Source organism: Thermobia domestica, chromosome 5 (genome assembly GCF_964235325.1).
Source record: "Thermobia domestica chromosome 5, izTheDome1.hap1.1, whole genome shotgun sequence".
Classification (NCBI taxonomy): Eukaryota; Metazoa; Arthropoda; class Insecta; order Zygentoma; family Lepismatidae; genus Thermobia; species Thermobia domestica.
In genome coordinates this window covers 218504225-218792582 of record NC_137458.1, presented here as the reverse complement: position 1 = coordinate 218792582, position 288358 = coordinate 218504225, and the positions used below count along the sequence as shown (strand labels likewise).

The window sequence follows — 288358 nt, the reverse complement described above, 5'->3', positions numbered from 1 at the left end:
TCAAAATTCAAAACTTTCAATCTAAATCTATCCGTAACGAATGTTATTTCATAGTCAACCAAGTTTAACTAAAGTCAGATAAGAACTGTAATATTGGACATATTCTTTTGAAAATATCTAGTCTTATGAGTTTATGAATTATAAAATTTATGAATTTCTTACTAAGTTATTGAACTTTATGTTAAATATTTAAGTGTATTTGTCTCAGTTCCGGGAATTAGCAGTACCACATTGTACAGTAATTTATAAGAACTGAAACACTTCAATTCACATTCCTCAGTTTATATAAACTACAAAAACTTGCTGTAACATTAGACTCTTAAAGTGTGTTGAAAACAGAATTTTCTTTATAGGTATATTCAGCTAACCATCTGCTGAATTGTGGTAAGTTAAACACTTTTGTTATTGTTTTTACTAATGTGAGTATTTTCAAAACTACCTTTATGTTCTCCATCTAACACAGTTTTCTCACAAAATATACAACTAAACATGAATCCAATGTTTCATATTGAGTGTAAGATAGAATGACGAGGAGTGAATGGTTATTAACTCTTTTAATTTCTGCGATTAAGGACTTCTGTGTTTCCGGATCACATAAATAGCCTAGTGGACATATAATACATTTTTTCTGTATTACTGTTTAACAAAACAAATTTATTTCTGAGAATATTATTGATTTTATACCAACATTTGAGAAATTAACCGATTACGATACGAGTAAATTACTGCTGAAATTAATTTCAGTTTTGAAAACATTAAGAATTAATTGTAGTGCTACTTATTAACATACAATGGATAACACATATAGGCCTATTATTCTCATTCGCGAACCAGTGTTTACAACTACTTTCTTATTTTTTCACAGTTCATCATAAGTACACTTAAAAATTGTTTAGCTTGAAAATTTGAAATAAACTTGCCAACTTAATTAGAGTTTGATGTATTGTATGTTATTATTTCTGTGTTTGTTTCAAGATTTGTTTGCGTCTTGTGTTATATGGCACAGAACAAACGTAACGAACCTCAAACTCTGTTTCGAGAATCAATTCCGAATCTACTATAATAACTGAATATTCTGAAAATTAAATATATGTTGCTCATTACTTTACTGTAACTGAAACAGAGACTTTATTATTTTTTATAACGTGATATGAAGACGTTAACGTGTAAGAACAGTGAAAAAATTCAACTTTGTATTATCAAGATGTCTCTCACTTACTTTATTTGGAATATTGTCGTTTAATAAAAAAAAAAGGTACAAAGGACCTAATAGGTAATACGATATTAGAAACATAAACACCATCCTAGCATTCAAACTGCACTGATAGAAACCAGTAGCGAAGCGTAATCCCACAAATAGGGAAGGCCCGATAAACTAATAACACAAATAAAATTTAATGTATCATAAAATATTTAAAATTATGGTCAGAATTTTATCTTCCTTATTGAGTTAAACAAAAGAAACTACCAAATCTATTTATTTTAAAGAACTTTCTTAGCTGTATTTCTAACACTGTTAAGAGATAAACTTATGTGCATGTATACCAGGAATTTTCTTTTTGGTGTTGTTTAATTTAACAAGGAAGAATGAATTTATATAAGCAAAAGTAGACGGGAAGTAGTCTATAATAATAATAATAATAATAATAATAATAATAATAATAATAATAATAATAATAGTTATTATTGTCTGTTCACTCTAGGATGGAAGATTGTTTACAAACAACAATTGTAGTGCGAGCGTCAAAACCTTGCTTCTCACCCCTACATGGTTAATTCATGGTTGCCAGGCACATGAATTTCCGAACCGAATGTACCTACTTCTGCACAGTCATGGACTAAGTGCTATTACTACATAAATTGCTTCTTTTGAGATGACTGAGCTATTAACGTTATGACAAATTGAGTAAGTTATTATGTAATACAATCTTACATATAATGCACACTCAATTTTGTACAAGTGTTCTTTTTCGAAAGTGTGCGAAAACCTTGTACGCCTGGCAATATTGGAAGATGGCAGTTTGTGTTGTAAACAATAAACAGAGGGAGGGAAGACCGTTAGGTTCGCTGCACAGCATTGTTTTCATGATAAGGCGACAGAAACATATTGTACTGATTGTAAACAAGGGCTGGGAATTTCGATGCGAGTATAGGTGGAAATATTCTCGCTACATATTGCCTGTTGGTGAAGGTTTGCAATGTTGCAAACTGCTAAGTGTAGAATTTCATACTAATTGAACGAGCTTTGAGAAAGATTAGTATGATGCAATAATTATAAATATTAACAACCATAGACTTAAAGTATTAGGATATAAACCATGCTGCTGTAAGAAGAATATAATACACATTGAATTACGTGTTCAAAGTACAGTATAAAGCGAATTTTAACATTTAAACATTTTAAAGCTGTACACATTTGCCCTGTTTGGGTGCCTTTACCAGACACTGTGCAACACAAAAAAGGCACTAAAATAGCTAGATCGAGCGTGGGCATGAACCCGGCTCTGGCCGGTATTCCTTATTAAGGTTTTCCTCAGTCCCACGAGGTGAATGACTAGATGGTAGCTTCTGTAAGGCAGGGGCGGATCCAGGACGGACTTCTTGGGAGCGGTGGGTTTTACTACTGCTACTTAGAGCTATTTTTAAGAGCTCCAAACTCTGGGATTGGGTTTTATTTAAATATATAAAATGAGAATGTTTCCTTTCCTGGGGGGCAATCGCCACGATCGCCCCCTGGATCCGCCACTGCTGCAAGGCCAGAATTGGACCAAACACTGAGGCCCCAGAATTGGCGGGAAATATATTTCTTCAGAATATTATGTTGCCAACACTTCCACAAATATTATGGTGGTGGGTTGCGACATCCCTTTTTCGTTTATATGTGTTTAAATTCATTATGAAGTAAGTGTAGAAGTGTTTCTTTCATTTTTTTTCTTTCTTTCTTCTCATCTTTCTCACCCTTGCTCTCCTTTCCCCACCTTCTTAAAATATGAATACTGTCCTCCTGTAAGATTGTTTCTCTCCACGGCCCAAGGTTTAAAGAAACCAACCTGATATAGTTAACTATTAGCAGAAGTGTACCAATAAATTCACATTAGAGACAGCGCCGTAACTTAGATTTCTTTCTGGGGGGTAAGCATTAATACGTGTATTTGGACCTCCTAGAAAAAGTTGTTTTTCTCATTCTTGGGCCCCCCACTTTCTATCTTTTTCTTACTATTTAAGCCCCCCGGAGCCTGTGGGCCCTCCCTCACGGTAAGGTCTGCGGGGCCGTTACTTACGCCCTTGGGCCCGTTCCATACATGACAAATTATTTAAGAGGACAACATTGACAAATCTCAAAGCCATACGAATAAATGTTATTTCTAGGGCCCCTAATAATAGACGTTTCTTACTGAAGCGGCACACGGCTTACTTTTGTTTTATTTACCTTTTGTGCGCTGCTTTATGTAATGTAGTGAAACTGTTTGATGCTTCATTTATAATTTCATTTTCGTATTGTATGTGGATTAAGAAAATTTTGTTTCCAAATGGGTCCCTTCGAACGGCGGGGAACCTCACTGGGGGAAGTTGCCCCTCCCCTGTCCCACACAAATTACGGTCCTGATTAGAGAAGAAGTAAACTCTTCCGAAATTTACGCAACTTGCAAATACCAAACCCTACTAGTGCTAAAATTGATGAGTTAGTTCCACTGTTACAACTGCTATAAGGGGAAAGTAGGGGAAGGACTGCTAAGATTCGCTGGCCAGGTTTTGTATCAAAACATAGCGCCAAGCTACAGTAAACCGACAATATTATTATTATTATTATTATTATTATTATTATTATTATTATTATTATTATTATTATTATTATTATTATTATTATTCAACAAATATTTACATGGAGGAAAACACGCAATGTGTATTAATAGAATATTCCCATTTAGCTCCACTACTTCATATTTTGAAATGAAAAATGAAATCTTTAAGTTTTACGTCCCACGGTTATGCCGGTCAGGCTAAAGGAGACGGTGAAGATGAGAAATGAGTGAAATGGTGGAATAAAGAAAGTGGGAGGAAACGGGAGAACCCCGAGAAAACCCACAAGCACGGCGTTTGTCCACCACAAAGCTCACTTGGCGGGGGCTGGGATCGAACCCGGGACCCCAAGCACCAGAGATGAATGCTCTACCACTGAGCCACCGCGCCCCCCTACTTCATATTTTCTTCTATCTAGAATTTGCAGGGGAGATGAGAGGAATTTCCTCCTCACTTGCTGTTTTCATTTCCTGTATATATGAAAATGGAGGGAGAGGAAAAGAACGTACATTCTTACAGTTAGCTTTCAAATTTCTTGGATAAGCGTTTGTTACTTGCATCTCCCACTTTAAATTCAATTACTGCATTTAATTAATGCATCATGTGATGATGACTAGAAATGTTAATTCTCAGAAGGAACTTCATTTGAATCAGCTCAAGATATTTAATATTGTATTCTATGCAGTGACATATTTAAGGGATGGCTTCCGGGTTTAAGCACCCTCCGAAATTTTATCGCAACTTTTTACTGTTTTATGTATGTTGCAGAATTTTCACATTTCCAGGAATAAAGTTAGCAAATCTCTTCCCTAAACAAGCAAAGTCCCCCGAAAGAAAATCGTAAATACCCCACTGATTCTATGAAATGGAAAACTCAACTAAAATTTTACAGAAATAATATTATCTTATGTTGTACTGTTGCGTTTGGTAAATTCATATATATGTTTAATGTATCAGACATATACTACAAGCTATTATGGACTAGGCCCCATGTAGGGGAAAAAACAGCTATTTGAATAACTGCTGAGAGAATATGCCTAAATTGAACAAATTATCACTAATAGAAACACGTAATTGTATACAGAAACTTCTTACTCTGCGTTAAAGAAATCGTTTTGTAACATATTAGCCTTGAAAGATGTCCTCAACGCTAAAACTAAACTCCCAGAGGCGAGCCTTCACACGCTCCCAACAATGCGTGCAATCCCCAACAATAATACCTTCGCTACCTAAGCAGCACAGCCCGTAAGCTTGTGTAGCGAACTGGTGAGGCTCAGACGAAAGGGTCTCCAAGTGTTTCCAACCTACTATTTTGTTACCGAAAAAGGCGAAATGAATTACTTTTATTTTATAAGAAACCAAAGATAAAGAAAATACAACAGTAGAAAACAGAGTAAGCCCGGCCTCAGAGCCTCATAGTACGCTTCGCCACTGATAGAAACACACATGTAATGAACTATTGAATTACGACATAATACATACAGAATTACTGGTATTATTATACACTGTTTTCTTGTAAATTAATAGAATGTGGACTTAGTAGAACACACTCAAGAATCATTGGAGGAAAACCGTCCAAAATGAATGAGTATCCATGGGTTGTTTTCATTCGTCTTGATGAAGGTATTCATTGCTCAGGAGCAATAATCAATGACAAATACGTACTTACAGCTGGCCACTGTTTACACGGGTAAGTAAAGTATATAGAATACGATAATAGAATATGACTAATTTATCTTAGTGTTTTAAATACCAATCTTCCTAATATCACCATACTTTACCTTTCTTTGAAATCATACAAAATATGATGGACGTTAATTCTTATGTCTTTCATTTCATTGGCTTAGTTTAAATTCTTCATAACCTGACGATTAGATTACTATGTCTTACAAGCAGTGTGTGTGTGTGTGTGTGTGTGTGTCACTTTTGGAACTACATATGTCGCTGTTAGCAGTATGTGTGTCACTATTGGGAATGTATGTGTCACTGTTTGGAGTATGTACCTCAAAGAGAAACCAAAAAAGAATAGACGCAAGCTGAAAATTAACATTGTATCTTACTCATCTACGAAGCTTAAAACACGTTCCCTGCGGTAGTATAAAACTGAGATTTGATCCCAGTGCTATACAAGTCAATGTGTGTCTCGTTGAAGGTTTGTCCGTCGCGGGTCGGTGCGTTACAAGTCAGCAGTTACTCGTGCACCAATCTTGCTTTGAGCATCTCTCCACACGTGACGACAAAGTATTTCAAATTCACACTTCGACCATCTGTTGACAGAATCTGAAGCTCATTACGCCAAAGCAGGATGCATCACCGGCGACTCGTGTAGCATGTGGATGGTACTAATGTTAAAATTCTGTACAAGGGGAAATACCACAAATTCACAGAGGTAATACAATACATAAAACGGTACTGCACAGAAATGAAGTATTGCACGTAAGAAATTTAAAATTGAAAGGAAAAACTTCATTAGTCCCAGAACCTGCCGAAAGGCAGAGTACTTATTAATAATAATCCCGAAAACGATAGAAGTACTTGTCCCATCATTATAATGATGTATGCCAATTCCACCAATGTATGACTCAATACTTTCGAAATAAGTTTAAATAAAGTATTAATCTCTTCATGTATCTCTTATCAATACAATTCATTAATGAATTATATAATCTTATTAATTATTTTGTATTTATTTGTCATATTTATATTTATTATATATATTTATTTATATAATCTTATATTTTAACGTTAAATACCTTAATTATCACATATGAATTATCAAGCCGTCCATCATATGCTTGATATTCATTTTAAGTAGTATTCAGCATATTGTTCAACTATATACATAGTGCATATATATGAGCGTAGCCGTAAAAAACATTGGAATAGAATTACAGTATTTTTGATCTCATTCTGCCTGTTGGTACGTATTCTTTCTGCAATCAAAACCTTCTTTTGTGTTTATTCGTAAATAAAAATTATAGTGTATCATGTTGACTGTAATTTATATCATGATGTAATTTATAGATTTTAAATTATAAGTAAATTTAGAATAAACATCGATTGCGAAAAGGGAGCTTATACCCTCTTTAGGGTACATTTAAGAATTAAAGTCATGACAATATATTCCACAGCGTCCAGGCAACTTTCTATGCAATTAATTTTAATAGAAAGCCTGAATCACGAACTTCTGACTTCCCTTCTTACACATGGTTATAATTCTTACAATTATATCGATATTATAAAAGTAAATGTGTAATTGGGAAAAATAACCCCAATCATTATTTTTAGCAATAAAATGAAGTGATAATCAACCCATAAACCACATAGTACAATAATATGAACAGGAAATAAGGCAGAAAATCGAAAAATCATCAGGAGAAAAATAACGAAATAAATCAGAACAAAATTGGTATATTACCTATAGTGTCAAAAAAAATTCGTTGCACAAAGCTAGGGACCGAATTATTACAGAATTTTTAACTTGCCTTTTCTTTCTTTAACACAGTTGCTTCCGATATGAAGTTTCTCTTCTTTCTCAAATGTGTCCAATATTGTCCCTTCACAAATACTATTTCGATGTACTAACTAATTTTATTCTGTACACCCACATTTCGAGGGCTTCTGGCCTTTAGCACAGCTTTCTCGTAATAGATATACCTCTGCACTATAGTACAATATCCAACACGAAATATTTGGCTAACCTTTCTACTAGCTTTCTACTTATAGATCATGTTTTCATTTTACATTTCATATCTTCACTAAACGCTATATCTAGGTACCGATATAGTTAAGAGTTCTACTTTCTTCCCTTCATTTTTTTTTTTTTTTTTTTTTTTTAGATTCTACACTTCTTTCCTTCCAATTGACATTTGTTTCGTCTTATTAGGATCTATCTTCATAAATCTTTCCCAAGTTTTCTAACATCATATTAATGTTCTATTTATGTTCTGCAAGGAGAATCATAACACGAAACAAATACATGTAATGCTCTATAGAAATACCATCTACGTCAATTAAAACATTTGTTGCTATTTCTTCTATGTATAACGTATTTTGAATAACGTTGTTGAAAGACAATGCTTCTCTCATCTCCTCTTCGGTCACTTTCCACTTTCATTTTCATTTCATTTTATTCTGATTCCTATTTGAGGGTTCATATACAAGTTCTTTTATTTTTCTTCGATCTTTCCATTTCTACAACATTCTTCTGTACTTCTACCGAACTTTCCCAGTGTACTAGGTCGAAAAAGTTTCTTAATCAACAGATATTCTATACAATTACACTCCTTTATCTTAAAAATTCTTTCGAAATTCCTTGGAGATTATTGCTTTTTACCTTAAAAGTGAATTTTAACTAAACAAGGGTCTGATATGAAAGAAGTGAGCATCATAATATAAGAGGTTCAATAAGATATGTAAGTTTTTAAATCGTTAACATATATGGTGTTGATAAAAAAATAGATCTGAATGATTTTGATTTACATTTTTTGGGATTGTCCACTCAGAAATTTAGAAAATAATCACATGTAAACACGGGCGTCGATTAGAGATGGAAAAGGGGGCAGTTGCTCCCCCCACTTTTTTGAAGTAAAAAGATTGTGTATATAGTTTCATTTGGAAATGTAAAATTTTTGTCTGGACTACTGGTTCGTAGAGAAAATGATGCCATATAATATTTGCCGTTGCATAAGTAGGTATTGGTTGTCTTCCCGTGGAATTAAGAATGCTACAGGAAACTGAGAGAACATTTCGGAAAAAAAAAAGAAAAAAGAAAAGAAAAAGAAAAGAAAAAAGAAAGAAAGAAAGAAAAGAAAAAGATCTTTCACAACTAATTCATTAATTGCACAAAAATTTACAGTTCCTAAAATATATTTTCTTCTCTCTATAAAGGTAACGAATAAAGTTGTCTCGCATTTTATGGAGGTCAGTGTTCAATTGGTGCTTACACCGTAAGTTGAATGCGAATGGCGATAAGGTGAAGGTTAATTGCTGGTGTGGATATATCCAACATACTATCTGGTTGTGGCAGTTCAGTTAAACCGTGAACTTCCGTAAGGACAGAGTGAATATGGGACCTTTACAGAGCGTCATAAGGGAGTGTATGCTGTATGAGTTCAAACTGGGGTCAAACGTCGCTGCAGCAGGGCGGAAGATATGCCAGGCCTTCGGCGAGGGTGTCGTGACTACGTGGACAGTGCAGCGATGGTTTAACAAATTTAAGGACGGTGATGAAACGCTCGAAGACACACCACGTGCCGGAAGACCAACACAAGAACAAAATGAAGATCTTCAGGCAGTAATTGAGACGAACAGTGGCCAGTGATGAATTTGGACTACAACTCAGTGTGAGTAGATAAACCGTTCGGCTGCTCCTCCATTAACTTGCAAAGCACTACAAGTTGGGTCGATGGGTCCCACATGATTTGACTCCGGGCCAGAAGGCAACGAGAGCAGACACCTGTGTTTCTTTGCTGTCTTGTCTGAGGAAGGAGCCATTTCTGGACAGAGTGTTGACATGAAATGAAAAGTGGGCCGTTCCAAAACAGCCGAAATCAGCACTCTACCTGAAGAAGGTCCTCCTGTGTGTTTGGTGAACTGCTCGCTGTATCGTGCATCGGGATTGCTACCAGCTGGTTAGAGCGTCAATGTAACTGTGTACTGTCAGCAGTTGACCCGTGTTCAAGAAAAACTCAAAACTCTGGAGCCAGCACTTCGGAATCGCAAAGTTGTCCTGTTACAGAACTTCGCTGAGCCACAGATGTGCAGAGATACCATTCTACATCTTGGATGGGAAACATCGTGGACTATTGCTTCCAACATACTCTCCGGACATTGCACCGTCCGATCATCACCTGTTCCATTCCTTGGACAATCACCTTTGACGACGCCAATTCAAATCCCTAGTAGAGGTTCAAAATGCACTTGATGCCTTCTTTGCTTCACGGCCCACCAAATTCTGTCAAGATGCAATACCATGACTTTCCATAACGTTGGCAAGAGGTCGACGATGTTGATGGGGACTATTTTTAATCTTCCAAGCACGTCTTAGTTGACAAGTCGCTTTTCGAAGATGATGGGTGAAAAAGTGACGGAACTTTCTTGGTTACCTTTATAACATTAAGGAATATTGATTAAATAGAGAGTAATAAGAAACAACTTCTCCTTTTCCATTGTTTTGCAGTGTAATATACGAGTGAAGTGATGTGTTTAGAGGTGTCCGAGTGTATATACAATTAAATGTAGCGAATTCATAATTCTAGGTTTTAGGATTATTTTGTATAACTAGAGTGTGGAGTGAATCTAAGTATTGTGTTTTGATGTGTTTCAAGAGAGTGAAAACCACCTAATGGCAACGAACATGTTGCGGGAAACTGCAAAAGGAAGTATTTCTTTAAATGTCGTTGCATATGCTTGTATTTACTGTCTGTTATTTTCTAAGAGAAATAATATACATTTAATAGCATGTGTGAAATTAAAAATTAGGTTGTTCATCAATCCCCAATTTCAACTTTACTTCTATAAACCAAACCTCTTATTCATTGCTATGATTAATATTATTCTTTCTATTTATTTGTTTTGCAAATTTGTTATTAAATAGTCTGATCACACAATTTTTCAGACAGATTTTTAAGATGTTCATGTGCAATGAATCAAATCTCTTCTTACACCTTAGTTGTTTAAGATTACAAAAGACTAGTACATCTACATCTAATACAAAGGGCTAGAGCTTACTTCCGTTGTTCTTGTGAATGTACTTAATAAAATATGAAGTACGATACAATAGTTTAACCGGAAAAGATAGTGTCCTATTAGTTATACAACATTTCGTGAAACAACGTGTTAGAAACAACCAGGGAAACTAAAATTGATATACAAATATTCAGCTCATGTCTTGCCTCCTCACTTTTAACGTCCAATCGCCGCCACTGCATGTAAATAAACACAAAGAACGGCTAGCTTCAAACACTTTATTGTATGACAAACCACTAAATCTAACCTTTCCCCTTCTAAAAATATGTACACTATCAGTTTTTTCACCTTCTCAGGACTGAAAGATACGTACTGAAACAAAACAAAAATAATTAAATATATCAAATTAAAAATTAACAAAAACCTGAAGAAAGAGAATTGATAACATTAGTATTTTCAAGCTCTGAAAAATAACACAAACATGAATAAACTCACCTAGGTTACTAGAGAATCCTAGAAACGTATTCAATTAATGAAACAATTAAAATACACAAGCAAACAGATGATATTTTTCCAGAAATGAAACATTGAAAAACCCTCACAATGGTATTTTTCTTTAAATGGGGTAATTTGCAAATATGGTTTTCCTTAGATTCAGGTTTAAATGCAGTGTGTATACAGCTTTATTATTTGAGCTCAAATTGTTCTCTCAAGTGTGGTAACGTATAATTAGGTTTTCTTTATTACAAACTCATTTTCAAGAGCTCCCTGTGACAATGTGGTTTGCTTACAGACCTTCGAAATGCATGTCTTACATAGCCTCACTGCTAAAAGTGACACCAAATTCCAGTTATCCTAAGCAACCAAATACATTTTCAACTGCAAAATGTATTTAACTAGACTTGAAAGGCAAACCAGTAAAAATCCATTGACTGAAATTCCAGTTCTTTTGAAAGAAAACAGAAAAATAACCTCCATTTATATCATTGGATTAATAAACAATGATGGCGTAGTATTGAACACCGTCAGTCGTAAATACCGCAAAAAATGTATTGCCAGAACTCGTTTTCCAGGATACCACTACATGTAGATACCATGATGTTCAAAGTCACAGAAATTGGAGGATTGGATTTAAGTCTCACATCTCAACTAACGCAGAAAGTTACATCTTAAAGAAAATAAGTGGATTGGAAAGGCAATGTTCAAGTATATACAATATCTCAAACAACATAGAGTGAACAAACACTGACATGTCTATAATGATATGTCAATGTTTGTTCACTCTATTCAATTTTTCCATAAGGCATTCGTTACTTACCTATAATGTAGCATTCCCAGGATATTCATGACCCGCTGATACACTACTGTTGAAAAGTCAAGGTTATATTTTTGACGGCAATACATAACTTTTAAAATTTACAGTAAAAGGGTATAGAACCATTTTGTACCCATAGATGAGTTACAATTAAAGTAAAACGTATCGACTTGGCCACTTCTCGAAATTTGGTCACCTACTCATCTTGGTCTGGTTCGTCTTGAACCTGCATTTTGCCATAAGGTATTCGTTATTTATTATTCTCTAAGTTGGCCACCTACCTATCTTGGAAGTTGATCGCATTGAAGCAATGTTTACCCTATGATGAAATTTACCTGCTTATCTTCGCCACGCAAAATACCGTGTTGTTATTTTTTCAACTCTTTCGTATTCCCATATGAGAGCCAGATGTTGTGTATTTGTGACTGGAGACAAAGAAGCATCGATTCCCCCGATTTGTTCTTGGAGGTCAATGATCAGAACATTACCCTGATAAAAGGGTGGTGAAGGAATATGTGAATGAGAAAAAATCACGTACAAGAATTCAGGAAATGTTGGTACGTATTTGCTTACCCTGTCTGTTTTAGTAAAAACATTAGCTATATTGGCTCTTTTCATCAGTGAGGAGATTTATTAATTCGAGAAAATTTTCAAGGTTAAAGCTAACCATCTCAATTGTGAACTATTGTCACCTGATGGCTTGTCGAAAGGTGGCGGAGGTTTTAAGAAATTAATTCCCTTATTTTATATTCTATGTTACGGTTGTTTGTGCTATTGTATTTTCAATCCGAATAATTCAGTGCAACAGACTAGTGTTCAGGAAGAGAAAAGTATGTGCATATATTAAATATACTGTAGTAATTTTTCTAGTACTGTACTCTATATTATTATGATTACTCTCTATATATTATTTAAAAGTGGCTGTCGTGCCATTACTTATTAAAATTTTACAATCAATACTGCAAACCATACTCTAAAAATATACCAATGACACTTCTTTTGTAAATTACCCACTTTTCAATGGAATCGATGATGGCCAACATAGACAGATTTCACTGTAAGTAATGTAATAATTTGGCAATTTTTGATAAGTGTGTATAGAATTTATCTTGCACACGTAGATGGCTGGGGAGGAAGTAATGGGGCAGGAATGCGAAATGTATTTCATTGGAAATGTTCTTAATTAGGGCTACATTGATCTACCTTAAACGTTTTCGGAACTTTTACTTCAAATTGGTGTATAACTTTAAGCTTAATTAATTAACATTAATTTTAAATGTGTCCTTATTAGCAGAGTTATATTATGTTAGCCTACCTTAAAAGCTCCGACCTTTTACTTCATAATATTGTATGAGTTTAAATAAGGTAAGATTACTCACTCGGAATTTGTGTTACGTGGTTTCACAGTCAATGTTATACTGTGTAGGCACTGCCGTGATGTAATAATTGAGGGAAATAGTACTGTGGCACAATAAAGCCTAGATTACTTATTGCAACAATACATGCACCCATACCTTACTCATACATAAAGCATCAGAATCATTTCATAACAATTTTACTTCTTTGACTTGTCACCAGCCAAATAATTCGCATTCCCTTAATTAAAATTAATGTACAAAAGATCTCCGTTTCAAATCATATGAAAAAATCCAACATCCAGTCTGTTCCAAAATTGAAGCTTCAACAGGCACACAATATCTGAAAGAATCACTGGGAGAAGAGTAAATACAGCGAAGCAAAATATATTGCACGATGTATTTTGATTAGACGATGAGTATGAGATATTAGCATATTATTCACAAAAGTTCATACAGAGTATTTTATGAACAACCTTAGTACAATACTGATAAAATCGAAAGAAAAATTATGCATATTTTCTGAACTGTCTAGTTTATTTATAACACTAATTAGTTTATTCTCTTCTATTATCACTTATTTAGCTTTACAATGAATAGAATCGATGTTGTTCTTGGAGTACATAACTACTGGAAAATAAAAGCCAGATGCAGCCGGGCTACAATTGTTAAGCCTAAACGGTTCATACTACATCATAACTTTATTAAAGGAGATCACCATGATTTCCACGATATTGCCCTTATCGAGCTACAAGACAAGATTGTCTTTAGTAGAGATAGAATACCTGTGTGTTTACCTCCAACAAGTAAGTGTTTCATGTAACTTTTTAAGAATTTTTATAACGATTTAATTATTTATATCGAGCTTAGAACTTCCTAAGACTAAAATAATGAGATACACATTTTTCAGAATTACTCGTACATGTTGTAAGCTCATGTAAGATATTGCTATAATTATTTACGAACGTTATGTAGACCACCTGATTCTCTAAAGTTCAATTCTTCATTTGCACTTATCGTATAAAGTATCTAATGCTTCTAAAAGCTTTAAAGCATGCAGTTCAAATATCTACATATAATACAAAATTGTATATACAGTGAAACCTCTGAATCACGAACACCAATGGGACATGAATGTTTGTCCGTTACTGAGATGATGTATCCGTTACGGAGAGGTTACAGAAATTTAATTTCTCACAACGGTAATTGTACGCAATAATATACAGTAAATGCATTATGTATGAGCGTAAATACGTAAAATTCAATATGAAAATACTCTATTTGGTATGTAGTTGAATTAATGGGAAAGATGAAGGAGAAATTCGTTTCTGTTAAATAATACGTATTATTGCTGGGGGCTCGTATATGCAAAAGATAATGCGTGTTGCACTGCGTCAACTGATGAAGAATAATATGCCAAAGATGTCTGGATATTTTCCTACATGGGAGGTGAAAGCGGGAGGGAAAGTTTTTTTATTTATTTATTTCAAATTCTCAAAACCTTTTCAAAAGATGATTTAGGAACCAACTAACCGGCTAAACTCTTTTGTTTAGCGAAAAAGGCGTGCTTTTTCCTCTACAAGGGTAACAAAATTCAATAGCAAGTGTCCTCTTATAATCCTCAACACGGTTGCAGAAGCAACATGTGTAGGGGGGTGTTTGTGTACTTGCGCGGCATCTTCGTTGGCGGTATGGATGAGAAGGCAAGTTATTGGGAGTGCATATGTTTATTGACCTAGCCCCAATCACAAACAATATCCTCTTAGAAAAAGTGAAAAAGGAAACTGGGAAAACTCCAACCCAAACTTGTTCCAGTATCATAAGTAAAGGAAAAATGTTGTTTTTCCAAAACAGTAAGAGAGGAAACATTGCTCGTTGAAAAATGTTATTGTAAAACCGAGAAAGATGCAAAGACCAGAGGAAAAGACTAAATTTGTTAGACAAGGGAAGATCTTTCGCACAGAATCCTTGACAATACGACTGACCCTGTATGAGTGTTATTGCTTATTGAAAGTTTTCTAGGATTTCCACCAGAAAGCAGTTTATTGCGGACAGAAAACAAGAATTTCAAGTTCAGCTTGAAGCTGTTCTGTTTGATGGTTCCCCAAGTCTAGACTCATGATAGATACACTTGTGGAGAAAATACTTTTCTCTCTACTGTAATATATCGCAGAACCGAGAGTAATTCCTGTCCGTTATAAAGAGGTTACATAAACGTTACGGAAAAAAGGAACTGTATGCGTCCGTACATAAGAGTGTCCGTAAAAGGGAGGGTTTTGTTCCGTAAAAGAACATATTTTTGCCGGGACAAAACAAATCTTTCCGTATTACAGAGATGTCTGTTATTGAGAGATGTCCGTTAACGGAGGTTCCACTGTATTACAACTTTTCCAGTAAGTGTGTGATAAATACTGTGTTACTTTCATAAATATATATTTATTTATTTAAATATATGTACGTACAAACAGAACATTTACTGGAGTGAAACGGTAACAAGAACTCTGAACTATTTATGTTTACTACTACTACCATGCAAAACAACTTTGGGAATTTACATTTACTACCGACAATAGCGACGCCGTGCAGCATCAATGCATAGATTTTGATTTCAGTGACATTGTTTAAGTGAATTAGTACAAGGGGAAATGATCTGACTAAGAATGTAGCTATTGTGTATTAATAAATTAATTTAAAGTACTTTATTATTATTATTATTATTATTATTATTATTATTATTATTATTATTATTATTATTATTATTATTATTATTATTATTATATTAAACATGAGCAGTTTTGTTGGTTACAGGAAAAGCTAGTATAAAAGTCTTAAGTTAGGAAGAACTATACTGTAGACTCAACTGTCGTTTTTCGGATTACTGAGTCTTGGAATACATAATTCTTCATTATACCTAACATAAAAAACATCAATAATATTAAAAATTAAAAGACAAGACACGTAGGAAGGAATACTAAAGAAGTAGAATTTGTTTCCCATCGTATTTTGTATTACTCGAGAGCAGTATTGTCACTTTAGTAATTTCATTGCTAAATGTAGCCATTTTCTTAAGCAAAGTGTTTATTAAATACTATTCAACTATTAGCTATAGTTTCGATTAACTCTGCTTTCATAATTGACGATTTCTGCCCAATCGTCCTTACTGGCCTTAAATATTTGTTTCGATCAATATTTTCTTAAGAAAATTAATAGAAACAATATAAAATATGGTTTCTCACTTTACTAATTAATTTTCTTTGATGTAGTACTTTCTTATTTTGTTTCACCATCTCGCTTGTAGCACTTCATTATTTTGTTTCACCATCTCGCTTATGTGCTATAGTCTGATATATTTGGACAATACATAAGTCAGTAAAATTATGAAACTTCATTTTCATTCATTGTTTAATTCATTGTACGTCGATTTGGTATCACACGTACTTGTAACAAACAGATTTGACATCTTAGCCCCAGACTCTGGATGAAATGGCTAAGCAAACCTTTAAAAATACACCTTCACTTCGTGTAGAGAGCCTTCTATATCTAACTAATTCTTGTAAATTGAAGATTACACTATCTCTGCTGACCTATCTTCATAGTATTCTATGTAGAGAAGGTTAGGAATAAATCATCAGTGTAATGATTAACATACTAGGATAGATTGATAAGTTCTCAGCCTATCCAGGTTCAAACAAACCAAGATATAAAATTTATATACGTTTATGAGGCTTATAATTTGTGAAGCTACTGTGCAAAATTTGGTTTAACTAAACCAATTTTAAATTTGCTTTTTTTAGGTCAAAAGTGAGGATGTCAGCCCACGTCCCAGAAATTAGTAAATTTGAACACCGTGCGTTCATCAAGTACCTCTTCCTAAAGAGACTCTCGCCGAAGGTGATCCACAACGATCTTGTCACGACATTGGGGGACAAGGCACCATCGTATGTCACTGTTAAGAAATGGGCAGCGAACTTCAAATGTGGGCAGTTTGGTCTGAACGATGATCCAAGGTGTGGCAGACCAATTTCAATGACCTCTCCCGAGATAATTGACGCCATTCACCGGATGATTCTCGACAATCGCCGAATCCCGCTTAAACAGATAGAGGACACATCGGGCATTAATCATGAATGGGTGTGGAAAGTTATCCATGAAGAGTTGGAGAATAAGGAAGGTCGCAGCAAACTGGATTCCGAAACTTTTGAACGCAGATCAGAAGCGTGAACGGGTGGAGGCAAGTAAGGCAGTTCTGTCCCAATTTCAAGCGGATAAAGCCAATTTTTCGCAACGGCTGGTAACAGTGGACGAAACCTGGTTATATTTCTACAATCCCACGACGAAACAGCAATCGGCGGAATGGCGCCACAGCGGTTCTCCACGTCCGAAGAAGACTAGGACACAGTGCTCCTCTGCTAAGGTCCTTGCTACGGTCTTCTGGGATTGTGAAGGAATTCTATTGCTGGATTATCTGAAATCGGGTGAAACCAGCAATGCAACTTATTATACATCTCTTCAGGACAAACTAAAAGCAGCACTAAAAGAGAAGAGACGTGGAAAGCTGTCAAAAGAAGTATTTTTCCCCAGGCCAATGCTCCCTCACACAAGGCACGTCTGACATTGCGAAAATTGGAGGACCTACAGTGTTAAATACAGGAACATCCATCTTATTCGCCTATCTGACTAGATTAAACTTTTATCTCTTTCCTAAATTGAAAAAGTTTTTAAAGGGAACGCATTTCAATGGCGCCAATGACGTCATTTCTCAAACAGAGGCCTGGTTTATAGGGCATTCATACGACTTCTATTTGTCTGGTCTGCAAGCACTGCAACAGCGATGTGAAAAAGTGCATTGCACTACAAGGGGAATATGTTGAATAAAAACAACAAGCTACGCTTCTATTTACTTGTTTTCTTGGTGAGACTGAGAACTTATCAACCCACCTTTGTATTGAAGCAGTGATTATTTCAGACGATTTTTCTCTGAGGAAATTTCAATACATAGGATGTTCAAGTAATACTGCAAAAGCACTCGTTGTTTAGTACGATCGGATACTTGCTCCCTGGGACGAATTATCGCTTCTTCCCCTGAAACCAACATTATATTGAAGAATAATTGCTAGAATAAAGTTATACGGTAAACATTCATGGGTAAATGATGTGACGTTCTATTTATTTATTAAATTCAAACTAGTTCAAATAATGCCAAATCAATTCCATATATAATAGGATATTTCGAACATAAACTTTGCGAAACAATATGTTTTATAGTTTCTCTAGGTAAATTGACAGAACAAGAAATCTAGAATCAGACGGGAGATTGACGGAACAAGAAATCTATAATCTGACAGGAGATTAAAATGAGATTTAAGCCTCATCATATCCTTCATGTTAAAGACCATACTTCAATAGATTCGCTTATTTCAATTGTACTCAAACTGTTTCATAAATGACATGCTATATGTAGCGTAGACAAGGTTTTTTTCTACCTCACAGATGTTTACTGTAGATTATGTTGAGTCTAGCTGAAGACAAACAATACTCAACCTTCAATGATTCTACAAAATATTATCTCTGTGATGTCTCCTAACACTAAGATTGTGCGGAAGGTGATCCCATGGTTTTCACTTAAGAGTTATACTAGCTTAATTAGCCTGTAATAGCATCGACCCTTCCAATTATCTGACCGAAATCAATTCCACTTTAATTCATTTTTTGTTATAATAATGTTATCAAAAGTAAAAGAATAGCACTTCATTGATTTACTATTATAATAGGGGTACTGTTCTTGCTTTTACGTGAACTGTCTTCCATACTGTAAAGCTCTGAATCAGTTATTATATTTCTCTTTTGTTCCTTTTCGATAAATGGAACACAGATGGATTCGTTATCTATACCACATCGTGTTCATTTTTTTTTTTTTTTGTACCAATCCATTTTATTGAAATAGAGTCAATGTTCAACATGTACAGGACTCAGCTGTTGGCACACTCATTTATAATATTGACAATGTTACAGATTACGATCCATCAGACAAACGGGCTATTATTGTAGGATGGGGCAAGACATCTGTGGATGGTGGGTCTTCTAATGTGCTTCTAAAGGCAACAGTTACAACTATGTCGCCTAAAAAGTGTCTGCAGGAATCACTCTACAAAGAAGAAGATATTCTTGACGATAACTTCTGCGCAATGGGCAAAGGAGTGGATTCATGTAAAGTAAGAATTGTAGTATATTTATCATTTAGTTTTTCGATTATCGAAATATAAATACCATTCATTCCTACAGCAGACAAACAATATTAACTCTAGCTTTGCTTGATTCTAGAACATATGTACATCTCTTCCTTCTTCATTTGTAATGATGAATCTCTGCTAGTTGTAGTACACAATGCATGCGACTTAATAACTATATGTACTGGGTCAAAATTGGGAAAGAAAAAAATTTAGTGTAACTCGGTTTTATTCACATAGCTAGCAAATCTGATATTACTGTATTAACGATCGGTGATCTCTGATGATACGGTTATGTTGGTTATGTTTATATATATATACAATTGAACTTCAAACAAATTCTCAATCAATAGAATTTTAATGTAAATGTAATCAAGATTTGGCAAACCTTGGGCCTACATAATTCCAATAAAACACAAATTAATTGGGTTTGGCCAGCAACTGTTTCTTTTATTCCAGTTTACACAACCATTACATACCATAACTCAAAGCATCCGATAGTATAACCATTCATCATAATTCTTAAGATCCTTTTACCTCGTATCAGGTCACAAACCACACATTTGTTATTATACAAAAGATCTTACATAATCATTTTACCACTATAAATTAAATGTGTCGTAACTAAACTATCCTCCAATTATACAAACAAATGTTTTCTTGCTTATTCCTTCTTCATGATTCATTTTCATTAGTGCTTTCATCCACTCAGCTCATTCTTATTTCCGGCAACATCTCTTTTTTCTCTTTGTTACATCCACCTTCAGTTGCCTTAAGCAGACCTCTAAGTTTTCTTCTTCTATTTGTGGCCCTTAGGTATTTAGAAGGAATTTGAATGCCCAATTACCATTCTACTTTCGAACTTTCCACCAAAATTGTAAGTAATTAATATTCTATTGTTTCGGTACAACACTCCTTTAAGATTGTAATTGTTGATGGTGGAGTTACATTGAAGATTGTGCTACTCAATAGATTCCCATGACTAGCTTCTATAATGTTCGTTATATAGCATGCATCTCATCGTAATACCTAAAATTAGATCGATGGCTATACGTAAGCAAAATGCTCTTGCACAGCGAATTACTGTTATGTATGTCTTCCTGTAACGTTAATAGCACTGGTATACCTGTGCATTCTTTTCAAAAACTATCCTGTTTTAATTGGATATACCTGTAAATAAATAACTCGTAAACATTTCTCCTGTCGAACTTATCTGGCCTGGGGTATACTATAGGGTGTTGTGAGTCATTCTAGTCTTTGCTTTGTATCCTTATTTTTGCCTCTGCAGTTTCTGGTCACATGTTTCAGTTGATACGGTGATGTTATTATCCAAATTGCAATGATAACCTAAATTCATTGGTTGATTGGTTGGTTAGGAATTTATTAATATCTCATTCAGCACCGAGGATAGATGAGACTTGGACCTGCATCTTAACGTGGGATCTGAACCACACAACTCCAGCCGGAAATCAAACCCATGTATTTCTCATCAAATCCTAACCACACGCCTATACGGGAGTTCTATAACCAAAATTGAATTAGCTTGACTAGCCACTGTTTCCTTTTTTTCAGTTCATGCACCATTACATATTATAACTCAAGGCATCCGACGCCATAATCATTCATCATAATTCTCAAGGTTATTTTACTTCACAACAGATCACAAATTACAAATTTACTATTGACCTACAGGGACTGAATAAAAGGTAGTGATAACATTGTTATAATTCGTAACTAGCTTTATGCATACAAGAAAATTTGGTACTTTCCGTCAATGTAATCGCCTCCCATCTCTATCACCTTTTACCTTACGTGTGAAAGGCGTCGTACACAGTTAGTGCGTCCATCTTCGTCGATGTCCAACAGTGACTGGCACAGATGATGACTTCTGTTGTGTTGTAATTTTTCTTATGGGGTGATGCCCTATTTGGCTTAAAGGTCGTCACGAAGTTACCGGAAACAATGTTTGTGTACTGTGCCCACATGTCACTTCAATCTTGATCCACACACGTCGTGCATCTTTCTGAAACATACTCATATGGCGTATCCATTTTACTCCGCTGTTTTATGGTATTGCTGCTCTCGACTTAATAACATACAGTCGTCATCACTCGCCACAATTCACCGCCTTATATTACTTTATCAACTAAGAAAATCTTGCAATACAGAGACAAAAACCTCTGGCATAGGAACAATATTTCCACTACTTTTATCCAACGTATGTAACTCTTCTCATCGTATTCTTACTTTAAGAAAATTATATCCCATCTACATTATCCTCAGATTACATAAACAACAATCAATATTTCCCTTTTCTCCTTCTTCCTGAAAGATATGTTAATAGGGGCGTTCCGCTATTTATCTATAAAGGTAACCAAGAAAGTTCTGTCCCATTTTGTGGAGATCTGTGATCAATTACCCTCATACCCTGAGTTGAATGCAAATGGAGATAAGGCAAAGGTAGTTGTTAGTGTGGGTATATCCAACATACTAGCTGGTTGTTGCGGTTCACTTACACTGTGAACTCGCGTAAGGACAGAGTGAACATAAGACCTCCAAAGAGCGTCATAAGGGAGTGTATGCTCTGGGGTCAAACGCCGCTGAAGCGGGGCGGAAATATGCTAGGCCTTTGGAAAGAGTATCGTGACTACGCGGACAGTGCAGCGGTGGTTTAACAAGTTTAAAGACGATGACGAAACACTCGAAGACGGACCACGTGCCAGAAGCCCAACACATGTACAAATTGAAGATCTTCAGGCAGCAATTAAGGCGAACAGTAGCCAGACATGTGAGGAACTGGGATTAAAATTCCGTATGAGTGAAGAAACAATTCGACAGCACCACACCATCAACTTGAGAAGCACTACCAATTTGGTCGATGGGTCCCACATGATTTGAATCCGAGCCAGAATTCAATGCGAGCAGACACCTATGTTTCTTTGCTGTCTCGTCAGAGGAAAGAGTCATATCTGGACAGGATGTTGACGTGTGATGAGAAATGGGTCCTGTACCAAGCTCTACGGTGCCGTCATCATTGATTAGCATCCCATGAACCGGTTCCAAAACAGCTGAAACCAATACTGCACCAGAAGAGGGTCATCCTGTGTGTTTGGTGGACTGCTCGCGGCATCGTACATCTGAAAGTGCTACCAGCTGGTCAGAGCGTCAATGCAACTGTGTGCTGTCAGCAGTTAAACCTTGTTCAAGAAAACTCAGCACTTCTGAATCGTAAGGGGGTCCTTTTGTTATAGGACAACGCTAAGCCTCAAGTGGCTAGGTTGACCCGAGATACTATTTTACGTCTGGGATGGGAAACACTATTGCGTTCGCCATACTCCTCGGACATTACACCTTCCGATTATCATCTGTTCCACTCCTTGGATAATCATCTTAGAGGACGCCAGTTCAAATCCCTAGTAGAGGTGCAAACTTCCTTCTTCGTTTCAAGATCCACCAACTTGTGCTGCGATGGAATCCATGGCCTTCCAGAATGTTGGCAGAAGGTCGTCGATGCTGATGGGGCTAGTTTTTGATCTTCCAAATTCCTGTCACATATCGATGTACGATGGTGGTGGGTGAAAAACAGACAGAATTTTCTTGGTTACATTTATAATACACATTCTCAACGTGTGCAAGATACTGCGATATGAAAAACACATGCATGCACAGGTGCCCTCCCTGTTGCTAAGAGTCATTTAAATATTGAGAAAATAGAAGGAAATTACCTTCGTCCTCTGTGTTGATCCTACATTTGATTTTTACTATTATATATTTTTTTAATTCCAAACTTAATTAAGAATTATTCCTCAACGCATGTTTACAAAACGTCTACATCGATTTTATTAAACGATAGTTAAATAGAATGTAACATAGCTTTGAAAAAAGAAAGCCTAAAACGCACTGTCTTAAAAATGTCGAATTCAATCTATGTGTCAGCACACAAGTTTTCTTTTTTCTTCGTGAACTTTGGTTTTGTAACCCATTACTCTTTTTCTTCAAGTTATTACTACCCCCCTCTTCCGTCACTAGCACAATGCCACAAAATGTGAGTTCTAATAGAAGGAATTTGTAACTCTTATGGGGCTAGTTTTATGGAAGTAATACTTCTGTCCATAGGAGCAAGTATTTTGTCCCGGACCAGCCCACTCCTGAAGGACACGTAATTGACAAACAATGTTGGCCCTTCTTAAAAAATTTGGGAGGAGGTACATGTCCTACAGGAGTCACAAGAAGAGCTAAGTGCCATAACCGCGGGGAAATACTATCTGTCAAATAAGTAAATGTACACTTGTTTGTAAATCTGGCATTCATAGTGTGGTGAATATGAGAATTAAATTAGTCAAATCTATAGTTTAGTGGGTAGAGGCAATGATAGTCTGGAATACATTATGTAAGAGAGCAGAAGTTGGACATATAATGCAGTTTGTATATATATATAAATGATGACAACACGAGAGAACTACGAAAGAATCTATAAAACAAAGAAAAATCGTAGAAAATTCGAAGTGGGGCATACAATCCGATTGCAGTAAAGACATGAATGACAACGCATTCAGGGTGAAGTGATTGTGCTGTAATAGTTAAGATAACCGACTCGAATATATAATACCATACCACAGATAAAGGAGCAGTGTTACGAGCTAGATCATGTCTTCGTTTCGAATCAAAATTGTTGATGTTTGGGTTTTCATTTTCTGTTTAAAGAAAAATATGTCATAAGGAGAGAAACCGGTTGGAATTTAAGTTAGAATGAACCATCATGTAGAGGTTCTCAAGTACTTAAATACATCATGTCTTATATTTCTCTCATTATTATTTACGAAACTTTCATAGACAAAAACAAGGTGTTCTATCGTCCAGATTGATGACTTAATCTGAAAAGAAAAAAATGAATTAAATTTTAGAAACTAAAATGAAATAACAGAAGATAAAATTCTAAGATTTCACAAACCTAATGACACCTCCCACACATCCGTCACTCTACTTAATGTGGAGTTTGAGTCATTACAAAAAGTCCGTCGTCTCTTATCTACCCTAGCATCAGTCCAGGAGTGAAATGATTGTTTTATTGTTACGTGGGTAATCCCAGAAGTACCCAGATTCATTATTATTTGATATAATACTTGTATTTGAAAGATTTCAGTCCAATTAATGTTAAAACCGACCTAGATTCTATTCTGGACGAGTCTGATCTTTTGTTTACAATAGTAATTGGGTGGCACAAAGTAAATGAGACGTGCGAGCTGCAAAGACGTATATCACAGTAGCCAACCAAATGAGGTGACTACGTCAAATATGGTGAATAAAATTCATACAATGATATTGGATGGCCGTTAACTGATAGTGCGCAAGCTAGCAGACATGCTAGGCATTTCAAAATGTGCTGTACATCATATATTGACTGAAAATTTGGCCATGAGAAATCTGTGCGCGAGGTGACTACTGCGATTATTCAGAATTGAACATAATTAGCGTCGTGAGGATGTTTGAATCGAGCGTCGGGCGATATGTCACAGCAAGAAAACCGAGTTTTGCGTCCATTCATAACCATGGATGAAACATGAAAAAAGGAACATTCAAAATAATGAACAAGAAAGAGTAGAATTGGCTCTAAAGAAGACGAAGGCAGTTCCACCTGCAAGTAAAGTCATGGCGTGAGTTTTTCGGGGTCCGTGATGCATAATTTTCGATGATTATCTTCAAAAGGAAAAAATATCAACGACGAGTATTGTATACAGACTTATTGCAGCGTTTGAGTGATGAAATCAAGGGGAAAAAACGGCCACATATGGCGAACAAGAAAACTACTGTTTCTCGAAGACAATACACCAGTTCACATATCCGTTGTAGCGATGGCCAAAATCAATAAGTTAAAGTTTGAATTGCTTCCTCATATACTCTATTCGTCAGATTTAGCCCCATGGATTAGTTTCTCTTTCTAAACTTGAAAAAGGGCTCGGTGGTAAAAGATTAGCCAACAATGAAGAGGAGAGACCGTGATCAACGGCTATTTTGAGAAGCTCGACGGCTTATACTATAAAAAGGGTATCGAAGCTACCGAGCATCAATAAAAAAAAAGTGTATCGAGCTAAAAAGAGACTATGTTGAGAAATGAAGATATTTTTCCCAAATTTTGAGTGCTTTGTTTGTTAGATCAGCTACTTTTGGGACTACCCTCGTCTGTTTAATGGCTGTCGTATTTGATTGAAGAAGCTAATTTCTTACTATTTTTCTGAGTGGACAGATAACCACTGATAGTTTGCTTTTTGCTGATCTTGGGTGGAAACGTGGAAAAGCCAATCGGTATTTCTGTTGGTAGTTCTACATGCTCAGAAAACAATATAATCATACCGTCTAACGATGCAAACATTTTTCTCATCATCTTGAGAGTTTTCTGGCTCAACTCTGTTTTTACCAGCGGCGCAAATCTATCTTCAATATTGGGGGGTTCGGGTAATACGTTCCCATTATCTTTTTTTAAGCGATATTCGAAATATTTACAAAGCTGAAACACAATACTGTAGAGAATCAAGAGAGCAGAATTGTCTTCAATATTGGGAAGCGGACAGGTTTGAAGCTTATTCTGGGGAGACATCAATTTTATCTCATTTTCCTTTGTGGCGATCGGATACAAATTATGTCATTTCTTCCCCAAAAACCACGTTTCAAATAGGATTATTTGGGGGGACAGTCCCCCTCAGTTCCAAGATAGGAGGGGACATGTTCCCCTCATCTCCCGGGATTTGTGCCAGTGGTTTTTACAACCTTGTCAAACTTTTGCTTCAAAATGAGTGAAGCTGATTCGATGCTTTCATTTCAAGGTTTTCTTTTCTTTTTAATTTCACTTCATTTACAAAAGCTTTTCCCTAAAAACAAAAAATAATTTTTCGATCTGAAAAAAAATGTTGAAGAAATTGATTGTTTGTTGAATTTTAGTCACCTTTTCAATACATAAGACTTGTTGAATAAATCGAATCAAAAAACAATATTTCACTTACAGAAATTATTTTTGTTTCATGACAAGTTGGAAACATTTTTGTCAATGATTTAAAAATTCACTGCAGGAATCGTCATTCGCTATTCGTTTACAAAATCTGTTTCTTAAAAGTTATCAATATTTTAGAATTTATTTTGAAAAGTATTTACAGAGGTAATGAAATTTAGTTTACAGTGAAATTATCTACGTGTCTTGACTTTAGCGTTACATTGTAGTATACCATACTATTAAGGCATTAGCGAGTTGATAAATAATGACGCGTTGTGAAATGCAGATAATTAAATGGATAGTTCAAGCTGAAAGTTGTTAAATACATTTAATCTTCCGCTTGATAATCCCTGAATTCATTTATTGTTCCTAGTTTAAGACTACTCGACATGGGAAAGCAGGTAATTCATAGAGAATACTAAGCTAAATATATGGAACGTAGTCATAAAGAAAATCTGGAATAATGGGTAATAATATGTTATGACTATTATGATACGATGCACACCAGGGATGGCTAATCTTTTTTTAGATTTGAAGGCTACTTTCCGTTTCAGAAATCGCTGTCGGTTTACTTATCTGTACAATAGCTTGCTATGAATCAAAAAATAGTACAGACTATATGACACTGACCATTGGGGCTTCCTGTCACGACTTGCTGGGTCCACGTGTTGGCCACTCCTGATATATACAATGCTTAATGTTGTGAAGTAAAGCAATTTTGACCGTAAAGAGAACCAGAGTTGGAATTGTGGTTTAGAAAGTTTGTTGTGGTAACCATTGTTATACTGTATTGCTACTGAAGTAAAACGTTTATAATATCCTATATAATGGAAAGCCTAAACTTTCGCTGCTGATAATGCATACAAGAAAAATAAGTTGCACAAGAAAAGTATGTTTCTTGGTAAACACGAAGATTTTACAATACGTTTGGGCGTAAAATTATTTTCTTTTCGCTGCGATGATTTTTTTATTATAAATTTCATCTATACTGAACATCTGTTTGCAACTTTTCACAAGCAAAAATAAAAATAATAATAATAATAATAATAATAATAAAATAAAATAAAATAAGCGTTCCATTCTAAGTATTCTTCGACAAAATATTCGGACAGATGTTCAAATAAAACACAAGAAATTGATGTTTCCGAACCATTATTGTTTGCAAAAAAGAGTATTTCTTAAAATGAAGGTTTTTAACTTTCATGTCAGATTTGGGATAGATGAAAAGCTGTAGACAGATTGATTTTTCTTTCAAATCTAGTAGGTCTGATGAAATATATATAAATTTCATATTAAATATGCTCTGTTATAATTGTAAGACCCGCTGTAACTGCATGATATCATATAATTTAAATGTCAAGTTCTGTTAATATCAAAAATTCTCGAATTTCATTGCAGGGTGATAGTGGTGGGCCTGCAATGGTGATGATTCAAAATACAACAAATAAAATGCAACAAATTGGTAAGAACTTACCAAAAATTTCCTTCAGTATACTTAAAACTATTCTTATTAAGCATTTAAGGTTCGACCAGTTATTGCCCTTGAACTATTTCAAAAGAAAGTCCGAACGCAGATGCTTTGTCACAATACTAGCAAATGTTTCAAAACGTGGAAACAATTAAGACAATGAAATATATGAAATTCCATAAAGAATTACGTTAAACAAAAATACAATTACGTCACTATAAATAATGAGAAATAATAAGAAACAAATTAATTTGCAGAAAAACATGATCCTTCCAAAATATTTTACCCAAAGAATTGTTCTATGGTCTCTTTTCTAGCATGAATAATAATACAGTATAATTATAGGTAGAAGTAGGATTAATCCCATGGGTGAAAATATTCATCAGTAGAAATATTGTGTATCATGAAATCACATAACTACTGAAAGTATAAGCAACGTTTATGAAATTAACTACTTCCAACTATTGCTTTGTACAGAATATGGTAACGCAAACGGGTCTCTTCTTGTGTGATAAACTGCTTCCAAGTATTGAGACAATTACATATAATCCAACGGTAAATTTCATCACATATTATTATCGTATTTCTTAGCAAATGAAAATAGGGTTCTCAGGATTTTATGTGGTATATCTGCACGTGAATTTACACCACTCGTTCCGAGATGAAAAAGAACAAAAAGTCAACATGTTAGTGGATGTTTCGTCATGTAGCCTGTCAGTTGTGGTCGCTATAGTTAAATGGGAACGTCAGTGAGAGCAGATCAAATGCAGGAATCCCAAATAACGTAATTAAGTATGTGTGCTGTACAAGTTTAGTCTGGTAATAAAGGCTAATGAAAGGCAAAGAAAAATGTGCCCTGTATTATTTATGGATGAGTAAATAAGCTGGCAGAACAGTAGTGGCTTAAGATTTAAAAGAGCGATGAAACTGCCGAAGATGGCACACGCGGTAATTTAACAGCCCAAAGATAACGAGGTAATTGTTGTTGAAGCCTATAATGATAAACGTAAGTGATAGTATGGCCAGGTTTTAGCAACGATTCCACTAAGTTTCGACGTGATACTAAAAGAAACAATGCTTCCCATATAAGTTGGTTGCGGTTGATTAAAACGAAGCGAAAAACGATTTTGAGCCACGTCATAAGGAGGATTCGATTTTGGATAGAATAATTATGTAACATAAGAAGTGGGTTATTTACTATAGGTTATTTATAGCACCATCGTCATCGGCATCAAATTGACTCTCAGTGAACAAAAACCACCACTACAAAAACAAAAACTCAACAGCACATGATACTTAGAGATATTTAAGTTCTTCTTAACAAATTAACTGAAAGTGAAAAGAAAATAATTTCAACAATGTGTTTGCTCATTGAAATTTAGTGTTTTTTGAGCGCCGATGCCATACGAGACATGGATTTGCAGTTAAAGTTGGAAACTAAACAATAACGCATTCAATATTTTCCCACCGGGAATAGAACCTGGGATATCGTACAATAGCACGCACGCTAGCCACCAAACTAGCGAGGGGGGAGTGTATTTCGGCAACATAATAGACCTTCACAATCCAACCTAAGTATGTCACGTATCAACGTAGTGTTTTCCAACAACATATTCATCAACAAAGACCGTGCTCTGTTGGAATATCATATATATCAATCTGTGGTTTTTATTTAATGGGCAAAGTTTATTCTCTCTAACATAGTACATAGTACGATCTATGACCTGAAATAAAATATTACAAAAGTAAGATAAACATTTCAAGTCAAAAATGAGCGCGTATTTCTGAAAACATGATTATAAGGTAAAGTGATATCAGGGTGCCAGTGGAAGACGTTTTCAACAGTTACACTATAAACTACAATGAAGTTAATTAATCCTTTTAGGATTTTTGGTAACTTTTGTTACTATGGCGTAGTGTCGTCTTTGACCGCTTATTTAGGTTCTATAACAGGTATTTAAGCCGAGATTTTTATTAGCCAAGTCAAGAATGGACCAAAGAATACTTCAGATGCGTTTTGGAACCGAATGGTCAACTTGGCGGCGCCAAGTGGGAGGAGGGGCATGAGTTTTTTATTATTTCTTAAGGGAAATTTCATTATTTTTTTTCACGCCTTTAGTTTTCAAGATATCAGATTGCAACTTTGCATACGGATTGTATGTACCTTTGGGTATTTCCCAAATTTTTCTGAGATCCCAACGTGAAACTGGGGTTGGATCCGACTGACGCAAGTGTTTCGAGGGGGTGATTTTTCAGAAACATTTCCGGTTTTTCCTGATTTTTCCTGTTCAGGTATATGATATGGACCTGTGAGTGGTACCGTTGCAAAGGGCTCGTCACACTTAAGAAACTTGCGTCTAAACTATGACTCTAGACCAAATAGTAATGACACAGTAAATTTGTATTATATATATATGCATGTGTGTGTGTATACAGAGAACCTAAATTGAGACTTTCAACAATTTTTCCGCCCTTTGTTTTCAAGATACAAGATTGAAATTTTCTACACGTATTATGTACATAACAACATGCTTTTAGAAAAAATTCAGATCCCTATGTCCACCCAGGCTTGGGCCAGAGGGGCAAAGTGTTATGGTCGGACTTTAAAAAATCCAAGTTTTTTCCCTAATTTTCCGGTTCAGGTGTATGACACGAACATGTGAGTGGTACCGTTGGAAAGGGCTCCTTATAATAAAGAAAATGGCGTTTGAACATGATTCTAGATCAAATGGTAATGACGCAGTACGTTTTTGGAATATTTTTTATATATATGCATATACATGTATGAAAAGAATGGGTCACCTTCAGACATTCAAAAAATTCTCTCGACCTCAGTTTTCAAGATACAAGAATGAAATTTTGCACATGTATCATGTACATATTAACGTATTCTTTTTAAAAAATCATGTCCCTACGTGAACCCAGGCCCGATCCAGAGGGAGTAGCGTACGCAGGAATTTTTTTTCGGGAGGGTCCAAACTCAATATGAAGTTATTTTATATCAAAACTCCTAAAATTGCCCCTTAAAATTAGGAAAAATTTACATAAAAGTTGAAATTTCGGGGGGGGGGTCCGGACCCCAGGACCCACCCCACGCCAGAGGGACACCAATATTTCGAAAATTTATTTTCGAAAATCTCGTTTTTTGTGATTTTCCCGTTTGTGGTGTATAATATGGACAAGCGAGTGATACCGTGATGTTCTATCCTAAAACAACGGGATATGAACCGTGATCCTATGATAAATAGTAAGGAAGCAGTAGTTGTTTGAGTGAAAGTCTAAAATTTATCTCAAAAAGTGGAAATCCTAAAAGGGTTAAATAACAAAGATAACATTTACAAGGGAAACACGAGTGGAAACGTAAAAATCTCGATTGGTTATGGTAAATAAGGTAAGATTAGTGTTATAATGTAATTGTGCATTAGTTATTAGCACTAGTCTCAACAAAGATACTTAATTATAGTACAGCCTTTTCTCAAAATGTGCTCGTTTATATTTGATGTTGGGTGATTAACTGTTCATCCGACACCTTTTAGTTCAAGAAATTGCCTCAATTCGTTGTTTGATGATCGTAGTAATTTGCTTGAAGTACTTCATGATTAGTGCAACTAATTTGGAGGGTATTCACGAACTAAGTGGACTAAAAAATATATTTCTGAACAAAAGCCTTAATAGAATAGAGTAATTAATTTGATGGAAATGACAGGAGTGCAGATTTAGGATTTAGGCATGAAAATATATAATTGCATTGGTCTTGAGGAGTTGAATCCACTGCAGTCACTTCCGAGTATGTGTGATCATGTTTTATGACTAAACTTGAATTTGTCTGTAATCCAGAAATGTCCGGAAGTGATTACAAAGGATTCAATTCTTCCTCCAAGACGAATGTAATGATTTAGAGTATATGAGGTGCGCTTGGAGAGCTCGGTGAATGGTTCCAAAATGTTAAAAATCGCGCTGGTTAGGGTGAGGCGCCCGCGCATACGTATTGAGAGTCTTGCCAATAATCTTTTCCTATCGTACAAACACCGAAGTGCAGTAATGATACACCTGCAACCAAGCTCACGGAAGCCATTTACAATCGTGCCATTGCAAAATGAAATGAAAAATAAAGCAACGCCTTAACATGAAGTTTGCTTGAAATTAGGGAAAGACTCGTGGAATGTTAGTGCAAGTGTACGAGTAAAAAATGTGAGATTGAGTGGTCCCAATGATTTAGAATCGAAAAGGAAGGTGTAGAGTTTGAGCCACGTTCGGGTCGACCGTCAACAAGCACAATTCCAGATAACATCGATAGGTGCGACAGGTGCCTGGGAATGATCGGCGTCTGTCTTTGAGAATGTTATCAAGAGAGTTAAAAGTAGGCTAAGCAAAGACAGTGTAAGCACTATTGTCCACAAACATTTGAAAAAAACGGAAGATCTGTGTCCGGTTTGCACCCCCATACGCTGTCAGACAAGTAGAAGTACACTCAGATGAAAACGTTTGTATATTTCATCGACATGTCTGACCAGAATCCACAGTTTTTGGAAACGATCATTATAGAAGAAGAGACCTGGTCCTAAGAATACAATCCGGAGATCAAGCGACAGTCAATAGTTTGATTTTCATCGTCTTACGCCCATCCCAAATAGTCAGCTGAGAACATCCAAGGTTAAGACTATGTTGATAACTTTTTTGACATCACGGGCTTGATCCATCATGAATTTCTGCCCGAGGGTCAAACTGTTAATTTGACGTTTACGAGGAAGCTTTGAAACGGCTGCTGCAATGCTTCCGGTTGGTTCGGTCAGAACTGTATGTGAGTGGACAGTAATGATGAGCAAATGCAAAACCAAGACCAAGACCAGGTCTTGGTCTTGGTCTTGGTCTTGGTCTTGTTTGCAAGAGTCTTGCAAGTCTTGCATTAAGAAATCTTATGCTTTTCATGGGTAAATTTTACTCTATATAGACTATAAGGAATAATAAATTCTACAATGCGCCAATAATAACGGAAATACAAGGTATGTTTCTAAATACACTATAGTTTACCTTACTAGTATGATCATAGTGTACAACATAAGCGATGATTTTTTTATTTTTTTTTAAAATTAATGCCCACGCTTCGATACTTATAAGATAAATCACAACGTTTCGTAATCTTTTTATATTTTTTAGCAGATCTAGTACTCGACTTGTACTAATGGAGAGGCTACTCCTGAAACGTATAAAAGAAAATCAAGACGGTACTGATTACTGAAATACCAGTTGTTGTTTTTTTTTTTTAAATTCGATTAGCTAACCTATTCTATTGAACAAACTTCCAATTAAATATTGAGATTTTCTTTTACTGATTCTGTGTATACTCTATGGGGCAGAATTATTACCTAGATAATTACCCATTGTTGTTAACAACAAGGGGCCGTCCACATATTACGTAACGCTATTTTTGACCAATTTTTACCCCTCCAACCCCTTTGTCACACTTCGTAACGTAAAACTGAACCCCTTCCCCATTTGTTACGTAGGCTAACACTTTTACATTTTAATTTTTTCATCCATTTTGCTTGTTTTGGTAGTTATTACCTTTAAAAAAACCTTTTAAATGGTAGTAATTTTTAATACACAGTGCTTGTATTCTGAATATATTTGTGGTGTTTTTTTTCCAACAAATCAAAGTATTAGAAAGTGATAGTACCGTAATAATGTTTTAGCCCCATAAGGTTGTTTAATTAACCAGCCTGACTTCTTTGAAACTGCATACTGTCGTTTCCCCAAGGAGATTGTACCCATCCTTTTAGGTCACCGATGATCGGCAAGGAGGAGGAAATGCTACCGGAAGATGCAGGTGAGACACGATCTAAAGAACTGACATCGACCTATTTTTCTGGGATATAGGACGCTTCGTATATTAGAAGTTCACCAGTGTCGACGATGCAAAGAAGTTCTCTTCCTCATCGACTATAGATCCGAAGTGACTGCACACGTGAAAGAGCAGGAATATATCGTTTGTGAACAAGTTTTCAAGCATGGACTTTGGACTTTGAACTTCAGATTATCACTTTCTAAATTCTTCTTGTCCTAAATCAGTGCCAGAATGCGAATAACCTCGATTTCTCGAGAAATATGAAAATCCAAAATGAAAACAAAAATCAGTAACAATCAGATTACGATCAGTAACAACTAACTACAGAAAGGCCTGTGCCGTAAATGCAATGCTGCGATAGCCACAAAAAGGTGTTTTATTGTACAGTTCGCGGTATAGAACTCATTACACAAATTCTAAGTCCAAATTAATAACAAACTCTTGCCCCGTTTTGTTATGCATCCAGAAATACATGTCTCAATCGATTAGTTGCTTCTAGTATTCAATCCAACTCCTCCTCTTCCTCCACCTCTCCTTGTCTAAAGCAGTGCGTAGTGTACTCTTTCCATTCAGCTGAAAAAGAAACACGAATCTAGTTTACAACGTTATAGCTTTAAAAAAAGTCTTTTCCATTCGTTTGTTCTGAAATATTTTTAAGAGCCTAAATTTAATAAAAAGTCACATAATGTTCCCAGAGCTTCATAATTACCTTTAGTTTCATTCTTTCCCGTCTTTAAAGACTGCAAGCTAGTAAGATGCTCCCTAAGAAATCTATGGAAATTGCCAATGACGGTAGTAGGTTTTGTGCTTCTCTATAATGCACGCACAGAGCTCTAAAATATCTACTGACACAAATGAGTGTTACTCAATGGTTCATTTCATTTTCTTTAGTAATTGCACAGAAATGTTCCAGGGGCGCCATTTGGACAGGACAGGAGGGTGTAATTCCCCCCCTTGAGCTTCATAAACACGTATTGTTTGATCAAATGTCGGCGCCAAACGGGAGATGGGGGCGAGCAATGGGCACCAAAAATTCTAAATTAAAAAAATGTTCACCGATGGGTTACAACCTGAGAACCTCCAGATTACAGCGAGCACCTTGACCACAAATCCACGACCTGTATGCGCTTAATGGTTCGTCTTTAGTATGTTTAAATTAGATTTCTTTGCCTCCACTTACAAATTTCTAAGTCAGTATTTTTCTTTTTTTCAGAATTTCTTTCATATTTCTTTCATGATGATGTAAGTCAATAATCTTTGGCATAGTTTATACGAGGGGGACTCAAATGAAAACCATAATTATTTTTTTAAATATTATTTATTGGTCACACAGGGTACAGAAGTAAATCACTTTTCAACATAGTCCCCTCCTCGTTCAATGCAAGTCCGCCAACGCTTCGGAAGAGCCTGAATACCTGCAGAAAAAAGTCTTTTGGGCGACGGCGCAACCACTCGTGCACCGCGTTGCGTACCTCTTCATCGGAGTGGAACTTTTTGGGTTTCGGTGATGAGGAGTGGCGCCACTCCTTGCTCGCTCGCTTTGTTTCAGGCTGATGGTAATGCACCCATGTTTCGTCACCAGTGACGATTCGTGACAGGAAGGCATTACTGTCACGTTAAGCACGCCACAAAAGGTCTTCGCACGCATCAACACGTCGCTGTTTCAGTTCAGGCGTCAGGGCACCCTCTTGCAGACACCTTATGAAACTGGAGAACATCATTCACAATATGATGTGCCGATCCATTACTCATGTGTACACATGCTGCAATTTCGTCTATTGTCACACGGCGGTTTTCCAAAACGATGGCTTCAACGGCTGCAATGGTCTCTGGAGTCACTACGCGCCGAGCCTGGCCAGGGCGTGGAGCATCGGCCACAGACGTAACACCATTTGCAAATTTCCGGCACCATTCATAAATTTGTGGCTGTGACAAACACGCATCTCCATACTGAACCTTCATTCGCCTAAAAATGTCAATCGGTTTCACACCTTCACTTCGCAAAAACCGAATCACAGAACGCTGCTCCTCGCTGGTGCAGGTGGCTAGTGTGGCTGCCATTTTGGAACTGTTGTTGCGCCGGTGTTTGTGCATCTGCCGGCTGCTGCCACCTAGGAGACATCCGGCATACTATCGTAAACAGGTATGCCAACTTACAGCTCACTGGCGCCATATGCGGATTTTTATTTCTACTTTTATGGTTTACAGTTGACTTATCCTCGTATTAATAACGGGGGTTGTTCTTAAACCTTTCGTTCGCAATTTTGTTTCTTCTCCACACCAAACTACAGATATGACAAATTTAATTCTCATACTTTGCATTTGGTTTCAAAGCAGTCACCATTAACTGGTAAAGCAATTTTGTCCGCCACGATTCATGAATTTTGTAACAAAACACGTCAAGAAATGAGTTAAATGAAGGCTGCAAGAGTTTATATCAAAGTTGAGTATTGTGAGGTAATGGCAAGCATGTAATAACGTCTCCTATTTGAAAATAATGTCAGCTACTTTTAATTCACTAACTGGTATTAGATTTGATTCAATCTTGAAGATCTGAAATGCACAAACTCAGTGTAGCTAAAAGAAAAAAGCAACAAGAATGGATGAGATTCGAACCTAGGACCATCAGCAGAAGAATCCCGTTCACTAACCCCTCATCTAACAAATCATCACCTTTTATAAGTTATAAATTTGCATGCATATGATACCATTATGCATTTGTGCAATCAATGTTTTACTCTTTTTCTCTTCAAAAACATAACATGTTTAATATGATTCGTTTCATTTTCCATTAGAACTTCGAAAGAGATGATTCATGTTTGAGTATAGGATCTTTTGTCTCCTTTAACCGACAGTTCAAGCAAATACAAATCAATTCAAACAGGAGTCAAAAAAAATCGTACTGCCTTAGAAAATATTCCTAAAAGGGGGAAACTGCATCATGCACCCTGAACGGTAGCGTAACTAACGGGAGTACAGTGAGGGAAGCCCACAGCAAAAAAAAAAGGCCCATTGAAGTTTCGTAATTCCAATTTGGAGGTATTTATATAATTTCACACTTTTTCCTAAATGTCTAAAATGCAATAACTTTAGCCTTGGATGAAAAAGAATTTGTAACGGAGCTATAGACTGTGAAATCTACTGAAAACATTTATCACGTCCTTCCAGCAACAACTTTAAGTTTTCGAACAGTAATGAAGAACATGATTGATTGAAATTTTAACTTACAATGAAATAACTAAAAATCTAATCTTATATAACTTTGATTGATAGTAGTGTTCCGTATTTGTTTAGATGCCTATTCTTTTATAACTTTGCCTATGGTGCATGGGGTCCTTGCTTCGATCCCAGCTCGCGCCGAATGAACTTTATTATGGACAAAAACCATGTGTATGAGTTTTTTCGGGTTTCTCCTGTTTCCTCCCACTTTCTTCATTCCACAATTTCATTCACTTCTCACCATCACTGTCTCCATTAGCATAGTAGGCATAGACGTGGGACATAAAACTTAAATATTTTATTTCATTTTTCTTTTATAACTGTATCTCACTTTTCCTGTGACGATAGCAACATCTAAGCGAGTATTCAGTGAATTAAACCACTAAAACATATATTCATAGCACAATAGTGCAGATGAAGTTTAGTCTTTTGGTAATCTTCATGGAAAGAAAAAAAGGAAATACATTGATTTTGAAAAAGTAGTTAACGAATTCCTCTCCGAGAAAGATCACCCGTACAGTTGTTTTTCAGATGGTAATTTATAATTATACTTACGTTGGTAGAAATACCTTCATAGTTTTGCGGGCGAGACACTGAAACCATCCCTACCCTGAGGTGAAGGTGGCATGTAAAAGTAGTCAAATACGAACGATATTAGTGTCGAATTCATGTGCAAAGATGAATAGTGACACTGTGGATGCTAGGAAGTTCAAATTAAGCCTTGGTTAGCATTGAGTTGACAATGGGAGGATGACAGGAAAAAAGAATCGAAAATATCCTATATTTGTGACGAATGGGTAGTTTTCGGGATCACTGAGATAAAAGGTGATACACTGCTCCACAAAACTTAAGCAACTCGAAGAAAGTGGCAGAAATTAAATGACACGATCAATGCATCAAGTATAATGAACAAACAGACGGTCCAGATGCACAATGCAACACAAGTGAAGATGAACAATACATTTAGAATTTACAGAATGTCCAAAATGTTCAGCACAACAATACCTCAACAGGTGAAGCTGGATTGTGCGAGGGCATAGGCAGTCAATATCGCGTGTGACTACCACGAACAGCTATACAGGCGCGACATCTGGCCTCCATACTGCAAATCAGTGTTGATCAAGTCTTGCGTCAGATGGCGCCACTACTCGAGGAGAGCTGTTTACAGGTCAGGGAGAGTGCGTGCTGCTGGATTTTGCTGCGCTATTCGCCGCCCAAGAGCATCCCACACATGCTCGATAGGATTTGAGTCCGGCGAATATGCAGGCCATGCAATACGCGTAATGTCTTTGCTCTCCAGATACTCGGACACAAGATGTGCAAGGTGTGGGCGGACATTGTCATCCATGAACAGGAAGTCTGGGCCAAATGCTCCGTGGAAATTGCGCATATGTGTACACACTGCTTCAGATAAGGAGAGGTGGAGGAAGAGGAGGGGTTGGATTGAATACTAAAAGCAACTAATCGATTGAGACATGCTTTTCTGGATGCAGAAGAAAACGGGGCAAGAGTTTGTTATTAGTTTCGACTTAGAATTTGTGTAACGATTTCTATTCCGCGAACTGTACACAAAGGGTTTGTCACCGGTCATCCTAGAGCCTAGTAGCGTCTTCTGCATGATTCAATTTATATAGACTTCATAATTTACCAAAACAAAAGAAATATTTGTTTTTTTTTATTTATTTAAAAGAAAGAAATGAACTGAACGAAATTATTTGTTTAAAAGATTGCATATTAACCAGAGAATAAAAATAAAAATGACAGCATAAAACGTGCATTACGTAACGAAGACGTAAACCCCCTCCTACCCGCTTGCTACACTTCGTAACGCAAGGCTGATCCCCCTCCCCCGTTGGCGCGTTACATAATATTTGGACGACCCCTAACGTAAATGACTTCAAAGACGTGCTTTGAAAGGAATTCTCATCCGTTAGCGCTCAAATCCTTTCGGGAAGCTCGTACAAAATATGAGATTCAGAATGGAAACATTGAACAGTAATTTAAAATCTTTAAATACAATGTGTCATTCAGTCTCAAGCGTTTTCTTTTTCAGTTGTGATTTTCAATAAAGGTAACCAAGGAAGTTTTGTCGCTTTTTCACTCACCACTTTCGAACACCGATATGTCACCTAAGACATACCTGGAAAATGAAAAATAGTCCCCATCAGCACCAAAGACCTTCTGCCAACATTCTGGAAGGCCATGGACTAATTCGCGGTAGAACTTGCTGACCCGTGAAGCGAAGAAAGTATCAAGTGTATTTAACACCTCTACTAGGTATTTGAATTGGCGTCTTCTAAGGTGATTGTCTAAGGAATGAAACAGGTGATAATCGGGGAGTATAGCAGATGCAATAGTGTTTCCCATTCATGGCGTAAAATGTGTCCAAGATCATCCTAGTTACGTGCTGTCCTATAACATGAGAACCCCTTTGCGATTCACAAGTGCTGGATCCAGAGTTTTGAGTTTTTCTTGAACACGGCTCATTTGCTGACAGTATACAGTTGCATTGATGCTCTGACCAGCTGGAAGCAATTCCCGATGCACGATGCCGCGAGCAGTCCACCAAAATCACAAAAGGACTTTCTTCTGGTGCAGTGCTGGTTTCGGCTGGTTCGGAACCAGTGCATATGATGCTAACCAATGATGACGAAACCGTGGAGCTTCGTACAGGACCCATTTCTCATCAAATATCAACACCCTGTCTGGAAATGGTTCCTTAATCACACGAGACAGCAAAGAAACAGAGGTGTCTGCTTGCGTTGGCTTCTGGAGTCAAATCATGTAATCTGGACCCATCGACTCAACTTGTAGTGCTCCCCAAGTTGATGGAAGTGTTGTCGAATGGTTTCTAAACTCATACTGAATTGAAGTCCCGTCTTTAAACTTGTTAAACCACCGCTGTACTGCCCGCGTAGTCACGACACCCTCAGCAAAGGCCTGGCATATCTTCTGTCCCGCTTCAGTGACGTTAGACCCAAGTCTGAACTCGTAGGGCATACACGCCTTATGACGCTCTGTGGAGGTCCCATGTTCACTCTGTTCTTACGCAAGTTTACGATGTAACTGAACGGCCACAACCAGATAGTATGTTGGATATACTCACACCAACTCACCTTCGCCTTATCTCCATTCACATTCAACTCACGATGTGAGGGCCAATTGAACTCAGACCTCCACAAATGCGACAAAACTTTCTTGGTTACCTTTATATATAGAACAATATTATTTTATTGCATTACATTTTCAACTTATCAGTGTTACGTAAATATTATAACACGTTTCAAGCGAAAAGATGTAGAAACAATGTAATTTTATTAACGAAGTGAGCGTAATTCTAAAATTTAACTTGACAAAAGTAAAAATAATGGACAACGTAGTATTTTATATATTGTGCACTTAATACGCTCAAATTATGGTATCTAGGTATTCGTAGCAATTTATATTGTTTTTGTTTAGACACTTTGTGACTAAAATGGACTAACTTGTATCGTCCTACTGCCTCAGTTACCGCAAGCTCTCAGAATTTATAGTGGTCACCGCAAGCATTGTTTAAATTTGGTTAACCCTGAGCATGATGATAAGAATTTAGAACATTAATGTGACTATTCGAAATTACACTTCTGTATTTACAGTTTAATTTTATTTAGAAATTAATAAGTATTATTAAGGAGTATTACATTTTCAAATTATTAACATTGTTTCATATTTATGTAATATATTTTTTTTACAGGAATTGTTTCTTGGGGTGAAAGTTGTGCAGAACCTAAACATCCTGGTGTGTATGTCAAGGTGCCTGACTACGTCACATGGATAATGAAAAATACAATGAATGCAGATTATTGTGAGAAATAAGAAAGCATATTATTTTCTTTTTTTTTTAAAAAAAAGTATGAACTGTCCTGCTTGTCAAGCATTATATTACTGCTGATCTCTAGTAATGTCATTTTTATATTGCGCAAATTCATTTTCGCATATAAAACGTAAACGTTAACATCAGTGTAAACGTGAACTATTTTTTTACTGATCCATTATATAATGTTTTATAGTTGTTTATTGTTGGAATGCAACAACCATATCAGAGCGATTAAACAAGAACATTTTATGCAATGATAAACTAGTTTATTACTTTTTTATCTTATGACGTATATTAAAATGAAAATTAAACTTTAAGCTTATCGAAGTAGCCTTTACTACTTTTCCCCATATCGACATCTTAAAGCATTTTTTAATTGGTGTATTTTTTATAGAACTACAATGCTGATAAACATGTTTCGTGAAGCTTGGAAACGCAAAAAAGTTATAAAAGAACTTAAATCAATAAAAGCACTGGTTGTTGATAGAGTAATACGCCTATAAATCATTCCAACGCTGGTTACTTATCACACTGAAAAATAACATGTCGCTATACAAAATATGAATTGTGAACAAGTTGAAAGAAAGAATGATCTTGGATATCTTTTATGACAGAAATTGTTCCCAGTTTCCTCATAGGTGAACAGCTAGTGTTCCAGCCACTGGCGCAAATCCCGGGGGTTGAGGGGGACATGACCCCACCAATCTTGGAACTGGAGAACTGTTCCCCCCAAGATTTGATTTGAAATGTGTTTTTTGAGAAAAAAAATTGTGATGATTTGTGTCCGATTGCCACAAAGGAAAGTGAGATGAAATTGATGTCCTTCCCCCAGAATAAGCCTTAAATCTGCCCGTCTCCCAATGTTGAAGACAACTCTGCTCCTGATCCTCCACAGCACTGTTTTTCAACTTGCAAATATTTTGAGCACCGCTTAACAAAAAAAAAAGGCAACGGCCTTACTTGCTCCCTCCCCCCAGAATATTGAAGACAGATTTGCACCGCTGGTTCCTGCTATCAGGAACCTGTGGCGAAATTGCGGGGTCAGTAATGTCAATGACAATGCCATATTCAGTATGATGCCCAATTTTGAATATTTGATATCTATAATAATAATATTCCACAAAATATTTAAAACCAATGGATAATAAAAAGAACAATAATGGTGCATTTCTTGAGGAAATCTTTTGGTGCATTGTGTTGTATTTGCTTCAGTATTGGACATCTAGATTTAACAATCTAGAAACCCATATCTGCTCCACTTGAATTTTACAATAAAATTCCGCTATATTAAAGTAGGATCTGCATCACACGAGTTACATATAATGTAGCCATTGTTGACGTTATGAATGAACTTCGCGACGTTCATATATAGCCCTAAAAGGGTCTTACAAATTCATAATTCATCTATATATATAAAAGAGAACGCACAAAATCCTTTGTCCGCTCATCACGCTAATACGGCTGAACCGATTTCTTTCATTTTTGGGGGGTTGTTAGGATTTGGACCCTAGATGGTTTTTATCATATCACTTTAATTTTCAATTACCAGTGTCTTGAGATAATTGACCAATCAGGTGTCAATACGTACAAAAAATCCTTTGTTCGCTCATCACGCTAATACGGCTGAACCGATTTCTTTCATTTTTGGGGGGTTGTTAGGATGTGGACCCTAGATGGTTTTTATCATATCACTTTAATTTTCAATTACCAGTGTCTTGAGATAATTGACCATTCAGGTGTCCATACGTACAAATCCTTTGTTATTAGTTCATCATAGGTATAAAAATAAACGTATTTATATGCAACCCGCATGACCCTGTGACTCGGCGGGTTAACATAACTGACAGGCGCTATAAATCACTTGAAAGCGAAAAAGTAAAAATTATCTAAGTAACAAAGTTTATTGCGTTCCGGGATGACCGCAGCGAAGCGGGGCGGGTTGGGGTGACCGCAGCGAAGCGGGGCGGGTTAACATAAATGACAGGCGATATAATGTTAACATTAGTGCAATCTTCTATGGTTTTTATCATATCACTTGAAAGCGAAAAAGTAAAAATTATCTAAGTAACAAAGTTTATTGCGTTCCGGGGTGACCGCAGCGAAGCGGGGTGAACGCTGCTAGTCTCTAAATATTTTGATTCTAAGGAATGAATTGGAAATACACAAAAGTTGTTCCTTTCTCTGAAGAACCTAACCCTATCTTCCTATTGCGGGAAGTGCCTCGTGTGTGTGTCCTGGTGCGACCGTCTCCTTTGCTCACCTTCCAGAGGACAATGGAACTTATGTATATTGAATTTCACCGGAAAAGGGAAACAGCTACCTTAAGGCCGCATTCAGTCATCAAATCATAAAATATAGCCTTCTAATGTAAGCCTGTAGTGAAAAGTTCTAAATTATAGAAGAAATACGAGTATGAAATATAAGAAAAATATAATTCATAACAAAGCTATATGAAAAGAGTAATATCAGAAAAGTCATTGAATGAACAAAAAGCAAAAAATAATACAGTTTCTACTTACTTTGTTTAAAAAAGTATGTTATAGTATTAAACATTTACATGTAAATTAATTAATGTAACTTTTAACTGTAAAATAACTAAAAAGGTCTGTTCAAAACCATTATTTTCCTTTAAGTTTAACGTCCCATATTTATGTTATTTAGGCTAAAGAAAAAGGATAATTAAGGAAATTGAATAATTCTGAAATTATTTATTTATTCTTTTGTATTCTTCCACCAGAAATCGAACCAAATATTATGTTCTCAAAAGACGCACACTCTAGCCATTCCAGTGGGTAGAGCACAAAACTATGATATGCGGCCTTCTTGTGATGGTTCCCCAACCTTGGGCTACACTTTTTACTCTTTTGAAACGAGGAATGTATGCATCATATTGACAATGCACGTATTTTTAAAATTTCTCATAATGCGAGAATTCGATTTCAAGATTAAACATCGTATCATGTTTAGACTATTATTGACAACGGTGAAAACCAAAGAATATAAAAATATATCATTTAGTATTAATTCTCCAACAATCATATAGTTTCTAATACATGTTAGATAAACACTGACACTGTCTAGGGTGGTTAATAAAATAATGAAAACTGCCATGTACTGCAGCATTTGTCTTTGTCGGACGTGTGCTACATTGCACATTCGAGGGTTGAAACTGCTCTATGTCAACGCTGTGTTGGATTATAAATAGTGACTAACAGGCCCGTGCTGGCCCACCGGGACACCGGGACGTGTCCCGGTGCGCCCTCCGAAATATCACAGTATAAATAAAGGTACAAGTTTTTAGTAATAAATACTTATAGTTTTATCGGTAAAGAACCCGTGAAAGGTGCAGTGCGCCCTTTACATTAGGCGCCCTTCCGAGACCACATCAAAGATGAACGATTTTATTTACTCTTCTGCGTAGCATAGTTCTGTACAATAAATACACACAGTTACTGTTGGCGAAGAACCCATGAAAGGTACAGTGCGCCCTTTACATAAGGCGCCCTACGAAATATCACATTATAGATAACTGGTTTTAGTTACCTGTACACCACCTTTGTATAATAAATTCAAATACTGACAGGTAGTATAGAACCTGTGAAGAATACAAGGCGCCCTTTACATAAGATGCCCTGCGAATTTCACATTATTCTTTTTAAATTTTATTCTTCTGTATTTCAGTTTTGTATTATAAATCATACAGTTGCTATTGGCAGAGAACAAGTAAAGAGTATAATCACTTACAAAATTATTATAAAATTATATAGCTATAAAGCGAAACAATGTGATACATCAAGAATAGTTCGGATAGTCAAACGTACGATGCATTTATGTAATACTACATTGACACTAGTCTCTAATTTACGATTTTTGCGGCATCGAAGCTTTCACAGTCTTAATATGCATCCATATATCCGAGCATATTGATTGTTCCTGTGTGTTTTAAAGCAGTGTTCGGATAATCAGTACCTATTGTATTTCTGTAATATAGCTGTATTAATTTTCGTAAAATGTGGTCTTCCTGTCACCACGGCACGGCGCGTCCTCAGGTTATGGATCGAGAAGAAGGCCTCTGGGATATAGAGGTTAGCTGCGAATATACTGAGTAAACAGTCGCTGACAGACAAGGGGTGATAATCCAGCTTGAGAATTGAGTGTGAGGCTAACAACCTCATCCTGTAAAAAATGATTGCTCAGATAAGTTCGCAGAATCCTCGGATCAGAACTGATAACTTGGCACGAACTCAGCAAAGTAAAATCGACATGAGATTTAGAACATGGAATATAAGAAGTCTCTATAGAGCAGGCGCGTTAAAATTTGTAAAAAATGAGTTTAGAAATAGAGGTTGGACCTATTGGGATATCAGGAAGTTAGATGAGAAGGAAATGGAAGAGTCTAGTGGAGAAATTTTACGTTCTTTTACGGGGAACAAATTAAAAATTACCAACTAGAAACAGGGCTTTCCGTTCACAAACGAATACGTAATATCAGCAATTACATAGGTTGAATTTGTTAATGGTAGATTTTCTTTTACTTCTCTTAAGGGTCGGTGGTGTAATATTATTGTTTTAAATCTACATGCCCCAACAGAAAATAAGGATGGCGATTTAAAAAATACAGTTTTTACGAAAGAATAGAACGGGTATTTGATCATCTCCCGCAATACCATATGAAAATTCTGTTAAGCGGTTTCAATGCGAAGATAGGACCAGAGGGTATTTTCAAACCGATTATAGGGAATAAATGTTTGCATAAGAAAGGTTGTGACAACGTCGTTAGACTCGTGAACTGTGCAATATCCAGAAACCTTATCGTGAAGATTACAAAATTCCAACATCGCAAAAATCATAAATATATTTGAACTTCATCAGATGGAAAAACACATATTCAAACTGATCATGTTTTAGTAGACAGAAAAGAACAGTCTAGCACAACTGAGGTTCGGTCGTTCAGAGGAGTTGATTGTGATAGTAAGAGAGAGACTATCGTTGAATAAAGAAAGTTTTAGAAGGTTGGAGTGCACTAGTGTTCAAGATACTTGGTTGAAATTAGAGATAACATTAACATTTCAGCAAAAGAAAAATTGGAGCACGCAGAAATACATAGGAACAAACCATGGTTCAACCAGGAATGTACTAAAGTAGCAGAGAAGAGAAAACAGAAGAACCTGCGTTGGCTACAAAATCCGAACGAAATAACTACATAAAATTTCATTGTCATCTGGCAGAAAACTTCTAAAACTTTTAGAACAAAGAAACGAGACTTTTGAAAGTTAAAATTAATTAACTTGAAGATAATAGTGAAAACAAAAACATTCGGGGCATGTATAAATGCATTAACGAACTTAAGAAAGGCTATCAACTTCATGCTTATATATTAAAGAAACCTAAAGAAACTGATACAGATAGCATCTGAAATAAATGGAAAGATTTCTTTGACGATTTACTAAACACATAGCCAAAAACTAATGCGCGTGGAGAAAGTGAAATGCATGCAGCATAACCGTATATTCCAGAACCTAACCAGACAGAAATAGAAATCGCTATTTTAAAAAAATAAACACATATCTCCGGGTGTAGACGAAATTCTGGTTGACTTAATTTTAGCTGGAGGAGAAAAATTGTAGAGCAAGATACACAAACTCATTCTCATTATCTGGAACAAGGAGGAATTACCACAAGAGTGAAGAGAATCAATCATTGTTCCTGTTCAGAAGAAAAGCAACAAAACAGATTTAATAATTATCGAGGCATTTCTCTTTTGTCAACATCCAATAAATCCTCTTAAACATTGTATTAGCAAGATTGACTCCATACACAGATGAAATTATTGGAGATTATCAGAATGGATTTAGGTAAAATCTATCAACTATCGACTAGATATTTACCATTCGACTAATACTTGAAAAGAAATGAGAGAATACAACATTCTGGCACACCAATTATTGACTTTAGACTCTGGTAGGAGAGAAACATTGTACAACATGCTTACAGAAAAGGTAGTTTAATTAAGCCCAAAGTAAGGTTCGAGTAGAGAAATTCTTGTTCACGAGCTTTCACGTTGAGAATGACCTGAAACAAGGAGATGCATTGTCGTCATTATTACTTAACTTTGTTCTGGAGAACACGATAAGGAAAATCAAAGACAGCAATGAAGTCCTAGAGCTGAATTGTATTTGCCAGGTTATGGCGTGTGCTGATTATGTAAATTTAATAGGTAATGATAGAATAATAGAAAGGAATGCAGAAATCTTAATTACCGCTTGCAGGGATATAGGCTTAAAAGTAAATGCAGAAAAAACTAAATAAATGGAAGTTTGTCGGGATCATAATACTGCATTTTATGAATGCGTTAAAATACCAAATAATATTTTCTTTCGACAAAGTGGATACTTTCAAATATCTAGGATCATTATCAACAGACCAAAACCACAATCACTAAAAAATTTGATGTCAACTGAAAGCAGGAATTTCGTGCTATTATTCAGTTAAAAATCTTTTTTGTCGCTAATTCTGTTGAGAAATTTGTAGCTCAAAATATAAAGCGATAATCATGCCTGTTATGCTGTATGGTTGCGAAACACTGTCACCGACTCTGAGGGAATATCGCAGACTAAAACTATTTGAAAACAAGATTCTTAAACCAATATTTGAACTCCAAAAGGAACGGGAATTGGGAAAGGCGGAAACTTCATAAGGAGGAACTGCATAATTTTATACCGTTTACCAAACATTCTTAGGGTCATCAAGTCTAGGAGGCTCAACTGGTCAGGTTATGTAACCAGAATGGAAGAAATTAGAAACGCTTTCGAAGTTGTAACTGGAAATCCAAATAGGAAATGACCGTTAGCAAGACCGAGGCACAGATGGGAGGACAACATTAAAATGGTTCTCGCAGAGATTGAAATATAAAGTAGAAACTGGGTTTAGTTTTCTAAGGACAGAAATCAATGGAGAGCTTTTTTAAACGGGGCAATGAGCCTCCTGCGTCCATAGGCGTGCTATATTAAGTTGTTGATACATTTAGCTTCTTTTTATTTGGCAGAAATGTTATTGCAGAAATTAAAAAGTTTTTCTGTAGTAAAGAGGATTTCGATTCGAGGTTAGCTATTTACGTTAATACTAAAACAAATTTGGTGGTGATTTTGATATAAAATGGCACCCATACTTTCCTTCAAAGTCTTTCTCTCTCTTTCTCTCTCTCTCTCTCTCTCTCTCTCTCTCTCTCTCTATATATATATATATATATATATATATATATATATATATATATATATATATATATTCTCGTTTGTATGGGCGCCCTTTTAGTAGACTTGTCCACCGCCCTCATTAGTATCCCAGCACGGCCCTGGTGACTAATGCATGAGAACGATCAGTACGAACCCAGGTTTTCAACAAGTCAGATTGCTGATCTCCCTGATACCATGATCAAGGACACTTCATCGTAGCAGGCCTTCAATGTTAGGAAGAGATGGAGCTGGGAGATGAGCTTTAGTTACCATTGATTCGATCACTCTTTGCCCTCTGATCAGCGAATGCCACTGCAGAAACTGCGGATTGTTCGTAGGAGGCTGAGAAGTTCAGTGGCTGCCTTTCTCCAATATGAAATGAAATCTTTCAGTTTAACATCCCACGGTTATGCCCTATTTTCTAAGGAGACGAATGATTAAGGCATGTGAATGGTGATTGAAGAATTTGTGGAATGAGAATGTGGGAGGAAACGGGAGTATCCCGAGAAAACTCACTGACACAATGTTGTCCATTACAAACTTACTTGTCCGGGGATCGAACCAGAGACCCCACACACCAGAAAAAGCACTGTACTACAAGCCCCCATATTCCCCGTTCCTTGTATATGAGATGGATGGATGTGCACTTTTGTGGAGACGGGATATATTTGTCAAATTTTAAATAGTTTTTTTTTATTTTGATATTTCAGGTACAACCGCGATGTCAAGAGGTCATCAAATACATGTCTAAGATAAAATCATTGAAATATTGGAAGAGAGTTGCTTGTGTCATTATTCCTCCGGGGATCCGAATTCTGCAATCAACATGACCGTTCAGTGATGTGTGAAATCATGAAAGCAATACAACGAGAAAAATAGAAGTGTGACGGAGACTATGAACTCATGGTTGGTTGGAAAGCACATGAACGACGTCCCGATTACTCCTGAACATCAGAATTTATCCAACAATATTGCAGGAGAAAGGAACAGAAAATATAGGCGGGGGATTGTAGCTTTAATACGGGAAATGGATATTGTATCATCCACTATGAAGTTGGTTTTCGATTAGAAGCTCCGTTGTCATTCCTACAAGAGGCATAAAGGAGAATTCCTGAAAAAGGCACGAGGAAATGGCTGAATCAATGCAAAGAAACTCCTTAATAAAGTAACACATAACGTTGAACCAGGAACAATGAGTTTCTTCTCTGATAAAAACTTTTATCAGGACCAGGTGCACAACCTCTAGAAAAACATATGGCTTGCCTAAAACTGACGGACGTTGCTCGCGTCATTCACACTAAATTTTCCCAAATTGTGAAAGCTTTTCGATGTCTCCAGTGAGAGAGATGTGATGCCAGTTCATGTCTTTGAAAAGGAACTCGAGGAAATGGCTGAATCAATACAAAGAAACTCCTTAATAAAGTAACACATAACGTTGAACCAGGAACAATGAGTTTCTTCTCTGATAAAAAAACTTTTATCAGGACCAGCTGCACAACTTCTAGAAAAACATATGGCTTGCCTAAAACTGTCGGACATTGCTCGCGTCATTCACACTAAATTTTCCCAAATTCGATGTCTCCAGTGAGAGAGATGTGATGCCAGTTCATGTCTTTGAAAAGGAACTCCTTTGAATGGCTTTGTGGAGTTGCTGAAGACTGTGATCAAGCCTTGGATAAAGAGAGTGGCTGAAGGAAAATCCTTCGTAGGGTAGTAAGATTCAGCTTTCTACCATATCGTTAAGAAGAGTTGGAAATCATTTTTTTACGATTTAATTAATCCATCGTGTGTCTCCCTAACTCACCTGATTGCATTTCTACATATATATTATTGCGTCGCCTGTGGTTGTGCAAATAACTATCCACACTACCATTAATACAAGTACCCTGCTGATCATTGCACCGTCTAATAAATGTTAATCATGGAGTTATTTCATTCTGGAGCCTCGTAAAGTCACCAAAGAAGGGGTTCAATGAGAGTTAAATGATCAACATATGAATGAAGTAGCTTTGATGTGAGATAAAAAGTCAAGAAACTTCTTCAACTCAGCTCCTCATCCTCTTTAGTCTGACTACACTGATGGACTTCATTAGGGTTGGATATTATCGACTAAAAATGTGTATTCTATATTCCAAGTTCTTTTCCCTATTTTAACTCATTGTTCTTTGGCTATTATGTCATTTAGTGCGATGTACGTCATTTGATCAAACTACGTGAAGGAAAGTCATGTTGCATACCCATAATGGTCAAGCTCTATAATTGTGTCAATTCTAAAGGTGATCAACCAACCTTACTAGTAATTGGTCACTTTTCACGAGAGAGAAAAGTATGTGTAGTTCATGATTTTCGAAAAGATTTTCTCAACTAATGCTAAACGTAGTATCGAAGAATGTGTTCAAAACTGCTCCCTGCTTTACTTTACCTGTAGTCGCCGCTACTCGGAAGTCTGTTCCTACTCAGACTACCAACGTTTCTATCCAAACAACGTCTGAAAATCCAAGATCATAGAACCAAAAAGGTCAGGCACTATATCGTCAGTCGCACAGTCCAAAACTCCTCGTATTGTTCGTGGTGATAATTCCAAGCTAATACAACCTCACCGCCACCTGCCATGTGCTGATGACATAAAGCTAAAGTAGTATATATATTGTAATTTTAAATACTTTGCAATCTCAGAAGGAGAAGTCTCATCAGTCCGCAAGCAACCTTCGAGTTCACTGAAATCAGACATAAGAAGATGAACTGATGCATAGTCAGTAGATGGTAACTGGATCACAAGGTGGGGTTCGTCTTGAACTTTTATCTTTCCAATAAGGCACTTCATGAATGAAACACTATTTAGCCATCGGATTCTTATCGTGAGAAAGTGGTTCGTTAATAGCGACTTCATCTGTACATCCTTTATCTGCGCCTTAGATTGCGATGCTGCTACAAAACTTGCCGGTGGTTGGTGCTTCCAAGATATTACTCAGTGGATGCGTTCTTACTAAAAGACCTGCACCATTCCGGCATATTTGTGTCTGGGTGAAGAGTATTGTTAATTCTGTACAAGAAACTGAAACATTACAAAATATCGTTAAGACAATCCTCCTTATTTTTCTTTACTTTTAATTTTTGTTGTTTGATTGTGTTTTATTAATTCTGAATTTATTTGTTTTCAGTTTCTGTTTCGTTATTCCCAGACCATATGCTTTCATCGAAGGAATTATGGTTTGGTACAGCTTCTATTCTTGATCAAGTCGGGCTCACGCTTCTCTTATGGTGAGGGATTACCTATGGGATTGCTATATGGGTATACCATTAGTTATTTTGTGAAGGCTCCGGTGTCGTGTCGTGGCATTCACATGACTTTTCAATCTGTAAATTTTCTTTAAACTCCTCGGGGCGGGATTTTTCCGAAAGAATTGCAAAATACAAGAGGAAGAGCAGAATGCGTCCATGCATAAAGATATGTTGGAAAATACAAGTATTGCGGCTCCAGTGGTTTCCTAATTGTAATTAAAAATCAGATTAAAGTACTAGAACCGAGTCTAGGCGTTACAGTAGGATTAAGAGATTGTCCTTTTTTGAAATTAATAAAATGATAACATACACGTAAAATATATTAAGGAACTTAGATATAGTTTATTGTTGGTGAGAACGGTCAGCAAAAACCAAATTGAAAAACTACTTAAGCTAAAAATCACTAGAAGATTTTGTATCACAGTAAAATCAGACCGTCTACTGAATGATAGCCAAGAAGTAATTTATTGTTGGAACCTATTGAATATTATTGATGAGGAGATTAAATCACAACTAGCAGACCAACATCTCTTGAAGTAGCTCCGATGAAAGTAGGGAGTCAGGTACTCTGCTTCCAACTCAGTGAGTGATTCTTAGTTTTAGTTTGCCTACTTTCCCGGAATTTGTAAAGGCTGATTATTATAATTCAATCATACATTTCAAATCCAGTTTGCTGTTTCAAGTATTACTATTTTGGATACACTAGCACATTTTCTAATGCCGTGTCTATTATTTGTGCAAATTGCTGACAGAGAGGACAAAATACGAAATTCTGTACAATTGTCAAGCCTTCTTGTATCAATTTTAAAGCGAGATCGTTCTTCTTGCTGCAGTGTCTTTCAAAGGAGAAGAAAGATCACGATTATCGAAAAGATATCTGCTGCGAATGTTACACGTCGTCTAAGAGAAAGCATTTCAACTTAGCTTCCTGTTCCGTTACTCTATGTTTCTGGTACTCCTCGAAGATCAGTGGTTTTGCAGACATTTGACATTTCAACGCAAACTAAGATTTCTCTATCTAAGAGTGCTCAATAGAAAACACAAGACATTGCTTTTAAATAAGAAAACAGAAGCTTAATTTATTAAATTATTAAAATTGCCTGTCAGGAAGACCTCCTGAGACAGACAGAGACTGTACTTTGCTATAGAGCAAATCTACCTAAAACTGTTGATGAAAAGTAAAAGCATTGCTACTTACATCAAATTGACTACCATCCATCTTTCGTTTTACCTACTAACTACGAAATTAATATTCAAGTAGAAGCACAAAGAAAAAGTATGCTAATGTATCTATCTGTATATGGAAAATGGCATAATCGTGTATCTGCCCCCAAACAAAGCTAAGTTCACGAAGTCGTTAAGAATGTCATTGTACACTCACGACGAAGACTGCTCATAGAGTGAGATGACAACCATACCATTGTTGCTGAGCATCATATCATAGAGTAAGATCAACAGTTAGAGAACCATTAGTATTTATATTTTTCCTTATAACTGTGCTAACACTCAGGTCATGTAGACTTTTCTATTTAAATTTTTGAAAGTAGAATATCCGTTTGGGTATATTTCAGTATCTAAAGGTGGCTTTTCTATAAACATCACAGTGAAGTATAAATTCTTAAGGTTATAAGAAATACCATTATTGAAAACCAATTTTTTAAAACTTTTCCTACTGTTTAGAATAGAAAAAATAACGTTAGACTTACCTGCTATACAGACGCAATAAGCACAATAACAATTGAGCTGCTCGCAGTATCGTTACTTGTGTATCGAATCATTTACATAAACCCTACGTGATCACTCGATGTAAAAAGACTCGCACCTGAAATACGTGATTTACATAGACATATTTCAGGTGCGAGTCTTTTTCCATCGAGTGATCAAGATTCGCTACATATATATTCCTCGACCTGAAGCACTTACAGCAGACGATCTGCTTCAATTTTGCAATCAATATTAGCCACCAGTGTTGGTTGTCGAAAAAAAAAACAAATTTGTACCACCACATATTGGGTTCATTCCTCCGGACGATCGTAGCCGTCGGGTGATAGATTTCCCTGATGAAAGTGTGAAATATTCGTTCTTAACGACGACAGCCCTACCTAATTGTCTATCAGCCCCAGCAAACACTAGATTAGTGATCTTTCAGCATAAAATGTAGCCTTCGCTGGTTTATAAACAGGAAGTGTACATCTTGATCCCTATGGCAGGGACCATTTCCCAAAGTTCACTACAGAATCTGGCTGTAGCTAATCAGAATGATAGCCCATGTTTTAACCTAAAGTAAACTTTTCAGTACCTCAGTGAATTTCGTCCTTCTTATTGTGCAAATCTCAGTTTGTTAGCTCTGTAGCTGATTGTATAGATCCATTTTAAGAAGCTCCCCGTGGCAATTTTTTTAGAATACGGAGGCAAATATGCAATGTCGGTTAATCTTGTGATAGTGTGTAGATATCTATAAAGATGTCCTGGATCGTCACCGCTCTCTTAGTACTTCAATCGGCATCAAACTACCGAGAATCTTCAAATTCTACATGTTCGTGCACGAAGTGTTATTAAATCGTTGAAGCGCCAAAGATATAAAAAACTGACTCCTCCTTCAACAGTCAACAACTATTAATGCTCTGTGTCATCAAACTTTCTTTTCTCAATAGTCACTCTACGTTTATCAGTGTATCTGTTGTATCAATAAGAAAGGTCCGATAGATTAACCCCACAGATATTTTTGGCCGATAAGCTTTGTCTATCTCTGAATTCGTACATCACTCAGCCAAGTTTTCGCTGAATGGTGTACTCGTATCTAGCGAATCCCAATAAATTTACGTAGTGATGATACTGAGAATTGTAACCTTCCATTTACGGCTCTCGATTGCGACTCTGATTTGAATAAGTTATCCAATTCTGCACCAAGGATTCATCGTATACCTTATGTTGTGCAATGTCTTTCTCTTGATACTCATTTCACATTCTTGTAATTTTTCGATCATATCTGGCCAAAGACATTCCTACTTCGACGACATGACGCATCCGTCTATCCAATCTTAATGTCAGAGAAAGCCTTTAACCTAGTGGTGATTTCAAAACATTTTCCCTAGCAAGCAATTTGAATACACGAGATAAAGTACTACTACAAACATACTGGGAACACATACTAAGCATGATCAAAGATATGCCTTGCGGAATTTTATACTTTCGAGAAGAAATTCTTGGAAAAATATGCTTTTCTTCCTTCGATCCACTACAGACAATATTGCTCACCAGGAAAGTTGGGTTGAAGTTTTCCTCATGAGGACTACTTATTCCACATCTGTCGATGTTTAAAAGGCTTACGACACAACGTGGCTTTATGCAATATCAAAACAGCTTAATGGGTCTTCAGAGCCATATACCTAATTTAATATCACATTTCCTCCAAAAACATTTTAGTTTTCCCGCGGGTTTTAATTTCTCAGAGTGGTTTCTGCAAGAAAACAGTGTACTTACTATCACACTGCTTGCAGTCATCGTCGAAACTGTTCTATCTCAGATGCATGCTGAAGTCTATGGTCTGTGATCTGCGTTACGTTTGCAATCTTGTTATTATTTCAAAATGCTACACCTGGCGTTAAATTATATTAAACGCTGATTGAATGACATAGAATTTCAGTTTTCTGGTGATAAAACTAACGTGTATGTTTTTGCTGATAAAGTACTTGCACTCTTGATCTGATCTTATGAAATGTGTGTACTAGGCTTCCGTTTGTTAACACGATATGATTTCTGTTTTTGGTTTTCTACCGCCGTCTAAGATCTGTACTGTATATGCTTAATCCTAAATACTCTCGTCAGCGAGCAATGTACTTCCTTTGAAAAATTTCTCACTGCACTTGGGTTAATGATCTTATTGTTCTGTTGAGATTACACTGTTGGGTAATCAGGCCCAAGTTATACTATGGTTGTATTGCTTACCCATCTATTATTTTATTTAACCTCTGGCGAAGCAACTTGAAATTGTTCATCATCTAGTAATTGGGGTAGCTACTGGTGTGTTTTGCATTAAAATTATTGCTATGATTTATGTTGAACAAAAGGACCGTCATAAGCCAATCGTCGTGAGAAACATTTCAGAAAATAGACAACCCAATTGGGTTGTACGACTACCTTTGAAGCGTTTCTTTGTATTGTAGATAGGTTTATGATTAGCATGTAGCAAATTCTCGTGCTGCAGGCAAATTGGGGTTGCCAAAATAATAGTAGGTAAGTTTAACCTGACCATGCTATGAAATTCAGATTTTGTTGTGAAACGTGTTAATTATACTGACTCATAAAGCGCTATTACTAGCATGTGCAATGTCTTTAATAAACACATTCTAATGAGATACTGTAGCTGATGGGTAAAAGAGCTGTGTCAATGTATCCTGAAGGGTGTCGAGACAAGTCGTTATTCGAGGAAAATAACGTGCTGTCAGCAGCCAAAAACATATCATTGGTAGAGGTTGCACTGGACTATCCATTCTAGTTCCCCGAAGTCAGTTGCTATGTCATAAAACTGATAACCCTTCATTGACACGTGCACTGTAATAGAACTTATTATTATGGCACACTTTATTTTGTACTACTCGCCGAGATGGAGTGATTGTTGCGCGCTTCATAGTGACTGATGCAATGCTCTCTTTCCCGTCCCACTGAGTATTCAACGTATCCTTGTACAATGTGTAGAATACTCAGACATCGGAGAAAGTTTTGCCTCCCTGAAAATGTTAGAATTCGGGGATAACGCAGTTTTAACCCATTACTTTCCGGCGTGTCCATATGGACACGCAAATAGGGATAACTTTTTTATGTCTGGGAGATTTTGTGTGTGGAATTTTGTGACACGGCTTACAGTGAACACCTTACAACAATAACAACAAAAATTTCGTTATTTTCACATTTACTACGATCATATGAAACAAACGTAACTGAATTATTATAAAATCAGGAAAAAATAATTCGGGCAGTTATGGGTTAAGTAACTGCATTCTCGCGTTTATTTGTGAGATTATAATATATATGTTAACTGAGGTTTTCTTTCTAAAATTACCTTGTAAAGTGTATAATCTTTCAGTTTCTATACAACTTTTAATATAATCTTCTTTGTTTCATTCTATTATTTTGTCGAACTTATATTTGAACTACAGTGTCTTTAGAAGGGTCTTTACTTAGTTGCATATGTTGACCATTAACCTTATAGTTGCGGAGAAAAGTAGCCTCATTACTACCGCAGCCATTAATCCTTGATCAATCAGTCTATCATGGACTGAATGGAGCACTAAAGGCTTGAGGAATCACCTTAAGAAATTGTGGTAGTTAGTCTCTGTACCCTCATCAGTGGTTATCTGTTCGCAGGAAACGCGTCTTCAGCCCACTTAGTCTTGTATTTTCTCACTATACAGTGCATAGGAAATTAAATGAAATCTTTAAGTTTACGTCCCACAATTATGCCGGCTAGGCTAAAGGAGACGGTGATGTTGAGAAATGAATGAAATTGTGGAAGGAAGAAAATGGGAAGAAACGGGGGAATCCCGAGAAAACCCACGCACACGGTGTTTATCCATCACAAAGTTCACTTTGCGCGAGCTTGGATCCAACCAAAGACCTCATGAACCAGAAGTGAACGCTCTAACACTGAGCCACCGTGACCCTCTATAGTCTATAGGTATGGTATAGTATTCTAGGGATGGTCACAGAGCTAGCGATACAACCATATTTGTATTTAATCTTTTAATGTTCGGTAATATACCATAGATTAGCTTTTGGCTAGCTGGGGGCTCCGCCCCGAGACCCAAGGGTTTGCTCGGCCTACGGCCTGACATTTCTTATCTATCGTCCTTTGCATCAACAGTGAATTTCCTGAACTTGTTATTCATATTTTCTGAATTTGTCCATCCCTAGGCTTCGCTCCCACACACTGTCTTTCCTCGCCCTATGGCCTCGCACCTCTTCAACCCACAATTCTATCGTTTCTTTTCCTATTTCAACTATCCAAAAGATAAGATTTTGTATCCCAAGAAAACACCCATTTAAATGGTATGGGAATTTCTTCATCCCCTATACCCCTAAAAAAATTAAAAATACTTACTTTTGGGGATTTTCCTGTCGGTTAGCTCTGGAAGGCTACAATCATGCCAAATTTCATCATTGTAATCCTGCCGGAAGTGCCTAAACATTTTGGGGTGTAGAAGACTTCCCATAAAAATAACATGGGGAAGCTTTTTCAGTTCCCCATAATACCACTCTACGGTTAAAAATTTTTATTTCTGATGATTCACTTAGATAATGCTAACGAAAACGTACAAGCATATCGAATTTCAAGTTTTTACCTAAGTACCTAAAACATGAGAATATAGTTCCAGAAGAAGGCCCATTTAAATAACATTGGAAAATTCATCATCCCCTCTTTAGACCCCCTAAAAATTTAAAATGTTCACTTTTGGCAACTTTCCTGTGGGTTTGTCCCGAAAAGCTACAATTATGTCAAATTTAATCATTGATGCCCTACAGAAAGTGGTCAATAATTTTGGGGTGTAAAAGGTTTTCCATATAAATAACATGGGAAAGAGTTTTCAGTTCCCTTTAAAACCACTCAAAGGTTGGAATTTTTTATTTTTACTGATTTACTTAGTGGTAACGAAAACGTACAAGCATACCAAATATCAAGCTTTGTTTCCAATTCTAAGTACCTAAAACATGAAATTATAGGTCCAAAAAAAGGAACATTTAAATAACATGGGGAAATTCTTCATCCTCTCTTTAGGCCTAAAAATTAAATATATTCACTTTTGGCAATTTTCCTGTCGGTTAGTTCCAGAAAGCTACAATCGTGCCAAATTTAATCATTGTAGCCCTACAGGAACTGCTCAATAATTTATGTCAGCTCATGTACTTTTATATATAGTTAAGATATCCGGATACAAGCATTGGACCTCCTATCACCATCTGTTTCTTGTATATTCCTCTTGCTGAAATGGTTTTCGTCAGCCAAGCTGATTAAGTTTTGCAAGCAACTTGACACCGAAATTGATTTTCGAATAAATTAATGTGTACCATTCTTTATAGGGTTCCAACCGAAATAACGATCGAAGATGTCCGGTAACCAAATTTCTTGATAAGAGTGGGCCTCATTAATACGGTATTGCTTTTCGTTCTTCCATTGACTTCGGTACCAATCGGTGTATTGACCTCACCCTATTTAGCCTTTTCCTTGCGGCTTCCTTGACAGAGAGCTCATTCATATCTCTGTGGCAATATTATTTTCTTGTACGTTTCAACTTGAAAAGTCTTGATCAGCCAAAATATCAGTATCTCAATGAGTTTGATCCCCTTGATGCTTTCTCTTCTCTGCTGTTGTACAACTTTTAGAGAAACCTGTCGTCAATGCTGCTAGTGGTTGCATTCCAGAATGCTGAAGCTACTGTTAACGACATGGTCTGTGGAAACCCGTGTTAATCGACATCCAATTGTCGAGAATCTTCAACAACTTCTCATTCTTCGTTCCCTCTTAGATATTTAACTAAATATGTGAACCATCAAAATTGCGAAGCATATGTTCTTTCATTTCTTAAACTAATATGACTACTGTTCGACCTGGGTTCGCTCTTGCCACTCTTCTACTAGTAGTGTTTGCTCTATCAGCCAACAAGGTCCTGAAGTCTAACTCAATAGTGATAGCACAATTTGAGACAACAATTTCCTTCTATATCTTCCTTTGCGCGCTATTCTGTCTAGTTAATCACTTCCTTAATCGTGCCTAGAGGAACTCTTTTAAGTTTTATTATACCCAATATGAATTGTTATAATAGCCACTTGAAGGCTCCCGAGCTTGAATACGTTTTATGTGAGTAGTCCAATATTTCTCAGAGCTAGATATATATTTTATATGTTTCGTAGCCTCTCGTGAGATTCTCAGCTTCCATCATTGGAGCTGTTTAATCGCATCTGGCTAGAGAAGGGTTTTCCTTCCAAATGGCATGAGGCACTACTCCCTCTAATCTTATAACTAGATTAAGTTACTTCTATAGTTATGGCTACAGATTCAGTACACTTGAGAGCTGTGTCTATAAGTTATTTCAATACATGATGAACAAGGGCTTGGTATGATATTTACAGTCAAACACTTTGTTGAGCAAATTTCAATATTAATTTCTTTACATAGTGTCAGAAAACTAATAGAAGTCACCTTAATAACGCCTATTGTATTTCCTGGCAGGACAAGCAAAATGTTCAGATAAGTCCGAAGATCAGGATTGACGAGGTCATAAATGTTTGTCATACTAGTCATACTCGTCTGAGTAAGGACCAGAAGCAAGCGGGATATACCAAATGCATTGTAATTTATTGTCCCCTAGAGTTTATTGTCCGAAAATCCATACCAGAGTACTAGGTGTGGATCCCGTATAGCGAAAGCAAATGCAAGCCTGAGTTAGGCGCGCTAGCCTGTATGTCTACAGACACCAGTGCGTTCTTTAAGAAATTGCTACTGCGTATCCAGGCACTAAAGGACACTTGACACGCAGAGCAAAATTCAAACGCACAAAGTTTTTAAAGTGCATTTTTTGTATAATGTACAGTTTTGTAATAATGACATATAAAATGGTGTATTTGTCATACTCCTGCTAACCGTTTAATTTCCGATTCAACACATCGCCATCAACAGGAGCATTGCATGTAGCCCTACTTTTCCTTTGAAAATAGAATGCATGCAGTGTACTGGAGATTTCGGCATTAGATACTATTAGGACAGTCCATTAATTATGTAACGCTACAGAGTATGAGAAAGGTTTACAATTTGTTACTTTTTGTAACATAAGGGATTCTTTTTAACAATTTAACTGTCGACATTTCGTAGCACCTCACTGATTCTTAAAGAAAAAAGAAAATTTTCTGGCAATATTTAAGAAAACTCGCGTTGAAGAAAAAACATAAAAATACACAGTGATTATATTCTGAGTATTAGAGGTTCTAATATCTGGGAATCAGGGAAAAAGTAGAAGGGGCACAAAGGTAACCAGCGACAAATTTAGAAACATATTTTAGTATGGGATTCTCTTAGGAATACTTCATGTTTAGAAATCTCAAAATTTTAAGGGGAGGGGCTTGCAGGTTTGATTTGTTTTCTATAGAAATACTAAAATTTCGGACGAGCTTACCCCTTTCCTCGCCGGCGTAAATCCACCACTGAAGCTAACTGTGGAAGAAATTGGGTCAAAATTGTTAAAAATAGCGCTTAATGGACAATCCCACTTTCTTACAAGTTTGTGCCATATATTAATTATGTCAGAAAATTTGCCTGAACAAATCTCAATTACCGATATTGCCTATAACAGACACGAAGTGTTTGGTTGCCATGAAATGTTAGGCCAGGATAAAACAAGTAAGGTTAAAGAGAATAACCTTTGAGAAGACTGGAATTGGGCGATAATGAGAATTAGGAATCTCTGGAAAACGAACCAAATTGCGAATGCACGAGTGTAGCTTAGGAATACCTGAAAGCTAGTCTCAACGGCCTCTAAAATAACAAACTTCAAAATTATGTATGCATAGTCAATGTACTCAATATAACCCAACCTAAGCACAAAATCAAAGATGTTTTTATGAAAGTTTATAACTTAATATGCGTCGCATCAAATGAATATAAACAATGTAGTGCATAGTAGATCGAAGATCGATGTAATGGTAGGATGTATGAAAATATCAGTTATACTAAAGAATAAAATAGAATCTCACTTTGAAGGAAAAATCGTCTGTGATCGCTTCTTCTTAATAAAGCGGAAATGGATTCTAGGAAATTCCATATTCAATTATCTCCAGAAAATATACAAGCAGCAAACAAAACAAACATGGCAAGCATAACTAATTCTGTGGCTCTAATTCCTTTCTATTTACAACCACCTCCTCTTCAATAGTTAGGTTAGCTTAGCCTCAAATATGTCCTGACATGTGTGCTTACCTTACAAACGACAGACGACAATCCTAGATTTGACTTCACGTAGCTACATTAATCATTCGGCGTGAGAAATTTTCAATAGAAAACCCATTGACACTGAATCAGCAGCTCCTTCTTGCTCTACATCTCGCCGTTTTTGGTGTAAGTGGCTATCGTCGCAACGCAAAGTGTTCCCCAAAAGTGTTGTAAAGGTTCTTTTCTCAATATTTTGTCTGAAATAATGAGTCTTAATTGTAACGAAGCAAACCAGTATTATAAGCTAAGGATAAGTAATAATTCCATTTCATGAAAATTAAATATCCAAATAGCAACTTCTTTCTTCTGTTATTTTCTTTCAGAGACTATTCAAAAGGTACATAATTCAAACATCATTTGGACCGTTACTCATGTGAGAGTTTGACTTCAACCTTTATATCTCTTTAATCAGTCTATTAACTTTCTCTGTATTAGAGTAGAATGAAAGTGCTAGCATCCCGAGGTAGACCAATGAGTAGGCGAAACGAAGAAAATATAAATATCTGACATTTCAAGAATGAAGCTCTCCAATTTACACCTATCCACAGAATACAAACTAATACATATTTATATATTCACAAAACCAAAGTATATTGAAGTAATTTTAAATGTATTGTTAAGTACTCTTAAAGTAATTTATAAAATTATGAAGTGCACTGGGTATCCAAACTCCTGGGCCTGGGTATCCAAGTGTTGGGCCTTGGTATCCATTTGGATACAAAAAGGTAGCTTAAAAAATGCCCTGACAGACACTGTCATTGTGTCTGAAGTTGAAACAACTTTCATCTCCAAATAACTTTACTCTCTACCTTCTTCGTCACTCAGTCTCTAACGACACCACCATACCAGGTACCCCGGAATAGACAGGAGTAATCATTTCATTCATGCCTTTATTTCCGAGAGGAATGGCAACGACGAAGGCATTTCCTAGAAATTAACAGGGCCAATACTCAAGGTGTTGCTCTTCATTATCTGTTTCACTCTTTTCTTTATTTTCAAAGGAGGTAATGCAGGCAGCATTTTATCCTCCCCATGCAAAGAAAGGGTATTCCAGCTAGTAGCTAACAAATTAATCATGGTACATACATATCGTTATACAGGGTGTTTCAAAACAACATTGACAACGTTTTGGAGGTGATTTCTGACACGAAGATAAACTATAGACCAACCTGGATGCACAAATGCTTCTTTTCGGAGTTATAGGCTGCCGAAAAGATGCAAAAATGAACTTTAAAGGTCTATAAACTCCAAAAATATGGGACCTACCATAGTTGGATCAAGACTTCACTTAGAAACTACTATGTGCCATATCAAAGTATCCAAATATCAGAATCCTGAGGCACTTCCGCCACAATTCTTATAGAGGTAGTTAGTGAGTACTTCAAATTACATACCCGTAGCCAAACCCCCTCTAATAAAATTGTTTCGTGAAAATCTTAGGATTCTGAAACATGTATTTTTGGATAGGACACATACTAGTTCCTAAGTGAAGTCTTGACCCGACTACGATAGGTCTCATAATATTGGAGTTATGCAGCTTTAAAGCAGCATTTTTTTCATGTTTTCGGCAGCCTATAACTCCGAGAGGGAGCATTTGTACACCCAGGTTGGTCTATACTTTTTGTCTTATCTTGGTGTCAGGACTCACCTCCCAAACGTTGTCGGTGTTGGTTTGAATCACCCTGTATACCTACTTCCTACGGTCCATATCTACCATTCGCAAATTCCTTCCTCGAAATTATGACACTCCTATTCTTGTACTGTTTAACTTTCACCCTGTTAATTGTCAAATGCTGTATTCCTCACAATGGAGATATTTTTATCACATTTTCTTTTAATTTAGATTTGTATATGGGCATATCATTAAAGTACTCGTTGCGGCAACTTCGCAAATTTAATGCAAATAATCATTTTTAAAAATAACGAATTCCGAAATAAAATCGAAAAAACTAATCTCGAAATGTGTAATAACAAATTTTGAAGTTGTTCTCTTTAGAAATGGTCATGAACTACCTTTACATTGAAGTATCCAACGAATATAGTAAATCGAAAGGTATTTGAAACACAAGATTTGTTCATTTCTTTTCTTTCCTAATATTTGTGAATAAAACGAAACAAATAAAATTATCAAGAAGGAAATTACTTTAATAAGAACGGAAAAAGTTTACAATAAATTAAAGAGTGAAATTGCAATAGTGCAAAGAGTAAATAAAATAGGTTTCATTACCTCTTTTTATAACGTATTGTAGTTTCCAAACGAATGACAACCTTGGTTTATTTCCTACATAATATATTCTACTCAGGAATTTCGTGGTTTCCAAGTGCGATTCAGTTTCCACTGAAATTTAAACAAATTTATGTAATATTTCAACTTTAGCACGCAATTCAAAACTTGTATGGTATTTAGAAACTGTAAATAGATACAACATTACTACCAGAATGAATTTAGAAAAAATTTAACAGAACATTAAAGCTCAGATATGTCCACCAATTATTTTGTTCCTTGGTTTGTTGGAAGTATTTCATTACTAGTGTACGAGGTAAGTATAAAATGAACTTAAAATTGTATTAACAACATGTGTCACATTAAAAAATTCGGTTAGTACCTTAGCTATGAAAAATTTTGACAGCACTAATTATAATGATCGTTCTACGCACGGAAAGAATTATAAAAACATTTTGTGATTTCAAATATGTGTTGATTCAAGTTCGATTCTACTAAAGTTACACAAACATACACAAAATCTCTAGTAAATAATTTTCTTAGCAACAAGACGGAATAAAATAACTTTTCCGCAATTTGAAGCGGTAGTTTCACCCTAACTAATACAAATTGTTATACAAATATTTGGTCATCACTCTGAAACTTTCACAGACGCTCATAAATGCTTTTTGTTCAATATGACAACAAGTTAAATCATTATCTCCTACCAAAAACCGGAAGGTTTTTTCCCAGTTTCGTGGAAGTTGCTACTCAAAATTCATATATCTCGTCTCCTTTAGCCTAAACGGTATAACTGTGGGACGTAAAACTTAAATATTTCATTTCATCTCATTTTTCAAAATTCATATCCTACAAAATGAATTTTTCAAAAGTCTCCCTTGCTTAAATTGTATCTCCACAGTCTTAAATCTTGGTAAAATCGACTTCTTGCATCAAATAGAGTAGTCACATTTTACATATTAAAATAGGTAATCAACAAACTTCGTAGTAGTATGCTCAACGTAGCATAAAAACTTAGTTTGAAAAGTACAATATTAACCGACTCAAAGAAATAGCGCTAAATAGCAGAAAATAATCATAATAAAGCCCTTAAAATCGTACAATAATCGTATTACTATTTTATATAAACTTATTTGGGGTTTGTGCCAAGCCAACAAATTAATGCTTAACATAAGTTAGTTTTAATAATAATAATAATTTTAATTTTAATAATAATAATAATAATAATAATAATAATAATAATAATAATAATAATAATAATAATGAAGCATTAATTTCTTTGGCCTGGTATACACACTCCAAAAAAGTTTCACAGATAATAACAATGAATTATTTTATGTTTTTTGGTGCTTTATATTATTAGTTTCTGTTTCCTAACATTTTTTATTATTTTCTGGTTTTAGCGGGGTTGTTGGAAGTCGGTTATTTTTTTTTAATTTTATTTTCTATTTTTAGTGTGTTTCTGAAATCGATTATTTTTCTTTAAGTTTCCTTATTTTTTTCATTTTTATGTTACCCCAGTAATGTAGTTAGATACCTAAACTAGAAGTAGAAAGTAATTTCATATGAAATTGGTCGGAATAGGAAACCTGTGTGAAAATTGATCTAAATGTTACGGAATTATAAGTAAACATAAAACACGGTATTATCACTATCAACGTTGAGGAACTTTATGCTGTAGCTCTGAACACAATAATCAATCCTGATAAAATTTATATAAAAGCAGTGAGAAGGTATACTCTTTAAAATTAGAAGTAATAATTTAACCGACACACCTATGTTGAAGATTTGGGTGAACATTCTCACATTAAACTCGGTTAATAACGGTGCTAACACTGTCAACCGTTGAGGAACTTCATGATCTGGCTGCCAAGATTGTAATTAGCACCTAACAAGATAAAAGAATCCACCACAAAAGTATTCTTAATTAAATAAAAGATGAATCAACAAAATTGGCGCTCCTAAGTCGTAATTATGTGTGATCATACAGACAATTATGATATTTAACACTATAAGCTATTGAGAAACTTCATGATGTAACTCCGACGCCTAACATTAAATCCTCATAAAGTTTACATGAAAGCACTGACATTGTGAGAAAGGATGTTCTTTCAAACAAGCGCAGATCATTAAAATCGGTGCATTTTTGCAGTGGCGGATCTAGCCTGGCCCGGAGGCCTAGACCCAGCAGTTTTTTGATTGACAAAAATAATTCAAGTTATTATATATACATGTTTAAAAGTTTATAGTAAATTCATAATATACCTATCGTAGTATAGTTTCTGGCTGATCCCCTACCAGATTTTACCTTCTGTTGAACTTACATGTAAATATTTCCTACACATATTGAAGTAGGTTAGTTACAACATTCACATTGCACCGTTGAAGTACTTCACATTTCAGCGCCGGAGAGTATTATTACTACAGCCCGGATTTATATGCAAAATGCATGTTTATAGTAGCATGCAGAAACGTATGGAAAATATTTTTTTCTTTCTGGCCAACCTGTAAGGATTCGTTTGAAACACATATGATAGCGCATATAAATGCATATTTTGAGTGAATTTCGATGTGCATGCATATTTCGTAAACTTTGCAGGATACTGCATATTTCTGAATTTTATTGCTGCATTCTAGCATATTTCAGAGTATATCAGAAGAAAGTAGGTAACATGAACTGAATCACTTTGGGAACACAGATGTAGAATTTTTTTTAAAAAGCGCAGTTTGTTGCATTCAGTAACAGTTGACTTGTCTTGAACACAGTTTTCATCGTGCAGCAGAAAAAATCAGATGCCAATATCCGGAAGTAGACGCACTTGTATGAAATGTAAAGAAGTATTTGTGAAAGCTCCATTGCGCGTACATATCTTTCGCGAAGTTGCGAAAAATGTTACGGTACCTTCGAAGCCTGTTTTAGCCGATGAGACTAGTGGCTAGAAGCTGTGTCGTATTATGCAGATAACTTAAATCAAGTGAAGACAGTTGTAGACTCACTAAATCTTGGTGATGCAGTCGCTATTTATTTGTCACAAAAATGCTTCTCTACAAGTGGCAAAATTAAGTACATACACAAAATCTTCTCGAGAATACCTGAAATTACCAGACAATTGGAATTCCGTAACAGTGCTTTGCAGCATTTACTCGTTTTGCTGGGCGAGCTATCGCAGACTTTGTAAAGTGAAACTACCGGTGTTGCTGAAATAGTGTCCGATAAACTTTGTCAAGTATTACGCAAAAATCCCAGGTACAAAAGAATCTGTGACATTGCAAATGTACTTAATGATGAAAACATGGAATTGAAAGAGAACTTGACACAGAAAGACATTTGGTATTTTTCACATGCACCATTGACTTCTGCAGATGTAGAAAGGAACTTCTCGATCTACAAAACATTTCTCACTGATAAACGCAGAGAATTTACAGAAGGAAACGTAAGTAAGGTGTTCGTAGTTCATTGCAACAGAGATCATTAAGAAAAGATTTTTTGTAAAAAATTAAAATTATATTTTCTTAGCGTATATTTCATTAATATGTTAATTTTTAATGCATATTTAGTGCATATTATTTATATTTTTCGTGTATATTTGCATGCACATCTCGGGGTTTGTTTGTGCATGGAAATAAGGTCTCTAATCATTACATTCTGATAAAAATTTATCTGTAACTACGGGAAAGGTATACTCTTAGAATTATATATATGCAGGCTGGATCATTTACCTCGATACACCATTGTAATTTTTATACTAATAGATGCAAATTGCTGATATTTGATACCCTGCAAATATCAACAGAGAGATATTATTTGACATACTCTACAATACAATTAGTTTAACAATGTTGCCAACTCTACATAAGGTTATATTTATTTTCCAATGGCACTACGTCAGACTAATATATATACCAAATTTACATGTAAAACATGAACTTGCAATACCACCTTTACTTTGCAGTGTTGCAAACTAAGGACGCTGCAGTAACACAAACTTCGTAAAACGACCAAATTTTGGAGGCCTCTATTTCAGTAATAACGCAACTCGCACAGACGAGCTAATACACGTACAAAGTACTTTAGTGTCAAATGCTACGGTCATGACATGACGTATTTTCTAAAAGCAGACACAAAGTTACAAGAGTTTGAACATTTGACTTTTTAAAAATACTTTTGCAGAAGTTAGAACATTTGACTTTTTAAAAATACTTTATTTCGAAAAAGCATTTTAGATAAGCACGAAATTCAACTATATAGATTGTTTTCAACAGATATAAAGATCATAATGCCGTTTACAGCAATTTGATATTTCAAACAATTTAGGAGATACGACATATGGTTAAACTTGATATATTGCTTAAAATGGCATATTTGTGGGAACTTTTTAAAGCAATTTTTTATTTACTTTGCTTCTATAACATTGCAGCAACACTTTCTCGAAAGTTTGATCACAACAAGTTGCCTGAAATACCAGTACATAAGTCTAACTAGTGCTCTAAACTTTATCAGTATTTCCCTATCTCCAGAACGGTTTGATATTTTAAGTTTATGTAAACTACATTATGATCTTATCGACTGAAAGTTATCTATGCAATTAGATGAAGCACTTATCTAAACAGTTTTTCGAATTGAAAGCTTTTGAAGACAGTCTTATTTTTAATTTCTTGTGTGCATGCGTGTGTGTATGTGCGTGTGTGTGTAGTTGCGTGTTTGTGTGTGTGTGTTTTTGTGTGTTAAGAACTACATAGTCAAATTGGGTTTAATTATAATAAACCTCATCCTTTTTTTAAATAGGTGAAAAAGAAATTTCGTAATAATAATGGGAAACATTTTAATTAACCTAGATACCACTCGTAGTGGAATTACTTGAAACTCGCTTCTACATGCAGTTTAGATAAAATATAGAATACGTGTAGAAAAGTTCAACTTCCTACAACATAAAACGTTTAATCTTTTCTTCCACCCACTTAGGTGTTGAGTTTAAGAATATTCCGTCAGAAAACCATAGTCTATAGTCTGAGAAGATTATTTGTATTAATTTTTTAATTACCTACAACTGAATGTTTTGAGATCTATAGAAAGCAAAACGTCTCATCTTAGAGGTCTCGTAAAATCCCATCGTACTTTCAACCCAGCATTCAGTGAGATTTTTTTTAAATAATCAAGATTCTACGCCCGACAATAGAAACCTGGTGAATGGTAAGGGAAAGGTCTCAAGCTCTTGTCTCCCATGTTATTTTCAGCCTAGTGTTCGTTGTAAACAATAACAATAATAAAGTTTCAACATCTAACATTTTTATAGATCGAGTGAACGGAGAAAATTTTAGACTTGGCATTTCTTCTTCTCTTCCTAGTATAATTTTGTGCTATAAAAATTAAAAGTACACGAAGAAATTAACAATTGCTACTGGTTACTTTAAGTTATATATGCACTTAATGCAGCGATGGTTTATTACTACTTGTTTGAAATATGTCATGTGATCACCATGGTTATTCGATACTAAGTTACTTTAGAAGTACATTACCTTGTCCGTGTCACTTCCGTTATTGCTGTTGTAAGACCCTCTATAACTTGATTGTTTATCGATGTTCGTGGCACTATAGCGTTCTTGTTTGCAGCCTGCATAATACGTGTAAAATTTTAAGTTTTCATTTTGCATGTAACTTTGTGATAATTAATATTCTGACGTGTGCCATTTGGAAAAATAACTTTGTGCGTTGTTGGCAAAACTGTTAGTCTGGTGAAATTGCAGTTATGTCACATAGTGTTCTCTGTCGATATTTGCATAGTGCGAAATTTCAGCGTTTTGTATCTTTTAGTTTATAAGTTACAAAAGTGTCAAGATAAGTGATCCATCCTATAAACATTACATCATATTAAAAGAATATCATATTGCATATTTAATAGGTAGCTAAAATCATATAGAACGTTAAATAAGTAAAAGTATATTTCCAAAGTAATATTAGATTAATAAAAAATTAGAAAAAATAAACTAAAACCTTTAAGTAGTTAAAGTTTTCAGAGTAAAATTTTTACTAAACAATTTTTGAAAATAAACTGTTTCTTGCAAACAAATAAAATCCAAACTAAAAGTGTTTTCAAACGAAAATATTTTTAAATTAAAATTTTATCAGAGAACATTTTTCAGCTAGATTGTTTAACAAAAAATTCAAAATAAAATATTTTGTCCAAAAACTTGTTTAAGTAAAGTTTGTTTTAAAAAATGAAGGAAAATCAAGCAAATGTTTTAAGACTAATTTTTGGGAGGGGGGAATCTTAAAGGAAAAATTTAAAGTAATTAATTTTGTTTTTGAAACGGTATAAGCTTAACGCTTAACTATTTCACTTTCTCAGAACAAAATAAACAGTTTAATTTCTTCACTAAAGAAGATAAGTTTAACGATTAACCTGAATTATTTTTATATACACGTAACATGAAATAAGAAGTTAGTATTCACCATGAATAGATAGTGGAAACATCTACTTTCATGTATTCTCTCTGAATCTAGTATTTATAGCAAAATATATTTTATAAAGAGAGGGCTTTCCAATCTATCTAGTTTGGTCAGCGGAAAATTTTCGTAACATATATTGGTATTATACAGAATAGCACAACATATATACAACCCTGTCCGTTACAGTGCAATTTCACGAAAGGCTACCACAAATGAAAGAATTTTGAATGTGAAATTTGACACATATAATTATTAATAATGATTATATGAGTAAAGGGACTCATGATATCGTTAACTTGTTAACCAAAATATCATTTCATCGAAACACCAGTTTGATTTTCATTAAACTAAGTGTGTTTCATCAAAGTACACACATGATCTGAGCTTAAATTGTTCGTTTTTGGTGTTATTTAAAATTCCACGTAACAAATCAAAAATCAAACATACGAGTTACTAATTCACGCTGAACTTCCATTATTTTTGCAGGAAAATTACAACGAGGGTACGAAAAATACGTGTGAATACTTGTTGATTGATCTCAAGCAAAATACACGAGTTCATACAAATATGTTTCCTCACAACTTAAATCATTACATCTATATACAGACACATGTTTCAATTATGATTCGGTCAATTTCCATGTGTTCTACAGTGAAACATGCTGAACTTCTACGTCTCCGCATAAGGCTAAACTACACTTACCAAAAGCTATAATTACCAATGCAGACGCCTGAGTAATACAAAGTATTTGTGAATGTTGTTATACTCTCTTAAAATGCAATGCTTTTTAACAAATATTCACAAACAAAGTTTAAGAGTAACAAGAACACATTCCATTATAACATGGGTAGAAAATAATGTTAGACAAAAACAAGAAGCATTTTCTCGTTCAAGGAGGATTACTACCGGCATGACTTCTATCTGTTGTTATGCAGTCTACTTTTAAACAATAAGCACCATGTACTATAGAAGGAAAATTGCTTTAGTGCCTCCGAAAGTGCTTCAATGAATACATGCGTTAATTGACGTTACAGAAACACGTGATTTCAACGTAGATCAAGAAACACAGTCTACATTGAACACAGCATATTAAGGTGGTTAAGAAAAGTAGAACCAGTACAATAGAATATTATAGACATACCTTTATATTATACGTAAACAAGAAGATGCAATATCAAGATGTTACGAAGGATACTAAATAAGAAATATTAGGAGAAATACTACAAGTGTATCTTGAGAAACTAATATTTCAACAATTAATGCAAGATGATGCAATAGCATGGGATACTAGAGGGACTGTGTACATCAATGACCGTAAACTGCAAAAATTCAACTTAGTAAATTTAAATTATGATGGGATTCAAATGAGAAAATATACAAATTCTCAAGACGGGAGTTGTTTTGTAATCATCTCGTAACATCAAACATACTTCAAAAATTAACTGGTAAACCATGAGGACTTACGTATATTTTAAATCGTAATACGTCAACATCTGAGCTAGTCAAGCCACTATCTCTAGAATATTTGTCTTCAGGAGACGATGATGAAGAATAATATGTTTCAGAAGTTAGACAAAAAAAATAACATGTCATTTCTCAATGGTTAACAAACAAGCTATGCACAAAAGTTGAAAGACAGTTCCAACAAGACAGTGTATCATTTTCTACTGCAAAACACAATATGGTTGCAAAGTGAAATCGGTACATCACTAAAAGTAGAACTCTAGTTAAGAAACGGCCTACACATAACTTCTACCGACCAGTGCGTCATTCTTTCACTAAAGATTTGAATCTTGTGAATAATTTGATGACCAGTTGGAATGTGACTTATATCTTGAATGAAATGATTTTGAATATTATTCCATCAACGAATTAAACTTTTAATATTACGTTAAAGCTGCTGTCAAGAAAATCATCTTTGTATGTCTAAGCATGCTTCATCTATAAATTTATAGTCGAATATCGATAACAACAAGAACAATAACTTGCTTAGACATACATCTAAGAATATTATAAACATTTATATAAAAACTCTTTTAAAACATTATGTATCACCACAATCATTTTGTAAATATTATTGTTTCATTTCTTTGAATGTAATGCCCTAAAATATCGCACTGAAGAAGAAATTTTAAGCCAAGTAATTTTATTAACTTTAAATACTTTTGTTCAAAAGATATAAATGAAAATTTTCTGCTCTGTAAGTTTCAAATTAAAAACTTTTGTTTACTAAAAGTATTATTAACTCTGATTTTTTTTTCATTTTCTGCATATTGAAAAAATTAGATACACTTTTCTTAGGTAAAAATACTCAAATTTAAAATTTCTAGAGCCTTTCTGTTTTTAGTATGCCCTGCTGGCGCTGTTGTCGATGTATACTTTCCCGTGGATATGGAGAGGGTTGCCACATTGAATTACTTCTACGGGCTTCCTTGTGCACTGTCTCGTTAGTGATTCTAAGTAGCCTACGATCATCACTCACCAAGATCAAACGACTGAATGACTAATTGGCAACACACACAAGGTCATTCACTTCTTTCTCCCAAGAAAAGGAAGGTTTCCTTCCTAAAAGGGAGGCGGAGATGGGGTCGAAGTGTCACATATTTTCCGGGGGCGCACTTGAAATAGAAAGGCTCTGAATAAAAATTTGCTATAAAATTAAACACATCAATTAGAAATTTTCACAAGGAAATTTTGATTGAAAATTTTTATACAAAAACGTTTTAAAAGCTTTAGACAAAGAGTTACAGAAACCTTATTTGAAAATTTTCTTTTGCTGAAAAGTTACAAGCGTAACAAAGGAATAGTTTTAAAGAACGCAACTGCTTTAGAAACTAAAACAACAGACGCAAGTTTTGTTTGAAAAATACAATAAATCTTCAATTTGAAATACAAAAAAAAAAAGTGGATTGGAAAAATCGACAAATAAATCGTGTGATCTTTTATAAAAGGAATTTAGGTTCAAAAGTTTTGTTTGTTGAAAGATTAAAAGTCAACCAAAAAGGCCGTTTTAAAAAATGTGAACGATAAGCTCTTACTTGACGTTGAGTTAAAACTCGTCTACCTTTATTAATGGAAATCCTTTCAGTTCGTTTCAATTGTAAATCATTGTTAATAACGAGCCACTGTTCCTCATTCAGGGAATATGGTTAAAAATTAAAACTAACCAACAATATTTAAAACTCCATAACTTTTATAATCAACAAATCAATCTTTGCCATAAATTTGCAATAAGGATTATTTTCAACAACTTTCCCAAGTACGTACTTAGATCTTAAATGTCAATAAAAGAGTAAGATTCCCATCCACGACACCAAATACACCCAGTCTCAAATGTAAATTAGTGTAGGGGTGGTATGCACTAACATCTATCCAAGGAAACAACAGGCGAATGTACTGGTGCTAGATACTCTTCAAAGAAGGTGCAATCTACACAGTGTCATGGCATAGGATCGTAAGCACCCATTTTAATGCATGAGAGAGCAGAGTTATCACGTATCTGATTCAAGTTACTGCTAACGACCAATCAGGGCGGTTTGCCTTTCTTTCTTTTTTTATGTTTGTGTGTGTGTGTGTGTGTGAGAGAGAGAGTACTACCGCATCAAGATTGAAACTGAACTTGTTCTCAACTAGAGACTTAGGTCCACATTCATGAGACCATAAATACCCAACCTTAAAGTAAAGGAGTGTAGAGTGGGTTGCCCTCATTTATCCAAGGGAACTACAAGGGTATGTATTTAGTCCTGATACTCATACGACCTTAAGCACACCCATCGTGGAGCATAAAGGTTGGAGACTGTTCATCATGCCCATCCAAGGAAACCAAACTGTGCGTGCCTGTCTTGCATATTCATCAAAGAAAGTGATGTATCTCACGAGAAGAGCATGAACACCTATCTTACAGGACAAATAACGTAAAAATCTTTAAAAATCTAGATTTTATAACAATTTTTACCTATTGCAAGGGAGTACTCACACCCATTCAAAGTAAACACAGGAGTACGTACTTAGTCTTAAACATCCATTTAAGTGAATGAGGTACTTCATAGAACAGAAAAAACACGCTAGTATAAATATAAGATCATAAACACTCTTTTTATGGTATAAGAAGAGCAAGATTAATCAACCTCATCTATTGCAGAAAACAAAATAAACCGCAAGTGTATATCCCTTGTCCTAAATGCCCATGAACGAAGGTGATGTACTCCTGTATAGGATCATAAATGCCAATAATTGAAGAAAAATACCGTCAAAAACCCTGAAATCTTGAATTTTCGGCAATTTTTTAATCATCAAAGGAAACGACCTACGACCCCCGACCCTTAAGCTTTTAGATACATCTTTTTCACCTACAGATCCTCCAAAAAAATTTACTTTTACGAAATTGACTAAAGATATAAGACAGTCCGCAAATTTTAGGTGTTGGTGGTATGTACCCCTTCCAAACTATTGAAGTGATTGATCTATGACATCGTGTCACATGATCGAGGTTAATGCCCAAGTTCCGTGGCTCTCAACAGCTAATCAGTGCCAAATGATCTATACTTTTCTCATTATTATTTCATTACGCATCTTAACCGCAAATGACATAAACTAAAAATTTTAGTAATAAACTATCTACGATTTTATACCGTTAACAACTGGATTTTCAACAGTTTTGTGATGTCTATACATGCACTTTGATTCTAAAAGATGTAACGTCCACCTCCGCCTAGCCTCTCCAACTCGAACCCAAATCGAGACTTTTCAAAAAATAATAATAATTATAATAACTACAATAATAATAACATAATAATAACAACTGCCGATCTGAACTCATTCAAAAAAACTTGGCAAATGGCACTTGCGGATAGGATCCCGGCGCAAGGGCAAGCTTACAATATGATCCAATATTCCTTGGGTTTATGAAAAGAAATCAGGAAAAATATATGTATATTTATGGCAAAATAAACACAAGAAATTAATTTCTCAATAACAAATTTATTCAATCAAAAAATGTTTGCGTATATGCATTATTATGTTAGAATAACGCATAGACACATAACAACAACCAAATATATAAAAATTACAAATATGAAAGGTGAATGAATTTAGTTATCTTATTTCGTTAAATATTAATCGATTCAAATAATGTCGAATAAAAGTTAATAGTCTTATCTTAGCCGAAATTAGGAAATTAATTTCAGTAGAAATAATTCAGGAAGACAAACCTAACAAACTTTTAGAAAATTCCAATTTTAATCTGAACAAATTTAGCTCAACAATCAATAGAAAGAATGATCTAGTTAATATTCACTCTAAGTAACAATAATTTCTTTCAAAATCCTAGTCACTAGAAAAAGAAAATGGAACGCTATCGCCTTTCAAAAGGAATTCAAGATTAAATATGTCAAAATCAAAATAGATCATCAACAAATTGCTGAAAAATAAGAATGGAAGAAATAATGGATCAGCAATTTAATACAATAAACCAATTAACTTTTCTCTTTAAAAAATTCCCTTTAAATTCTTTCATCAAAAATTAGGGAAGTGTAGATTACTAAGAATAGAATAGTACTAGGAAACAAATTCCAAATTTCTATCCTAAACAAAGCAGAGTTTCGAGTCACAACCACACAATACAAAAACATGAGAGGCGACACAGCTACTTTTATTTAATAAGAAATTCACACTCACCTTTTTCAACGTTCTATGTTTTACCTTCATTTAATGCAGTCAAAATCGTAACCTCTAGCTTCTCCCAGACTAAACTTTCTAGAATATTACCACTTGACAATTTGATGGAATGGGTGCCAGGGAATGAATTACGGCCTCTTTCATCCAAGTTTTGATAGCATCTAAGGCAACAAACTTTCCAAAAGGAATAGTTAAATTCAATTCAAACACAAGTTTACGCTCGAAAAATCAAGAAAGATTATCCAGCAACAAATTAAACTTATCCACATTTGTCCACCACACAGATCTATTTTACAGACATAAGGTTGCCATAAAAACTTGAAGCAAACACTAATCTACTAACTTCTGAGACTATAAATTCATAATATAAATTAATATAAATAGAACTGAGCAAGCAAGACACCATTTTCTGCGGGCATACAATTTACCCAGCTACGATCTCTTCCTTAGAAAATGCTGTTTTAACAACTGTATCACAAGATTCACACATTAGCATATACATTGTAGCCGAATTTCTTGTTTCAAAGCACACATAATAATAATGAAACCTTTCATTTCTCTGGCAGTATCTTCCAAGTTACCCTATGCTGTCCACTTTGACATACAACAGCGAAGCACATACTACAACAAAGCAACGAGCTAAAAGAACAAGGAAGTTCCACACCGTCTAACGGATAAAGAACAAGTCAGGTATCCCAGAGCGATACGCTGACTCGAAGACAAAATCGCGCGACCAACCCACGACCCCTAGTACGCAATTCTATTTATTTTTTCTCTCTCTCGTTGCTAAACCTAACGAGCAAATCTTTCGTTTTTTTCAATCTTTATGTTTTAAAGGAAACAAAACAGAAAGTGATTAATTTTTAAACAAAAGGATATGATATATGACTATTCAAGGCTAAATATAATGACAATCCGAATAATTATAGTCAAATACTTTAACACTTCATATTTTTTAAAATCATATATAAATGGGTAATCCTTGCACGAGTTCATTTTTCATCGGTAACAGGCAGCTTCAAAATGATGACTCGTTACAACCACGTCTCGGTACAAGCAGAATTTTTTCACATTATAGTCATGGAAAAATCTACAAAACTGAAAAAAGAATTAATAAACGATAAATCTATATACAAAATAAAATTTAACAATATGTACAAATATTGCAAGTTTAGAATGTAATTAATTAATAATCAATAGTTTCGTTTACAATACCAATAATAAACTTTAAAAATAATTAGTAATTTTTGCAAACTAATTTTTTCGAAATTATGGCCATAATTCCTATACACGAATACCAATTGCTAATTCAAGAACAATTTATTCTTGCTACATCGATACCAAAACATTTGTTAATTCCTTCTCCTCCCTTCTAGAAAAAATGTAAACCAATCTAATCACTAGGATCGCGATAGACTTTTCATTCAGAAACATGATTCCGTTTGTAAGAATCCTAACTATCATTTTCATCAGAGACAAAACGTATTTGGAGTTAGGAATTTCCTAACATCATATGAGCCATGCCATTTGTCACTTAGAGACAGTAACTCGATCTCTCAATGAAGACTTTATATGCGTTCGGTGTGAAACTTTGTCGCCAATTAAAAAGGTATTCTCTTTTCCTATTTGCATCCTGAACTTTTCCTAATATTTTATTTTTTCCATATTTGTCAGCCTCTAGTCAGAGATCATGGGAAGATTTACCAGCAATATCGGACTCTGAGATGTTCCATACATTTCCCAATGGGGTGTAAGTAGGACGTCCGAAAAAGACCTCGATTGGACACATCTTTGGTCCGAAATGCTCGCTAATATTAAGCGTAAACTCTAAATCTGGTTTAGTGTTGCCCATAGATGCTGCTCATCAGCAAAGGATAATCTAATAGAGGATTTTGAAGTCCTGCTGGATGATCACTACTAAAATTTATGTTTTATACTTAGGCCAAATAGAAACCTTTTAAAGTATTCAGAAACAAAAACTGAAGCATTGTCAGTCGAGATCACTTCTGGAAATGCCAATCGACTAAAAATCTCTGTCCTCTTGTCCGCAATAGATCCTCAGGATAAAGATCTTAACTTCTCCAGCACTACAAAACGCTCCAGCGCTTGCATTATCTATTCCAATAATAATGTACATCTAGCATTTAGAGTTGGGAAGAATTCATATTATATCAAATATCCAGTGCAATCCAATACGCTTACTATACTCCGAAATTAAGAAACCCATTTTTTGCGATTCTCCTCGTTTGTCAGGAACAAATTCTTTTGGTTCCTCCCTTAGATTTTAAGAAGTAATTTTTTTCATTGATTTTTAAGAGTTCTGTAAATACCAGAGTGACCACCAATCAATCTATCATTATGATAGTACTCTATTACAAAATGTGTTAAGGCTTTTGGTATTACAATCTTGTACGGATTATGCGGAGAATTTTTTCTTTTCATCAATATGTTCTTGTTTAGAACGTACCCAGGAAGAGAATCACCATTTTCCAATTTGTCAATTAAAGATTTCACCTCTGGATCTTCTTTTTGTAATTCATCTATGGATTCCTTGATCAAAGGAAGTCTCCGCAAATGAGCGTCTTAAATTGTTGTCAAAAGCCACTAACCCGTCGGACAATCTTAAACACTAAATTCAAACGGATCGTGAACCCTAGTCAAAGTATCAACAACCAAATTGTCGCTCGATCTAGCATGTTTAATTTTGCAAGAAAATTGAATTTCGACCAAAGGCCCGTACGTCAGCAGCCTTTTAGTTACTCAAAATCCACGTTAGCGCCTTGTTGTCCGTAAGAACATCAAATGATTTTACCAGATATTTTCTGAATCTACAAATAGTTTTTACAAGACTGATAAACTCTATTTCATGTATACTACGATGTTTCTCTGCCTCAGAAAGTTCCTTATTAAAGAACGAAACACGTTGAAGCTCAACTTTGCTATTTTTATGAGACAGACAGCCTGCAATACTTTTCCCTGACTCATCGACATTAATAACAAACTGTTTATTCAAATCAGGATTCTTAAGAACTACGTTTTCCACCAAAATATTCTTTAATTTATCTAAGACTGGTGATCCAAAGTCCAGACAAATTTCATATTATTTGATTATGTTTGCTGAAAGGTCCCATTATTTCTTGCATTTCCGGAGCAAATTTAGAATAAAAGTTAAAAAAGACCAAGAATCTTCATTAAGCCTCTCCGATTTTGTGGTGGAGGTATATTCTTTATCACAGATATCCTAGGCGGATCAATTTCCATTTGGTTCTCTGATATCACATACCCTAAGTAATCAATTTTAGTATGAAAAAATATTTATCAGGAGAAATAGTAATATTATATTCTTTGAATCTTTCTAACACTTTATGTATCGTTCTCTTATGTTCTTCAATAGATTCGGATGAAATGAGGACATCATCAAAATACGATTTATCACCATTCTTTTCCAAATTTCCAAGCATTTTATGCATAACACGAGACAAAATGTTACTTCCTGTCTTAATATCTACTGAAACTCTCTTGTATTGAAACAAACCTTTCGGAGTGACAATTGTCGTATTATTTCGCGAGTTTTTGTCTAATAATATTTGATTATAAGCTTTCCCTAAGTCAAAGTTACTGCGAAATTTCTTATCAGCTAACCTTGCTAAACACTTCTCAATATTAAGAGATGAAAAAGGATCATTTACTATCAATTTATTTGCCTCAACATAATTAACGACAATTCTAAAGGTGTTATTTTTTTATTGTTCAGTAAGAAACAGCTGCTTCCATAGTTTGAATGATCAACTTCTTTATCATTCCTTGACGTATGAAATCTTAAACCTGTTCTTCAATTTTTTTTCCTTATTTTTAGGAATAGGAAACAGATTTTGTTTAAAAGGCTTGCTCTCAGATAATTAAATGCTGCCTACAAAACCATTAATACATCCTACTCTTTCAGTTATAACGTCAGAATATTCTTAATCGAATCAATGAAAGAAATTACCGTATATTTGGATCTCGTTAACTTTAAGTATCCTTTATTTCTGTTTTTTCAACCTGTATGTACGATTGGTTTCTCACCTGTTTAGATCGACCTTTCATTGTTTTTCGCCGTGGAATATTCTCCGAAACACATTCTGTTTCGATTAAAAAGAGCATGGAAATTCTTGGCTAGTTCAACATCCACATCTGAAGCCTCTGAAGAACTATTCTTCAAACTCTTGTCAGTTTCTGGTAACGTAGGCTGATGAACACTAGTATTTTGACTCTTACTCAATGCTGTCTCTTTAACATCCACGCTTTTTGCCTTTCTTCTGAAACTTTCTTGTTCTTTTTATTCCTCTTCTTCTTAGCTGTTTGTTTGAATGAGTCACTAAGCAAAGAAGACTTCAATTCAATATCATTATTGGCTGTAAAAATAAAATTCGAATGGTCATTAACATGTAATGATTTTTTAAGAAATGGATGATCAACCGTATTGCCAACGTATTCACAATTCATTGAAACCATGGCCATATCAACGAAAGTCTTTCTATCTTGCATTTCTTCACAACTATTTACAGAATTTTCACAAACACAAAGATCTCCATTAATAATTTCGGGTTATTTTAACTCTTCTCCAACCTTATGATTTTCGACGACAGTCTCATTATAATCCTTCGAAAAATAACATTCGATCATATTCCTTAATTCTAAGAGTTGCGAAGTATTCGGTGCATTAATAGTTAGTATTAGTGATGTCAACCGCTGAAGTTCTAAGTCGCATTGGATCCCTTTTCACTATTTTCGAAAGAAAGAGTATCAGCTCTAATAAAAATTGAAGCAAACCCCAAAGAATTATTATTTAATGAGTTCTTAGAGCAATATTCATTTTTAGAAAACTTCCGTTGGCCATCCGGATCACCAACCTTGATCTCAATCTCTTTTAGATTCACTCAAAAACATCACGACGAAAACTAAGTAGCAGTCTCTTTCTATCATCGCCCAGTTTCATATTCTAGTAGTCCAAAACAGCAGATGTCGCTCGAAGAAAAGGCATACCCAATAGACAATTACATGGTAGCTGGTCAAACATTCCGAAGATCACCGTTTGAAAGAACCCTGACAAATTTACATTCGCAGTCACTTCTTCATTGGTTGAAAAGAACAAACCCAAACAGCATCAACTGTTCGTTCAACTATTTTGCGTGTATATTGTTCAGCACCACGAAGTCTAACTAAATTACTGGTAACAAGGTTGAAACTCGACCCACCGTCGATACAAATATTAGTCATAATATCTTAGTTTATCTTTCCCGAAACACAAGTTGCCACTACACCATACATCTCCGATGGAACTCTATTATAGTCCTGGTTACAGCTTCCTCCGATCTTCTTTTTATTTTTAATTCGAAAACCTGGAATAATTGAATTCCTAGACTCCCGCTTCTATTGATCCAATTTTACATCATGCATAAAGGCACATTTTTGATCATTTTTCCTAACATCCGAATATGATCACATACTATTGTTGGACAATAACATTTTTTGGTTTCCCTTGTTAATACCCATTAATAGATTATACTGTAGTTGTTCGCGAATATTAATAACAAACAAACCAGATATTTCTAAAAGTTCTAATCTATTAACTGGTACATAATAGGTAAGCATACTGAACCTTTGATTTGGGTAAATTGCATTCAAGATAATTCTAACTAATTCTCCTGCTAAATTCAAATTCAGAACATTCATAGAAACTATTATGAATTTAACATACTTATTTATAAGTTCTAAAAGTTTTTGTTTTCTATAAATTCTTTCACCAATTAAAGAATGAATAAAAGTAGGTGTAATAAATTTCATGAACATGTTCTACCTAAGTATTTCCCAATTAACATTCTCATTTAAAGCTGACGTCACTGATTATGAGATTATACCCTCACATTTTGGAATCAAGACATAAAATCATTCCTAGTAACTACTGTCCATTAGGATTTCTTTTATTTTTATCAACATCTCGAAAACCTGTAAGCTATAGTCACCGTTAAAGTTCTTAGTACCCATCATTCTATTTTCTAAGTAGGCCAAAGATCTCATAGAGTATACTTTAAAATAACAATATGTTCTAAATTGAAATCGGAACGATTAGATTCAAAACGAAAAGTTGGATTCTCAAAACCTCTATCATGATTAATAAATTCAAGATTCCTAAGCTCCGAACGAAAATTGGGATTTCTATCAAAGACATTATTACTTCCAGGATTCGAATTTATAATATTCGAGACTCTCCTATAATAATTTCCAAGATTTAAATATGTATTACGCGAATGATTATCCCCTATAAGGTCAACATTTGGGGAAGGACAACCTTAATGGCGGTTCAGTGAAGGTAACCAGGCGATGCTCATTTCTAGTACTATTAATGCTAGGAGCATTAGACATTCTACTAAAATCATATTTGCCAATTGAACTTTGCATGGAATGATTCGAGAGATTAACAAAGGGGAAGGAATATATCTAATATTAATGCCGCCTTCAGTTGGTGGCGTAAATTCCATGTTTATAGTTTCAAAGCTGGAATTCCTACCAAAATCTTGATGCCCTGTTGCATCTACAGTTAAATATTCTGACTCAGGTATATCTATGCTTATATATTATCGGTTATTGTCGATCTTACAAAAATAAACAATACATAAATATAAAACAAAATACCAATAAATAACTCTAGCAATACACATATTTAACAAAACTACAGACCTACTACTAACTGGAAATTGATACGACCTTACGCTAATACTTCTAATACTTCTCGAAGGAACTCGAAGAGAACAAAGCTCTACTAAATATCTCATAATATTTAAACAGTTACATAAAAACCAACGGTGCCGTGATTTAAAAAAATATTTTCTATTATTTACAAAGCAAATCCAAATACACCTAATATTGACTCAATACAAATTAAATGCATTCAATTCAATCCACAAATTATGTTCAAAAATGAATTAATACTTTCCTTGATATTTCTTATATTTGAAATAGTGGAATGCGAATGTAGGACAGCAAGCAGATATGAAAAAATAATAAAAGGATAGCGAACTTCTTCTCTAACTACTGTAACGTCCACCTCCGTCTAGCCTCGCCAACTCGAACCCAAATCCAGAGTTTTTAAAAATAATAATAATGAAAATAACAACAACAACAATAATAATAATAATAATAATAATAATAATAATAATAATAATAATAATAATAAAAAACTGCGGATGTGAACTCACTCAGAAAAAAGCCTGGCAGAAGGAACATGCAGATAGCATCCCCCTCATCCCAGCGCAAGGGCAAGCTTACAATTTGATCCAATGTTCCTTGGGTTAATCAAAACAAATCAGGATAAATATATGTATATTCATAGCAAAATAAACACAAAAGGGCGATTTTCATTACAAATTTATTCAACCAAAGAAATCTTTCTGCATATGCATTATTATGTTAGAATAACGCATAGACACAAAACAACAAGAAAATACATAAAAATTACAAGTATGAAAGGTAGACGAATTTATTTCGTTAAAAGTTAATCAATGTTTGAAATCAAAGCTAAATACTCTCCAGATTAGAGAAATAGCAAATTCTCGAATTTATTTAAAAGATTCCTTTCAATTATTTTAGCCAAAATTAAAAAAATAATTTCAGTAGAAATAACACAACACAGTCACAACCACACAATACAAAAACATGAGAGGCGACACAGCTACTTTTATTTAATAAGAAATTCACACTCACCTTTTTCAACGTTCTATGTTTTACCTTCATTTAATGCAGTCAAAATCGTAACCTCTAGCTTCTCCCAGACTAAACTTTCTAGAATATTACCACTTGACAATTTGATGGAATGGGTGCCAGGGAATGAATTACGGCCTCTTTCATCCAAGTTTTGATAGCATCTAAGGCAACAAACTTTCCAAAAGGAATAGTTAAATTCAATTTAAACACAAGTTTACGCTCGAAAAATCAAGAAAGATTATCCAGCAACAAATTAAACTTATCCACATTTGTCCACCACACAGATCTATTTTACAGACATAAGGTTGCCATAAAAACTTGAAGCAAACACTAATCCACTAACTTCTGAGACTATAAATTCATAATATAAATTAATATAAATAGAACTGAGCAAGCAATACACCATTTTCTGCGGGCATACAATTTACCCAGCTACGATCTCTTCCTTAGAAAATGCTGTTTTAACAACTGTATCACAAAATTCACACATTAGCATATACATTGTAGCCGAATTTCTTGTTTCAAAGCACACATAATAATAATGAAACCTTTCATTTCTCTGGCAGTATCTTCCAAGTTGCCCCATGCTATCCGCTTTGACATACAACACCGAAGCACTTCCTACAACAAGGCAAACGAGCTAAAAGAACAAATAAGTTCCACACCGTCTAACGGATAAAGGACAAGTCAGCTATCCCAGAGTGATACGCTGATTCGAAGACAAAATCGCGCGACCAAGCCACGACCCCTAGTATGCAATTGTATTTCTTTTTTCTCTCTCTCGGTGCTAAACCTAACGAGCTAATCTTTCGTTTTTTCAATCTTTCTTTTTTAAAGGAAACAAAACATAGAAAGTGATCAACTTTTAAACACAAAGATATAACATATGACTATTCAAGGCTAAATATAATGACAATCCGAGTATAGTCAAATACTTTAACACTACATAATTTTTTCTTTAACTCATATATAAATGAGTAATCCTTGGAGGAGTCTATTTTTCATCGGTAACAGGCAGCTCCAAAATGATGACTCGTTACAAAGAAAATACATCTTAGTTCACAAATGCTGTTGTTCACGTAATGCTCAATATATATCTTTGTTAATTTTAAAACGAAGAGTAAACATCAGTATCGATAAAAAAGCAAAGGTGTTGCAAACAGGATGTGTCGATAGCAGTCAAAGGGTCTTCTCTTAACATTCTAATATCTGCAGTGTCAATGATAAAAAATATTATTATTGAAACATGTGCAAAATTAGTTGAACTATACCTTTAAAAATTTTGTTTTGTTAAAGTTTTGTTATGTAGAATAAATAATAATATGTTGCGTTGAATCATTCAATTAAAGAGATAAAATTAAATCTTTAGTATATCATCCCATGATAGTATTCTTTAGCCTAAATAGGTGAATAATATATAAAAGTGAATGGTAGTGGAAGAATATTTGGGATTATGTTTAAAGATATGTGCGATTCTACGTTAATGAGGTGTACAGTTGCTGGTATTAATATTCGGTTTTGATTAGAAGTTGCAAAAACAAATTGGATTTGGATAATAAACGGTCAAATAAACATAATTTGTAAGGCAAAATATACTTGGATACATATGGAATACTGACAGAAAAATGTGACACAAACTATTAACCAATGCTTGGAAACAAGATGTGAAACTAATAATGGACCAAAAATAGCTCCCATTAATATTCGTTTCGGTAATACCAACGGTGTTTACTCGTCTCTGTATTGCGTCGAGGGCAGCATCAGATTAAAGATACGTTTAAGTTTCACCAAGACAATGATCCCAAGCACACAGCATCACGCTTCTGTATAACTGTCAGAAGGTACTTCGAACTCCTCCTCAGTGACCGGACCTAAAACCAATCGAACATCTGTGGAGAATTTTGGATAAGAACATTCGACACACACCAATCACCTCCAAGATAGAATTACAAGGACGATTGTGAGAAGAGTGGGGGAAACTTACTGACGAAAGTACCAGACGAAGCATGCAAAGGCGTCTGAGGGCCATGCTTAGGCGAAAAGTATATCCTACTAAATATTGATTGAGAGAAACCAAATATTAATGTAAGGTCCCAACTGACAACAAAAATATAGACAGAGTTTCCTTTGTGTTTAACGATTTTGTTTCACAATGGGAATGTTCAGTTTATTATTTACATAGTATCGGTTCTTGTTTACCATAGAATTTTTTTTTGTTTTTGTTTGATTATTTGTGACTTTGAAGTCACTAAACGCTGCGTTACGCACTGGCCGAAAATTAATGAGAACGACTGTATGTACTGTTATAGAAAGCCACTGATGTGCAGAAGTTATTGATCAAGACCGTGTTGTTTCAAAATCGTCAATATTGAAAAGAGAAACTAAACATAGACCATTTGAAGAAATAAAGTTTCCAGTTTATTTTTGATAAGTTTCTCAAGAATTCAAAGCTATTCATATACGTTAAACATGTTACGATACAATGTCCAGTCTGTACATACATTCTTGCCGTGCCGAAACTTCTGCAGCAGTTTTGAGTGACGTAGTGAGTGATGTTTCTTATCCATCTTTGTTATTCTGACAGTATCTGTGGAAGTACAGTGACGTATACATTGCCTTTTAGAAGCGAGGAAGATGCGTATATCATCAAAGCAAATATCATTCTGGATGTTACGTTTTGACAAACCTTTATCTTCTTCAAACAATTAACAAGTTACCACAGAATACCTTTATCATGCGCTTGATTGGAACATCAGGCTTTAGGTTTTGTACCAATTGCAGTTCTACGGGTACAACTGCAATCATTTTACAAGAATGTTCTTTATTGTGGGCTCTGCTATATTCAATTATTGACAGGCTCTACGCACTGGTTCTATAGCTTCGAGTAAACATTTCACACACTTTCTCGACTGTCTCTTCGATAACTTTCCCTTCTCACAGACTTTCCACTTGATGGTAGTTCCACTAGACGCTAGTGTTTCGAAAACTGCAGCATTTACGTCCTCTTAATTCCACAGATACTGTCGGAATTATGGAAACGGATAAAATCTGATCTTCACAATGTCACTCCAGACACGTTGCAGAATATTTTGCAAGAATGAAAGTACCAATTGGATATTTGAAGGATGGACATTGTGTGCTTCCAATTTCATTGAAAACTCCAGAAACTTAAACTACAACCTCATTCTTTCTATTGGTATGTATTGAACTTGTTTCATTCCAATATTAATCAACCTTCGTTACAGCAAAAAATCGATCAATAATTTGTGGGTATCTGCATTGGTCACCAGATATTTAGATACTTCAAATCAAGCCGGAGCCGCGGTGGTGTTCACCTCTGGTATATGGGGTCCTTGTTTCGATCCCAGCTAGCGCCAAATGAGCTTTGTGCTGGACAAACGCCCTGTGCGTGGGTTTTCTCTGGGCTCTCCCGTTTCCTCAAACTTTCTGCATTCCACTATTTTATTCATTTCTCTTCATCATCTTCTCCTTTACCCTAGTCTACCCAAGCCAACGATATTGTGCACTAAAGATAACACCACCATTCTCCACCATTAAGTTACGGTGTCCCCACTTCAGTCAAACTTTTCTTCTCGTTTCCCTACGTGTACAGTCACAAATAAAAATGCAAAAAGATACTATACATACTTTTTTGTCCATACATCGACTTTAGTTCAATTTTCCTTGACAAACGGAGAACATGAGATTCTCTGCGTACCTGAAAATCATAAAGTGTGTGAACATACGTGTATGCTGATGACCTTAAACTATGGCTATGTACAGTCAGCGACAGTAGAAACTGGAGGTTGGATACATAAGAAATGATAGCTTTTTCCAGTAGCAGAATAGTTTCACTCGATGTCTGATAGTTGGACAACCAACATGACAGCAAATACGTGCCCGGAAACATAACATGCCAGGATATTCCTCCATTTGGAGGAAAAAGTATTACTATCTGAGAGCATCACTTAGAGAAACAACCACGAGATAAATCTGCAGAAAATCCATTCACTTTAAGATCAAAGAGATAGGAATTAATGCAAAGGAAACGAAAAGAATAATACGCATCATGCAGAGACCGAAAAAGTATGGAAAGCTAAACAAAATGAGAAAAGAAGGAAAGAGGGAAAGGAAAGAGCAAAAGACATGGGAATAAATTAAATTTTAACACTTATGGATAAACAGTGTCCGTTTTTCCTCCTGCCCGCTGTATCCGTCCTGGTTTTTCTCCCTTCATAGGATAAATCTCATTCAGCATCAAACGCGAACATCATTTATAGTGTTTTAATTCCTTGAAAAAAAAAGTTAACTCCATCCAAGCCGAGACTCGAACCCCGGACCCTTAGAACGACAGTCAGACGCTGTAACCACTTACCTACACACGCTATGTCAACTGCGGGCATATATAAACCAGCCATTACCCGCGCTGTTATCAAACGTCTTAAATCAGCCAACTTAATCTATACTCTTACTTACTGTTGTCTATATATATATATATATATATATATATATATATATATATAGAGAGAGAGAGAGAGAGAGAGAGAGAGAGAGAGAGAGAGAAAGAGAGAGAGGTATATAAAAATCGGATTAATGGGGGTTAAAAGAATGATTTCGTAACCTCGAAATGGGTCTTCAAGACGGTGATCGCACCACTACTGACATCTGGTAGCCGTGTTAGGTAACACACACATTAGAAATAATGCTTCGAAACCATTAGTTGCACGTTCTGCCGTGGATAAGTCGGTAAGGTGTCTGCTTGTTGAGTAGGCAACTCGAGTTCGAGTATCGAATACACCAATTACCTTTTCCTTCAAAATACATTTCTATATTTTTATATATGTTATTAATAATTGCTTTCTTGCATTTTTTGTAAATTACCTTAAATTAGTGAAGGTTCAGTAAAATCAAGAAGGTTAAAATACATATATATGATTGTTTTATCCGTATGTACAGTCCAGAGATGGAGCGGGTCGGGGGGCCAAGGGTCAACAGAACGTGACCCACTGCAACCCCCACCCACCAGGACCCACTCTGTCTTAACAACGTATTACGACCCACAGACTCATTCTGCTCAGTGCATTGTAGACAGCTTCTGAACACTGTTGAATTTGTCTACTTTCAAGGCATCCTTTTTCTTTTCATTTGTTTCTATTGACAAAAGAACTTCCAAATTCACGCTATTCGGCTCCTTGCCAGGGATCACCGCGGGGGAGGGGGGGAGAAATATCGAAACATATAAAAGTAATCCAAAATGACCAATATTAGTGTCAAATACATAGTTTTCGCGGTCGCTGAAATGAATGGTGACACTTCCATTAGCAATGAATTGCAAATTTAATAACAAATGTATGCGGACCGGGACTCAGCGGCAATGGGGCGGGAGAAATATCGAGACATGTAAAAAATAGCACAAAATGTCCGATATTAGTGACAATTCCATAGTTTTTGCGCTCGCTGAAATCAATGGTGACACTTCCATTAGCGATGACTTGCAAATTCAGCTACTATTGTATGCGGGCAGCGGGTCAGCGGGTAGGGGATACCGAGACATGTTAAAATAGCCCAAAATGACCCATATTAGTGTCAAATTCAAAATATTCGCGGCCACTAAGATCAATGGTGACAATTTTATTAGCGATGACTTGCAAATTTAGCTACCATTGTATGCGGACCGAGGGTCACATGTGGGGGGGGGGTTTACCAAGATGTAAAAATAATCCAAAATGACAGATATGAGTATCAAATCCATAGTTGTCGCGGTCGCTGAGATCAATGGTGACACATTCATTAGCGATGACTTGCAAATTCAAGTGAAATTGTATGCGGGCCCGGGTCACATGTGGGGGAGGTTACCGAGACATGTAACAATTATCTAAAATGACCGATATAAGTGTCAAATCCATAGCTTTCGTGGTCGCTGAGCTCAATGGTGAAACTCTGAGCGTATTCACCCAATTCGGCTAAGGGCCGGAAGTCACTGGGGGGCGACACCGAGACACGTAAAAGTAATCCAAAATGACCGATATTAGTGTGAAATTTATAGTTTTCACGGTCTCTGAAATCAATGGTGACATTTCCATTAGCGATTACTCAAAATCAGCTATCATTATATGCGGTCCGGAGTCACCGGGGGATACCGAAACATGTAAAAATAATCCAAAATGACCTATATTAGTGTCAAATCCTTAGTTTTCACGGTCGCTGAGATGAATGCTGATTCTTCCAGAGGCGTTGACTTCTAAATACAACTCCCATCAGCTGGGGACCAGAGACGTTCTTTTTAAATTTCAAACTGGGGTGTCTCAGGGCGCGTTTACAGTGATATGTAAAAGTAGTAGAAAATTATCGATATTTTATCGTTTCGTTGTTCAGTATGTTTACATAGATATTTTATCTGACCCTTGCGAAAAGTGGGTATTTCAGCTAGTTATTAATAAATGCAAGATATAAATTATTAATAATATACAGGGATAACATTTTTAAAGCTGACGCCCAAAAGGCAAGAAGTGAACCGAAGTGATTGAAATTGTGAACAGAGATTGCAGACGTAAAATGAGGGTACGGGTTTCGTATTTTCATAAAGAAAAACGGTTGGGTGGTGCACAGACCCCTCCAAACCTTTGACCACGAAATATGAAAAGTGTTAGTAACACTAGGTCAAATGTGTAAAGGACATGAAGAATTGCAGGGAAACTTTACGTGTTGACAATACGCAAGAAATAAATGAATACTGGTTTTTATTTTCTGCGTCTAAACGGTTTTAGAGGGCGAAACTATCACCGAAAATTTTGAAAGTTTACGCCCGAAAGGCAAGAAGAAGTGAACCGAAGTGAATGAAATTATGCACAGATATTTTACACACAAAATAAGGGAATACGAATTTCGTATTTTCCTGGAAAAAAAGATGGTTGGGTGGGGCACGGAGTCCTCCAAACATTTGATCACGAAAACATTGTAAGCGTTAAAGGTGCCTCCCGAAATATTATAAAATACAATATATACTATTTGTGCTTACTGTTGATCTTCCAAATTTGAAAAATCAGATGGATACACTTGTGAAACACGAAAGGTCTTATTTTACATATTCAATATGTACACACAATTTCTTTCGCTTCTGTCCACTCCTTCCGCCACCAGACGCCTCGGTCCACCCATTTTTTTTTCTTTGCACGAAAATACGAAACACGTATTCCTTCATCTTACCTCTACAATATTTGAGCACAGTTTCATTCACTTCGGTTCACTTGCTTTTGCCTTTTGGGCGTCAATTTTCCAAATTTTGTGTGAGGGCCTTTTCCCCTTTACCGTTTTTCCACAGAAAATAAAAAAACGCATTAGTTTTTATTCGCATATTGTCACTACACAAAATTTCGTTGCAATTCTTCATGTTCTGTAGGCACTTCTGGCATACTATTATTAGCACTTTTGATATTTCGTGATCAAAGATTTGGAGGGGTCTGTGGCCCATCTAACCGTTTTTCCAGGAAAATACGAAACCCGTATTCCCTCATTTTATGTCTACAATATATGTGCACAATTTCATTCACTTCGGTCCACTTGTTATTACCTTTCGGGCGTCAACTCTCAAAATTTTGGGTCTGGTTTATCGCCCCCTGAAACAACTTTACCACAGAAAATAAAAATACACGTATTAGTTTATTTTATGTGTAGTATCTACCTACCAAATTTTATCAAAATCGGAGTGTTACACTTGGGAAGTGTTACTTGTAAGTCATTGTAGATTTATTTTCCTTGTTTTTCCATCAATAAGAAATTGCCTGACAAGTAAAGGGTCCAAATGGATGACTCGAGTTGCGGGATGACACTTAGTGCGACTGATAGAGGATATAGAAATATGTATATGTGCAAAGTTATAAGGGCTGAACGCCATAAGAAACGGAGGGGGGTCAAAATAGATGGGAGGAGGGCTATGCTATGTTATTGAAATACATCAAATAAACTATTGAATCATGAAAATAGTGAAAGATAGACAATGCAAACGGTGATAGTTTCTCATATTGACAGAAGAAAAATGGTCAGAGTAGATCGCGAACCTCTGGCGGCACCTTCAAATCCGCCATTTTGAAATCTGTGATAATTTTGGAAATGGAAAGGTAGTGATGTGATATATCAGTTAGGGCCAGCATGTTCTCAAAAGTCAATTATGAACTTTAGTGATCGGTATCTGTACTTAGTTGTTAGATTTAGGATAATCATCATAGTTATTTACGAAAATCTAGGAGACTGATACTCGTATGTTGAAAGTTTGGACTATCACGAAAACACATGTAAGTTGAACATGTCTAAAGCCAAGAAAACTAACCTCGAAATTTGATATCCAAGTTGTATATTATTATATTTCACTGTCGAATATCAAATTTCACTTTTAGTTTTCTTGGTTTGTAGATATGAGTTATTTTTTGTCCATAATACGACTAATAATGCTAAAAGACTCACAAATCAAATTTAGTTCGTACCTTTAGCATTTCTTACAATCAACGTTCAATTGTAGTTCTTGGCCTTTCAAAATTATGAGCCTCATAGACTCCTTCTTTCTTACAAATATTAGTATCAGTAATATAACCAATTGAAAAATTATCTTAACGGTAACCCACCGACAAACTGTAAGCAACCCCTGTAAAATGAAATGAAGTATTTCATTTTAACGAACCACGATTATGCTCTTTAGGCTAAGGGAGACAATGATTAAGGCAAGTGAATGTTGATGGAAGATATGATGGAATGAAAATGTGGAAGGAAATTAAAGTATCCCAAGAAAACCCACACGTGATACGATGGTGTCCACCACAAAGTTTCTTGGCTGAGGATCGAACCAGAGGCCCCACGTACCAGAAACAAGTGTTTACCACTGCTTCACCGTGTCCTCCCCAATCCCTAAGACACGCGGGCATCCAGTTAAGAATAACTGACATAAAAAAACGTACTTACCATTTTCTCACAAAGGAAACTCCACGAATCCCACATTCTGACCGTTTGTACTTCTTGTATGTTGGTTTATCACAAACATTATTTAGCATATCGATACATCTGTCAGAATAATAGTGTTTCCTCCAAAGTAGGAGCAAGTAACTTAGTGATAGAGCGCTTACTTCTGGTGCGGGATGGACCTCGTTCGATCCCAGACTTAAAGTTTGTAGTGGATACCATCGTACCCGTGAGATTTCTCGGAATTATCCTGTTTTCTCCTACATTCTCATTTCACGAATTATTTCCCAAAAATTAGCTTCCATCCATTACCTCTCTTTATTATTGGATCGGATTTCAGTTTAGCATCCCTTGGGTAGCAAAATTACATGAGATATGGAGCTACGGATTAACGTGAGATCCGAAATGCTTGCGCTCCCGCCGCGAATCGGAGCCGGGTCTCCTTTGCGAAAGTCGCAGACGCTACCCAATATCCATGCGTGATCTCTCTGTCTTCATTAGCCTAGAAGGCATAACATTTAAACTTTATGGACTTCATATAATTTCAGTTCTTCCTTGATAGCCAATTCTATACTGAGACATAGTAGATCAATCAAATGTGTCCATCTTCCCTTTTTTATAATTTTAATGATGTTCTTGTAACTTTGACCGTGTTCTAAGATTCCTGTTAGTTGAATATCGCATTTAATTGTAGTTAACTTGCCTCGGTCAACGTTTCATAAAATATCCCCATAATTCTTCAATTTCTTTGAGATGACCATTGTGCTGCTCCTGTACCATATTCAGTTGTGCATTGATGGAAGCCATGGCTAAAAATAATATACATTTCCTTTCCCCCGACTTCGATCCGACATTTTGTTCTCGAGTTATCGCTGTTTTCGGCATTTTTGCGACTGGTTTTTGGCTGGTCATAGCGCCAAAAGGAAGCATTTGTGCACCCAGGTTGTCTTATCATGGTGTCAGGAATCAGCTTCCAAACGTTGTCAGTGTTGTTTTGAAACACGCTCTATATTTTCATCCTGTTTCTGATTAGCTTCTCTTTGCCAATCAATTTCCAGTATTCCCAAAACAAACCAAAAGTGAACTAAATTCACTAAATTGCCTACCCCCTATGCTTTCTTCTTGTATAGTACTTATTATATATTTATATTGTAGTTGACAGAGATTGCCAATAGTGATTGATATATCTGGTTAAAATGCTAGTAGAGGAATTCCCTCTTCAGTACAGAAATTCCCTCCTTGCATCCTACCGCAATTTTAGGCGAGATGGGATTAAGTAAGATGGGAATTCCCATCTCGCCTAAAATGATAGACATTCTTATCTTGGAGATATAAGTGGCTGATAAATCGTTAGGCTAGGTGGGATTAGGCTAGATGGGATGGAATCATCTGAAAATGTAGGGGGACGGTAGGTAGCGGCATGACGTCACGCCGTATCCCATGCCTATCTGTGTCCATTGTAAATGCTTAGGAAGTGGGGGGTCGCCATACCCAGTTTTTTGGGGGTGGGGTAGGGTCCCCCGCGTTCCCACGCACTTTTACCTCTGCTGCTAAGTATTAATTGCTGTGAGGACTAACGAAAAATATTATGTGATAATAATAATAACAATAACAATAATAATAATAATAATAATAATAATAATAATAATAATAATAATAATAATAATAATAATAATAATAATAATAAAGGATCTGAATGATACAGACATTTTTTCAACTTTTATTACAATTGCTGTGGGTTCCCATGAATCTGGTTATATTGTTTTTGTAAGGAATAAAGAGGCTTCAAACAATATGATTTGTATAAAAGAAAAAAAACTAACCACTTATCACTGACAAGTGACCTTGTGTCTGTTTTTTTAACACAATGTTACGAGGCACAGAAGCCACCACGCCTGCGGTGTGCTTGCTTTTTTGCCTCAGGCAGACAGTACTACAATTCTGTCAATTTATGTGTAGCTATCAGTCAACCACACAGGTTCTTTGCAACGCAGAATTTTACAAGAAAGGTTTTGTCCATCGGATAGGAAGCGAACGAAGCCCATCGTACGTTGTAATCCCTTCCCCTCTTTTGCACAGTGTGTGAAATTTAACTTGTATACTGTAGTGTTACAGAAAAGAGAACGCTATTTTTTTAATGACATTATCGAATAAGATTGACCACTATTACAATATATTCAAGATGAAAAATATTCATTTAACAGTCGTCGTACTTAGTTGTCTGCACTGAAATTCCCATAATGTGCTTTCTCTTTTTCTAATATGAGCTCCGAGCTTCTTCGTGGCTAAGTGGTTAGCGTACGCGCCTTTGGCGTGAGAGACCCGGGTTCGATTCCGGTGAGAGCTCATGTAGTTCGGATTTCACGATTAATCAGTAGGTCCCGTCTCATATAGCCTCGCTGCTGAAAGGGACGACAAAATCAACTCAACTCATATTCAGCACCATAGGAGATATAACTCCGAGGGGAATTTTGTCCCTGGAAAACCTCCCAAAATCATCAACGGTACGAAATATGTCTGCAATGCAAGATGTCAATCATTTCCAACTCTATGCTCTGTGACCTAGTTTGCTTTTCATGTTTTCAGTAAACTAGACAGACAAAAGGAAGAATAGAGGCTTTCTTCCAGAAAATTGTGTTCGAGGGTGGGGGGTCACACAGGCCCGTATCCATGGGGAGTCTAGGGGGAAGGGCTCACCCTAATTTTTTACATAAGAATTATTTATGAGCATTAAAGTAGTCAGCCATTAAGATTTTTTCTTTTTGTTTTAGGATGATACTAGATTCGACTCCTGGTGTAAGCTCAACTTTCAGTCCTGTGTCATTTGCATGTCTCGTTTCATACAGATTCGTTGAAAAACCTCTAAACATGTGCTATGACTAGTATGCGAACTAGTTTTTTTTTAAGCAAAAAAGAGAAATTTCTTGCTTTAGACTCTGCCCTGTAATCCAGTTTTTCTGGAGGCGAGATAGTATGGCTGGGAACTGCCAATCAGATTCAAGTTCCGAACCCACATTAAAAAGACCTTCCTTTATAACCTTGGTGTTGTATAAGGACGAAAAACAAAAATATACTGATAGCTCCAGTAATAGATATTATGGGAAAGAGATTAAAAAAATAGGTGGTTTTGAAATAGAGAAAGGACAATCCCTGAGTTTTATTAGTATTACTAGCATATGTTATCCGTTTTGCTAAGTTGAAATGAAAATCTAAAAGCACAACTCCGTATTTCATGTGTTTAGTACCCGTGAAATATGCTGTTTTCGTTTTTAATGGCATCGATTTAAACAGCATCGGAAAGATCACTGATCATCTCGGCGACCCTAAAAATCATGGATTCGACACCAATAATGGTCATTTTCGGTCATTTATATGTTTATTTTCTCCTCTCCCATGTTGTGGGCCATGGCACACGTTGCCCCCATCTGAAAATATCTAGATTCGACACTACTAATATATATATAATTAAGAAACAATATGTTTGTGACTCTAAATCTCCCGAACCGCCCCACCGATCTTGATCAAATTTGTAACATGGATGAGTTTTACGGCTGGGCTGGTTAAAGGCTATTCACTTTGAAGGTAGAACTTAGGGGGAGGGGGTGTAAAAATAAATAAAACTTAACAACTCCTGAATTACTCTACCGATCTTGATTAAATTTTCAACATACATGAGGCTCAGGCCTGGGATCGTTTTTGTAATTTTAATTTAACGGAGCAACGTGGGGGGCGGAGAAGGAGGGGAGATATATAAAAATCAATTTATATAAGACTGAAAGTGACTATTTTTGTAACTTAATAACACTTGGACTATATCTTGAATATCCGACCGATCGCAATCAAATTTTCAAGATATATGAGGTTTGGATCTGGAAACATTTTTGTAATTTCACTTTAACGGTACATCCTAGGGAGTGGGGAGGAGGACATATAAATAGAAATTAATAACACCTAATAACTTTTGAACCACCCAACCAATCTTCATCTAATTTTCAACAAATATGAGGGTCAAGCCTAGGGTGTTTTTTTTTATCGTTTCACTTTGACGAGCCAATGTAGGGGTGGGGGAGAGGGAGATATATGTAAAAAAAAAATATGACTGTCTTTGTGACTTCATCACTCTTGAACCACCCGACCGATCTAAATCAAATTTTCAACATACATGAGTGTAAGGGCACGGATTACTTTAGGCTGTTCACTTTGATAAAGCAACGTAGGGGAGGGCGAGAGAAAGAGAAATTTTAAATTATGATCAAAAATGACCGATATTAGTGTTGAATCCATAGTTTTCGGGCCCGATGAGACAAACAGTGACACTTCTGATGCTGTTTCAATCCAAGTTCAGCCCTAATAGTTGGGAAGGGGGGTACAATGGAGGAGAGGGGTATAAACATTTAAAAATGATCAAAACTGAGTAATATTAGTGTCGAGTCAATAGTTTTAGGAGTAGCTGAGATTAACAGTGACATTTTTGATTCTGTGTGCCACAGCACGGGGGAGGGGGAGCTGTATATAATAATAATCAAAAATGACCAATATTAGTGCCTAATCCATAGTTTTCGGGATCATTCTGATGAACTGTGACATTTTCGATCCGGTTTAAATGCAAAATCAGTTCCGCCACTTGCAGGAAGGGGGGAAAGTGATATATAAAATGATCGATAATGGCCACTATCAGTGTCAATTTTATAGTTTTCTGGATCGCTTAGATGAACAGTGGTACTTTCGATCCCGTTTAAATTCAAATTCAACCCCACAACTTGGGGGAGAGGGAGGAAGAGATATTTAAAAATAATGGAAAATAACCGATAATTAGTGCTGAATCCACATTTGTGGGGGGTCGCTGAAATGAACAGTGACACTTTCGATGCCTTGGCCCGCAACATGGGGGAGGAGGAAATATACATATAAATGACCGAAAATGACCATTATTGGTGTCGAATCCATGATTTTTAGGGTCGCCGAGATGATCAGTGATCTTTCCGATGCTGTTTAAATCGATGCAATTAAAAACGAAAACAGCATATTTCACGGGTACTAAACACATGAAATACGGAGTTGTGCTTTTAGATTTTCATTTCAACTTAGCAAAACGGATAACATATGCTAGTAATACTAATAAAACTCAGGGATTGTCCTTTCTCTATTTCAAAACCACCTATTTTTTAATCTCTTTCCCATAATATCTATTACTGGAGCTATCAGTATATTTTTGTTTTTCGTCCTTATACAACACCAAGGTTATAAAGGAAGGTCTTTTTAATGTGGGTTCGGAACTTGAATCTGATTGGCAGTTCCCAGCCATACTATCTCGCCTCCAGAAAAACTGGATTACAGGGCAGAGTCTAAAGCAAGAAATTTCTCTTTTTTGCTTAAAAAAAACTAGTTCGCATACTAGTCATAGCACATGTTTAGAGGTTTTTCAACGAATCTGTATGAAACGAGACATGCAAATGACACAGGACTGAAAGTTGAGCTTACACCAGGAGTCGAATCTAGTATCATCCTAAAACAAAAAGAAAAAATCTTAATGGCTGACTACTTTAATGCTCATAAATAATTCTTATGTAAAAAATTAGGGTGAGCCCTTCCCCCTAGACTCCCCATGGATACGGGCCTGTGTGACCCCCCACCCTCGAACACAATTTTCTGGAAGAAAGCCTCTATTCTTCCTTTTGTCTGTCTAGTTTACTGAAAACATGAAAAGCAAACTAGGTCACAGAGCATAGAGTTGGAAATGATTGACATCTTGCATTGCAGACATATTTCGTACCGTTGATGATTTTGGGAGGTTTTCCAGGGACAAAATTCCCCTCAGAGTTATATCTCCTATGGTGCTGAATATGAGTTGAGTTGATTTTGTCGTCCCTTTCAGCAGCGAGGCTATATGAGACGGGACCTACTGATTAATCGTGAAATCCAAAGGACCGAGTCCTATCCGATCCGATGGACAAAACCTTTCTTGTAAAATTCAGCGTTGCAAAGAACCTGTGTGGTTGACTGATAGCTACACATAAATTGACAGAATTGTAGTACTGTCTGCCTGAGGCAAAAAAGCAAGCACACCGCAGGCGTGGTGGCTTCTGTGCCTCGTAACATTGTGTTTTAAAAAAAACAGACAAGGTTTGGATTATTTTTACATGTTTCGGTATCCCCCGGTGACTCCGGACCGCATATAATGATAGCTGATTTTGAGTAATCGCTAATGGAAATGTCACCATTGATTTCAGCGACCGTGAAAGCTATGGATTTCACACTAATATCGGTCATTTTGGATTACTTTTACGTGTCTCGGTGTCGCCCCCCAGTGACTTCCGGCCCTTAGCCGAATTGGGTGAATGCGCTCAGAGTTTCACCATTGAGCTCAGCGACCACGAAAGCTATGGATTTGACACTTATATCGGTCATTTTAGATAACTGTTACATGTCTCGGTAACCTCCCCCACATGTGACCCGGGCCCGCATACAATTTCACCTGAATTTGCAAGTCATCGCTAATGAATGTGTCACCATTGATCTCAGCGACCGCGACAAGTATGGATTTGATACTCATATCTGTCATTTTGGATTATTTTTACATCTTGGTAACCCCCCCCCCCACATGTAACCCTCGGTCCGCATACAATGGTAGCTAAATTTGCAAGTAATCGCTAATAAAATTGTCACCATTGATCTTAGTGACCGCTAATATTTTGAATTTGACACTAATATCTGTCATTTTGGGCTGTTTTAACATGTCTCGGTATTCCCTACCCGCTGACCCGCGGCCCGCATACAATAGTAGCTGAATTTGCAAGTCATCGCTAATGGAAGTGTCACCATTGATTTCAGTGAGCGCAAAAACTATGGAATTGTCACTAATATCGGACATTTTGGGCTATTTTTTACATGTCTCGGTATTTCTCCCCCCCCCCCCCATTGCCGCTGAGTCCCGGTCCGCATACATTTGTTATTAAATTTGCAATTCATTGCTAATGGAAGTGTCACCATTGATTTCAGCGACCGCGAAAACTATGTATTTGACACTAATATTGGTCATTTTGGATTACTTTTATATGTTTCGATATTTCGCCCCCCCCCCCTCCCCCGCGGTGACCCCTGGTAAGGAGCCGAATAGCGTGAATTTGGAAGTTTATTGCGAGAGGAGCTTCATTATTGATTTCAGCGACCGCGAGAACTACGAATTCGTCACTAATATCGGAAATTTTCTACTACTTTTACATGTCCCGATAAACGCTCCCCTGAGACCCCCTGATTCGAATTTTGAGAAAAACGTTTAACTCTGATCTGGTGCGTGGATCAAGGTATTTGTGACTAAAATTTGGTAACTCTCGGTCTATTTGTCTGGTTCCCAAGCCGGTTCCGGTAAAAGCCCCACTGAGACCCCTCTGGTTCGAAATTTGAAAAGAAAACGGCTTCGTCTTGATCTGGGGTCTAGGTCTGGGGTACCCCTGACCAAAATTTGGTAACTCTCTGTCCACTCGTCTGGTTCCCAGGCCGCACACAGACAGACAGACAAACACACAAACAAACTCTTTATTTTATTTATTTATAAAACAAACTCTTTATTTTATTTAGATAAAGAATTAATATACTGAATATCAGCTCTCCAACTTGAACGGCTTGTGAGATACTAAAATTTTCGCAAATATTCGGACCCTCTTAGAATATGTAATATAATGAAACCATACATGTATGATAACTTCCTAGTTGAGATTGAGGCCTAAGTATATACCAAAAATCATTTCATTTGACTTTGCAATTTGGATATGATGATCATGCAGACATAGTTACATTCAATTTTTTATATAATAATTCATATATTACACATGATTGAAACATTTTTCCCAGTAGTTAGCTTCTCTAAGAAATCACAGGCTGCGTCTCAAATAAGTTCTATTGCTATTATTACAGTTGCAAATATCAATATTTAAAATTGCCTGAAGTTTTTTTGTCAATTGAAACAAATGAAAAGAAAAAGGATGCCTTGAAAGTAGACAAATTCACCAGTGTTCAGAAGCTGTCTACAATGCACTGAGCAGAATGAGTCTGTGGGTCGTAATACGTTGTTAAGACAGAGTGAGTCCTGGTGGGTGGGGGGTTGCAGTGGGTCACGTTCTGTTGACCCGTGGCCCCCCGACCCGCTCCATTTCTGGACTGTACATACGGATAAAACAATCATATATATGTATTTTGACCTTCTTGATTTTACTGAACCTTCACTAATTTAAGGTAATTTACAAAAAATGCAAGAAAGCAATTATTAATAACGTATATAAAAATATAGAAATGTATTTTCAAGGAAAAGGTAATTGGTGTATTCGAGACTCGAACTCGAGTTGCCTACCCAACAAGCAGACACCTTACCGACTTATCCACGGCAGAACGTGCAACTAATGGTTTCAAAGCATTATTTCTAATGTGTGTGTTACCTAACACGGCTACCAGATGTCAGTAGTGGTGCGATCACCGTCTTGAAGACCCATTTCGAGATTACGAAATCATTCTTTTAACCCCCATTAATCCGATTTTTATATACCTCTCTCTCTTTCTCTTTCTCTTTCTTTCTCTCTCTCTCTCTCTCTCTCTCTCTCTATATATATATATATATATATATATATATATATATATATATATAGACAACAGTAAGTAAGAGTATAGATTAAGTTGGCTGATTTAAGACGTTTGATAACAGCGCGGGTAATGGCTGGTTTATTAACGCCCCCAGTTGACATAGCATGTGTAGGTAAGTGGTTACAGCGTCTGACTGTCGTTCTAAGGGTCCGGGGTTCGAGTCTCGGCCTGGATGGAGTTAACTTTTTTTCAAGGAATTAAAACACTATAAATGATGTTCGCGTTTGATGCTGAATGAGATTTATCCTATGAAGGGAGAAAAACCAGGACGGATACAGCGGGCAGGAGGAAAAACGGACACTGTTTATCCATAAGTGTTAAAATTTAATTTATTCCCATGTCTTTTGCTCTTTCCTTTCCCTCTTTCCTTCTTTTCTCATTTTGTTTAGCTTTCCATACTTTTTCGGTCTCTGCATGATGCGTATTATTCTTTTCGTTTCCTTTGCATTAATTCCTATCTCTTTGATCTTAAAGTGAATGGATTTTCTGCAGATTTATCTCGTGGTTGTTTCTCTAAGTGATGCTCTCAGATAGTAATACTTTTTCCTCCAAATGGAGGAATATCCTGGCATGTTATGTTTCCGGGCACGTATTTGCTGTCATGTTGGTTGTCCAACTATCAGACATCGAGTGAAACTATTCTGCTACTGGAAAAAGCTATCATTTCTTATGTATCCAACCTCCAGTTTCTACTGTCGCTGACTGTACAACGAGATAACGGAAATTAATAAGTGCTTGAAATCCAACTTAAAAACACATCCAAGATTTAACGGTTAAAAAAATACAATTTTGTGTGTTATTGGAAATTAAAACTATTGTATTATTATTACACAATAATTTAGATCCTTAACAGTTCGTATCTCCATATAATTTTATATATATGCTACGAAAAATTCATAACATTATGTGGATGCTGTTTAAATATTCCGATAGTAAAAAAATAACATTTCTTACTGAAGACTAAATTCAACAGTTGCTTTACAGCTACCGAAAAATTATAAATCAATTGAAACTATTTTTAAGTAACGGAGATCAAATTTATTGTCTGGAGAAATTTCTACTAAATGTATATGGAATTGTGGTGACTCGTACGAAACAAAAAAAGCTTTCATTCGTTTCAAATTGTTATTAACATTAAAATATTTTAAAATATATGTGCAGTACATTACTATTAATACATTTTGCATTACCTTATGTCGAGAAGAAAAGAAAACTTCAATCATAATGACAAAATTACTTTTCACTGAATTTGTATAAAGTGCAAGCATCTTAAATACAATTAATCTTCAAAGAAACATTTCACGAGTTTTATATGAATTTGAAACAAGTACTTAACATAAATGTTCTTATTTTGTAGGTGTTCTCACTTCCTCCTATGTTAGATTGTGGTAAGTAGCAGTTTTTTTTTAATCATACGTCGAGAACACTAAATTATGAGTAATTGTTAACATACCATAATAAAATAAGTTTTGTATGACATATTAATTATTGATATTTATATATTTATATTCATATTCAGGTATGCGTATTTAGTGAATCTATATTGAATAGTTATCCATTCTATTATTTTCTCATAACAATTAACATTAAATATGAATGTTATAGCAGTGGCTTTTTAATAAGATATTTATCACGTTTCCATGACGTTGTACGTCAAAGTTCACAAACATATTATTAACTTTTATACTAATAAGTCTACAGAGGATTTCGATTGAATTAAATTCTCTTATATGCACCCGTTTATAGTCCAATTAGTTTGTAAATATGTAACATCAACAAAATAAATAAAGTTAAGAAATTTTAATCATAAATCATTATATGAATTCATACTTTCATCCTTTGATCGAACATACTAAATATAATATTAGGGATGCAGTCAGTAAGAACAACTAAGAACTAATACAGCTCTTGTCCATCACTTGAGCAAAATCTAAATTAGTACAGAAAGAAGAACTCATATTGAAGATCAGTCATTCTAACTGTTCACGCTTTAGGTGGAGATATTGGCAATTCATCTCCTTAAATTAAAAATCTCATGGATATAAGTTCGTCTGGAAATTTTAAACTCTTAGAGTTGATGCCTATGAAGATGATTTTTGGCTTTATGATCTATTCATAACCTTTACCTATCTGTTTCTTTTCAGTCAAATTCATTGTCCTTCGCTTTCTGTCCAATTTCCCCAGTTTCTCATTTTTTTGTCTGTCTGTTCCCTTTACTGACCAGATAATACCTTTTATGTCTCCTACATTTAAACAGGACGATCAGAATTCTTCCTCTTCATTACCTCAAATAGGTTTTGAACTGTGATGCAGACAGTGCATTCCCCTAAGTCCTTTTAGATGATATAAGTGATTATTACCAAATTATTTAATTGAAGATATACATTGAAGTCCCTAAATTATGTTTGTCCCAACATTTCTTGGCATTATCTTTAAACTATACACATCCTAATCTTATATATACTATAAAGGAAACCAAGAAAATTCTGTCTCTTTTTCATCCATCCCCTTCGAACATTGATATGTCACCCAACATCCGATAACAGAATAGTTTATTTCTGTGCTAGGGTGTAGCGAGTGTATCGTATAAACGTAAAGAAAAGTATCATACGAAGTTGCGGCCCTTGATCTATGAAGTTGCGGCCTCTATGATGCGGCCCCTTAGTTTAAAGAAGTTGGTTGTCACTGACTTATATAAAAATGTGTCTGAATACATTACTCCTTTTCAAAATAGTTTTCCTCTATGTACTCAAACTGAAAACAAACTTTTGGTGAACGTGGTCCTGGGTTTGATTCCTAGTGGGAGAGCATTGAACGCATTACAGTAGTTCGCTGGATTCCACTTTAAGCTATAGGTCCATGTCTCATATACGAGGTATGTTCAAAAAGTATCGAACCTTATTTCTTCACGCGTAAACCAATGGATTGCGGGAGACTTTCTTCAGTATAGACGTAGAGAGAACATTCATACGCAGTCGTGAATTTTTTCCCGTCCGCAGAAAGTGTCAATTGTTGGCAGTCTACCAACAATTGAAGACGTGTAGTAAGCGTTCGTCGGATTTTTTTTTTTTTTTTTGGGTAAAATGACAGAAAAACTTGAGCAGTGATATTGCGTTAAATTTTGACAAAAGCTAGGCGATACCCAAGCAGAAATCGTCGGATCGTACATTCAATTTTGAACGAAAATTTGGGTATGAGGAGAATATGCGAAATTTGATTCAATCTTGATTGATCCAAACACAACATTCCTGTGTATCGTAAAGTTCCCTGACATCGCTCCATGGGAATTTTGGTTATTTCCCAAGCTGAAAATGTCACTAAAAGAGACCCGATTTGAGTCAAGAGAAGACATCATGCGGAAGGCGACGGCAGGGTTGCTGACCATTCCACTAACTGCGTCCTAATGGGGCGTTTACACTTAGTCGATTTGCGTTCGATTCAGTTGAATTGACGTCACTTTCAACTTAATCGACCGTGTAAACGGGACTTCAACTTAATCACTTGTTGATCGAAAGCGACTAATCGACTGGCAACTGAATTAAAAGACCTTCTATTTTCTGTGGTTGAAATAATTGAACACATCCATCGATCTGATTCGGCCTAGTTGCTTCGATTTAGTGGCAAATGCAGCGAGTCGATTTAGTCGTGCGACTAAATCGATTTCGTCATGCGACTAAATCGACCAAGTGTAAACGCCCCATAATGTGTTTCCAACAATGGTGCTGGCGGGAGCGAGTGTGCATTACCAAGCTGACTACTTTCAAGGAAGTTAGTGTTTCGGATTTCAAAGTCAATAAATGTATTTTTGCCAACCAAAGATTCAATACTTTTTGAACACGTCTCGTACGTCAACAAAGAAACTAAGAACAATTTATGACAAAATATTTGTGATATTTAGCTATTTTATTTGAGAAATGTACAGAAGATTAATTACGACATGTCATTATGACCTTTCTCTAATTCATTTTCATTAAACTCATTTTGTTCAAAGACGATACTTCCAGTAAAAATACTTACAATATGAAATTAATTACAATCCTTATCACTACAGAGAAACTTACTTAAGTTGAAGTATTCCTGAAACATTTCTAAGACAGGTTTCTTTCATTCATATGTATGTGATGCTTTTTCGTGAAGTTTTTATGTACAATATGTATAGTAATATGTGTAAAAAAATAGATTGACTGAAAATACCAAACATATAGTCTCTAGCAATTCGAATAACAAGATATGTCACTTGTATCATAATTGTAACAGATTACAATATTTGGTTTTGTATAGAATGTGGAATCATTAATGAGAAACGTAGGATAGTTGGAGGAAAGCCAGCAGAAATTAATGAGTTTCCGTGGCTCGCTCTCATCCGAAAAGAAAAAGAAATCCACTGCAGTGGAAGTATCATCAACGACAGATATATTCTCACAGCAGGACATTGTGTTTTTGAGTAAGTTCAGTTCATTTTAGCTGCAAAGAAAACATTTCATTATATTTACGATAATCATTAAACATTTCCAATATGGTTTACTTTTTATCCATCCATGTGTTATTTCTATAGATGAAACTCTATTTTCTTCATCTGTGGTCAATATTAAAAATAGTGCACAACAAAAAATATGCAGACTTGTTATTGGATTAACCTTAAATGGATATTGAAAAACCATGGTTTGTTATACTTGTAAGTACTTCTAATTAAAAGGAAATGTACGTAAATCCTTAATTTACGTTTGTTATTTTATGTTTTGTGTATATTGTTTAAATAAAAGCATTAATGTTTACAGTACATGGAACATCTTCCCTAAATTTGAAACCAAACATATTTCCATACTTATAACCTGGAGATGTTTTAAATCCTGCTAAGGGACTTTTTTGAAACATGTGAACACTAGAATAGTGTGCTTGTATAATGTCAATACTTCTAAGTAACAAAAAACAATCTCGTTGTAAATTTTGTATAAATTATTTTCAAATTACGATATAATTTGTTAAATATTATGGAATTTTAAATAATAGATCTTATCATCATACCCAGGTATAAGATTTTACAATTTTCTACTTAGTACTCGATAGATAATTTTTATTCTATAGAAAGATGTGTATTTGAATAACTTTAAAGATTATTAATATTTTCCATTACTCATTGTGTAAATATCAATGATTTTATTTTATTATTATAACTTTTTAAAAACTTTTAGTTGAATACATACATATTTTGTTATGAGTATATATATACATACATACGACTATACATAGTTTCTTCAATGTTTTCTGCACTCTGTTGTAATTCTTTAAACTCATTAAATATTTAAATAGTTCAGTGCAATTAGACCAAAAAAGGGCAAAACCCGCACATTCAAAAAAACAAGCCGAAACCTTTTCTAAAATGATATAATACTCTATACAGTATCTCAGAGAAAGTCCCAAAATCTCCCGTGTCGGGTTTGGTCACAATGGCCGACAAATTGGATAGCCGATTTCCAATCCCAAAGTTTTCGAGGAGACGTAGCATTCATTTTAACTGACTATAATACAGATTGTAAACACAGTAGAGATATGAACCATACCTCATTGAAAAGATATTTAATTAGTTGTTGTTACTGTATAAAAAGTTTAGAAATTTACATTTTCTCAAAAGGAAAGAAAGGGAAGATCTACAGAAGTGAAAAATTGCGTTTTGAGATTTTTATTACAACATTGTAGGGAGAAGAAACCAAAAAATCCATAAGCTTTTCTAAAATGGTCATGATATTCTATTCAGTACTCAGAGAAAGTCCCAAAAATCCCACGTCGGGTTTCGTCAATATGGCCGGCATATTGGGTAGCCTATTTCCTATGCCAAAATATTCGTGAAAACCATAGCATACACTTTAACTGACTTTAATGCAGGTTGTGAACACAGTAAAGACATAAACCATACCTCGTTAAAAAGATAGTTAGTTTGTAGTTCTTATTGTGTGAAAGTTGAAGAAATTAACGTTTTCCCGAAAGGGAAAAGAAGGGAAATTCTACAAAATTTCTCAGAACAAAAGTGAAAAATTGAGTTTCTGTATTTTTATTACAACATTGTAGGTACAAAATTATTGGCTACGCCTTCCTTAGTAAAACATTAAAAATACTTAATATAATGTTTTCTAAAAGCTGGAATTTGGAAGATTTATATAATGGGCTAAATTCCCTCTTGATCAGAGATGTTCACTCTCTCGAGGGCATCCTCTCCCTCAAAATTCCCTTGCCCTCAATGACGCGAGGGCTTGGTTGCGCGAGGGCGAGGACAATCTTTGACAGCGAGGGCGAGAGTGCGCGAGAGCAAGGAGAAATTCCTGCACAAGGGCGAGGGCGATGGACAACTCGCTTCGTGAGGGCGAGATTGAACAAGGGCAAGAGCCAAATGTCACTGCAAAGGCGAGGGCGAGGGTCAACTTCCACTGCGATGGTGAGGGCACGGGAAGTCGCGAGAACAAGGGCACCCGAGGGAGAAGGACAAATTTCCTTAACAACCATTTTGAATTTACTGTTTGACTATTTTTGGAGGAATATAATATTTAAAATAACGTCTGCCATGTCCCATAGATGAAAAGTTGATGTCATAGCAAGATTATCGATTGGTCATATTCTTCCTTTCATTTGATTGCGGTAGACAATCGAGGAGTTTGATGCAATAAGGGCGTAGGTCTGAAACATACAGTGGAAGAAAACGATGTTGAAAATTTAAATAGTTTTTTTTTACGTAAAACAATGTAATATGCAGCATTTTATTCCGATATTGAATTGAAATATTACGAAGAGACTAAACAAGTATGGCATAAGCCACAAATGCGCTTGATGAGAAAAGGGCGTAAACTCGCTTATGCCCTTATTGCATCACACTCCTTAATTTCTCTTGTGTACTTCTACATAATTATTAAAAATAATAATGCAAATGAATATAATATTTGCATATTTTTTCATGAAAACGTCCGGATAGAAATAGCGCTACGTTTAGAAGCGAGTGTGCCTCATTGTTGCCCTGCCTGTTGCCCAGGGACTTTTTAGATAAACAGGGCCTTATGCAGAGTCATTCTGACGCATGATTAGTATCATGCTAAAGAGTTCGACTAACATATGTTTCATGCAGTAGTCAGGCCTTTAGCATGACGCTAATCATTCTTCAAAACGACTCTGCATAAGGCGGACAGTGTCTACACTGTCATGTTTAAGGAGTACTGGTAGACAGACAGATACTTACGTCATTCAGCGTAAATGACATAATCTTAAGAGCGCTGATATCTGAACAAACACAATCAGTGAGAGAACCAACAAAATGCAGTAGATCAGATGGAAAAAGACTTCATGGACTGACTTTTGTTCATAGATGGCCATTTTGCACTGGGCTCGTGTTCACTTCTTTCAACTGGGATCGTGCTCACTCGGGCTCTTGCTCATTTCTTTCAACTGGGCTCGCGCTCGGGGTCAGTTTGGCTCGCGCTCATTTATTTAATTGAGGCTTGCGTTCGCTTGCTCCCGGGCTCGCGCTTAATTTTTAAATTAATAGTTTATTAAGTTTCTGAAAACAAGCAATATGTTCTGAAGTTTATTGAGCAGTAGTTTATTTCTTTGCGTTTCCAACTTCTGTTGTAAAAATAGATATTAAATGATATGATATGTCCATGAACACCCGGACTGTTTAGCCTCAGAGCGATTCCTTTGTATGTTTTCTTCTTTTCTCCCATCCAATACCAAGTTTTATATGCTCAAACACACACACACATAGGGTATATATATATATATATATATATATATATATATATATATATATATATATACATATTGTGTGTTGAGAATTGAGACGAGATGAGACTTCTATAAAATCTGCGAGATGAGATGATAAATCTTTTTTCTCATCTCGTCTCGTCTCATGATCAACAATAATTTGAACGGAAAGATATAAACGAAACTCTATTCAAATTTTATCTGAACATATTCATGGTAATATTAAGCGTGGAGTAGTCAATGATTTATTCCATTTTAGGTGATGCGGAGTAAGTTATACGATGGTTTGCTTAGTTTTCTTTGTTTAGGACGTATGTTAAGGAAATAATTCAGCAAATACGCTGGAAAATTGACGATTAGATCCTCGCGGTGGCTTCCTCGCCCTTACTGATATAAGGGCGAGGACGAGCGAGGGCGATAGACAACTCCCTTCGCGAGGGCGAGGGCCAAGTGTCACTGTGAAGCTGATGGTGCGCGAGGGCGAGAAGAAGTTTCAGTACAAGAACAAAGGCGAACGAGGGCGATGAACAACCATTCTTGCGTTGGCAAGGATGAACGAGGGCGAGGGCCAAGTTTCACTGCGAGGGTGGGGGTGTGCGAAAGTGATAGATAACTCCCTTCGCGAGGGCGAGGGTGCGCGAGAGCGAGGACAAGTTTCCAGCACGAGGGTGAGGGCGAGCGAGGACGATGGACAATTCCCATCGCGAAGACGAGGGTGAACGAGGGCGAGGACAAGTTTCCTGCACGAGGGTGAAGGCCAACTGCCACTTTGAGGGTGAGGGTGAGTGAGGGCGGAATAAAATGAACATTATGCTCTTGATTCATATTGTAAGATTTTCACCTCTGCATCCAGAAGTTTTGAGTGAAGTTATCAGTGGATAGGTATTTACAGAAACTTCAATAACCTCTACAAACTTAAATATTAGCTTGTTTGGAGAAATGAAGAACAGGAAATTTGCGATAATTTCATGGAAATTTTAATATCTACGTATATAGTCCTTGTATGTAGGAATAGTCGAAGAAATTAATATGTATTCGCAAGCATTGGTTAATTCTTCTGAGTCAGAAAATCAATCCAATTCCCAGATTGTCTTTTTCTAGTGGTATTGATTAAATTTTGAAATAGCGCATACTTATTCATGCATGTAGTCATTATCATATTATGGAAGGCAATGGCAAACCATCATGGGTTTACTTTGCCCTAGGAACCTTCGGGTCAAAGACCTGCATTCAAGCAGAACACTACATCATCGTTATCATCAATTCAGCTAATGATCCTGTAAAACTAGAGTATATTCTACTAAAACAAGAAATCCCGAAGTTGGTAAAACAAAGCTACTTCATAGACAAAGTGAAAAGTTTTGGTGCGGAATTTGGAGGGACCTGACAACTGAACAGACTTTGATGAGAGCTATGAAAAGTAGTGGTAGCCTCACGTGGGGACGAGGCATTTTGCTTCAACTATTACTACAGGGGTTCATTCCATGCCTGAATATTCAAGAATAGTGGAAGCTGTGGATGTTCTCCCGCCTCCTGCAAACAACATGTTGACTTGCGAGAGTCTCGTCAAACTCGTGACGCTGAAGACGTCTCTGTTTCATCAACCGGCTCCGAGAACATAAACCATTCGAGAGATCATCCCAACTTACATCAATATCTACTGATTTACTAGCAGATGAAAATGTAAATTGTAATAAAGCATTAGAACTTGCTGTGATGAAAAAGATTGAGTAATTCAGTGAAATTCATTTGAAACGCAAGTCAAGTGTGAAGTCTTTGGGCACCTTAACAAGATCAGTAACCGTCGTAATGAAGTAATGTGTGTAAACCCAAACAAGCTTCTGCACTCTATGGTATGTACAGTTAGTCTGAAGAACAGTTGTCTGAGGTCTTCAAATATGAACTATCTGCGTATCCTCTCTCCTTATTTTATGAAGGAGGTCTAATGAGAAAAGGTACAAAATCATCGACAATATCCGTTTTGTCCTGAACTTCGACCCAGAAAACAAGTGGTGCTGCAAAATAGGGTGTATCCTACATAGTTGATGGTGGGTATCTCTTGTATCGTGTTGTAACGCATGTCCAGCCACGTTCAAAGAAATATGTCAGCAATATACTGCATGCGTTGTTACACATTACGGAAAAACTCTCGTCGTTTTGATGGAAATAACGAAGGTATAAGGACAAAAGATGAGGAGCATCTGCGACGTGCAGGAAACACTTGCCACATAGACATAGAATTAGAAGATAATATTACTGTTATTGAAGGGCAGACTGAATTTCTCCTATATCTCAGCAACAAAATTAGATTCAGCCATCTTTGGAGTAAGCATCTCCACAAATCAGGATACAAGGTACTCCAGGCCAAGTTAGATTTTGATATGCTGATTGCAACCACGGCTATTACAGAGGCCAAGTAAGGCCTCACAGTTATTTTGATTGGTGAATACAAAGATTTATTAGTTCTTATAGTTGCCCTTGCTCCACCACACACATCTCTAAAAATCATTATGCCAGTCCAGTGAAGATTTGTCCAGACAAGATTCACCATATTGGAACTATTGAAGATGATATAGGTGATGTGAAGGACTTTCTCCTAATTGTACATGGCTTCACAGGACGCAATTCAGTTTCATCATTTTATCGAAAAGAGAAAATCTCTGCTTACAAAAAGTTGGAATAATAAGAAACCTAGAGAGAAACTAAGTATTTTCAGTAATTCTCGAGTGCCAGCTGAAGCTGTAGCTTAAGCTGGTGAATCTTTCTTTCTGTTGCTGTATGAGTCAAAAGATATCGGGAATTTGGACATTTTATGCCACCAACTATATAAGAAAACGATTGCCTAACAGTCTATACATTTGCAGTTTAGTTGTACTTCATCCTACAAGAGGAGCCACTCGTGATCATTCACTTCGAGTCTTTTATCAAGTACAGCAATGGCTGGGGTTAACATGTACACTTTACGCTAGGGTTTGAAGATAGTCAATAGTTATCTATGCCCCATACCAGCTTCGAAGTCCGCTGCTTCTGAAGACTTACTATATCTTACCTTATGTTCCTTGCACCGACGACTGTGATTGAAGTTCTGAGTGCTGGAGAGGTATGTTAAAATCGTGTATATGTACTTCCAGGATCGGATCCATGATTTTCTGAGGGGGGTGCACCAAATAACAGCCAGTACATTTGAATTAAATATGAGTTTTTTAAATGCCTTTAGGCATCTGTAGTGTGAATTAGGAATTTCCCTGGAAATGCTCAGTGTCTGCTCTCGATGAATCCTCTTCCTTCAACCTTCAGAAAATTGACAGAAATTATTGATTTTGCAAAACTCACTACTAGCTTTTCACTTTAGGTAGTGTATATTTACAACGAAGGGGAGGGCGCACGTGCACCTTTGCACCCCCCTAAGTCCAGTCCTGTGTACTTCGTATGGCATGGACGTACTAACTGAAACATAGAAGATGAAGTGGAAATGGATGGAGATTTGCTAGTTCCCGAAAAGGATATCGAAGAACATTCCAAGATGCCAAATATCCTCGTCTGGAACAGATTCAAGTAAACGTAAGTTACTTTCAAAACAAAATTATCTAAGTTTGAAACCTTTACATAATAAAGAATTACTTTTTATGCCTTTTAATAGCTCAAACATTACGAATTTTTATACGTTACTAAACATGATTTTTTCAACAATTTTGTACACGTCAAATTCTACCGATTAATCTGGCTTAATAAGAATAAACAAATAAAAATCCCTCAAATTTTGGGGTTTTTCCCTTTTCCCTTCCCCAAAACAGCCAACATCGGGTTTTGTAAATCGGATGTTGCAGCTTTTTTAAATGCCTATGCATTGATAACTTCAGCCGAAATTTGTGGATGCACAGGAGACATTTTACAATATTTGGACAAGAGGGAAATTTAACGTGAATCTAAGTTTAAAATCCCAGCTTTAGAAGGCAATTATGTTGTGTATTTTTAACGTTTTACTAAAAATGGTTTAGCCAACAATTGGCACATATTTTATGATTCTTCTCCCTACATTATTGTTAATCAGGATCAGAAAACAAAATCTTTCACTTCTGTTTTGAAAGAGTTTGTGTAATTTCCCTCTTTTACCTCTAGGGAAAGTGAAAATTTCCTCAATTTTCATACAATAAGAACAACTAGTTAAATATATTTTCAATGAAGTATAGTTTATGTCTCTGCTATGTTTACAACCTGTATTATAATAATCAATTAAAGTGAATGCTAGATCTCCTAGAAATCTTTTGACATTGGAAATTGGCCATCCAAGATGGCGGCCATAGTGACCAAAACGGACGCGGGTTTTTTTTAACTTTCTTTGAGTTACTGAATAGAGTATCATGATCATTTTAGAAAAGGCTTCGGCTTGTTTTTTTGAATGTCCAGATTCAGACCTAATTGCACTGTACTAAAATATTAGTTGATTTACTTCTTCAATTCAATATGTTCATAAATGTCATGATCCTCTGAAGTATATATTGATTTGAAACAAGGACACACTCCATAAGTATGACGTAGATCTATATAATGGTTTATGTGATTCCTTAATAGTAAACATCGTTAAAACTGACTCAATTGTCGTAAGTTCTGTAACTTCAAATAGATTTTGCTACTTGAAAATTCCTGAACAATTTGAATGTACTTATTTCAATCATTTTCATTAATTGAATTACCGTCGCTCTTATTGTCAAAGAATAGTAAGAGTTTTCACTCTTCTTACTGTCATTCATATTTGAAAAATTTGTGAAAAATGAAAATTACCATATCTTACAGCTCTTCAAGATTTCCAATTTACAAGAATAAAAGGGAACATAACTCGGATGACTTAGCATATTTATTCCCAGAACTTCAATGTTTGATTCATACTTTGGTTAAATCAGAAATTGCCACTATGGAAGATTTCATCCAACTACCGTCTCTTGAACTAAATTTTTAATTATGTACTTATGACCGAATTTCCTACTCTAACTCACATCTTAAGTAAAAATCAACACAGATCATATTATTGTGTACTGTATATGAGAACAAAAAATATTTTGATATTTTTTTCTTTCGTTACTTAAGAAACAGTTTCAAAATGGTTATTTCGTTTATTTCTTATTACTTTACTCCCTTAGGTATATATATAGAAAAAGCTCTTAATGCTCATCGAAAAATTATAAAATACAGGGTAGCCCAAAAGTAGGTATACTGCCCAGTATTGATCAAGAATGACATTTTAATTTATTAAAATATGAATTTTATTTCCTTCGGTCTCTTACGAGAATAAGATGTAAGTGAAAAGGAGTTAAGAACAAACAATAAGAGAAATTAAGTCAATATCTGTATGGATAACAATAAGAAAATATATAAAACGATGTATGCAGATCAGTACGGTGCTGTATACATACTTTCGGACCTCTCTGTATAATAGTAAAATTTAAAAATGAAACGCAAGGAATACCTGAGTTGTGTTTATTCTAATATCTCTTAGAAAGTAAGCTTCAAAAATAGGCGAGGAAAATTATAGTTAATAATACATGAAAAATTAATTTAATTAATATATAAATCGAAATAAACTTTTTTTCTCGAAGACTGAGTCCTAAACATCTAGTTGACACAGGGTTTTTCGTTTGTTTGTTTGCAGTTAAAATATATTTTCCTATCAATGGCTATATATATATATATAGTATGAGAAGCAGTCATTTACTTCGTAATCACCCTGGGAGCCGCGGTGGCTCAGTAGTAGAGCAGTCACACCTGGTGCTTGTGGTCCCGGATTCGATCCCAGGCTCCGCCAAGTGAACTCTGTGGTGGACAAACACGGAGTGCCTGGGTTTCTCGGGGTTCTCCCGTTACCTCCCACTTTCTTCATTTCATTCATTTCTCACTATCACCGTCTCCTGTGATATTACCGGCATAACTGTGGGACGAACAACTCAAGGATTTCATTTCATTTTTCGTAATCACCCTGTACAAGTATGGGAAATTGTTCACCTACCTTAAAATAATCACCTCTGGCGGCGACGCACTTTGTCCATTGTAACACGAGCCGCTGGATGCCTTGCTAGTAGAAGGCCTTGGACTGCCGGTGAAGCTACGATGTCGCCTCCTGTATGACCTCATCGTTCGAATGAAAACGGTGTCCACTTACACCTTTTTTCAGTTCCCCAAACAGGTTAAAATCGCAAGGGGAGAGGTCGGGGCTGTAGGGCGGGTGACGGAGGACCTCCCACTTAAATTTCGTCAAAGTAACCTGTGTCACGTTGGCCTATGCGTTCGCGTATTGTCATGAAGCAAAATCACACCCGCCGACGGTTTTCTTGGGCGTTTGGACTTGATGGACTTGCGTAGATTGTACAACGTCTCTCTCTACTGGGTGCGTTCATTGTCTGTCCGTGCTCCAAAAATTCCGTGTGCAATAGTCCTCGAGTGTCGAAGAACATGGACGCCATGACCTTTCCTACTGAGGTTCGAATAGATTTGGACTTCTTTGGAGGAGGATAAGTGGGGTGACGCCACTGTGAACTTTGGCGTTTGCTTTCCGGGTCGTAGTGATAGCACCACGTCTCTTCCCCTGTGACGATTTTCTCTAGGAATGTCTCACCCTCAGCTTCGAATCTGTCCAGATGCAACTGGCAAGCCTCTATTCTGTCCTTTTTTGAGCGTCAGTAAGGCTGTGGGGTACCCACTGGGCACAAACCTTGCGAAAATGAAGTGTGCAGGTGATTATGGAGTGGGCCAATCCAACGCTCATGCCCACCTTCGTCTCCACCTCCTTCATCGTAGTTCTCTGGTTCTCACGGATGATCTCGTCCACTCGATAGTAGTCTGTGGCGTCGCCACTACGGGTTGCCCCGAACGAATGTCGTCTTTAAACATCTTTCGACCCTCTGCTTGCACCATTTGATGACTGCTGGCAGTGACAATGCGTACTGTCCGTAAACACCCACCATTCATTTGTGCATTGCCCGTGCGCCGACACCTTCGGCGGTAAGAAACCGTATGACGGCACGCTGCTCCACTTTACTGCCCTCCGTTTTCGCGAATTAGCTGGTTTGTTTTTCGACTGAGAACAAACTACTGTGCATTTGGACGACACTGACTCTCAACTGTCCCTCTTTGCAGCTTCAGCTTCGCTTCCCCTTTCATTCGATACCCACCGGCCGTCATCTATCGAGTCTCTAAAGAACCCGCTACAAACCGATATAATCGTCGTTACACGTTTCACACGACTTCCATTCATTTCACGGGGTAACTACGAATTAAATGAATGCTTCTCATATATAAGTGGACCTTCAATTACACATGAGATCCTAATTTTACCGAACTCTAGTGTACACAAGTTTAAGAGCAGATGTACAATAGTACATATTGAAATGAACACAAGGATCAAGAAATGAAATCAGTAACTTGTAGTGTACTTAGTTGATTAGAAAATATTCAAATTTTAATTTCAGGATTGATATCAATACGATTGACGTTCTTCTGGGAGCTCACGATGTACGAAATCAGGTGTACCAAGGACGTAATATAATGAACACAGTGGTCCACACTCCTGAACGATTCATTCTTCATGAAATGTTCAAAAGAGAAGAAATTCATGATTATCAAGATATTGCACTCATCTTGCTTAAAGAAAGAATTCGTGTCACAAAGACTACACTTCCTGTTTGTCTTCCTCCTCTGGGTACGTCTTTTAACTAGAATTCTATTTGATTAATTGACGTTCTCCTGATAGCTGTTTTAACATTGTAACACTTAGCATTGTTCGTGAGATATACTGTATATAGCCATATGGTTCATATATTATAATAAATGTAGTTAAATAATTCTTAGTACAACCCCCTTGCTGGTCTAATGGCTAGTACGCGTGTCTATGGTAAACGAGGTCTCTGTTCGAGCCCCGATGGAAAAGCATAGAACCCACTAACGTAGCTGAGATCTCATTTTAAACTGTATCTAATCCTATGCAGCCTCACTGTCTACAAAAGACATGAAATTAAGTTCAATCAATATTGTTTGATAAATTCATTTTCCTATACGTAAAAATATCAGTTCGTTTTAAGGAGTGTGATGATGAACGTTCTTTTGTATGCCTTTTAGCTTTAAATAACGTGGCATGTAGCTGCCGGAACAATAAGTCAAAACTTGGAAATATGCAAATTACTTGCTTTGGAAGATTGTCGTTCAGGTATTATATGAAACATTTTCTTTCCTGTAACTTCAAGTACAGTTTACCTGTAATACATGAAATTTAGTAGAATACAATACAAACAAGACTACAAAGATTACTTTAATGATAGACAAGTATTACTTTCTCTTCTATTTTCTATGGAAAACTTCTTTCAGTAAAAACACTAAAGAGAAAGAATAATAAAATAAAACTTAAAGATTTTAATAAACATATCTTTTATTCTGATTAACAAAGTGTGCAACTTACTCTAATATGCTTTTTCTTTTTATATCAGGGGCAAATCAATAATGTAACTACTAAGTCACGTGCCTTTCCAACTAATACGAGAACAATTATGTATAAAGATAATTATGGACAATTAGTCTGGTATACGAATGAGCAAAGATGCAATAAAAAATTTAGTTATTTTGATATGGACTTTTTTCCCATACTAGGTTCGAATCCAGCAGGAAAAGTTGCAGTTGTCGCTGGGTGGGGACGTACAGGTTTTGAAGAAGATCCGTCTTTTATTCTTCTGAAAACGAACGTTACAACTATAACAAGGGAAGCATGCTTGAAATCATCAAGTTATACTCCACAACTTGTTGGAGTTGACAGCTTCTGTGCAAGTGATCCAGGAAAAGATGCATGTAAGGTAAGATCTTAGAGTATGGGTTTCGTGTAGAATAAAACTTGAATATAAATATCAAACTAATTTTTACGTAAGAAATGCAGAAATTTATAGTTTTGGTTCTAAATATGTAGACTGTGCTAGCGAAAATGCCCGTTCTTTACATGGACAAAATAGGTTACTAGAAAATATTTAAAAAGTATATATGAACCCTTTTTCTTCCCTTTCAGATGCTTATTTGGATTGAAATGAAATTATAAAAAGCTAGGTCAAACCCACTATGTTCAAAAATTCACTTAAAACGGTTAAAACTTTTCCTCACTTTTGTCACTTTATGAATACTAAATAAGAAACTAAAATATTACCTGTATATAAATTACGCCATTCTCTCCTTTAGTAGCAAAACTTTTAAATAGTGCAGTCGCTTGGTACAAATTTCAATAAGAATATTACTTTTCTGGATACCAGAATAAAATTTGGCATAGTTATTAGATGGTAATACACAATAAAAAACCACCGAAACACAAGTCATAGGAGCTTCTATAAATGGAGGGGAGGGGGATAATGATTGCAATTAAGTTCTTTAGCAGTAGGGTGATAAATAGAAAGTACAATTAAATAATGTGGGAGCATTTACTAAATTACTGCGTTGAATTATTTCCTGTTAAGATAGAATATAGTGTCTCTGGTGGATGAGTGGCTCCACTCGTCGCCTTGCAATCAAGGGGTTCCGAGTGCGATTCCCGGTGGGGACACAAGTGGTTCGGATCCTTCGTTAAACTGTAGGAGCCGTCCTTAGAACGTCATCATCATCCCATGGAAAGCAATGGCAAGACCACCATGGGTTCACCTTGCACAGGGACCTTCGGGCCAACTACCTGCCCTCGGACAGAACACCCATAATCATCATCATCAAGTAGAATATTAAAAATAAAATTATATGTACAAAAGTGTGTTTCAAATCTATTCTTTTTTATTTCGAAATTTGCTAAAATAAGAATGTAACCTTAATGAATATTCCTTTCTTCCTTTCTTTTTTTAAAAGAAATTGCGAACAATTTTAAAGAGTAGTATATTTTAATCGTTCTGTACTAGAGATGGAATGCTTGTCTAAGTCTCATCTATCAATAACTCACTCACTGTATACATTGTCCATCACAAGAGCATAAGGTGATACACTGCATGTTCAAGCTTTGACATTTGCATTTGCTCATACACATTGTTTTGCAGTAGCAGCAGGTTAATTCCGAACATTTCATTGATACTTCTGGAAGAACTGTCCATAATGGTGTAAGCCATGGTGGGAAATCTGAGACTTTCCATCCCCAGTCGGTAACATCAGCAATGTCACGCTGACGCTGTAGACACTGTCCCCAAACACTGGCTTGAAACATTGTTCTTTTCAAGTGATATCTTAAAGCATCTTTAGTAGGGGTATATTTTTAAGGGATCTATTCTTCTGTGTGAAAAGTATCCTTCTGCATTCATTGACTGTTTTTGTTGCGCTGATGGTGTCATACAGAAGCACTGTAAGATACTGTATCATATCAAAATCATCACCAGATAAAATGAATGAGGTATACAATCGAATAAAGACGTCCGTTAGTTCTGGCAGTGTCTTCCACACATTCCAAGCTTTAGTTTTACTAACCCCATAAAAAGAAGATACTGTGTCACAACCCGTGTAAGCATGAAAAAACGGCAATGCTTCACAAGTTTCAGGACATACATTTTGTAACATTTCACACAGTGAAAACTGTTTTCTGTTTTTCCCAACACCGTAAATAAAGTACAAGTTCTGCAAATCGAGATCCTGCAACTCTTTCAGGGCTGTTGCAGCAATTATTATTACATCTGAATCTACTGTTGAAATTACAACATTTTTGTGGCTACATAAAACTGCATCTTTCACATGTAGAAGAATTGTTGTATCTGCCTCTTCATGTGAACAAGGAGACAGTTGGTTGTTGTTATAGTAGGATCCTACGCAAATTATAAGATCTTCATCAGTGCAAATAACAACCTTACAACCAACTTCCAGTGATTCAATTTCAGAAGCAAATAAGTTGAAAAGTTGTTTTTTATTTTCATCAACTTGCAAAAATTTCCTAAATTCCCTTGGGAATGGTGTTCTTTTGATTAACATTTTTCTCCAGAACCTCGTTTCAAACGAGTGTCAGCCTTACGACTTCTTGCCAAGCATCTGTCAAATACTATCAACTCTATCAATTTCTGCAGATAAAATTCTACGGCAGGTCGAAGTATTTTGGTTGCAAATTCTCCAAATGTTTTAGATGAACCTGGAGTAAGAGAATATATAAGGGCAGCACCATCTATAACAAGCCGAGCAAAATGAAATACTACAGTCACTGTCATGATTCTCACAAACATCTGAAGATAAACAGGTAATAATGTCAGACTTTCTTGATGGTTTGCGAAGTTTGCCGAACTCGCTAATAGAGGGAGGATATGAGTGAGTTTCGTGAGAGAAAGAAATGTTGTAACATCAGGTTGCCTAATCTGACTCGCCACATACAATTTGCATAATATATTTGCGTCCTTTCTAAGGACTGTTGTTTGCATTTGAAGTTTAGATTTCCCCTTTGTCATTCTGTTGTTAAATAACACTAAATTACACCTTTTAATTACTGTATGAATTGATGTTTTCCCTTCAATCAACCTCTCTTCTACAAAATTTTGACATCTTCCAAGATTCCTGGCTTCTCTGACCGACTTCTCTGCATCTTTTGTTGCACACATTTTGCTAACTGGTGTTGTTAATATATCTTCTTCAAATGGGTTATCATAGTTTATAAAGGAAGCTACAACATCTAAAACGTGTTCCTTATATCATTTCAAAAGCTTTGCTTCTTTCCTTATGCTGTACGTCATTTTCATCACTTGCATCTTCTTCACCATCGAAAACTGAAAACTGTTCTTCAATGTCAGATATCATTTTTACAACATCTGGCCCTGCAACCATCCATTTCAAAAGTGAAGCAGGTTTGTCAAAAAGTCGTATTGCTCCACCAATTCCTTTAACTTGTTTGTTATTTTGCTCATGCAAATGGTCATCCGCCATTGCTGAAAATGCTCGATTGCTCTTCTTATTTACGAATTTGCCTTTCATGAATTTTTTATATATAAACGGATGGCGCATCTCCAGTTCTTTCAGTGTTTTGATTAAAACTGGCAACCAGCGGGCATAGTTTGTGTTATTTAAAACAAACATCCAGGGACATATATCTTCCAGAATAGATTTGAATTGTACAAAATTTCCTTCACGCACACTTTGTAAGAAAGAGAGCAATAGAATCCGAAGTTCTATAGTTATTGACCAGAAAATAAATTGCGGAGATTCTTCATTGCGTAGATTGCACTATTTGTTAAAATCTAAATATGACATTCCTTCAGGGACATTGATATATTTATATGCTTCGTATGCTTCTGTTTTCAAAATATATAGTGCAGCCACTGTTACTTGGTGAGCATAGCGAGCGCGCTTGACGTGAGAGCACGATAGAAGCGATTCAGCTCGTCCAGTTGATATCACTCTAGCATCAACTAATACATTAGTCCATGAGATTACTGAGATTACTTAAACAACATGAAATTACAACATGAGATTACTTAAAAACACATAATTAACACCTAACTGCAATAATACCTTTGGATTTACTTATAAGGTCTGAACACGTCATTCAAAATTTTAAAAACGATTTTTTCGTTGTTATTACAGTAAATAGCATGTTTAATTTTGCATTAAAATGGATGTAAATATGCCATAATTCTTTATATTTGTAAATCTATTACCTTAATATTTTTAAAAGCGCGTTATTTGAATTTGGCATGCCAATGAACATATAAACTGGTCCCAAGAACGGCAAAATTGGAGTATTTTCAGTTTGTGCCGCCATTTTGGACGCCATCTTGAATTCTGTCCGACGGGGTGATCATTGGTTTTGTGTCCCGGCGGATTTTCATTCAACATGTTATAATTCATAAATGTGCCAAGTTTCATGCTGGAATCCAGAATAGAAATATTTTTGTCCCAAGCGACTGCACTATAAAAACACTGGAACATCTTTCTACTTATTTTTATTAAGAGTATATATACCTATATTGATCTTCATCTGCCTAACTTGAGGGTTTGTAAGATACTCGATTTTTAGCGTATTTTTGAACTCCATCTGCGCGTGAGATGCTCAATTTAATGAAAAGGAGAAAGTAGAACGCAGCCATGATTCCAGTTCTTACTATGTTTAAAAACATATTTCAAATGGGTCAGCTATTTTCAAATAATGATGAGAAAACAATGTAGATGTAATTTTTGTGTGTTGAAGAAAATATTCTGTAAATTTCACCTTCCACTCTTTTAGAAGCAGAATTTTTGGAAACGCTGGAAAGTTTCCTATTATTTCTAATGAAAAGTTTATATAAAGAGTCTTTATCCCTAACTGAGACTGCTAACGTAAATTTTGAATCAGGTTTCACTCTTCTTAGAATACACAATTTAATCCAAGTTTAATGACAGAAACCCAGGTTGAAGTGGGTACCAATTTTGTACAAAAATTCATGATGACAATGGTGGAATGAAGTACCTGGGGGGAAACGGAAAAACACATGCCCACAATGTTTGTCCACCACAAAGCTCACTTGGTGCGGGCTGGAATCGAAAAAGGGACCTTACGCACCAGAGTGCGTACTCTACTACTGAGCCATCGATAACCGAGCCATCGATCTACCTAATAGAATTGGTTCATATTAATATCAGCATAATGGTGAGATGAAGGCTACGAAAACAATCAAGACAATTTTATTCGGTTGGCTTTTATACGAATGTCAGAACAAAAAGAAATTTCTAAGCTATAGATTTATCATCAATAATATCTGGTCGTCTTAAAATCATTGAGCTTCTTATACACGAGATGGTGTTAGTATCCCAAATGTCAGGGTTCGATTTCCGGCTTGAGTTCATGTGGTTCGGATTCCACGTTAATCAGTAGGTAAACGTCTCATATAGCCTTGCTGCTAAACGGGACGTTAAACTCAAAATCAAATCAAATGAAACCAAATCTCACGGTATATGAGTCGAAGCGGGTCAAGCCTAATATAATTTGACAGCGGATATAAAGGTAACCAAGAAAGTTTTGTCGCTTTTTCACCCACCAACTTCGAACATCGATATGTCACCTAAGACGTACCTGGAATATCAAAAATAGTCTCTATCAGTAACGACGACCTTCTTCCAACGTTCTAGAAGGCCATGAATTCCAATGCATAAGAACTTGATGAGCCTTGAAGCGAAGATGTCAAGTACATTTTGCACCTCTACTAGGGATTTGAACTGGCGCCCTATAAGGTGATTTTTCAATGAATGGAACAGGTGATAATCGGACTGCACAATTTCCGGGGAGAATGGCGGATGCAATAGTGCTCTGCATCCAAGAAGTAGAATGGTGTCCCGGGTCATCCCAGCAATATGAAGCTTAGCGTTTTCCTGTAACAGGAGGACCACTTTGCGAGTCAGAAGCGCTGTTTACAGAGTTTTGAGTTCTTCTTGAACACGGCTCAATTGCTAACAGTACACCCCAGATAGCACGAATACTTGCGGCAAATTTTTGCTTCGTTTAGTGGAGCAAACAATCTGAAAGTTTGCGAAGGCAAAATTTCTTAATATTTATTAGAAGCTTTCAATATGATCTGCAAATTTTCGCTGATTTGTAAAAATAAATTCACCACTGCAATTAACTTGCATCTTTTTTGAAAATATAGCGTTGAAAGTTTGCCGTCGCAAATAGTTTGCAACTCTGTAAAAAACTTGTTTCGAAAAACTTGCTGAAGGTAAATATGTGATGATATTACCGAGTGCACGCGCATCGTACCCAGAGTTCACTGCGCTACATCAACTGTGACAAAACTAGCAGGAAGTGAGAATCGAGAAAAACCAATGCACCAGAGGACTCCAGAATAAACTCACTGGTCTCTTATCAGATGTTTTTATTGACCCAGGCAGCCTGACGTTATTTTGTGAATGTGTGTGAGAGATATGATCGTTGAGTAAGTAGATAAATTGCGATATCCTTTGTCTGTGCGTTTATCGTTCGTTTCTTATCTTTGGCAAGTAGCTAAAGATGTTTAATGCTTGCCACTAAAAAAAGACGGATCCACATTATGAAAATTTTGATGTTTCATAAAGTTAGGTTTCACTTTATAAATTTGCAGCAAACATTACCTGATACATTTGCAGCAAACATAATCTTGCGATCGTGAAAACACTTTCTGCAATGTTGCTGCAAACTTTTTAATATTTTCACCAAATTTATCAGCTCATTTTCGGAAATTTTGTCAAAGAAAATTTGCACAAAATATTTGCAGCAAAGTCCTGGCAAACTTTCTTGCTGTGCAGTCGCAAACATTTCGTTTGTATTGGCAGATGTTTTCATTTTCTCAGGCAACTTTGCTGTAAACTCAGCCAGCGTCAACTTCGTTATTTGCATTGAACTTTCGGCAAATTTTCTCATTTGAAAAGGCAAGTTTTTTTGCTAACTTTTTAGTTTGCTTTTGCAAATTTTTAAACATTTTTAAAATTTTTTCTGTGCTATCTGGGACAGTTGCATTGATCCTCTGCATCAGCTGGTAGCAGTTCCCGATGCATGATGCCGCCAAACACACAGGTGAACCTTCTTCTGGTGCAGTGCTGCTTTCGGCTGTTTTTGGACCAGTTCATGGGATGCTAACCAATGATGACGGCGCCGTGGTGCTTTGTATAGGATCCATTTCTCATCACTTGTCAATTACATGTCCAGAAATGGCTCCTTCCTCAGACGAAACAGCAAAGAAACATAGGTGTCTGTAGGCGTTGCCTACTGGCTCGGAGTCTAATCATGTGGGACCCATCGACCCACTTGTAGCGCTTCCCAAGTTGATGGAGGTGCTGCCGAATGGTTTCTTCACTCACACTGAATTGTAGTCCCAGTTCCTCACATGTCTGGCCACTGTTCGCCTCAATTGCTGCCTGAACCAGGGACGTACGCAGAAATTTATTTCGGGAGGGGTCTAAAGCGTTTTGGGGGGTCCAAATACAATTTGAGGCTAAAGTATATGAAAATTTCGAAAATTGCCCCTAAAAGTAGACTACATTTACAAAAACGTCGGGATTTCGGGGGGGTCCGACCCCCAGGACCCACCCCCTGCGTACGCCCCTGGCCTGAACATCTTAATTTTGTACATGTGTTTTTCCTTCAAATGTTTCGTCGCCGTCCTTATAGTTGTTAAACCACCGCTGCACTGTTCGTGTACTCACGATGCCCTCACATAAGGCCTGGCATATCTTTCGCGGCGCCGCAGCTGCTTTCGGCCAAAGTTTTAACTCGTAAAACATACACGCTCTTATGACGTTCTGTTGAGATCCCATGTATATTCTGTCCTTATGCAAGTTCACCGGTGTAACTGAACTGTCATAACCAGGTAGCATGTTGGATATACCCACACCAAAAACTGACCTTCGCCTTGTCTCCATTCGCACTCAACTCTCGGTGTGAGAGCCAATTGAACATAGATCTCAAATGAAAGCGACAGAATTATCTTGGTTATGTTTATAGTTGAGGCTAGTAGAATTGTATATAAGTTTTGGAATTCTTATAACCAAATGCAAGATCTGATTATAATCATTGCAAATCTCGGGTAGGCCCAGCATCTAAGCAGTCATGACATCGCCAATGACCTAACTTCCATCACCGAACAGTATTAAACTATTTGGAGAAAGCTAGCTACAATTAAAAAATCCGACATTCGGGTGCCACATGATCCGACTCAGAAATATGTATTTCATCGGATTTCTAGCGTCGTATCTCTAGCGAAACGTAACGAACTCGAGCTATTTCTGAAGCTGAAGATCACGAGTGATGAAAAATTGATAATTTACAAAAACGTAGTGTGAAAAAAATCGTGATTAAGGCTAATGTTGTGAAGGCTTAGAAAAAACCCGGAAATTTTGGGTAAAAAATCAGTCTCTTACCATTTCTTCCTGAGCTTGGAAAAAAACGGAAAATTTGGGAAAAATTGAAATTTTCGAATTTTATACTACATTATGCTTTTAAAATGAAAAATATTTTATATTTACTAGTTTACAGTTAAGATATCGAGTGTTTATGTTTCTTGTATTAGAATAGGGAAAATTTGTGTCAACAAATACTGTATATGTGCACCACTTCTTTAAAGTTAGCACCGTGATAGAATGGTATTATGGCTACAAAAGGTACTAAAATTTAATCCTAGTTAGTTTAATTAATATAGACACATTTAAATTATCTTAAGCAATCTTACGAAATTCCCGCTTTACGGCAGGAAAGTGTTAAAATAACGGGGCCAGAATCATTTTAGTTAATACTGGTATGTTAAAATCAAATATACGTATATTTTATGGAGATACTGATCTTACATGTGCTGTGTAAAATTTCTGGAAATTTTGAACTCATTAAAAACATCTTTCGGAAATATCGAAAAAAAAACGGAAAATATAATTTACAAACTATTTCTGGGCCTCATGTTAATCTTATTTGCTGTAACGTGTCTGCATCGTATATACAATGTATTTCGCTAGCAGGAAAAGTACTTAAAGCAACAGGTTGTAATTTTACTTTTTAGTTTTCAGATTTCTGGTAAAAATCCCTCTTTATTATTTGTATATTTTTCAAACAACTTAGAAAGTTAGATGATCTTACTTACACATACATATACACCGCACAAGTGTAAATTTGAGCAGCGATGAATATATAAAAAAAATTTAACATGTGAAACTTCCGTTCGTTATTATTAAATACTAGTAAAATACCCGTTTCTCGCACGGGAGAATAAGTTTCATTTTGGACATAAAGGGCACCAAAACTGTCACCAATGAACTGGGACCCCAAAAACTACGAATTCGACACTAGTATCAGTCATTTTCAATCACTTTTACATGTCACCCTCCCCCTTTCGGAGGATGGGGGCTGAATTTGGATTTAAACGGCATCGGAAGTATCACTATTCATCTCAATGTCCCGAAAACTATGGATTTGACACTAATATCAGCCATTTTAAAACATTTTTATGTATCTATCCCCAAGTTGTTGCGCTGAAATTGGGTTTAAACGGTATCGGAAGTGTTACTGTTCATCTCAGCCACTCCAAAAACAGTGGATTCGACACTAATATCAGTCATTTTTGATCACTTTATAAAATATATCAATCCTTCCCCCTCAGTGAAGTTACGGAACTGAATTTGGATTTAACGGCATCGGGTGTGGCAATCTTCACCTCAGCGACCCCAAAAACTATGGATTCGACACTAATGTATGTCATTTTCGATCATATATACAGTGAAACTTGCTTAAACCGGAACTTGAATAAGACGGAAATCTGTCTATAGCGGACATTTTTCAAAGTCCCGGCAGCTCTTATGAGAATCGTCATATTCCATTATTTTTATATATATCCCCTTCCTCCAATTTGCGGGGATGAATTTGGATTTAAAAAAGCATCGAAAGTGTCACTATTTCTCTCAGCCGCCCCGAAAACTATGGATTCGACACTAATATCGATCATTTTCCATCATTTTTATATATCTCCCCTTTCCCCAATTTGCGGGGATGACTTTGGATTTAAACAGCATCGAAAGTGTCACTGTTCACCTGAGTGACCCCGAAAACTATGGATTCGACAGTAATATCGGCTATTTTCAATCATTTTATATCTCCCCTTCCCCCTCCCTTAAGTTGCGGACCTGATTTTTTTTAAAAATTAAAACGGCATTAATTTAAGTATCACTGTTCATGTCACCGAACTCCAAAACTATGGATTCAACACTAATATCGGTCATTTTCGATCATTATATATATCCTCTCCCTTTCCCCTAAGTTGCAATGCTGAATTTGGTTTTAATCGGAATCGGAAGTGTCACTGTTCATCTCAGCAACCTCAAAAACTATGGATTCGACACTAATATTCATGATTTTCAATATATATCCCCTCTGCTTCCTCCAAGTTGCACCTTCAAAGTAAAATGATAAAAACCATCTTAGGCTCGAACCCCATATATGTTGAAAATTTTATCGAGATCGGTCTGGTAGCTCAAAAGTTGTTAAGTTACAAATATAGTCATTTTCATTTTTATATAATTTGTCACACTAGAAAATAGGTGTTTGTTTGCATACAAAATTTTGTGTATAAAGTTTATATAAAAGTCTATATTAGAATACGTTGTACTAAATAATAGTAATTATATGTTTTAGTGCATGAATATTAGTGAAATTTTCCTACTGCTGTCTCTTTTAAGAAGTTATTTGGTTAAAATCAACAAAATTTCACCAGATCAAAGAGCATATTAAGAACTCAGTTTCATTCAAGAGCCCTATTTGTTGCAACAGAAACGCTTCATGATGGTAGATTAGTATGCAACTGTTGAAGTCCTGTAATTAATGCACACTTACACTTTCACGCATTTAAGAAAAAAACGGTTCCATTACTAGTAAAATTAACCTAATACAAAGATTTTTTTTATTTTCCCAATTTTTCCAAATTTTCCGGAAAGAAACCGGAAAAAACGTTTTTTTTTTTTACCAACGGGTTCAAAATTTCCGGGAATTTTACAACACTAGGCGATGCGAAGTCTCACAGTGTGTATCAAAATCAATTTCCTAATAGCAGAGACAACTTGCAAGCTGTTTGCTGTAAACTTGAATTGCAAGTCGGCCAAATTTGCATCCCACTTGATTAGAAAACGTGCAAGCATGCAGTAAGCTGGATTCAAGTAACGAAGCTACATGTGGGCAATCTTGCATTTGAGATTCCGTTGAAGCTTGATGCAAGCGTTTCACAAGTCAAGTCAAGTCAATGGCGAACGAACGGCCAGTGATGTTATGATGCTCTGTGGAGGGTCTAAAGCATCGCTTGCAAGTACAACAAAAGGCAGATTGTATGAAAGCATGCGTTACAAGCGCAAGCGTAGAAAGTGAAAAGCTAAGCACGCGCCAACTGGATGAAAGCTTTGTTGCTACTAAAGTATTGGCGACCAGAATAATTATGCTGAGTTTGATGGGATTGGAAGGGCATCGTGCATTACGAGCTGCTGTTACCATACAGAATAGTAAATTTATACTTATACTTCCGACAATTGGCGTGAATTCTACAACTTCTGGTTGCAATAGAGGGATAAAGACAATGATGTAACTTTTGTTTCGGATGCTGAATCTCTAACAGAAATACTTTCTCCCTCTCTCTTCAATTATTACTACCTAGATATGGAGGAACAAATATTGAACATAAATTGTACTAATTCCGGTTGCAGTAGACAAGTACGAGCTGAGGTGAAATATATTCTTGTGATCCTCAACCATGGTCAAAAATCTATTTGCCGCTTCCTATTATCAATTTCGCTCTGTGGAAATCAATACGTGAAATGAAAGTGGCATTAGTTTGTTACCACATCCAGTTACAGTAGATGAATAAATTCGGAGATAGAACCTATCCACGCGGTTCTGAACTCATATCTATAATTGCTTTTCGCGATCTATTATCTTTTTACACTATGGGTAATCAGGAAATCGAAGAATTTTATTATTACAGGTTTGAAGAAAGGGATAAGGGTCAAAGTAAAACTTATTCTTGAGATGCTGAATCCATTTCAAAGAATATTTCACGCTATTTCTTGTCGCTCTTCCTTTATGAAGATCAATATTAAAACCGAAATGACAGGTGCCTACACAGAGAAAAATCTGTTTTCCGGACAGCGGTATATTATACAAATATACGGTATCCTCTTGTTTACTATAGAAATCAGTACGGAGCATACATTATCCGTATGCTACTTAGTAGTGCTCTCGGAGAGGTCGGGTCGGGTCAGTCGGGTCAGCTCGAGGCAGGTTATGGGTCGGGTCGGGTCGGGCCAGCCGGGTTGTCGGGTCGGGTGAGTCGGGTTGTCGGGTCGGTCAATCGGGTCAGCTCGGTTCGGGTTATCGGGTCGGGTCAGTCGGGTCAGTTCACTTTGGTCAACTGAGTTTAGGTTGAGCTTAAACTCGACTGGAGTCGAAAGCTGCTGTTTTTCACTAGCTACCTAATTAAAAGTAGCAATTTTCAATTGATTTTATAGAAGCCATAAATCTATTTTGAACACTTGCAGCTAGTGTTTTTATGGTAAATGCTTATTTTTGTACTTGTGTGTACTTTAATTTTTAAATGTGGAAGATTGATTTTACCAATCGACTGTAATATTAATATCTACGCCAATATGCAGTCTGGATTTAGAACAAAACTAGAAGTTGTTTAAGCAAGGCCAAAAGAAAGATTAGATATGGACGGCTAAGCCCAAGCAGGACCGCGGTAGCTCAGTGGTAGAGAATTTATCTCTGGTGCATGGTGTCCATGGTTCGTTCCCAGTTTGTGCTAAGTAGGCTTTGTGGTGGAGTAACGCCGTGTAGTGGGTTTTCTCGAGGTTCTCCTGTTTCCTCCCACTTTCTTCATTCCACCATTGCATTCATTTCTCATGGTCACCATCTCCCTTAGCCTCGGTGCAGAATCGAGGAATCTTAAACTGAATATTTCATTTTATTTCAGTAAGCCCAAGAACATCGATACAAGAATAAGATAAAGATTGGATATGCAAGACGAAGTGCATAGTAATCTTTCTCTTGGCCTTGTTTTGGTGATCACGAAGTAGCGATGAGCATATTTTCTTCCTTTCCGTATAGTATGAAAGACCATAAGCATAATCACACTTGGTCTTCATTTGTACCGATGAGGCGAGCATTCTTGGCTCTTGTATAGCATGAAAGACCACCAAGAGTACGAAATGCAGGACCAAGACTTGACTGTGCAACACAAAGAATAAGATGCAGTATTGATGACCAAGACCCAGGGTGCAAACTGTTTCAATTTCATTTGTTGGGCTGAAAGTGATGAAATAAAATGAGTACTTTATAATTAATTATCATACCGTATTTTTAAATTTTAAATTACAAAATTCATATTATGTATCTTCTTACTTGCTACTATATATACTGTAAAATACGTTTTAATTACCGAGAAAAAAAATCAAAGTGGCGCGGATCCCAGAATCATAAGAACCTATTTTGGAATGAAAGTTGAAGGGTTGGAAAAAATCACAGGTGTTCTCCCGTTTCCTCAACCCTTATCATTGTAGTTAAACGATTTCCTTTTGTCTCCGCCAAGAGACTCTTTCTACTGCCTTCCAAGAAGACCCCCTTCCGTCCGAGCAGGTGAGAACACTGATCTTAAATAAAAATTTCGTCACATAGAACTAAAGCAAGAAAAAAATAAATTTCTCCCACGTCGGACACTGGTATCAGTTATAAAAAGAAATAACCAAATCTCAAAAGTGCCAAATATTCATTAAGATGCATATACAAATCCCCCGCTTGATCTAGTTAGTGGTTAACGTGTAAGACTTCAGTACACGTGGTCCGGGTTTAATTCCCAATGGGAGTGCATTTTGGTGTTCACCCAGTGTCGTGACCATAGTGCTCTTAAACGGGTCGGGTCAGGTCAACTCGGGTCGGGTCAATCGGGTCAACTCGGGTCGGGTTGTCGGGTCAGGTCAATCGGATCGGATGACGGGTCAGGTCACTCGGATCGGGTCGGATGATCGGATCGGGTCGGGTCGGTCTTTAACCCGACCCGACCCGTTGAGAGCACTTCTACGTAGGCACTGCCCTTAGATGTTACATCATGCAGGATGTCTGACATCTAACAGTTTTCCGTATATCACATGCATATACTTATGTTACCTTCGTCAGCTATATGTTATATACGTTCATATGTATGTGAGATCCTGACCGCATAGGGGGGCATTGTTCCCCAATTTTTTTTTACAAAAAACCAAAATGCTACTTACAAGATAATTCAATTCTGATTTGTATTAACCGTGCCCTCCAGCAGACAAAAGGTCTGGCCCCCCTAGCAACCAAATCCTAACTCCGCCTATGATGGTGATCAGCATTAAAATCGGAAATGATTGTGTTCTGCCACTTATAGTTTGAATAGAAGACTAATAAATGAAATGGAACCTTATTCTTGGAGATGGAACCTTATTCTTGGACATGATTATGAAAAACCGCTTCTATCTATATCTTTTCGTTCTTGTTCTGATAGCTATAGATAGACAAACAGACCAAGCCATCTATATTTCCCATACTTATGCACAGTATAGTTTGGAAAAGCAATAATAAATTATAGTATGAAAACAACACACTAGATTAGTAATAAGTTCATTGTGTCTTAATAGGACATAGGACATGAAACCAGATAAAATTGATATATCGAAAGATATAAATCATAAAAGTTTAACTAAAACTTATTGTTTAGTGGTTATTAATTTTTTTATAATCCACAGGGAGATAGTGGTGGACCAATTATGGCTTCAGTAGTACCAGGTGCAAAGAAGATGCAACAAATTGGTAAGAGGAAGAAAATATTTTAAAAAATCTTTACTCATGCTGGTATACATTTCAGAAGTTTAACTGTTAGAATAACAACAACCATGGATGAAGGATATGTTATGGTTCCTTTATTTTAAAGACATAACTGCAAACTGCATAGCTTGTTATAAAAATGTAAAGCGAAGTGAAAGCTATAGCCGTAGTCCGTTTTTTGGACATTAATTCGAAGAAGGAGATAGCCCGCCCCTCATCCGGATTGTGTAGAACAGATTTCCCAATAGTTATTTAAGTATAATACAGAGAGATGATGTCTCCAAAAATGGCGAAAGCCCTTGCGTGATGTCTCCGAAAAAAAGGTAGCTTTGAAAGCCATTCTTAGTATGATCCAAAGGAAAGCAGTTGAAACTAATGAATGGAAAAGGAGAAAAGCTTTAACTAAATATTTTCGTATATTAAATGATCTCTCAATCCAAATCTCGAAAGGAACGGACATAAATGTGTCATCTGAACATAAATCCGAACCAAACCTAGACCATTCGATTAACATAACAAAGATATGTTCATCCACAAATAATTAAGTGCCATGGGCAACGGAGTAAGTCAATGGGGCCCATACCTCAAGGTCTATTCCACTTAGTCTGCTAGATAAGTGTGTTTCATACCTTCTAGAATAAAGTGCAAGGAAACCTGTCCTCCAGTCTTACATCTATGTTAAAGTTACAACGAATAAGAATAGCTGTTTGTTAATAGTTGACACATTATCAAATACCCTTTTACTTCACAATTGCAATTAGTAATATCTCCAGGTTGTTCAATATTAACATGAAATGATATCAACTTTGTCAGATGCAGCCATGGTCAATATTGTAGAAGCATGTGTTGTTGTAGTAGTTATAGTCTCGACCAATAACAATATCGTTGTTGTAAACATAACTTTATACGGAAATTTGCTCTCCTTTTTACATCTTAGTTCCAATACTGTTGGTGAGAAATGCAGGGTGTTTCAAAATGAATATCGAGGTTTTAGTCTTCGTAGTACTTATTACATTTTACGTACAATTATAAACAATACATCAAGTAAAAGAGCACCTCTAACTGTCTTTGCTACAAGTGTTCGATGTGAGATTCATTCGTCACACGGCACACATCTAGTCGATAGGTGAGAAAGGCCCATAATCCTTCCGCCATATGACACAAAACAGATTCTGGTTTCACCTGTACCATCTCCTAGGATTTGCTGAACGCCGGATGCGAACATTAAGAGTGTTCACATTAGCTCTTAGGTGAAATGTCGATTTATCACTGAAGACGATACGATCCAGAAAATCTTCATTGTTATACAGCAATATTTCATTTGCGAAATTGGCACGTAAACCGTAGTCTGTATAGGCTTTAGACCTGTAGCAACTGCAAAGGATAAGGACGTAGTTGCAAGCGTCTCCTTAATATTCTTCACACAGACGGTTGCACTGTAACTACAGATTCAGTCTTTATTAAACACAAAAAGCATTCTGCTCTCTAGTCTCCATCTTTGCTACTACTAGCTCTTTCTAACGGCAGATAGAGGAAACGATGCATGTGCATACAAAACTGTTTGAGTTGCTCTTTCATTTCATAATATTTATAATTGTAAATTAACCTTTCAGTATACGGGTTGTGCCTGAGAAGCACGCAGCTAGCAGTAAGAATATATTTTTCTGTTTTTTCAATAGATGAGAGATATATACTATTGTGTCATTCAGTGAACCTTGATTTGCGATTGAGGAGAGTCAATTGCTCGTATTTTTATTGTTCGTGCTTGAGTTATCAGTGACCGCAAGGGTACTGTTTTTGCTGTGTACCTATCAGGCACCACCCGTGTACTCGCGTAACATTCAAAGCATTGATTGAAAATTTCCTTGGGACACTCGTAATTTGTGTTTTGTGGAAAATGTGAAACAAATTAACCATAGAAGAAATGAAAAATTTGATCTCAACTGTGACCCGTCGGAACTGGATTTTCCGGACGATGATTCGGACTCTAATCTCACTTTTCAACTTGCCAGTTCTCATAACAGTGAATCTGTGCTTCAAAGCTGCATCCTGATTTCTTATATTCCGAAGAAAGGAAAATGTGTAGTGTTATTTTCGTCAATGCCCCACCATGGCAAAACTAAACAGTGAAACCTCTGATAGCAGAAAACCTGAAATTATAACATTTTACGACAAGATGAAGGGACGGTTTATGCGGCTAATGCAATGTGAACAGAATATGACGTAGGTAGAAATATACGCTGACCGCCACTTTGTTTGTTCTATATGCTGATGAACATCTCTGGAATAAACTCCTATATTGTGTTTCGATCAAATACTACTCAAGAGAACTCTATATCAAGAAGGCATTTTCTCAAGAGCTTAAGTCTTAATTGCCGAAAAAATTAGAGAACGAGCTGAGCTGCGTTATCTGCCGCGACACATCAGGAGTCCGCTGCAAGACAGTCATGTTATATACGAGAACAAAAGAAGTCCCAGTACAAGGAAAAAGACGGAGATGCTGGAAGCGCAGAAACACCGGAACATGGTACTTTTATAAGTTGTGTAGAAAAAAGCTGTACCTCAAACACTGTGAAGTGTTATGCACGAAGTGAATTGAGGGCAATTTCTATAAAATAACTCGCTTTCGACCTTTGGTTCAAACAACACACAACACACTTGTAAGTCTCAATACGTTTGTTTATGTTAACACACATTATTCTTAATATTTCATATAGATGCTATTTCTCACAAGTCGTAATTTTACGGCCCAATATCTGATTGTATCCGTTATTCATATAGTAAAACAAACATGTTTAAGAAATATCAAAAAAGAACATATAAATAATAAGTTTCGTGTTTCCAACATTATACATCAAAAAGTAATGCATGTATCTCTTGAGATATAAAGGTATCTTATTTAAAAAAAAAAAGCTCTTTTATGTATTTTTAACTAAATTAGATTTTGTGGTGCCTCACAGGCACAACCCGTCCACTCACGTAACAACAATTTCACCCGTGTACTGAAGGGTTAATTGTAATAGATACTACAAAGTTTCAAACCCCTAATATTCATTTTGAAACACTCTGCATTGCTTCATATTGTGGTATCCTATATTCATGTCTTGTATGTACATATCAGAGATGGCCCAGGGCAATTTGCTGCCCCGTGCAATGACATCATTTGCGGCCTTCCCCTTTCTCCAGAAAGAACAAATCTTAAAACTCAAGATTTTAAGTATGCTATTCCACCATGAACAACGAAGGGGAGGAAGAAAAATACACTCGCACTCAAAAAGGCTTAAATACTACAAATACAATCTCGTTGTGTCTGTTTTTTCTTTAAATAATAATCTATTATGTTAGTGAAGACAAAGCAAACACACTTAAAAAAAATGTAACAATTTTTATAGAATTTAATATCAAGCTTCAATCTCAATATAATTAAAATGCTTTAATTTGCAATTAAAATGCAAGTAGCTTTATCTTTATTTCTTGATTTTACTTCTACATCTGTTATTTAAAAAAAAAAACTTGTTTCCACCTTCAGTGATAAGGAACTTGTTTGTGACAAAGAAAAAACTAGCTATCATATCAGAACTGTGATAACTAACTAAATGGAAGGTGTTCGACAATTGAGTTCTTGCACTTGACAACAATCAAGCAATTTGTCCTGGGATTTATTTAAACATTTGCTTTAGCATTGTCCATGTGACCTTAAACTAATGCGACTTAAACATAAATTTATGAATGTAGTATTCAAATAGAAGGTCAGCTTAGTAAGTGCAACTAGCATCATCATGAAGTCTGTTTCCAACAAGAAATATTTAGTTTAAATAATATACTTATGACAGATTTTGTCGAACCCTCCAAACTTGCCGCTCCATGCAAATGCACGTGTTGCACATATGGTAGAGCCGGCTCTGTATATCATATATATCTAGTCGATAAATTATTTATAGATGATATTTAGAAAAATACTAGTAGGCAAATCAGTACATTTTTTACCTTTAGACAAGTTACTTGAATTTTATACTGTTCGTGACATTATTTTCGTACTTATTAAAGGCCTGCTTTCACGAAGAAACAAAATTTCATTTCTATTTTTATTTCTTAGTTGATATTGATGAAAACTGCTGAAACCCGAATTGTTAGTAGGTATGCTACTCATATAAATTGTAAAATATTTGTAGCGTATCGGTATCTAGCGTTTTATTTATGTTGAGTTTTACGGTAATTAAACCTACATAAAAATATTTCATACTTAAACAGGCGTAAGATGTGTTACAAATGACTATTTGAAAAAAAAACGAAATTTAGAAAAAAACGAGAGGAAGTAGTTTTTTAAAAAAAGACACATTTCTGAAAAAATACGAACGTTTTTTTTATTTACAACACTATAACTAGGTAATGTCATACAAGCTAGGGGCGGTAGTGGTAACTATGTGATCGGTTAGTATACCCTTGTGAGTTATTACACAGTAACCTAGCAATATTAACCTGTAACGCAAGGTTGCAATCACCTTCTAAGTTAATCTTTCTGGTTTGGTTGTTGGGACACATGGCTTTGTTGTGCCTATATTGACAAACTAACTTGGTTACTGTCCATCTTATTCTTGTTCACTAGTAACCTTTCTTGCATGTCTTTTCCTTCCATCTCTTTTCTCCCCATTTTACTAAAGTATCAAATAGAGTGTTGAAACGCGTGTCAAATTATTTAAAATGAGAAATTCAAATACCAAATTTTAAGTCTCCATTCTTAAGGGATTCGTAGAGATACGCCCCCTTCCTTTCTTCGAATTTCCGAGAAATCCTTCCTTAGTGATACCCTACGTCACAACTTTTATCTACTGTCCGAATTCCAAGTTTCTAGCTTGAGCGGTTTGATTAGACTCTCCTAGGCTTGTCACACAGATTGAATTGATCGGGAAAAGACCATATTTGTATTTTCCAACGATAACTGCTTGAAGTAAAAAAAACAGACTTTTCGGGGGGCGGTTGCCCCCTCCACCCCCTTGGATCCGCCAGTGATTCCACAGAATGATTGACTCCTAGATGTATGAATCATTTGTCAATAAGGCAATAGTGTGCTTTCCAACAATCGGAAACTATTGTTGTAATAGGTTTTATTTTCTGCTTTATCACAGATAGTAATGATTCCTTACTTTTACTCTCTACGGGAACCATGAAGAATTTAGTCTTATCATCTCTCTGCGTAGCACCATACACCCATTGTCCTTCCACGTGCCTACCTCTGTTAAATTTCCTTTTCGCAAACTTTGCTTCGTCTATCTCCACTTTTCCTGCGAATTTCGAAATGCCCAGTTCACGGTTTCCTACAATACGAGTTCCAGTCACTAAGAGTTGATGAGGTTATATCCAGTTCATTTTCTACTATTTCGTATCTTGGATATGGAAAAATGCACCAATGTATCACAAATGCCAACATTTTCTCCAAAGTTCATTTCGATCCTTCAAAACAAGAAAAAAACAAAACAAAAAAAAAAAAAACTTTCACAGCTAATACACGAGTGCTACACCGTCTTCCTTTCTTACCTTTACGACAGAAAAAAGTGTATGTATTGCATCTGTTCTGAATTCTTACCTCTTTTCCACACTTCGCACAGTAGATTTTACGCTTCATCATACCATAACGTTGCAGAAACTTTGTAATATGACGCTCTTTATCACATAATTCTTTGTAATAAAACCGTATGATTGCATTACATCCATCGCACATGTCCATGACTAACGTATAAACCATAAATTCCCGCCGTTTATTTCTACCTTATTTGCATTCTTGTATTCCTCCGCCTTTCGCTTCAGTAGTTACATATACAATACTTTCATTAGCATTCAAAATCCATTTCAATATGCTATGCAATGACAGAAATTATTTATAATAACGGCATTTATTCCGAAGTTGGGCGTCCGCTTTCGCCACGATTTTTCGCTGTTATCTCCTTTCCACACTTTCTGCAATTTGTTATTAGGTTCATTAATCCGTGCTCTACACAAACTTTAAAAAGATTTTGTTCGTTATCAACGTATTGCTTCACAAATGTTAAAACTGTTAGTTCATTGCCCTTGTACATTCGCCATGTTGATAACATAAATGCTCGTTTCTTTCCCACAATGCAACTGTTCGGTTACCTTGCGCCAAGTAGTTCCTCCGCTCGCCGTATAGTCCCATGTTTATAACCGCTTATATATAACAAATAAACATATTTTTTCGAGACTCTTATACATTATCAAGCAGACAAACGATCAAATTATCCATATCTTTCCTGTAAATTTTAAAAATTTTGCTGGAAACGGACGCCCAACTTTGGAATTTAACCCATAATAACTCTCATTCCTTCACAAAACATGTTTCACCTCATATTTTACTTATTAATTTTGTTTTTGGTAAAACCGTCTGCTCGAATGAACCCATAAATTCTAAGTACGAGGGGCCAGAATTACTTACCTCACAACATATAACTAAGCTAGCGGCAGCAAGTGATGGAGGTTAGAAGACCCGCAGGACTCGTTGTTTTCTACCTTTATCACAATTTAGACAGAAACAAGGTACTCGGTTCTGGAGCCCGTATTTTCCTTCATGGTTTGTATTGGCTCCTCTCAAGTAGAATTTACCCAAAAGCCGATTTACTGAAAAAGAATTAAAATTTTCTACGATATAATGTTTGAAGAAAAAAACCTCTTAAGATTAACATCTCTCACAAATCAGCCTAGAAATGTTAATCTGGTACTATATTCTCTGTTGACCAATGAAAATACATTTTCATGTATTAGAAAGCAACATTTAAAGATGATTTGTACATTTTTATAATATCGTCTTTATTTTTCCAGGAATCACATCGTGGGGAATAGGTTGTGGAGAGCCGGATCACCCAGGAGTGTATGTATCTACAGCATTTTACCTTAAATGGATTGCAAAATATGCAAGAGATGGTTCGTTTTGCGCAAGGTAAAAGCAACAAAAGTTCTTGGAAGCCCACCAATACTTTGCGATGAAAAATGCACCAATAAAAGAATTTTGTGCTTGGGTCATGTAAAAATTGTAATGTACGAATTACAATATAAATGTTTTCGACTTTGTTGTGAATTGATACCCATACCTGAATGGAAAGTTGTTTAATCGATTTAAAAACAATGACTTCTATACTTTAATGTTTTACTTAATTATTTCCATTCTCTACTGTTTTCCAGTGAAAGCAACAAAGCCATATTAAAGAGCATAATACAATTTCCTCGTATTCAAATTATGGGACAAATTTCAAAATATAATTATTTGTACTAAAAGAAACAGGAAAAATGCTTATGAACTTACATTGAAAAGGTTTCTTTTAACTGGTACTTGTTAAAGAATTTTAGGAGAATAATTAGAATTACTTCATCAAATCACGTGGATACAGCAAGACCAGCTTAGAAAGAAAAATTACCTATACTTTTTTTCTAGAAGTACAAGTGATCATACCCCCCTCGTAATATTTTGCTCCGAGAGATTTCCTACAATTTTCTGTTCATATTCATTACATTTGAAAAGAGACTAGATATAAGTTCGTTGAATGAGATAAGAGGAAGTATATATTAAGATTTACAAAGAACATGTTAATAAATAAACTCTATGGTATAAAGCTCGTTTTACACGGAAGCACATATCATACAATTTCTAATACAAAAAAGACTATTATCATTATCCTATCGTATATAAAAGCAAGTATGTAGCATTTTCAACATCATAGCATATTCTATGGTATTTTTTACAGATAGAACATGTTCTATTTATAGAACATGTATTTCGTAAGATTTTCCGCAGCATTTCCTGGTTCTATTGCAGCTCCTTAGTACGTGAAAAAGAAAGAAAGACATATATTGTGCGGAGAAAACAAACTCTAATAGATAACTCGTAATAATCATGAAATAGACATACCATTATTGCATTGTCACCAAATAATAGTCTTACCTTGAAGTCTAGGATCCATTATTTCGCTCTTCTCTACTGTTTTAGTCATGAAATTATATTATTCAAAATACTATCGTATAAAAGCTCTGGTGTCTTTTAGTCTCATAGAATAGTATACAGTATTTTTGGCAGTATACACCATGTTGCCAAAAGTCACCGGACATCCCTTCGCGTCAAGTGAAGACAGAAATGCTAGAGCAGAACAATGTTGTTCATATAGATATACCCTAGAGTGATCCTTAGTTTTTGGTTTCTGAATTTCTTTGGACGAACCCCCTAAAACGGTTCCAGATGGGACCAAATTAAGCCAGAAGAAGAATTAGCCCCATCGAATAATATTAAATGGTGCCTCAAGCGACCTAAACTTTTGAATCCGATTACAATACACAGTATATGGAAAAAATCTGGAATAAACTCTTGTAATTTAGAAACGGTTTAAGGGAATGCAAAGATTCCCGGGATAATGGAACTAGAGGAAGAAACACATCTAATGTTGTATAGTATTGTCATAGCGGTCATCTTAAAGTCCGCTATCTTGGATTCAGGTCAAAATTTTCAAATAGGAAAAGGGTCATGTGACATATGGTTTTGAGGTGGCGTTTTACCAGAAGTACAAATCTGACACTGTGTTAAAGATAGCTTTAGTCATCTAAGAATTATTACCGGTGAAATGATTTATCTTTCTCACATGTAATAAGTCTTAGGTAATAAGTCTTACACGACTAAAACTAAAGACATGAATTTGGCGGGAAAAGAACAAAAAATATATGCACGGCTTCAAAAGAAAGAGAAACGCAAAAGAAAAATGCACTTCTGAAAATGATTTGTTTGAATTTTCTACACCAAAAACATGGAGGTAAGCATTTGAAGAAGTGAAGAGGAAAACCCAGTTGAGAATGTTAGAGAAGATGTAAATATGGATGCTTGTGTGCGCCCAGACTCTGCAAGAGATGTAAAAAGGGAAAAACTAATTTATTACTCCAAGACAGGTTGCTGCTCTTGATCGATATAAGGCCACTGATAGAGTAACAATACTTATTCTGATATCGACGGCAGAAGCATTAGGCCATAATGTAATGGAACTAGTGATAAATAGGTCTTTCATTCACTGATGCTGAGAGAAAATCCGTAGCGGAGTTGTATAAGACCACAAAAACAATTTTAGAGTGCATGAAGTGCAATGGGACGGAAAACTACTGCCGAATTTGACTGGTAGATAGACTGTCAACAGGTTATCAATAATTATTACAGGAGATGGTCATGAGATGCTAATTGGTGTTCTCAGTTTGTCATCATCAAGAGGAGAACATATTGCTTTTACTACAGTTCATTAGTTTGAAGAATGCAACTTGGTAAAGTTCGTGCAGGCAGTTTGTTATCACACTACTCCCTGCAATATGTATCATGTGAACAGTGATTGCATTCTGCTAGAGTAGATGCTCCAAATTAATCTTCTGTATCTTCTTTGTAGACACCCCATTTATGAATTGTTTTTAAAATGTGTATTTGACAAGTGTTGTGTTTCGTTTGCATCTGGACCGGACGTTCCCCTATTTAAGCATTTTCAGAACGAATGGTCTAAAATAGATTGTACTAACTTTATTCCAGAAATTGATGATGATGACGTAAGGAATAATATTTCAGATGTAAGAAATGAAGTGTTGAATTTTGCTATCAAACTTATAGAAGCAGGATACCGCAGAGAAGATTACAAAGAATATTTAGAACTGACCATCATGTTCCTGGGTGGCATACCTCCTCGAAGAGTTTCCTTTCGTTTGCCTGGAGCTATTCGCCATGCAAGGTGGATGGGAAAAGCAATCTATTGCTTAAAAGTATTTCTTTTTAACCAACAATTTATAAATAAATAATAAAAGAAGAATCGTAAATGAGAGAGGTTAGTCATGTCCAAAATCATTGTCTGTTATTCCGTGCATGAAACAAGAACTTGACGCACTGAAAGCCATCACAAATAAACTTGTGCAGGTTTTAATTTTTATGCAAAGTCAATGTTTCTGTGAAGCCACAAAAATTCTGCGCGCATATTAGCGTTTTCTCTTTACCTTGCTCATAATACAACATGATAAAAGTTACATAGTTAGAAACGCACCCACGGGGAGTCCACCGGGTCAAGACCGCCGCCCCCCAAAAAAAAGAACTTCGTAACTTGACATATCTACATTTGTACACTTTCATAATAAAAGTACACTTGTTTAGCGGAGAAATACTTGATACAGACTATAGATTTGACCTTATTCACCATCTGTATTATTTCTTTTCTGATAAAAAAAAAAACAATCTAATTTTATCATCATTCGTGAGAATCGGGGCTTCAACTTTCGCCTATTTAAGATTCGCCTAATACCTCCTAGCTATGCAAACGTCAATCAAAACGATGACACAGAGCTAATTTTCTTATTAGGCGAAAGTTGCATTTTTCTTAAAGCTTGGTAGTCCTGCATCTCATTCATAATTTTTGGTGTATAAATGACACAAAAATTAACCAATCCTTGACACTGTGCACTATTGGGACATGAACGATACGGTTCGGTTGGATCAGACCACGACGAACTCCACTGAAGGCGGGAACCTTCCCTCTACTCCTCGAGAATCGTGTGACGTCACCGGTGCGTCTTCCAACTTGACTTGCACACGGCGAGTGGAGTTCGCCGTGACTTACAGCATGCAGCAGCACAGAAATACAGTATATATATATATACAGAGTGAATCAAAAGTCTGGACACGGTGGAATAAGTCGAGAACTGAACTTCGGAGCGAAAAACCCAAAAACACGAGTTTAGTAATATTAAAAAACTATCTGATGAAACTAAATTCGACCCTCTGGACCCACCCCTTGGGGGCTGGGGTGGGGTCAACTTTGAAATTTCAAATGGAAACCCCAACTTTTGATTGCAGATTTGGATTCTACGGCCCGAACTATGTAAGGTTTCATCAACACTTTTCCGTCGATGCATAATATGGCGCTATAATCGGTGAAAGTAAGTTAACTGTTTGGGGTGAAAAAGAAAGACATTTTTCTGTTAGACCGAGAATCGTTACCAACAGATCCGTCACCGTTAAAGACCTGCCACTTATAAACGAATCGTTCAGGTGAACGTCGCTTTAACATGTGAATGAACGAGCGAGCAATGCCATCCTAATGTTGCAATCCCATGTCATGTGTCACTAAACGTGTTATAATTCACACATCCATACATTGCATGTGAGAAGAGAAAACAATAATGAAACAAATAACACACACACACACAAACACACACACACACATACACACAGGTATCACTTCTTGTACAAATGCTCCACTATAATGCCGAAATTACAGGTTACGCCTATAACCTTCGTCATGTCTATCCCGAACGAAAGTTCGATCAACGTTCTTAAGAGGCCTCCATGCCACGAAATTAAGGTGGACCATACGTACGTATTGAAATGTGCACTCTGTTCACACAATGCTCTTTAGTGGTAACTCCTTTAGTTTTGAAATTATATCGGAACGACAGAATCAAATCTTTTCTAGGGTCCGATGATATCAATTTGTTGATGACACATTATAGACATTTAAAAATTAAACGATGAAAGGATTTAAAATAAAAAGAAAAAATACTACTACAGACTACTACCCTTTACAGACTACTACTACTACCACTACTACTGCTATTAGTACTACTACTATTACTACTACTACAACTAATGCTACAATTCCTATTACTACTACTGATACTACTACTACTACTACTACTAGCAGATAATAATATAATATACAGGGTGTGTCAAAATTCCTTGGACACCTGCATAAGTTTGAAAATCGACGGGAAAAGTACAAAGTGATGGGAACAGAGGTTAGATGAGGGTCCGCAACTTTTGGAGTGTATGTCATTCATGGCCACCATCTTGAAATCCGCCATTTTGGATTCAAGTCATTTTTTTTAAATGGGAAGCGGGTGTATGACACATCAAATAACACTAGCTTGAGCTCAGAAATTTAGTGGTGTAATTTGTTTTTTCTATCTTGTACAGTTAGAAGTTATAATGTTCAAAGGTGGGAAATTGCCTTGATACGGAATGCTACAACACATGTTCTACGTGTTGCCCATCCCGTGCAATGCACATATGTAGTCGCCGCAACCACTCTGACTGCACACGGAGGAGAATGTCTCTTGAAATTTGGTCACAGGCTTGTTGGATGCGTTCCTCCAGGTGTCTCAAATCACGGATTGTCTCAGCATACACTATCTGCTTAAGATGTCCCCATAGATAAAAATCAAGGGGGGATAAGTCAGGGGATCTGGACGGCCACTCCACGGGACCACGGCGACCAATCCACTTCCCTGGCAGTTGTTCATCCAACCGTTCACGGACCAAGTCCATAGTGTGGAGGGGCTCCATCGTGCTGAAAATAAGATGGGAAAACGCCGTCAGCGTTCAGTGTGGCAGGGAACCCAAGGTCCAGCATCAGCATCAGATACTGTGGTGCAGTTAAGGTGTTGTAAATGAAAAATGGCCCAATGTTGCGGTTGTCCCGTATGCCACACCACACCATCACCTTCGCTGGACTATGTTCTCGACTCGGGTCAACCCAGTTCGGATTTGCGTCACACCAGTATCGACAATTATGTCGATTAACCTCCCCGTTCAAAGTGAAATATGCCCTTGGCAAACGCAGGATCCAGTTCGTATTGTTCACTAGCCCACATGCAGAACTCCAACCGGCGATCAGGGTCATCGTTCAGTTTATGTTGCATGTGCAGCTTGTAAGGATGCCACTGATTGGCGTGCAATATCCGGACAGCGGAGGATTGGTTTATTGCACATGCTAGGGACACACGACGGGTACTTCGTTTAGGATTTCTCACAAACGACGCAACAACCGCCGTTGTAATTTCCTCATTGGTGTCAGTCCTTGGTCGCACACTACGTGCCCTATCTTGAACAAAGCCCGTCTCCCGAAATTTGGTAATCACGTGAGCCACCGTGCTGTTCGATACCGGTTCTCTGTCTGGGTGCCGTCTGTTGTAGTTTGCTGCTATTGTTCGGTAGCTGCGTTCCCCTGATATAAGGATGATTTTGATATTCTGTTCACGTGTCAGACCTCAGAACTGGGTCAGTATCAAGGTAATTTCCCACCTTTGAACATTAACTTCTAAACTGTACAAGATAGAAAAAAATTACACCACTAAATTCCTGAGCTCAAGCTAGTGTTCTTTGATGTGTCATACACCCCTTCGCATTTAAAAAAGTGACTTGAATCCAAAATGGCGGATTTTAAGATGGCGGCCATGAATGACATACACTCTAAAAGTTGCGGACCCTCATCAAACCTCTGTTTCCATCACTTTTTACTTTTCCCGTCGATTTTCAAACTTATGCAGGTGTCCAAGGACTTTTGACTCCCCCTGTACTGTAATAATAATAATAATAATAATAATAATAATAATAATAATAATAATAATAATAATAATAAGAAGAAGAAGAAGAAGAAGAAGAAGAAGAAGAAGAAAAGAAAGAATTCCATAATAATTTCACCCATCTAAAACTATGCGAGACCGCGAGCAGTCTCGTGAGACTACTCACAAAAGTCAGGCGAAACAATGGCGAAAATCTTCATGATGCCATCGCTTCGGGGGATAACGTCGTGCCACTGCTGGACCGAAGACAACCGTCTGTCTCATAGCTGCCGTTCCTGAACAGCGGCGGGGCCGTCACGGTGTCCGCTTCCAAGCCGACAAATAGGCAGACGCCTTTGAACCAGCACTAGCTCACTCTTTTCGCTGCTGCCACCCAATAACCGACGACGGTCGGACGAACTTCGTCGGCAATTGTTCATGGGGAACGTCTCGGTTCCAAAACCTAATAGAAGTTTGGATCCCACTTTCAACTGTAGGTCCCGTCTTTCGCGTCCCACTGCGGAAAAGGAATGATAAACATCCTAACAAACCCAATAGTCTTACATTTTCTTTTGTTTTTTGATCCCATGTATACTTATTTCACCATGTCCACAGCATTGAAGCAAATTAAAGTTCATATAGGAAGTTCTCCTGATTTCGCCATTATAGCGCCACGTCACACAGCGACAACGATGTTTCGACTAAATCCTATACAGGTTTGTGCGCAGAATCCGACTCTGCAATAAGAAATAAAAGCTTCCATTTCAAATGTTTCAGCTAACCTCACCTAGCGGTAGGGTGCGGTATCGTGCTTGGTACCATTGAATAACTTTGTTGATACGACGCATATTTCTCAAAATACTGCACCGTGTACAGATGGTCGGAGCTAATATCAAGCTCATGAACGAAGAGGGGAGCATCTAATTTCGCCTATTACAGCGCGATATCACACATCGACGAAAATGTTTTGATTATACCTTATATTATTTGGGATATAGTCTCCAAATCTTCAATAAAACATAGGAGTTTCCATTTGAAAAATCAATGACCCCTACTCCTTTCCAGAAAGTGGGGGTAGAGTGTTGCGTTTGATATCATCGGATAGCTTCTTGAAACATATTAAATATGTTTTTTTGCGCTTTTTAAATCAGAAGTGTATTTCTCCTTTTACTCTACCGTGGCCAAACTTTTGTTTCACCCGTTATTTCAAACATAAATTAGCTTGACAGTTACAGGCTATTTTTGAAAATTTCATACCATTCGAACATGTGCACGTTATAGGGCCAATTCTGTACTATCCTGATACCTTTTAATCGTCAGATAAAATAACACTGGTCGCAGTGGTCATGTGTTATTTTGTGTAAGATGAAATGAAAATGAAATGAAATGAAATGAAATCTTTGAGTTTTACGTCCCACGCTTATGCCGGTTAGGCTAAAGGAGACGGTGATGATGAGTAATGAATGAAATGGTGGAATGAAGAAACGGGAGAACTCCGCGAAAACCCACGCACACGGTGTTTGTCCACCACAAAGTTCACTTGGCGGGGGCTGGGATCGAACCCGGGATCCCTAGCACCAGAGGTGAACGCTTTACCACTGAGCCACCGGGCCCATTTTGTGTAAGATGAGATCTACTACCGCGACAAGGTTGGATCATTCCGATTATTTATCTTTATCAGAGAATGGTATAATTCACCCTAATGTGATATTTTAGCAATTAGAAAACAGTTATATCAATACATTTTCATCTCAGGCACAGAAGTCAACAAACACCATAGTGCAATAAGCAGATACTTGAATAGCTATACTTTTCTTTAATTTTCCTTTTACTTTTAATTGTTTTATTTTTTGTCCTCTACTCGCCGCTTTTGAACACTGATACTGCCCGAAGCCCCAATGAAGAAGGTGTGCCTTTCTCTGTCTTCTGTCTGTGTGTAGTGTGCTTCTATCCACTGACGAGAAGGAACAGAGAAGTGAACCAGAGACACTGAACGAGAACAGAGGTCGGAAATACAACCAAGCTCATGAACGAAATGAGAGTATTTAGGAGCCGTTTATTTTCCCCGATTACTGCGCCTTATTATGCATCGACGGAAAAGTGTTGATGAAACGTTACATAGTTTGATCCGTAGAATCCAAATCTGCAATCAAAAATTGGGGTTTCTATTTGAAATTTCAAAGCTGACCCCACCCCAGCCCCCAGGGGGTGGGTCTAGAGGGTTGAGTTTGATTTCATCAGATAGTTTTTTTAATATTACTAAACACGTGTTTTTTGGTTTTTCGCTCCGAAGTTCAGTTCTCGACTTATTTAACCGTGTCCAGACTTTTGATTCACTCTGTATATATTTCTTGTTGATATTTTGTTGTAGAGAAGAGTATAGACTGGTGCTATGATTCTATTATTTGTAGTTTACTGTTTTACACTTTGTAACACAGAAATAACGCTTTGAAAACATTAACAAATTATTTAACCATAATAAAATAAAAACCATTTACGTCCTTTTCAGATTTATTCGAGTGTTTTCAGCTTCCTTGTTCGGTCTCCTGCCTTCACTGACAAAAAGTCATTGAATTTTTTCTTGTAGTTGGATAGTAAGATGTTGTTCAAAACACTAATAACTTCACTTGGAATTTTGCTCACTTCACAACTACAAACACTACATTTATCTGCAAAAATTGCGCTAGTAACCACGTCTGCACTAATTCTCTTAACCAGGCCCGCAACCAGAGGGGGCTAGAGGGTTTGCCCCCCTAGACTTTCCATGGCCTCTCCAGACCTCAATACAAATTTCTATTATTAATACAAAACACACACACCTAATTCAGACATTTATAAGAGTATTTTAATAACTTGGCCCTCCCCCTCAAACCTCTGTGGCTGTTTTCGGACCTGCTCTTAACTATTAAAGTACATAATAGTTTGTGTTGCTTCTCACAAGTTTGAAGTAAGGAATGTTCATAGTTTTGGGACACAAGCGACCTCATTATCTTGGAAACAATTTTTCCAACACTTAGAAGAAAATTGGATGGAACTGATAATCCTCCTCGGTTGATGTTTTCAAAGTATCCGTCGTTTAGTTCTTCTTTAACAACAAACTCTGAACACTGTTTGCAAGTTAATCTTGTATTGATGCTGTTGAAGTTTAAATGTCGCGTATCCACGAACATATAGCAGTGCCAACTGATCAACTTTCTGTGCTTCAACAGCATCAATTTTAATGAAATGTGCGAGTTAGGAAATAATGACAATGAAACCGTTAGGCAGGACACGCCTGTGGGGGAAGAACAGGTGTCAGACGTAAACGCTGGCAACTCTGCAGCTAGCGAAGCAGAGAGAGAGAGTACCGATGAACCAGTTTCGGGAACCTCGGCTCGGCTCGTGCGCAATATGACTAACCCCGCCCTCTCGTCGTTATTCTCAATGTTGAGGGAAATGTCGGACAGGCAGGAAAAATCCCTTCAGGAAATGTCCCGCAAACAGGAGAAATTAGCAGAACAGATAGAGAGAAAACAAGAAGAGTCAAGTCAGAGATTGGTAGAGCGATTAGAGACTGCAGAGTGCGAAATAACGGTTAGCGTTCGACAGGAGCTTACCAGCAGCGTCCAGGAATTAAACGCACGTTTAGACCCGACTGCAGAGTCTCTAAATGAGAAGTTAGCGGTGACGTGCGAAGAGCTCAAGAATTTGATCCGGGAAACAGAGGTGCGAGTTCGCCAACTTGAGATCAGCTCAGGAAATAGGGTCGAAGAGGTACCCGAAGCTCTTGGGGTGGATTTGGCCAAGGTAGACCGAGAAGTGGGTCACCTACGCGGTAAGATTGAAAGAGTTTGAGACCACATGACAGATGTAACGACACAAGTGGAAGGTGTCGGCGAAAGTGTAAGGGACTTAGTAGGGCGTATCGACAACGTACAGGGAACTGTAGGACAGTTACAAAACAACCTCAGACAACTAGAGATCAGTTGGAGAGAGCAATTGATTCGGGCACGACAAGAATTCGGGCAAGAACAACAGCTCGAAGAATGCGAAGTGAATGCCGAGATGGAATTCAGGAAATTCAGGAGAATGTTAGCAACGTTTGTTCCAAGCTGGAACGAGAGCTCGAATCGCTGAGAGAAACGGTTCGAGACCGTACAACCGAAGTGAACACATCTGCATCCGTCTCAAATAACAGAGCGGAATCTCCGGTTACAGGTCCGTCGAGACAGACCCCTGAGAATTCGAGACGAGACAACCATACAGAACACTCGTCTCTCCAACTGCAGAATGGACCTCAAACTTGTCAATTGGTGTTCGCACTAGGTTTACTGCATCGCGACCTTACACTGACCACTTTCAATGGTACTGAGAATGAGATGCAAGCTCACAACTTCCTTCAGGAGTTGGAAAGATATTTTGAACTGACTGGCGTGCCTGAGGACTGAAGGTTAGCCTTCTGTGCTCGCAGCTTCAAGGGGATATCCAGGCAATGGTTCCAGGTAACCTCAATTAAGTGCAAAAGTTATCAGGAGTCATTGAATCACTTCCGGGCAACCTATCTCAATGAAGAGAAGCTGGCAAACCTACGAGAATCGATTCTGACTTCGAGACTCGAGCCGAGAAGAAACAAGAAGCCCACGGAATATCTGCTGGAACTGTTACACAATAACAGTATTCTCGACCCGCCACTGCCGCAACAGGTACTACTGCGTGTGCTTCCGAGACAATTGCCGTTCTCGATATCTCGATGTATCGTTTCGTCGAAGCCTCGCACCATCGAATAGCTATTGGGAATTGTTGTGGAACTGCAAAGTACTTACCAACCCCAGAGTAGCAATAATGGTGGTAGGAGGGGGATAACATGCTAGAGGCGCAGGAAGGAGTTAGATAGCAGTCACCCCCTTCTCAGAGAAATAATAGGCAGAGTAAACCCTCCAGGATACGCAGAAGGGCGCACCAAAATAGGGGTCCTTATGATCAGAGAGATAGGGGAGCCAGCCAAAACCACCAGAATAGGAGCCACAATAACGACGAAAATTGGCAACAAGGCAGTCGTGGCTGGAGAGCGCGGCACCAAGAGGGATGAATAGGAATAGGCGTGGTCGAGGTAGAGGAAGGAACTCTGGACACGAGAGTGGAAACGAGTACACGCAAGAAATTAACGAGATAAATGTGCAAGAGCAGAGGGCAGGACCGTCGAGACAGCCTCAGTCTCGAAATCGTTCACGGCCGAAGAACCCTACCAGCGTGCGAAACTGAGGACGTCTTGCACGTGCTCAGGAAGGCGGAAATACGGAGAGCATACTGAATAATCTGAAAACGCCTGCGATTATTACGCCTGAATACATGCGTAATAATGAAAACGAGAAATGCTCATCTCATGTAGTAGACTGCGAGACGCTAGTGAAGGAAATTGAAATTTTAGAGAAGGAAAGTCAATGTAGTAAATCTGTGGAAATCATTGAAAAGCAACAATTTGCCAGTGCTGCAATCGTCGTTCGTCAACAAGAGATTTGTTTGATTTTAAGAAGTGGAAAAGAAATTAGATAAGAAAAATTTTGAAGAGACGAACGCGATTTTTCGTAATTTACTAGACTCTAGTGTACAAAAACTTCCGACCAATAATATTATTACACTTCCGGAAGTCGAGGTAGTTCTCTTTGGGGAAAAAATTTTAGCGCTTCCTGACAGCGGCGTTACAGTGAGCGCATTCTCGGAACAGCTGTGGGAACGCGTTAGTAAGCGAGAACTTTCTCCAGCACTCATAAAATCCACTAATATTAGGGTCAGTTACGCTTTCGGGAGGACCGTTGCGTCTCTTATTGGACAAGCCATGTTGGAAATTTAAGTAGAAGGGAAAATGTATTACACCGTAGGAATCATTGTTAAAAGGCTAAATAGAGAACTGATTTTGGGATCTCAGTTTTTCGTTGAGAGTAGAGAAGTCCTGAATTATGATCAGAGCGTGTTGTAACTTAACCGTCCCTATTCAATAGAGGTTTCTTTACGCGACATTGAGATCAAGGAAGACGATCTGATCATAAGAAAATTATCCTGGGAGCTCGACGACGATGTTAGAGAGTTGATTGGTGATAGTTCCAATGTAAGTAGTATGTGCATGTCAAGTAGAGGACCCCATACGAATGTTCAGCCACAGTTGTTTGATGCAGGAGGATGCCGTGGTAAGGAATTGGCAACACTGCGCACCCGGTCGGATGATGGTAAATTCCCAACCACCGCTGAACTGGCAAATGTCGTGTACTCGCCACATGATTGGACAAAAGTTCGAACCCAGGCTACACCAGCAGAGATCAAGGAACATGTCGAAAAGTACACCGATTTAAGTAGGGATGAGAAACAACAATTTTATAACGTTCTCTATAAACACAGAGAGATTTTTGATGAGAAGCCCGTGTGTAGACAGAATTATCAATACACCATAGAGGTCACAAACGACCGACCCCTACAAGCAAGAATGTATCCCTATGCACTAAGATACAAGAACCAGGTGACCAACACCATAAATCGATGGTTAGCTTGGGGAATCGTAAAAATGTTCTCCACATCATATACGAGTCCACTAGTACTCATTCCGAAAAAGGATGGATGGGCACATGGATATTGGATGCACGAGAAGAGATAACATTTGTTTTGAAGAAGTAAAAGTCTAGCATATTACCCGCATTACTGTCTCAAGTTAAATAGATGATAAAGAAGAAGGATTATACTCACACAGGCCCAGGATATTCAAGTATGCGCATTTTGCAAGTCTCAGACAAAAGAAGATGAAGAAAAGAAACGGCTTCCATCTCAAGCGGTTCATGGAACGGGAAAACACCCCTCAGCAGGGTGCTGACGTTCCTGCTTGAAAGAAAGAAAGAAGAAAACATCGTAGAGCTAGAAAACCTGTTTTCGTTTTTGTACCTCGCTTCTAGCAGCTGGGGTAACAAAACATATGGAAATTTTGTATACAGTTACATAGCATGATTGTTTTGTAGGTTAAGAGTGTGATGTTTTTATATCTATACATGTTTTCATTTCTTTGGATTTTTATTAGTTTTGAATATTTATTCATGATTTCAATTAATTTTGCTTAAGATATTAGTGTTTGTTTATTTGTACTTGTGTTTGCAATTGTTGATTTTAATATTATTGTGTTTTGATTATGATGTAATAATTTTCAATACAGATGTAGGAACATGCAAGGGTTAGCGGAATAACCTTGCATATCCCTTCGGAGGGGAATAATGTAATGTACATACAGCACCGTATGCAAATCCATTTAAATCATGTTATACATATAATTATTTTGTGCCTAATTAACATATTAAACGTATATTTCTCATATAATCATTTGCATCTAGTATAGGATAAGTAAAGGATTAGTTGTTGAAGTAATTGTGTATAGGCTATTTCATTTTTGTGTTTATTATTATTATTATTATTATTATTATTATTATTATTATGTGTGTGTGTGTGTGTTATGTCAGTGTCATGGAAGGATTAAAACAAGGCAGAATATTAATTAAACATATCGATTTGAAATAAAATGTGAGAAGAAGGCAATACTTTGGGAAATCATAGGAAGCTGGAAAGTAGGTCGCATGAACCCAGCACAGAGAAAAAAAAAAGTTGGGAGATTCTTTGTCTGAGGGTAAAGAATACCCAGGAGTTAGAAGCAGCTGGTGCATAGTTGCTAACTCTATTTTCCATAAAGAAGAGAACATGGCTGAAACTTCAGTATTCATAAACCTACAAAAGATAGGGATGAAAATAATACTATGGTCGGAGACGGTTACATCTGGAGACACCGAGACGACAGCAGCCATTGTTAAAATTGCTCGCTGGAGTTCGTAGGTACATGTGAGATTTCTATTGCAAAGAGGCGTGAAAATTTGAGGAGTTGACCAGAAATCACACCTTCTTAGTATGAAGAGTCACTTCCAACGAAAATTCGGCCAGCTCGACTCCAGCCTCCCATTTTGCAGCTCCCCCACCTCACCGAAGTAAAAACGAGGAAATGAGCATTCCATATAGAATCCTTCACCCCTGTAGATAATTTTACTTCCACAAGTGATTCTTTCATTATTGTAAAGATTTTCGTGATGTTTCGTTATTGTAGAATATAAGATAGGTTAGTAGCTGTATGATATTATTTTATTATAGTATAAAGAAAGGCTTATCTCAGTTCAGGACGACAAGTCCTGCAGTTATACCTAAAGGGAATGCATGATAGATGTAAGAGCGACAACATCGTTGTCATGGCAGTCGACGTCCTGGGGAGAAAAACAGCACCTACAATTGAGAAAATGTATAATTTTTATGTTTTTAGGATATGACAGCATGTCATATGCTCAGGGCAGCTGTCTTAATGTATATAAATGTTTATTTTATTGTGTTGTGTGTTGACAAACACTTCGATTAGCCAAAAACAACGAAAATGTGAAAACTTCACTATAGCAACCCCTCACACAGGTGAACTGTCTCAGAGAAATCACGCTAGATGGCAGCACTGTGGGGAGTGCATAAAAGCAAGGGGTTCTCTCATCCAAGAAGTAGATCATTTTTGTGTAAAAACCTTAAATTACACATTGATTTATATTTTAGTACAGTGCTACGTATCATTTAAAAGCTCGACATTTCAACTATACAGTGTAAACATCAGTTTGCGATTATCAATCAGAAATTTTAAATAATCACGATGAGAAGCAGTGAAAGTATGAATTAAGGTCAGAGGGGACAATGAGCTGTGGAGGCAACCCTCTGTTTCCCCGCTTCACCCCCGTCATAAGATTCGCAAAAGCTAAAAAGCGAGCCCAGCCTTTTGAATAGAAGGTGGGTTTGTTAAAAACAAGGAGTCGGGGGGAAGCAACGCAATTCGTGTCTTGTTGTCGTAGCTGAAGGATCACTCTTCATGTTCTCATACAGAGGCAATTCGTGTTCTGTTATGATAGCGGACGGTGCACTCTTCGTGCTCTTAAAAGGATAGTGTTGGATTGTGAGAGTATTTGGACTCTCAACGTGATCTTGGAGACTATGAAAATATCGACTTTGATTGTACAGCTTATGTAGGAATAATCAGCGCTAGTTACGAACATTGAATTTTGTATTAATGTGCATTTATATTAGTGATGTGCGCGAACGTCTTGTATATATAAACTATAGCCAAACATAAAATACTTATCTCATTTATCATGTTCAGCGCAGAAATATGTATATAAACTTTCGTTGGTAATTCTGCGAAGCAAAACTCGCAACGGTGTGCAAAAAGTACAGGATAGTGGCTTGCGGAAATTGTTAAATATGAGCAGGAAATAACAAGTTGGTACTCTGAACTCTATAGTAGATGCAGTGTCACCTTCCCTTTACTATTAGGGTGATGAAGTTAGTTAGTCGTTCAATAGCCACCTAACTGGCTGGATCGCGTTAGGTTAGGCGAAACAACCCGTCCCTAGAACTCGTTCCGCTGCAGGCACAAGATACAGGGAATCGTAAATTGTTCCCTGAATATACAATTGACGGCGAACCAGGAGGGTAGCTGAGTAATATCATGTTCAATGGGAAGATGAACATGGCCTCCGTTGGACCTACGTTCCGCTAAATGGGAAGATAGCGGGGCCAACGCCCAAAAATCAGAAGGAAGACAAGGAGACACTCAGGACAAGAAGAGGACCACGGGAGATGCATCGAATCGTGCACGGACTTTTAATATAAAAAATCAGGCCTTAAAAAAGAAATAAACATTTCGGCGAAACAGATCTAAAAAGTTCGAAAATTAATATTTTTCTTCATTGTTGTAAATTCAATGTGTATAGTGTTTTGCGTGTGTTTCTACACCTTAATAAGTCTATCAAATGGCGTCCGTGTGCTCATCATTCTCCACAAGAAGTCTTACAAGGTATGTAGTAAGTGTGATATTATCATGTTTTCCTTTCAGCTGTCCTGGAGTTGTCAATGTCCGGTACAATGCGGTGCCACAACAACCAGATGTTGTTGTGTGAGTGAGGATTAGTTTTAGCTCCCAATTACCTGGAGAAACACATAGACCTGAAAAGTAGAGTCTCGCCTTTGATTTGAAAAGCTTACCTAAATTATATTCATTTTGTTCAGTGTGATCACTTTATCATTATAAATTACATATTTTGCTCTACCGACAATTTAATTTAAAGCTCTACCGACTTTGCTAGTTATTTGCATGTTATTCATAACATTAACATTTCAAGTTTAACATATTTAAATTTACTCAAAATTCTTATTTCGTTTACATAATTAATTCATTCTTCGCTTTGCTGTCCTTTCTTCCATTACAATATTCTGATTGATTTTGTTATTGTCAGATATAGCACATAACACTTTAAAATTATATTCTTCTAACATATCTATAACTCGTTTAGTAATATCGGCCATTTGTGACCCTGTGATTGTTTTTACTGGATGTAAAGAGACTACATGTTCAAAGTAAGAGAATGTAGAAGATACTAATTAAGTTAAAACAGTCTTAGCTTCTGTAAGATCATCATGATTCTGAGCAAAACCAGTTATTTTTCCAAACCTGTAGTCTATTCCTTCATGAACACACATTTCGTCCAATTGTAAAATAACCCATCTTTCTAGTTCCATTAATGTTTTCCCGATACCCGATCTGATGCCTGCCCGCGTGACTTATGCTGCTCGACCGTCTCCAAGAAGGACCGGTGACGTCACACCTCCCTCTACCAAGGTTCCCGCCTTCAGTAGAGTTCGCCGTGATGAGACCCACTGCTGCTTCAGATGAAAAAGGGAGAGCTTTTATGTTTTAATATTTTAGGTTTCATATAATAAACTCTGCTTCTTTCAGAACAGGAAAGGTATCTATTGCACTGAAAAACTAAAAAGAATAAGAAAGAAGGAACTTCGAAAAATTCATAAAAGTTATGTATAATTCGAGGGTGGTTCAACACTAAGATAACGCCAACATGTCATTTTTATCTTGTTATTTGATTTCCAAAATATGACTTCCCTACAATTAATGCACACGTCTGACTAAAACAATCTCGAACAAGAACAGTTGAACTAAGGGCATGAGGGTTTTACATTTACAATATACCAGCTTCAGAAAAGAATTTGCAGAAGCTCTGCGGTATGTCCAAACAAGTAATTGGGTAGCATTCTTCCTTTTCTCCTCCGATCCCCAATCAATTTCAAAAGTACAGTGATTGAAAGTAAAAATATTTGTCCCAGGTCCTCCATAGGATCCCAGACGGGGTCCTACTCAAAATTGTCAAATGGCAAGGGGGCTCAAGAAGGATATCGTTTGAAATCTGTTCTAAAATGAAAGCAGATGGAACAAGTGTGGGCGCTCTACAATAACACTGTGCAACCATCTTGCATTTTAGTTCTTCCTTCTGTAGTCGGGTTTTACTTTGTTTTCACTTCAATTCTTATTCAACGGAAAGAAAGGAAATGCCCCTACTGTGAGATTCTGCTCTTTGAGCCCAGTAATATCTAAATAAATAAATAAATAAAAGAAAAGAAAATTAAGAAATAAAGAAAAGAAAAGAAATAACATTTGATTTATTTGAGTATAGAACTGACTAGCTAACATATAATGTACAATAGTGGTACTTATGCTCGTTGTCTGGATTATCAAGTATAAAATGATTCAAACAAAAAAAATTCTTGCACCAGGAACAGCGAATACGTGCAATCGTGTCACAATGACAAGTACCGATTGCTAAATGGAAAGCGAATGTGCTTGGAGAATCGAAATGCGGTGTATTTTAACCAGCTACTATTTTGCACAAGATAGTTTCAGAGAAACAAGACTTGTTCCGTCTTCTTTCATTTCCCAACAGATTTCCAACGATATTCTACTTAACCTCCCTTGCCATTTGAAAATTTTGAGAAGGGCTCCACCTGGGACCCTGGGACAAATATTTTTACTTCCACTCACTGTACTTTTGAAATGGTAACACGTTTTCCTGTTTTGACATCTGTCTCACCGTTTTTTTTTCTTTTTTTTTTAGGTTGCTATAGACTTTACAATGACATTTTTGCTGACCCTTTGACCAGTCGAAATTTTGCACAGGATAATTCTAGAGAGTCGAGGCTTGTTCCATCTTCTTCCATTTTCCAACAGGTTTCCAACGATATGCTTCTAGACCCCTTACCATTTGCAATTTTTGAGCTGGACCCCGACTGGGACCCTGCGGTTGGCCCTTGGACATTACCTTTTGCTTTGATATCTCGTACTTTTAAAATTATCAATAACGTGATTTCCTGTTTTGGCATCTGGTTCACCGTTTGCGATCTAGGAGTGGAAACGGATTTTCTGGACCCTTTATATTCATATAACTCAAACAGTATATGCATTTGGAATTTTTTTATTACAGTTTCGTAAGAGGTGTCATTAGTGCTTTCGATTGGTGTATAAGTCATCTACCACTTCAATATATAATCTCCCTCTCTTCCCTTGTCAGAACCGTGTTTTGACACTTGGTCAATTGATGCATAACACCGTCCAATTAACTGTCTATTTCTCGAGTAGTTTCTAGCAAGTTTCCTTCTCTTTCTGGAACAGACAAAGTCGTGTCTCTTCCTAAAAAATTCACGTAAAACAGTATCACATCATCCATATTTCCCTATGTATTTTCATGTATTTAAACATTTTGGCTAGTTGATTAAATTTGCCTTCTTTGTGAATCAGTTAAAGCAATCAGAAAAATACACTTGAAAGAAACAAATAACAAGATTAAACGGCACAAGCCTGTCATTTGTAATTTTATATCTACCTAACCTACAGAGATGGCATATATGAAACAAAGGAAATTTTGTTTACAAAATATTTTGTTATAAGGAAGCTCGAACACTGTATAATTGAACTTAAGGTAAGAAATCAAGGAAAACATGGTTGTTCTATAAACGGCGGCGGCTTGAATATATAGAGATTTGTAGATCTTTTGAAACAGGAGCAAGCAGAAAATGAAATGACAATGTATCAACTCCAGATGAGACACGTCGCTTAATCAAAGAAAACAAGGTGGTGACGCCTTTATCGAAGTATTGTAGAATTCAAAAGAAAGGTTGGATCACAAGAAATAATCATAATACAGCACTTTGATGCTACAATGTCTCACTACATTTCATTTATGTGTGACTAGTGATTCTTGGTGTTTTATTTATTTTATGATTTATGCAAACTTTAGTATAATTTCTATCACTTCATTTTATGTTTTGTTTTCTGTAAGACATTTTGTAACTTCGTGTAATATTGTCACAGCTAGATGTCAAGCGTACATATACTATCTGTTCATATACCGTAATTGTGCTTAAGTTTTCTGTAGTAATTCTGTAACTTCATCTAACATTTTCATATTTCGATTTAAAACATATAATATCAGTCATATTCTGTCATACCCCGTGACAGATTTTGACTCACTCATTCTGTTTCCATCCTAACCCAACATCTCTACTGATTGCACAACAGGGCAGGGCTCTGAATAACCACTTACTCTTCACCTCATTAACAAGCGCTTTCAATTTTCACTTCCTGAATAGTACTTACTTTACAACGTAAGTTTCTGCATCAAAATAAAATTTTTACAATTAAAAGGAAAACTTTCCGCGACCTACCAAAGAAACATTCCGCGACCCACAGTTTGAGAAACATTGGTCTAGTCATATACTGTAATTCTGCTTATACTTTTAAAATATGTGCCTTTTAAATGTACATTTTTTAAATTTATATGCAAATTTTTAAGTCACTTCTTGACGGTACTACCAACATAATTTCACATTAGGCAAATCTTGAAAGGCGAATCTTGAATTCAAGATTCGCCTACACACCCTCTTGAGTTAAATCTGTAAATTTCATTGCCTGGGGTTATTAGGCGAATCTTGAATAGGCGAAAGTTGAAGTCACCGTGAGAATATAGGTGTCAGTATCTAAAAATTACTTCTTTATTTTTTTCAACTGTAGAGTAACATCCGTGTGATACTACATAAACATAATGTCTTGTATTATTGCCCCTTTCCAAACCTTGAACTCCTCCCAACGAAAATTTCTCAATGGGATAAAAGTATGCGCCTTTATAGCATTTTATGTAGATATAATGAATCTTCCTTACAAGACGGTGTAACACTTTAAAATAAATATTAGCTAATGAAAAGTAATTATAATATTTTTCTTTCTCGCATTTGAACCTAGAATAAAGTGATTTGAACTATATTTCAAGTTTTATCATTGAGTATTTTAGATATTCTAGTAATAATATAATGTACTGCACAATGTAGTCCAGTGCATCAGAAAAATGCGATCATTTAATTCGTTATATAACCTGACCAGGATAGCTGTGCGGTTTTGGGAGGATGGCGCTGCTGTTGTGTTTACATCAGTTTCTTGGCAAGCGCGGTGGGACAGGGGAGCGGAGAGTTTCACTTTGCAGTGTATCCAACGGTTTTTTAAAGTTGCAGTTTAGATGTTATGCATAGTCTAATCTCTTTACGCTTAATAAAAAACGCCGTAACTTATGTATGTATTGTAGTGAACCATTTCTGAAGTAATGCAATGTATTGTGAATAGTGATATGAATGGAAATTGCCAATTTAAGAACAACATAGCACAGTTGACAATTGAGTGAGCTTCTACCGTGTATTAAACAGATTGTATAAAAATTGATTATTTTTTATTCGATTTCATTATAAAACAGTAGCAGCCTGTAAAACGCAGGAATGACAATGTATGTGACTAAAAGATTAATTTTGGGTTGATAGCTTAGAGTTTTGCGCAATATCTTCTAACTGTAAGTCTAAATCAAGTTAAGGTTAAGGCTCATGATGCTGCTGTTTAAGTGTATGTTTATCGATTGACAAATAAATTATTCTTTCGAGTTTTAGCCAGGGAGGAATCTCGAAACGTTTCCTCTCGAGAACTGTGAAAGTCTTTTCCGCTGGTCTATTGGCTAGCGCATGTGCTTTCATTGTATGTGGTTCTGGGTTTGATTCCCATTGAGAGAACAAAATTTAATTTTACAATCTTTCACTTTCATTAATCATCTGTCTCCTCTAGCATAAACAACATAATCATGGGACGTTAAAATAAAGAAATTTCATTTTTTTGTTCGAGAAATGTGAAATCTTTGGAGGGAAAGGAGGTGAAGAAATTTTTCCTTCATTTTTTAAAGATTTATGGGATTGGATAGCTTGCCTTTAGGGATTGATTTGTACAATTTGGTTCAGTGCACCCTTGTTTTAGGATCATTATAGAAATCCAGCCCTTTGGTAGAGTTCGAATAAAAGTATTGATAAAACATCAGCGTATGGGTAGTGTAAGAGTAAGTATCATTGCTTCAGCACACAATAAATTTTATTTATGAGGAAAGAAATTACCTCTGGACTAACTCTGAATTTCTCTCAGGTTTTTGCTATCAGGTCACAAAGAATTAAATCTACTAACTGTTTTCACACACAATATAATTTTGAAACTTGGGAGCCTAGTGTTATATTTGTGTCTATAGTATATAATAATGCTGATACGTTATTCTGTTGAACATCTTAAAGGTATTTATCGATTGACTTCAGAGGACTGAGTTTAGCCCGTAACCACAAGTTGCCTATAGTTCAAACATATCAGATGTACGGTCTTATTTAATAAAACCTGCTCCTCCCTGTCCTCTATCTGAAAAGTCCTATATTGTTATTCACATATGAAATTCAAAGGCAAAGTCAATCGTCTTTATTCAGTTGTATTTTTATTTCAAGTGTAAGTATTAAAATGCGCTACGCATGGTTGCAAGACGTTGGGTGGCTTTTTTTAAAAATACTGAACTGGCATATGTAACATTGGCACTCATCTTCTTTATAAATTGATGTAAGAAACGGCCGATTGATTTCCAGCCAATTACTTTATCACCGGTATCTTTGAGGAATGAGATAACAATGGAAGACAAACTTCGTTCTTTTCAAACTTGATACTTTGAAAAACTTATGAAAGAGGTTTTGTTATTCAAATACCGTATTTACTCGCGTAATTTTCGCACTTTTTTAGACGAAAAAAGTTGTTTTCAAACAAGGGTGCGTAAATTATGCGGGGAAAAAAATTACTAGCTTGTAACTGGAAGTGGGATGAGGAAAAGATAAGACGCGCGAAACAAGCTCTTTCGCACAGCAGACGAGGGGTGGGGAAAGTGGAGGGGGTGTTTTGTTTTGTTGACAGGGCTCAATGGAATGCAACAATGGCTTTGCTGCGTTGCCAATTGTTCATTAGCTACCATAATTGATTCCTGAAAAAATGCTGTTTCACAAAAAGTTTCCGCGTGCGCAAATTACGCGAGGAAAATAAAATATACAGAAAATGCCCTTCAAAATTGGGATGCGAAAATTATGCGAGGGCGAAAATTACGCGCGTATTTACGGTACATATTCGCTCTAATAAATTTTAGAAGTAGCATTAATCTTAGAATAACGTAATGGCTGTAAGAGTTACCCTGAAAATGTATTTTGTATATTTTCTTTTTTACAATAATTCAGAGATTTTGTCTGAATTTTACTGGAGTTATAAGGAACCTTCAATCATCAGGCACCCCATTTTAGTCGCTCCCCCTCCGCCGTCAATGCAACACTTCTAACCGTCTCCCCAGGGGTTCTGGGTCCACCCCTGATTGAGATGGTACATAAAAATAACTTTGTCTAATCTCTGTCATTATTTAGCATGGTTTAGTAATTAAAAAAAAATATTTCTGCCACATTTTGAAAACTTTCAAATAAAGTTCTCAAAATGTGGCAGAAATATCGTTTTAAAAAAATACGATAAATAATGACAGAGATCAGACAAAATTATCTTTATGTACCATCTCAATCAAAGGGTGGACCCAGGACCCCTGGGGAAACGGTTAGGAGTGTGGCGGTGAAAGATTATCAGTTCTTTCTCTCACCAAACTTTTGAAGTACATCCGAATATGATGTCAATGCAAAAGAATTTTCTTACTCAAGACCCCGATCGCTCCGCCCCTGACTTGAGCATATGCGTGAAGTGGTTTATTACGAACAAGACAGAAAGAACTGTGATAGATTGATTACAGAACTGTGACAGATTGATTACAAGTAGTCCGGTTAGAAACACTGCTGCTTGCATTTTAGTTCCAAAACCGGCCGCCCGCACTCGTTCGCTGGTTGTGTTATACCAACACGTAAAAGAAACAACGTTCATAATATTGTCAAAAAAAACTAATTGTGCTCAAGAATAAGTAGCTTTTCAACTGAAAATAAACAGGAGGGAGCCAATAATAATTGCTGTATATGTCACGCTTGATTTTTGAGGAGTACCATATCATCCTACAAAATACTATAATTTTGATCATTGTTCACAATAGTTGCCAGCTGCTTAGGTGGCAGCCCTGCTACTGTCCGAGTTCTCAGTGTCAGTTAAGAGTTTGTAGAGTGAGAAGGTGTACAGACGTGTTCAAATCATAGGCGTCTCTGGCGGGGGGACGAGAGGGACGCGTCACCCCCAATATTTTGAAGTACAGAATGTTCAATATTCTATCTAATTTAATTTATTTATTAACGACAGAATAACATATAAATATTTGGTCTAGGAATTAATTCGTGCGGTTGGTACGCACACATTGAAGCTGTAGTACAAACACAAAATACATAAATACCTTAAGAAAAATATTGTCCATCGCTAGCCACCACTTTCGCCGACCTGTCAGGCAATGTACGGATTCCGTGGCGAAAGAAGTCCTCATCCTTGGAAGCGATCCAGTCAGAGACCCATGTTTCGATATCTTCTGAAGAAGTAAACCGCTGTCCAATCAAATCGTTGTTCATGCAATCGAACAAGTAGTAGTCCGAAGGAGCAACGTCTGGTGAATACGGCGGGTGGGGTAAAACTTCCCATCCGACATTTTCTAAATAGGTTTTGACCGGTTTTGCGACATGTGGGCGAGCGTTATCATGTTGAACAATAAGTTTATCATGTCTGTTCTCCCATTCTGGTCGTGTTCTGGCCAGAGCTTGCTTCAAACGCATTAATTGTCGTCGATAACGTTCTCCATTCATAGTTTCACCCGGTTGCAGCAGCTCATAGTACACCACACCTTTCATATCCCACCATATGCACAGCATAACCTTTGCACAGTGAATATCTCGTTTTGGTTGTGCTGGACCTGGTTCACCTGGTTTCACCCAGGCCTTTTTTCGTTTAGGGTTCTCGTAATGGATCCACTTCTCATCACCCGTAATAATTCGATGCAGAAACCCCTTTCTGCTCTGTCGCTGAAGCAGCAATTCGCAAATGGTTTTTCGTCTTTCAACGTCTCTGTCTTTCAATTCATGTGGAACCCAATGTGACATCTTTTGAATCATTCCCATGGCTTTCAAGCGTTTGGAGACTGTTGCTTGATCAACGCCTAATGCTGCTGCAAGTTGTTCCTGCGTTTGACACGAATCCTGCTCGAGCAATGCTGTCAATTCTTCGTCTTGAAATTTTTTTGGCTGTCCAGCTCGCTCTTGGTCTGCCAAGCCGAAATCACCACTTCTAAACCGTGCAAACCACTTCTGACACGTTCGCTCAGCTGGAGCATGGTAACCATACACTTCCACCAAAATACGATGACTTTCAGTCGCACTTTTCTGCATGTTAAAGTAATGCAGCAGGACACCCCGCAAAAACACTTTATCAGGCACAAATTGCGCCATGTTCACTTAACTACAAACTTGTGTTGTTGACGCTTTAATCCACTGCCCTATACTACGAACGATACGCGATGACAGGGGTTTGCAACACATGTGTGGATACACGGAACTGTGGGACGCTCCGTTCGTTGCGCCATCTCTTGTCCACCCGCACGAATTAATTCCTAGACCAAATAATAATAATTATATTTATTGCGAATATAATATTCAGGCTATGAAACGAATATAACAAAGTTCTTAATATGTCTCAAGAGAGTCCGTGAAGGTAAACAGAAAGGTAACAAAAGGAATCGAAGATAAATAAACAGGTTGGACTAGGTACTACTATTTAAATCACTTTCTTTTATGCCCCCCCCCCCCCAAAGTTTACATGCCAAAGACGCCAATGGTTCAAATTATTAGACTCACGCTCGAAAAATGCAAAATTGATGTAGTGGTCCTAATTTCAGAGTTCTAGAAAATTTAATTTAATGGTTAAACCACCAATATAGGATTCTTCATTTGTTTACTGTACAGTTGAAGTGGTGATATAACCGTTGAACAGCAGATGGTATTCGTGGCGGGGGGAGATAGTTCTGAAAGTAGTGTTTCAGTTGTAGATAGCTATTGTGGTTCCTATCAACAAGTTACAGTCTGAAGTGTTGTGGTTGCTGTCGTAAGAAGTTAACGACATTTAAAGCGTTCACCAGTTCGAATGGACCACTTTAAAATGATCGTGACGTGTTTCATGTATCAATCTTTTATTCTGTGTAGTCCTGTAATTGTAGCATAATGGGAAAAGCAAAAGATCTTTACCGGCGTAAAATGGAAGTTAACAAAATACTTCTGATGGAAATAAGATATACACGGCAATACATTGTTAGTACAGTTGGGATAGAACAAAAATTTGTAAGTAGAATCTCTGTTAAAATGAACAAGAGCCAAAATAGGGTTGGGAAGTGTAAGCAAAAACCAAAGCTATCGCTAAGAGGTATCAGAAAATTAAAAAGATTGGCTCTGAGAAACAGAAGTGCAACTTCTAATAGACTTAAGCATAGAAATGGCTGAGTATGGCGCAGACATTTGGCCTGAAAGTGTTCGAAGGATTCTTTGTGCCGAGGAAATACGTAAAAGCCACGGTCAAGAAAGAAAACAAAAATTAGAGTCTACTCCAATTATGCCAAAGAAACGCCTCGAATGGGCACGAGGCTTAGAATGTTGGACTGTTGACTATTGGAGAATAGTGTGTTTCAGTGATGAATCATGTATCTTTTTGTCTGATGAATGTTCACAATATTAGCGACGTTGACCTGGGAGAAATTCAAGTTGGAATGTCTTTAATAAACCGTGAAGCATCCTACTTCAGTCATGGTCTGGGGTGTGATCTCTGTCTTCGGGCCTGAAAGACTGTATATAGTAGAGAGGACAATGAAGCACGACCAATACCTACAAGTTCTTCAAGACGAACTGCTTTCCCAACTGCACTCTGATTTGATGACGTACAATTCATTTTTATGCATGATGGAGCCCCATGCCACCGGGCCAAAGCTGTGACAAAATTTTTCGAGGACAACGAAATTAGTGTTCTTCCGTGGCCAGACACTAGTCCTGATATGAACCGGATTTAAAACTTTTCTGAAACTTTTCTGGACTTTCATGAAAGAAAAGATAGAGAAGAAACACATTAGAACCAAACTTCAATTGATCAAGATCAATAATTTGTGGTATCATGTTGCTTAATTGAAGGCAAAACGTGCTAAACTCGTACATAAGATGCCACAAAGGATAAAGAACAAGGGATTTCAAAAGAAATATTATTCTTTGTGTGAGAGATAATTTTCTTGTAAGTATTCCATTTCATGTTTTGTTTCCAATTTGGAATTATCATACACATTTTATAGTAATTATATTTGCATGTTACGTACGCATTTGGTTTATTGATATTGGAAAGCATGTGCCACACCCACTACAAATTACGACAGAGTTACAAAGTAGTAATTTGGACTAAGTTCGAATGTATTTTCTCATGTAATATTGTAAGAACGGTAAAATATATTCAGAAACTGAATGTTGAGTCTAACAATTTGAACACGTCTGTAGTTTCAACCAGGGGTAAAAGTGGATCTGAAAAGGTAGGGGGACGGTAGGTAGTGGCATGACGCCACGCCGTTCCCCCTGCCTGCACATTGTATTTTTTTAGGAACTTGGGGGACGCCGTAAATATTTTTTCGAGGTGGGGAGACGGCATCCCCGCGTTCTCCCGCACTTTTACCCCCTGGTTTCAACCCCATTTTGTCTTTAATAAGCTCAATAAATATTATTGTATCTACATTTTTAATTATTTAGCAACTGTGAAAATTGATAAAGAGAAATCATGAAGCAAAATCAACAATTATATATATCATTATATATAATAGGTGTATTGGAATTCGAACTCGATTCGTTTCTATAGTATTCGAATATGTATTCGATTCACTAGAGAATTCGATTCGGCCCATCACTACAACTGGCTGATATTTTTACCGGCAGATCGGTACTTTATCAGCCACAACTATATATTTCCAAGTTTAAAATACAGTTATTCTTCATGTGTTTTGAGGGTTGTGAGCGAGTATTGGTAATTTTATTTTCCAGAGTTGGCAACCCTATTGAGTAATGAATCTTTAAATAACTGTTGATTATACGTAACTTATTTACATAATCGTTAAATTATAAATCAAACTTCCGAAAGTGAAGTGCAGAAGTACGTAGCACTGTCTTTGGCCTTTATTAAGAACGTTAGGTAAGCACTATTTTTCCTCCTATTACCATGTTTCTCTGGAAATAAGCTAGCACAATTTTCCAGACTGCTCGTAAGCTAAGTCCTCCTCCAAGCAGTGGCGGATCTAACCCGGGGCCAGGGGGCTCTAGGCCCACCAGTTTTTTGAGTGATTAATGTAATTTAAAGTATTGTATATATTCTTCAATGTTTATAGTAAACTCATGGTACACCTATCATAGTTTGAGTTCTGGCTGCCCCCCCCCCCAGTTTTTACCTTCTAGATCCACCTCTGCCTCCAAGAATAAGCCTTACCAAGAATATACCTATGCCCCAGTATTTCCACGACGTGAGACGAGTTAATTTACATACCATAAATGCATTCAGATACACAGGGATAAAAATGAGGGGGAACGCGTCCCCCACCTCCGAAAAACATGTACGGCGTACCATCAGTTCCTAAGAAATTACAATGGGCAAAGATAGGCAGGGGAACGGCGTGACGTCATGCCGCTACCTAGCGTCCCCCTACCTTTTCAGATCCACTTTTACCCCTGCAGATACTGTATATAACTCTACTGTATATATATATATATATATATATTATTATTTTCGAGGGACCTGCAGCTATATGAGACGTAGACCTACAGCTTAACGTGGGATCCGAGCCATAGAGCTCCCATTGGAAATTGAATAAAGAATCTCGCTCCTTTCGTTGATTGTGGATGCCATTCAGCTATCCCTTGTGATTGGGAGATAATTCTTTGGTCTTCTCGGGAACTTAAAGAAAAATGCTCACTCTTTGTTCAGATTGACTCCAATCAACAAATGAGGAAGAACACAGAAACTATTCTTTTTGGAAATGAATTATGGACTGAAGAATGAGCAACTACAATAGAAAATAAAAAAGCACATAACACAGTTGAATTGTAAGGATGAGTTATGCATGCATAAACGAGTGTGTTTGTACGTCACCGAACGGAAAAGATAAACAATAATAAATACACCTACAATCTGCTAGTTAACACTGCATTTTACTACAAGTACATTGCGTAATTCAATACGGTAACCATTTATACATTGAAGCAAGAAATGACATTTTTTTTTTTACCGCCACAGGTTTTTTTTTTTCTCGAATACCAGGCATAACAATTTGTCCTCAAGCATGTGATTTTGTTCAAATTAACGTAATCTATTGATTCATATGCATCTTATCTTTACGTAGCATTATATTGAGACAAATGTTTCGAAACGAAAACGACTTTTTTTGGGTTTAACGTCCTAAAACTATGCCCTTTAGGCTAAGGAAGATGGGGAATTAATTGAGGGCCCACCACAAACTTATTTGACCGGGATGAACAAGGGACCTCATGCACCAGAGGTATGCGCTCTACTACTGAGACACCATGCCCCCAACAAATGTTCCGGTATTTACGTATATCATGGGTATATATACTGTATATTGATCATAGGTTACTTTGATCTGATAGGTAATCACTTTACAGGGGAGACTCAAAACAGGGCCGTCGAGTGGGCGGGGCGACCGGAACGATAGCCTCGGGCGCCGCGACCATGGGGCGCTGGAACGACAAATCAACAAAATTAAGGAATTCAGATTATGTTGGTAAATGATTTTTTAAAATATAACAATTAAATTTATTTGTTATTTTAAAATATTGTTAATTCAGATATTTTAATAATGATCAGGCAACGGCTAATTAAAATTACCGGTAATGTAAAACATCGTCTAGGATTATTCAACTAGAACTCTCTCCAGCCCTCTGTGAGAAGAGTTTTTATCTTGGAAAACTGACCGAGATCTGCTACTACTTACTTCTTATCCGTATGAAAGTTTGGTATAAATTGAAGAAACTTCAGTAGAATTCAATAACATTTCTTTATTCCAATTCCGTCCAAGAAATGCTCAGGTAATACCACAATAACTGAAATGCTACAATTATCTGCTTATTTTGACACCACTTGATAACAGATTAGCATCACAATACAACTTAGCACGTACTTTCCAATCAATAACAAAAGAAATATCTTTTCAGTCCTTCAATTCTGTACTAACCTCATACAACAGGTTATTCACTATCAGGGAGATAGCCATCGAGGGGGCTCAAGGGTCCTCTCCCAATAAAATGAAAAAAGAAATCAATAAAATTCCAATTTAGGCTATCCCATATTGGTTTAAATTGAAAACCGTTTTTAAAAAGGCATTGCAATGCAATTTTAAGGCTTAAGTTTTGCAAAAAGTTTCGAAGGATACTTGACGGACCTGATGTACTCAGGGGTATTCCCAGACACCCTTTGCTGGTTTCCACGAATCGAAATCCTGGCTGAATCCCTGTCAACTATTACAATGTCAACAACACAGTTGTGTCCAACAAGCATGTACTTTTTAAAAATAATTTTCTATTTTTTATATTTATGTAAGAATGCCTGTCACGTTGATATTTTAGTAAGTTAAAGGTGGCAAAGACGTATTTACGCTCAACAGTGGCCCAGGAAAGACTTAATTACTGTAATTGGCCATAGTTGCTATTGAAAATGGTAAAGCCAAAAAGTTAGATTTCAAGGAGATATTGTCGACATTTGCTCACAGAAAAGTCAGGAGAATGCCATTTAGTGTTTGAATGAACTATATATATATATATATATATATATATATATATATATATATATATATATATATATATATATATATATATGTGTGTGTGTGTGTGTGTGTGTGTGTGTATGTGTGTGTGGTCAAAAGTATCCGAACATCCCCAAAACATACGTTTTTCATATTAAGTACATTGTGCTGCCACCTACTGCCAGGTACTCATTATCAGTGACCTCAGTAGTCATTAGACATCGTGAGAAAGCAGGATGGGGCGCTCCGCTGAACTCACGGACTTCGAACGTGGTCAGGTGATTGGTTGTCACTTGTGTCAGAAGTCTGTACGTGAAATTTCCACACTCCTAAACATCCCTAGGTCCACTGTGTCTGATGTGATAGTGAAGTGGAAACGTGAAGGGACACGTACAGCATAAAAGTGTACAGGTCGACTTTGTCTGTTGACTGACAGAGACCGCCGACAGTTGAAGAGGGTCATAAAGTGTAATAGGCAGACATCTATCCAGACCATCACACAGGAAATCCAAACTGCATCAGGATCCACTCCAAGTACTATGACAGTTAGGCGTGAGGTGAGAAAACTTGGATTTCATGGTCGAGCGGCTGCTCACAAGCCACACATCACGCACGTAAATGCCAAACGACGCCTCACTTGGTGTAAGGAGCGTAAACATTGAACGATTGAACAGTGGAAAAACGTTGTGTACAGTGACGAATCACAGTACACAATGTGGCGATGCGATGGCAGGATGTGGGTATGGTGAATGCCCGGTGAACGTCATCTATCAGCGTGTGTAGTGCCAACAGTAAAACTCGGAGGTGGTGTTATGGTGTGATGTTTGTCTTGGTGGGGGCTTGCACTCCTTGTTGTTTTGCGTGGCACTCTCACAGCGCAGACCTACATTGATGTTTTAAGCACCTTCTTGCTTCCCACTGTTGAAGAGCAATTCGGGATGGTAATTGCATCTTTCAACACGATCGAGCACCTGTTCATACTGCACGGCCTGTGGCGGAGTGGTTACATGACATAAAATCCCTGTAATGGACTGACCTGCACAGAGTTCTGACTTGAATCCTATAGAACACCTTTAGGATGTTTTTGAACGCCGACTTCGTGCCAGGCCTCACCGACCTACATAGGTACATTTCCTCAGTTCAGGACTCCGTGAAGAATGGGCTGCCATTCCCCAAGAAACCTTCCAGCACCTGCTTGAAAGTATGCCTGCGAGAGTAGAAGCTGTCATCAAGGCTAAGGGTGGGCCAAGACCATATTGAATTACAGCAGTACCGATGGAATATATATATATATATCATTATACAGTTAATTTTGCTCACTTCTATTTTAATTTATTAGTATATTTACGTTATCATTATATGATCTTCACACTACATGTTTTGGAACAATGTATCGTTAACATCGCCTTGCAGAACAAACATTAACGAAACGTATATTTTGATTTTGAACATATCTCATAACTGTAGGATTAAATGGAAGCAAATACAAATCATTACAGACATCACCTAAAATAGTTACATCAGTATTCTAACGCTATGATAAATTTACTGAAAAATTTGTGTGTTAATCGCAAGAAAAGAAAAATAATTAAAGCAAAAGACAGAAAAATAGTTTTTGTTATCACTTACATATTGGGTTACAATATTTGTATATTCTTGTATATTCTATGCTATTGCTATATTGATGTACATCAAGTTCAAAATAAACAAGAATAACACTTGATTTAGATAATTAAAAACCATGTTCTCATTAACATTTATGTTTTAACAACAAAAGCCATTCACTTTTTAAAAAAAAACTGACATAATACTAACTTCTTTTATCTTACATTCCATATTTAAATTTAGGAGTGTAGAATAAACTCTGGTTTGTTTTTCAGAATACACAGGGGGGAGCCTGGGAACTCTTGCCCCGGGCGCTTACAACCCACACGACGGCCCTGACTCAAAACAACACAAAAGGCTAAAAATAAGGACCGTCCAAATATCTATCAATCTACATAGGTAGATAGATATTAGGGCGATCTTTATCTTCGCCTTTCGTGTTGATTTGAGTCTCCCCCTATAAAGTGGTTACGTATCAGACCAAAGTAACCCATGATGAAAATTAGCCCAATTGAATAATATTAAATGGTGACCCATGTGACCTCAAGTTTAAAATCCAATTACAACGTGAGGCAAAGAAACCTTGTAGGTTTGGAAGGTCAAAAGTAAATTAATAAAAAGATATAAAGATAATAAATAATTATAGATAAGTTGAAAATAACATCAGATGTATATTTTGTGTTGGAAAGTTACCCCAAGACGATACGTCACATAGTCCACTTCCAATTAAAAATTTTGTACGTAAATCCAAGATGGTGTACTTCAAGATGGCCCTGTTAATTTATTATACACTAATATAAGCGGTTGCACCTCTATTACCCGTATTCAGGATACGGTGTTACTCTCTGTAGCTGTTCCTAACTTTTTACAAGGTACCTTTGTCTCATATTACATAAACAGGTCGGATTGAGAATCTTCTTTTTCTTCTTTTTTTAAGATCAGTTAATAAAAATGGTAATTGACTACGACAGAACTTTATTGAAATCACTTCAGCGTCTGAAGAAATTATTCCACTTTCTTTTGTATCTCTCTACTAAGAAGGAAGAAAATTTCTGATCTAATGTTGATCTCCACAGCAAAAACGCTTGCAGACATCAAGAAATGATCCTTCAGAATTCACTGAATATCTCAAGAAAACCATTATCTCTTTGCCAACTGGAAATGATGGAAATCTACAATTTCATGTTTCAACACTGATCACAATATTGCAAAACATCAATAGATAGATAGAAAGAAGCTGTTTTCCAGTATACAACTAATACGTAATAATAGATTCCATCTCCGATTCCATCCCGCGATTGCAGTCTGAAATGTTAGAAATATACTATTACTTCCAGTTTTAATATTGATCACTATAGAGCAAAAATGCTAAAATATAGCAAATAATGCCTTTCTAATATTGACTTAGGCTCCCATGAATAAGTTTTATCCCTCTATTTAACCCTTTTAACACTTCGGAGTTTTTAAAGAAAATTATAGACTTTCAGTAAAGTAGCTACTGCTTTTGTACTATTCGTCAGAAATTGTTGGTTCGCATGTCATTTTCTTTAGAATAAAGCCAGCTTTCAGATGGTTTGCCCATTGCACTGTAATATACGTGGAAAGAGAAATTAGGGAGAAATCAAAGAAGCACTCCAAAAATCACTTTTTGGGAATTTTGTCCCCCTTAGAACAGCCTCGGGTGAATGTATATACACTCATATCCATAATTATTGTCGCATGTCTATAAATATGTTGTTGTAGGAATATAATTAATAACGAATTCGCTCGGAATTTCTTATAATGTTAGTATGTGTATAATCGGCAAAGATGTTTGTGGCAAATTTCATGTCAAAATAGCAGTAAATAAGAACAATAAAACGAAAATAAAACTTTCTTGTCCATTTAGTAACGTTTTGTTTTACTCATTCTAATTTTCGTATTTATAATTCTTTTCCTATGAAATTTACCACAAACATACTTTTTCCGATTATACACATAGTATCAGTATTAAAAGTACCCTGCAAAATCATTATTAAATTACATTCTTACAAGAAGACAATTATAGATATGCGACAATCATTTTGGGCATGAGTGTACGTGCGTATACCATAAAAATGTGCGCGGGTATTCTACATAGTTTCACTAAACATCAGTCTGATATTGCTTCTAGTTGCGAGGGAAAAATATTTCACAACCCTCTTGTAATCTATATATTAAAATGCTACAATAACAACTAAAGCGCTTTTTTTATCATGCAAAACCCGTAGAAGGGAATACCTTCTCTTGGGAGTGAAGTTAATTGTATAGGGAAACTAAGGATAAAGTGGAAGGACACAGAGGTTTTATTTTATTTATTTGACATCTATTCATCCATTATATGGGGATCTTTATTCATCAATTGATTAATAATCGCCATTCAACGTATGTTCATTATTTATCATTATGTATGTATGATGGGATGAAAGATTAAGTGCAAATCAGACGCCACAACACAGTGATATTGGTTAGTTAGACAGATGAAGGGTTATCTTCTTGTGCCGGGGTGACTCAACACATAATGAGAGACAATATGATGCCCTTGTTAGTGCAAATTAAGGTGCAAAAGATAGATAAATGTTTGGTGATAAGTCTGGTGGTTGATATGCTAATTGAAAGTCGTCTATGTGTTCGTCAGGATGTGTAATAACATATATTGTAATTAAGTGCTGAAGGGGCGTAGGTTGTAGACGAGGTGGAACGTCTTGTTCAGCATCGATACGTATACTACTGCGAAGGATGGGATGGCCTTGCCTCCAACGAGTAGTGATGTACCTGGTACGCAGTTTTTCTAAATGAAGAAGGAGGTGTGGAAATGGAATACGATCATAGAGTAGCCGGGTAGGACTAGGCAGTTTGATGCGATATGCCAGTCATAATGCATGTCTTTCAATTATTTGGAGGCGGGTGTAGAATTTGATATTGGTATTAAGTCATGGGTTGTGTCCATGGAGTATAGATGGTCGTAAGAAGACTTTGTAAGTGTTTAACACCGTCTGCTGAAGAGACCCCATGAAGTGCCGACTAATCTCTTCAGAAGATTTAGTTTATTTTGCGCCAGAGTTATGAGATGCTGAAGGTGTCCATACTATGAAAGATGGTCATCAAAGATAACACCCAAATATCTCGCTGTACGTGTGACGGAAATGCGTGTGCCAGCTATAGTAAGATGTAAAAGAGATATATTTTGGCGAACCCCACTGGTGTGTCCAGATGGTATGATGACAAGTGTCTGTGTTTTAGTGGAGTTGATTCGGAGTCGCCAAGTATTACACCAGTCACAGAACGTATTTATTGCCTCTTGAAGTATAGTATTGATATGCTGAATAGATTTCCCACAGGCGAGGTCAGCAGTATCATCTGCAAAGGTAAAGGTGTGAATAGGGTCAGGAAGAACAGGCAAATCTCGAACATATAATATATATAGGAGTGGCGATAGCGCTGACGTGGGAAAAAAGGAAAAGATAAAGATGAATATTAATGCAAACATGCTATGCGATTGGTGAGGTAGTAATAAATTAATCTGATATATGCGAATGGTAGTCGTAGAAGATGAAGTTTGTAAAGTAATCCATCGTGCCAAACTGAATCGAAAGACTTTTCCAAATCAAATAATAATAAACAGGAAGGTTGGATGCTATTGAAGTGGTTAGTAAGAATAGTGGTAAGTTTGAGTAGATTATCATTGAGACTGTAGTTAGGACGAAAACCAGTTTGGTGTAGAGGAATTTGATTGTAGAAGAAGTGAGTACGTAGACGCCGAACTTAGATACGTTCGAGGATTTTTCCCAGTGTAGATGTAAGTTGTATTGGACGGTAAGACTCTGCCTTGGTGTTATCTTTATGCGGTTTCAGAAACATTAAGACTTTTGAAGTTTTCCAAGAAGCCGGATAATCACCTGTTCGAACTATAAGGTTATAAATAGCAGAGAATAGGAGCAGAACCACCAGTGGATCCTCTTTAATATGGCGGTGAGTTACACCATCAAATCCAGGAGCTGTATTCTTCTTATTGGCTAAGACTGGGGTGATCTCCAAAGGTGTAATTGGACTAGTAAGAGGATGATCCGAAACTAAGTCGTGACTAGAACTAATACGAAGATGTGGTTGATAAGGATCTGTTACGTTGCTTATTCTAGTGCGTAAACGTTCAGAAGTGTAGGTAATGAGTGGTTGCGTAAAAATGCTTTGAAATGATTGAGCAAACACATTAGCCTTCTCTGTATCAGTTTGTATTGAGGTCTGGTTGACGATGAGAGGTTAAGAGAGAGACGAGTGTGTCCCACAGAGCCTGTGAAAGGCATTCCAGAATATGGTAGGATTATGTTCTTGATCAAGATGGTTAACTGTTTGGATCCACTTATTACGTCTTTTATATGCAATGATATAATTATGAACTTGCTGTAAATATTGGCGCTGTAGTTGTAAAAGCCCTGGATCACGTGTGCGAAGATACTAATGGTATGCCTGCCGTGCAAGAGCAACTAGAGTGCGATATTGTGGAGGAAGTGCGGGTCGAGCATAATTAGATTTAATCGAGGGTATATGCTGATGGCTACTATGTTGTATAGCAGTAGTAAGTGCATCAAGCGTGTTATGTAAGTCAGAGTGATGTAATGGATTAGGCACGATAGATAAGGTAGTAGTCAAATCTTCTGGATATTTGTTCCAGTCGGCACGGTCATAACAGAACGGTACGTGGTGGCGTGTCAGAAGCTTGACGGTGGTTTGGAAAATGTAATGTCAATTTAACTGGGTCGTGATCACTACCAATGGAAGATAGAACATGACAGTTTACGAATGGTTGTAATGTAGAGGAGACAATGACTGCGTCAGGTGCTGTATTCGAGGGAGGCCGGGTATGTCTTGGTAATGCGCATAGTTCGGCATTTGTGTGCAGCATAAGGAATTGATAGAAGTTCCGTCGTTGCGTAAGAGTGTGGCTGGATAGATTGAGATCAGTCATAATAATATAATGACGAAACGAGGTGTCCATGTATTGAGAGAATGTCAAGGGAATTTGCACATTGGGTCTAACAATCATAGTAGCAAAGATAAGAGTACGTGAAGGAAAATAAATCAGAGTTATGATGTGTTCTGGAAGAGGGGCCTGAAAGTGATGCGTGATCGTGCGTTGAGGTAGTCTGTTTCGTATTCCTATTAAAGTTCTGCCGTTTGCTCGATTTCCACGTGGACCATCGCAGCGAGAACTAGTATATGGCTGATAATGTACATGTTGGTACGGCAAAAAATATGATTCGTTCAAGGCAAAGGCGTGTATATTTTCTTCCAACAGTAGAGTGTGGAGTAGTACCTTGCGAGTGTTGAAGGAACGGATGTTTAGAAACAGAAATGATAAATCCATGATGATATGCATAATTTTAGACCAGTGATGTGGGTAAACTATAATTTTACGTCTACGCGATTGTCTACTGTAATCTATACGTAATGTACATTACACCTTTTCCCGTGTAGACTATGTAGACAACCACTATCAAATGTAAGGAAGAATTTCGTTGCTCGTTTGTTCATATTTCCTCATTCAGTTGTTTTACTTCGGTGCAGCGAAAGATTAGGGAAACGACTAACATAAAAAGTAGAAGGAATTATCTAATCTGTATGTTTACTCTGCTCTGCACATACCACTTCCTTAGATTTTCCACTTCGAGCACTGCTTTTATAATGAAATTTACAAAATTAATTCTCACCTGTGGGCTTTCAGTCTTGAATCTGTTGTATTTGCCAATTTTTTCTTGCATATTTTACAAAATGCATAATATTTTTCATTTTCCTTCATCAAGACGAAACTAAGTATTCGAAAGTTACTATTCGCTGGTCTAGGCATTTTATTTTGTACGCAATTTCGCAAGGTAACGACAAAAGAAAGCTCCTTTATTGTCCACGACGCCATATTAAATTACGTGTTGTTGACATATTCTACATAGTCTACGTTGTTTACATTGTCTACGCATAGTTGACACGTAAACGTAAACTATCGTTTTTTACGCGTAGACGCACATCTCTGTTTTAGACAGGTGCTGAAACAGGATGAAGTTGAAAGTGAACATGCTGACCAGAATATGTAGCATAAAGTTGAATGTTGTATAGTTGCTTAGTTGTAAGCATGACTTGATTAAGAATATGAGTACACAGAAAGGGATGAATGTTTTGGGTTGATACTGTAAAGAAACTATTCATATCTTCAATTGTAACAGGATGAGTTAACGAGTTATTTGGTGCGTTGGACGGTCAGACGTTCTGATTGGTACAGTAAGCTCTGGTTGAGTAGGATCAACTGAAGGTTTGGCCTTACACTTTGAACTGTAAGTAGGATGTTGAACAGAGCATGTGTTGCATTTGGGATTGGTATTTCCATTAGGAAAATCCCAAGTGGTATAGGCTTGGATACAGTAGCCACAAATCAAAGAATTTTTACAATCTTTAGTCACATGCTGATTGTATGTTTGGCACCGTTCACAACGTTAGACTGTGGTGCAGGAGTTTTTGAAGGTTCAACCTTTTGTCTTCGTCTGTAAATGTATACCCCTGTAAGAAGCAGGTGATCGACAAAAGATTGTTCAGGAGTTAGTACACGTACTAGGTAGGTGGGTCCCCTGTCATTCCGGATTCGAATACATTTATGTAGTTGAACTTGTTCCGCTTTGAGTTCTTCCTCGATTTCAGTGTCTGTATACTCAGTGCTTGATGACTACTGATAGCATAGGAGGCTTTCGAGGAGGCAGAGGTTGTTTGTTTTGTCTGGGTTGGAGTTGCGTTATATTGGCGTTTTTGCCAAAAATTTCGAAAGTTGCTTTGTTCCACACATGGCGATGGAAATCCGGGTTAAAGGATTTCAAAATGACTCCATTATTTCGGAAGATAATCTCACTGATTTCTACACGCGGAACGTATTTGATAAGTTGCTGGAAGACATGCTTTGGAGTCTTGAATTTAGTGTCGAAATTAATTAGTAGAAAGTTATACAGAGTTGGCTGTTGAGGATTGACAGAGGCAGACGGAGTAGCAGAAGTTTCTGTTGAAGTGTAATCCACAGATGAGTCATGAAGATTAGTTTCAGATGAAATTCGTACTGGCAAGCGTAAGCGAGAACGTGTAGGTTTAGGAGTAGCAGTCTCTATGGCACTAGATGTTCGAGATCGTTTTGGTGAGCGAGAACGAGATGGAGGTGAAGAGACATTTTTAGAAGATTTGGCAGAAGTGGATGAACGTTGTGATACTGTCCGAGGAAGTCCGTTATGCATGGCCTAAGTCGTATGCGAAGTTCGAAATCCAAAATAGCAACCTGTGTCCCAAAGCGACAAAGAGTTGGTCAGAGTATGAATACAATGACCTTCAAAATCGTAAGTAAAGATCCTCCAGAAGATGAAAACCTTCTGTCAGACTCCTAAGTAGGGTATCTGTACTGATCTCACAAGTACGTTTGCTATACTTGATCACAGTTTAGTACAGTAACTGACTACAAGAGGACTTAGGTTCGGAGGAAGATGAACTAAAGCGCCTGAGCTCCAACCTATAACTTTTGATTTCAACCCTTTGATTTACGGTTATTTGTGATTTCACGTTTATAACAAAGACAAGTATTTTAAAGTATGTGTACTTTAAATAAATTACTTAAAGAGATCTTTTCCATAAAGTTTATCATTTTAAATTATTGATCAAAGCCTTTGCATTTTAATAGGCCTTCTCCGAAATAAATGAAAATGAATTGTACTGCCATCTTTGGAGTTTTTTAAACTATACGTTTGTGGACGTTTATATGTTTGTGGCAAGTCCTTTCGACAGTGAGATTTCGGAAAATACAGGCTCTAGAAAGATGACGTTTTCACTGATCGATTGCAAATTTTGCGTAGATTGTCCAGTTCTAACTGATTATTTAAAAAAAACATGGCTATTATTTCTTTATTACATTTTTAGGGGTACACTTGAAGTGTTGAAATTTAAAAAAAAAATAAAACTAGAGCATCATATGCTACCTAATATATATTCCAACACCACGTAATTGTATATAGGGTTGCATATATCTTAGGCGTTTGTTCCATGACCAAATAATAATGAAAAACGAAGGATAACCATTTCTCCAGACCAAGTTGAATTTTTATTGTTTGGAGTGTTTTGCCCAATGAACACCATATATCACTGATATTATAATTGATTGTATGTGTAATGTATTAGCTTATTTTAAAATATATAAAACGATAATCAAGGCTGTTGTTCTGTATGGTTGCGAAACATGGTCGCTTACTAGGAAGGAAGAACATAGATTGAAAGTATTTGAAAACAAGATCCTGAGACGAATATTCGTACCCAAGAGAAACGGGAATACGGAATGGCGGAAACTTCATAACGAGAAGCTACATAATTTATACGGTTTACCCAACATTGTTAGGGATATCAAATCTAGGAGGCTCAGGTGGGCAGGTCATGTAGCCAGGATGGAAGAAAGAATGAACGCTTTCAAAATCTTAACTGGGAGACAAGCCGGAAAACGACCGTTAGGAAGAACTTGTGCGCAGATAGGAGGACAATATTAAGATGGATCTCGCAAAAATAAGAATACAAAGTAGAAACTGGATCCAATTGGCTAAGGATAGAAGTCAGTAGAGAGCTTTTGTGAACGCGGCATTGAACCTCCAGGTTCCATAGATCATAGAGTTAATTAGTTTATGTATTTACTTATTACATACTGTATGCAAGAAGAAAGAAAACACTGATCATACATGAATTAAAAACAGGGTGCGAATTACCGGGGGGATGAGGGGGATTTCCCCCTCAATCACATTTTGTCCCCCCAAAGAAGTCAGCTGAAGCATCCCCACCGGAGATGCTCGCTTTTCCCCCAAACTATGCTCATTATAACTCCAAATTTCACTGATTTTTGTCATTTCTTGTAAGTTTAATCATCTGGCTGTATTTCGAAGTGATCAATGGAAACTATTCAGTTTTGGTAATTTCTACTTACCACGTAATTACCCACTATTTTCAACGTTGTTTAGTTGAACTATATTATTATGACTACGGTTGTTACTTGCAACTGTACCTTCGTACACTTCAGTTCGTCATCGTTCGTGAATTTGAATGTACTAATTGCAGTGGCGGCCGGTGGATTGTGGTTTCGGGTGTTGCAGTACGAACGATAAGAGACAGAAGATATAAAGTGGACTCATTGACTAATCAGCATAACTTTAAATGCAAATGCTATGTGACATGTAAAATTAAATAAAATTCTGTTTTTTATTTTTAATAAAAAAAATACAGAACATTTATCCGATTAATCACCTTAATTAATTAGTAAGTTCATTCTCCTCTCTTTGATTGGAGCAAATCTGTCTAATACATGTTGGTTGAACTCGGGTATTCTTATTGTCAAGTCTTTTTCGATGGAAAGCATTATTATTTACAAAGCAAAGTTATTATAGAAGTCACGGTATACAATTCATTCAGAATTTGTAGATTATTTACAGAATTAAAGCACACAATAAAATTAAATCTAATAAATAATAACCAAAACAGTGATACAAAAGAGGTACTGGTGTATGAATTCCGAATGTCACATATTCATACAACACCACACACACATGTGCGTAAAAGAAAAAACTACATTCCAAATCCTCCGTCTTGGTTGTTACGCAATGCACGATGAACACAATATATTTTCACATGAGGCGAAACAATGCTTATCAATGTCATATGTTCTGGAAAGGAAACCTCGAAACCCGCCAGATGTAGGATCAGCATGTATACCTAACAGAAGGTAAAAGTCGAAGAATATCAAAACAAACAGCCTGCCAGTTCTACACCCAGAAATGTGTGTTGGGAGGGGTTCGATACGTCTATGCAATATATATACCTTTCTTATTCTGCATCCGAAAAGACGATAAGTAATAACTGTCACCTATATTCTTAGAAAAAAAATAGAACAATTGTTTTTAAGAAAAGATAGAGTACATGATGAGGCGCAAAATAAAAGATTTAGCCTGTCGTTTCTATGTTAAACAAGTATAGTTCGTTAGGAAAGTCTAGTTTCGAAATTTTTGGGAGGTCCCGACCCAGTGGACCCCCCTCGTGGCTACGCCCCTGAGCATTGCTAACTAGTCCCAAATTCAATGTGACGTTCCCCATCATACAGTTTTATGTGGAAGTTATCAAGAGTATAAAATGTACTTATTTTATAAAAGAAATATGTATATACTAAAATATTAGGCTATCCACAGAGTGAGGGGGCGATTCTACATACTGACTTATTAATATTTGATTCACAAATTACTGTAGAAGAAGCCTTCATTATCAATATAAGCTAAGAATTAACTTGTAAATGCGGGTCTACTTTCATTTGTTTTCTACTCTACTAGATATTTTCTTTCTTATTTTGTAATTATGCAATCACTTTTTTTAAAATGTCATTATATTGATTTGCTTCAGTATGGTCCTGTAATTTAAAAATATGAATGCATAAAAACAAATTCCACTAATTGCTAGTGAAATAAAATTTAGAAATCTTATTTAGCGCGAAAAACCTCGTTCACTGGAAATCGTGCTGTGTTGCAGAAGCACTGCAACGACCAGTCCCTTTAATTTCTGAGATAGGGGAAAGGAGACTTAACATTTGCTCCAATTCCCGCGCTGAAGGAATCTGGTTGTTGTATGCTCGCTGCAACACAATATAAATTATAGACTCTGTGACGGATTATTTTTCGCTTTTTAAAATGGATTAACGGAACGGACAGTTATAGAAGTAAAAAATGTGTTATTTAAAGTGTATATATGCGAGTATTAAAACGTATTTTTCTGTCCTTTACTACTATTGATGATAATATTTTTTCTTGAAATACTTTGGTCGTTGCGCAACGCTGCAACACTAACATTAGCCGCCACTGACTAATTGTGTACAACAAAGCCACATATGGTTTTATAAATGTTCTTAGCGGTTGGCCAAGAAGTAAACAAATAGCTTCTTCCACCATACTTGAACAAGTTCGGACATGTCATATTCATCCTCTACATTTGTGTGGATTATCATCTTATTTTAATTTTTGTTATGACATGTTATTTCATTTTCTAGTGTACTCTTTGTTAGCATATGGTCTTCATTCCCTAGTAGTTTGTGTGTATGCAACCCAAAAGTTGCATTTAATTTGTGGTAATTAGCATAGTAATCACTGCCTTTTACAGTTTACGGAAATGAACTTTTGAAACTGTACTCAAAATCTGAGATATAGATATTCTCTCGGAAGTATATGTTAACGTACACGCTGGGGATACGCTTCTAGTGAGCAGACATGTTAGTAAAGGTGATTTTTAGATGAATAAGCGCATAATTGAAGATTTGTTTCAGCATTTGTTAATACGACTGGTTCTCCATGTCATTATCCGTGTCTGTATAAGTATTTCAACTGGAGCGGGTTTTTAAAGTTAACCCTTCATTTTTTCATTTTTCTTTTCGCTGTACAGTTTGCTGTCCACGCTAATAATGTCAGAAAAACTTCAATGTAATGTTTTACTTTATTTGAATAACGTAGCCCATAGTGAATCAACTCATCTGCAACCTAAAAGTAAAGTAATTGTAAGTGTTGACTTCCTGAGCCCCATCACGGAATCGATATTTGGAGAAAAAAGTCGTGAAGAGCGCAGCTTTAGCTGGGAGTAGAAGCACAAGCTCGAAATTTGAATTGGAAGATTTTAAATATTTGGCCTTCGATTTGACCTTGGTGTCAGAAATTGGGACCAGCAAACAATCCATTTCTTGCTTGATAGGCTAATATCTAGATTTTCTTTTTAAAAAAGTATGTCAGTTTTAACTGATAATTTTAGTGGTTTTCGTAAGAGTGAAGTATTTTTTTTTTTCATCCTGTTTGTAATAACGCAAAAGCGGAAGATTTCAATATGAGTGGAAAAATTAACAAATGCTTGTGATCATGGCGACTCGACCGAATTAACAACTAAATATACCTTAGAGAGCTACGGGAACAAGAATGGGTACAACATTTAAACACGTTCAGAAAGGTTTGGTGGTGTGTATGTCAGACAATATATACGTGCATAGTTTTTGTCGGTAGATTTATTAAATTAATAAATCTCTTATTTATGACAGATGTCATATATATACATGGGGGTAAGGCATTGTCTCATTTTGAAATTTGCACCTTCAGACTTTCTGTCCTGTTGGCCTAAGAGACATGTACAGATGTGAGGAATAACAAGGATATTCATGCTCATATATGAATGATGCGCTGTGTACAGAGCGCAGGCTCAGCTAGTGTATACACAAGTAATAGATAAAAGATAGGACCTGAAATAAAAATTTCTGGACAGAGCAATATTGATTCGATTTTCATGGTTGATGTATGATTTTGTTTAGAAAGAAACCAGCTTTCAAATGGAACATTGCCCATGATCCCGTAACGTACGTGGGAGGGCATTTAGGGGAAAATCAGAAAAAATCCCGCAAGAATCCCTTTTTGGGGAATTTTGCCCCCCCCCCCCTCTAGAATGGCGCCGGGTTAATGTACGTGCTTATAATATATCATTAAAAATGTGCGTGGGTATCTACATATTATCACTAAGCACCAGTCCGATATCGTTTCTAGTTTAGGGTGACCAAATCGTCAACTAGAAAAAACGGGACATATTTTATTTTTGGATAGTTTGCTTCCCTAAATATAATTTTAGCCTCTCCGTTCTCTCTCTTTTTGTATCTCTCATAAAAAGAGCAAACCTATTGAACTTTTTGCAATTTTTCGTTTCCAAACCTATTGAAAAGTTTATGGAATTAATTAAATAAGTTTGTGGAATTAATTAAATAAATTTGTGGAATTAATTAATTAAATTACCAGAGCGAAAAACGATAATAGACAACAAAGAATCAGATTTCTGATATGGATCGAGTACCGCAAGCATAAGCGAAGTTAGGAATTGTCTGCTGGTGGTCAGACCTGGGGGAGGGGCAAACCCTCAAAACAACCGTGGCATTTTTATTTTTATTGTCTTACAAGTGGAATTTGTATTTTTGTCAAAAAGTTGGGGGGCAATGTCTTCATGTTCCCCATAACTCCGCCTATGACTGCAAGTCTTCATTCTTCTACTGAAACCAGAAATAGTAAGGAAATAACATTTTTTTTTTTCGGCTTCAATATTGATTCGTATATAGTACCGTACTAATTGTAAGAGATAGCAAACAAAACTGTTTTTGATATGGATTCAGTGTCCAATGAACAGGTTCCATCTCCCTCGTTATCCCTTTATTGCAGATGGAAGTTATGAAGTTACTCTATTTCTGGTTTCAACATTGAACTCTTAGTTTCACAAACGTAAAACCAAACTCATTTATCTTCCTTAATTCTTCTCCTATCCATTTATCAGATTGCAGTTCATCATGTCATGTCCATTCATCACTATACTAGGATGTTCGCCACGTCGAATAGCCTCCGATTTTAGAACTCACAAAGCCAACCACATGATACTGTTTAATGAGATGATAAATGAATAGTTAACAGAAATACATTTTGTATAGCACATAACTATACGAAATACAGTGACATAGCACTAATGATATAATACTAGAATTTTTGATAGATAAACTCTCTACAGTTTTCTACGCCCGTATGCGCTCGTTCATTCGTATATTTAAGGTGAGTATACGCTGGAGTATAAGAATATTACGTGGGTATACACGGTATAGCCTAGTTCTATTATTATTATTATTATTATTATTATTATTATTATTATTATTATTATTATTATTATTATTATTATTATTGTTGTTGTTGTTGTTGTTGTTGTGCTATTTATTTTATTATCATTGTGATATTTCACAGCATAGTTTATTTAATTAATAATTTCGTTTTACCCAAGAGTTTCAGCTTTAACAAGTTGTAACTTTGCTTTGCTAGAGCTGCCATTCATCATAACCACACGTGAATACTATAAGTTTGATGTAGGACCTAACTTGTTCATGCATAAATACAGGAGAAAAATCGCATAAAAGTCTGAATTGAATAACGGTCAGCTCAGACATATGGTACACTGAAATGAAACAACAGATTTAGTAACGAATATGAGTGGTGAAGTATCACTTGGTATGATAACCAAAGAAGGTTAATATTAGTAAATATTTAGTGTTAACAGTTTCAATCAGTGGGGATATCAGGGTGTGTGACCCATGGGGAAATTCTCCACTTCCCGAAGCTAAACCGCTGCATTTCTCCAATCAGGTTCAACCTGGGTTAAAAATATTTTCGTAGTACTAATTTTATCCCCCGTTTATTAAAAGTACCCCCTCTGCGGAGGAAATCTTCTGAAATCATCGTTAGTTTGAATGATTTTGTGAAGTATCCTTTGGAATGTTTCAGATGGTTGTTTGCAAGAACAACGAAATAATGTCATCATCGATTTTTGTGGATTTACGCACAAACGGAAATGATATTTTTTACATATTGATTAAATAATATGCTAATGGAGATTAAAATGCTCGAGTGATCTGGAATTAATAGCTAACTAGCCTCTTTATGTAACATTTACTTCCTTTTGTTACAGTAATTGAGAACAAACTTTGTGTGGAGTACGAAGTGTAATCTAGGGCGGAATGGTGCGAATTACAGAAAAAAAAGGAAATAATTGCAGAAATAAATTATGCGGCTATTACTTTGGCTTGAATTTTTAACAAAAGTCTTCAACTAATCTTGATATGCATTTTATGAAAGAACGAACGTTCGTCATAAATTCTGTTTCATAGTCCCTTGAAAATTCATGTGCACTTAATAAAATGATTGCTGATCTCATCAGTAACCTTTGATTGAATTGCCATCCTGTTTCAAGACGATACCCCATTAAGTTTTATTATGCATTAATGAAGTTATAAAACACGCTTTTGAAGCTGCTTTTATTTTTAATATATAGCAAATCGATTACAGCACAATTACGCTCCTAATGATCTAATATAGAACCAACTCATTTCCCGATATCTTGTATTAGATGAATTACAAAAGGAGATGCATCCAACTGAACACAATACCTGAAGATAGTAGAATTTCTTTACGTAAATCATGCGTAAAACCTTTCACCACAATTCTGCTTTCTGAATTGTGCGGAATATTTTCAGCTACTACGCAACAACTGTCCAAGTTTTCAATCATCCGGTTTGCATTCTTGTTCGGCTTTTTTAAATGTAAAAAGCCGTAATAGTAATAATTCGTGACAACAAGGAAAACAAGCGATATTGCACTCTTTACAAATACTCAGTTCACGAACAATGGAAAGAAAGTTTGTTACAATCGCAAAATCTTCAGTCGTGTTTCTGTGCGTTTCTTAGCGACATTCATTGTGTCAATTTCCGGGAAGATAATCAAGTATAATATTTCTTTTCAATAGACGTATTGCCTGCAACAAAAACAATTTGAGAAGTGTGCTTTTTTTTAACACAAAAAGAGTCAATGTTTATCTGGAGACTCTGCGTAATCCTGACAACAGCTACATTTTTGAAGGTAAGTTGCTTGCTTGCATATTATCGTGTAAATGTATGGTCATGTTTAAGAAAACATGCATCTATATCTATTTCGGAAATTTTAGGTCATCCGTTTGTAAAATTCAAGAAAATAATGGCGTAGCATTTTGTTTCTTTTCCTTGAATATTTCCTTAGCATGCCTGTAAGAAGTTTTCACAGTTAAAATAGTTATTCACTCTTTTTGTTTTAGACATGACCTCATAGCAATAGCATTTGAGTAGTAAGTCAGTTGTGCAATGCTTATTTTCTTACGTGTTGCCTGTTTTTGATTGCTCTTGATTTTCTGTGGAATTCGTGTTAACTGCATATCACTTGAAGCAATTGTAGAAATTAGTTACGCAGACTGAAAGTAAATCTTTCAGTTTTATATCCCGTGGATATGTTTTGTAAGATAAACATGGATGATTAAATAAAATGAATGACTATGTAAGAATTGGTGAAATAACACTGTGGCAGGACACGGGAGAACCTAGAGAAAATCCAAGGTCACCATAAACTTCATAGCCTTGAGATCGAAACAAGGATTCCGCGCGCCAGAGGTAGATTGCTGTACTACGAAGTCACCGTGCTCTCCGGTTACGGTTGCTTTACTCAAAAGCTAAATTGTCACAGAGTGGTTCTTACTTACTTATCGCGCGAAAAACGTAGGTTTATTTACGGATGTACGGATAAAATTCGCACGGCCGGAACGTTGTAAACCAAAATCTCGCTAGAATTTGCTAGAATCTTGCTAGAATTTCGTTGTCCAAAACCTTGTGCAGCAAATCTCGCTGGGCCAAAACTCAAAAGCTGAAATCCCGCCAGGCAATAATAATAATAATAATAATAATAATAATAATAATAATAATAATAATAATAATAATAATAATAATAATAATAATAATAATAATAATAAGAAGAAGAAGAAGAAGAAGAAGAAGAAGAAGAAAGATTTAAATAACATGGGAATAGAAATACTTACTTTAAAATCCAATCATCATTCAAGGTATTCTGTCATTATTGGGAGGTCACTTACGGCAACTGACAAGGGAAAGCACTCGCCTGAAGAAAAACTAAGCAAGCAATTTGAAAGACCAGTTCATGCTGATTACAATCAGCTAATAAAATTCCTGTACGGTTGAGAACTTTTCGAGAGATTCAACTTGGAAGTTTATATGAAAAAATGAGTATATGCGCATTTCAACGCGTTAAGCACAACATTATTAGCAACGATATTTGACATGATGGTTTGAGCTTGCTACTGGATGATCACTGGGGTCCATTCAGAGACAAATTGTCCATTGCAAGTTGGGTGACAGATGGCAAAAACGTAATCGTTGAGAAAATACCAAACAACTGCACATAATTTGTCCAACCATTCAGTGGCGTAACTACGCTTTATGAGCTCCCCAACAAGAACATACCCAGGGCCCCCGCTTTAACATCTTTTCGTGGAATGATAGATAACATAATAAACAACCATCTGTATCTGTGAATAATGAGTTAAATCCATGTAACTACTAGGCCTAAATATTCATAAATGGAAACCACTTTGTTATACATATAATTTATTCAATGAGTTTCAGAATGGAAATTGGACTTAACTCTTTGCAATCAGTGACGTCAGCCTTCATGAAGAGTAGCAGGAATTAATTGAATGATTTCCTTCTTGCTTTCCTGTCAGCAAAATTCTTTACTAATTCCCATACATTCATTTCTTTAGCTTCGTCCGCATTTATTGAGAGCAGTGCTAACTACTTAATCTATTTTGGCCCATTGTGCTTCTCACAGTTTTCTATTAATTTCAATCTTGATTGATTGATTGAGTTTAACGTCCTTTTCAGCAGCGAGAGTTTCAATTTTGAGAACAACCTCTCCGCAAAACTGACAGAGCCAGGGAGCATCAAAAACAACAAATACGCGGTAATAAGTTCTGAAAACTGTATGTCAATGACTTATATTCACAATTAAAACTCTTGTTAGGTCAAACACAGAATTCTGAACACTTATTTCAGATTTCAGCTGTTACCCAAGGCAAATTACTTCCATTGAAATTAAGAATCAGTATTACAACTGTAAGTTGTTTGAAATATTTGCGCCCTTAGACTTTCATCATCAGTGAGATGAATTATATTGGCAGGAAACAAAAAGGAAAATACTGGATACTGTATCACGCAAAGATGTAAAACGACCATGTAACTGTAAATTTAGTATGTGAAATAGTTTAATATAGATACTAACTCTAAAGTTTGATTCACTGTCACTGAGACGACTATCTTCACACAACTCATCAAAATAATGTTTGGCCTTTTTGAATCGTTTGCATCTAAATGATGTCTGAATATTCCACTTTTCACACAGTTTAATTGTTTCTTCCTTCAGATTACTCTAGTCATTCCTTTTCTCTTGTAAGTTGCTTACACACTTTTCAAGAGCCGACACTCGTATTTCAAAATCACAAAGTTTTCCCTGAAGTAATTTAGATACTATATTTACTTCCGATAATACCGCGGGCATTAATACTATAAGAAATACAAATTCAAAATCATCTATTGATTCTATCAAGCAGTTAGCTTCACTTCTTTCATTTGCAATCTTACTGGTTAGAGGCTAGGGTGAAGGACCCCTTGGAAGTGTCGGCCAGATGTTATGATCTATCAACGAAAAAATCAAATAAAGTTCGTGTCCATGCTAATGAAATCAGTTCTGATCACCTGTTTCAGTTTGCTTTCCACAAGGCAGGTTACCGAACAAATTATATACCTTTTGCATCACCTGTCAAATCTGCGTTTCGCTTTGGTTATGCGAATTGCTCCCTTGATGGATGCAACGCAATTGCACATATAAAATGTTCATGGTGCAAGGAAGTATTTTGCCTGCGTCATTTCTTCATAGAAGAGAAGAACAACAGTGATCAATTCTCATCTCTAACAGTGATCAATTCTCATCTCGTATCATTATTCTAAACAGTATAATGACTAATTATAACTAACAAACACGTTAGTTATTGCAAAACAGCTTTTTTTCCTGTTAAATCCGATAGATTTCAATTCGTATGTCTGTATTCGTTGCTAATAATGTTGTGCTTAACGCGTTGAAATGCGCATATACTCATTTCTTCATATAAACTTCCAAGTTAAATCTCTCAACAGTTCTCAACCGTACAGGAATTTTATTATCTTGTTGTAATCAGCATGCATTTATCCCTTAAGAGGCATGCTTCGTTTCTCTGGAGGCGAGTGCTTTTCCCGAACTTCCCTTGTGAGAAGCTTCCATGCCCACGGTCTTCCCCTAACCTCTTCGTCTTCACGTACGATTTTTCAGTTTTGATATTGTCCATGAAGTTGTCTTCTTCGCCCCCTTCCTCCCTTTCCTGCCACCATACTCTCAAGCACGTCCCTCATGATACAGTTTCTTCTTAGTCAATGTCCCAACCAGCTTCTCCTCTTCTTCTTAATAATACTTAAAATTGTTCTTTTCCCCAACTACTTCTAATACCTTCTCATTCGTTTTCCTCTCGACCCAGCTAATTCTCTCCATTCTTCTCCACACCCGCATTCCGAAAGCTTCCAGTCGTTTTTCATCATTTTTCCATAATGTCCATGTTTCTGACCCATATAGTTCAACATATAGTTAGACATTCAGACGGATTTAAAATTAATGGATAATAAAATCGTAAAATAAATCCAAATTATTAGGAACTTTATCTATCCTATCTATTTTAGTTATTTAATGAGGTTGAACTAAAAATTATTATTATTACTATTATGATTTTTTTTTAAAGGAAGTGTCATATTAAGGTTTGTGAAGTTGGCCTATCCAAATTATCTTACCCACTTTTATCTACATGAAACGTTATGCGTACCCAACAAGCTTTCCCACATTTTTCCACATGAATTGTTTATTCCTCGTTAGATCCCGTTAGTTCTAACAAAAGTCCCGTTAGTTTCACAATTTTATACAAACTAGAACAAGAACAAAAATCAGTGGGTAGGCTAACTTTACATGTGATGTTGGCGTACCCAACAACGTTTTCCACATTTTTCGACATGAATCTTTAGTTTCTCGTTAGGTCCCGTTAGTTCTTACAAAAGTTATGTTAGTTCCGCGATTTTGTACAAATTAGAACATAAAGAAAAATGTCTGGGTAGGCTAACTTCACATGTGAAGCTGGCGTACCCAACAAACTTTTCCACACTTTTCGACATGAATCGTTAGTTCCTCGTTAGTTACCATAAGTTCTTACAAAAGTTCCCTTAGTTCCAAGATTTTGTACAAATGGCTATCTTCACATGTGAAGTTGGCGTACCTAACAAGCTTTCCCACCATTTTCATCATGAATCGTTTGTTCTCGTTAGTTCTTACAAAAGTTCCGTTACTTCCGCAATTTTAAAGGAATTATACACAAAAACGAATGGGTACACCAACTTCACATATAAACTTGGCGTACCCAACAACCTTTCCTACATTTTTCGACACGAATCGTTAGTTCCTCATTAGTTCCCGTTAGTTCTTACAAAAGTTCCGTTAGTTTCGCAATTTTATACAAATTAGAACAAAAACAAAAATCAGTGGGTAGGCTAACTTCACATGTGAAGTTGGCGTACCCAATAACATTTTCCACATTTTTCGACATGAATCTTTAGTTTCTCGTTAGGTCCCATTAGTTCTTACAAAAGTTAGGTTAGTTCCGCGATTTTGTACAAATTAGAGCATAAACAAAAATGTCTGGGTAGGTTAACTTCACATGTGAAGTTCGCGTACCCAACAACCTTTTCCACATTTTTCGACATGAATCGTTAGTTTCCATAAGTTCTTACAAAAGTTCCGTTAGTTCCGAAATTTACAAATTAGAACATAAACAAAAATGTATGGGTAGCCTAACAATACCCAACAAGCTTTCCCACATTTTTCGACACGAATCGTTAGTTCCTCGTTAGTTATCGTTAGTTACAAAAATTCCGCGATTTTAAAGAAATTATACACAAAAACCAATGGTAGGTCAACTTCACATGTGAAGTTGGCGTACCCAAGCTTTCCCAAATTTTTTAAAACGAATCGTTAGTTCCTCGTTAGTTTCCGTTAGTTATTACAAAAGTTACGTTAGTTCCACCATTTTGTACAAATTACAGCATAAACATAAATGTGTGGGTAGGCTAACTTCACATGTGAAGTTGGCGTACCCAACAAGCTTTCTCACATTCCTTGACACGAATCGTTAGTTCCACGTTAGTTCTTACAAAAGTTCCGTTAGTTCCCATTAGTTCTTATACATTTTTGTTTACAAAATTGCGGAATTAACAGAACTTTTTTAAGAATTAAGAAGAACTAACGAGGGACTAACGATTCATGTCGAAAAATGTGGGAAAGGTTGTTGGGTACGCCAACTTCACATGTGAATTTGGCTTATCGATTGGTTTTTGTGTATCATTTCTTTAAAATCGCGCAACTTTTGTAAGAACTAACGGGAACTAACAAGGAACTAACGATTCGTGTCGAAAAATGTGGGAAAGCTTTTTGGGTACGCGAACTTCACATGTGACGTCAGCAGTGTTGAATTCAGACATTTTCGCTCGCGGGGGAATGTGAACTTCTCGGGGGGAGGGTTGTTTTTTCTGTATTTTTGCAAGAAAGCAGCATATTTAACAATTCCATTCACATGCATGTCTTACCTAATACTGAGACTAATTGCTAATAAATATTCAATGTGAGATTATAATTTTAAAAAAAAAAACAATCTTTTAAGTTTATCTAAAACATTAAATAAAGACTGGCAAAAATATTTTAGACTAAACTTTAGCTGCTATTTACAGTAGCTATTTTTGTTATTATTTCCTATATTCAGTAGTTACTGTTTGTTACTAATGTAGAAGTTTTTAAAAAGATTTAAATTAACTCAAATATTTTTGTGTTAATTTAAATGTTTTTAAAAACTTCTGATTCTAAATCAAAAAATTCTTTCTCACACTTCTGATTCTAAATCAAGCATATTAGCCTTGGTTTCTTCACTGCTTACACATCAATAGTTTAGTTTACGAAATCTTCAGTAGGATTAGTGCCGTGTCGTGGAAAATCAGCGCTTGGCGCGAGAGTATACGACGGCACCCCCGTATATATGAGTGAGGTCGACAGACCACCTGCGAAAGGTGACACATGTGTTTCATTCCTCTCTTTTTTCTTCCCTTTTTTCTTTTCTTTTTCCCTCCCGAATTTTGCGCCCCTTACTTTGGCCTCCGGGGCCGTTGCCCCGCTTGCCCCTCCCTCATGGCAGGGCACTGAGCAGGATCTACATCACCTTCAATAGCAATCTTTCACTTATATACTACTATTATATTGATAAATTCTATATAAATCTCTGACCCAGGAGGAATAAGTGTTCCTCCCAGATCCGTCTAAATGACGCCCTCTGAATCTCACCCTTTAACTGACTTATTTTTAATTAAAGGAAGGTGTATTTAGTTTAATAATCGTAAAACACATTTACGTCTGTTACTTCCGATGCGAGAAATGGGATCTAGGCGCTCTATTTCAAATAATGCAAGAACTACATTTTCAAGAACTTCAGTCTGCTGACATCAGAGATCATATGGAAAGATCGAAAGATCTTCCCTATCTTTCCTTTTCTATCTCAATCTGTGCTAGTGCTACCTACTAATATATAATATAGGGCAAGAGTATAGTACCTACTAAAATACAAACCTTTCTTCAACAGTTGACAATTTCATGTTCTGCCAAACTCGGTCATAGCGTTAAGAAATACAGGTTTTATTGACTATTTGGTATTCTATCTTAGATGTTACATGTTTAATATTTATGTAGACTGGGTCTGCGTCATTTATATGTATATTGAGAGATAAGATTTCGTCTGCACGTACACGGAAAGAAAAGCAAATAATTGGGTGAAGTAATTTCTACATTTTGTGACTGAAATTCTGGGAGTTTCCCAGGGTGGGACAGAATTTTTCTCGGGGGGAGATTCCCCCTCGGACTACCCCCCGAATTCATCCCTGGACGTCAGGCTACCCACACATTTTTGTTTATGCTGTAATTTTTACAAAATTGCTGAACTAACGGAAATTTAGTAAGAACTAACAAGAGCTAACGAAGAACTAACGATTCATGTCGAAAAATGTGAGAAAGGTTGTTGGGTATGCCAGCTTCACATGTGAAGTTGGCCTATCCATTGGTTTTGTGTATAACTTCTTTAAAATCGCGCAACTTTGTAAGAACTAACGGGAACTAACGAGGAACTAACAATTCATGTCGAAAAATGTGGGAAAGCGTGTTGGGTACGCCAACTTCTCATGTGAAGTTAGCCTACCCACACATTTTTGTTTATGCTCTAGTTTGTAGAAAATTGCGGAACTAACGAAACTTTTGTAAGAACTAACGATTTATGTCGAAAAATGTGGAAAAGCGTGTTGAGGATGCCAACATCTCATGTGAAATTAGCCTAACAACACATTTTTGTTTATCCTCTAATTTGTACAAAATTGCGGAACTAACGGAACATTTGTAAGAACTAACGGGAACTAACGAGGAAGTAACAATTCATGTGAAGAAATGTGGGAAAGGTTGTTGGGTACGCCAACTTCACATGTGAAGTTGGCCTACCCATTGGATTTTGTGTATAATTTCTTTAAAATCGCGGATCTAACGGAACTTTTGCAAGAACTAATGGGAACTAACGAGAAACTAACGATTTATGCCAAAAATGTGGCAAAGGTTGTTGGGTACGCCAACTTCACATGTGAAGTTGGCCTACCCATTGGTTTTTGTGTATAATTTCTTTAAAATCGCGGAACTAACGTAACTTTAGTAAGAACTAATGGGAACGAAACTAACGGCTCATGTAGATAAAATTGGGTAAGCTAATTTGGGTAGGCCAACTTCACAGGCCTATCATATTAATATTGTAAGGTTTTTTATATTACAATAGATGCACGTGTTAACTTAACACGTGGTATTAATTATAAAAAACTTAACAAACAAATGCCAACACAAAAAACACCAAAAGCAAACAAACTTTACAAAAGGACCCGAGGAGGATAAATAAAAAACACAAAAAAACACAGCATTAATCAATCAACTAATCACTTAATTCTTACTTTCCTATATCGCTATAAACTAAAAACACCTCTTCCCTACTATATATCGCACTAAACTAAAAATTCCATCTTAATCTTATAATCCAAATCTAACCTACAACCTGCCAAAGTGTTCTAAAAACTACCATAAGTAAAAGGGGTACCCAGCAAATCGTTTAGTATTCCTTGACTTACTCATTTAAAAAAAACAACATTAGAATTAAAAACACTTATATTTATTATATTTTATAATAAAACTTAGTGAAGGGGTAAAAACACCCAATCTATCATTTAACTCTACCAAAACATTACATGGTGTTCAGGAAAGTAAATGCTATCATTTTTATTTCCATTTTTTAAAATGAATAAAATAAGTTTTTGTATTCCATGTTTTGTCCTTTATTTATGATATTATCTTCGAGCGACAATAGCAGAGAAGGGATAGTGATCATGAAAAAAAAAATCAAGATTTCAACGGATTTACATGTTTTGGCCTCTACATGCCGAGAAAGAGATTTTTGGATGTCCGTTCGTCTGTTCATTTAGATGTAAATATGTACATTCAACTTAAGACCATACCGTTAAACGCATCAAGACCAAATTTTAAACTTAAGATTTCTCTAAGATTCTCCATGGGGAGAGGGGCTCAAATGTTTTCCTACCAATAGTAAGGGTAGTTTACTGAAAGATGAAAATCAAAATTTCCGATTCGCTAGAAAACGACTCTCACAATTCTGTTCAACCATAAATCAATATTTCTTTAACAACCATATAATACGGTATTAGTGCTTTTCTAGGAGAATTCTAGAAGAGGTTCGAAGTGAGTTTTTTATGGATGATTTTCTCAAGAACCACTTGGGCAACTTGGTTCATATTTCATAAATCAATGTTACATTAACCATCATAGAAAATGGTACAACTCATTTTTCATTTCAAAACTTTATAAGAGGTACAACATTACAAAACTCTTGTGGGCTTGTTCTTTTTGGGCTATTTTCTGAAAAACGACTCACATAATTTTATTCGGTCAATTTTCTCAAAAACTTTTTTTTTTTTCATATTTCATAAGTAAAATAATTCTCTAACAACCTTAGAATATAGCACAAATAATGTATCATTGTAAATAATGTTTGAATTAACGCTCATATTTGGCGGAGTAAATATTATCCCTAAAGTAGTCGATTTATTCGGAATAATCGCGACAAGAAACAATTACCCTACCCCTGATTAAGTAAATACTGTATTTACTCCAGAGTAACAGCTTAACGTAATCTAGTTTGGATAAACTTGTCCTATGGGTATTAAATTCCACTTGACTACTATAATAATACATCTGAAAGTAGATTTGATTAGGTTTATTATTTTGCATTCTACTTCCCTTCTTTTCTCTTCCCACCGGTTTCCTTTTAACCCCTTTCCACATTTGTCCTTGACCAAAAACCTCGGGTGTAATATGTCCCCTCTTCCCCCCTGGCTACGTTCCTGCAAATACGTGAAGTCGCGAATATACACACTGCGATGCACATAATACTTCATGCAAAACAATTATTGTTGACAGCAGCGACGCAAATCTGTCTTTATCATTAAGGGGGACGGGTAAGACCCTATATTTTTTTTTTTTTTTAAGCGATGTTCAAAATATTAATGAAGTGAGTGTTCGAAGTGGAGAAATGGCAGAGGTGGTATGTTTTATTACAATTTTGACTCGACATACCGGCTATCTAAATATTGAAATACAGTTACAGTGATGGTACGTTGCCTAAAATATTACGTCTCTGGAAGAATATTTCGTAGTTACGCGTGGGTCATAGAGAGGCTTTGCCCACGCCACAATCCTTTTGTGAATAATAAAAATAATATCCCTTTATGTTGTATCATAAAAATACTGTAAAATCGATTTTTATATTAACAAATACTTTCCCCCGTGTAAATTGCCGGACTCTTCACTGCACTGAGGAGTATTCCAGACTCTCAGAAGGTTGTTATCCAATTATTAGAAAGACTAGGCTCAAAAATCGTTTTAATAAAAGTAAATAAGCTACGTCAATTTAATCGTCTTGATACACCACACAATAACCGAACACTTATGCAAAATAACATTTTTTTTATTCCATAAACTATATATTTTTTTTCTGTTAAGTGTTTCTTTATCATTGTAGACACAAAAGAAGTCCCGGCGAACTCATAACGATACTTTACGATTTCACTTTAAAGAAACGAGTTGCCTCAATACATTGCCTTTTGTTTGGATTGGGCCTATGACCGAGTCCTTTCTGTCATGTATCCCTTATATTATCTGCAACCAACACGACCAACATGAGTTTTTGCGTAGGAGCAAGGGGTGGACTTCTTTGTAGACACCTCATTAAAAACAAAAAGAAAAAGGAAAAAATATAACAAAAAAGTTGATTTTCCAATTATTTCTACAAAAGAAATAAAATATTTGACATGCAAAGCAATTCGTCAATTGTGTGTGAAAATGGATTTATTAAAGGTATATTAGCATCTACTTTCCAGTGACGGTATGTCTTCATCACTGAGAAACCAGAGGGGGTATGTCATACTACCGAATTCCGTCTCACTTCGACCACGGAATTAAGTTGAAAAACAATGCTGTGGAGAATCAGGGAAGTAGAGTTGTTTCAACTTTAGGAGGCGGGGATTTGACGCTTATTCTGGGGGGACATCAATTTCATCTCTTTCCTTTGTAGCCAGTGGCGGATCCAGGGGGGCAATCGCCTCCCCCCGGAAAAGGAAACTTTCCTATTTTATGTATATATAAATAAAACCCATCCCAGAGTTTGAAACTCTTAAAAGCAGCTCTAAGTAGCAGTATGAAAACCCACCGCCCTCCCCAGAAGTCGGTCCTGGATCCGCCCCTGTTTGTAGCCATCGGACACAAATCATCACATTTCTCCCCTCCAAAAAAATACATTTAAAATCGGATTATTGGGGGAGACAGTTCCTCCAGTTCCAAGACTGGGGGGACATGTTCTCCTCATCCCACCGGGATTTGCGCCATTGGTTGACAGACTGCATAACTTTATAACGAAAGTAAATACATTAAACACCAGTGGCGGCTTCAGTGGGTAGGCACGGGCCTACCCAAAAATTTTGAAAAATATATAAACTCTAAAATATACAATAAGGAGTAAATATATTTCCACTATTTATATTAATGGTAGATAATTATTTAACAAATAGCACAAACCAGTACTGTAACCGTAATTTCCTACTTAATTAATCAATCAAATGTTTATATGTATTCATAAGCGAGGTAGCGGGCCTTCCCAAAATTTAAATCCTAAAGCTGCTCGTGTTAAACACTGCAATGGGTGAGTAAGAAAATCTAATATGTTTTGATCTCTTTCGTAAGAATAGAACCCCTTTCGAAAATCGGGCACTTGCTCCTTGCTGCGGGCGACCATGAATACAGAGTAATGTAAACACACACACACACAGAGAGAGAGAGAGAGAGAGAGAAAGAAACTCACCATGATCACCTAACTTCTACTTATCACTCTCGCGAAATACACAATAGTAGTAGAGTTGCCAAAGCAACATCTGAACTTTCTGGTAGTCTTTTCCTACGTTGTAAGACACAAAACTACATTTTTTTTCTTTTTCTTTTAATCATTCTTCAAAGGCACGTTATAAATATTCAACATTTTATAGAGAGAGCTCGAAAGATGATTTCAAATAAACAAAACAAGAAATTAGCGTTGTTTATCGTCTTAAGAATTTACCTTGAAATAAACTTAACTGCAATCCTGTAATAGACAAAATCCCGAACGTCACTTGAGGAATTCTACACGAATCTTTGACACTTAATTTCGTGCGGCTGGTACTGTACGCTTCTATAGAATGATGCAAGAAATATGGATCCAACACAGTGATGCTGTCTACCTTGTCTCCCTGAAGCTTTGAGACTGCCGAAAACTATGGACTCTAAACTGATATCGGTCGTTTTTGATCATTTTATGTTATTCCCTTCTACTCTCACTCGGTGTGCTAGGGGGTCTTACCCCTACTGGAGGCTACTTAAAGGTCAAGCATATGAACTTTCAACAGTTAACTTTGCGAAAACTATGAACTCGTCACTAATATTGGTCATTTTCAATTATTTTTACTTATCACAATTTCACTCCCGCCCCGGGTGCTAATGAGAGCTAAACTTGAACTCAAATGACATCTGGAATGAACTATGGATTCGACTCTTTATTTAGGCTATGCAACCCCGAAAGCTATAGATTCGACACTGATATCGATCTTTTTTTTTTTTAATCGTTTTTATGCCTGCCCTCCCACTCCCTCTAGGAGTGCTAATGGGGTCTTGCTCGGCTGAACTAGAACTTTAACAACATCAGCAAAACTAATGATTCAACACTAATATCGGTAGTTTTTGATAGTTCTAAATATCACCATTTAACCCCCGGTGCTAATGCAAACTTAAATAGGACTTAAATTACATCAAGGGTGTCACTCCTTATCTAAACGACACCGAAACCCATGGATTATACACTAATAGTCAGTGGCGGCCGGTGGATTGTGGTTTCGGGTGTTGCAGTACGAACGATCGGAGACAGAAGATATAAAATGGACTCATTGACTAATCAGCATAACTTTAGATACAAATGCTATGTGACATGTTAAATTAAATAAAATTCTGTTTATTAAAAAAAATAAAAAATGCAGAACATTTAATCCAATTAATCACCTTATTTAATTAGTAAGTTCATTCTTCTCTCTTTGATTGGAACAAATCTGCCTAATACATGCTGGTTGAACTCTAGTATTCTTATTGTCAGGTCTTTTTCGATGGAAAGCATAACCAATGGTGATAACCTTTCTTGGGACATTCAATTTCTTGAAAGTGTCAATTCTTTTTGATGTGAAATAAAACTTTTCTTCTTTTACTGACGCCATAGGTACAGTTAATATTAATTTCAGAAGCTTTGTAGATTCACTAAATATTTTTTCTAGATTATTGTGAACAATTCATCCTAGCAAACCCAGTCCCTAACAGTGATCCGAATTCCTCTTCAGTGTAGACTGAAGAGAGTTCGAAGCAGAGATTAATGTTATAAAAAAATGCACATTGAACACGCTTTTTTTTTAATACTCTCCTGTGCACTTTGCTTGTTTCGTCTAAGCCTTAATTGTAAGTTTTTCCTCAGTTGAAAGCTGGGCTTTTTTTTTTTTTTTTTTGTAAGTTATTTACAGAAGTCATGGTATGCAAATCATTCAGAATTTGTAGGTTATGTACAGAATTAAAGCATACGCAATAAAATTAAATCTAATACAGTGTAACCTGTCAACTTGGCCACCTCTCTAAGTTGGCCACCTGCTTATCTTGGCCTAGTTCGTCTTGAACCTGCATATTCCCATAAGACATTCGTTACTTGCTACTCTATAAGTTGGCCACCTGTCTATCTTGGAAGTTGGCCACACTGAAGCAATGTTTACCCTATGATGATAATGATAAATTTAGCTGCGTATCTTGGCCACGAAAAATACAATTTTGTTATTTTTCTTAACTCTTTCGAATTCCCATATGAGCGGCAGATGTTCTGTATTTGTGACTGGACACAAAGAAGTATAGATTCGCATGATTTGTTCTTGGAGGTCAATGGCCAGAATACAACCCTCATAAAAGGGTGGTGAAGGAAGATGTGAATAAGAAAAAGCACGTACAGGATTCAGGAAATGGTTGTATGTATTTGTTTACCCTGTCTGTTTTGGTAAAACCATTAGCTATATCGGCTCCTTTCATCAGTGGGAAGCTTTAGTAATTCCGGAAAATTCTCAAGGTTAAAGCTCAATTGTCATTTATTGGCACCTGACTGCATGTCAAAAGGTAGCGGAGGTTTTGAGATATGAATTCCCTCAAGATTTTCTCAAAACATCTTTTGTTCCAAGGGAAACACTTCTGGCTTATTAACGAGAGGTAGTTAACTACAATATTAGAATGTGCATATCTGCCAAAAAGAATAAAGCAAATATGTCTAGAATGAACCACCATTCAGTAACAACTGAAAAGAAGTCATATAAATTGCATATGAATTTCTCAATTTATAACTTAGCTTTTCTTGTTATCAATCTGAATAACTCAGTGTGCTATAATATCAATTTCAATAAACTGCGTACATACACTTCTATTTCATGGTTGTTTGTGTTATTGTGCTTTCAATCCGAAAAATCCAATGTACCAGACTAGTTTTCAGGAAGAGAAAGGTATGCATATATATTAAACATACTATCAAAAGCGCCGATCCTGGGGGGACCGAGGGGGCCCGGGCACCCCAAAACTCATGTGGCCCCTATTTTATTTATGAGTATACAATATTTGGTATAATTCGAGTACAATTTGTCTTAAAATCTTCATATATATACCTTCTGCATCTAAATGCCCCCCCCCCCAAATTTACATCGGCGCTCTTGAATACTATAGTAATATTTTCTAGAACTGTATATTTTTATGATTACTCTATATACATTATTTATAAGTAGCTGTCGTGGCACTGCTTATTAAAATTTTACAATCAAGTAATACTAGAAATCCTATTCTAAAAATACACAAATCACACTTATTTTCTGTAATTTGGCCACCTGTCTAAGTTGGCCACTTTTCGATGGAACCGATGGTGGCCAACATAGACAGGTTTCACTGTACCTAATAACCAAAACAGCTGATACAAAAGAGATACTGGTATATGAATTGCGAATGTCACATATTCATAGATAGAGCTGTTAACTGGCCGGTTTTCATTGGCCTGACCGGAAAAATTGCTGTTATTTTGATTAAAGCCGGTGACGGGTACAAAGTTCTTACAAGCCCCTTTATAACCGTTTTTTTTCTTTCAAATTTGTATCTAGTTCGAAATATAAATATTGAAAAGTAGCTGTCATTCTGTAAACTCAAAACTGTTACCTTTCACCATCTATTAACGATTAATATATTTTGTTCACCTGTTTAGAAAATTCTAGAGAGATGACAGGGACTGTATCAGGGAAAATTTGAAATTGACTTTCAAGGAATTTTATACATTTATTAAGAGTGGAAAAGGACTTCTTAAAGCAATCTCCTATAGTTGAAGTAGAGACTATATGTTTAAAGAGTGAATTTCATTTTCCAAATCCAAAATTGTCACGTAAAGATTATTATACTTTTGTTCATCTGTTTCGATAATTTTAAAGAAATTGTAGTTACTGGTAAATAGAATAGATTGATCAATGCCGATTGAACAATTTCAGTTTCTCATTTATAGCACAACGTATCTATTAAGCTTATTAGTGAATTTTCTAAGGACATACAGAGTATATGTGTTAATGCACTTTTGTTCACGATAATACATTTCCTTTCCATGGATAGGTCCGAACAGAGATACTTCACGCTGAGACCTATATCATAGAGAATTTTGAGGAAGTGCCTTTTTTTTTTTTTTTTTTTTTTACAGAGTTGGCAACCCTATTCATACATCAACACACACACACATACACACGTGCGTAAAAGAAAAAGAAAAACTATATTCCAAATCATCCGTCTTGGTTGTTACGCAATGCACGATGAACACAATATACTTCCACATGAGGGGAAACAATGTTTATCAATGTCAAACTTTCTGTAAAGCAACCTTGAAACCCGCCAGATATAGGAACAACATGTTAGCTGAGAGGGGTCCAAAGTATTTGAGGATGGTCCAATACGTCGACGTAATAACGAACCTGTCTTATACTGTACCCGAAAAGATAAGTAATTCTTAATTACTGTCACCTATATTTTTAGGAAAAAATGATAGAACGATTATTTCTATAAGAAAAGAAAGAGTACATGATGAGGTGTAAAATAAAATATTTAGCGTACATCAATCATTTTTCTGTTAAACAAGTATAGTTCGTTAAGAAAGTCTACAAATGCTAGTCGAGTTTCGAAATTTTGGGGAGGTCCGGTGGACACCCCTCGTGGCTACGCCTCTGAGCATTGCTAACTAGTCCCAAATTCAATGCGGCGTTTCCCACCTTACATTTCTATCAAGAGTATAAAATATACTTACTTTATAAAAGAAATATGTATATACCAAAATAATATCCACAGAGGGGGGAGGGGATTCTGCATATTGACTTATTAATATTTGGTTCACAAATTACTGTAGAAGAAACCTTCATTATCTATATAAGCTAAGAATTAACTTGTAAATGCGGATCTACTTTCATTTGATTTCTGCTCTACTACATATTTTCTTTCTTATTTTGTAATTCTGCTACCACTTTTGTTAATTGTCATTATATTGATTTGTTTCAGTATAAGTACCGTAATTTAAAAATATGAATGCATAAAAACAAATTCCATTTGTTAATTGCAAGTGAAATAAAATTCAGAAAGCTTATTTAGCGCGAAAAACCTTCTCATTCACTGGAAACCGTGCAACGACCAGTCCCTTTAACTTCTGAGATAGGGGAAAGGAGACTTAACATTTGCTCCAATTCCCGCGCTGAAGGAATCTGGTCGTTGTATGCTCGCTGCAACACAATATAAATTAGAGACTCTGTGACGGATTATTTTTTGCTTTTTAAAACGGATTAACGAAACGTAGTTACAGAAGTAAAAAAAAAAAAAAAAAAAAATGTTATTTAAAGTATATATGGTAGTATTAGAGAGTATGTTTCTGTTCTTTACTACTATTGCTACTAATATTTTTTCTTGAAATACTTTGGTCGTTGCACGACGCTGCAACACTAACATTAGCCGCCACTGCTAATAGTGGTCATTTTCCATCGTTTTTATATCTCCTCTCCTTCCTCTAGGAGTGGTAGGGATGTTTCTGTCTTACCCCAACCCGGAGTTGACCTTGGATTTAAAGGGCACCAAATCTGTCACCAATCAACTTAGAGACGTCGAAAACTATGGATTCGGCACTAATATCGGTCATTTTGAATTATATCGGTCATTTGGATTTAAACGGCATCGAAAATGTCTCTGTTGATCTCAGCGACTCCGAAAACAACGAATTAAACATTAATATCGGCCGCTTTCGATCATGTTTATATGTCACTCCTCTTCTCCCTAGGTGTGCTACGTAGTTTTGCCCTGGCTTAGGGTTGAAATTGGATTTATAAGATATCGGAGCTGTCACCAATCAGACCATGGACAGCGAAACCTATGAATGCGACAGTACAGTAATATCGATCGTTCTCGGTCATTTTAGTCACTCTTCCTACTCCCCTTTAGGTGTCCTAATACTCTTTTTCCAGACGGTAAGTAATACGTGTACCAAGTTTGGTTAAAATTGATCCAGTTGTTCCAGAGTTATGCTGAAACACACACACACACACATCCATTTTAGGCTTCCAAACTGTGCTGTGCATAAGTGTCGGGAGTTTTATAGAACCGCCCTCCGGTGCTTGCGGTCCCTGGTTCGATCCCAGCTTTCGCCGTGTGGACTTTGTGGTGGACAAACATCGTGTTCGTGGGTTTTCTCGGGGTTCCCCATTTCCTCCCAATTTCTTCATTCCAGCATTTCATTCATTTCTCATCATCACCGTCTACTTTAGCCTAACCGGCATAACCATGGGACGTAAAACTCAAAGATTTTATTTTATTTTTTTTTATTTTTTTTTTATAGAATCGCTTTGGCCGTCCATCCGTCTGTCTGTGAGCAAGTATCAGAGCAAACACGGTAAGAGATATCGAGATGCTGGATTTTTTTTTAAATTTTTTTATTTTGCAATCGATTCAGCGTTCCAAGAATAGGTTCTACCTTCTCCATTTACTCTCTATCCAATGGTTAAAATAAACCACTTCCGATTTCAACATTTATCGCATAGAACAAAAGTGTTAACATGTAGCAACAAACGGTTTAGTGTAAACGATTCAGGGTGTCGAGAGGATTGTGTGTTCTTTGCCACGACTCAATTTTGGTGTTGTTTGCCACGGTATTGTTCTCTCTTATTTATCTTATATCATAATCGTGAAGATTTATTCAAAATCAACTCATAAGCTGAGGGTTGCCAGATGACTATATTATAACAATCAGATCTATTATATTTATAAACAGAATACATACAATACAAACGGTCCCAAACACGGTTACTGCTTCTATTCCGTAACATAGTTTTGAATATTCATTAGACATTTTAGAAGTATTTTATTCTCAAAATTTAAATTATATCTGAATGTTCCATTTTGTATCCTCTGACTTCGACCCTTTGACCCTTCGCTCATTAATTTATGTTTTAATGAGTTTGTATAGGCTAATTCTATTGCGATATACGCGGTGACTCAGTGATAGAGCGTTTACCTCTGGTGCACGGGAGCCCTGGTTCGATTCCTGCTCGCTCCAAGTTTACTTTCTGATGGACAAACACCGTGTGCGCAGGTTTTCTCAGGGTTCTTCCGTTCCTTCCCACTTTATTCATTTCACCATTACCTTCATTTCTCATTATCACCGTCTCCATTAGCCTAGCCGGCATAACTTGGGGACGTAAAACTTAAAGATTTCATTTTGTTTTCTAATAAGATATACGCAAAACCCAATTCGCGCAAGCTGGAATCTAACCGGAGATCTCAAGCCCCAGAGATGAATGCTTTACCACTGAGCCCCTTTGCCTCTACATACTTAATAGCTCAGGCGGTTGCAAATAGGAAAAGTCACAAAATGTCAACTGTAACACAAGTATATATGTTAATTTACGAACCTCGAAGTTCATGCCATATAGCCCTTCTGCTATTTCTAGCCCGTTCCTAATATCCCGGAGCAGGCTTTCTATAAAAGACTTACTACAGAGTATAATTTATGCACCCAGAAGCATGAAATAGATTGATGATTGTAACCACATCATATTTGGTTCATAATTCTAGGCGGCTTCTATAAGAATCTAGAATACTTTGCAGTGGACAAACACCGTGTGCGTGAGTTTTCTTGGGGTTCTTCTGTTCCCCCACTTTTTTCAATAACAATTTTTCATTCATTCTGATCATCATCATATCCTTTAGCTTATACGACATAATCGTGGGACGTAAAACAAATTTTTCATTTCATTTTTTAAAATATATAAAATCGAGTTCTTTAGTCGCGTAGCATAACAAAAACAAAACATTGTGTAACAGGAGGTTATATTAAGAACTTGTATATTATATACCAATTATATCAATGAGAAAATACAATTATATCAATTTAATAAGTTATTGTGATATTAATGATGTTTGTATTCATTTGTTTGGAGATCAATGTTGTCTTTCAGGAGCGAGTCTAATGAGACCTCTCTCGTCCTTAAGGCGAGAACACTTACCACTTGATCCAGGGGATCACAAACAGAGTTGCCTGGCAACCCTTCCTTTTTATCCAGGTGTGTGTGAATCTTCACGATAATGAGGTCTCCTAAGATCGGAATGCAAATACTGTGGTAAACTGAGGCAAACGACACGAAAATAGAGTCGTGGCAAACAACACGGCACCGTCAAGAGAATATACTATTACAACTAGGGGTAAAAGTGGATCTGAAAAGGCAGGGGGATGGTAGGTAGCGGCATAACGTCACGCCTTCCCCCCTGCCTATCTTTACCCATTGTAATTTTTAGGAACTGGAGGGACGCCGTACATTTTTTCGAGGTGGGGGTACGGCGTCCCCCTGCGTTTCTCTCACTTTTACCTCTCATTACAATCCACAATATTCTACAGAAACTGTAAATGGTTGAAATTTGCTACTACTTCCGGTTTAATACTGATTTCCAAAGAGCAAGGAAGCCACGTGAACTCGTTATGTGGAGAGTTGTTAGTATAGTGGAGACTAGAAGAAATTGTGCCCCTATAAAGTTTTCTTAACGTGCACACACCAGGTGCTGAAAATGGAGAAGGAAAGTTGATATTCATTCTATCTTTACTTTCTCTTATACCAGTGAATATGAGTATTGTAACATGTAATGAGTTACCGGTTTTCTTCCACTTACATTTGAGATGGCGTTAGTCATTTGTTTCTCGGTCGAATGTCTTATTATGGGACCCTTAAAGGGTTCTGTATATGAGACCGGTCTCATAATGTGACCCGTGTAGTAATATTGGGTCTTATATTAGGAGCTCATTTGTATCGACATTTCTGTATTCATAAAGTAGTCTCTTAGATTTAGTCCTGTACATAGAGCCAGTGATTTCCTATTTTGGACACATTTCTTCTCATTTGGTACATATTTGAACATTAAAAGAAGTGATCAAAAGTCGTTGCAGTTTATGCGCACAAAAAGTGTAAAATTTTACAGTGCGTGTATTCTAAAATTGAAGAAAGTGAGTTAGATTGAAAGTGTAACGTTTTATATTTTTGTGCCATCACAGGATTTGGCTTAAAGACAGTACTGAATAGTGAATTAATAAAAGAGCTCTTTTAAGAGTACACAAAAAACCGGGGTCTCTTATTAGGTACCCCTCATAAAAATGACAGTGTAGCAACTTTGGTCACATTTTTTAATATAATTTATTATTATTATATTTTATGTATTCCAATAGTCTGTATCGTAAATTAGACATTCCACAGAATATATTGAAGTAACAACAGTGTTTGTTTATGCTACAATTAACCAGTATATAGCACTTTAACTTTGAAGGTCTCATATTCGGGGTTCTTACCCTATTTATAAAGATTTAAGACGTACTAATTACACTGAAACAATAAAAATAAAAGCGTGAAAATAAACACTGAAATAAGCACGTCTTTGCACCTGATGGCATTAATGAAGTTTCTACCATCTATTGTATCTAAGAAACGCGTAAGATTTCCGCTTCTTAGCAAAAGCATATTGGTTCCAGTGCATACTTTCTCAAAACAATAGCATCAAAAATAAAGTAATACGAATAGCATAACGTCTGGTTATGAGTTTGTACACAAAGTTCACAATGTGACGATGAATTCCTTGCAAAAGAAATTAACACGCTGCATAGCTCGCTTAGTTTTGCCATCTGAAAATGTTATGTATGTGTAATAAACATTATCTTGAAACAGGAAACATAAATACTACTACAATCACCTTCGTAACTACGGCATTGAACTCTTGTAAATGGCATTCCAACTGAGATCACAGAAGTGGATAACCACTAGAGAAAACAAGTGCCTTGAAGCATAATACTTCCGTTACAATTGTTATTTCCAGCTATCACTATTTATAGTTTTTCACTTTCAGTTCTTTAACAGGATGATTGTCATCTGATTATGTTAAAGTAGGCCTATCTGATGAATGGCGTTCCTCATATAGCATACAACTGGGGAAAAAATTGAGTTACTTATTCATCACTTGATTCTATGCATAGGTATTAGTACTCATTCTGGAGAACGGAGGGAATCACCCCCAGTGTTTGCTATTTGCTTGGTTGGGTCCCCAGAATTTGAATATGTTTGAATATTTGTCAATGAAATATACCTGAATGAGTTTTATGAGTTCCTCCTCAAGTGTACACAAATCAGCGCCGCTGTGTATAAGAAAACTGCTTATTGAAATAACAAATGTCACTTGTTCTTATCTGGATACAACCAGTATGATGTAATGTAAGTTCTCTAAGTGAATACTTAGGTCATAGACTTCCAAAAACCCATGCGTGCGTTAAGCAATTAAGAGTTTGAAAACCGTGATATCAAATACGAAGCAATGGGCTATTTGGTTATATCCCATCGTGGTAATCTCATAATCAGTAGCGTAGCAGAATTTTCGTTCGAGGTGGCTTAGCTTTGTTAAGAGACACACGTTTAGTTTTAGTAATAATAATAATACTTACATTTTTCTCTGAAGTGCTGGCTTCTTTAGGTATTTCTTCGTTGTTTTTTCGATTGCTGTTTTTGCATATTTTCTTCGTCAAAATTAACACCATTACTCTGTTTTTTTTTCGTTCTAACTTCTTTTCTCAAACGTTTTTCGAGTCTTTATCTGAATTAATATCTTGTTTAGATTTTTCTCCGTTATTTTTTCTTTCTTCATATTTTTCTCACCGAAATCAACACAATTGCACAATTGTCCTTTTTCCGCTTTAACCACTTTTGTAAAACGTTTTCTGACATTTCGCAACTGCAAAGTAAGTTCTTATTTTGACATCCTCAACACGTATAACTAAAGCAAATCTTAACTGATCAAACATCAGAGATTGCTGTGACATAGTCACATTTTTCATCTGAATAAAACAAAACAACAAAGGAAAAATCTTCATTTTTACATTTCCTTATTTTCTTGTAGGGTAAAGAAACTAGCTGCTGAACATTTATCGAAATCAATTGATCGCCGCTTTCTTTAATGCCAATTGCGGCTAGAAGTGATAAACTGAGGTTTCCTGTTGTAGTTAATCCTATTGGGAACGGAGGTGAATTATTTAAAATAGACGATGACAGGTCACTTGTTTTGTTATTTTTATCGAGATTAATGAGTTACAACTATTCTATCAGGTCTTGTTTCCATTTTGTACTAAAACACAATAATACACTGAGCAAAGCTATATGATAATATGTAACAAAACACACAATCACGTAACAGTTTCGACACAATAACTGTGTCTTCATCAGACTTCCACTCCTTCTGGCTGTTTGGGAGTTGTTCACCTCGTATATACTCTCCTGAGATCAAATTTTCATTAGGCTACGCCCCTTCATTAAAAAGTAACACTTGTGTGGTTTTCACTTTCACTTTTTAGCTACACACGTGTCCAATTAAAAGTTTACTTTTTTCGCTGGATACATTCTGCCTTTAATTATCCTTATTTTTCTTATTGGTTTGTTCTCTTTCTTTCCTCTTCCTTTTCATTTTTTCTTCTTTAAGCAGATTCTAACCAACTCCCAAACAGCCAGAAGGAATGGAAGTCTGATGAAGACACAGTTATTGCGTCGAAATTGTTACGTGATTGTGTGTATTGTTACATATTATCACATAGCCTTGCTCGGTGTATTATTGTGTTTTAGTAAATGAGTTCTTGGGCTCAAATATGTCCAATTCCTCTTAACCCATAAAATAAAATAAAGATTTTTTTCGGAACCTCCTTTTATGATTAGAAAGGAACTGATTCTTTTCAGTATTGCCTGGTTCAGTCTGCAAACTTTGGCTTTGGGTCAAAGAAGACACGTGAAAACTGTGCTCATTGCTATATCAAGCAATAAAAGCAATAATTTGACGGTCACCATATGCATATAGGCCCTCCTCAATCTCTTTTTTTTTTTTCTTTCTTCCCTTTGAACAACAGGGCTTGTTGGAAAACTCAATTTCCATACCCCCAAAATGCAAACATTTTAGAAAATAAAGACGACGTTGTCGAACACAGCTTGTCTAGGAACTGTTTAGTGAAATTTTGTTTTGATATAGTGTACATGAAAGGTAATTCGATGGTTGAGCGCCAAAAAGGTATAACTGCTGTTTTAGTAGTTTTGAGAAAATCGGATTTAAAAATGTGGTGATTTTTATTTTCAGAATATCTTCTCAATATGTTGTACTCTGAAAATGATATTTAAGTTACAATTCAAGTTTAGGAAATAGAATATGGAAATCTTATTTTGTATCCCCGGAAGTGAGAATAAAGTTGAATATATTGTAGATAAAGTCAATTACGCCCTTTTGCCTCCAACAATATCAAAATTGTCTAGCTGATGAAGTCAGTTACGCCGTTTTTGCTATAATGATATCAAAATGTCTAGCCGATAAACTAAAATCTGATAATTTTAAAATGAAAATCAAACAGTATTTTACATTCAAGAAATTTAATAATATGGTCATCTTCTTGTATTATCGTATAAAAGCTACAGAACAGATAAAAAAATGAGATTACATTCCAAAGAAATAAAGAATACCAGTGATTTAAAACAGTGATTTAAAAATAATCACCCATAGCTGTTCTGTAAGTTTTAAATTGCAGTCTTTACTAACATTTTGTATTCTAATACCACGGAATTTATAATATAATCGCAGTCATAGTGCAGTCTTGCACTTACTCCATATAGTCAGACTCATCAGACTCGTCAATACCTGCTTCTGGGAGACGGTCCTTGATTGATGGCGATGTAGGTAATGATAAGTAATACTGAGGATGCATAACTGAACAAGATCAGTTTTCTTGGCTTGAGAAATCGGAAACTTATTTGAAGATGCAAATTTTTCCACGTTGAAAGTTTGACCTTGTGGCTGAGGGATGTCCACCCGTAAGTATTCACTATCAAACCACACTTGACAAAAAATACATTTCGTGTTCCTTTCAAACTTTTATACATACAATGTTATGCTATTTTACTTTGTTGCCGTCCTCAGTTCGCCCGAGATGATTTGACAGAGAGGAAGCCAAATGTTTACTGTCTACGAAGTCTGTATGGGAAAATTCAATCACTTTAAATGGATTTCTCTTCCTGGCCATTGCAATAACATTTTCTCACTCATGTACGGAATATATTTTTACGTTTTTCTTTGCATGTTCAATAGTGCCAAGCATAGCATCGTACTCCATGTAAGTGTGGCCCTTTTCAAGAAATTTTTGTTCTTTTGAATTTATTTTGAATTTACTGTGAACTGCACAGTATGTAAAGTAGAGACATTATGTACTGGTTCCTGTTTTGTTCACAACAACCATCGGAGAATAATGAGAATAACCTAACTTTAACTAACATAGACGACTTCTAGTAATTAAAATACTTGCGTTCTGAGAAAGGAAAGTTCTCTGACTCAAATTAAATTTTTGACTTCAGATTAGTTAAAGTTTGGTTTCTTAGTTTAAATACAATGGCTTTGACGCGAAAAATGGAATTTGTACCCTTGTACCTCCGAATATGCAAGAAGTATTAATTGACAGCTTTGAGAAGCTCTATGGGATCCGATTTGCATCAAAATATCTTATATATGCGACCCTGGATTGTATCTGACATTCTCATTATTATTACAAAGAAATATTAATATTTTGTTTCCTATTAAGTGACCATTTTGTCCCCGAAATAATACAAATGTCCCAGGCTAGATTTATCAGGAATTTCAGAAGGTTATTAAGATACTAAATATAGCGTTGGAACACTTTAATATAAGACTGCTATTTTATGAATTAAAGTATTAATTTATGCCAAAATGAAAATAACAAATATTTTAAATTTTCCATAGATAAACAATGGAGAGGAAATATTCATTTTTTATAGTAACTCGTTTCAATTTCCAAGATATGTTCATTCACTTCATGGACATATCCTACATCATTGAAAAAAAAAAAAAAAAAAAGTTGTCCCAGAAAATACCGAAAAGTATGGCCACTTCATTCTAGCCGGACATGAAAATCGATAATGTACCATTGCTTGTAACTGCTTTATGTGAGACCAAACTTAAATAATATTTTTAAAATTTTACTTACCAGATAGGATATAATTTGGATCCTTATCTGTATCATCTGAATTTTCCAAAAGCTCAGCTACTATATCATCTTCTGTTAACTTAGGTTTGTTTAATACAGACATTATTTTCTATTGTGTATGCTTTTCTGCGATGAAAGTAACAAGTGCACCTACTCTGAAACTACTACTGTATACCCAAGTTTTCTTAAAATGAGAATATTGCACAGCATTGTCCAACATTAAAAGTATATTTAACTCTTTTTATACACATTATTTGGAAGAATAATTATTTTACACTGTGAACCAGAAAGACTTAAGTGATATGTGCCCCTCTGCCACACAATTAAATACTACTAAACCAATTATACCTTTATATCATTTTTGAATAGTTTAACAATGCTTGAGAATTTTTGCTAAGGCGTTCTGTCACAACAAAATTCAATCCATGATACATGTCCTCATACCATATCAGAATATCAAAATTTGGCAGTTACGACCCTATGACTCTCAACCATCGAATTGTTGTTTGTTCCGAGAAAAAAAAATACAAATATCAAAGTACGAAGAAGTACATTGTCGGAACTCTTTGGGACTCCCGGGCCCCTATTCCCTTTCCATACCCACTGCTCATAATTAAAATATCAAAATCACAAACAAGCAAAACTCAAAGAAACATCTCACGTGCAACCCTTTGATAAATTTTCCTCACTTTACTATAATATAAATGGAGTTATAGATTATAATTACATGGGCGCATGGGGGGGGGGTATTCAAAATTAACAAAAAATGTAACTTCCACAAGCAGTTTAGAAGGCAGTTTTACATTGCAATGAACAACGATAGAAACAATAGTGAGAAAGAAAAAGGAAGTCAGCTAGGAGTTATAGTTATACTATCTCAGTAATCATCAGTTTTGTCTGAGAAGAAAACCTAGGAAAACCTAAGTCAGAATAGAGAAATCCACAAGCCCCCAATTACAGAGTAATATCGCTTATCACTAAATCACTCTCACTCGCTCACATGTATTCAAACTTGCCTCTTTTCTTAATTTTTGCATCGTTCCTTTACCCGAGAGCTTCTATTTTTTCTTTCTTTCCTTTGTTAATAGCTCAGTCAGCATCATGTAGTTTCCGTATTGTATGTTAAGAGAAATCGAATTTCCTAGAATTATCAACAAACCAAACATTTTTCTTTTAATATTAAGCAATCACGTTTTATGTATGGCAGTCTGATAAGAGAATTTTAGGTTAGCGAATGCCTGGGGTAACATATTTACTATTATGTATAGTTCCAGTATGGAAATATCGAGGAAATGGCGTTATGTGTGATATTACTCTTACTAGTGCACAAAGTGTAAATGTGAAATTTGACCTGTCTCCAGTAGAAAAACAGCTCGATGATGAAGGATATCTGTATTAGCATCATAACGCTTTCATAATGGAAGGTTTATCAAATTTCATCAAATCAACTTTGTGACCAAAATGAGCTGATCGGCCCAGAGACTAAACTTTGAATCCTTTAATAAGTTGAACTTTTAATAAGTTTTGAAATTAATTAGAATATAGTCTCATCTCTAGATCTGCGTCATTCCACGTTCCAAACTGCTCTGATTACTATGTTTTAGATTGAATATACTACTACCTAGCAACTGAATTCGTTGCCATAAACCTGAAACGACCTTCTGTATTTCTCCAGAGATATATTCCAACATCTGGTTAAAAATCTCTACGTTAGAAATAAAGATGTTGTCAAACTGAAGGGTGCCAAGAGAACGTAAAGGGAGGAAAGTATAGAAATGAGGATATTCTCTGACTTTTCATGCAAATGAATGAAAATGCTTAACTAATGCTAAATTGATTCAACCCAACGTGTTATTAGAAGGTAATTGTCATGATTTTTTTTACTTTTTACTATTTGTTAATAATTATACAAGTATAGTAGATTGATTTCTCTTATTTTTCAGGAAGTTTGGTTAGTCAAATCAAACACAAAATGTGGTAAGTAAAATTTTTAATACTAAAAGTGTTGTTGCTTAATAAAGTAGGTAGAGTCAGACTTATAGTTTTGTTTTAAGTTTCACGTTCATTCGTAAACATTTTGATCAATTTTATAGTTATTATTAATGAATGGGGTTCTTTTTCTGCCTTTAACTTCATTTAAACTTCTATATGAAGAAACTTAAATCCATTTCAAAATTGAATACAAATTAATTATATTAATTTTAATTAGTTTTTATATTGATGATTCTTTTATACTCGTCAAAAAAAAAATCAATGTGCAATTGATTTTCAATTCAATTCAGGGTTATTTTATACTTCCCTACAACTTTTTGAATAAACATTAAAAAAAAAAACATTCAAGAAGACATGGTTTCTACTTAGTTGCAGAAATCGTATTAAAATTAGTTCACTCATGCTGAACTTTTAGATTAGAAATTGTAAAATGGAATATCATTGTTGCTGATGACTGTAGGTAACAATTAAAAATAGTCCAAAAGCATTCTGGCTCATCAAAGTTCTCTCCTGGGCATATAGTGTAATTAGCTACACTAAGAGTCTTCGACGTGGAAGATCCACGTTCGACTACAACGTCCTCGAATTCACAGAATACAATATTGTATATTCACATCTGTGTAAACCCTGTGCACACAAGGGACGTTTAGCTCCAAACTAACCATACTGGCTAAGGTTTGTCTCTCTGGAAAAGACTATATTTTAATCCTGGACACGAGAAGTATGTTTTATAACAAATAAACTTCATGTTAGTACATTTATTCTGATTACGTCAACTTCACATTACTATTTTAACGCTCTAAACTTAATTCAGTGATTAGTCTGAGGATAATGCATCGGTCCCATCAAAGTTAATTCTTGCTTTCTAGAGGAACTTCAAAACCTTTTAATTTGAAAGTTTTATAACTGTATTACAATCTTGAATAAGCACACTAACAATTTTGTATTTCCACCGAAAATCAAAACCTGTATCATGTATACTAAGGACACTCGTGCAAACTATTCAACCACACCAATCACTTACTATCGTTTGTTTGCATTCATTAACCAGCATCCTCTGCTGAGAATCATCAACAATTTCACGTTCTTCGTGCCCGTGCTAGATATCTGATTCTTCGAAACGTCAAAGATAGAAAGACTTCTATGAAGACTGTTTGGTGTCGGATTAGCTCCATAAATGGCCAGTGCTCGGCTACTAGTATGCCTGCTCTATCAGTAAACAAAGTTCTGAAAATTAATTTCTCAGAGGTAGCTAACAATTTGAGTCTAAATTTTTCTGCTATCTCTGAATCTCCACATTATTCCGTCAAGTTTAAGCCCTTTTGCACTCGCGCTGAGAGAAACCCTTTTAATTTCCATACCACCAATACTGAGCGCTATAACATTTCCTTCGCGGTTCTTGCGTTCAATTCTGCTTTACGTGAGTCGTGCAACACTGCTCCAGAAATTAATAGTATATTCTACGATATATTGCGCAAAGTCTCGCACGTTTCACAATTTGCGTTTTTCCAGCTATTTAAATGCATCTGGTCGCAGAAGACAAACCTCGATGACGTGAGGTTCCTGTAGTTCTAATATGGAAACCAGAGAAAGCTGTAACAACCATCATGAGCCACAGACCCATTACTTTTACAAGTTGCTGCTGTAAGCTTTTCTTAAGCACATTGTGAACACGTACTTGGTGTGGTATTTGAAGACATATTATCTGTTTCAGTGAGGATTTCGTTATTTCAGATCACTACTACTACAGATACAAATCAATGTCAAAAATCTGAGCACACTACTGATTTTTTTTAAATAAAAAAAATCCAAGACATGTATTCATACTAAACTCTATTTGTTGGACTTGTTCTGTAAAAATAATCATAATAAAGAAATTAAAACACATTGTCCTGTTTCCACTGGGACAAATTTATTGGGTATGTTTGCATTCAATGATATGCCGATCCTTAGCCTTCATAACTATTTTACAAATTTAAGGTATTTGTTATTAATTTATCCAACTTTTGCGAAGCTATTCGATTCCAGTAGCTCTAGAGAGCCTTTCAAAGACCTTCAGTATTCGTTGGCATCTATTTACGGACTGTCCCGTCAAGTTCATCTTACAACTTGATGAGTAACAAATCTGATGACTGTGGCGACTATTCTATTTGTTGATGATGTAAGCGTCTTCTTCCAATGGCTTCGGGAAGATTTAGTACCCACTCTACAGCCCAGATATAACACTGCAACTTTAGTAGAAGCACAGCCGTGTGGACTGAAGCATTCTCATGCATTGTGTGGGTTCAAGGCACACAAACTGATTCAAATCACTGCCTTCAACGAACTGACGTAGCTAGGCAATTGAAGCTAATACATCACTTCTTCCATAGATGGAAGTATCTGTTATGATCGGCTTATTACCCACGGTCAGAGTGCCATTCCAAAAACTTTTGGAAATATTGTTGTACAGAGTTAGTATTCTTCTCCGTTATTTGAAATGAACTCCAATGTTTTGATTTTACTGATTTGTTCAAACAGTATCCATTCATTATCAAATGGCTAATGCACGTGGTTTGCGATTATTTTTCCGGTGAGAGTGATTCCCTTTCATACAAACTGACTTTAAATTTTGATCAACCAATATAATAATATGGACGCATAAGAGGATGATTCAAATTAACAAAAAATTGGATACTTACCAACGAATCCTCACATGGAAAGCCTAAATATTTTTCAAACGTTTCGGAACTCACAGCTAGTTCCGGCCTCAGTGGCAAGGTCTAAAGGATTAAAACGGATAGGAGATAAAAGATGTAAAACAAGAAATACATATCACTAAATAAATAAATGTAACGTAAAGAGTAAATCCTGAAATAGCGAGCAGAGCGAAGTGCAAGGAGTGAACTGAATCGAATAAAGTGCGGTGTCTATGTTATGTCGCTAGTGCCAGATTCAAAGTAGGCATCAAAGGTAGATACATAAGTTCTAACAATGTTACCAGTATCCAGATTAATAGCAGGTTTGTATTTATGAATAAAGAACGATTCTTTAATCTCCCGTTGTTTCTTTGTTTTTGCTGAACCTATTACATTAACCTGTTTTATATTATGTGTGTATTGTTTTAAATGAAGCAACGATCCCGACATGTCCTCTTCTTGTAACTTTTTTGATTGTCTAACATGTTCCTTAATTCGAGTGTTAATATTGCGTTTCGTTTGGCCTATATATGAGGAGTCACATTCATATTAAACGCGTAAATGCCTGACTAATTTAGACGATCAATAAAATAACTTTTAAATCCGGTCAGACTTTTTGGGGGGATGCTTGAAGCAGATATATTATGTTTTGCAAGAATACGTTGAATTTTTGTCGATAATTGTGGAAAATAAGGAATTCCTATCCAAGATTTTGCTGCTTTGAAAGTAATTGTTTTTTTTTGGGAGGGGCTTGCAATAATCTATGTGTTTGATTAAACTACTTTTGTAAAGTACACAACTTATAACCATTTTTAGCCTATTTTGTATAAAAACTGTATTTCATCATTAAGATCTTTCTGACGATCACAAATTAATATTGCCTGCGAAAGAAATTCTTCCAAATATTGGCGTTGTACAATGGCGGATGAGTTGACTGTTGATGTACGAAGGTGGTTCAATAATTATTGTCCCTGACCCATAAGCAGTATTATTTTTCCAAAAAGGAACCTTTCGTAGTAATGCACTTCTTCCACCTATGCTATAAAGCCACTATGTCAGCTTCAAAGAAAGTCTTTGGCTGAGCCGTGAGCCATTCCTCCACAGCTTCAATAACAGCTGCATTTGAGTGAAACTTCTTCCTCTTGAGGTACTCCTCCAACTTTGGGAACAAAAGAAAATCACTAGGGGCGAGGTTGGGTGAGTAGGGAGGATGTTCTAACACATCAAAACCAGCAGCATGGATTTCGGCACCAGTAAGATGGCTTTTGTGGGCCGGAGCATTATCTTGGTGGAACAGCACTGTTCGCTGCAACATCCCGCGCCGTTTTTCCTTGATTACTTCGCGTAACTTAGTGATTAGAGCTGGATAATAGCCCCCCGTGATAGTGTGTCCAACCTCCAGGTAGACAGTAAGAAGCACACCATTCGCATCCCAAAAAATTGTGGCCATAACCTTGCGTGCTGATGCTTGCACCTTGAACTTGCGTGGGGGAGGCGCACTGCTGTGCCGCCACTCCATGCTCTGTCGTTTGGACTCGGGATCATAGTGGAGCCACGTCTCATTCACTGTCACAAATATATTACAGAACTGTTTCAGGTCTGCCCCCTAACCTCCAAACCAGCCCTTCAACATCGAACTCTGTCTTTCTGATTTTCACGAGATAACATTTTGGGTACCCATCGCGCTGAGACCTTTCTGAATCCAAAGTGTTCATGCATAATGGTTCCCACTGAGCCTACAGAGATGTGCATAATGTCTGCTAACTGTTGCACCGTGATTTGTCTGTCTGGTATAAACGTATCATGCACAGCATCAATGATTTCTGGGGTGCATGCTGTTGTTGGAGGACCAGCACCAGGGGCCTGTTGACAGCATTCCCTGCCGCAACGGAAGTCGCGGCACCAGTTCTTTACCACCTGGTAAAAAGGATCCCCATCATCCAACACACTGATCATGTCCTCATGACTCTCCTTTGGGCTTAATCCCTTTTTCTGGAGGTACTTGATGACAGCTCGTTGTTCGGTTTTCTCCATTTTTCAAGTTAGGTGCCACCTCTCACACCTGAAACGACAAAAAAGAATATTAATATAGCAGCAATGGTCCTGAAATTTAGCATATAGGCATCTAAGACATTAGGCTACAATATCCCCTATCAGCCATCCCAGCTCAAGTATTTTAAATATGCCGGGGACAATAATTATTGAACCTCCCTCGTATGTAAGTAGTGCCTGCATTAGCTTTTCGAAATACTTTTGTTATAAATTAGTTATGTGATCGGGTAATCAGTAAGTCTAAAAATGGAAGACAGTTATCAGATTCACGTTCAAGGGTGAACTTCAGCCTAGGATGCTGATTGTTGAATTGTTCAAATATTTGTACAAGTGATTTTCGTCACGTACAAGTAGTAAAATATCATTAGCATAATGGTAATATCTAATGTATTTAAATATATCCTGCTGTAAAATATACGATATTGTATATCTATGCGATAAATTACTTCGATTTTCGTATCTTGATTTTGGGCAACGATGCGTAAAAGTACACAATCTGTTGAGTAGAAGAAGAAAAAGAAAAGAGATATGTTGTTGATTCTAAAATATAAGGAAATAAGATTTAATGGTAGTAGCTAAAAATCTATTAATATGTTGGTTTTAAATGTATAAACTGTACTCCTAATTACCGTAACAGTAAATAGTTGTGTAAAGGTTGCTATGACGACCGAAAAAGAAGATTATTATGGAGTTGCGAAAAGAATAATAAAAAGGTAATAGAGATATAAGTGACGTGTCTGATTTAGAGTAATTTAATCGTGTTGACATGTTTTAAAATCTACACGAATTGTGGGCTAAATGTAACGTGTAAGAATAATAAGTTAATAATCGTTACATTTTAGATGGTGGTTCCTATACGTTACATTTTAAATGGTGGTTTACCGACCAGGACCTTGAGATTAGTTTTGAAGTATAATAAAGCAGTCTCAGCTTAGTATTCGACACGGAGTATACTTTGCTCAGAAGTGGGAAAAGGATTTATAGAAACATAAAAATGAGTGTTTCTGGAAATGAAAATATAAATGAAGAAGGTGATGTAGAGCTAACAAGTATGAACTCTTCAACGAACGTGACTGATTTTATAAGACAGCTTGGCCAGCAAATATCTCAGCAACAGCAAAAAAATGGATACTCAGCTAGAGCAAATGTCACACCAGATATCGCAACAACAGCAAAAAATGAATACTCAGCTAGAGCAAATGTCCCACCAAATAACTCAATCCATAACACATCAACTACTACAACAGGTGGATGCTAAATTTGAGCAAATAAATCAACAAATACATTCCAAATTAGGACAAACAGATCATAAGATGGAATAGATTTTACATCGATTTGCTGATGTACAAAGTTCGGTGGAAGTTGTGGAAACTGTAGTTAATGAGCATACCAATCAGAGGAAATTGCAAGAAGTAAAGGCGATCAAAGAGAAATGTAATACTCCAAATAGTGATCGAGTTCCGGCTATCAACGGTGAACCTATTCCATATGGATCTAGAGCAGTAGTGGAAGATAATAATTAATCGGAAGGATATTCAGAACAAGACGACAGTGAAGCTACTATAGAGAGAAATGGGAGAAGAAATCATCCATTTCAGCGCCCGAAACACATTCCCGTAAATCCCAAGCATTGTAAGCATTATAGTACAGGTAATCATTTTCGATTCAGTGAAATTAGATCTTTAACAAAATTTAGTGGAAAAACAGATGACATCCCAGCCAGAACATTCTTAGAAAAGTTCGAGGAAGAATGTGAATTGGAGTAGACCGATCTAATTTCTTTTTAAATTCTGCCTCATGTTTTATTACCACCGTGTTTCGTATGGTTTAAAGCAATCAGAAGTAATTTACATAATTATTTAGATTTTAAAATGCCTTACTTTCCAATTTTGAAAATGATTTCATGTTGGCCAATAGAGATGCCTTAGTTCGAAATAGACATTATAACCCAAAATTAGATAAGAGTCTCACTGATTTTGTAATATCCTTATATAACGAATTGAAATTAATCAATCCACACCAACAGGAATCAAGAGTAATAGCATCAATCCAAATCTTATTACCTTTTAAGTTGCAACAAATGTTGATTTCTGCACAATGCGTTAATTTCAATCACCTTATTATGATAGTGCAGAATTTTGAAACTCAATCTATGTTGGAAGTTAATAGTAATCGAAATTAAGCTTATGCTAATCGTAATCAAGTTAGTTATGTACCTGTTCGCAATATCAATGTCAGAGAAGGTGTTCTTAATGCGAGAAATAATAATAGATTCTATTGTAATGAGAATAGAGCTGAACCCAATGTTACCGGTAATAGAACCGAATCTAATTTTAAGAGAAACAGGAACAATAATCGCGATACATTTAGGAACCATGCGAATAATGAGTTTAATTTTACACAAAATGGATTTCGTAACAATTTTATAGGTGGCAGAAGTTATCAAAATAGAAATCAAAGATCTGGAGGAATACCTAATATACAGAACAGTAATCAAGATTGTGCTATTCAATGCAACTTAACTGAACCCTTTGGCAATGTAACTTAAGCTAAAGTTGTGGCGTCCGTCAAGGCATATTTGATTAATTCTTGTTTAATTTCACATTGAATACAATTATGATTTCATTTGTAATTCGTACTTTGTTTGAATTCTATACCGATAATATAAATAATGTTCTTAATGTAAGTGAATACGAATATTGCCTACCAAAGTTATGCTAACTATGCCTTAATAAATAAAACATGTTATATTGTATTCTAACCCACATAAACTTTGCTAGTTCTTGATATAATAATTCCTTTACTCGTATTAATCCTTGTTATGATATTGGTTATTTTGATTCATTTTGTGTATTGTTATAATTTCTTTGTAATTCGTGCTTCTTCTGAATTCTATGCTATTTACATCTATGCATCGATACAAATATTGTTTATCAAAGCTATGTTAATTATGCCCAAATGGAAGAAATAAGTTATATAGTATGTCAGCATATACTGAGTTGATTCGTCAATGAGCTCCCATAATATTGATTTAAAGAATCTATTTTAGGACCTAAATAATTAATAAATTGATCATATTTTTTAAAAATTAGTCCTCTTCATCGATAATTTTATACAATTAAAATGGAATTAATTGTTAAATAAATATGAGATAAAATGAAATTTATATATATATATATGAGGGCTATTCGAAAAGTAATGTAACCATGTATGTAAAATTATGTGACAGTCCAGGATTCTTTCTTAAATTGTAACAAATTCAAGAAGTCCTCGTCGGGAGCCATATATACAACGATATTGTATATCTATGCGATAAATTACTTCAATTTTCATATCTTGATTTTGGGCAATGATGCGTAGAAGTACACAATCTGTTGAGTAGAAGAAGAAGAAGAAAAGAGATAATATGTTGTTGATTCTAAAATATAAAGAAATAAGATTTAATGGTAGTAGCCTAAAATCTATGTTGGTTTTAAATGTATAAACTATACTCCTAGTTACCGTAACAGTAAATAGTTGTGTAAAGGTTGCTATGACGACCGAAAAAGAAGATTATTATTAATGGAGTTGCGAAAATAATAAAAAGGTAATAGAGATATAAGTGACGTGTCTAATTTAGAGTAATTTAATCGTGTTGACATATTTTAAAATCTACACGAACTGTGGTCTAAATGTAACGTGTAAGAATAATAAGTTAATAATCGTTACATTTTAGATGGTGGTTCCTATACGTTACAAATACAAGTTTCAATCTGATTTAAAACAATATTGGACAATATCGGGAATAATATGTTGCCCATGGCTAAGCCATCATTCTGAGAGAAGTAATGATTTTCAAATTGCCATACATTGGTTGTTAAACAGACCTCAAGTAATTGTAATAAAAAATTGGTTTCATAGGCAGATGGGCCATTTTGTAATAACTAGGATCGTGTACTATTGATAGTAAGTTCCAGTGGTATGGACGGATACATATCAACAACGTCTATGAATGCAAGTAAAATGGCATTGGCATTTACAAATGATGATAATTGTTGTTTAACGTGCAGACTATTTTTCGCAACGTATTTGAAACCACTCATTAAGTAATCATTAATCATTAAGTTTTTTATATACCCATTTGGATAGTAAATAAGCTGGATGATTGAAACCTGATATGATCGGGCGAAGGGGAATGGCGGGCTTTGCATTTCGGAAGACCATAAATAATGGGAAGACTAGATGCATGTATTTTTATCATATCTTTTTCGAAGTAAGTTAAAAGTGGAGAAGTATCAATTGTCGACTGTACCATGTCTATAACCTGTGGTAATGGAATACGGGGATGTGAAACAAAAATGCATTTTTCTGCTGTTTTTAAAATACCGAAAGCATATCTCTGTTTTGACATAATAACATATTGATTCTCTTTATCAGCCTTTAATCACCAGATTTCATGTTTATTAAATTTTTTTTAAAAATTGTATAATAAGCCTATGTGCATATCTAGATTTTGAATGTGGACCTACTTTTCTGTGCAAGTATTAAAATATATTGATATTGGCCAAACATTCACTTCTGAAAGACTGCGCGGAATTTATATCATAGTCCTTTCAACAGAACAAATTATCCCATCCAATGGGATAGAAAGCAGACGGTAACTAAATTTTAAACCTAACCTAAAAATCTGATAGAATTTCTTAAGTACGTCATTATCGATAAAATTAAAAAAATAATTCTACAGGTGAATCAGAATCTATTTTTGTTGGTTTGCGTTTATTGGTAACGAAGGTACCACCCAGACGAGTGATTTTTCTTTCCAAGCGTACAAGTTTAATTTTGCACTTCATTCGTAATCTAGAATGCAATCTGTTCTGTAAAATATGTTCGTCTAACGGGTCAGTACAAAATGTTAAAGACAACCATATTTGATAGCAGTAATTATTGAGACTGTTTACTAAAAAGTATTTTAATCTAATAATCTGATTTAGTGCTCTACTCTGTGCATTGCAAACAATGTTGCGTAAAGATGGACTGAAATCTAATACTTTCCATTTAAAAAAAAAAAAAAAAAAAAAAAAAATTGGAGAAATAGAGTGAATCTTGCATGACTTCAAAAGCACTAGATTTATTTATTAACACACAATATTAACACTCGAAATAAGGAACATGTTAGATAATCAAAAAAGTCACAAGAAGAGGGCATGTCGGGATCGTTGCTTTATTTAAAACAATACACACATAATATAAAACAGATTAATGTAGTAGGTTCAGCAAAAACAAGGAAACAACGGGAGATTAAAGAATCATTCTTTATTCATAAATACAAATCTGCTTTTAATCTGGATACTGACAACATTGATAGAATTTGGGTACCTACCTGTGATGCCTACTTTGAATCTGGCACCAGTGACGTAACATAGAAACCGCGCTTTATTCGATTCAGATCACTCCTTTTGCACTTCGCTCTGCTCGCTATTTCAGGATTTACTCTTTACGTTACATTTATTTATTTAGTGGTATGTATTCCTTGTTTTACATCTTTTATCTCCTATTCCTTTTAATCCTTTAGACCTTGCCACTGAGGCCGGAACCAGCTGTGAGTTCCGAAACGTTTGAAAAATATTTAGGCTTTCCATGTGAGGATTCATTGGTAAGTAGCCAATTTTTTGTTAATTTGACCAATTTCAGCTCAAGCACTCAATGAAAATAATTCTCTTTTAGTTATCATTTCTCTTTTGAACAATATAATATGTAGTTAAACTGATAAATTGCATTTTTTTCATTTGACTGTTGAGCAGAGTGTGGATGGACAAATCCCACCCTTCGCATTATTGGTGGGAAAACACTGACTCGTAATAAGTATCCTTGGCTTGTTGTTCTTCTTAGACCTGGAGGACAGGTTTTATGCGGTGGAACATTAATCAGTAACAGATATGTTCTTACAGCAGCACATTGTGTATATGGGTAAGTGCTCATTTGTTCTGATATGTTATAATAGTAATAATTTACGTTATTTACGTTGTTTATATTTTATTCCCTTTTAGTTCTAACAGCGAAATCTTCCCAGTTACAGGAATCTTGGATTATATGGATTGAATTTACGTATAATTAAATATAATAGAAAATATACTAAACAGCAAGAAACAATAAACACATACAGTGTGATTCTTTATAGGGTTTATAACTTCAATCAGTTATAACTCTTTATTGAAACCACATACAGACTTGGTTTATATGTCATTCATTATACTGCAAAACACTTCAGGTTTGACTGACGTAGTGAGTAGTTGTTGCGGAGCTGACCACACGTGGCGTCACCGGTCAGTCGTTGAAAATGGAAACTGGTACGGAAAGAACTAAGTGCGTGTTTTGGTTTGAAGAAACGAAGTCAGCAACGAGTGTACAGCGTACGTTTCGCACATAATACGGCAACGGCAAGGAACCACCCAGCAGACCCCTCGAAAATCTGCACCATGTGCATCACAAGAAGCTGATATCTCTCAGACCACTATTTGGCGTGTATTGCGTAGACGTTTGCCCATGAAGCCACACAAACTGTCCTTGGTTCAAGCATTGAGTGAAGCGGATAAACATACCCGACATGAATTCTGTGTTACCATGTTGGATCGCATTAGTGGTGATGAATCATTCTTGAACACTGTGGTATTCAGTGATGAATCAACTTTTCATCTTTCCGTCCGAATCAACACACATAATTGTCTTATTTGGAGCACAGAAAGTCCACATGCGTACGTAGAGCTGGGTCGTGACAGCCCCAAAGTGAACGTGTTTTGCGCTGCTTCCAGAGCAAAGGTGTATGGACCATTCTTCTTTGCTGAGAGCACCATCACGGCATGGCCTGTCTTGATATGCTCCAGAACTTCCTTGTTCCACAGATGAAGATGACCATGATGGCCGCTTGTAGTGGCAACAAGATCGCGCCCCGCCGCACTACCTGATAGACGTAAGGGAATTTCTTGATCAGCGTTTCCCAGATAAGTGGATAGGTCGTGGTGGACCAATTGCCTGGCCGCCACAGTCTCCAGATTACACGCCACTTGACTTCTTTCTGTCGGGGTTTGTGAAAGATAAGGTGTACACCCCTCCGCTACCTGGTAATGTTAATGAACTGAAACCTAGCATCACAACAGCCATCGCGGAAGTTATCCCCAAAATGTTGGCTACTGTTTAGCAGGAAATCGACTTTCGCTGGGATGTGTCCTGGATGACCGCAGGTGCACACATTGAGACATAATGGATTTGTCACAAAAAACTTGAAGTGTTTTGCAATACAATGACATATAAACCTAGTCTTATCTGGTTTCAATAAAGAATTATAACGGATTGAAGTTGTGAAACCTATAAAGAATCACCCTGTATAGAATTTTAAAAATTCGAAACCGAAATCGGAGATCGGAAAACAACACTCAGAGTCCGATTGAGAGAAACTAACCGAGCTATAATCTTTTTTTTTTTTTTTTATCTATAAATGTATTTCCGTGACTTCTATGTTAGATTGAACTCAACGACGACTGCACATCCACGTAGTAGGACAGTCAGTCTTAATGAAACGGTATGAACAGGAAGTTGACAAACCTGAATCTCTTAACTCAGTCTTAGTGTTCCTTACCTGTTATTAAATTTCATTACCTCTATACTAGATTTACACTTAATGAAGGATTTTTTAAAGAATAAAAAAATATTGGTTATAATTATCCTGTATTCTTAAAGACTACAGGAGGTTTAATCCAAAATTGATAGTCAGACTAATTCAAGTCATTTCAAGTGCCAAAATATTTTACATTTTACGGACACGTTAAATTTCAAACGTACAAAAGCATAACTTCTAAAGATCACCGAGGTTGCAAATTGTGACTTCTAAACTTACATTTGAAAAAAAAAAAAAAAAAAAAAGGTTGTCAATTATTGATCCGGAATTCTATTCGACCATAATCACCTTGTTCGCGAAAAATGTTTGGAGTTAAAAATTCAATATAAGAATTCAAATCAGAAATAATAAAGTAAACTTTTTAAATTCACAAATCTTTTGTGTAACAAAAATTTGTGGTTGTGCATTGTAACCACAATTGTAATGACAATCCATCAGCGTCATGATAATCTTTCTTCATTCTGATATAAATCTAGAGATAGGAAACACGAATGTAGAAATTGCTAACGTCTGACCAAATCTGACCAAAGCAAACAATTATTACCGGTAATCTATGTTACAGTTTCGGCAATATAACATTGCCTTCATCAGACAGGTTATACTGAGGAGGGGGAGAACAAGAAAAGAAGGGAGAGTGAATAGTGATAATAGGAAACATGGAACTAAAGGAAGAAGAAAAATCCTTAGTTAATTAAGTTCGAAGTGGGAAAAAAAATAGGATCACCATATTCTGAATGGCCTAAATGCGAACACACTTGTATTTAGAATGTACTGTCTTCCCTGCCTGGTTGATACCCTGATGTGAAAGCGTGTAATAAGCACAATAATAAGAAATAAAGTCACGCTGTATAGGTTTAACCAGTTACAAATTTAAATATCACAATATGTTCACACTAGCATAACGAAGTGTGTGGACAGTAATTTTGCCTCTCAAAATGTGGACAGGTCCGCATAAACGCTGACGAGGAAGGTCCATAAACCGTGAGAGTTGAATTTTGATGACAATTTGTGACAAGATTCAGTTCAAGTTGCTAAGTAACGTAGTAATAGTCACTCGATGCGCAAATGCTTCGTTGAGCTGCTACACCGACGCCATCTTGAAATCCAGTGGGCAATGTCCAAAAATACCCTTTTGGCACAAAAATGAAAAAGCTTTTGATAGATCTGACTTATTGTAATCCAAGGTAGACCATCTATATCTGGGAGTACTTCCAGTGCATGGTCGCCATCTTGAAAGGCGCCATATTTAATCGCCGTCAAATATGATAAATAGCAAGGGGGTCATGCGGGGTATCAATTAGCACTGGAATTTACTCCTGAATCCATTTCCGTAACCAAAGTTTACATATCTGTGTTCACTTCAGAGTTAAGAGGTCTCTTACCCACCGTTCGTGCGAGCACTTGCAGGATTTTAACTAATGCAGTAGTTAATGAAGTACAATAGCCACTATACCAATCAGATCTTGAGACTAGTAAGAGAAATCGTTAATTAAATTGAAATGTCTGTAGTGGAGAATGGAATAGCAGCATGCTACAAGTTATACCTATTTCAAAGTGCGCTATATATATGAGTATGTGTGTGTTGCGATTATGCATAGCATTTAAATGCTGTAATATAAGTTAGTTGCGACGGCACATGTGACTTTACAAGAATATGTCTTGAAGTTGTTAGAAAATTAATAGAAAAATAATAGAAAAATTATTAGAAAAATAATATAAACTGGTGCACATAAGCAAATAATCTACTAACCTTTTGCTCTTCTGTTGTGATGATGGATATCCAAAACGAAGTGATTAGCACACAGCATCATGAAGCAGTGCAAACACTTAACAAATGCACTTTCGTCACAATCTTCATGACCACAGACACTATTTTTCACTAGTCTCCAGAACATTTGTAAATGAATGAACTATTGCTCCTGTTACGTACTCACATTTCTGCCATGCATATGCAAGCATGTCCTTTAGGACTGGCGCACAAAATTGATGATACACAACAGAATGCATTTTCTTTATGGAGATTCTTACAAATACCTTGTACACGGAACAAGTGAACACCTGCTACAATTAGTTATTTATCACAGTTTTGATATGAAAACTAGTCTTGCCCTTATTATAAGCAAGTATTTTATCGTTAAAGGTGGGAAGATGCAGATATTTAATTATTTAATATTCTAGGAAAAGCAAGAAAGAGGCTTGTTTTATGGATTGCAACTTGGTATTGAATCTTGTAATATTTATTGCCATCTATTTTTAGCAGGTATGTATGTATTCTCTTATCAATAATAGCAGAACAGACACAAGAAAAGTGAATTCTGAGTTTCCAGGTGTATCTTCTTCTAAGAATTGGCTGTGAACTGATAATTTAAATCCACTTCATTGTTCAATGCGGCAGCAATAAATCGATTGTATTTAGACAAACTGGCAATAAATACATTAAAGTTTTTTACTCTTCGTAATATACACGGTAAATTATAGGTTGTCAAGTATGAGTATTGGAAAAGTATGCAATATTCTGCAACAATTATGGTCTTTGCGTAAGATGTCAAGATTAGAGAAGAAAACACACTATAATGGACCATGTAAAATTGCCTAAAATAGATTTTTGGTTTGATAAAGTTCAACGTCCCACACGTATGCCTGCTACGCTAAAGGAGACGTGGACCTACTGATTATAGTGGAATCCAAACCATTTTGGTCGTTCAAATAATATGCACCAGTTCATATCATTTTTCTAATATATTTCCGAACAATCCCTTTGGTATTCTCTGCTCGTCAGCACTATTAGGCATGTGTTTCATCGACCAGCAGTCTATTCCATCGCACTTTGAAATAGGTATAACTTGTAGCATGCTGCTATTCAATTTTTCACTACAGACGTTTCAATTTAATTAACGATTTCTCTTACTAGTCTCAAGATCGGATTGGTATAGTGGCTATTGTACTTCATTAACTACTGCATTAGTTACAATCCTGCAAATGCTCGCACGAACCTGTTTCATAACACAAGTCTAACTCGCACAGTTTTTTTTTATATATTCCTGTGGGTAAGAGACCTCTTAATTCTGAAGTGAAAACTTTGGTTACGGAAATGGATTCAGGAGTAAATTCCAGTGCTAATTGATACCCCACATGACCCCCTTGCTATTTATCATATTTGACGGCGATTCAATATGGCGCCTTTCAAGATAGCGACTATGCACTGGAAGTACTCCCACATATAGATGGTCTACCTTGGATTACAATACTAAAGTCAGATCTATCAAAAGCTTTTTCATTTTTGTGCCAAAAGGGTATTTTTGGACATTGCCCACTGGATTTCAAGATGGCGTCGGTGTAGCGGCTCAACGAAGCATTTGCGCATCGAGTGACTATTACTACGTTACTTAGCAACTTGAACTGAATCTTGGCATAAATTTTCATCAAAATTCAACTCTCACGGTTTATGGACCTTCCTCGTGAGACGTGTGGTAATCCTTTGAAAGAAGAAAAGACAGAAGCAAGATAACTTGTGTATTCTGTGGAACAAATTATTATGGATTTGAAAAAAGAGGAAGAAAGAAATAAGGTAAGAAAGAAAGCAGTGGAAATAATCAAAAAATGTTAACAGGAGAGTAGGAAATCTTAGAATAAAACGAAGGGTTAAAGATCTTAAGAAAAAGATCATAATACAACAAGCAGACAGTATGTGGTCATATAATAGCGTAGAAGGAGATCCAGGTTCGATTCCCGGTGGATGCTCATATGGTTCGAATTTCACGTTAATCTGTAGATTCATGTCTCATACAATCTCGGTGATGAAAAGGATGCTAAATTCCAAATCAACCAATCAAACAAGTAGAGAAAAAGGGAGCAATGGCCATGATGGAAGAGAAATAGTATAAGAAGAAATTAGAAAAGTTGTGTGACGAGATAGGGGAAGGAAGGTGAAGAAAGAAGCGATAGAAATGGTATGGAAAATGGAAAGAGAAAAAAATTATAAGGAATTACTAGATGACAAAGACAGAATTACGAATATGAAGAGTTTTCTGAAAGTATACAAGAAGGAAGTGAAGTTGAGACCAGTGATGAACTGTAGAAACAATACCTTTGAACAGAAAAAAAGAAGATAGCAGAAGGAATAAGAGGACAAGAAAGTAAGCATAAGGATCATAGAAGAGGCGAAAGGACTGATAGCTCATGTATAAATAAGGAAAGAAAAATGTTGATGTTCAGAGTAAATAATAAAGCGGTATTTCCGAGCATAAGAAGAATGTGGAAGAGAAAATGAAAGGAAAAAATAAGAAAGTGGCAGAAAGGAAGTCATAAAAGGCCCTAAAAAATTGGAAAAACCTTAAAAAATATATAGCGGAATTAGTTGGTAATGATAAAACAAGAATAACAGGGATCAAGAATAAGACCGATATTATCAGAGATTGTAAAGAACAAACTGAAAAAAAAAGGAATAAAGAAGGTGGAGAAAAGTTAGTTATGCTTTGATAATAAAGAAGGAATGAGGTAGGTTTGAAAAGGAGGGATACAGGAAACAATGCTTGGCGGGTATGTGTAGTCACAAAATGAGTGACGTAGATAAAAGAACTTAAAAGAACATATTAGGAAAACATAATGTGCTTGATGAAGGCAATGATGTATTGCCGAAACTATCTCATAGATGAATAATACTCTTTACTTTGGTCATATTTTATTTTTATTCAACTAATCATGCACTCAAATGAATAAATAACGTTATACGAAACAGTAATTTAGGTTTGGATAGTAGGTATGAAATGCACTTATTTCAATAATATGAATTGTATTTATAATAACATAGCAGGAATCTAAATGTTTTAAATTATTCGACACGACGCATATTAATTTCCCTAATCCTTCTTTAAATAACAAATTTTGTCGTAGTTCGCTTATTAAAGGATGACAAAAGTATAAAAGATATAAAAATACAGAATATATACCGAATCATAAAAGTGCTAGCAGAATACCAGTTCTTCACACGGGGAGAATACGTTTCATTCTGGACACCAATGTCTCAATTTGGATTTAAACTGCATCGAAAGTGTCACTGTTTGTCGCAGTGACCCCGAAAACTATGGATTCAACACTAATATCGGTCATTTTCGATCATTTTGATATATCTCTCCTCCTCCTCCTTCACTAAGTTGTACTGGGAAACGATAAAAGCAATTCCAGTCCCGAATATCATCTATGTTGAAAATTTGATGAAGATCGGTCGGGTGGTTCAAAAGTTATTAAGTCACAAACGAGTTATTAAGTAATTTTTAAGTATTTTTATATAAAGGAATGATAGCTCCCCTAAGTTGCACCGTCGAAGTGAAATAATAAAAACTAGGCCCAAACCTCATGTATGTGGCAAAGTTGATCGAGCTCGGTCTCGTGATTCACGAATTATTACGTTTTATTTATTTTTATGCATCTCCCCTCTCCTATGTTATACCGTCACAGTGAAATGATAAAAACCATCCCAGGGCCGACCCTCATCTATGTCAACAATTTGATCGAGATTGGTCGGGTGGTTCAACAGGTACGAAGTCACATTCGTTCATTCATTCATTCATTCATTCATAGAATACGAAGCTATTGTTATCTTTTTGTGTTGGAAAGCACTTCGAAGTATCCGTAGTTAAGCTTATTGACGTAGTTATCGTTCTATCCTACATTTATAGATTCATATATTTCTATATTTTTGGAAAGCCTGGTAATTCCACTTAAATTTCATCTGAAACAGAATAAGAAACCGGATCATTATATGTAGAAATCTTAATATTAGCTCCTTAAAGACTTCGGAATATATACAAAACTTTCAATATTTACAAACTTCATATCATTTAACTCACTCATTCATGATTTTACTAGAATTAATCAGGGTTTTAGAATCATTATTCCAACAGATAAATATATCTTGAACTGAATTTTGTATCTAAACATATAAATTCTTTTTATCGGTTGGATTGTACTGGATTTGATTTTAGTGTCCCATTAAACAGCGAAGCTAATGAGACGTGGACCTACAGCTTAATATGGATTCCGAACCACATGAGCTCCCGCCAGGAATCGAACCTGAATCACCTGCGCCAAATAGTCTATCGGATCACAAAGCTTAGTACTTGAATTTTAAAGCTAAAATATTCCAACACTGAAGATCAATCATCATCTTATTTTTACTCGTGTATATTTAATGAGTCAAATCATTCTTATTTTAATTATCTGTTTTAAAATGGACCAGGGAGTGAAGTGTATCCACTTTTGATATGAACAAAAAGTTTGATATGTTTATGAAAATATTCTTCCATTATTTTAATATAGCTTTTCCTTACAATCAGTAAAAATGAAAAGTATAAATATGAATAAAAAAGAGCTGACAAAAGAAATACAATAATGCACTAAAAGAAAACTTACATTACAATAATATCAGAAATTTCATTATTACTCTCCTGAAATAAATGAAAAAGTACATTCAGTACATCAAAAATACACACAAAACCACAAAATATTAAATATCATAGAGTAAAATTAAAAAAATGGAAAATCATAGGCTCGTAACATAATCATAAAATTCGATTAAAGATATATGGAAGATACTAAAGTCAGAATTGTGTACAGGAAATAATCAAAATAATTTACGTAAGTAAAGTTGTTAACAAAGGCACAAAACTACTGAATCCAAGTAAAGTTGCTGAATATTTTAATAGCTATTTCACTGAATCAATAAATAACAAAAAATGCCAAAGAATCTACAGTATTAGGCAATACACTAAACTCTTTTCTTTTTATAAAAGGATTGTATTTCTAAAACCTGTAGCGCAAAGTGAAGTGAAAGTTTTTTTAATAAAAACCTGTAGGATGCAAATGTGGCGTAAACAATGCTTCTCTATCAATAATCAGCTCTTGTTTTCTAATACACCCATTGATGCATCTTTGTAGTCGTTGAAGACAGATCCTGATAAACTGAAAACAGCAATTGAAAAACAATTACATACGAAAAGTAGTAAATATTCCGATAATTACTCTATTACCTATAATTCGTGTGCAATCATACGTCTTAAATTTTTATTTTTTTTTTATTTTTATTTCATTTATTGATTTATTTTCTTATTTATTTTATATATACATACTGTATACAAACGTAATGTATCAAGTTCTTCTCAATATGGTTTTAGAAAAAAAAAGCATTTAAACAGTTATTTTCTCCTTGGTACAGAATGTGACGCAGTTACTTTACGGAAATAAGTACAACATTCGTTATTAGTATTTTTTCTTGATTTAACAAAAGCTTTTGATATAGTATATCATAATATACTACTAAACAAAATGTACTCATAAGGTGTAAAAGAAACTGGTATTATTGGAATTTTTTTTATTTACAAAATAACAATCTTGCATAGAAATTAAACACTGTCGCTTATGTAATGGTAATCTTGAACTATGTCAATTGTACTGTAGGCAACCAAGCATGGTGTTCCCCAGTGGCCAATTCTTGGTCCTTTGCTTTTCCTTTTATACATAAAAGATACGTTTATGTACCTACATCCTTAGCCAACTGCGCTTCATGCAGGTATCCACAATTTTAGTATATTGTAAAAGTGTAATTGAGTTAACTGAAAAAAAAAAATATTTTAATTCCGGAAAATAAGAAGATTAAATGGAAAAAATTAAAAATAAATAACACTAAATCCCCGTTTGTAGATTTCTCCAGAAATTACATTGTCAACCTTTCCCTATTTAAATATATTTAGTGAAAATCTTCTATGGTAGGCGAAGCTAAATAACTAGGGTATAAGTAGATAAAGATTTTAAGTGGAGAAATATATTCATGAACTCAATAATAAATTATCTAGTGTATGTTTTATAATTAGAATTTTAAGAGAAAGCAATAATAAGATGCTAAATTGAAATTCATTTTGTAGAATTTCAGTTTGATTTAGTGTAAAATTGATTTATTGTGTACTTTTAAGCTAAACCAATTAATATTTAAAACTCAAACCAACTATTTGCTGATAATTGAATGCATTTTTTAAGAGATAAACATGTAAATTACTTTTTAAATAAATTAATGTATTACTAGTTTCATTTCTTTCTATGTTATATATATATATATATATATATATATATATATATATATATATATATATATATATATATATATATATATATATATATATATATATATATATATATATGTGTGTGTGTGTGTGTTTATTTATGAAGTACACAGCTGATGAAGACAATGGAATCCTTAAAACACAGATATACATGTTTGCTATTTTAGGCAAAACATGGAAAATTTTGTGAGATTATCTCTGCAAGGAAAGTCTTCGACTTCATGGGTATTAAAGTATTTAATCAGTTGCCAACACACCTAAAACTAATGGAAAAAATGTTGGTTTTAAAGAGTGAGCTTAAATATTTCTTATTATCTATAGTTTCCGCAGTTTTCATAAACTTTTAAGTGACAAGGATTTAACTAAATTTGTGCAAAAACATTTCTTAATGCATATAAAAAAATAAATAGAGTCTGTGAGATCAAATGTATATTTGAAATGTAGGAATCAAATATATAATTTTCATGTGAAGATTCGGACCTACATTGACAATTATGAATTATGTACATCGAAAAATAAATAAATAAATAAATAAAATGTTAATTTAATACTAAGAACTCATGTAACGTTGAAGTTCGCTCATACTAAAATAAAGTTTGTAATCACTATCTTTTAAAAGCGAACAGTAATACATATGAGAATTTTAAGGCCACAATGGTCTATTTCAACTCGGATAAAATTAAGTATTTTTTTTTCCTAAAGTTTCTGCATATCTCCATCATATGTATAACTAGTTACAGAAAAAGTTATTTCAAGCTTTACAGAGCTACTTCGACGGTGTAATATTTATTATATGTGTAAAAAAATCTTCATTTTACAAAAATATAATAAGATATCGATTTACTGCTCTCAAATTATTTCCTAAGGAGTTGATAATTTCTTTGTCGCTACAGTAGAAGCAGCTCCTCATAACTAAACTCAGAGAGACTGTTATTCCTATTGCATTCTTGTCAGTGAGTCTGTAATTACTCCTATTTTGCTTATATTATTAAGAAATTGAATAGAAATAGTAAGAAAAATTACAATTTTGTCGAATTTTTAAGGAAAAGATATAATTATACTATGGTTTCGCATGACCTGCTAGAGGAAGTGGTACAAATACCTAGAAATAAATGTTTATGGTATAACAGAAAGGGTGCAATCTTACTATTATGCCTTTGTAATTTGTAGTCCACTGTAAATATAATGACCAAAACTTCGGCAGACGCATACAATGAAAGGAAACCACTATGTTACGATATTAACCTGATGATCTTAAAAGGACAATATTTCTCGTTAATACTAATAGGTAAATCAACCGGCAAGATTTCAAATTTTGTATCATGTAATTAATTTAATTAACATCTAATATTACACCCGTAATTTCTTGTGTGTGTTAACATTCGCGATGCAAAATTAAACAAATTACTTTCAAATGTTGAGCTTATTAGTTATTCATTATTCAAAAGTTACGGAAAAACAAAATAATGTTATTAACAATCCTCATAAATTAAACACATTGCCTAAGTTAATCACACGATTACATCACCTCCGTGGGTGTCGAAGTCAAGAAAGTGTGAAGCCTTTACCTCAATACACAGCCGTTATGTCCTTATGGCCTTATCCAAATTAGGGAGATTCTTTTTAACCACATGGTTACAAATCTATAAATTTAAAATGTTATTGATTTATATTTATATTAAAACATACATACTATAAATACTCATCAGAACTTTATATTTAATTTCTTATTTATTGATTTATGTATATTTTTCTGACTTTTCTTGTTTTATTGATTTATGTATATTTTTCTGATTTTTCTTGTTTTAGACAAAAGACTAGCAACATCAAGGTTGTTCTTGGAGCACACGACCTTAACAAACTAAACAGTGGTCGCGAAGTCAAAATGGGAGTGGAAAGGTTCATTACAACAGGAAACTTCTACTTCAAAGGTTTGCATCATAATGATGACATTGCACTCATAAAGTTGGAAAGTACGGTGAAATTCACACACGAAATTCAGCCAATATGCCTTACAACACCAGGTATTGATATTCCAAATACTGAAAATTGTTTCTAACATTATAGGAAACTTATAGAATGATACATATTTTATATCAGTGTTTTTATACTAAAATTATTGCATCTAATGATAAATTATTTTGCGGGTAAGAACGTGCATCAGAAAGTCAGTAGCAAATCACAGCAATTAAGTCACATGTAACTTTGTTTATCGCTGTTTAAGAGTAAAAGGAAAAAAGAGAAGATTTTATAGCTGTTGGTTTTTGTGATGTTTGTCCCAAATATTGGACATATTAACTGTACAATCATGAAGATGTTTCTTTCCTATACTTTTTAAACATTTAAATTGATAAATTTAGTGCTGCGGATCTGCTCTTTGACGCAAAACTTAATATAAAATATATCTTTCCTCGACTGCAGAGCATTATGTTTGGTATATCTAGTTAGTTTATTTAGACGAACTTTAAAAAACAAGAATGAAATTTCTCGGGAAATTCGGTTTTGAAGAAATTAAAGAAATTAAATAGTTGTTAAGAAGACTTAACAAAGGGATCCTAGAATTTGAAAAGTTCACCAGTTATTGAAAGGACATATGCAGTCTGGTATTTTCTTTTACCAATACAATTCAATATCTGATGATTATGCCAGCTTTTTCTTTAACTAATAATTTTGTTTTCAGATAATGGGCAAATGGAAAGAACATTTTTTTATTCAAAACATGAGCATGTGGTTGAGGCTTCTAAATTTCTATTGTTTCTAGTGCTGTTCGTCTGAAAGTATCTCAAAATTGAAAGCATTATGACAGGAATGTAACAGTCAATAACAGCCTAATATACTTATGTTTTTGTAATTTTATTAATTACACTAGTCGACAAAAAATATATATATATATATATATCTAGCACATATCAGTAATGTGCACACTAGATATAAATGTGTAATAGTGAGACATTGGATAACACTAGTCAACAAGACTTTGATGCAGGGATTAGAATATGTGATTCTAAAGGACTTTTCACGTATAATTCAAATACGAAATCAGTTTTTCTCCACCACCCACCATTTTCCCGTGACACCCACGTGACTTTGAAAAATGGGTTATTTTCAGAAATTTGTTATTTACGTGAAGATGATCGCATGTAACTTCCACGGTAATTATAAGCACGGTTTATACCTCACTCGATTCGCAATGAAACACACTTCACAATGATGTATACACCATGTCGTCATTTTTATGAGGGAAATTCTAGGAGGACTTTGTGGGAAATTCCCTCCAAATAGTAATTTATAAAAAATTTTTGTCTCTTGTCACTACCAAAACATAGCTTTATGTCTACTCAATAAATCATGTTAATTTCATGTGAATCACGTTATTCTATCTAGAGGTATAAATAGCTGTTTCTATTGCTAAACTAAACTTCCTACATATGTACTTTACCAAAGAAGTGCTAAGTGTTAGCAAATGAACACTTACCTTAACTGAAATGTTTTAGTTGTCGGCTTTCTTCTTTGTTTGGTTTCTGGAACATCGCTCTTGCGCATCCAACAGTAATCTGCTAACATTTGTGAATCCATTGTCCCTGATAATTTTTCTCCATGGCAGAAAACGTTCCCCAATTTGATCACTAATGGCACCGATATTTTCGGGAAAGAAATCCAGGTGGGAGCCTATGAAATGGACTTTACGGTATCACACACATACACACACGAATATACACTTCATAAATCACAACGCAGCATAGAACGCAATCTAACTCAATGCGTCACCACGCAATATTGTCTTGTCTTGAAAGTGATAATGGGATTCAGCGAATTATTTTCTTCCCTATTCTTTACAGTTTTTATTCATTGTTGGCAGATCACAATTGTAAAAATTAACTAATTTTTTACAGAAAGCATGCGTGCATTGTGTGTGCTTCTGTGTATTTGTGTTTGTACCTGCGTGTCCGTACATATGCTGACAACAATACGTCAACGTTGAGTTTCTGCCTTTGCTGAACACCTTGCATTTAAACCTGTAAATAGAAACTATTTAGATCTCTAGAGAAAATAACGCGATTCCCACGAAATTAACATGATTTATTGAGTAGACATAAAGCTATGTTTTGGTGCAATTTCCGTTTCTGTATCACTATATGAATAGTGACAAGAGACAAAAATTCTTATAAACTACCTTTTGGAGGGAATTTCCAACAAAATTCCTCTAGAATTTCTCTCATATAAACACCAGTGACACGCTGTATACATCATTGTGAAGTATGTTTCATTGCAAATCCAATGAGGTATAAATCGTGCTTATATTGTAATTACATGTGATTATCTGCACGTAAATAACAAATTTCTTAAAATAACCAATTTTTCAAGATCACGTGGGTGTCATGGGAAAATGGTGGGTGATGGAGAAAAACTTACTACATTTTTGAACGTGAAAATTTCTATTAGAATCAGGTATTCTAATTTCTGTGCCAAAATCTTGTTGATTATTGTCATCCAATGCTTCACTATAATATCTTGTGTGCACATTACTGATATGAATACCGTGTTTTACTCAATACTTATCACTAAGAAAAGATAATTTCAGTCATCCATCTAAAGAAAATTTTAAGATTTTTAGTTTCTACCACATTGTAATTTTTATTTTATGGTATATATTAAAGATCTTTAATTTTACTTTTAAGATTTTCTTTAACAATATCAATATTTCATACTAAATAGCAAATAATTCATAATGTTATAAATATCAAATACCATTATAGTGTTTTGTGCTAAAGTGGTAGGAGGGAGCAATATATCTTACGTTCAACGGATTCGGGAAACGTTAAAATTCCATCATGATGTTAAGTTTGTTCTTTATTTACAATGAATCAGGTACAATGTACAATAAAATATTAAATTAACTTAATACTTACCAGAATATGAAAATTGTTCCACTAGTGTACGTTATTTGATTGAAATGGAGGTTTTATGGCAATTTAATGATGCCAAATAAATTTATTTTGTCATCGTTCCACGCATAACTCAATAGAATTGTCGCGTTATTTTACGTAGAAAATAATTTATAATTTACTGTTACTAATAAAATGTACAACCTTAAATGAAATTGAAAAAAAAGCAAAGTATCTTAAGTGGTAACAAGGCTTAAGTATCTTTGACTGCGTCATAGGCTCAGTGGTAGAGCGTTCACCTCTGGTGCTTGGGGTCCCGGGTTCAATCCCAGCCCCCGCCAAGTGAACTTTGTGGTGGACAAACACCGTGTGCGTGGGTTTTCTCGGGGTTCTCCCGTTTCATCCCACTTTCTTCATTCCACAATTTCATTCATTACTCATCACCACCGTCTCCTTTAGTCTAACCGGCATAACCGTGGGACGTAAAACTCAAAGATTTCATTTTTAATTTTCTTTGACTGCGTAGGCAAAAGTTTCCACTCCGTTGTTCAAAGCAGTGATGATATAGAGGGTGTTTCAAAACAACACCAACAACGGTTGGGAGGTGATTCCTGACACCAAGATAAGACAAAAAGTATAGACCAACCTAGATGAACAAATGCTTTCTTTCGGAGTCATAGGCTGTCGAAAACATGAAAAAAGTAACTTTAAAGGTCTATAGCTCCAAAACTATGCGATCACTCGTAGTCGAGTCAAAACTTCACTTAGGGACTATGTGCCCTATCCAAATATCCATGTTTCAGAATCCTGCGGTATTTCCGCAACAATTTTCATAGAGGTAGTTGGTGAGTACTTCAAGTTATATGCCCATAGAAAAACTCCCTTTATAAAAATTGTTGCGTGAGTACCTCAGGATTCTGAGACATAAATTTTTGTATAAAGCACACATCAGTTCCTCAGTGAAGTCTTGACCCGACTACGGTAGGTCCCATAGTTTTGGAGCTATCGACCTTTAAAATTACTTTTTTCATGTTTTCGGCAGCCTATAACTCCGAAAGAAAGCATTTGTGCACTTAGGTTAGTTTATACTTTTTGTCTTATCTTGATGTCAGGAACCACCTCACAAGCGTTTTCGGTGTTGTTTTGAAACATCCTGTATAGGATGTATAATTGATGATAGTTAGTTTTGATATTTCAGAATTTTGTCATCGAGTGTTTCGTCACTGACCTTAAACTTGGTAAACCACCGCTGCATTGTCTGCGTTGTCACGACACCCTTACCAAAGGCCTGGCATATCTTCCGCCCCGCTGCAGCAGCGTTTGACCCCAGTTTTAACTCGTACAGCATGCATGTCCTTATGACGCTCTGTGGAGATCCCATGTTCACTCTGTCCTTACGCAAGTTCACGATGTAACTGAACTGCCACAACCAGGTAGTATATTGGATATACCCACACCAACAACTGACCTTCGTCTTATCTCTATTCGCATTCAACTCACGGTGTGGGGGCCAATTGAACAGAGACCTCCACAAAAAGCGACAGAACTTTCTTGGTTACTTTTATATAAGATGGAGGAAATAATTGCAATTTAAGTTTAAAGGCAACTAGGATCTAAGGTATGTGTCTATGAAGGAGTCTCTTCGGAAGAGGCTGATATGAAATGAAGCCTACGAGTAATTCATTAAGCACGAAATAAGATTATATTTTCTTTAAGAAAGCCTGGGAGGTAATCATCTCTAGTAGCCTGGAGAGTGCTCAATCAAGGAAGTGTATTAAGTTTTCGGAACGGCAATCAACGTAATCTATGAAGAATGAAGTACAATCTTTTCTGGTAAAAGGGATGTGATTACTAATGTTTCTTACTGCTCTTTAACATTTCTATTTTCCCCTTTCTTCTGTTTGATGAAGCGTGAGTGAAGTGTTATGGTGTATCTGTCTGATATATATAGTCTGTTTGACTCCTTACACCAAACGGATTGAAAGATAAGCATGAGTCGAAACTCGGTGAGAGCACTCGGTTGAAAAAGTGTACAAGCCAGCCATCCTGGGTGATATTTTCCTGGATTTTCCTCATTCCCACAAAACAAATGCCGGGATGGTACCTAACATACAGGTCCCAGGCCGCTTCCTTCCTTCCGTCTCCTCGGTTAGGGTAACATAACCATAGATGCTGAAAACCCAGAAATCAAATTCCTAATCGTAATCCTAATGAATCGAAACAGAAATCATAAATCGATACTGACGTAGGAAACGGCAGTGACATAGATTATCAAAATCAAAATAGATAAACAATATCTTGAAATTGTTTAGTTCGCATTTCACAGAGTAACTCATAGAAACTTGAGTTAATGAGACGTTTTCCAACTTTAGTGCTCAAGTAGAATATTTTCTGGCACCGCGCACGGGAAAAAACACATTTCCTTATTGTAGAAGATAAGGCCGATGTCAACAACCAAGACTGATAAAATAACACATAAAGTAGACTTAACGACACATAGATTGATCAATATACATTGCCAATAACTAGTTTATAAAATTCCGTAACGAAATGTGCTGTAATTGTACTCGTAATCCACGTTGCTGCACCATATAAAAGGAACCTGTTTCTTGTAACAGATATCGCAAATACATCACTAATGGTTTGTTTTAGACATTATACCCGTAAAACATTCATCATATAACTGGCTTTCCCTCTGTGATATTAAAAAGAGTTCAATATATCGGACGGTATTTGTTATGCATCGCTCATAATTTCCCATATCAATCATTTCTACTCTACAATGATCTCTGAAGTTTTCTATTTGTGAATTGAATGATTTGGTCTAACCCTGAAGGACACTCCGTATAAGTTGTTTTCTGTTATTAGTGAGTGTATCGAGGTAACTAACTAACTAACTAACTCTATGGCCTATGGAACCCGGAGGTTCAGTACCGCGTTCACAAAAGCTCTCCACTGACTTCTATCCTTAGCTAATTGGATCCAGTTTCTACTTTGTATTCCTATCTCTGCGAGATCCATCTTAATATTATCCTCCCATCTGCGCCTAGGTCTTCCTAATGGTCGTTTTCCTATGGGTCTATCAGTCAAGACTTTGAAAGCGTTTCTACTTTCTTCCATTCTAGCTACATGACCTAAGTATCGAGGTAACTCTGACCTTAATCACTCTCGTTTGTAGATTTTGATTACTTTTCTACCATAGATCATACGGGTTCTCATGTGGGAAGCCAGGGAATCCTACTTTGATTTGAATATACAGCTACACCTCTTATTAACGTACTTTTCAAGGACGTCCTTTATCGTAAGTGAATTAGACATGCCTTCAGTTCATACTTTCAGAGATAATGTTAACAATTTATGTTTGTACTCTGACTTACCGAAATCTGTAGCTTCCTAATGATGAGTGTTTTGATTCATGTTTATTAAGGTATCTTTAAAATCCTTTGAGTAAGGAATCACCCTACAAGTTTGTACCTGTTATTTTATAATATATAATAACATATATTAATCGTAGTTTTTGCTCAAAACATTAAACATAACGTATTTAAGTCAACACTATTTTCGTCTAATTTCATATCTTAATAAAAATTTACTAATCACTTTGCTCTTTACATCTTTTGATATACATGTTTTCTAACAAATATTGTTTCTGTATCATTCTAGGAATAATCCACTTTAATCATACAGGTATCATAATGGGTTGGGGCAAAACAAATGAGCGCGGCAGCACTTCTCGTTTGCCACTGGAAACTTATGTAAATACAATGTCCCCCATGGCATGCACTAAGACAAAATATGGAGATCATGTTAAGTACCCCAACGTATTCTGTGCTTCAGGAGAAAACAAAGATTCATGTCAAGTAAGTTTTATTATCAATACAAGAAACTGTCTTCGCTTTTCGTTAACTGTTGTAAGCGATTGAGGTAATAAATTGATTTATTAATTTGTTATTGTTTAATGGATATGTCAGCAGCAAGCTTATTTGTCCTCATTACGATAAGGCTAATGGCCGATACATGCTGTACATTAAGTATTCCAAATATAACTTCTAAAACGTCTAGCTCGTGTAAGTTTTACAAAATAAGAGATTAAAACTTTTAAAAAATCTTCAAAAATTAAAGCATAGGTCACAGAAAGGCTAAAAGGATAGAAAAGAAAATATGAAATATAGCTATAACAGAAAAATAATTGAAAAAGTAGCAATAATAGTAAAGAAAATATGAAATATATAACAGGGAAATTGTATCAATAATAATAAGATATAACAGGAAAAATCTAAAAACAGAAAACAAAGAACGCTAACTTTAAGACAGGAATAATATTATTAATTAAACTTCATCTGATATTTCGAGCATTCTACTAGAATATGTCGAATATTCAGTGGGATGAAACGGTCATTGCATTGCGGACGGTTAGTGCCACGTACTAAACAGGAATCTATGAGATGAGAGTATGATACGCAATCGAGTCAAGATATTTCCTCCCGGCTAATAATACATGGTGATGTTTGCCAATTGTCCAAAATAGGATGCACAGAATGGAGTTTAATTTTGTTTGTAAGGTTCCAATCCGCTTGTCAGTGAGAGCGCATTCGTTGGACGAAATACCCACGAAGATCTGAGCGCGGGAGAGAGTGCTCCAGAGCAACAGCTGTCATGCGGCGCTGTTGGCTGCTGTGTCAGCACGATCATTTATCCGAATGCCGATGTGCCCAGCACCCAGAACACAACGGTGATATCGTTCTGTTGTTGTAGCTGATGGCATCTCTCAAAAATGTCTTGTAATACGTTATTTTTGGAAAAGACATTTGTATACCTATAATAATGTTTTGTGACTCAGTGCAGATAAGAGCACGGCGCAGCAAAAGCTGAAGCACGTGATCTAGAGCAACTTAACTGCAGTTAATTCAGCAGTAAATATTGAACACAGGCAATGCAGACTAAGCTTCAAACTGTCCTTGTGCGTGACGAAAGCACAGCCAACAGAATTCTAATTTTTCGAATCGTCCGTATAAAACATACTGAAATTGGGGTACTATTCTAGCAACGTTCCTAACTCTTTCTTGAATTCCTGGCTTCTTGTGCGCTATTTAACATGTGATGACAATTGAAGATCAGGCCTTGGTGGAGTTAATGGCCAAGGTACAATAGCATAAACATGTAACAAAGAGATAAGCATGCATATCATAAACATGTGTATTCATAGCATAAACATACATACAAATACATCTGCAGTGAGATCCTCATAAGACGAATGTACCAAAGAAGCGCAGTCCGAAAACGTACTGCATACTGGTCGTTAATCGACCATAATGCAACAAAAAGGCAAGAGAGGTGGTCAGGAATATAACACAGGGGCTGTATAATTTCTGAGAAATCTCTCACAATGATAAGGGTGATGGTACTTTGTTTACTCCTGCATACCGGTATAAACGCTAACAACAGCATAGTATGGAAAGCACCAGTAGCTAGTCAAATGCCCAGATGAACAGTGTCAAGTTGTTTCAACAGAGAGGAACGAGTAGATGAGTAAGCAACACAACCGTAGTCTAACTTGGACCGAATTAGACTATGGTACAAACGTAACTGAACAATATAATAAACACCTTAAATGCGTTGGAAAAGTTCTCGAAGCAAATTCAGAGATTTGACACAATGAAGTATGCAAGGAAGGGGAGTCGAAGTTTTAACCCCCCCCCCCCCCGCCTTGAGCGAGATATCATGTAAAATTAAGCATTTAACATATTAAAATACGTATACAAATAACAGAAAATATATGAACTTGGGAGGTTGAACCTTCCCTTGAACTTTTGCGTGCGCTACTGCTTGGAGATAAGAGTACTTAAGATTAGGTGTGATGCCTACCTTAATTGGCAATCAAAACTCAATCCTCAAAGTTGTATTGTCTCAAGAAATAAGAGACGAGTGCTACCGAGGTATAAGTCAAGTTCCTTGGTGTCAAAAATGTATACACTAAGGCTTCTTTTTTAAGTAAACTGAAATTCTGACTCATTCGACCAACGAACAAGATAATTTAAAGTCAGTTAAAGCTCTTGAGTAAAACTGCAAAGACATGTGGAGCGGCAATAAATAACAAGATCACCAACATAAAGCACACCGGACATAGGAGCCTGGATCTGACAGAACACTGTTAACGATGACAGTAAACAGTGTGACATAGTTTACCTGTAGAAATCAGTCTGAAAAACTAGTCACCACACCCGTTTTGAGATAACGTTTTCCCGGGAAGTGCTTTATGAATTTTGCTATTTGGCCACGGAGACTCCAGTCATGTAACTGTTTTAAAATTCCGTTATACCAAGAAATCGTTAATTGTTATAAGCGGTGATAAAATATTAAACAATCACAAATAGCAAATACAAAAGAAATAATTATCACTTTGAAATGTTATTTTGATCATTCGAAAAGTAAATTCATTTTTCTCATTTAGTGGAAGAATCACGATTTGTAATGGAAGTTCTACATTTTTATATGTATGATGCAAGGACAAACTAAACGCTAAAATTGCAAAGGAAAAAGTAATGCATTCAGTGATAAGCAAAGTAAATTACAACTGTGAAATATTGAATGTATAAGTTACTAAAGGAGAAAGAATAATTGACAGTTCCGAAGTATTATCAATTCAAATTCGTAAACATGTCTTCTTGTATTTATCAAGGAAATCAGAATTTAGGAAATACTCGGGATCTTATCAGTACGCAGCACATTCACAGAAAATCCGCTCATTCTTCCTTAACAACGTGTATGTACTGAGAAGAAATATTTGAGAACCTTGCATTCTTAGAGCTTCCAGAATTTATCTTCTATATATACTGAACTCCAGTCACAGGTTCGAGTTTTGATAAAAGTATATCTGAAGAATTAGTTAGCAGAATCTAAGGTGTAACTTGCGTAGAGGTATACCCAAACTTTTTTTAACGGAATTTGAAAGATATTAATCCATAGAATAGAAATTCAAAGGGTGCCAGCTCCGCAGTGTTGGACATTTTGACATACGAGCCCTTTTCAATATGGCGCCCTGCGCATTAATGGCTTCTTTTTTGTAGATACAAATTTGCTTCTTAAATCAGCGAGACCTTCAGTAATGACTTTGAAATTTTGCATAGCAAATAACCTTTATCAAGGGAAATTTTGTACTATAGAACAAACATCATGTTTGCATTGTTTAACAGTGTTGCCAACACAAATTTATTACTAGTCTGAACATTTTTGTTCATATGAAAGGACAATTTTCATGAAAGTGTAATAAATATTTTTGAATGTTTTTTTGCAGTTCTTTAGGTATAGAACAAAATTAGATTTATGCCTTGGATTATTGTACGTTGACATACACCCTTCTGATATTAATTCAAAAAAGGAAACAAATGTTGCAATTTTACGTCTAAATATCTAGCAAACTACTCTATCTACTTTAATAAGTTTGAAACATTTATTTTTTATTGTTAAATAATTAAATAATCAAAAGACATTAACGCGAATAATGCTGTTGCAATTGGAGAAGCTCAGATGAAAAGTTTTGAGGAATCATGGCTAGAAGGTTTATAACAAGATGGATTGGCTTGAAATTTTAAATCAACCCTCGTATTTCCCCAGCGTCTATTCTTAGAAATATAACGCAATCAGCTAACAGTTGGAGGAGAACAATGCTTAAGAATTTGTCACCCAAAAGGTGCCTCACTTCTCCAGACAGTCTTGCTTCCTCCCGTCAGCCCATATTTGGAAGAAAAATTTTGCTACTCTCGTCCTAAACGCCCACGCACAAGTCCTCATGACGATGACAGACTTCTACGTGACAATGTGAAATTTATAAAGAATCGCCAGTTCCATAACTTATTGGAATAATCAGTGTTTTTAATGTGATTCCTATTAACTTATGAACCATTTATTATATGTTATTAGTAATATTATGAAGCAAAAACTTAATGTTTTCTACGAACTATATTTTAGTTTAGTTAGTGTATTCTTGCGCTGTGAACTGGCAACGGTGTGACGCGAAAAGAAGAGAGGAGAGCGTCGCCTCCTATCGAGTAAATTGGACGTATTCAAGATGTACTCAAAATAAGTTTAATTTTAAAACTTAAAACGAACATGAATAGTATTTGAATTTTATATGTATAAAATGCAATGTGAGAGCAGGAAGCAGTGATAAGTATGTAAATGATTTTCCAATAACAAAAGGAACATGTGTTAATAAGAATTGTTCTTACGCATTTCCCTCGCCAATACAGCGATTTTGTAGAAGAACCCTGTTGTATATCAAGGAAAGGGACATTCAACTCATCGCTTTCCAGCAATGAAAGTCGACCATTTAATAGTACACTAGTGAATTTTAACCCGTGTAGTTGCCGAAATCGTCGTGCGCGCTTACGCATCGGTTCGTATATCGCAGTGATTGGGCCATTTTTCGTTTAAGTGAAATCTTGTGTTTGTGTTCTCATATATTTGTAAATGTTTTATATTCATTGAACTGAAAAGTTAAATATAAGTGTTTCGCAAATATCTCTTTTTTCAATATGCAGTGAAAATAATAGTTAATAGTTTCAAAGTGTGTGATCCATACTGTCTCTTTCTCAGCAAATGGAGAATATTACCATCTAATAGTGTATATGGTTTAGAGTATAATTGAACAGGTAAGGTACTTCTAAGCAGTGGAGGTCAAACATTACTTTCGTCTCCAACTATCCGTCTGGTGTTAATCACGCATGGCTGTCCTACCTTGCACTCTTTTACAGGTATTGACCAGTGTATCTTGGAGCTGGCGCAACAGCGATGGTGGGTATACGGCTTATGCCTCTGATATGTATAACGCCCGAATCTTAGGACCGTGGAGGAGTGAAGATACTTGTTTATTGCCAGTCTCTCATGTCAATTTACTAATTTGTGCATTTGAGTGATGTTGTAAAGGAAGACTCATAAAAAGATCCAAGGTTCGAATCCCAATATTATTATTAGTTGGTCTTCTCGAACTGGAACAAACGAGTATCGAACCCCATTCCCCTTATATCTGGCTTTCCGTCACAGGGACCAATAGTGAACGAACTCGGCACCCTTATATCTGGCGCCCGAACAGGGACAGATGTTTTAGTGGGGAGAAAGCGAATTTTTGAACTTCACTGTTTTGTATTCAATGCCAGTGTAATGATTTTTGTGTTGTGCCTTGTAGTATAAGATTTTACAATGTCAACGCTTAGTGAAATGGAAACACTGCTCGAAGCGGTCGAAAAATTATCTGCAGACTTGGCTGCAACTAACCAAATATTAAAATCAAATCAAAAAGAGTTGACCGAACAATTTGAGAATTTAAGAGCAGATGTGGTTGAATTACGCGAAAAAATTCAAGGTAATTCTCAGGAGCTGTTAAATCAGCCAAACATTGCTGCACAAAAGCAGGTAGGTCCTAGTTTATGCATACAAGAATGCGAAACAATTACTGAAAAGGCAAATTATAAATTTAGCGAAAGAAAGAAACAGTTCCTTGCATTCTTTCATATGTAGTGTTATTTACATTTTTATATTTTTGTGTTCGTTTTAGAATATATAATTCATAAATCCACGTACAAAATGCTAGCGCTGAATTTAATGAATGTAAGAGCACAGATAGAGTTAGAGTACGCTAACGCAATAAATGAATATAAATATAGTACTGTTCCATTTTGCTTAGAAGAGTTTCAAAATGTTTTAGGCCTCAATATAGAAACTCATAGATTCAGTAGAGCAGCGAAAATTGCTATTTGTGAATCTGTATTTAATTTTAATTTTGAATATAGGAAAAATGCAGAAAAGGAGATCAATCTCCGCGTACGTGGTATCAGGAAATTAATTCAGTACGAGAAACTGAAAGAGAAGTGTGCTCGCGGCAAGTATATAGATTTCAATTATGTAGCTAGAAAGTTGAAACTTCAATGTGATGACGTTAATGTCAAGAATAAAGTTATTGAAATAATAGTTCAACGGCTACAAAAAAAGTATTCTGATGTTAGTTCTGTTAGCGATCATGATAGTACGTTTAATGGAGAGGAGAAAGAATTATTTTCAAGTAATGTTGAAAATTCTCCTGAAATTGTTGTTAGTAGTATCAAATCTATCCTCAAAAAACGTAGCAAGGATGTCAGTTTACATACTATGTCAGGTAATGTGGGTCAGACCAAAAAGGAAAACAGAATTCCTAAAAAGGTTAGATTTACTGATGAATTTAATGTTGACCCGTTAGCACATGTTCGCCATAGTTATTCTTCTGAGGTTAAAACTAAAAGTTGTAAGAGAAAATTGGAAAATGTTGCCGATGATATTGATTCCTATCCAAATCTTGTTAAAAAAGGTAGGATATCTGAAGTCCAAGAGTCGCATTTTGTTCAAATTAATGAAAGTGAAAATGTTAGGTGGAATGAGTTGTTTCAGTTGTTGGATAATAATTCTGTACAATTACAAAGCATTATAACTCAGCTGGAAAATGTATCTGTTCTACAGAGTAATGATGTCTTTATTCAGGGAAATGAAGTAAGTAATGAAAATGTCAGTGTAAATGTAAACACCGTGCAGGTTGACTTCATGGAGGCTACCTCCAATAGTAGTACGAGCGTGGTTAACGTAACCACCACTAGGGAAATAAAAAGTGATACTGTTGTAGTATTTTTAGACGAGATTAAAGTCTGCACTTGTCCCTTATGTGAAAGGAAGTGGGTGGATCAGCTGTTTCCCCCGTCCGGCTCAATGCTACTTGTTCATAGAAGATGTTTGTCTATAAGTCCTGTAATTTTTGTCGTGTATACACGGCATGTTACAAGGTATCCCAGAGTAAGATTCATTAGGCAACCAGTTCAAAATAATGAGTTGCGTTATTTTTCCAGTAGTAATATATCTTTAGTGTTGCTGGAAGGTACAGTATGTACACTCGTAATTGTATGTTGTAGTAAAAATCAAACCATTCCACGTTCGACTGGCATACATCATGCAACTAGTAAATCTATGAAATTTAGGTTCAGAAAAGGTAAGGAAAAGTGTAGGGGAGAGGGGGGTACATTTGAACATCTGTTTTCGAATATTCGTTTTTGCTTCCAAACACCCAGTAAATTTCCTTATAGAACTGTAACAAAAGCTAAATATAATATACATTATATTTGCCATAAAATAGAGTACTTTGTTTGATCTTGTCATTCTGTGCAAGGGCGCAGGGGGTGTCGTTCAAATGTACCCCCTTGGGGGGTAGATTTAAACAAGCATGGGGTAGATTTGAACATACGTGGGGCAGTTTTGAACATACCATTATTTTACTACAATAATCGTTATTTTCAGGATGAATTCGTTTACGAACAACAAGGCTAATGTAACAAAGCAGCATTAACAGTTTAAGGCACAAGAATTAACCAATCGCGTATGGCAAGGAAATAATAATAATAGTAATAATTGCTGAAACATATATGCAGGCCCGTATTTGTATATTGTGCGCCTCTGTGCTCTAAATAATTTGCCTTCCCTTCGGAAACACATCTGAATTGAGTTGAATTCATAGTTTTTGGGGTCACTGAGATGAATAGTGACAGTTATAATCCAATTCAACTTCAAGGTTATACTCAACTCCCAAGTGAGGCGGACGAGAGTTTAAAAGTAATCGAAAATGACAGACAAGAATTAGAAAGTCCACACACAATATCAGCAGTTGGTACTGAACATTTGTCTTCATTGTCTGAGAACACAAACATGTTGCTGGTACTTATAACTTTCAGAAAAGCATAGGTAGAACAATGTTCAAATGTGCCCCCTAATTTTTGTTCAAAGCTGCCCCAACCGGCATGATCAAGCAGAATTTGATAATACCCAGATAGTACAAGCTATTGTGAAATACAAAGGGCAACATTGGATAAGTAAATTAATGTACTTGCTTCTGCAATGAATGGCAGATAATATCAAAACACAGGCTTCTGTCAAAAATCTTACAAAACTTCACAAAAATTCCAACTTTTCACCCCACAAATGTAACAAAGTACTGCTGTTCATCAACATTTACATTAAAATTGCAGATAACAGTTGACCCTCATGCAACGCAGTTTTACCAAACTAAAAATTTTGAAACCATCAGATATGCTATTATTTCTAGCCTGTTATCTTAAATGTTCAAAGGTACCCCCCTCTCCCCTATTGAACTAAGTCAGAACGTTCAGATTGATTATCCACCAACCAACACTTTGTACTCAACTCGAAATGTTACTAAGAAATTTAGAAACAGAAATTTTTGCTTGGAAAGCAAAAAGGCTAAGCAACGGTTTTTCCACCGTGCGAAAATGAAAAATAACCTAAAAACTTGCAAAGATGTTCGTAAATTAAGTAAGGTATTACGCCTACGTAGAAAGCGTAAATTCTTCGTCGCCAACATTTGCAATGACACTCAATGCATAAATGTCCCGAGTGTACAAACCATCCGTAAGGTAATTGCTAATTCTCATAGTAAGGTAGTACATAAATCTACTGCTTACAGAATGTTGCGTTTTTGCACAAACAAAATCCAATGGATGCCTACTATGGAAGTTAAACTCAAAATTCTTGAATGCCTGAGAATTTTAATTTACGATGTTGTACTAAATCCAATACGAAAAGGAATTGGGTAAACGACAGTAACACATAGCCGGATTGTCCATTTTCCATATTTTGACCTCGCAATGAGAAATAAATTCTGGTTACATTGCAGAAAATTTTGTACAACATTTCTTTCGTTGTTAGTAATTATTTTTCATGCTATAAATATTTTTCAACACTGTTAGTGTTTTACAAAATTCTGAATGTTTAGATAAAAGCAATAATATTTTATCGCACATATCACGTTAATGGTTATAGCCAACAGATTCAGGAATAATTTTGAATATTAATTTTTTTTTCGCTTCATATATTGTTGCACCTCATAAGATATTGAAAGTGTTGGATTAGAGATACCATTAAAAAAATTTGATATTTCAAATATATGTGATACGAAATTACTTGTAATAGTATATTTTTTCGTTAATGCTTCACAACGAAATTTAATTTTTCGAATCAGAAAATATAGTGTTTCTTTTCGAAGTGCAAGAGTGAATTTGCGCAGTGAAAATTTTCAAATATAGTGAATGGAAATAAATTTAAATTGTGAAGATGTGGAAAATCTATACAGAATATTCCATCACAGTGTTGCAATTTTACAAAATTAAAAATGTTTTGAATCACAAATTTAAACATTTTGGTGAGAAACCGTTCGGTAATAAACCTAAATAAGCACATTTTAAATTAATGAGTTAAATTTCTCAATTTTAAATAACAACCATGCATTAATTAATAGTAACGTATACTTACGATGTGTTATGTCAAGTTATCTGTTTTAATCAATCAGTATGCCTCTGGGATTACTAAACAGCTGAGGATACTTGAAGTTTAGTGTGGTAAGTTACGGTAGTTACCTGTACCCACCTTCATGGCGCGTTGTTTAGTTGAAAAGAATATACAATGAGACATCTTACTATAAATGAGTACCAAATAAGTTGTGTACATGCTAATTGTTAGCAACTATTGTTGCATTCACTTTGTATTAATCTTTTCGTTGAATACGAAAACATTTCAAGTAGTACTTGAAGACATTGAAGCAAAGGTCCCTCCAATATTATGGGTTATTCATATTATGTAATGCCCGGAGTAGGCAATTTTCTTATTAGTCCCCTCTATATTATTTTTAAATTTTAACCAAATATTCTATTTTTTCACTTTGCTTCGGGGATGGAAAGATATTAACTAATAATTGGGGTAGGGTCTTCTTAACTTAATGCAGACAGTATATTTTTATATACTTCGAGCGTGACGAACTCGCATATGCCTAGTTTATTTCATTTCATAGTAAATGAAATATTTTTAGTGTTATATTTACATATGTCTTTTAACATGTAATCTTAATAAAATGCATCAATTGTGTGCATTATATCATACGTTTCAGTTATGTTGAATTATTTTGAATATTCTTGATAAATATTTTGTGTTAACATGTCAATGAAAGTACATTTTTGAATTTTATGAGTAATATTGATGTTTCAAATATAATAAATTTTTATGCGTTTAGCCGTAAGGAATATTTTATTTTCATGAAAAATAAAATCATGATATGTCGAATTACTTAGTGATATATGCTATTTTTAAGTGATATCGTGTGTTTTATCTTAGAATTAAGAAGTATTATTGCAGAATCTTAAATCAATTTTACTATTTTAAATTTATTGGTATATATTTAGTTTGTATTGTTGTGTATTTTCTAATATGGCATTGAATACTATATCTTATTGAATACGATACCTTACCAAACTTAACACGTTATTAAATATAAAACTTTATTGAATATTGTATTGCATTGAATATATTGATGTTTGTATAACTTGGTTTGAATTTTGAAAAACATTATGAAGTACAATGTTGAATAGTATTTTGAATTACAAATAACTATTGATTTATATTCAAACATTGAAATTATATTTGTGTTTACATTTTAAGGAATGAGTAAAATAAATGGAATATATAAACCAATAATAAAAATAAAAGGACTTGAAAGACATTTACGAAATGGCCCTCGCGTTATCGTAAATGGCCCTCGCGTTCATTATTCTTTGAATTTCGCGATCATGTGCGTCCGAGTGAAGCTACAAACTGTTATTCTTCAGTGTGAACGAACTTAAAATGACATTAGCCCTCTATGGACTAATGGAGTGCTGTGATTGCTGTTATGTTGCAGTGTGATTATGAAGACTTGGATTCCAGGGTTCTTGCCCACTTCTGTGATACCTTCAGTGGACATTCCGTTCGGCGCCATCTATAATAAGATGGATTGGCTTGAAATTTTAAATCAACCCTCGTATTTCCCCAGCGTCTATTCTTAGAAATATAACGCAATCAGCTAACAGTTGGAGGAGAACAATGCTTAAGAATTTGTCACCCAAAAGGTGCCTCACTTCTCCAGACAGTCTTGCTTCCTCCCGTCAGCCCATATTTGGAAGAAAAATTTTGCTACTCTCGTCCTAAACGCCCACGCACAAGTCCTCATGACGATGACAGACTTCTACGTGACAATGTGAAATTTATAAAGAATCGCCAGTTCCATAACTTATTGGAATAATCAGTGTTTTTAATGTGATTCCTATTAACTTATGAACCATTTATTATATGTTATTAGTAATATTATGAAGCAAAAACTTAATGTTTTCTACGAACTATATTTTAGTTTAGTTAGTGTATTCTTGCGCTGTGAACTGGCAACGGTGTGACGCGAAAAGAAGAGAGGAGAGCGTCGCCTCCTATCGAGTAAATTGGACGTATTCAAGATGTGCTCAAAATAAGTTTAATTTTAAAACTTAAAACGAACATGAATAGTATTTGAATTTTATATGTATAAAATGCAATGTGAGAGCAGGAAGCAGTGATAAGTATGTAAATGATTTTCCAATAACAAAAGGAACATGTGTTAATAAGAATTGTTCTTACGCATTTCCCACGCCAAATACAGCGATTTTGTAGAAGAACCCTGTTGTATGTCAAGGAAAGGGACATTCAACTCATCGCTTTCCAGCAATGAAAGTCGACCATTTAATAGTACACTAGTGAATTTTAACCCGTGTAGTTGCCGAAATCGTCGTGCGCGCTTACGCATCGGTTCGTATATCGCAGTGATTGGGCCATTTTTCGTTTAAGTGAAATCTTGTGTTTGTGTTCTCATATATTTGTAAATGTTTTATATTCATTGAACTGAAAAGTTAAATATAAGTGTTTCGCAAATATCTCTTTTTTCAATATGCAGTGAAAATAATAGTTAATAGTTTCAAAGTGTGTGATCCATATTGTCTCTTTCTCAGCAAATGGAGAATATTACCATCTAATAGTGTATATGGTTTAGAGTATAATTGAACAGGTAAGGTACTTCTAAGCAGTGGAAGTCAAACATTACTTTCGTCTCCAACTATCCGTCTGGTGTTAATCACGCATGGCTGTCCTACCTTGCACTCTTTTACAGGTATTGACCAGTGTATCTTGGAGCTGACGCAACAGCGATGGTGGGTATACGGCTTATGCCTCTGATATGTATAACGCCCAAATCTTAGGACCGTGGAGGAGTGAAGATACTTGTTTATTGCCAGTCTCTTATGTCAATTTACTAATTTGTGCATTTGAGTGATGTTGTAAAGGAAGACTCATAAAAAGATCCAAGGTTCGGATCCCAATATTATTATTAGTTGGTCTTCTCGAACTGGAACAAACGAGTATCGAACCCCATTCCCCTTATATCTGGCTTTCCGTCACAGGGACCAATAGTGAACGAACCCGGCACCCTTATAGGTTTCCACAATAGGATAGAAAGAAGAGTAGTTACTATGGCTAAGTTGAGGAAAAATGATAAAGTTTCAAGGGAGCGTATAGTCGATTCTAATTTTGTGTACACCCGAGTAATCGGCATATTGATAAATCGAGACTTCGGTATCATAAGATTATATCAGCACGAGCCACCTGTCCCAATCACTTTATTTAAAGACAATGGAGAGATGAGAAGTATTAGCAAGTCAAAGATGAAAACCATTATGGCTGTAGAACATTCACAAAGATTTTACACTGTAGTGGATGAAGTATTCATTGATGGTTGTGCTATATTGTGGATAGTTGCATAGCCAGCAAATGGAACAATTAGAATTATATTGTTAAATTTCCTGAGTATCTGCGAAGCATCTTAGGCACTCAAGAGTTTGTCTCATATTTGATCGATATGTCGAAGACAGCATTAAAGTATGACGAAGACCAAAAGAGCGTCAGAGAAAGGGTCCAGATAGTATCGCCTCTATTTGATGGCACAACTCCCATCACAACATGTTGTTTTGCAAGTGTACGAAAATAAAGCTCAACTCAGAGACATAATATGCAAATATGTAGCACAGTGGTCATTCTCTGAGAAGAACTTGCAAACGCTCACAATAATTGGTCACCATGCAGTGCCTCTTGAAATTAAGAACAATGTTGTGATGGAACGAACTGACCTCAGACCAGAATATGAAGAAGCTGATCTACTAATTGTTCAGTGTTGTAAAGAGAGTACTAGAGTGCAACTACGAAAACTTAAAAGTGATTTGTGATGATACAGATGTATTTTTTAATACTTCTTCACTTTTATAATATTTATAGTTTGAAAGCAAATGTTGTTATGGATTCGACAAGACCAAACATGATGGTAATAGACATAGGAGCAACACTTATGAAACATAAGGACATAGTTGACCAACTCAGGATGTGATAGTGTAGAAAACATTTACGGAATTGGTAAAGGTAAAATAGTCAAGAAGCTCCAAGAAGACAAAGAGTTACTCGTTTTAGGATTTCTAGATGTTAATATTGTAAGGATCCCCACATTACAACAAAAACACATGTATCGTTACCGTAATTTACAAAAGCAGACGATACACTAATAAGGAAGACACGAAGGAAACCGAAAGGAGACGGGCCACACGAAAGGATCCGAAGGAGGACGAGCCACCCGAGGAGGACACATAGAAGAGGGATCATGGAAGGACCTGGCATCAGTCGACCAACTGATCGCAACCTATCCTAAACCCTGGAGGCTCCTATGAAGGTAAGGGATTCACCTTAGACAGTACCGTACCTCATGAAGGCTGCTATGAAGCTAAGGGGTTAACCGTACAACCTGCAAACGTTGGTTATTATAGAGATACTTTGTTATAAGAACTTCTGTAAAAACAAAAGTATGATTTTATAATAAAATTGGTGAAGGGATAAATCTCGGTACATCGTTGACTCTACCAGTAAAAACGTTTCAATATGGATTCTGTTATTAGTGAGGCAACACGGTTTATAGGGACATGCTATGTAAACGAATCTTTTGATACAATGACAAACGTAAGATTTCACTTTTGGCGTACTGTTACCGGAAAACATAAAGCAGTACTTGCTCCACCTCTTAAAACATTGCCACCAATAACTGAAGCTTTTGCAGAACATGGGAAACGAGCACACCTTCAATGTGCAATATGGAGATCTGCAATTGAACCAACTGGTCCTACTCTTGACCCTTTACAATATGGATGATGTTACGATAGCTCAACAAAGGCTCTCATAACTGCAAAGGTGCCTACAGGAATATAAATTGCTCTGCCACAAGTTCTATAAATAATTAAGTACGGGTGTGGAAAATGCCCTGTGTGCTCATACAAGTGTAAATGCGCATCTTCTAACCTAAGTTGTACTCTTTTTTGTGGCTGTCTTGGTGTAGGAAACTGTCAAAATCCTACAACGCGACTCAAGAACTTAGCAGCTGAAGAACCAGACGAAGATAAACCCGACGACGAAGACGCTGACGATGAATGACTAAATACCCAATACAGTAGCAATCAGCTTATCAGTTTGCGAAATTTCAACACAGCTGAAGCAGAGTTGATTCGAAAATAACTCATTTTATAAACACCATTTTATAAAGATTAATTTTCTTTTCTTTGTTTTACTCAGACTCTAAATATTAATATAGTGGAGTATTACTGTATGAAGACGTTTCTATATTTCTTGAAAAACAAGTTGACAATGAAAGCACTGTTTTTCATTATGTGCGAGGGGAGACTCAAAAGAAACCGGATTGAAAGAGCGCTGCCGTTCCTAGGCATAGTAGAGTTGAGTGGATTTTGAGTTTAACGTCCCGTTCAGCAGCGAGGCTATATGAGACGTGAACCTACTGATTAACGTGGAATCCGAACCACATGAGTAGGCATAGTAGAGAGTTCTCCTGCTAGGTGGGTCTAGTAGAGACCTTCCCAGATCAGTTGGCCAAGTGGCGTCTGCGTAGGAGGTTAACGTTTGATCGTATTATTGTTTTTCTCAACTGTTCTCGTTTGCCGCCTGCGAAATCGTTATGGCAGATTCAAAGGAACAAGGAGTGTGTTTGCTTCCTACTTGGGAAATCGGAAACGAAAACTTACCAAATGCTTCAACAGGCTTTCAAGAAGGATACTATGAACCGCACACAATTTTTTGAGTGGTTTGGGCGCTTTAAGTGTGGTGAGATGAGTGTTGAAGATCATGCTCGTTCTGGGTGCTCTTCATCATTTCGAAACGACGAAAACATCGAACAAATCTGCCCCAAATAAGGATCGTCGTTTCATGATCGACGATATTTCAAAACAGGCAAGAGTGAGTTGGAGCTCGTGCCAGCGTGAGGTTTTGCAAATGAGACATGCTGCCGCTAAGTTTGTTTCTAGCCTGCTCACAGGATCAAATCATTCGTCTGAATTTGAGCCAGGACTTGAAAAATCAGATTGAAACTGATCCAAACTTTTTGACCAACATGATGACATTTTCCGAGAATTAAACAAAATCTAAAAGGATGGTGTAGAGGTGCAGAGGCTGTAAAAAGAACTTCGCAGAGCGCATTGGACGATATAAAAGTTCCAGAGGTGCTTCAAACAGTGGGAAAGAAGATGGGAGAAATGAATCGCATTTAATGGAGAGTACTTTGAAGGAGACTGAAAGAATTTTGTAAAAAATGTAATAAATTATTTTTTAGAACGAAAGTTCGGTTTCTTTTGGGTCCTCCCTCGTAAGTATTAACAAAATAGCACTAAATTCCAGTAATTCTACAAATAGGTTTTATATTGATATTAATATTGAATATATCTTAAGGACTAGATCATCAATGAGAATGCACTGTCTGTTTTATAAATAAGGTTAACTTTTCTTCAGCTTCCTTCCTATTTAAGATAAAATTAGGAAGTAGCAGTGTTGCTGTTACTCACTCTAACTGACGAAGGCTACTCTATAGACTAAATATATTTAACTGACGAAAAATCAATATATTTTACGAAAAGGATAGAGCTTTCTTATTGGTAAAGTAGCTCTTAATTTATACTCAAAATTAATATTGAATTCAGTTTATAGGTAATAATTCGTATGTGAACGTTACTTAAAAAAGGCAGAGCAGCCGCAAAACTTAACTGGACTGAGTGATACTCTACATATTTTGATTTTTGTGTCAGAAATAAACCAAATGTACTTGGCAATTTTAACAATATCCTATTTAGCATGTACACCTTGTCTCAAAAAGGTTGAGCGCATTCTTTATTGGTGTTTTGAGGCAAAAATTTTCAAAGTCCAGCTTCGGGTATCTTCGGGAAAAAGTAAGCCAGGTTCGAACCTCCAAGCCAGCCTTTGCAAAAGGGTAAAAGTTTGCAGATGTGTTTTTCTTCTTTTAAATATAATAAGACTTGTTACCAAGTGTTTAAAAAAGCAACATTGATTGAAATACTAAATGATACAATATTTCGAAACGTTTTTATTAATGTGAGCACATGCTTGTTTGTCATTTAGCTCTCTATACGTAATGGAACATTTAAATACGTTAAAGAATCTTTCCATATGTAAAAGAATGCTCAAAATGAAGAAATAGAACATAATTATCGCCTGAGTACTAAAATAAAACTCAAAGTAGAGCAGAAACTGCGTTTGTAATGGATATGAATGTCATAATTATCATGAGATCCGTTATACATCGCTAGAAGCTTAGTTCTAGAAGTCCTTGTGTTAGCTCATTGGTAAGCTGTCGGCTTTCAAATCATACGGTTGAGAGTTCGATTCTCGTCTGGGCCAATACTTTTTTTTAAAATTATATTTTCCGCAATGCATGAAAAATTATATAAAATAATTACATTAAAATACACAAGTTGTTTATATATAACATAATAATTGCAGAACATAGTAAGTATTATGTTTAAAATATAACATCTGAGATAATTTTCACAGTAGGTCGGTATTATATATGATAATGTTAAATACAAGTTAGGAAAATCGTTTAATAGCAATAAATAAGTTATGTAGTGTATTTATTTGCAGCTATTTGTCATACAGATTTAACTTCTCAATATTCTCATTACAGTATGTTATTTATATTCGTGAAATACAGTATATTCCTACGGATATAGAAAGTGTATAAACAGAGTATCCAAAGTCGTATCCTGCTTCAAGACACAACTTTTCCCGATCCCCTTAACGTCACGGGAAGAAACACAAATTCTCTTTAGAACGGAATGTCGTTACTTAGAGTCTCATTCGAATACGTTGAATATGCTTTTGTGTATTCATCTCTCTCTCTCTCTCTCTCTCTCTCTCTCTCTCTCTTTCGCTTTGTTTTTGTGTGTGTGTGTGTTGCGGAATATCCCAAGTTGAATACAACATTTGCAAAGTATATGAGCATCATTGTCATCGAATACCAGAAATTGAAAGTCGTGTTTCTTCAGGTTGGGTTTGCGTGTTCATGTTAGTTCACTGGTAGAGTACGGACTTGCCACTGAAGAGGTATTGAGTTCAAAGCCTACAGCTAATTATCATTCTTTTGTTAGTAGGATTGCACAGAAATCGGATACAAGGAGTGGTTTACTTCTAGAAATATTTTCAGAAGCGTTTAGGTAGCCTTGAAAAGGGCTTTTTTCGCGAGTTAAGGGGGGGGGGCATTAATATTGTGTCCAAGACCCTTCTGAATTTATTACACGCCCCATTCTTCTGGGCATGGAATCTATTACATGGGTGACAAATCTATCTCCTTCCCCTACCTCCAGCCATGCTTCGGAAACAAGATGCCACAGGTCATCCTGAGTTCTTGGTGGATCTGCCTCAGGCCAACTTTCCCTTAGAGTACGCTTCACTTCTGCCCACATATTTTCCATGAGATTGAGGTCTGCTCCACGAGGCGGCCAGTCGATTAAATCAATCTCAGGGTGCCCTGCGAACCATTCATGAACCACATGGGAAGTATGTATTGGCGACTGGTATTGCTGGAACTGAATTACACCATCAGGCTGAAATACTCGTACAGATGGCACCATGATATTACTGATAATGTCTAAGTACTGAGCATTGTCCAGATGTCCTTCAATTCTATGAAGCTGTCCTGCTCCGCGACTGGAAATCCAACCCCAACATAAAATAGATACATGGCCACTGCGATTGCAAGCAGCCACATATCCATGGTCATATCGGGTGCCTCTCGGACGATACACAAAACGGCGTCCCTCCTTTGATGTTGTGAATATGGATTCATCTGAGAAAACTACGTTTTCCCAATTGAGACCCACATTCGCCTGTGCAAACGCGAGACGGTAAATTTTGTGGTCGTCTGAGAGTTTTTCTTTCACGGCAGCAACACGGCCACGTAACCCAGCATGACGAAGCCTTCGCAGAGCTGTATGCTTACTACCAGGAAAGAGAGAAGCTTCCCTTAGCTGTCCAGACGTCCTTAGTGGGTCTAACCGGGCTTCGTTTACTAATCTCGCATCTTGGGCTTCGGTTGACACATGCGGACGACCAGGAGATCGTAAATTACCAGTCTGACCTGTAACACCATATTTCCGAATCCATCGCCTTCCTGTAGAGGCCGGGACACCTACTCGCCTGCTAGCTGCAGTTGCAGAATAACCTTCCAACTCCCATAAAGTAATTACTGCTGTACGTCTATCCATAGTTACTAATGTTCTGAGCTGTGAGAAGGAAGCATAAGGTAAAAGCTAGTACCTGGCGTGTGATTGGTTACTTGCACGACACGCCTATTGTGGGGAACAGCGTTGCCAGATCTAGCATAATGATGCTAGATCTAGCATAATTTGCATGTCTCTAGCATCTAGCATCTTGCTTTTAGCATCCTGCCCAAATCTAGCACAATTTCAGCAAGTTATCAAAAAGCCGTAAAACCTGGAGATGAGAAAGAAGTTGGTCGTGGGAAGAAAAAGAACGGCAGAAATGTATCCTCTTCCATTGATTCATACACTCGGTAAACCATACAGGCAGTCTTATTTTCCGAAGTAAGTTCGGAACGGCTTTGGGCTTTTTTTTTTGTGGCTCCACCCAGGGTTTTCTAATCCTTTAACTCCGAGGCATGGGCGGAGCTATGGGGGCCATTCTCCCCCCAACTTTTCGGCAACTTCACCATCTTTATTTCTGACTTCATGATCATATTTATTCCTGAAATGACAGCTCCGAGACCGACCAAAAATCTGCCGCCCCCCCCCCCAGCAGATGATTCCCAACTCCGCTTATGCTGCGAAGTAATTTTCTTTCAAAATATGTAAAGAAAAACTTTGCATTCATTTATACGATATATACGCCATTGAGTCTGACAACGACTGCAGTAATTTAGTTGAGTTAAAATTTTGGTGCGTGAAGTATTGAGTTCTATCCATGCATTCTTGCTCTCTGTGTATTTTAAGTTACGTTATCGTATCTCAACTTCCTTTTTTTAAAACTCCTGAATTAGTAATTATGAGGATCTAGCATAATTTGACCGAATCTAGCATAAGTTCGATCAGGTTTTGGAATAATTCCGAGCTGTGAGTCTGGCAACGCTGGTGGCGAACGACTTGATCAACGACTCGCGAAAGAAATCTGAAAATGGTGCGCCGTAATAATAATATTAAAAACAGTTTTTATAAAGAAATATTAATACATACGAAAAGCTGTTTAAAGAATGAATTGTTATACTGACTTTACACGTATAAAAACATATACCATATACCAAACAGATTGAGCGATATGATGATAGCTGTTTTGAGACGAACACTTTCGAAGTCCAACTTCGGGTATCTTCGGAAAACAGTAAACTAAAGCTGTTGGTTCGAACCTCCAAAGCCAACCTTAGTAATCGGGAAAAGATGTACAGATATGTTTTTCCTTCTGTTAAATATAATAAGACATGTTGAAATGGTATTAAGTGTAGAAAAAAGTAACATTGATTGAAATACTTAATGATACAATATTTCGAGACTATGTATTCACACTCTCGTTTCGTCATTGTGATTTCCATACGGAAAAGAGCATTTACGTATGAGCTCAGTTATATTTCAGAAGTAGATTCCGAAAAGCGGTCATGTTAGCTCAGTGGTACACCACCGAGTGTTTAAATCGTGAGTTCGATACCCGTTCAGGTGAGATTATTTTATGATATTCTACTTTCCTCAATGCATGAAAATTATGTAAAATAGTTACATTACAATTCATCAGTTGTATATATATTTTCATACCATCACTTGTATATATGAGTTGAATATATATATTCATATCATTTCACGACATAAGTAATTCTTATCTTTAAAATATAACATCTGAGGTATTCACAGAACGTCGGTGTGTTATGTGTGAATATTGAATACAAATTTAAAAAATCGTGTAATAGCAATAAATAAGTTATGTAATGTATTTATTTGCAGCTACTTTCATCGCAGATAACTTCTCAATATTCGCATTACAGCATTTAGGTCGAGCATATCGAAAATCGGATCGTGGTTCAAGACAAAAAAAAACTAGCTAGCCCCAAACTGTCACGTAAGAAATTCACGAATCGCAAAAGTAAAGTGAAGAGATTGAGAACGGTAATTCCTTAATCGCTCTCTCTCAACTCTCTCTTATCTGCATTTATACATATAAAAGTGTATGTATGTATGTTCCATCATAACTCATGTGTGCCTATAGCAGGGTTTCTCAACCTGGGAGTCGCGGCCCCTAGGGGATCGCGAAGATAGGCGGAAGAGATAAATATAGTTAGAATCTAATACCAGAAATTATTTTTAAATATTATTTTTAATTTTGTTCTGATAGGCATACTTTTATTTTTTATACACACTGTAAAGAACAATAAAAAATAAGTCTACTGAACATTTTCAAAGGGTGTAGAATTCGTGTTACTATTCGGTTCAAAGTATCTTGTCGTCGCGAATTCTGTCGAGAAATTTGAAGCTTAAAATATACAAAACGATAATCATGCCTGTTGTTCTGTATGGTTGCGAAACATGGTCACTTACTCTGAGGGAAGAACATAGACTGAAAGTATTTGAGAACAAGATCCTTAGACGAATATTCGGACCCAAGAGGAACGGGAATGGGGAATGGCGGAAACTTCATAACGAGGAACTACATAATTTATACGGTTACCCAACATTGTTAGGGTCGTCAAGTCTAGGAGGCTTAGGTGGGCAGGTCATGTAGCTAGAATGGAAGAAAGTAGAAACGCTTTCAAAGTCTTGACAGGAAGACCAAACGGAAAACGACCATTAGGAAGACCTAGGCGCAGATGGGAGTAGAATATTAAGATGGATCTCGCTGAGATAAGAATACAAATTAGAAACTGGATCCAATTGGCTAAGGATAGAAGTCAGTGTAGAGCTTTTGTGAACGCGGCATTGAACCTCCGGGTTCCATAGGCCATAGAGTTAGTTAGTTAGTAGAGTTGTTTAAAAATGAATTTAAATCAAAGAGGTATGATATAAAACTAATGAGAACTGTATATAGAAATACTAGAAAAATACACATGAAACAAAACCTGCACATTGAAATACAATTAAAATTAAAACCTAATGAGACACCTAAGCATGGTGTAATTGCACTAGTGCAGCAATGCCCGGTTCAATCTTCATGACGAACATTATCAAGCCATTTTCAACTGATAAGCGATTTCTTATCTTTGTTTTAATGTTTACCATAAAAAAAACACTTTCGCACAAGTACGATATAGCAAATGGAATTATTACTTTTAAAGCAGCAATCACCAGACCAGGATATTCTTCTCTCCTCATCAGGCAGAACTTGTCCAAGTCTTCGTTACAGAAAACCAGTTGCAAAGACTTGTCGCATGATCATTCTATTATTTGGTCAAGAAGTTGTGGGCTTAGATCGGATACGTTAATGGCCTCTTCAATGAAGGAGTTTAACATCCATCTTGAACCATCACCTTCGTCGTTGGGAATATAGATATTACAGTTACTGTATCCACTGTCAGTGCCGGACGCCTAAAAAAGGGGCCACACATTTCGGAGGAAGTGTGTTACTCATGTTAGGAAAGTGCATGTGCACATGTGTAAAATAGAAGGAAAACGTAATAAAATGTGCTCAAAATTAAGGAAAGGTAGGGTTTATTTTGAAAATGTTATTGAGCTTCGTGCCAACCATGGTGGCGCTTCGTAGCTAGTCTGTCGACGTCACTCATATATACGGTGACATCGTACTATACTCTCGCCCCGGGCAATGATTTTCCATGGCACTGTTCACTATAAACCAAAAAAATGGATTCTACTATTATAGAAGTAGGTATGTTAAAAATCCCACACAAGCTTATTATAAAACAAATTATAAAAGGGTCGCTGGCAAGAGCGTGTGATAAAAGGGGATCGTGATAGGAATTAGATTGAGAACCACTGGCCTAGAGTAATTTTAACCACATTTCTTATAGTTTCAAAAAGAGTGCTGTCGGGTTACCTATGGTGAATGGGAGGGGGATACATATAAAAGATTGCTAGAAAATGATCGATATTAGATTCATAGTTTTCGGGGTCGCTTAGATAAATAGTGAGACTTTCAATTTCGCTTAACTCCGATTAAGCTCTCATTAGTAGGGATGGGCACGAACGACTTTTCTTTGAAACTCGACTCGACTCGAAACAGACATCTTTGAGGTCTACTCTTGGACTCGGCGCGAAAAATATCTTCCAACTCGACTCGGATTGGAGTCAAGTCGAACCAAAACGAGCCAAATCCTGTGTGTAGTCCTACCTAGACAATACATAGACAATAATTATTCTATCATCAATTATACTACTGTTACTACAAATAATAATAATAATAATAATAATAATAATAATAATAATAATAATAATAATAATAATAATAATAATAATAATAATAATAATAATTATTATTATTATTATTATTATTATTATTATTATTATTATTATTATTATTATTATTATTATTATTATTATTATGACAACACCGTGTACAAACATGAACGATAGATGGTTAATAAAGGAATACTAAAAGCTAGTTGACTGCTGACGTCGGTAGTCATGAAGTCTACAAGGCAAGGACATCGTTCATTACCCTAAGCTGTAAGCGTCGGTGGAGTACAGATGGTCAACTATTAACCTCTCGCCAGAAATTGGTGGCCCCGCAGCGACGATCCGTGATGGCCCAAGTTCAATTTTGAAAACTTTACTACCAGTGGCAGAGACGCGATGAAACGCCAACGAACCACAATAATTACTCTCCCAAAATATGTTAAAATGCCTATATGTGTGATTTGTTTATATTTAGGTGAATCAAAAAAACACAAAACAAATACGCCGGGGTGGACGCGAACTATCAATATTACGATTACTAGGCACGTGTTCTTCTGACTTCCCCACGGAAACGATTATAAAAAGCTTGGTTGTTGAAGGATAAATCATTGACGTCTTAATTTAGCCAATCAGACAAACCCCTACATCTCGAGTTCTAGGAGGTGATACCGTGAACCGTTTCAGATTTATTGCTTTCTGGTAAAGTACTATCCATGCGCAAAATTTGAGCATAATAGCCGACATGCATCTTCGGTGCCTCTTATCTTTAGTACAATTTTAACCAGAGATGGTGTGGGTCAATGAAAATTTGATCCACGACCCACCATGACCCACTATCACCCACCACCCAAATGACCCATTGGCCCACTCTGACCCATCAACCATCGTGATCCACTCTGACCCACCACCAACTATGAACCACTCTGAACCATTGCGACCAACTCCGACCCACCAAAACCCATCGACATCAACTCTGACCGATGACCCACGTCCTCCTCTCCATTGACTAAAGAGATTACACTTGTAATAAAACAAGACTGTGAAATTATCACTTATCGGAGTTTGAATTTCTACCGTCATTGGCTCAAGCACCTCTTTGTTACAATACTGGTGGGTCTGACCTTTACGATATATAATGGCAAAGTGTTTCTCATTTTCCGAATTAAAATGAATTTAAATTTATCATATGTAATTATTTCTTTGTTGCCTTACAGACACATTCAGTAGAAAATAGGGTGAAATTTAAAAGTTTCGAATCAAGGAAAAGTAGACCAACGTAAAAAAAAAAAAAAAAAAAATTGAAAATGCCCATGTAATTACGTTTAGAATACAAATTTTATGGCCATTTTCTCTAACTTTATGGCTTGATTGCCTTATGCTCGGAACGCTCCATATATTAAACACCAGCTTCAGCAATTATAAATAGAAAGCAGTGGGTATAAAATTCAAAAAGAACTTTAGTTTGCATTACTCAATTTTTTTCTCAACTAATATCAATCGTTTTCGATTATTTTTACAAATCAACCCACTATTAATTTCCACTATATAGAAAAGGCACCCCCGTCCCCCCGCTCATAAAAGACAATTTTAAAAAATGCCAGGGCATATTCTCTTTATTTTTAATAAAGAGTTGTATGCTGAATTTCAGCTCTCAGTTGAACGGCTTGTGAGATACCAAATTTTTCGCAAAAATTCGGACTTCAACTCCCCCTAAGGATATGTATTATAATGAAAGTGACACGCGTATGATAACTTCCCAGTTGGGATTGGAGCCTGATTATATACCAAACTTCAATTCATTTGACTTTGCAATTTGACCGTGATGATTACGCAGACATAGTTACTTTCAATTTTTTATGATACATATCCTTATTTCATATGTTACAGATGATTCAAAAATATTTTTTCAAGCAGTTAGCTCCTCTAGAATCTCACAGGCTGCATCCCAAAATCCAACTCCTACTATCCTATGACAATCCAAAAGTGACTGAACTTTTTTTATTAGGAACAAATGACAAAAGAAAAATGGAGATCTTGAAAGTAAAATGTAGAAAAGCTCGGTGCCGCCAATAACTGCATATTTCTCCGCCCCTTCATTCCGAACTTAAAAATAAAACTTAATTCGAATATGGTTAATTACTGAATTTATTACAGTTAAATTCCACTCACTACATGCTATAGCTACAACTATGTAACAAAAATAACAACTGTGAAACATGTTCTGAATTACTATTACATTTCTTACGCAATTATTAAACATATTAGAATAGTAAAAGAGGATTGTTCGTGAAATAGTATATTTGCTCATGATTTTTAACTTTTTCATACGGAAAAAATTAAAATATTATTCAAGTTTTAAAATTTGCACTCTGCAAATATGTTGCCCTCTAGGCAATGGGACTAATGTGGACTAATGGGAAATGCTACACTGTTAGCGGCGCTGAAAACTTACGATTCGATTCTAATATCGGTTGATTTCGATATCTTTATGTCGCTACGTAACCACCCTGGGTGCTAATGGGAGCTTAATTGGACTTGAATTGAAAGTAGAGCTATTCACCTAAGCGACCACGAAACTATGGATTCGATACTAATATCGAACCGTTTCTAGCATTTTTGATATGTATCCCGACAGTACTCTTTTTCCAGACTGTAAGAAATATAGTTAAAATTGCTCTAGATATATTAGAATTATGTTGAAACACACACATAAATCCACTTTTATATTCTGTATAAATAGAGAGTGAGCGAGCGAGCGAGCGAGAGAGAGGCGACTCAAGGCATCACCACTTCCACATTGCAAAAGCATATATCAGGAATTGAATTGAAAATCTATGTAAAGACTTTCTGCTGTGGCATGCTTCATAAGCACAATTCCAGTCTGCTCACGTGACCATTGGGGTTCATGAATTTTTTTTGCGAGCGTTCCGACTTTGGATTCTCTGTTTATACCCTCTGTTTATGCATCGAATAACTTTTCAAGAACATAAATGACATTCTGTATTATGAATGTTGAGAATTACTCTCTATATGACAAATAGCTGCAAATAAATACACTACATGATTTATTTATTGCTATTGAACGAGTTTCTTAACTTGTATTTACATCCTCATATATAATACCGACCTACTGTGAAAATTATCTCAGATGTTATATTTTAAACATAATAATTACTATGTTCTGCAATTATTATGTTATATATAAACAACTTATGTATTTTAATGTAATTATTTTATATAATTTTTCATGCATTGCGGAAAATGCAATTTTAAAAAAGTATTGGCCCAGACGAGAATCGAACTCTCAACCATATGATTTGAAATCCGACAGCTTACCAATGAGCTAACACAAGGACTTCTAAAACTAAGCTTCTAGCAACGTATAACGGATCTCAAGATGATTATGACATTCATATCCATTACAAACGCAGTTTCTGCTCTACTTTGAGTTTTATTTTAGTACTCAGGCGATAATTATGTTCTATTTCTTAATTTTGAGCATTCTTTTACATATGGAAAGATTCTTTAACGTATTTAAATGTTCCATTACGTATAGAGAGCTAAATGACAAACAAGCATGTGCTCACATTAATAAAAACGTTTCGAAATATTGTATCATTTAGTATTTCAATCAATGTTGCTTTTTTAAACACTTGGTAACAAGTCTTATTATATTTAAAAGAAGAAAAACACATCTGCAAACTTTTACCCTTTTGCAAAGGCTGGCTTGGAGGTTCGAACCTGGCTTACTTTTTCCCGAAGATACCCGAAGCTGGACTTTGAAAATTTTTGCCTCAAAACACCAATAAAGAATGCGCTCAACCTTTTTGAGACAAGGTGTACCTTGGATTATGCTACAACTTTACACAACTCGATTTTTTTTTACAAAATTTTAGGTTGGAAACATTGTTTACTTCTTATATCAGGATGATAATATGATATAAAACTTGATTTAATCTCTCTTAACTTACGTGTATAAAAACCCACTGCAATCACCTGAGTAGTAAGTGAATTACGATAGTAAGTATGAATTTTTCATAACAAAAATGATGCGCAGGTCGCTATATTGAAATAGGTGGCGTAAATCAAAATGCCCAACAATGCCGAGCCGGCACCTTTCGAATTTCGATTCTATGGACTTTGAAATATATATATGAAAGCATACCTCCACGCAAGGTATGACCCAAATTTGGCCAATTTCTGCTAGACTAAATGAGTCTATATTGGATACTTCAAAAAAATTGCTTTTACAAATAAGTAGAAAAAGCAACCGAAAGAAGATCTTCATTCGCCCGAAGCCCAGGAAAGCAAAAACTGACAGATAAATCCTTTTTACTCTGAATCCCCCAAAATTTAAGATGCATTTTCTTAAAATACAAAATTTCCCTTTTATTCCCCTTCCCAACAACTAGATGTAAAAAATCACTAAAACATTGTAAAAGTACTAACGTGAATCTAAAGTATTATGTATGTGTAGTTCATTATACTTCAACGTGATTAAATGCAACGTATAAACTAGTATTGGAAGCTATACTTGCGAAGAAACAAAATGTAGTTGACTTCTTTGTGATATATATCTAAACATTGGTAGCAAGTAAATTAGATTCAAAGCATCAAATTACTAGACTAATCTAAATCAGAAGTAGAAGTGTCAGCCTTTGAATCATACATTACAAAACTAAATAAAAAAATGCATACCACAGAAAATTCTAGCGAAGCTGAACATAATTGAATTGACAACTTTTTCCAAATCATGATACCCATTTTAGAACATTTATAACAACAATATTTTTGTCTGTATTTTCTGCAAACATTTAAACATCACACTATCTACTTCAAATACTTCATTCTGCTAATACGATAAGTTTCTGGATATTTTAGTGATAATACTTATTACTCAAAGAAACTCGAAGGATTCTTTTTTTTTAAAAAAAAACAGAAGTGCTTTTTCTTAAAAGAAAATATATATTTTCAACGTTAATTTTCTTTCATATTATTAAATAATTAATATTAATATTGCAGGGAGACAGTGGAGGACCATTAGTATATGAATTTCAGCCTACCAGAATGAAACAAATAGGTAAGTGAAGTGGGTAGATAATTCACTGAATACATTAGAATTGCTTTGGGAAAAGAAAAATAAAGGAGGGAAGAAAAGGAGGAATTGCTAGAAATTGACGTCAACAATAGCTGGTTACAATATGGTTTTAAATGCAAACTTACTATTTAAGTAATCCAAAATGTATTTTCAAAATTTCGATTTCTTTTTAGGTAATCGGAATAAGAGCATAAATTGGGAAATAAAAGCAAAGAAACATAACCTATAGTCCGCTAACTAAATACACTACTTTTTCACGTAAATGCCCTACGCAATCAACGCAGCATTAAAATATATTTCTCTAAAGTTAGAAACTATCAATGGCGAAGATAAAAGGATGAGGAATTTTTTCTCCTTATAAATCCACATACTACCATGAGACTCAACGTTACTACGGAAAAAGTTTTAAAATACTATTGAAAGAAAAACACCAGTTTGAAACTCACCTCCTCCCCCAAAAAGAACTGATAGCCCACTTGCACAAATTCTTAACTTTTGTGATTTTACGGGAAAATATGAGAAAATAAAATTTACCTACTCAATCATAAACTAAAACAACTTTTCATATATTCATTTAAATATACGGATTTTCGAATTCGAAAATATTCGATCAGCTGTGATTGCGACATCGTTTAATAAAATTATATGCAGGGGACGCAATGGTTCAGTGGTAGAGTGTTCACCTCTGGTGCGTGGGGTCCTTGCTTCGATCCTATATCGCGTCAAGTGAACTTTATGGTGGACAAACACCGTGTGCGTGGGTTTTCTCAAGTTTCTCCCGTTTCTTCCCATTTTCCCAATTCCATCATTTCATTCATTTCTCATCATCACCGTCTCCTTTAGCCTAGCTGGCATAACCATGGGACGTAATATTTCAAGATTAATTTTCATTTTCTTTAAAAATTCTATGCAATTATTTGGAATATTTCTATTCTTCACTAGCATTTACTTTTAGAGTAATTATCTAGAGCGGGGATTCTCAACTTGGGGGATCTGGATCTGGAACCCTAAGTAGTCACGGCAGAAATACATAGGGATCGCGAAAGGAAGGCGAAAAAGATAAATGTAATTAGGATCCAATAGCGGAAAAATATATTTTTAAAGGTTAATTTGAAAGGCATAATTTTATTTTTATATTTATTTTCAAATACGGCAAAAAATAATTATAAAGAATCGAAATTAAATAAAGAATCGTTTAAAAAATAATTAGAATAAAAGAGCCATTAAACTATTGAGAAACTGCATATTGAAATAAAAGAAAAATATATTTCGGCATCAATATATCAATTTCGGTATCAACTGGAAATGGATCTGTTATTCTTTGCAGAGTTTTATATTTGTGTAAGGCTTACGCACATATGCAACTATAAGTGATAAGTAGCAATAATCTAAAAGTTTATTACACATCTGAAATTACTTATAGGAGTCATTAGCAAGAGGATGTGACCGAAAGGAAGTAGTGATATGAAATAGGTTGAGAAAGCCTGATCGAAAGAAATTATTTTAGAGTAACTACTTACATGAGTTTGCTTTTATATTTAATTTAAAAAGTACACAGTATTGCCAAATACTGACAGATTACTACCCTAACTTACCTTTGAAGAACGAACCAAATTGATATTATTACTAGTTGTCTTCCTCACAGTTTATCGGTGTTAATTAGGTGCACCAGACATGATATCCTTGTGTCCTAAAAGTGTGAAAATTGAATTATGTATATAAGAAATTGAATTATATATTTGATAAATAGTAAGAATATTGCAAGTGACGGTGTCCGCCATTTGCATTTATTGAACCACCATCATGTCGTATTGTCTGAATTATAAAATTAAGTAATTGATAACAAGCAAAAAGATAATGCAGTAGGTTATGATAGGTCATGATAGGTTATGATAGATAATGTCAAAATCGGGAAAATTGAAAATTGTCATATTTGGGAATGCGTAAATGTCAAAATCAGGAAAGAAATTCCAGCAGTAGAAGAGGGCCAGTTATTCAGATGGTCAGTGGGTAGAAAATTAGGAAAAAAATAAAAATTAGTAAGATAAAATAGTGTAACATATTTTTGGATGTACGAATGTGTTAGTGTTAGTAAATGAGCAGATGTATATAAAATGTATAGTATGAAATTTCCACTTAACCCCCTTCCTCTTCACAGCATCACACTAACAGGTGCTAACACTTCCACAGTCACCGCCAAACCACCCTTGTTACAAGTTTTTCACTCCAACACTAGTTATATTACTATAGTGATGAATATATTGTTGAATAAGAATTAGAGTAATAAAATATTGAGGGTAACAATTGAACAATCTTTAATTAAGACAAATAAATGGATATTAGTAATTAGTAAATGATATCAAGAACATGGGAAAAGGGAAAAATTCATTCACATTTAATATCATACGTTTACATATTGTAAAAATTGTTATAAAGATAAAAAGTGGACTTTTGCTCTTTTCACTTGACATTACTCAAATTATACGAAATTTTATAAATACATCGTGTTCTCTCAGATATTTGCCGTAAACAAAGTAACAATTAACAAAATTTTTAATTCAAAACAGCTTATTATTAATTCGTTCAGTTAAATAGTTTAAATATTTACTCTTTCAATAAGTAAAGCAACAAAGTTGAAACACAGTATATAAAATTTAGATTATGGTAGTCATAATGTCAATTACATGCTTGCATGTGTCAAATATCAGTGCGTAGAACAGTCGGATTGAACTTTAATAACAATAAATTCCTATCCTTAGTACTATATTAGTTTAAATTAGCTCTTGAAAAAGTTGAAATATAACAGGTGCGGCCAGGCCTGTATTTATATATTGTGCGCCCCAGTGTTCTAAATAATTTGCCGCCCCCGCACAAACTTATATCTCAAACAAGGAATCGGGGGCCGCGGTGGCTCAGTGGTAGAGCGTTCACCTCTGGTGCTTGGGGTCCCGGGTTCGATCCCAGCCCCCGCCAAGTGAACTTTGTGGTGGACAAACACCGTGTGCGTGGGTTTTCTCGGGGTTCTCCCGTTTCCTCCCACTTTCTTCATTCCACCATTTCACTCATTTCTCATTATCACCGTCTCCTTTAGCCTAACCGGCATAACCGTGGGACGTTAAACTTAAAGATTTCATTTCATTTTCAAACAAGGAAACAAGTCCTGATTTTGCGAACATATCACCTGTTGTTGAGTAGCAGTTTAAGTATTACAAGTTACAAAAGTTACAACGTAATTTTAGATGACGTAATTCTCTCAATGATGATTATGATGTGGTGTTAGCTAGATGAATCATAATAGATAGAAACATGAAATTCTAGTATGTTTTAAAGCTCTCAGAGAAATGATCCAAATGATCTGTTCCTGGTCCCTAGGTCACACCTGAGCTGAGATATTGGGGTGAAAAGTGCTCATAAGAATAACATGGTGGCATTTTAAAAATAATCGAAGACGACCAATATTAGAGTTGAATTCATAGTTTTGGGGGTTGCTGAGGTGAATAGTGATAGTTTTAATACAATTCAACTTCAAGGTCATACTCCATTCCCCAGCAAGGGGCGAGATTTTAAAAGTAATCGAAAACGACAGATATTAGTGTTGAATTCATAGTTTTCGAGGTCGCTGAGTTTATGGGTATCAGTTTCCATGAGGTTCAAGTTCATCCTCCCTCTTGGGGTGGAAGTCGGATAGGATGACATTTTAAGAATAATCAGATAAGCTAGCTAATTAGTAACTATTATAATTAGAACGAATTATAATCTATTATAATTAGAACACAGTAACATATTTTCTCGCCCTTGGGCGGGACTTTGCGGGTTGCTAGTTCTAAATATTACTTTATTGTGAATCTTTAAAAATTCCAAAATTTTGCCGCCCCCTAAATTCTGCCGCCCTGTGCTCGAGCACAGAATAGCACTTACCTAAATACGGGCCTGGGTGCGGCAGTGAAACAGATGATTTGTCAAACCTGGAAATAAATTACGTTAGGAATCAGAAAACAGAAGTGGTGCCACCTGGACAACAAATCTTTGTCATTGATTCTGATCGGTGTTCAGTCGAGATGGCGTCGTGGACCGGTGAACAACGCATGAAATTAGGCAAATGAAATTCATTCTTAATTTCCAACACTTGGTTCGATCAACACAAGAAGATAAATACGGAAATCTTTATTAAGAAACAGAGATATTAGATGAGCTAGGTTATGATTCAAGAAAGATTTTGGAACAGTCAAGAAAGAAAAAGAAAAGCAAAAATTCTCCCCTGAGTGGATATTTTCAGCTATTTAAACCTTGTACTGCCTGAACTGAACATTCAGCCGCAAACTGTAGTCTTGAATTAAATTAAGAATAAGTTGAACACTCAATAATTTAAAAAATGAAGTAAGAAATAAATTCCTATGGAAGTTCGAAGAAAAGTATTTAGACCAGGTCAAAATAGTCACAGATACCAACAATAGTGAGACCATATTAATTTTCGTACATCACGCTCAGAGCCGGATTTAGGTTTGATGAGGCCCTAAGCTATTGAAACTAATCGGGACTTTTGTATGTCAAGCTGTCCTTTGTCAACTCTTATTTTAGACAACAAGGTAGCAGGAAGGGGTCCCATTACTTACATCATAGAAGCACACTGTTGTTGTATGTTGTTTAACTTTTTTTAAATTTTTAACTTGGAGATGTACATCCAGTTGTTTCCTTTAAATTTTGGAGGTCCCCAAGAGAGTGGAGCCCTAAGCTACAGCTTGTTTAGCTTATATGTAAATCCGGCACTGATCACGCTGCAAGAGAAGTATATGGTATATAAACTGAAAACAAATAAGAATGGACACAGAAAAAAAATATAAAGAGAGTGAGGAAAACAATGATCTGGAGACAAGATGGTATCGAGGAAGGTTGAAAGATGCACATAAAGTTAAATAACAATTTATATACTAAAATGGGCTAAGGAAGAGAAAAATCTACTAAAGGAAATGTAAGAATATAGAAGAATAAGAAAAAAATAGAAAAATATGTGGAAATGTACAATCAGGTGATATCAATGAAAACTCGTAAGGAAAACTACGCATAATGATAGCAATAAAAAATAAAAGTGACAAGATAATCGGCGAACCAAATGAAGTTTTAGGAAGATGGAAAGAATATTTTAGGACATGCATGAGAGTTCATATACAGGGTGTCTACTGACCTGGAAAACCTGAAAAACCTAGAATTAGCCTGGAATTCATTTTTGTACCTGGAAAACCTGGAAAAAGCCTAGAATTTAACAAATCTGAATTTTTCTCAATGTTACCTTTTTCACTGTATATAATAGAAAAATTCTCTTTTCTTAAAGGCTTATGTTTTGCAAGTATGTTGATGGCGACCACGGCAATATCTAAGCTAAGTTCTATCACTGCTTCCACTTGCTTGTGACACTTCTTTTTTTCTTTCCTTAAGCTTTCCTCTGGCAGATTTCGAACATAACTAGAAAGTCTTTAGATGGACTTTCTGTCCATATTCTATGTGGCAATTCGAAAAAAGTTTTTGCTACAGTACAAATGTAGAAATCAGGGAAACACTGGAAAAAGAAATTTTACGAAAAAGTAAAGGACCAGTCAGGGAAAATGGTACTTAAACTGGAAATCAAGGAAAATAGGAAATTTTTGCTCCGGCAGTGCAATGTTCATGGTTCCTGCTACAAAGTTACGAGAGGCCCCAATTGTTTATTACCAGAAACTGTGACCAATGAAACGTTTAGAGAGTCACGAATCACACTTGCTTTTGAAGCATTTGTGGAAAAGCAGCATTTGTGAAATTACACAGAAGGTGACAAATTTCAGCCAAAAAGACGAGAGATTAGTTAGGACATGGTTTATTCACTAAGGATGGCGTTTCTAGTGCTTTTACAAGTTTCATGCATAAAATTTGTATTCTTTTTCACTGTAACGCTGCAGTAGGAAATAACTTCTCCGTTAACAAAGAGTGTTGCGTGGAAAATCTACAGGACAACAGCTTGGTTCTTTTTTAAAAAAAGTGTGTTAGATGCTGTACATGCTGCTGGAGGGATATCCAATGTTAATATCATAAAAGACCATGATTCATTATGTTGGAATCCATCAAGGAGAGAAATAAGTATTTGAAAAACTGTACTGAAAAACAAGACAGAAAATATCAAGAAAAGAAAACACTTAAAGAGAAAATGAAAGTGTTAGAAATAAAAAGGAAAAGGATGCTGACTGATGCTGAAGCATTTGTTTCGGACGAAGGAGAAAAAAAAGTTAAAAGCCACGTTGAACTCGTAAAATATAAGAAGTAAGATTATAATGTGTTCTGCAGTTTGTTATTTGGCTTACACAGATTCGAGTATAAGAACACATGCTTTGGTTTACAAAGAAAGAAAGTTGTACTAGAAATTGTACTCAAAAAACACCAATGTGAACACTTAGTTTTCGTTACTTATATTTACAACCAAACTTATTTTTTATTTTTATTTTTATTTTTTTTATCAAGTAAAAAGTAATTTGCTTTAATTTTATGTAACTACTTTTGGTAACTGTAATGAAATTGCATAAAGAAAATTAATTTTAAGTCAATGCGAAGGGTAGTCAAAATTACGTAGCTAAAGTAACCTAGGTAGGTAGAATTGCTTCTTTCAGTTCAAGGATTTCCGAATGGCACTTTGAACCAGGCCTAGGCTGGTTGTTCTAAAAAAGTTGCTTGTGAATCCAGAATATTTTTGTTCTGCAATTCGTAACTGCTCTACTTATGTTTCTTATGTTTTGCTAGCCATTCGATCTTTGTGTGAGTAGATTTGTAAAAATGAAGTAATTGGACATTCCCCATCCAAGAAGAATATACAGTAACATGTGATCGTAAATTAATATGTGCCTAGAATTTAAATTAATGACTTTTCTAACTTCTTCACATAGTAAAAACAAAGTGTTAAAAAGTTAATATTCTCAAGGGGTATGATTCACTTGTTAGTTAAAGGTGAGAACTCTGTGTGCTTTTGTCTATTACTGCACATTTTTCTTAACTGGCCTTTTGGTAGGGAATATTAACAGTAAGAACTTCTCTTTGTTTAAAAAATAGACCTGGAAAATAATATAAATAGACCTGGAAAACCTGGAAAAAGCCTGGAATTTAGAAACAAACATCTAGTAGATACCCTGAATAGACCCTTGTAGTTTAGATTTGAAGACCATAAAGTAAATGAGAACAATAAAGGATTTAAGATATTTTGCATTGAGTTGCAAAAGCGATGTTCGAGACGAAGAATGGAAAGACACTAGAAATAGATAATATTCAGGGTTTACTTAGAGTGTGGGACAGGGAAAGTATAACAAAGAATTGTTCCGATCTTACAATGAAATATATATGATAAAAGATTGATCAAGAAATCTCCTCAAAACAATAATGATACCATTGGCTATAAAATCAATCATGGAATTTAGTCTCGTATCGCATGCAGCAAAAATTGTGTTTTGAATATTGAACAGGATGTTGTATGGGAATGTATAATATTGAAAATACAGTTTTAGTTTAGGAGGTGTAGAGCCAGAAGAGAGACTATTGGCTTAAGGTAATCAGTGAAAGGTGTATTGAAAAGGTAAGAAAGTGTATGTAGTATTTATTGATCTAGAAAAGGCTTTTGACCAAGTGACCTGAGGAAGGTGGTAAGTATGGTTAAGAAGGTTGGGTGGAATAGAAAGATTGAGGAATGAAAAGAACTTTTTATATAAGTCAACAAATATGAGTTAGAGAAAGGAAAATATAGGAACTGTAATTTGAAGAGGCATTTATTATTGTTATTATATCTTATTTGACTTATTGGTTTAAAACACTGTCAAAAATCATAAGTGAATTAATTACTTGTTTTCTTAACGCCATGTCTGAAATAACTGTAATGTCCAGTTAAGAATCTTCGTCCACGTTAATAACTGAATGATTAATTTAAATAACTATTTTAACTTATATATATATATATATACAGAAACACTGATAATAATAATGATTATTCCTGAATTCTGTTTCGAAGCGCTCTCGATGTTATCGTAACTTCTTTCAAGGTAGGGAACTGTATATAAACCATTTCTTCTGTTATTTTTATTAATTTGACGAAAATATGATGAAATGAATCTACGAATAAAAGTGAACTTATATGGTGCACATATATTTGAAGATGATGTGGAAGATGGTTTTGTATGCAACTGAATCCATTATGTTGTCAAGTAGTTATGAATGTCTTATCAATGTTCGTTAATCAAGTCCGCTGCTTTGTATCTATTTAAGTTAACAAACGAGACGTACAAAATAATAATAAACAGTATCATTCAGAGTGTGTTGTGTCGAACGTCATTTGAAATGTTACGTAGGAAATTACCGTCGACATAAGAAGGAGAACTTACTTTAATCACGAGTTTTCTGTTTTCACAGCGAAGCCTGACGTTGTAGGAGTGTTATATTGAAGCGAAGTACTATCAAAAATTATTTCACATATTAAACCAGCGCTAGCGAGCGTTTCTTACACAAGCGTCCTACAAGATTGAGCATTAATATTTGTCTCACCACAAGATAGTTGGTGACCAAAACTAATAAATAAATAAATAAAGTTGAAACTAAAAAAATAAAATATTTAATTAAGGACAGTTGTAACCCATAGTTTACAGCGAGCTGAAAGTTTGGAAGAACAACTAATGTAAATAAAATCAAAACAAGCTTTAGCTCTCATTCAGTGTACACTTTGTGTGTCACAATAAAATAAATCACCTGCTTGTGCATACTGATTATTTAAGGTGCTCACTTTCTGTACATGTGGTCCCAGATTCGATCCTGACTGGACTCTAATTCAGATCTTACATTAGACTGTAGGCTTTGTCTCATATAACATCAGTGCTAGAAACGAACATTTAACAAACAGTATGAACCGAAATCAAGAACGTAAAAAGAAAAAAAAATATTTCGCCTGCTTTATTCGTTCTCATGGGAGTAAAAACTAAGCTCTATTAAACTTAGTTAAGTTAAAATATGTCGTGCCTGTAAGAAGGAAGTAATTACTGCTAGTTAAACTCTTATATTTGCAATACTTACAGCACTACCTTCATATTAAAGATTAGCAATATAAGAAACAGACAGACACACAATAGTAGATTACAATGTTATGTATAAAATTCAAACACGAAAAATTGAAAAGTTGAAACAATTGGTTACGAAAAAAAAGCAATGTAATAATAATAATAATAAAAATTACCTTACTATTTGTTAATTGTTTCCTACACTAAATATTTGGGATCCAAAAAGTTACCTTACAATTTCTAATATTCTACAATTAAACTTACTGTCATCTATTTACATGAGGTAAATAAAATAAATTAATTCAACGATTAGAAGTGAAATAAATGAGGTTGGGAAAAGAGGTTTAAATAAAGAAAACAAGTTCCTGTCATGAAAGAATAAATAAGCAAACAAGAAACAATGATATAAACAAATCACAATGATAAGATGTATAAAAAGATGTTAATACAGGAATAATAATATTACAGTTGAAAGTGATATATAAGAATACGAATACAAATAAAATTAAGAAATAAATATAAAATATGTTGCCAATCAAGACTTTGATTTGTTAATATAGTTCAGAACGAGGATGTACAAACTGTGTTCACTACTGTATAAGTTGTTGGATACATGTAGAGGTTCTACCTATTCTTGATGTGCAGATAGAGGTGAGAACGACATAAACTCTAACTTATCATCTGCACGATCGCCACCGCAATCAATGACTCTTTTGCCATCTTGCTAGTAGGAGATAAATACCACGCTGATAAAAGTTCTGATGTATTACATTGAAAAACTGTTGTAAGGCAGTTTTAATAGCTTCAACAACAAACATTATTCCGAGCGAAGGAGTTCTACTACACACTAAACAAATGATAATGTGTAAGGTCCAACGCAGGAGAATACGGTGGGTAGGGTAAAATATTTCAACCAAAGTCCATCAATTCTTGGCAACAATGTCAGCAGTGTGTGGCCTGAAATTATCGTGGTTGAACACGCCTCATTGGCCGTTCAGTCTATTTACATATTTATTAGGGAGGCAAGATAATGGTTTGATTAGGGCCCAAGGTCTCCCAGAGCATCCCAATATTCTTTCGGCATTCCACCACGCACTTAATACCTTTTCATGATGAGGTTCTGCTTTGGTTCAGAAAAGTGACACTCCGTTAGGTACATAATCCACTTTTCGTCACCTGTGACAATAGTGGCAAGAATTGATCATTTTTGCACCGGAAAAGCAAGAAATATAGGTTGCAAGTCGCCCTTCTTGTTGATTTGTGCTCATCTGATGTAAATTGACGATCGAACTTTGCGGTAAAATCCAGTACTTCAAGCGTCTTTTGACAGTTGTCCTGTGTACATGAAAAGAGTATGCTAATTTGGATTGTTTTTTACGGTTACTTAGTAATTACACATACGTAACATCAACTCATTTCTCCTGTAAACATGGTGATTTTACATGATTCCCCCCCCCCCCCCAGTTCCAAAATTATCCCCATTTATGAGGCCAGTACTCCGCTAAATAGCAACCTATCAAAAACAGGTAAAACTATTGCACGTACCCATAGTATAGTAGATTGCCAACCACTTTACTACTTAAAGTTTTTGCAAAAGTATTTTCCATGACAATGTACTTGAACAACTAAAATTCTATTAACAAAATTTCACTAATATTTCAGATTTAAGGAACAAGACTTCACAATTAATATCACTCCTACCGTTCAACAACAAGACAATATCAGTTCTTCCAAACAGCTTGAAATGCGTTTCATTTATTTCCTTATATATTTGTATACACACTTGCCAGATGATAAAAGACGTGAAGAGAAGATTTCAATAACGTCAACAGCACATACTTTTTCCATGATTCATTCATCAAGAGCAAAAGTATTTCAATCAATTGGACAGACTTCCTTTTTTTATTATTTCTTTCTTTCTTTCTTCATTTCATTTTATTTAACATCTATAAGGTGTTATTCTAAAGTTGCGGATATAAATCCATTTCAACTACATAAATGTTTAAATTGTGTTACATTGTGATGAATGATCTTCTTATGGCAGTAAATATGTTTCTAGTAACCACACTGCTCACCAATTACCTGACTGATTTATTAGTAAATTTTCCTCAGTTAATTATTATTAGCACATTGTTTTAAATTGCATAAAGTCATAGTAGATTCTATCTGTCATTTGTAAACAATATTTTTCCCACTTTATCAATGTTAATTAGAAATAAATTATGTTTATATACTTGTTAATACTTATTTATATGTTTCTACTTATGTGTATATTACGCCAATTGCTACAGGTATCCTAGGTAGTGTTATATGTTTATTTATTTAAAAAATATAAATAATTATTTATCGTTATTTAACAATGTGAAATTAATACATTATTAAAATTAATTTTGTAGTTACTAAATAGTTTAATATTATATGACATATTATTTATAACCATTTAACAAACTCGACTGCAAAAGAAAAAAATTAAACAACGTGACCAATTAAATACCAAAGACTTATTTCAACAATTTTTTCAAGGATGTGAACTTCAGCAAGCTAAGGTAAGCCGAGAAAAGGATGCGTTATGTTTTCATTATTAATTGTAAAAAATATCCCAGTTTAAATTCATCTTAATCTGAATTATACGCACTGAAGAAACAAAATCAATAAAACAGTTTTACTTCAGTATATTCTCTGAAAAGCGTGTTCTTCCAACTTTTTAAATAAATATATCTAGTTATCTAAAATCCAGATCCATATTTTATTCAAAGTTTCTTGGTCAAAGCTTATTTTGAACTTTTCGTTTTAATGAAAAGAATGATTCGAAAGCTTTTCGCCACACGTCACTTTTTGCAAAGTTTATTACTCTCAGATGCTATTTTCTTTTGTCCTCAATGTGTTTATCGATTCTAGTTTTCATGTTGCATGTGTTATGTCGTTAGCAACTGTATTTCTTGATAGAAACAATATTGGCAATATCCCCTTCAGCAAAAAATGTAGAAATATATCAACTAATTATAAAAGATATTACAATGATATTTCTTCTTTATCAGGAGTATATAAGAAGCCTACGAATATCGTGATCCTATATCGGCAAAGCAAAATTTAACATTAAAGCCATAACTAGTAAACATGTTAGGCACGAAGAACCAAGGACGAAAGAAAGAAAATATAAAAATAAAAATGATATTAGATCTTTCTAAAATATGGAGGTATTCTTCATTGCGCAAAAAGTAACATGGAAAGAGAAGTTTTGAAATCAATTTCCATTAAAATAAAAATTCAAGTCAAAACTCAGGTAACATATAAATACCATTAATGATTAATTACATCTTTAACAATGTAAAAAATACAATAGTTGAAAAGCATTGAATATTTAATTATCAACTTGATCAAACAACGCTCATATGGATCACAATATTTTACACTGTAATTTTTACATTCTTCATTAGTCGTGTTTCTTCTAAAAATGTTTAAAGAAAACCTCTCCAATCTGCAAGATCAAAGCTGACAATATTCATCCTAAATCCTGAATACAAAGAATGTGGATGTAAGACTGTTTTAAATTCCGAATATAATTAATTAAGGAAAATTAATTTTATTATATGATTATACTACTGCTAATAATAACAGTAATGTAAATCATAAACATTAACAAATTTATTGACTTGAGTAATTGTACAAATTTATGCTACCTTTTCTTTGAGACACTAGACATTTTCAAAGCCTTTTGTCGTTGCAGGTATAATTTCTTGGGGATTGGGATGTGCTGAAAAAAATGCTCCTGGAGTATATACTCGAGTAGCTGCGTACTACAAGTGGATAAGAAATCAGACAAGTGACAGTCTCTTCTGTTCGGATAAAAGTACTTACAAAAAGATACACATTCTACATTAAGTGCGTATATGCTTTTGTCTCTTTGTTAGTGTTTGTGTAATGTGTGCAGTTTATTCGCTTTGCATGATAAAAACATTAATGGAAATACTCCATCATTATAATGAAGAGAATATATGCCTTTATACTGAATTTACTTTCCTAACTTAATTAAACTCCTGTTTCCATAAATATTAGCAAATCATTGATAAAAATGACAGAGGTATTCATATTTATCTCAAGACAACTGTTAACTGTAGAGGAGTAATATTTTCTAGATTAGTAAAATCAAACAATTTGGAAGAGTTGTTATTCTAAAGTTGCGGATATAAATCCATTTCGACTATATAAGTGTTGTAATTGTATCACACTATGATGAATTATCTTCTTGTGGCAGTAACTATGTTTTTAGTAACCACACCATTCACCAATTATGTAACTGACTTATTAGTAATGTTTTACAATAATAATTTAAAATAAATTTGAAATTAGAATGCGCTTATTGCAAGGTAAACCGAAGCGTACCCAGGATGAACAATCGGAGAATGATGATAATATGTATATGATACAACCATAAGTAGTGTCACTGGTTGTAGTACTTAGGCTGCAATTCCCCTCTAATGACTGCTACTGGAAGCGTTAATATATCTTTGTAATATAAGCAGAATACTTCTGCAACAAAAATCAAGCTTTTTCGTTCTCCTGAAAGAAACAAGGAAATTATTTCGTGTTTCAACCATTTCAAATATACTGTGTGTCAGTAGGAACTCAGGCAGATCACCACAAAAAGCATCTTCCCATCCTCTAACAGACGTGAATGGATCCAAAGCAGTCACTCTCTGTTATCTAGAACACTATCAATAGGAAACGCTAAGATTATTTTTTAGAAGAACTAAATTTTCAGCTTCTCTTAAGCTATCCAAAATCGATGACTTTGTTTACAGTGTGAGGAGTGAAAGTAGTAGACTGGTAGTTTATCGTCTTTAGTGACGAATTCAGTTCTCATCATTGATATTACTGTTCTCATCATTGATATTACTGTTCGGTGAGGAATTGTCCAAACTGTCCCAACTGTCCAAAGTGCCTTGATGGCGAAGTGGCACGTCCTGAAGACTTCGATGTCGTATTTACTGATGTCTCCTATACATAATACAAGTTACTCTAGACAATCTTAGTTTTATCGACATCACTTCGGAAATTTCCTATTTCCAGCTAATTCCAGAGATACTCTCCATTAAACAATTATCAGACACTGCAAGGACAATATTTAAACCGAAAGGTATATAGGATTAGTTAAAACATTTGTAACAAAATCTTGCGCAAGATAACATATTTAATACCTACTTGTTGTCGTATGTGTCTACTCTAGGGGTACTTTAACACAGTATTATAGCAATGATTTGTTTTCGAGATTAAACGGACCATTCTCTACTACTATAGAAAATTCTTTACTTTATTTGTCAATTAGTGTGTCCTTTAAAAAATACATGAATACGTTTGTCTTTCATACCATCAGAGACCCGGGTTCGATTCCCGGCGGTAGCTCATGTGGTTCGGATTCCACGTTAATCAGTAGGTCCACGTCTCATATAGCCTCGCTGCTGAACAGGACGTTAAACTCAAAATCAACCTAACTCAACTGTAACACAAAGCTTGTCAATAAAGATACCGCAGCTAGATTTAATCACAACATGAACGAACTCGAAGTTATCAGGTCCTATATTCTTCAATAGACCACTAGAGTAAAATTATCTCTATTTCTGACTTCTAAAATATCCAATAACCCAAACCATTAATGTAAATATTGATTTTTCTTTGTAGCTGAAAGTCAAATTAGTAAGTATAGGGGAACGAAATGCTTCAAATTAACTGCCGAAAGGAGTAAACAGTTTTTAACAACTTTAACTTCTTAAGCAATGTTTAAGTGTTTATATAGTCACTATATGTCCTCTGGTGTAAGGCTGAGATTAAAGATTAAATAGGTACAAAAAATGTTAAATTCATTGTGACAACATACTATTGTTCAATACAATTTAAAAAGAAAAAGAAAAATCAAGTAATTAAATACATTATATAACAATAAAACAATTATAATAATAAATTGATTTACAAGTTCTTGAAAATCTTTCCAAGAAATATAACAGTAGTTGGAATGAGAAATATGATAATTATGCCCTCCTATTCCGAAACAAGATAAAAATTTGGTGCTTTCTTAATACTAAATTGTACTTTTTAAAAATCTATATGCAAATAAACTATGAAAGGTGTTCTGTTATGGTTTCGTTTTTATTATAAGTGTAAAGTTAAATGTATTACGCAGTCGTAGCAAATGTTGAAAATTAATTTACCTTAAGATTTTTCGTTACATTTCCCAGCTATTTGTTTGAATTTTTGTTAATAATCAATTACAAGGTACTGTATGGTAAATTTGGAAATTAGGCTGTTCAAAATTTACAAGAAAGTAAATAAATACTCACGTTTTTATATACTTGCATATAGGGCAGAAATTTTGGAACCAGAGCATTATAACATTACGAACTGCGCTCACAAATTTCTAGGCTGTAAGAAAATATTTGAAACTATCTATTAGTTTAGTTAATAATATTTCGTAAGTACTAGATGTTCAACTTTCTAAATTTCCAATATTTTTGAGTAAGTTGTACTCGAAAGTATTAATAAAAAATTGAAAAACGTAAAAATCAGCTTAAGTGAATGATAGTAATTATGTAGTACTGAATCCTAATTTTGTCCCTCAAGTTTTCAACTTATGCAGATCTAGCACGTACAGTGGTGACTCTTGAGAGAAGTCACATACAAAAATTTTACCGCTCAAGCTAAGGGAAGAAAAGTCTCGTACAGCTGTCTACAAGAATCAGTGCGTTAGGTAATCTTTTTTCCCTAAGCTTCTAGCGATAAAATTTTTAATTTTTACCGGTGTGACCACTCAAAAGCCGCCATTGTACGTAGTTAACGCTTGATTTCAAAATATTTGATTTTTGTAATATTTAAAGTATACGTATTAACTTGGCATATGAAAGTGAATATTAATATATAATCAACGTTAACTAAGCCATTGAATTCTAAATTTGAAATATATTTGCCATTTCGTTCTTCCTTTCCCTCTAAGCTTCCTTATGACTAACCCTGGACGAAATCAGACACTAAATGAGCTCTCGTCTTTGAAGACGACAGTACAGAAGGAACCGACAGAGGATCTGATCAAGAAAAATAACTGTTTCTGTAAAATTAAAGAAGTTGGGTCCCTAGACTGCCAGCAATCATTTTTACATTACTTAGTTAACTCTAAGAAATTACTCACGCTATTTATAGTGTAAGCGATCTCAAAAACACCGATATTTATCGAAAATGAGAAGAAATAATTTTACGGCTTTTATCCTAATGAAAGTTAAACTTTTAACTACTAGTGTTGCTCGTTCTAGTTTCGGAATGTCGTATAACTCATATAAAAATAAAATTTGAGCAAAGGCAACACTTACTATCATTCATTTGTGTTACGATTATCGCAAGATATATTGTCTTCATCAGATACACTATCAAGTATAAAGACAATGATATGTTACTGAAATTGTAATACAGATTAGTAATAATAAGGATTGCTTTCGTCAAATTTTATTTTTATTTAACTTTTAACTACAAGTGTACATGGCTTTTCATCTCTTTTTTCTTTCTTGGCAACATTGATTATATAGATCCCATGAAAATGCAAAAGCGTTCTGATATTGCTTATATTGTTGGTACAAAAATAATAAACTTTATTTCTCTTTGATCAATTTAATAGAAAGTATTTAAAGCTAATATGCTACAAATCTCACTTTAAGTTTCTGTATAATAAATATACTTTATCGAATTCTTTCCCTAGAAAGTTTCCTAATATTTTTCCTGGGTATCTAACGTATTACTTTGAAGTTCTGTACTTCTTTTCTGTATGAAGAATTCGAAATTAATTTCAAAGCATTCTTGACATCATTCGCAGTTAACTACTTTGGAGGCAGCTGGATTCGTATTGATTATACAATTACGTGATCGCACTTGTATTTTTCGTTCTCCATTAGTGTTCTATTTGAAGTAATGATATTATATTTTGCGATTTCTTATATTTTTTGGAAGCAATTACAGTCTCAAGTAAGTCACTGTCATGTTTGTTGTTGTTTCATATTTTGTATATGAGACAAAACTTGGTGTGATTTCAATATGAATCCAGTTCGTCACCAGGAATTTTACATGGCAAAACGGCAGTACGGTACGTAAATTCATAAAACCTGTTTTAACGGAATCGAACGGGACTCTCGAAACTTTCTGTTAAAGATAAGTTTTCGGTTGACAAAGTTATACCTACACTAAAAAGAAAAATTAAACCATGTAAATGTAAACAATGAACATAATGAGATAAATACAATACTGTACGTATGTTATTCAATTACAGTATTTGT

The 288358-nt window shown here is 35.7% G+C and overlaps 4 protein-coding genes across 4 annotated transcripts; all 4 read left to right on the top strand.

Annotated features, from left to right (window-relative positions):
• The first annotated feature begins 16968 nt into the window (after positions 1–16968).
• Positions 16969–17382, top strand: LOC145685393 (protein GVQW3-like). The gene has a single exon (XM_081757788.1). The coding sequence runs from the start codon at positions 16969–16971 to the stop codon at positions 17380–17382; it is 414 nt and encodes a 137-aa protein (XP_081613914.1).
• A 10405-nt stretch (positions 17383–27787) lies between these two features.
• On the top strand, positions 27788–40766 carry LOC145684767 (serine protease 30-like). The gene is made up of 2 exons (XM_081757138.1): positions 27788–27835; positions 40639–40766. Exons 1-2 carry the CDS (start codon positions 27793–27795, stop codon positions 40758–40760), a joined length of 165 nt encoding a protein of 54 aa, XP_081613264.1. The 5' UTR covers positions 27788–27792; the 3' UTR covers positions 40761–40766.
• Positions 40767–63668: 22902 nt separating this feature from the next.
• Positions 63669–139039, top strand: LOC145684766 (serine protease 55-like). Its single transcript, XM_081757137.1, has 7 exons — positions 63669–63794; positions 102286–102316; positions 105210–105372; positions 116135–116364; positions 117306–117505; positions 131871–131934; positions 138781–139039. Exons 1-7 carry the CDS (start codon positions 63735–63737, stop codon positions 138900–138902), a joined length of 870 nt encoding a protein of 289 aa, XP_081613263.1. The 5' UTR covers positions 63669–63734; the 3' UTR covers positions 138903–139039.
• A 39192-nt stretch (positions 139040–178231) lies between these two features.
• On the top strand, positions 178232–287656 carry LOC145685392 (venom serine protease 34-like). Its single transcript, XM_081757786.1, has 7 exons — positions 178232–178318; positions 213821–213854; positions 224380–224545; positions 236174–236388; positions 242914–243110; positions 270924–270981; positions 283777–287656. Exons 1-7 carry the CDS (start codon positions 178232–178234, stop codon positions 283929–283931), a joined length of 912 nt encoding a protein of 303 aa, XP_081613912.1. The 3' UTR covers positions 283932–287656.
• The last annotated feature ends 702 nt before the right edge of the window (positions 287657–288358 follow it).

Bases quoted from the DNA above. Each gene is read 5' to 3' on its own strand.
- LOC145685393 (XM_081757788.1), top strand. From the start codon at position 16,969: ATGTCAGCCCACGTCCCAGAAATTAGTAAATTTGAACACCGTGCGTTC.
- LOC145684767 (XM_081757138.1), top strand. From the start codon at position 27,793: ATGGTGATGATTCAAAATACAACAAATAAAATGCAACAAATTG. The intron at 27,836-40,638 runs GTAAGAACTTAC...TTTTTTTTACAG, and splicing joins AAATAAAATGCAACAAATTG to GAATTGTTTCTTGGGGTGAA.
- LOC145684766 (XM_081757137.1), top strand. From the start codon at position 63,735: ATGTCCACCAATTATTTTGTTCCTTGGTTTGTTGGAAGTATTTCATTA. The intron at 102,317-105,209 runs GTAAGTAGCAGT...GGTTTTGTATAG, and splicing joins TCCTCCTATGTTAGATTGTG to AATGTGGAATCATTAATGAG. The intron at 116,365-117,305 runs GTACGTCTTTTA...TTCCCATACTAG, and splicing joins TGTTTGTCTTCCTCCTCTGG to GTTCGAATCCAGCAGGAAAA.
- LOC145685392 (XM_081757786.1), top strand. From the start codon at position 178,232: ATGCGAAGTTCGAAATCCAAAATAGCAACCTGTGTCCCAAAGCGACAA. The intron at 243,111-270,923 runs GTAAGTTTTATT...TTAATATTGCAG, and splicing joins AAAACAAAGATTCATGTCAA to GGAGACAGTGGAGGACCATT. The intron at 270,982-283,776 runs GTAAGTGAAGTG...TTGTCGTTGCAG, and splicing joins TACCAGAATGAAACAAATAG to GTATAATTTCTTGGGGATTG.